Source organism: Malaclemys terrapin, chromosome 15, assembly GCF_027887155.1.
Source record: "Malaclemys terrapin pileata isolate rMalTer1 chromosome 15, rMalTer1.hap1, whole genome shotgun sequence".
Taxonomy (NCBI): Eukaryota; Metazoa; Chordata; order Testudines; family Emydidae; genus Malaclemys; species Malaclemys terrapin.
Window position 1 is genome coordinate 5,323,519 of NC_071519.1, and position 203,510 is coordinate 5,527,028.

A 203,510-nucleotide genomic window follows, 5' to 3' on the forward strand; every position below is an offset into this window, starting at 1 on the left:
TAAATGTATAAGCGTTTTACTCACTTGGGCGCATTTGCCTCATGGCACACAAATTTGAACTCTGCTTCAAAAATTTGCACAGAAGAAATGTTTCTTTTACCTTAATTATACTATCTTAGGAGCCCGCTATAACATAGTACCAAGGTTCAATACAAAGTCATATAAAAGTTATACAAAAATGCATAATGCAGAGATTTATCTACAACTGCATTGATTGACTGCTGTGTGCAGTACCTACAGGCTTCCACACACCGTCAGTGCCTTGAAAATTTGCTGTTCTCTACTAAGGTTTTTCGCTAAACTGGCTGCTTTAATTATTTTTTCATTTGGGCTCAATTTGGCGAGATTGTGCCACCGAAGGTAGTATTCTTTCGGAACGGCTAATGTTTCGCGACACACGAGGCACAGTATTTTGTCTTTGGAAATAGTACATAAGTATTTATTCGTCCATTCAGTGTTGAAAACTCTGCTCTGATTCTATTTTCCTCTTTTTCTTTTCACTCATGGTATCCATTATAAAGCTCAAGATTTTGTTGAATAAATTCACACACAAGGGAAACACTCACAGTCACACACAAAGAGAAGAGATATCTCACGGCGCATGGCACACTAGCAAGGCACTGACGGTGTGTGGAAGCCTGTAGGTCCAGGGGTCACTATATTACTGCACACAGCAGTCAATCAATGCAGTTGTAGATAAATCTCTGCATTATGCATTTTTGTATAACCTTTATATGACTTTGTATTGAACCTTGGTACTATGTTATAGCGGGCTCCTAAGATAGTATAATTAAGGTAAAAGAAACATTTCTTCTGTGCAAATTTTTGAAGCAGAGTTCAAATTTGTGTGCCATGAGGCAAATGCGCCCAAGTGATTAAACGCTTATACATTTAAAAAGTTTTAATTTGCAATTTGTGTCAATTTATATGGGTTTTCAGATAGAGACATCATAAGTAAAAAAAGAAAAACAAAAGTTTGTGTTTTAAATTGAAAATTTTCCTAAAAAATATCAATAAATGATTATCAGCCAAGAATAAGATATGTAATTACAAATGCATTTTAATTTCTTTATTGGTCGAAATGTCAAAGACTGCTAAACTAACCTTACTGTTTTTCCTTGCGATCTTTTTCATTTGCCCATTCAATATAAACTCTGTCCAAATCTATCAGTCCTCAATCCAGCTGGTAACTCTTAATACACATCAGCACCCCACATAGAACCCCCCACTCGCTAGTTTTCCAATACACACAGATTTCTCCTCCCTCCCTCCCAGTGCCCTTCCCCACAGCCCCACCACCACAACTAAAGAATGCCCCACACAGACCCCAGTGCCCTGACACACACAGATCTTTGAGTGGGAGTTCCATTGGAGGAGAAGGTACCTGTATTTGTGTCTGTCTTTGTATTGCTTGTATGTGTAAAGGCCTGTAGGGGCAGCGTGCTGGGCGGGCAGCTGAGCCCTGATTGGGGGCGGAGCTTGGCTGAGGAGAGGGCCTATAAAAGCGGCCACCCCGCCAGGCAGCGGCAACAGCTGCGAGCAGCGGCACAGGAGGCAGCGAACAGGGCTGCTAACAGGGGAGTTTGAGTGGGAGTTCCATTGGAGGAGGTGGAAGGGGAGGCAGGAGGGCGTGGTGCCCTGTGTGCTGTGTTTCCCCAGGTGCAGAGGGCACAGCTAAGCAGGCGGGCCCAGGCAACAGAAGCCATGAGCCAAGCCGCAGGTGACACAATGCAGATGATTGCATGCGGCAGCTGCGGTATGTACATGGTCCTAGCAGCGGTACCTGAACAGAAGTATGTGTGCATGAAATGCCGCCTAATAGAACTGCTGGAAGAAAAGATCCGAGGCTTGGAGATGCAGGTAGATACCCTGATAGAGTTTAGAAGGGGGTTCGAGCACTTGATGGAGAAAAGGCAAGTGGGGGCTGAAGGGGAATGCTCAGGGGTACAGGTGGTAGCAGGGGCTAAGACCTGTGAGGGGGAATCCCGGGGGGAGAACAAGGGCAGTGGAAGCATGTGACTGTGAGAAGCAGGCAAAGGAAAAGGAGGGCCAGTGAAGGAGAAATAGAGCTCAGGAACAGGTTTGGGTGTTTGGAGAATGAGGAAGGGGTGCAGCAGGTGGTAACTGAAGGGGGCAGAGTGAGGAAAAAGAGACGAGCAGCTAGTCCCATAGAAAGAGGGGAGGAGTTGATGGAGACAGCACCAATTCTGGGCCCTGGGAGGATACAGGATGACGTAAGGGGGACTATAAGGGAAAATAGGAATGGACAGGGATTGCAGCTAGAAGGAACAGGGGATAGATTAGTAGATCGCACTGCCACCAGGCAAAGGCAGGTGTACGTGATTGGGGACTCCTTACTGAGGAGGTTGGACAGGCCTGTAACCAGGGCGAACCCAGAGAACAGAAGGGTGTGCTGTCTCCCGGGCGCTAAGATACGGGATGTGGACTTGCGGCTGAAAAGGATCCTAAAAGGAGCAGGTAAGAACCCCTTGATCATCCTTCACGTAGGAACAAATGACACGGCTAGGTTCTCGCTAGAGAGAATCAAGGGAGATTATGCCAGGCTGGGGAAGACGCTTAAGGAATTCGAGGCTCAGATCATCTTCAGTGGGATTCTGCCTGTTCCTAGAGAAGGGCAGTAAAAGGGTGAAAGGATTGTGATGATAAATAGTTGGGAGTGGTGCTATAAAGAGGGCTTTGGGATGTATGGCCACTGGGAGGCTTTCGGGGACAGAAAACTGTTCTCACGGGACGGACTTCACCTGAGTAGGGAAGGAAATAGACTTCTGGGAGGGAGGCTGGCTCATCTCATCAAAAGAGCTCTAAACTAGGAATTTGGGGGAGACGGTTGGGAGATATCCAGTTAATCTCCACACCAGATTATAACATTGAGAGGGAGGACAATGAGATAAGAACAGATACAGCCAGGGGGAAGAGATTGGACATAAGGAGGAGGGGGGGTGGATACCAGACTAATGGGTCATACTAGCAGTACGGTGTCCATATCAAATGGGAGAATGAATGTGAGAGGCCAAAAGGCATAAATTAAGATGTTTATACACCAATGCGAGAAGCCTAGGTAACAAAATGGAGGAATTGGAGCTCCTGGACCGAGAAATGAAACCGGATATCATAGGAATAACTGAAACGTGGTGGAACAGTAGTCATGACTGGAGTACAGGTATGGAAGGGTATGTGCTGTTTAAGAAAGACCGGATCAAAGGTAAAGGTGGGGGAGTAGCACTGTATGTCAATAATGAGGTAAACTGTAAAGAAATAATAAGCGATGGAATGGATAAGACGGAGTCTGTCTGGGCAATACTCACATTGGGTAAAAGAACTACTAGAGCCTCCCCTGGGATAGTGCTTGGTGTGTGCTATAGACCGCCGGGATCTAGCCTGGATATGGACAGAGAACTCATTAATGTTTTTAGGGAAGTAAATACTAATAGGAACTGTGTAATCATGGGAGACTTTAACTTCCCAGATATAGATTGGGGAACAAATGCTAGTAACAATAATAGGGCTCAGATTTTCCTAGACGTAATAGCTGATGAATTCCTTCATCAAGTAGTTGCTGAACCGACGAGGGGGGATGCTATTTTAGATTTGGTGCTAGTGAGTAGTGAGGACCTCGTTGAGGAAATGGTTGTAGGGGACAACCTTGGCTCAAGTGATCATGAGCTAATTCCATTTAAACTAAATGGAAAGATTAACAGAATTAAATCGGAGACTAAGGTTTATGATTTCAAAAGGGCTAACTTTAATAAATTAAGGAGACTGGTTAGGGAAGTGGATTGGACTAACATATTTAAGGATCTAAAGGCGGAAGGCGCCTGGGATTATTTCAAGTTGAAGTTGCAGGAGCTGTCAGAGGCGTGTATCCCAAGAAAGGGAAAACGGTTCATAGACAGGAGATTTAGACCGAGCTGGATGAGCAAGTATCTCAGAGGGGTCATTAAGAAAAAACAGGAAGCGTAGAGGGAGTGGAAGAGGTGGGGGGATCAGCAAAGAAACCTACCTTATTGAGGTCAGAGCATGTAGAGATGGAGTGAGAAAAGCCAAAAGCCGAGTAGAGTTGGACCTTGTGAGGGGAATTAAAACCAATAGTAAGAGCTTTTATAGCCATATAAATAGGAAGAAAACAAAGAAAGAAGAAGTGGGACCGCTTAAGACTGTAGATGGAGTGGAGATTAAGGATAAACTAGGCATGGCACAATATCTAAATGAATATTTTGCATCGGTATTTAATGAGGCTAATAAAAGGCTGAGCAATAGTAGAAGCGAGACGGATGGGAATAAAGGAGTGGGGATTGACATTACCATATCCGAGGTAGAAGCCAAACTCGAACAGCTTAACGGGACTAAATCGGGCGGACCGGATGATCTTCATCCGAGAATATTAAAAGAACTGGCGCGGGAAATTGCAAGCCCCTTAGCAATAATTTTTAATGAATCCATAAACTCGGGGGTGGTACCGTTTGACTGGAGAATAGCTAATCTGGTTCCTATTTTCAAGAAGGGGAAAAAACGTGACCCAGGTAACTACAGGCCTGTTAGTCTAACATCTGTAATATGCAAGGTCTTGGAAAAATTTTTGAAGGAGAAAGTAGTTAAGGACCTTGAGGTCAATGCCAATTGGGACAAATTACAACACGGTTTTACGAAAGGTAGATCGTGCCAAACCAACCTGATCTCCTTCTTTGAGAAAGTAACCAATTTTTTAGATAAAGGAAATGCGGTGGATCTAATATACCTTGATTTCTGTAAAGCGTTTGATACGGTACCGCATGAGGAATTATTGGTTAAATTGGAAAAGATGGGGATCGATATGAAAATCCATAGGTGGATAAGGAACTGGTTAAAGGGAGACTGCAGCAGGTCGTACTAAAAGGTGAACTGTCAGTTGGAGGGAGGTTACCAGTGGAGTTCCTCAAGGTTCGGTTTTGGGTCCGATTTTATTTAATCTATTCATTACTGACCTCGGAACCAAATGTAGGAGTGGGCTGATAAAGTTTGCGGATGACACAAAGTTGGGAGGTATTGCCAATTCGGAGAAGGATCAGGATATCCTGCAGGGAGATTTGGATGACCTTGTAAACTGGAGTAATAGTAATAGGATGAAATTTAATAGTGAGAAGTGTAAGGTTATGCATTTAGGGATAACTAACAAGAATTATAGTTATAAGCTGGGGACACATCAGTTGGATGTAACGGAAGAGGAGAAGGACCTCGGAGTCCTGGTTGATCGCAGAATGACTGAGTCGGCAATGTGACGTGGCCGTGAAAAAAGCTAATGCAGTCTTGGGATGCATTAGGCGAGGTATTTCTAGTAGGGATAAGGAGGTGCTGGTTCCGTTATACAAGGCACTGGTGAGACCTCATTTGGAGTACTGTGTGCAGTTCTGGTCTCCCATGTTTAAAAAGGATGAAATCAAACTGGAACGGGTACAGAGAAGGGCCACTAGGATGATCCGAGGAATGGAAAATCTGCCGTATGAAAGGAGACTCGAGGAGCTCGGTTTGTTTACCTTAACCAAAAGAAGGCTGAGGGGGGATATGATTGCTCTCTTTAAATATATCAGAGGGATAAATAGCAGGGAGGGAGAGGAATTATTTCAGCTCAGTACTAATGTGGACACTAGAACGAATGGATATAAACTGGCCGTTGGGAAGTTTAGGCTTGAAATTAGACGAAGGTTTCTAACCATCAGAGGGGAGAAGTTTTGGAACAGCCTTCTAAGGGAAACAGAGGGGGCGAAAGACCTCTCTGGCTTTAAGATTAAGCTTGATAAGTTTATGGAGGGGATGGTTTGATGGGATACAGTGATTTTAGTCAATAGGTCAATAACAATGGTCAATGATGGGATATTAAAAGTTACTACAGAGAACTTTTCCAGGTGGTCTGGCTAGAGAATCTTGCCTGCATGCTCGGGGTTCAGCTGATCGCCATATTTGGGATCGGGAAGGAATTTTCCTCCAGGGTAGATTTGCAGAGGCCCTGGAGGTTTTTCGCCTTCCTCCGCAGCACGGGGCAGGGGTCACTTGCTGGAGGATTCTCAGCGACTTGAAGTCTTTAAATAATGATTTGGGGAGTTCAACAGCTAAGTCAAGGGTGAGAATTCTTCCAGGAGTGGGTGGGTCAGGTTTTGTGCCCCGCATCATGCGGGAGGTCAGACTAGATGATCATAATGGTCCCTTCTGACCTTAGAGTCTATGAGTCTATGAGATCTCCCTCACTGCCCAGCACCCCCCAACAGGCCCCCACTGCCTAGCACCCCAAAACACACAAACCTCCCCAACTGCCCAGCGCCCTCCACACCCTCACAGCCCAGCACCCCCCGCACACCTCCCAGACACTCACTCCACCACACCCTTCCCCCTTCCCTGGCCACACTCACCAGCCCTGCTGGGAGGTCTCTGGCTCCTAGGGTGAGAGCGGCAAGGGGAGTCTCCAGTGGTGAGCGGGAGCCGGTTCGTGGGAACCGGTTGTTAAATTTAGAAGCCCTTTTAGAACCAATTGTCCTGCGCGGGACCGGTTCTAAAAGGGCTTCTAAATTTAACAACCGGTAAGTTGAAGTGACCAGGACCGTAGCTGGGGGGGAGCAGAGGGAGCGGCTGCTCCCCCTGAGCACATTATCCAAAAGTGGCGCCTTAGGAGCCGACCCCATGGGTGCTCCAGCTCTCTGCCCCGCTCCCCGGCCCCAGCTCACCTCCGCCTCTGAACACTCCGCCCCGCTTCTCCCCCTCACCCCCCGCTTCCCGCGAATCAGCTGTTCGCGCGGGAAGCCTGGGAGGGCAGAGAAGCAAACAGCGGCTTCGTGCTCAAGCCCAGGGAGGCGGAGACGGAGCGGAGGTGAGCTGGGGTGGGGGGAGCCGTCTGCGCCACAGCAGGTAACCCGGGGGGAGGGGCGCGCAGGGGAACCGCTCTCCGCCCCAGCTCACCTCCGCTCTGCCTTCCTGGGCCTGAGCGTGAAGCTGCCGCTTGCTTCTCAGCCCTCCCAGGCTTCCTGCACGAACAGCTGATTGGCGGGAAGCGGGGGGGCTGCAAGCTCAGACTGACCCGGTGCTCCAGGCACTGCACGGTGGAAGCGTGGCCCGGCTCCAGCCGAGCGGCGCGGCTGTAGCGCCGCCAGCCACCTCCAGGCAGCGCGGTAAGGGAGCAGGGAGGGGATGTTGGATAGAGGGCAGGGGAGTTCAGGAGGGTGGTGGGGGGCTGGATAGGGGTCGGGGCAGTCAGATGACAGGGAACAGGGGGATTGAATGGGGGCAAGGGTCCCGGGGGGCAGTCAGGAAGGAGCAGGGATTGGATGGGGCGGTGGGAGGCAGTCGGGGCAGGGGTTCCAAGGGTGGTCAGGGGACAGGGAGAAGGGGTGGTTGGATGGGGAATCAGGAGAGGAGTTGGATGGGGCGGCGGAGGGCAGTCAGGGGACAGGGAAGGGGGTGGATGGGGCAGGGGTCCCAGGGGGGGCATCAAGGAACGCGGGGGGTTGGATGGGGCAGGAGTCCCGGGGGGGGTGGGCCAAAAAGCGCTCAGGACGGGGGCGGTGGCAGAGCCCTGTGTCCTGCTGGGGGGGGGGGCGAGGGCTCCGTGCCTGTGTCCCGCTTGGGGCAGTGGGTAGGGAAGGCGGCGCGCGCAGGCTCCGTGTCCCGCTTGGGGTGGGGGGAGGTGGAGGCGCGGCGGCGCGTGAGGGCTCCATCCCCGTGTCCCGCTTGGGGCCGGGGCGGGGGGGCGGTGGAGGCGTGGCGGCGCGTGAGGGCTCCATTCCCGTGTCCCGCTTGGGGCGGGGGCGGGTGGAGGCGCGCGTGGGCTCCATCCCCGTGTCCCGCTTGGGGTGGGGGGAGGTGGAGGCGCGGCGGCGCACGAGGGCTCCATCCCCGTGTCTGTAGAACCAATGTGAATGAAATTGTTACGATTGTAACTTCTGTTGCCTACATTGTAACTTTCATTACACTTGCCATTTTGCCTACATTGTAACTTCTGTGCCATATTGTAATTCAAACCCCATTTTAAAACGCTTACTCCATTTTGTAAGGGCTTGCTGCAACCTTCATTTTTGCAAACCCTGCTGTAATTTTATTAGTCTAGTTAAGATGTATGAATGAGGGATGTATGGGTGATAGAATCAACCTCCAGCACCAGCCCGTCCTGATGAGATAAAGTTCAAATACCAACGGCTGAAGAACTAGACAACAGCCCTAACTCAAGCAAGAAGCATCCACCTTAAAAAGAAACAACAGAAGGAAGATCAAAGCCAGGTCCCAGGCTGACAGTCACGCCTGCAATTGACGGGTGATCAAGTCAAACCCAGAGGCGGCGTGACACAGCGAGACCTAGAGACTTTGAATCCAAAACTCCTATAAAAAAGGAAGGGTGAGATGAGAGACTTTGGGTAATGTTCTGCTATCAACATCAAGGAGCATCGGTGCGCGCCCGACAGAGACCCGGCTCCCCCTCGTGCTCAGCTTTCCTGGCCAGTTAGCTGTCACGAGCTACGATCCCAAGCTGAGAACTCAAACTACAATCAGGACTGGTAACTATCCAGCAGCTGCAGAACATTTTGGTGTGTGTGTGTGTGTGTGACTGTATGTGTATAAGCATTGAGGTATTTGCTAATAGTTACAGATTAATAATAAATGTGGCATCTTTGCCTTGACCTCTAAAATGATCCTGTATAAGTTTGTGGGACAACATGTCCCGCTTGGGGCCGAGGGAGGTGGAGGCGCGGCGGCGCGCGAGGGCTCCATCCCCGTGTCCCTCTTGCGGCGGGGGTGGGTGGAGGCGCGGCAGCGCGCGAGGGCTCCATCCCCGTGTCCCTCTTGCGGCGGGGGTGGGTGGAGGCGCGGCAGCGCGTGAGGGCTCCATCCCCGTGTCCCGCTTGGGGCCGGCGGTGGGTGGAGGCACGGCGGCGCGCGAGGGCTCCATCCCCGTGTCCCTCTTGCGGCGGGGGTGGGTGGAGGCGCGGCAGCGCGCGAGGGCTCCATCCCCGTGTCTCGCTTGGGGCCGGCGGGGGGTGGAGGCATGGCGGCGCGCGAGGGCTCCGTGCCCGTGTCCTGCTTGAGGTGGGGGGGGCCAGCAGCGCGTGAGGGCGCAAAAATATCCTTGCGCCGGCACTGGCATTGGGTCAGGGGGGGGCGCCTGAAAGCCCCGCCACCGCAGCTCTGATTGGGCTGGACTCAGCTGCCCGCATTGCTGGCTCCTGTCGGCGGGCAGGCACGCCACCGCGGGCCGTATGTTGTGCAGGCCTGCTATATGGCATGAACCTGTTAGTCCCTCGTAGATTAGTCCACACTGCATCTACTTCTGCTGTCAAACCTTCTCGTAGCTCCATAGCATGAGAGGGCTAATGCACAGATTCCATCTCTTCCTACAAGGTCACAAAGAATGTATCAGAGATCGGAGGCTAATCAGTAGAAAGGGAAAAGGTCAATAATGCCGTGGCTGATGTAATGAACCAGCTGTCTTGCAACTCACCCTGTTATGGAAGGAAGACAGATGTGAGAGAAATGAGGTTGCAAGGTGCCCCAGACATACATATGGGGCACTGCCAGTTGTGAGAATATGGGACTGAACAACGCTCTGCAATCTCGGTTCAACAAGTCAACAAAACTTACCTCAGCAAAGAAGGCAACTGAGGTGAGCGTGTGCTTCTTCCTGCCCTACTTGGGCCTTGGGCCTGAAATCCTTCTCTCTCTCTCATGTGGGGCTCTGGAACATAAATACCCATGAGTAACAGGGACAGCAAGCTCTACAGAGCAAATCCGTACGGCAGATGGTAGAAAGAATAGCTTATACTATCTATCTGTCTATCTATCATTACATGTTAATTCACTTACAGCATCTAGGCCTCCCCATTGTAGTTGAATGGCTCACAGTCAGAAGCTGGGATGTATCTGTTGAGGGGCTGGATTGTAGGATGAGAGTCCATGCATAGGCTCAGGCCAATGTCTTCCTATGTCACTGTCCAAAGTCTGGCACTAACATTCATATTCAGGCATCTAAACGAGTGGATTGATTTTCAGAGGAGCTGAACAGCCACGGCTTCGGCAGATTCGAGCGAGAAGTTCTTGGTATTCAGCATTTGAGAAAGGTCAGGCCATTTATTTAGGTGCCTGAGTGTGGCATTGCAGCCTCTGCCATGGGTCATTTACAATGAATACGGAATCAACATCATCTCGGCACGACAACCAAGTTCAGGATCTAATCGAGCTGTATCCTCTCTGTACTGCTGTACGGTTGCGAAACATTGGGACTGCGCCACTCAGAGTGGGCAAAGCTGGAGGCTTTCCACATAAAATGCCAACGTTGTATATTGGGCATAGAGTGGAACGACTTCATTTGTAAAGCAGATGTTTCTGGTCGCTCCGGTCTACAGACTACTGGGGCCATTGTCTGCAGATGGCATCTTATGCTTTTCAGACATGTCGCGAGTATGCCACAAGACGTTCTGGCCAACGCCGTTCTTTGAGTGTCTCCTAACATCCGAGAGACAATTCCACCAATCAAGGGGTGCAGGCAGCCCAAAGGCAAGCCCCCTATTACATGGGTGCCTCAAGTCTATTCCGACGTTGGGCCCTCGGCCCGTCAAGTACAGGAACGGATCAATGGTGAACAATTGCTACAGCCGACCGTTCGGCTAAGCGTTGAAGAAGAAGTATGGATTTAGGTACTTAACTTTTGACATCCATGTTTGAAAGTGCTGGCCCAAGTGTCTAAAGAAAAGTGAGATTATATAATGTCAATGGATGGAGAGATGAAGGGTTTTATTTAACTGTCCAAGGGGAACTAGAGGCCTGGATCATACGAACAGCCATATTGGATCAGACCAGTGGTCCACCTAGCCCAGCATTCCATCTTCTGACAGTGGCCAGTGCCAGATGCTTCAGAAGGAATGAACAGAACAGGGCAATTTATCAAGTGATCCATCCCCGTCATCCAGTCCCAAGTTGAGGGACACTGTGACAGGGAGCTGAGCAGGAGCTGCTGAGCCAGCCCTCGGTCACTCCGGTTCCAATTAAGGGAGATGAATTGGAGCTGATTAGACCACCTGGCCCTAATTGGGGAAGTAGAGACAGCTGCTGCCTAATTAGGCTGGGGCTGTATAAAAGCCTCAGGGGAAGGAAGCCAGGAGAGGAGCAGGAAGAAAGGGAAAAGGCAGGAAGTGGAAGCAGGGAGGTAGCTCTCCCCTCCCTCCTGCCTGTAGGTAAAGGGCTACTTGTATGGTGAAAAGGTGGTGAGAGCACAACGTGTAAATAAACTGCACCAGAGGTTACTGAAGTGACTTTATCAGCCCAACAGGGTTAGGAGCCAACAGGGTCCTGCAGCACCTTGCTACAGACACCCAGAGCATAGGGTTGTGTGCCTGACCATCTTAGCTAACAGATTCATCAGTGTCTATCTTCCATGAATGTATCTAGTGGTTTTTGAACCCAATTATACCTTTGACCTTCACAACATCCCCTGGCAACAAGTTCCACAGGTTGACTGTGCGTTGTGTGAAGATGTACTGCCTTACGTTTGTTTTAAACTTACTGCCTATTAATTTCATTTATTCAAAATATTTACTAAATTTCAATTGGTATTCTGTTGCTTAACAGTGCGATTAAAACTGTGATTAATCATGATTAATTATTTTAATCGCAATTAATTTGTTTCAGGTAATCGCGTGACTTAATTGCGATTAATCGACATCCCTAATTATTTTGGTAATTTATTAAAAAAATGTGTCAGCAAATAATGGAAAATGGTGTGATTATATTGTGTTATTTTGACAAATACAATATGCAGAATTTTACAGAATTTTTAATTTTTTGGTGCAGAATTCCCTCAGTTGTACATGGAAGCTGCGTTACTTTCTACTTATCAACATTGAATTTCATCTGCCATTTTGTTGCCCAGTCATCCAGTTTGGGGAGATCCCTCTGTAACTCTTCACAGACAGCTTTGAACTTAGCTATCATGTAGGATACGTGTCTAGAGAAAGGTCAGTTTATGTAAGATAAGAGGCTGGTGAAGGAGAATTATCCCTATTTGGGCTGGATTGCATAGAACGAGAGAGGATGGAGAGGAGCTGGATAAATACCTGGAGAAGGATGAGGGGACCAAAGCACAAGTTTGCAGATCAGCTAGCGAACATACCATATGGCATAGAATCATAGAATCATAGAATATCAGAGTTGGAAGGGACCTCAAGAGGTCATCTAGTCCAACCCCCTGCTCAAAGCAGGACCAATTCCCAGGTAAATCATCCCAGCCAGGGCTTTGTCAAGCCGGGCCTTAAAAACCTCCAAGGAAGGAGACTCCACCACCTCCCTAGGTAACGCATTCCAGTGTTTCACCACCCTCCTAGTGAAATAGTTTTTCCTGATATCCAACCTGGACCTCCCCCACTGCAACTTGAGACCATTGCTCCTTGTTCTGTCGTCTGCCACCACTGAGAACAGCCGAGCTCCATCCTCTTTGGAACCCCCCTTCAGGTAGTTGAAGGCTGCTATCAAATCCCCCCTCATTCTTCTCTTCTGGAGACTAAACAATCCCAGTTCCCTCAGCCTCTCCTCATAAGTCATGTGCTCCAGACCCCTAATCATTTTTGGCATGAACCTGTTAGTCCCTCGTAGATTCGTCAACACTGCATCTACTTCTGCTGTCAAACCTTCTTGTGGCTCCATAGCATGAGAGGGCTAATGCACAGATTCCATCTCTTCCTACAAGGTCACAAAGAATGTGTCAGAGATCGGAGGCTAATCAGAAGAAAGGGATGCAATGAACCAGCTATCTTGCAACTCGTCCCATTATGGAAGGAAGACAGAGACGTGAGAGCAAATGCCCTTGGTTTTACACTAACAGTCTTGTCACCTTTTTGTTTAGCTGGAGCCAGTAGCCGTCATTCTGCTGAGTACTGGGGTCACTTAAACTCATCCCCAGTTGCCTACATCTCATGGGGAACAATGCAGGTAATTACCACAGAATCATGCAGGCACTGGCTTCGGGGCTGGAGTGGTGGCTCAGCTGACCTCCTCCAGTCACCAACTTCTCTGTGGGAACTCAGGGCCCTCCTGAGTCCCATCAGTGGCTTTGGGAAGGGTCCGGGCCACCCAAGAGATCTCTGTCAGGAGCATTTTCCCTCTCCTCCTGACCAGTCAAGCAGCAGAGCAGGTTCCTGAATCTAGCTCCTAGGGTCTGACGTGACTGGTTTCTGCCACCATCCCGAACTTGCTGAATGGCCCGTGAGACACTGACACGGACAGAGGAATCCGGATCTTGCTGCAGGCCACTGAGAGCTGAGACAGAGAGAGGAAGCTCAGGTCAAAACACATATCGTATTAGCATGCCCTAGCACCTGCACCATGGGCCTCTGTATCTTCCACAGGGGCGGCTCTATGTTTTTTGCCACCCCAAGCACGGCAGTCAGGCGGCCTTTGGTGGCATGCCTGCGGGCGGTCCGCTGGTCACGCGGATTCAGCGGCGTTTCTGTTGGTGATCTGCTGGTCCCGCGCCTTCAGTGTACCTGCCGCCGAATTGCCGCCAAAGCTGCGGGACCGGCGGTCCTCCTGCAGGCAGCCGCCGAAGGCTGCCTGACTGCCGCCCTCATGGCGACCGGCACGCCGCCCCCCGTGGCTTGCCGTCCCAGGTACGCACTTGCTGCGCTGGTGCCTGGAGCCACCCCTGATCTTCCACAGCAACTAACTCCTCCCAGATGCTCTGGACCCACCTGGGCTATCAGTGTCATCGCCATCTGATAACCCCTTAAGTCCTCAGTGACATCTGCCCTTGGCAGCACCATCTTCCACTGCATTCTGGGGCATCCACCTCCTTAGCACCATCTCCCTGACACATGCCAGGGCCTCTCACCCTGCCTGGCATTTACTTTCTCCTTGTAAAACCTTCTGGCACCTGGAGATGGAAGTGACGCCTGACATCAGAGAAAACAAAGCTGGGACTGATGTCCAGGCTCTCTCAACAGCTACCTCTGGCCACGTCTAAATTGAACTCAATGCAGCAGCATGGCGGAGGAGTTGCACTTTTTCCTAGACTGGTTCACAAGTGGGAGGGATAGCTCAGTGGTTCGAGCATTGACCTGCTAAACCCAGGGTTGTGAGTTCAATCCTTGAGGGGGCCATTTAGGGAACTGGGGTTTAAAAAACAAACAAACACTATCTGGGGATTGGTCCTGCTTTGAGCAGGGGGTTGGATTAGATGATCTCCTGAGGTCCCTTCCAACCCTGATATTCTACAAGAAGCATGAGCTCTCCTTCCACATGCAAACACAGCCATGTGGCAACTACTTACACTGAAGTATCAGCTCCTTCTCTTGCCTGACCATGGCGGGCTCTGAGCTTTGAACAGTGCAACCTAGAACGTACAATGGAAATGAATCTTGCAGGAGTTTTCACCTCCCCTGGGGCTACCTTTTAAAAAATGTCAGTCTTTTCAACAAGCAAAACAGCTTTCAAGTGGTCTCTGGGATAATCAGACAAGTCCACAAGCTCCAAGACAGAGAGGCTCATGTCTTGGAAGATACGGAGAGCCTGATTGCCAATGGCTATGGTATTGCTGCAGTCCCACAGGGATTCCAGTGGGTGGAGCTGGAGGGTAGGGTTGTAATTTGCTCCAGGCCTTTTGATATAATCCCCAGCCCAACTGCCTCAAGGGCAGGAAATCTAGACACTAGGATCCCAGGGGGTTAATTCTTGCTGCTAGTGCCCTCCAAGCAGAACACGGGACAACCTCTCAGATAGAAGTTGCTTAAGAAAAGTAGTGGTTACCGATAAAGATGGCTGCTGCCCGTCGTATTGGAGCCTGGGGGCTTTGGAGGTGATCCAGACATTGGAGCAAGATGTCAGATACGTTCTTGAGCTTCAGCACCTAGGAATAGAAACCAAAGAAGCTTCTTGTTGCTGGGGCCGCAGGGTGAGGAGAAGAGAGATTTCATCTGCTTGGCTTGGAGGGGTGGGAAGAATGCAGCTCCCATCTCCATGTATCCTGGGGGCGACCATCTACATGCCAGGCAGTCATTAAATGACCATTTCAAAGCGTCACCAGACACATTGCTGGTGTCTGAGCTGCTGGCACTGCAGGGCTGGAGCCTGGCACTAGAGAACACTGAAGCCCGGTTGTATGGGCTTCATCTGGGGAGGACATTAGAGAGAGTGCAAAGCATAGGAAATACGGTGCAGAAGTGGCCAATGGGCTGGGGTAAGGTGAAAAATGGGGACATCCAGTTTCCTGCAGGATTCAGAAGGCATTTTTGCCATCAACTGATTCTTTATGTTCTGAGCTTTCACCTCCGTACTGAACTCCTGGCCAGGTCTGGCTGTTCAGATCTGACAGGCACTGGGAGGAGTGGGGGAGCTGGGTGCTTCTAAGAGGAAGCCAGAGTGCACTATGCTAGTACTAGACATGCAATCAGGGCAGTGAGTGAGGGAACACGTTTCCGGTCCCACATCTAGAAGCAGCACTCACGAGAAGCCGATTGTTCACTTACAGAGTGCTGGCAGATCTTGTCCACCACCTGGGGATGGGTGTGCCAAGCCTTCTTGCTGTTAATCTGCTTAGGACAAGACCATCCCAGGAGCTGAAAACACCCAGCCAAGGCTTTCTGACACCTCTGCAACACAAGATGGGACAAGGAGAGTTTGCATCATGAGAAGAGCTGGAATCTGTGGTCACTCTGCAGTGAAAAGCCAGCTGAAATGATCAACGAGGGAAAGGAATGTGGGGGTCACATGGTATCCTGCTGACCCTTGGTGTCTCTTTGTTCCTATTAGTGGAGGCTCCTGGAGTTTGATCTTCATGGTGGCTGCAGTTCAGTGACTTAGGAAGTGGCTGCTGGGAGCCATAAAACATCTCCACTTGTGTGTCCATTGAAGGCCAGGGAACATGCTTGGGTAAGCAGGTAGGGCTGAGATTTTTCACTTTTGGGAGGCGGCTCTGGAGACAGACCTAGCAGGAGAGCTGGAGCAGTCAGGGCCTGCTGCACCAGGGAGCACATGGCAGCGGGACTCACCTTGCCCACGTCAGGGTCCTCGTCCTGTAAGTGAAGGAGCAGTGGGACCAGGCTGCAGGTCACTTCCTCCTGCAGCAGGGGCTTCTGCCTCCTCTTCACTGTGTTAAGCAACTTTGTAAAGAGCATGATGGCAGCAGAGCACCTGGGGTCTCACCTGTGATGGACACACAACCATGAGGGGATCTCACCGAGGGAGCTTCACACTCTCCTTACAGGGTGAGCTCGGCACAATGCAAACCACAGATAGGGGCTAGTCTGACTAATAACTCCATGGTCTGCCCACCCATTTGCAGAAAGGTTTGGGTGGAGGGGCAGACAACACAGGTTAGGACAGTGGTTCCTAAATTTCCCTGGAGGCCTCCTGTAAGTGCTGACTCCATCCACAGTGAAGGGCTCTTTGGAGGGTTTCTTTAATGGGTTCAACACTTTCATCGTTTCATAGCATTTAAGGGCCATTCATTCATCTAGACTCCAAAGCACAGGACATTACATTTCACCCCATGACCACTACATTGAGCATGTTAACTTGAGTTAGATTAAAGCATATCAGTCCTCAGGAGACCAAACGGTTGCATGCCACACACAGAGAACACGAGAGACCAAGATGTCACCAATGCCTGAGGCCCAGGCAATGGCTCGGAACTGATCAGGTCAGATATGCCACCACTACAACTCCAGAGTCACAACACTGCCTGGCTGGAGATGGGCAGGTCAAGAGCCCCTGACTTACAGCATCGAGTAAGGGGATTAGCTTCCTGGCCACGCTGGTGCGCTCACTCCCATCCAGGCTCTGCAGAAGGTTCTGAACAGCTGAGATGGCCTCCAGAATACTCCCATCATCCTTCTCATCCGAGCCCCAAAGGATGGCAGGCAGCAGGGCCTTGACTTGTTCCACCTACACACACACACACACTGGGGGGCTCATCAGATCTCCCAGCCCTCCAGAGAGTACAAGCCACAGTGCCAGGGCTGTGTTTATTCTACCCCGTGGCACCAAGTCAGAGAGAAGCTCCGTCTCCACAGTCGGAGGCGTGGTGCTTTAGAATCGATGGGGATGCCTGACGAGGCAATCAGTGAATCCTAACCCTGTCCCAGGTCGTTCTGGTGTAGGGTGGGCAAAGCTGTGGTTTGCTTCGGGGCTTTTCTCTCTTTTCTACGTGCTACTCATTATTATTATTATAGCAGATGCTGGCAGCAATCTCCATAGTTAAGGCTGGTACACAGTTTCCATTCTAGTTGCTCCTTTTGATACGCTCCTAAAAACATTCCCAGTTAACCAAGCTTGGGCTCTCACCTTCCCTGGTTGGGTTGCCAGGATGCCAAGTCCTCTTAGACCAAGTGAACGGAAAACTGGGCTGGGGTGTTTTGTCCACTCCTCGAGACGGTCCAAAGTGTCTGGATGTGGGAGCTTCTTGGCCTCTTTGTAACGCAGAAGTGGAAAACAACACAGAGTGAATCAGCAGCAGGGTGCTTACCGGAAAAATTTGTGTGTCGGTTCTGTGGAGAGGCATCATAACCTACATGTTGTACCGTCCATTGCTATACATCAGCCCCACTTTGTGTGTGACACCCAGTCCTCCCACTGACTTCCTGGGGCTTTGACTGGCCGTTAGCACTAGACTCAGCCATAGGTGTTAGCAGAGCTGCTCTACCCTCCAGGAGAACATGTAGGGCAACAAAATGTTCAGTGACCATTTGTATGGCGGACTCTTGTGCATCTGGGGGTTTGCCAAGAGCAGCCGAACCCCTCGTGGTGACCCTGTGAAGCAGAACAAGCCGCTCTGAGATAACGCGAAAGCTGGGACTGAGAAATCAAACCCCTGAGTTGAAATCCTGACCCCACTGAAGTCAGTGGAAGTTTTGCCATTGATCTCAATGGGCCCAGGATTGGACTCCTGGTGAGGAGAGAATTAAACCCCATCCCTTAATGAGTTAGATGAGGAGACAATCCCTGAAAACTGTCAATAGGAACTAGCCAGACAGAACCCGTGGAAATGGGGAGGACAACCTAGCGATGGACTATAGAGCCACCTCATTCCTGGTGATGTGCCTCTAACTAACCCATCCAATAGAGAAGGTTAAAGATTGCTCACCACATTCAGAGCTACTGATCCTGCATCTGGGGGAGCTTTTACCATGATCCTCTCTCCGCCATACCCACTCTCAATGCCCCTCTTTGCTTTTCCTTAGTGACTTTGCAGGGAGGAACCTTTCATGGACCTGCAGAAAGGCTGATGCCGACAGGAGACCCAGCTGCCCTTCGGGAGAGTCCAGGCTGATGCTGTTCTACAGAACCTTAGTTTCTTGGATATTCCCATCAGGCTCCTGATTACAACTTTGGAGCAACCAATGATCCCCTAAAGGATCCATCTCAGATTTTACACTGAGCGTGCTGGGACAGGACTGGGGGAGCCTAGTCAGTGCTGCATGGACACCTGGCAATGTGGACATGACCAATAAAGCTCATCGTTTATGTAGTGCAATAATGAGTCTCAAAGGCTTGATTTGAGGAGTTGCTCACTAATCTAGGACACAAGACCCAATTGCTCTCATCAGCTAATGAAACTTACTTCTACAAAGAAGGCCATCATGGTCAGCCTGTGTTTCTTATCACCTCTGTCGAGGAGCGGGATCACTAGGTCCAGCAGCATCCTTGTGGTCTCAGGGCAAGCATAGTGCACCGTGGCTCTGTGACACAAAGCAGAAATACCTTTGTTAGTAAGGGAAGAAGCACATTCTGCAACAAGGGGGTGAGGGGTCAGCTTGGGGCCACATGGCAGCCCAGAAGTGAGGACTGTTTCATTCTGGAATTGCCCCCACTAGTAGGACTGACTGCATGGAAAACGCTTGTGTATTACCTGGCCAGCAGGCTCACCCCACGGAGGTGATCTTGGGGGCTTTGTAGGAGGATCCAGCCTTGCTCCTTCTCCATAACAGTCAGCTCGGAACGGCAGCCAACACAGAGAAGCAGCATCTTTATAGCCTTCACTGCAGAGCTAGATTCAAACAACACACCAGCGTGACTGAGTGCCAGGAGCCCCCTCACGGTAGGTCTGTCAGGGAGTGACGGATTCACTTGTGTGTGGAAAGACACACCAATGGTTTAAATAGAGCTTAGGAAGGCACAGGTTTGTGACTGGGGTTCCTAGGCACTATAGTAATACAATTTAATAATATGAAGAAAGAGAAAGAGTTCTGAGCAAATCCTACAGACAATTGCACATCAGCACTAGGGCATGTCAATGTCACAGAACAGGAGAACTTCAGCCCTTTAGTGTCGGACCCACATTCCTTTGACACACTGGCAAATTGGCTCCCACTAATTTCTCCCCATAGCTGCTGGGATAGTCTTTCTACTTCCTCTGCAGGGCATTGGTCGGTATGTCATTTACCACTGAGAGACACCCTTGCAACCTAAGCTCTGCCTGCTAACTCCCTCAGAATTAGAGAGTTATGGAAAACCTGCAGGGGCCACATGAGAGCTGGAGAAGAGAACTATGACTTCTCTATGACTGTCCATGTAATTAGACCGTTGACTTTCCAGGAGGCGCAGTACCTGGTGTGGAGGCTCTGCCGGCTGCTTTCCCTTCCAGAGACTTTATTCCCTGGTATGCTCTGTCCCAGGCTGAAATGGATTTCGACAAGAAGAGCCATTAGCAGCTGAGGATAGAGGCGGGTTGTGACATCTCTGGACTTGCTCACCGAGATCATCTCATAGAGGGCGCATGTGGCCTGAAGAGGGAACAAGACAGACACAAGCTTACTTGGAAATCCTACTCCCTCCTGCGTCAGTTCTCAGGACTTCCTGCTTATGTGCTATGAACTCCCCTGATTCATGGAGAAACAAACCAAGTTAAACTGCCCCGAGCAGCAGGGCACTGGCAGGTTGAAGGCTTTGCCTTGTGGAGTCTGGTGACACTAGGCTGCATTGCCACACAGGGGACCTAGCTTTGATTTCGGATCTCGCAGAGCTTCCTGACCTGCAGGGGCTGCAGAGACAGCATGCTTGGGGTGGGGGTAATGCCTCATGGGATTAAGAATGGGAGAGAATAAATTAATGAAGAGAAGAGTGGCTCTTTCATCAGCTTCCTCGGCATCTTTCTTCTCCCTCATTTGGACTTCCACCGTCATTCTTTCATGCTTGCATTGTTTCTTGGCTTCCAAGTGCCTCAGAGGGGCCTTTTCTTCTGCATCTGGGGTATAGGGGGGCTGAGACCCTGCTTTTTGGTCAAAGTCCATGAGCAAATCTCTCAGTTCGTGTTCTGCGGCTTTCTTCTTAACAGATAGCCCCCTTTCTTTACATACTTCTTCAAGTTCTTTTGAGTCAAGACTCTCATAGGATTGTGATTCACCCATTGTAACTCATCTTTAACCCTTAAAACTCTCCATATCCAATTTAAACTTTAAATAGTGTTGGGTTATGATCTTTAGGCCCAATTGACCTGTGGCATGTGACTCCTGTGCTAACTACGCCAATTGTCACGCTCTCTGGAGTGGTTCACAACTGTGAGTGCCAATCTTAGATCAGACTGTCATAAAACAGGGCAGGCACCCCAAACTAGTAGTATATTCTATAATTGGATTTCACAAAGCCAGTAACAATTGTGCATTCCTGGATTACAGTACCAGTTTTACCAAGGACAGTCTTACCACAGACAGTCTCCTTAGACATTCCTTGCCACCCAGACAAACTGAACTTTGTGATTAAAAGTTATTAAAACCAAAAATCACACCACATCAGGTTATTTCCAACCCCAAAGGGTGAGTCACTTACCCTAGGTCAATTGGTACTCTGGATCTCACACCAAAAACAACACTGGCAGCCAATTCTCTAGTAAACTAACTAAAGATTTATTAGCTAGGAAAAATAAATGAGAGTTATTGAGAGGTTAAAGCAGGTAAAATACATTAACAGGTGAGTCAAAATTTGTAAATCCCAAATGATAGCGGAGATGTAGTAATCTCTTGGTTTCCTAAAAGTCTTTTCAGGAACCCAGATGTTTCTGGGGATCTCCATTTTGCATTTGGCATCTTCCCTGTAAGAGTCCAAACAGTCAGAGATACAGAATCATTCCTTGACATCTATTTTATAGCTTTTCCAGAAACCAATCTGAACAGTGTCTTTACCCAAGTGGGTTTTGATGAGTAGGAAATTCAGACTTAGTCTGTGAATTCCCATTGTCAAACACAGTAGCCCTTGCTTTGAAGTTAGCAGTCTTCTTCATTTACATTTCCAAGTCTCCAATGGTGTTTGATGGGTAATTTAATTACAGGGATATACACGATGCCAATATAATGGAACAGCAAACAAGAATCCTTCATTAGTTTTCATAAACTTTACACATCAAGTTCATTCTCATCTTTTAACACCAATGCACACTTTTGATCTAGGGGTAACTAATTACAGGGATATACACAATACAATAGCAAACAACAGGTTATAAAGATAAATGTTTCCTTTAACTTTTCCTTTGAACTAAACAAACACACAGGTGAACTGCCTGATTACACTACAATCGCTTTTGACACTCCTTTGATTTCTATTAGCATCTGAGTGAATTAGCCTGCAACCCTATCCTGAGCTGGCACCAGGGCAGACAGCGTCACAGGGGTTTCTCAGAGCTCCAACATGGATGTGATGAATGGAACCCTCCCCCAAGGGTTTGTCAGGACATTATGGAGTAGCCCCAAAACGGAGGGGATAGTCTGTTCCTGTAAAGGTAGCGGTGCTAGGGGTCAGCCCACCCTTGTCACGTGGTGTGGCCCTGTCAGATTTTGAGATGTCTGATATACGTAAGGAGCTGGGAAATACTGGTAGGGAAGAAGTGGTCCAAGGAATAAGTCGTGTTCAGGAGGAACTCCTGTTATGTTTCTGTAAGGACCTGGGACCAGGAGCCTTGCAAAATGGGAGGGCCAGGACTCCCCTCTCTCCCAGTGAATTGGGATGAGCTTTAGGAAGGGGATCAGCATACATTCTGCCTCCTCCCTCCTAGCAGAGAAAACACCAGCAGGAGAAGGCTGAACCCAGGGGTGCTGGAACACGTTGTGTAGTGGGGGTGCTGAAAGCCATTGAGCCAAACTGTAAACCCTGTATATGATGGAAACTGCTACAGCACCCCCATTCCCCTAATTCCAGCACCTATGCCTGAACCCTCTGAGCCTGAGGACTGACTGGGGAAAAAGGGCCACCAGGAGAATCTGGCTAAGGCCCCACAGTTGGCTAACTTACAACCCAGCATAAAGGAGGAGACTGGGGGAGTCCTGCCTGCAGGAGAGGTGGAGGGACTGCCTGAAGTAAATGCCACCTCCAGGAGGAAGGCTAGGGGGCAGGGACTCCTATCTTATGGAGGGAAACCAGAAGGACTGTTTGAAACACAGCCCAGCTGCTGTCAGGGAAGCTGGGAACAGCTTTGAGGAAGCTCCTCAGAAGTTGGGTGGGAAGAAGTGACAAGGAGCCACAAATCCAGGGCGGGAAAAGCAGAAGCTGCAGACCCCTGGGAGTTGCTAACAAGCAGGGAAAAGGGAGGAGCAGCTCAGGGAAGTGGTGAGGGATTGAAGGAACAGTCCTTAGCAGCCTCTCATGGGGTCCGTGGGCTGGAACCCAGAGCAGAGGTCAGGTCTGGGTTCCCCAGCAAGAGGCAAAGTACCGACCTCAGGACTAAGAGACCAAGAATGATGAGGCTCAGATGGGGGCTGAGGGCCTGGCACAGAGGCCACTACATGTTGGGTTTTCCCATATTGGACTTTTCTGTTAACCCTGGAAGAGGTGACGTGGCCAGAGGGCCAGACCATGGAACCTGCGGAGTGTTGCAGAACCAGGAGGCTGGACAAGGGGACACCAGTGTGGAATAAGCCCTGCAACATCATGTCCTGGCATGAGGAGGCGCCTTGGCGGTGAGTGTGCCCTGTGACCGAGACATAGGATAGATTTAACTGTATGGGGCTATGGATGTTCGAACAGGGACTTACGGCAGCAGACGTGTGAGAGGCTTGGTGCTCAGAGCTGTGGTGACTCTGCAGCTTCACAACCAGGTTCTCCATCACCTGTCCTCCGAGGGCCGGGTCAGCAGATAGGAACTGCCACAGCTCGGCCGAATTGCTAGAAATTCAGAATTACGGCAACATGAGGGACTGGATGGCTTAGGAGAAAAGCTATTAAACCTCTTCACCAATGTAACCTCTTTGTAAGAGAAATCCTCCTGTGGAGCCAACGCCCTGCCCAGCAGTCCAGTCCCCAGAGCTTGTGCAATTCAATGTGGAGCATGAACACGGACTCCATGGACCTCAGATTGAGAATCACTGGCACAGGATATGGAGCATTTCAGCTCAAGGCTGCCAGTGTGAATCTGGCCTCAATTGGTCATGACCTGTTACTGGCTGATGGCTAATACCGAGAGGCTGATGGCTAATACAGCTTCTCTGGCAGCAGATGTCCTATATGAAATGAACTAAGGGTCTCGGACCAATGCCCAGTGCACGCTGTCCACATTACAGAGTCAACCACCATACTTGGCCCTTGTTGGTAGGTTCAGGGATTGAACGGGACATGGGGGCTGAATGAGCCTTTCTTGCCTAGTCGGCAGCTCCTCCAGCTATGAGCTCAGAGTGTTGTTAGGGGCAGTGTGGTGGAAGCTTCATTGTCACTTCCTGGGCTGCAGCTGAGATCTTCATTGTCCAAGGGTGTCAATAGGGCACCTTTCACCAGCATTAAATTCCCTTTAAAAAAAAGGGAGCGGGCATGCAGCAGCGTGGCTCAGATCTCCGCAGCGCTCAGCGAACAACTGTGTGAGGGAGGGTTTCAGTGGAGTCCTCTGATATGCAGGGCTGGCTCTAGGATTTTTGCCACCCCAAGCAAAAAAAATTTTGGCTACCCCACTTTTTTTTTTTCATGCCCCCCTCCCCCGGCCCCGTCCCAACTCCACCCCTTCCAAACCCCTTCTCCAAATCCCCAGCCCCACCTCCTCCCCTGGGCGTGTCACATTTCCCCCCCCCCATTGCTTCCTGGGGGCCCCCGCGACCTCCTGCCCCAGCTCATCTCCGCTCCGCCTGCTCCCCCGGGTGCGCTGCCGCTCTGCTTCTCCCCCCTTCCTCTCAGGTGAAGGAGGGGGGAGAAGCGGAGCAGCGGTGCGTTCAGGGGAGCAGGCGAGGTGGAGGTGAGCTAGGGTCGGGGGGCACAGGAAGTAACGGGGGGTAGAGGAACCACTCCCCTCTCCAGCTCACCTCCGCCTCCCCTGAACGCCCCCCGCTCAGCTTCTCCCTCCCTCCCTCCCTCCCAGCCTTGCTGCACAAAACAGCTGTTTCGCGCGTGGCAAGCCTGGGAGGGAGGGGGGAGAAGCAGAGCGGCGGCGCATTCAGGGGAGCAGGTGGAGCGGAGGTGAGCTAGGGTGGGGGGGCGCAGGAAGTAACGGGGGGGTAGAGGAACCGCTCCCCACTCCAGCTCACCTCTGCTCCACCACCACCGCCTCCCCCGAGCGCCCTGCTGCTCGGCTTCTCCTCCCTCCCAGACTTGCTGCGGGAAACAGCTGTTTCGCGTGCAGCAAGCCTGGGAGGGAGGGGGGAGAAGCGGAGCGGCTGCGGCGCTCTCAGGGAAGCAGGTGGAGGCGGAGCGGAAGCAAGCTGGGGCGGCGAGCTGGGGTGGCGGGGGCACTTTTTCCCCATGCTCCGGAGTCAGCACCTATGATGGCCGGTTCCAGAATGCCGCCCCTAGAAATGTGCCGCCCCAAGCACCTGCTTGTTTTGCTGGTGCCTGGAGCCGGCCCTGCTGATATGGATTGTTTTTGGAACTCACCGCTTGGGATCATCCATCATAAAACCACGCTTTGTGTAATCACTGTTGCTCAACTTTTCCTGCCCAAACACAAATGTGCTTCAGACAGCAAATGTTCCACCTAGGCTCACTATCTGTACGTTCAGATGAAGGAGAAGGGCGGAATGAGCTCTGCGCTTGCCAGCCGGAGTAGCAAAGGGATAGTGAACTCAAGAACACAGACTTAAATCCACCCCCTGCTCCAGGACCCATGAGCACTGACCGTAGGTGCGGGGGACTGTGCTTTTGAGAACCCCTCCCACAGGCAGATCTCTAACAAGTCCCAGGGGCCAGGAGAGGGGGACTGGGAATGAGAGCTCCTGCCTTGCACATGGGTAGACACATTCAGGGAATGGGGGAGAGGAATCTCTGACAGGCGGATTTCGCTCGCTGTGGTTTGTGGCTGAAAAGAGAAGAGCCATCAGGAGGAGAGGGCAGGTAATTTGCCCCATGTAGAGGGGGGAGATTCAGTCCTCAACAGTCAGTGCTTTATACTTTGCCTTAGTAAGGCCAAACAATGTGCTCAGTGGTGAGGTTCTCATATAGGGCCTCAAAGGATCACGCGAGGCCTGAAGAGTGGAGGCATTTCGTACCTGTCTGTAGGGAAGGAGTAGTCCAGAAGGCATGAGATCACTGTGTCCAGATGCTCCGCCTCGCCAGCCAGCAGGGCCACTAACTTCTTCATCAGGGTCCTGGAGCTGGGCTGCTGGACTGAATCCAACCGGCTGCAAACCCCAGCCACAAGGTCTGCTGCCTGAGAGAGAGGGAACCAGATGAGACGGGACAAGACTCTCATCCCATCCTGCAGCTGGGGCAAGAGGGAACCTCAGCATCCCTGGAGAATCAGAGTTAGCCTCTAGGTTTTGCCTAAAAGTCACAATTTCCTATACTATTGGCAGGGCTCATTTCAGAGCCTTACAAGGTGCATTGTCGCAAAGACCACATATCAATGGCTCAAAGGAGATGAGTCCTATCTAGGCACAATACAGGGGTAACATAAGAATGGCCATACTGGGTCAGACCAATTGTCCATCTAGCCCAGTATCCTGTCTTCTGCTGGTGCCAGATGCTTCAGAAGAAATGAACAGAAGAGGGCAATTTATCGAGTGATCCATCCCCTGTCACCCAGTCCCAGTTTCAATCAGAAGGCGTAGGGACACCCTGTGCATGGTGTTGCACCCCTGACCACCTTGGCTAATAGCCATTGATGGACCTGTCCTCCAGGAACTTCTCTAATTCTTTTTTGAACCTAGTTATACTTTTGGCCTTCACGACATCCCCTGGCAATGAGTTACGAGTTGTGTTGTGTGAAGAAATATTTCCTTAGGTTTGTATTAACCCAGGTTTGTGTGTGTGTGTGTCTGTGTCTGTGTCTGTGTGTGTGTGAAAGGATAAATAAAACTTCCCTATTTACTTTCTCCACACCATTCATGAATTTATAGGTGTGGGCATCCCATGGATTTATACAGAGGCAATATGATATTTTCTGTCTTATTATCTATCCCTTTCCTAATGCTTCCTAACATTCTGGTAACCTTTTTGACTGCCACTGCACACTGAGTGGATGTTTTCAGAGAATTGTCCATGATGACTCCACCCTTGAGTGGTAACAGCTGATTTAGACCCCCTCCGTTTGTATGTATAGTTGGGATTATGTTTTCCAATATACAGGAATCAGACTAGAAGATCTGATGGTTCCTTCTGGCCTTAAACTCTCTGAACGTATGACTGTTCCTAGCACTGGGAATTCTAGTTTCCGTCCATCTCAGCAGCAGCGCCCCATACCTTCTCCACCTTAGTCCCACCGCTGTTCACCATGGCAGACAGCAATCCCTCTGCAGTTGGCTGGCAGTTATTGTTGCAGTGATTCGTCAGGCCATCCATAACAGTCAGAATGAAATCTGTCCTCTCTCTTGGGTTGAAATAGACTCCAAAGAGCTGAAGCATACAGGGAAAAGTGTAATTTACAAAAGGCCTCGGCCTGATTCCATGGGGGGTTGATAACTACTGGAGCCCAGAGAAAGCCTTGTCTGGGGGTTGCAGGTCCTCTCCAGTTTCTCAGGGGCTCTGTTTTACTCCTTTCTATTACAGGGCCCCAGTGGCTGATGAGGCTTCTGCTGTGAAACCATATCACTCACAGTGAGGCAAGAGGACTAGTTAAACCATTACAGTGGCCAACCTAGGAGTGCTGCCGTGCACGTCAGGATGTGCATTTAGTGGTGTCAGACACCTACTTCTCAGGCATCCGAGGTGCAAGGGTCACCATTAAAAGATCAGCAGTTGCGGGATCCATGTAGTAATATTAGTAATGACTGTTACAGTACTCGGTCTTTGACTGTGACTGCATGTGATACCCTCCTACAACACATCCCAGCAGAAATACAGCACCCAAGTCCTGATTACGACACCATCACCATACTTCCTGGCTTGCAGCCTGACCCAAAAACCATTGAAATCAATGGAAAGACTTCCATTGGCTTCAATAGGTTTTGGATCAAGCCTATATAGTATAGACCTCATTGTGACAGCTTCTAACAACCCAAAGTACTAGAGCAGTAGGCGTTCAACCTTCCCCATATGGACACTCCCTTTCCTGTACTAGGACCCTCCCAGAGTCCCCTTCCAAACTAGCCAAGACCCTATCCCATTTGGCAATAAGGAAAGGGCAGGGTGGCTGTGCCCCCCAGGTTGGGAACCCATCTGCTAGAGCAGTGGTTCTCAATCAGGGATACGCATACCCCTGGGGGTACACACAGGTGCGGCAGGTTTGTATAATTTTTGGCATTGCCCAGAATGGGTCCAAGTCCCGCCTCCCCCTACACCTGCCTAAGGCTCTGGGAGGGAGTCTGGGTGCGGGAGGGGGTTTGGGGTGCAGGCTCTGGGAGGAAGTTTGAGTGCAGGCTCTGGGAGGGAGTCTGGTTGTGGGAGGGGGTTTGGGGTGCAGGCTCTGGGAGGAAGTTTGGGTGCAGGAGGGGTGCAGGCTCTGAGATGGAGTTTGGGTGCTGGGTGCAGGCTCTGAGTTGAGGCAGGGGGCTGGGGGTGCAGGAGGGGCTGTGGGCTCTGGGAGGGAGTCTGGGTGCGGGAGGGGGTTTGGGGTGCAGGCTCTGGGAGGGAGTCTGGGTGCGGGAGGGGGTTTGGGGTGCAGGCTCTGGGAGGAAGTTTGAGCACAGGCTCTGGGAGGGAGTCTGGGTGCAGGAGGGGGTTTGGGGTGCAGACTCTGGGAGGAAGTTTGGGTGCAGGAGGGGTGCAGGCTCTGAGATGGAGTTTGGGTGCTGGGTGCAGGCTCTGGGTTGAGGCAGGGGACTGGGGTGCAGGAGGGGCTGCGGGCTCTGCGAGGGAGTCTGGGTGCGGGAGGGGGTTTGGGTGCAGGCTCTGGGAGGAAGTTTGGGTGCAGGAGGGGTGCAGGCTCTGAGATGGAGTTTGGGTGCTGGGTGCAGGCTCTGGGCTAGGATTGAGGGTTTGGGTGTGGGAGGGGGCGTGCGGCTGGTCCAAGGATGAGGAGTTTGGGGTGCAGCAGGCAAGCTGACCCTGGGCTGGGGCAGGGGGCCAGAGAGGAGGACTCCCCCCAGCCCTCTCCCTGCTGGCGGCAGCGAGCTCTGGGGGAGAGGAAGGGGGGGCCTCCTCACCGACCCCCAACACGACACTCATCCAAGCCCCCCCAGGCTGCTGCTCAGGAGGTCCAGCCAGGATAAGCCTCCCCCTCCCCTCCCCCGAGTCGACTCGCAGTCTCCTGCCGGGGGGGAGGGGGGAGGGCTCCCATGCGCTCCTCCCCTCCTCCCTCCGCAGGCACAGCAGCCACCTCAGCCTGCCCCCGGCGCCGCTTCCTTGTAGCCGGCTGCGGCAGCGGCTGGCGAGGGAGCACAGTGCGGAGCTGCAGGGGGCAGCCACCTGCTGCCCAGGGAAGGCAGGGGCTCTTGGGGGAGGTGCGCGGGGGTGGCAGCCGGGGCCGGGGGAGGTGCGTGGGGGCGGCAGGCGGGGCTGGGAGAGAGACCCGGCCCCGAACATTGGTGGAGCTGGGTCCCCTGGGCCCTGAATTTTCTCAAGCCTGGGCACCATGGGCCCATATAACTTGCCGTCCCTGGGAGTACAGGGGGTACATCAACTCATCTAGATATTTGCTTAGTTTTACAACAGGCTACATAAAAAGCACTAGCAAAGTTAGTCCAAACTAACATTTCATACAGACAAAGACTTGTTTATACTGCTCTATCTACTATATCAGTGTTTCTCAATCTGGGGGTGGCAACCCCCAGGGGGGTCATGGGATGGGTTATGGGGGGTCACAAGTTTAGAGTCGCCATTGGGGGTGGCAAGCAGGGCCCCCGCAAATCTAAGATACATGCAGAAGCTGAAGCCCAAGCCAAGCCCACTGCCTAGGTTTGCCAACTTTGTAATATTTTAAAACTGGACACTCATGCAGGAGTGCTGGACCTCTTCTGCCCTGCCTCTTCCCCCCGAGGCCCTGCCCCCCATTTGGTCCTCTTCTCCCCTTCCACTGTTGCTCACTGCTCTTCCCCTCTTCCCTGCCCAGGTCAGGAGCAATTTGCCTGCTGGGAGCTGCAGCCGCATGATGTGAGTAGGGGCTGATGCGGGTGATGACCTGGCACCTCCCCACCTCCCTCACCCGCAGTAACTGGACTTTGGGTGTCCAGTCAGTAGATCTGACCGGACACTGTCGGATCCCCTTTTCAACCAGATTTTCTGGTCGAAAACCGGGCACCCGGCCACCTTACCACCGCCCGGGGCTCAAGCTGAAGCCCGAACCCCGCCACCTGGGACTGAAATCAATGTCTCCTGAAAGAGGTACAATAGTCTGGAAAGATTGAGAACCACTTGCTACAGAGTAGATCACTCTTTATGAGCATTTGTTGTTTTCACTGTTGTAACCGTGTCGGTCTCAGGATATTAGAGACACAAGGTGGGTGAGGTTATATCTTTTATTGAACCAACTTCTGGTAGTGAGAGAGACCAGCTTTTGAGCTACACAGAGCTCTTCTGTCTCTGTCTGAAGAAGAGCTCTGTATGGCTCAAAAGTTTGTCTCTTTCACCCACAGAAGTTGATCCAATAAAAAAATTGGACCTCACCCATCTTGTTTCTTTCTGAGCATGTCATTTCTAGCCATGAGTAAGGGCAGGAGCTGTAATTCTTGGGTAAGCCATACACAATAGAGATGGGCGATCCAGGGACAGGAAGTAGTTTGGAGCTGTGCGATACTGTATTGTACTGACACCAATGTAGAATGGTCATTAGTGCCAGGATGTGATTACCTCTGCGATCTTGGAGGGGCTGTTGCAAACCACAGTGGGGCTCCAAGCAGCCAGAAATTCCTTGTTCCTCTGGTCAGTCCATTCCACATTCTTTCTGTCCAACTGTGCAACTGAAATACATGTTAATAACACTCTTAACTTTCCATTCTGCTTCCTGGCTTCTGCTCTCATCCCCCTTTGTTTGGCCCTGATCCAGGAAAGCATTTAAGCACGTACATTATTCTAAGCAGATGAATAATCCCAGGGACTTCCGTGGGACTACTCGCCTGATGAAAGTTACAGATGTGCGTAAATGTTGTGCTGGATCAGGGCCTTGACCCCCAGAGTAAAGTGGCTCTATCAAGTGGTGACTGGAATCTAGCCAAAACACTTCAGTGGCATAGAAGTGGATTAACACAGTCATAAATCGAGCCCCAGATTTGGATCCAGATTTCCAACAGCCATCAAAGTTCTGGGGCGTTCGGGGTACAGGCATCTCGAACTGATCTAATTGGTCTGATGGCGTTTAATCCCCTATCATCGTGTCCTACTGACCCTTCCCATTCCCACTGATGGAATGAGCTCTACCAGTCTCAGTTTGCGATAACGTGTGTTGCCTTTCTCTGTATTCCCCCCTCCCCTTTCCTTTCTTTGAAAGTCAGGGCTAGAATTACGGGATGACTATCAGACGCTTGTTTCTAGATCCACAAAAAAAACAGCACTCTGTTCAAAGGAACGTAAGGAATAAATACCGAGCCAGATGCTCTACTTCTTACTCAGGCACTATCCTGAACGGGAGCTTTGCCTGAGGAAAGTCTCTAGCATTTAGCTCCCAGGAGGGGGATTCAGATGCTCATCAGTGCTTCTCTTACTCTTTTGGCGCCACGCAATAGAGACGAGGTAATGAACAGCCTCTGCTGCCTTTGAGCCGATCGCCTTGACGGGATCCCCACAGCGGATCCCCAGCACTGCAACCAGGTGTCCGAGCCTGGTGAATGGAGACGCTTCCTAATTGTACAAAAGAGGAGAGGAGGAATCCATTACCACTGCAGGGAAAGCGGGCTGTGTCTCCTAGGCAAGGAGTCTATATCCACACAGTCCCTTTCCATAATGGGGCGTGATCCTCAGCTCTCCCTCTTCAGAAGAGGCTTGGGAGCCAGAAGAAGAATATAGGGCTCGATCCCGCACCACAGACGTCCACTGGAGTTTTGCCACAGACGTCAGTGGGAGCAAGATCAGGATCATAATGATCTGTAATGGCTGAGGTGGGCTGGAATGGAGAGGCCTCTTCCTGCAGCTCCACAAGAGGAAAGTATCCCATGGTACTAGGATGAGGAATGGAGGCAAACAGGGAACCAGCTGGGGATGAAATGTCTTCAGTCTCTAGGATTTTGAAATCTCTTTTCTCTGAAATTCATTAGATCCGACCATAGAAAAACCTGTTCTTCCTGTGTCCCTTGTTAGCTGCCTTTCCTGCATTGGAAAGAGGTGGCCTATTCTTCCAGGGCACTGGATTTATTTTCCAAGTGTATCAGACGCCAACCCATCTCAGTCAGGATGATGGACGAGCAACGAGATTGGTTTTTCCTCCGCCTATTAGGGAGCATTGCATTGTGGGGCCCATCAACATACTTCTAAGCAGGAAGTTTCTCTTGTGTGGGAGAGTGCCCTGTAGGTCTTGTTTGCAATCAGATCACTAGAAGTCAAGAGTTACTCACATCCAGTTTGACTTCTGTGGCCACGAAGTTTAGGAGCAGTATGCTGCTCCATACAGCCCTCTCCCGCAGGCAATCTTTCCTGGACTGCATCCAGGAGTCCATGAGCTGCAGGAAAAACAAGAGAGGTTAAAAATAACAGGGGGAAAGGGTGTATACAAGTGATCCCCAACGGATAATCTTTATTCTGGCTGAATCATCTCAGTCTTACAGATACAGGCTGCGTCTGCTTTGTGCAGACTCAAAATACACATGGAATTCTTCTCTTCGAACGAAAGCAAAGTGCATTTCTCTCTGAGGGCCCAGTCACACACCCGCTGAAGTCAATGAAAGTTTTGACATTGATCTAAGGACCGATCCAATGCCCATTGAAGTCAACAGAAAGGTCCCCATTTGATTTCAATGAGCATTGGATCGAGCCTTTAATGGATGCAGGATTGGGTCTTATGTAAGGAAGGGAAGGGCCAAGTCTTCTCTGGACAAGCCACACAATCCAGCATTTCATTCAGCAAAATAAGAGCAGCTGGAGGAAAACTTCTATCCTTTCATGATTGCAGACTTTGGGCCAGCCCTCATGCTCTGTAGTTAGTGGCAGTCTTGGTTCCCATTGCACCCATTGGTTCTCACTGTGGGACAGCTGGAGCTGGGAGTTCTGTGGAGGCCAGGTGCCAGCCCTCACGGGCAGCCACCCCTCCAATTGCATCAGGAGTGGCAATGATGGGCAGTAAAGGGAATAATGTCCTCATTTGGAAAGGACACTGTGATGTAAGGGCCACCAGGAGACAGGAAAGAAACTGAGGGTAACAATGGAGGAGATTGTCAGACCTCATAGATGGAAATAGAAGACTCCCCCGTGCTACATGAACCTTGTCACATATGCCCTAATAGGAGAACCCTGTGGAGATGGGGCACTCCGTTCTTTCCTTAACTCTCTGTGGTGGGGCGATTGCCCCACACTCAGAGAGGGGGGCTGCAGCAGGCCTAGGCGCCTGTGCAGTCACCCAACCAATCAGGGAAGGGCTTACAGAGGGCCAATCAGAAGGCAGATTGTAGCCAGCCAATCAGGGCCCGGCTTAGCCATATAAAAGGCTGCCCAGAGCAGGAGCAATCAGTCTGTCCCAGGCCTTCAGAGGGGAAGGTCTGTCTCCAGAGCTGGGAGGCCAGTACCACGGACAGCGCAGTGCAGGCCTGCCTGAGAGAGTGGGAGAAGGCCCTACTCCATAGCCTGCTAGGCAGCAGGCCTGGGAGGAGGAGGCCTAGTGTAGCGAAGGGCTGTTGGGGAAGCGGTCCAGAGGGATAGTCAGAGGAGGAAGGAGAAGGAAGACAGTGAGACTGTCGTCTGAAGGCCTCTGGACCGGGACTCAGAGTAGTGGGTGGGCCTGAGTCGTCCCCCCCCCCCCCTTTTCCCCTTTGTTTGCTGTGCTGTCCCACGCACAGCCACGGGCCGCAGGGAGCGGCCGGTCAGAACCACACTGGGTCCTGGACTCTGAGGATTGGACTTGAGGGTGTGGGGCTGTTGTTTAAACCCCCCCCCCCGGAAGGGGGTGGGATTGGACAAAGGGACACTGTCGGAGGGCAGTGCTCCGGAAGAGGACGCCGACGTCGGGAGCAACGCAAGTCCGTGCACCCACAGAGGCGAGACGACAGGCGGAACGCCACCCAAAGAGGGCGCTCTACTGGCGCAAAACTAATTCCCCTAAGCGGCCAGGAGGAGGCGCCACAGCGGTGAGCTACCGACCCGGTCACACTCTCCTTTCCCTCACAAGCTTTTAACAAGATTTTCCTGCTCCTCTTCCCTACCTTACCATCCTCCAACCGGCATCTCCAGATCCTGTTTACCTGCAAGATCCTCTCTAGCTCAGCCGGAACTGGATTTTCTAAAATCAGACTCTGGAGCATCTCGTTGAGGGTCTGCAATGTTCCAATGAAGAGGTCCTGAAAGGAGGGGGAACCGTTATGCTCAGCGCCACAGAGCTGTGGATTATACAAATAATTTATCTTATGGGCTTGAGGCAAGAATCACAGGGTGAAATTCTTTGGCCTGTATTATACAAGAAATCAGGCTAGATCAGGGGTGGCCAACCTGTGGCTCCGGAGCCATATGCGGCTCTTCAGAAGTTAATATGCAGCTCCTTGTATAGGCACCGACTCCAGGACTGGAGCTACAGGCGCCAACGTTCCAGTGTGCCCGGGATTGCTCATCAGGGGTGTAGCCAGGTGGAGGGAACGGGGCACTGGAAAAAAAGGTGCCACCCGCTGCAGCGCTTTTACTGACAGGGCGGCACTCCGGCACCTCGGCGGCGGGACCTTCACTTGCTCTGCGGGTCTTCGGCGTCATTTCGGCGATGAAGCTTCAGTGCCGCCGAAGACACCCGGAGCTAGTGAAGGTCCCACGGCCGAAGTACCGCCAAGACCCGGAGCGCCGCCCCGTCAGTAAAAGCGCTGCAGCAGGTGGCGCCTTTTTTTTTCCTGCTCCCGGGTGAGTAAAATGAAAAAGACGCCACTTGTGCTCGGTGGGGGAGCGGCCACTGCCCCGCTTCCACCCTAGCTACGCTACTGGTGCTTACTGCTCAACCCGACTCTGCCACAGGCTCTGCCCCCACTCTACCCCTTCCCACCTCATCCCCTGAGCCTGCCGTGCCATCGCTCCTCCCCTCCAGAGCCTCCTGCACGCCACGAAACAGCTGATGGGGACGTGCGGAGAGGGAGGGGGAGGTGCTGATCAGCGGGGTTGCCAGAGGGCGGGAGGCGCTGGGAGTGGGGTGGGGGCGCTGATGGGGGGGCTGCTGACACATTACTGTGGATCTTCAGCAATGTACATTGGTAAATTCTGGCTCCTTCTCAGGCTCAGGTTGGCCACCTCTGGGTTAGATGATCTAATGGTCCTTTCTGGCTTCCAAGTCATAAACCAATAGAATTTATAATTCAGACCTTGTCTTAGGACAAGGCCTATAAAAATAAGGCCAGATCCTCAATGAGTGCATATTGACATAGCTCCATCAGCGGGCGTGAAGCTACACGGATTCAGACCAGCGAAGGGTCTGGCCCATACTTCTTGTGCAAAATAGTTGCTAAATAATTAGCTACTTCACTTATTCTATAATGTGGGTGCCCTGAGCGCAAGAGAAACTGTATTTAGCTTTGTTCTGGGCAGTGAATCCTTCAGGAATCTTGAGAAAACTAGCCTCATGTTTCAACTGATATTGGCCTGCCGTGATTCAAAGCTGTGCTCTTGACAATCACCCAGAAAGCCAGATGCATCGTTATATCCCTGCCTCATTTCCATTATAAACCAAAGGAAACTGAGAACAGAAAGACATCTGCAGTATAAATGACCCTTGTCTTATAATTGATCTTCCAAATCATCCCCCAAACCTGATGTAATTAATTCATCAATGCCTCCCTTGGGAAGATAACATGCAGCAAAGCCCTTATCAGAGAGTAAGGAAAATGTTATAGCAAAAGAAAGTCCTACATTGAAATGAGATTTTTTTTAACATTAGAAATAAATATCACTTTAATAAATATATCACCTTGTCTTTGCAGGAGTGCTGCCAGCTTTTCTGCTGCCCTAGGCGGCGGAAGGTCCCACCCCGAAATGCCACCCCCACAGAGGTGGTGGAAGGTCCCGCCACCGAAATACCGCTGTGGTCGCCACCCCCCAAATTGTAGCACCCTAGGCGACCGCCTAATGGGTTGCGCCGGCCCTGTGTCTTTGCCCTTTACTCCTCTGGGTCTTAGATACTATTCACTCCAATGATGTGATTAGAGAGAGCATATGTTAGCATGCGGGATGTGAGGCAAATTAAGTGTTCTTAATTCTATTGACTTTAGTTGTGAATTTGGTCCAGTGTCTGTAATTTCTCTCCCCTCAACTTTAGGGCCATAAATGGCTTTTCAGAATTAAAAAGCACAGGCACTGAAAGCCTTAGTAACTCTGACAGTACGGGTCAGATGTTTAAAGATTTGCCACCATATTTACACCCACAATTTGCAGGCGCAGCTTTGCTCCTACTGGTCTTTTTACCCGTCAAGTTGATCACTTCGATGCCAAAGTACTGGATTTAGGTGTGAAATCAGGTATTTCAGGTGCCCACGTGAGCTAAGGTGTAACTGCAAATAATTGCAGGTCAAAAGTAGGGATTAAAGTAAAGTTCAGGCTGAAAATTTGGCTGTATCAAGTGCTGCAGGACCCCAACTTTATTCAGCCCCTTCATGCAAGAGGACCTAGCTGTGGGAGGTGCCACACACCAGAAATACCTGGTCAGTCATCAAACAATAGCCAGCCCCATTTCTGGGGCAAGCACTAAGTACATTTTCCTCATTCCACATGCCTCATTTTAGCTTCACCACCCAGATTGGGATCCCCAGTAGTTCCCTAGTAAATTGAAAAGGGATGGATCATTTTCATAATTGGGAATGTGGCAGCTACTTGCTGTATGCATGGGACGAATGATCAGGGCCACGTCACCGGGGCTAAAGTCCCCAACTGATACTCCACAATGGCGTTCCATGAGAAATTTCGCTGACAGTGTAGTCACATATCACCAATATGGGCCCAAAGTAAGTAACAGGAAGCCATTCTTGAGTTACCTTTATTTCCTGGGCGCTTGTACCCTTGATTACTCCTTGAGCCTGCAATGTCGTTAGAAGTGGCAGGGAAAACACGCTCTTGAGGAATGTTCTCAGCAGGACCCTTCTCTGGTGGGAGCCCATGGCCTTCACTACATGCTTTTTGCTGGTAAAAGGAAGAAGCCTGGATTGGACTTTGAGGTGCTGAAGCGTAACGAAGGCATCAGATGGTGAGGACATGAACTGAGGGTTATGGGAGCATGAGACTAAGAGACATCTGGACTATACAAGAGAACAAGATCATGTGAACAGTAACAATGTAAGACACTGGCAAAGATTAACAGAATACAGGAAAAGCACGGGAGGGCAGGGACTGGTGACCCGAATAGTAAATCTGGCTCAGAAACGCTACAGAAGTGAGTGAAGGAAATGACTCAGCTGACACCTCCAGAAAGAAAATCATCTCAAAATGTCTGCAGAGACTCTTGGCTTTGAATCACATGTGGAGTAAAGAGAATTACAATGTTACTGGGTAGAAAATCATCAGTCAGCCATGCAATAGTCCCCCAGCTCCTCCCCAAAGAGTCCTCAGCATCTAAGGAGAAAAAGGCACCAAGTGAGGGACTGCTATTGGCAACTCTGGTCCCACCGAGCATGGAGTGAGAAGCCAGGTGTGAAGGCTGGGCAGTTAAATGAGAAGTCACGTTACCTCAGTTCGATAATGATGGCCATGGCCTGGAGCCGTATGGTACTGGAGAGAGAGTCCCAGAGTTCTTTCTTAATCATCTCCTGTAAGTCACAAAGGGGCAAACATAGTAAATGAGACACAAGTGCTCCCAGCATCAGTCCTACTCCCTCACACATTCATTGAGGAGGTTATACAAAGCCCTGGCATCACAGCTAACTCTGGAGGCCTCAAAAAAGGCTAAATTAGCCACAGGCTTCTCCGGAGTCTCCAATAAATCCCCAGCTAAAAGAACATCAGATATTCCAAAAGTAACAAGGAGCCCAGCCAAAACCCAGGATCTTCCTTTCTGATAGAAGAGCTCCCAGATCATGAAGCTACTCAGCCAGTGGTGTTGTCCAAAGGGATCTCATCCGTTTCTACCCAGCCACAAATTCACTCACTCATTTCCTCATCCATCTCTGTCCACTCATCTCCTACTTCCCACCAACTAGCATCCTCTCTGTCCATTCACACTAATATTTCCAGTCAATCAGCACTGACCTCAATTTTACACACTGAAATAATTGCTTCAGTGTATACAACAAAGTTCTTTACAACTCTCCAGATTCCAAGGACCCTAGCGTGGGTTTAGCAGCTAAGTATTCTCCACAGTTCATCCATCTTTTCCAACCAACAACACGGACCCTGTGTATATTATTTACTCACCACTATGGCTCCTGCAGTGTCTGATGCAAAGTTGTGAATAAAAAAGTCAGGCATGTTATGCCAGTCGATGCTCTTGCTGAGAACAAACAAGAGTCTTAAGAAACATTTTTTCATAACGAAATCCTAAACCAAAATGAGAAAAAATATATATCAGGGTGAAAGGGATTTAGATAGAGAACATCATCGGGTAGAATATTCTACCTTCATTCAAAACCCCTCCACACGGAACACCTGGTAGATAAATTAACAATGTTGCAGAGCAATGAATAGTCAGGATCAGAAATCGTGGTGAGTTGAGGATGATGATGTATCCGGGCAGCACCTACAATATACTGGGCTCTGTCTGCAAACAAAGGAAGACACAGGCCCAGCTCCCAAGAATTGACAGTCTAAGAAGGGTTCTGATGGCTTCCAGCAGAATGTTGGCTTGTGTAGGACCTGACTGTGTGAGCTACTTGTTCAGAGAAGGGTTGGATCAAGGAGAACAAGCAGAACAGCAATGGGACTCCATGTGGAGGACTCCACACAGGGCCTGTTTTCTGTAGGACAAGTAGCCAGATGTAGCGTGACCATGTGTAATAAATGAAGGTGGGGGGCTCCCTTTTATGAACACCCAGCCAGCCAGTTAGCTATAAAGTCTCTCTTGGTGGCTGTTCTCTGCTTGCTTTACCTGTAAAGGGTTAACAAAGTTCCCCAGCTAAAGGAAAAGGAGTGGGCACCTGACCAAAAGATCCAATGGGAGGGCTAAAACTTTTTAAAATGGGGAAAAAACGTTTCTTTGTCTGTGTCTGTTCTCTGGAGACGGGACACGGAGCAGCAATTCTGTGTAAGGCTGGAACCAGGTATGAAAATTGATCTTCCATACCGAGAAAAATCATTGGACAGGGAATGTTTAACTAGACGCGATCAGGTTTATTTCTTTATTTTGGCTTGTGGATCTCCTCTGTGCTAACCCCAGATACTTTTGTTTTGCTTGTAACCTTGATCTGAACCTCAAGAGAGCTATCTTGATGCTTAATTTTTGTAATTGTTTTCTTTTAAGATCTAGCAAAAAGCCTAAGTTCCAGATGTACTTTCTTCCTTTTTGTTTTTAACAAAATTTACCTTTTTTAAGAACAGAATTGGATTTTTGGTGTCCTAAGAGGTTTGTGCATGTTGTTTAATTAGCTGGTGGCAACAGCAGATTTCCTTTGTTTTCTTTCTCAGCTCTTCCCGGGGGGGGGGGGTAGGGGGCGGGATTTGAAAGGGCTTGAGGATACCCCACAGGGAAGAATTCCCAAGTGCTCCTTCCTGGGTCCAAGGGGTTTTTTTGCATTTGGGTGGTGGCAGCGTTTACCAAGACAAGGTCAGAGAAAAGCTGTAACCTTGGGAGTGTAATACAAGCCTGGAGTGGCAAGTATTGATTTTTTAAATCCTTTCCAGCCTCCACCTTCTGCACTCGAAGTGCCAGAGTAGGGATTCAGCCTTGACACCATGTGTATTAGCGATAAAGCTGGACCCATTTGTTTTATCTGTGAAGGTCTAAGAGTACGTCTTCACTACCTGCCGGATCGGCGGGTAGTAATCGATCTATCGAGGATCGATTTATCATGTCTCGTCTAGACGCGATAAATCGATCCCCGAACGCGCTCCCTGTCGACTCCGGAATTCCACCAGAACGAGAGGCAGAAGCGGAGTCGACAGGGGAGCTGCGGCCGTCGATCCCGCACTGTGAGGACCCGAGGTAAATCGATCTAAGATATATCTACTTCAGCTACGCTATTCTCATAGCTGAAGTTGCGTATCTTAGATCAATCCCGCCCCCAGTGTAGACCAGCCCTGAGAGAGGAGCAGTCGTCAGGGGAGACCTTGGGTGGAAATGTCTCGTCCTTGAGTCCAACGGATAGTGTGAGGCAGGGGAGTAGCCGGGCAAGAATCTACTGAAACTAGCACAGAGTGGTGGGAAATCCCTGCAAATCAAGGATACCACCAACAAACGGGGCATGAGATCACCAAAGAGTTTGTGGGATGTATCTGGAGAAGGCACCTAATCTGTATAATAGGAGAAAAGCATCCAGAGGCTGGATTGTCTGGAGTAAGTGAAAGAAGAAAGGTTGAGTGCTGTAGGCAAAGGGTTTGAAGAGAAGTCAGAACCTATGTGATAAACCTTCTGGGATGTCCCAGGCTGGGTCAGGTGGGACGGACAGCGTGAGGGGACACTAGTTTACAGATTAGATGGAGAAGGTTTATACCTCTTTGTTACTATTGAAGTAGTCAACAGTGTTTCTCCATGATTCCAGCAAGAGCATGGCTCCCTCCATAGCACAGCCATGCTGCTCACGTCCACTTTCATCTGCCTCCCAAATAGTCTCCATGCACGAGATATCTGGGACTAATAAGAAAGAAGGAATGACAGAAAGAGAGAAATTACTACCATTGCTGGTTAAAGGGGAACGAACGAGCTCTGAGGTGTCATTCATGGACTGATTGGTGCCCAAAAGACAGTTCATTTAAATCAAAGAAAGGACACGGTCTGTCTGTCTTGGGGTTGTATACTGCTGCCCATCACCGTGGTATCTGGGCTCCTTCCAGCTAAAATCAATGAGCAATAGCGAAGTTCCTAGTGGAAAGCTTGGCGTCATTGGCACATCTCCCTTTTTGGGGTAAGATATCTCTGCTCTGGGTAGGGTTATCTTTTGTTTGTTGGCTTGATTGGTTTGATTCCCACCGCTTGTTTTGAATAGGGCTAGACATCTATATCCTGCTTGAGCAGGGGAGAAGTGAAGGAAACTGATGCTGGTGAAATAAGCCACTGACTCTCAAAGCAAGAGAGATTGGTGTGATCAAAATCAGAATCAAATTGGGGATTCCTTAAAAAACAAAAACAAAATAAGAGAGACCCAGAATGAGACTCCTTTGCACTTCTATGGAGTTTTTCAGTGGAGGATCTCCAAATGGCTTTTAAAGGTGGGCCGGTATTATTACCACCATTTTTATGGCTGGAGAAACCATGGCACAGGGAGGTGAAGTGACTGGCTCAGTCAAACAGCAGGTCACTGGCAATGCTGGGAATAGAAGATAGTTCTCCTGACTCCAGTCACATCCTCTACCCCCTTTATTTCTTGGATAAATGTTATTGATTCATTACACAATAAATATCTTGTGCTCTCCGATTGGACATGAATGAACACAGACCCAAAGAAATACCAGGACTCGCTGTACTGTATAGGGCCAACCAAATAATAGATTTGTCCGATAGCATGAACATTAGCCAGCCAAATATGGCTGAATAGGACTGGCTGATGCTCTTGCAATTAGGATTCAGTTCACATATCCTGCTTTGCCACCGTCAGCAGCATGGGAAAGCAGCTAGGAGCTCGTGATGGGTGGAACAGCCAGGATAACATCCTCCCAAGGGAAGTGGTGGAAGCCCCATTGCTTAAGTCTGTGGTTTTCAGGTTGGCCACTTATTCAAAGTCAAAGAATTTCACCTTTACACTCACTATAAGAGTTAGAAATGGGTCATTGCTAACAACGTTAGCCCTACAGAATTCACCTGCACGTGTGTTGTGAGAGGTTGGCCAAGAATATTTGACCTTGAAGGGTAAAGGTGTGCAGGGAGTGGGGGAGCAAGATTATTTTTGCTTTAGGTCATAATACAATTTTCAATGCCTCCTGACTCCCTTGATTGCTCTGTGGAATCATCTGGGGTCAAGACCCACTGTTTGAGAAACGTTGGCTAAAGACATTTAAAACTAGACTGGACTCAACCAGGGCTCAGCGTGGGATGGGCCGCGGTGGCCTGGCATATTGGCTTCTTTTTTCTAATGCCTTTTTGTTCTGCAGCATCTAAGCTTTCATTTAGAAACAATGTAAGTCTCTAGCTGTTATTTAAGATTTTTATTACAGTAATGCCTACGGGCTCTCCAAGAGCAGGGCCCTATTGTGGAGAGGCACCAGCTGGGCCCAGAGTGAGTGTGGGGGTGTTTCCTTTGCACACTTCTGGGTGCAGAGGCGTGGCCACACCTAGGCCCCCTTTTACTCCCTCCCCATTCCTCCTTATGGTTCCTGAGAGAGATGTACCTGCCAGAGCAGTGGAAAGAGGCCTTAGTGTAATGAGAACCAGGCTCTAGGATCCAGAAATAGGACTCCCATTCCAACCCAGGTATTGGGCTACTCAGTTATCCCTAGTGTTGTATTGTTCTGCCTGCTCCAAGCAATGACTTCACTACAAGGGTAAGAAAGAGAAGGGAGAGCAGTGTGTGGTGGAGAGAAATAGAAACTGCCCTTCCTCTTCCAGCAGCCAGAGGTTCCCAGAGAAATACAGGCTCTGGGGGCATCATCACCTCCACCAGTGCTGGAGAGCCTTAGAAATACAGGGGTCTGACCGTCACCCGGGTCTAGTGTTTGTATCAGGGCTTGTAAGTATTGTGTTCACTCTGGGGATGGAAGGACCTCACGGAGATCCAGCATTTACCAAACTGGTCCTGATTCAGGAACACTGTCTCCTGTCATTCCAGTCTCTGGGAGATTCCGGGATGCTTAGTACTGGGACTGATTACTGCTAGCTCATTATTTATTTGCCAAGCTCCAGCAGTGATCTCTGCCCCCCGTGCAGAACAGAGGGCTGCCCTCGAGCTGCATGCAGGCTCAGCCATGGAAGAGCGCCGTCCACCCACTAGCAAAGCCATGCGGCCACATCTATTTGTTCTCCCCTCCTCCACTTTTTCCATGTTTTCCCCTCCACTCTTTGTGCCTTGTCTTCAGTTTCCCCTAAGTGGAACACAAACCCAAGAGCCTTTGGGATCACTGCAAATCTTTGAACACAGGGGGGTTGAGACTGAGTTTACCTCCCTTCATTCCCACCCCTTAGCGCATCCTGAGCCTTTCCTTTTACCTGTAGTGACAGTTCGGGGATATCGCGTCTTGCCTCTCTTCGCTTTTTGGCAGATTCGCTTTAGACACCTTAGGATGGGCCCACTCTGCTTAGGAACGACCTTGGCTGGGCCATCTTGAGTATCTTCTCGAGCCAGCTCCGGCTCACGCTGACTCCCACTGGAATGTTCCTCTCTTCCCAAGGTGGACGTGCCCTCAGCAGCCGCGTCCTCCTCCTTCTCCTCCCTTGGCAAGCTGTGCACGTCCATTCTGCAACAAGTCAGGAAGGGTGGCCAGTTTTGTTTCAGTCGATCTTATTGTCTGTGGGACAATTTCCAGCCAGAAGCTAGTGAGAATGTGTGTGTCGTCCTCCGGCTAAAAATGTGAGCCACAGACAGCAGAGCCCGAGAACTGGGGCCCAGATCCTCAAAGGTATGGAGTTTCCTAACTTCCATGGAAATCAATGGCAGTTAGGAGCTTAAATACCTCTGAGAATCTGGGCCTGGGACCCTGCACCCCCTGCCAATCCACCCACCAAGTGTATCTCTACACTTGCAGCTGGGGGTGTGATACCCAGCTCGCATACACATATTCGCACTGGCTTGCTAAAATAGCACTGTAGCAAGGATAGCATGGACAGCGGTGAGAGGGGCTAGCCACACCGAGTACAACCCCACCCGGACCCTATGAGTACGTACTCCGGCGGCTAGCCCAAGCCACTGCCTGAACTGTCGCAGCCACGCTGCTATTTAACACGCTAGCTTGATGACAGTTAGCGCAGGGATGTCTCCTCAAGCAGTGAATCGCACCCTGCTTGGTCCTGCCTCAGCGTAGGGGGCTGGACTTGATGATTTCTTGAGGAGCCGTCCAGCCCCACAGTTCTGTGATTCTACAAAATGAGAAGTAGCTGGGGCCAGATTAAAGGTTGGTGCCAGAACCTCAGTTGAGAATTGCCTTCCTTTTTAGCATGTAAATGCTCAGCTGTAATGAACCTAGTTCTTTTAAATACAGAAATAAATCCTCGACTCAAATTGTAGATTAGCAAAGGTTTGGGGGTTCCTTTTGGAACTTTGTTGTTTTAATAAAGTCAATAAATATACTCAAAACTATGCAAAGGATAAGCAGTGTGGTCTAATGGTTTGAGTATGGGACTGGAAACCAGAAATAGATTTCTCATCCTGGCTTTGCCACTCACTCACTGTGTGATGCTGGGCAACTCACGTCCCTGCCCCGTGCCTCAGTTTACCCATGTATCAAAAAGGGATGACACTGACCCTTCTGTACCTCCCAGGGATGAGGAAGGTTACTTAGTTAATGTTTGTAAAGAGAAAAGAGGCGACAAAACTAATCTGACACAATGACGGCACCAAGAGTGGAATTATAAAGCACCTAAAAATCCAAACAAATATATATGTATCACAATATTTGCCAACCCAAAATTCAGTTATGGTGCTTCTAAAAAACCCACATTGAACACTGTCCATCGCATACGCGTTTCATTTGAATAATACATTTGTTGAGTCAGATCCGCAGCTGCTGGAAATCAGAATACTTCATTTAAGTCAATGGAGCTGTCGATTTATAGCAGCTGAAGATCTGGCCCATAAAACCCAACACATTTTAAGCCCAAAGTTTACTTGCTTTAGAAGTTGGGACTCTTAACTAATTTCACAATCATTGGTTTCCTCCAATACTTGAGCTATGAACAAAGATGGAGAAAGAAGTTCACAAAGCTAAGATTACAGGCTTGATGGTCATCAATCAATATCACAATATACTTCTTAGTCTAGTGGGCAACACAAAGTTTAGCTGTATTCAAAATATCACATTGTGCTCCAATATTACTTAAATCCTCTGTCAAAGATTTAAATTTTAATCTACATGCTTGCGCTCAGGGGAGGCTCTAGCTTTTTTGCCGCCCCAAGCACGGCAGGCAGGCTGCCTTCGGCGGTGCGCCTTCGGGAGGTCCGCCGGTCACGCAGATTCGGCGTACCCGCTGCCAAATTACCGCTGAATCCACGGGACCAGCGGACCTCCCACAGGCGCGCCGCTGAAGGCAGCCTGACTGCCGCCCTCGCAGCGACCGGCAGGGCACCCCCCGCGGCTTGCCGCCCCAGGTACGCACTTGGAGCGCTGGTGCCTGGAGCCGCCGCTGCTTGTGCTCCACTGGAGACAGCATGAAAAATTACAGCTCTTCACATTCATTGCAAAATTTCATTGCACTCTCCAAGGCTCTGGATTTTAGTGGGATGTAAGAGGTACATGACTTTTTGCTGACCCTCAGCCCGGGGGAGAATTGCACCCCCAAAAGCATTAAAGAGCATGTATATGTATCTCCTCATTCCTTCCTAATCCTGGAAAATTGTAAACATTGAAATGGGCAGCGCAAAACCAAAATGATCTGCCATAGTGGGGAAAGGAAATGTTATTCTTCATCCAAGATGGAGAATTATGGAGAATCAACTCGAAGGCAGATTTTAAGGGCCATGTCTCGAGCCCAATTGCTGCCTCTCATGCCAGCTGTGAGGGTGAGGCCACAGAATGGGGATCAGCTTCCCTAAATCTCCAGGAACTGAAGTGGAAATCCCCTACTGTCCATTCTGCACCTGGAGGAAATAATGCCACAGCAAAGAGCCTCTCCTTTCCACACTCTGCTGCAGGGACAGCAGGAGCCATCTTTTGATTGGGCCTATATCTGGGCCTGATCCAAGCCCACTGAAGTTAGTGGGCGACTCCCCTGATTGTGTCCTCTGGGGTCTGTGCGTATGGAGCTCGTCTACAGATGAATGGAGGCCTGGAACAGAACCCACTTCCTTTCATTCTCCACTTCAGGGACAAGGACCCTGTGTGAGATCCTAGAACAGGGTCCCAGAGAAGGGATCAGCGGAAGAGACTCCCAGAGGGGGCAAGTCTTTCTAGGGATCTCAGTGATCTCCGTAAGTCCCTGCTGGGTTAATGAAATATAACCTTAACATGCAGCCTTATCAACTCTGGAGTTATTCCCTATCTGCCACAATTTTTACAGCTGAACTAAAGAATTGAGTGTAAGAGAGAGGTAGGGCACAAGTAGCCCCTGATCAGACAGCTGGATTCCCTCCTGGATTCTGTTAGGATGGCACTTTTCATGCCAGAGCGAGAGAGACATAAAATGAGAGATTCTCAAAGGTATTTAGGCTCCTAACTCCCATGGATTTCAGTGGGAGTTAAGTGCCTAAATACCTTTAAGGTTCTGGGCCAAAAAAACAAATTTAATTTGGTGACCCTTTTCAAACAGAATTTAAGCAAAGTGGGTCTCTGTTGGTCAGAGGTAGGACAGCCATGGGGAGTAAGAAAGCCCACTTACTTTTTTCCCCTCAGTAATAGATTAGATCTTGGATCTGAAATCGACTTTAGCCAGCACAATACCCAGCCTCTCCTGTCCAAGTAAAAGCAACTGACACTGAGGGCCAACTGAGCCAGTGTTCAAATCACAGCATAGTGAGGTCACACTGCAGCACTTATGTCACTGTTGCCATGAACACGGGCGGGTAATAAAGGAAGGACCAAGGGTTGTTAACCATATAAGCGACAAAGTATTATGGAGGTGCCTGGTGGCGACTCCAGTTAAGGTTAAGGTTTTGTCTAAAATGGGGCATAAATTCCTGCTTTTCCCTATGAGCAGGTGGTTAACCAGTATGGATTAACCTTTACTCTGACCTTTACTCAGTCAGGGAGTTAGGCACATAAATACCTGCAAAACCCTGGGCCCAACTGCCACTCAGAACTTCCCCTGATGATGGTGGCCTCATTGGTTCTAACTGTCGACATTCCTATGCTGCTCATAGACATTGCGGATGCTCCATCCAGCTGGATGGTGTACACAATGATACCATCCAAGTAGAAGAAACATCTGCTTAAGTCATTAATCTCTGAGAGGCAGCAGGTCCCTGGGTCATCCCAAAAAGCTGAACTGAACTATAATGACGCAGCCCAATAGTGAAGGTTATCTTTATGCAGAACTTCCGTAAGAGAACCTGGCAATATCCACTGGGCAAATCCAGAGTAGTGGATTCCTGAGCACCCCCAAATTGGTCCAGAACATCATCAATCTGTAGGATTGGCGGTGTATGTTTTTTGTAACAGTATTTAGCTGTCTAACAACCCCACAAAAGCAGTGTACTTTATCTTCCCTTGTGACTAGAAAAACTGGTGATGTCCATGAGATGGCCAAATCACTCTCTTTTTGACCTGTAACAGGTTTTCTACTGTCTTGGCACAGCTGTGCAAGAGGGTCTCTGTTTATGGGGTGTACATCTCGATGTATCGATATAGTGCTGTCAAATGAGCCCATCCCAGCTTGCCGCTAAGTCCTATAATTAAGATGCCTTTGTAACTGGACAAAAGGATATTCACATCCTCCAAGGGCACTGTTGTATCAGTCACAGAAGATGAAATTGATACATTGGTGTTAGTGTGTAATTCAGCACGATCTTCATCTCACCCTGATGTTTGATTACGCACATGGAATCGCCATCGGATTCCAGTCTACAAGAATCTACTCCCAAACTAGACCATATGAGTGATCACAAAGAGGTGTCCCCTGCTGAGGCCCCAATATGTACAGTAAGATCTGCCTTGCCTTTAACTGACAATTCTTGGCCCTCAGTTCCGTGGACAGGAAGCCGATGAGGATAGGTCAGGGGGATATTTGCTCAAAGTTCTCAAGTCACTAGAGAAACAGCAGCTCCCATAGCCACTAAACCAGGCAGCAGCTGTCTGATTCACAGTGACCCATACAACACTGTGACCCATCAAACTGGAACGGGTGCAGAGAAGGGCGACTAAGATGATCAGAGGAATGGAAAACCTGTCGTATGAAAAGAGATTAGAGGAGCTTGGGTTGTTTAGTCTGACAAAGCGAAGGCTGAGGGGAGATATGATTGCTATCTTTAAATATATCAGAGGGGTTAATACAAGGGAGGGAGAGGAATTATTCCAGCTTAGTACTAATGTGTACACGAGAACGAATGGATACAAACTGGCCGGGGGGAAGTTTAGGCTTGAAATTAGACGAAGGTTTCTGACTGTCAGAGGGGTGAAATATTGGAACGGCCTTCCGAGGGAAGCGGTGGGGGCGACGGACCTGTCTGGTTTTAAGATTAAGTTGGATAAGTTTATGGAGGGAATGGTTTAATGATAAAACATAGTAGCCAAGGAAAACCAAGCAATGGTACATGAATAGCATAATGGCCAACAAGGGTCAGGCTAGAGACTCTTGCCTATATGCTCGGGGTATTACTGATTGCCATATTTGGGGTCGGGAAGGAATTTTCCTCCAGGGTAGATTGGCTGAGCCTCTGGAGGTTTTTCGCCTTCCTCCGCAGCATGGGGCAGGGATCACTAGCAGGAGGGTCTCTGCCAATTGAAGTCACTAAAACACAGGATTGGGGACTTCAACGGTAGAGTCCAGGGAAGGGTCTTGCGGCCTGCAGCATGCAGGGGGTCAGACCAGATGATCATAATGGTCCCTTCTGACCTTAAAGTCTATGAGTCTATGAGTCTATGAACACCAGCAACAGAGGTAATGCTACTTCAGTAAATGGCCTTTGCTCTGCTTCAGTTAGTCCCTATTCTATTCTGATTCACCGTATCCATCACCATGATAACAGAGGGTCTGGCCAATAAGCCCAGCCCTCACCCCTAATTTCCTGATGGCTTCCAGACATTATTCTTAGCCCTGCATTCATATTGTAATAAATGGCCCATCTGTGACCATATGTAGCAAGAAACGTTTTTCCCCACCCTCTTTGTGGTTGCTGGGGAATTGATGCAGCATCTGCTGGTGCAGCTAGTTGACCCACACACTCTGCTAGTTGTTGTAAGTGCTGAGTTGATCTTCCGCCTTTGCCAGGCAGGATAGGTTGTACCTCAGATACCCAGACTCCCAGCATGGTAACAGATAGCTTCTTAGCTGCATGGACTAGATGACCTCCTGAGGTCTCTTCCAACCCTGATCTTCTACGATTCTATGATAGCTGGATGCACCAAACTCAGAGAATCTGGGTTCCCTGGAGTCACATCACCGATAATGCCTTTTCCTCGTAGAATCCAGCATTACTCCGTCAGTGTCGAAACGGCACAGTTCTGTAGCTGCTCTCACTCGGAAGCATAAATATCAATGCCCTCCTGCGGTTTCCACATCCTCTCCAGCCACACCAGGAATTTTCCTACACCCCACCCCCCAAAAAAACTCCCCCATCACCCTTCCAGGGGTCAACCCAACCAAGCTGAAGAACAAACCAAGAACCAGGAATATACCAACATGTCCTCTGCAGGTTCAAAACATCCAAACAGCCCGAAGCACAAATACAGCTACCTACTGAAGAAAATCGCCACAATCTAAAGGCAATTCCCGATGTTTGTTGGTCAAACTTGTCCCATTTATTGAAGTTACAAAACATGGCTGCTGGTGCGCCTCTTGCAAATAAGCTTACGAAGAAGGAAAGCTTCCCACTGTAACAATTGGTAAAACTGGAGGAGCTTGGTTTGCCGGACCGATCAGCAAAGCCAGAGCTGACAAACTACATGAAAAGGCTGCAAAACACCAAGCCTGCTGAAAGCCTTATAAGCTACTCACTGCCAGAAATACTTAATGAGGCTGTTAAGAATGCTGGAGACACAACACAGTTTATGCAAACAAACATGGCTGTCGTATCATACTTTCTATTTAAGCAAAAGATCCCACATCCTACAAACTGGAGGCCAATGTTAAGTGCATTGTTACTTGTTAACCCTGAAGTTGGACACTGGTTCCAACCAAGACCAGCAAATGCTCACTATCTTTCTGCAAGGTTTCAGAGTGGTAGCCGTGTTAGTCTGTATCAGCAAAAAGAACGAGAAGTCCTTGTGGCACCTTAGAGACTAATAAATTTATTTGAGCATAAGCTTTCAGGGGCTAAAACCCACTTCATCGGATGCATGCAGTGGAAAATACAGTAGGAATATATATACCGGTATACACAGAGGACATGAAAAAATGGGTGTTGCCATACTAACTATAACAAGCCCACCTTAACTGATTACTCTCATTATAGTTAGTATGGCAACACCCATTTTTTCATGTCCTCTGTGTATATATATATTCCTACTGTATTTTCCATTGCATGCATCCGATGAAGTGGGTTTTAGCCCACGAAAGCTTATCTTTCTGCAAGAAACTCAATGGACTGGTTAGAATCATGCGGTGCAACATTGAAAGACTCAGCAGTTGAAAAAGTGAAGAACTCTCTCACCACATTCAAAAAATGTGCATATATGTCTGATAAATGCACCAGTGCAAATGGGCGTCGAGTATTAAGTCATTGCGTGTCTTATCTTGATGTCAGGGGTAGGCCAGCAGATGCATTTCTAGATGTTCAGGTTATAGAAGACACATCGGCTGCATCTGTGACAACCCACGTCTTAGAAGAGTTAAATGCTTGTAAATTGGACCCCAAGCTGTCTGCTTGTGCATTTGATGGAGCTGCAAACTTCTCTTGAAGACATGGTGGAGTACAAGCTTTGCTCAGAAAAAAGTGTAACCCTAATCTCTCCTATACACACTGCAGAGGCCATCTTAAGTTCAGTACCCAGAAAGATAAATGGAGCAAATAATTAAGCATGTTGTATTGGAGGGGAGGAAAAGCAAAGCCAAGATTCCACCCATTTCCTACCCCTCTCCACCCCCTCTCATCCACCTGCATGGGCTGGGGGTGGAGGTGAAATGCCAGGTGTGCAACTCTTCTCCTTCTCCCATGCCTGCACCTGCAATGTGGAGAGGCAGCAGAGCGGATTGGGCGTGTGACCAGGGTCTTGCTTCCCAGTACATCCCTGCATAGCCATGTAAGGGTGGGCTACAGTCTGGTCTGTAGTGATCAAATGAAATATTAAAGCAGCCCAAAGGCAGCATTTCCCGATGGATGCAAAATTCTGTTTGCAGAGAATCTCAGGCTTCAGCTTTTTTCTTTCAGAAGCTCAGCTCTGTAGATTACCTCTAGGTGACACTACAAGCTGGAAGGTGGCACCAGGCACACCCCTGGTGCAACAGAGCATTTCACCTTAGAGTAATATCACTCTATGCCCACAGGCTAGATCGGCTGGATTTTTCTGGCCTGGCCACAGAGCTGAGCTCAACTTTTGACCAAAGACCACTAAAAAACCTCCCTGGGATAGGGGTGGTTTTATGGCAAAGCATGTGCAGGAATTAGGAGATGCAGCTTCTATTCCTGAGTCTGCTTCACATTTGCTAGGAGACCGTAGGTAAGTCACAAAGTGTCTCTGTGCCTTAGATGCCCCATCTGTGACTTAGGGATAATACTTTGCTATGTCACATGAGGCGCTATTCGGCTGCATTCCATGCTGATTGTAAACCCGCAGGCGGAAGTTGCTATAGAAGTTCAGAAGAGTATTTATGTTATTCGTGTATTATTTATTACCTTGCAAAGGAGCGAGGGGAGAGAACCCATCTCCAGGCACAGCTCAGTCAGTACTCAGAAATAATCCGATCGGCCTGTCACTTTCAATGCTTCTGTGACGGGGAGCTCGACTCACCACTAGAATGGCACCTCCTCTGGCCTTTCTGGGGATTAGCTTCACGAGGTCAATGCCCATTCCCGCGGTTACATGCGGTCTCTCCGCCTCTCTGGCCCCCCTCTAGTTCCACAAGCTGCAGCCTGCTCTTGGTGACTTAGCACTCCGGCCAGGTCACTCAGCAGTTTTCCCCTACAGGGTACCAAAGTTCTTCCACATGAACGGTCTCAGGCAGTCTTCTCTGGCACTCCCCTGAGGGTGCCACTTCCACCGTGGCTAGCAGGAGAACCCAGGCCTGCCCACTACTCCAGGTTCCAGTCCAGGAACCTTGCACTGGGCAACTGCGGTCTGCTTTCCCTCAGACCCCGTTGCTCCTCCCCTGGACTCCTTTCTACAGTTTCTGGTTCCTCCCACTGTGGGTGTAACAGCTCGAACTCCCTCCTCCCAGGGAGTAACTACAGACTACTGAACCCTGTAACAGACCTCCCTAATCCCAGGGATTCCTTCCCTGTAGCCTTATTCTGCTGCCAATTTCCTGGCTTTATAAACCTGGACCAGCTCCTCCCCCAGCTGGACTTTATCAGCAAATTAGGCCCAGCACTCCCTGACTCTCCTCCAGATGTGGCCTATAGGTTAGTTGGCCTAATTTACCCCTTCAGGCCCTGTAGGGGACAGACACCCTGTGACGCTCTATACCTTGGGGAACACCCTGCACCCCCATGTTCATCCTTATAATATGATTGTGTGCTATCCAAGGCAAAGTTTGTCACGTTGGGTGTTTTCAGAAGGCTCATGATGCATGGAGCATTGTTGTTATAGTAATGTTATAGGTTGTAATTTCATGTATATAGTTATGAGGCTGAAAATGTGTCCTCGTGGCTTAAAAAAAGCCCAGGCAAAACCCTCCAGGAGCAGAGGCCCAAACAAAAACTCTCCAAGAGCAGAGGAGCAGTTCACGCCTCATCAGGGCATGTATGAGACAAACCCAGCACAGCCTCATAGGAACAAGGACACTGGCCTAAGCAGCAACAAAGGATCTGTTGGACTCTCGAGTGAGTCACCCCGCTTCCCTTGGTCAGTTTGGGACTACGATGAGGTAATGCTCACCTGACTCTGAAGGGGCAGGGGGCAAAGCCAAGAGGGAAAAAAGAACATGATAAAAGGGAGAGATGTTTGCCATGCTCTCTCTCTTCCACCTCTATCTACAGACACCACCACCAAGCAACTGAAGTGCTGATCAAAGCGGAGAGCCTGGCTGAAGGGCAACCAGCCAGCCTGTGGTGAAAAGCATCTAAGTTTGTAAGGGCACAGAAAGTGTTAAGATCAGCATAGAATGTGTTTTGCTTTTATTTCATTTGACCAAATGTGACTTGTTGCGTTTTGACTTATAATCACTCACAATCTCTTTTGTAGTTAATACATTTGTTTGTTCTACCTGAAGCTGTGCGCTTGGTTTGAAGTGTGTCAGAGACAAGCCTGTGTGACAGACCCAGACCAGTGGGGTACAGGAGTCTGGTAGAGGGCAAATACACTGGTCACTGGATGAGTAGTTTTCTGTTCCCTAAGTGACCAGAGAAGGGGCTGCACTAGAGTAATCAGGAATCTGCTAGAACCAGTTAAGGCAGGCAGGCTAATTAGGACACTTGGAGCCAATTAAGAAGAAGCTGCTAGAATCAATTAAGGAAGGCTAATCAGGGCACCTGGGTTTTAAAAGGAGCTCACCAGTTTTTGGTGTGAGTGTGAGGAGCTGGGAGCAAGAGGCACAAGGAGCTGAGAGTGAGAGGGTGTGCTGCTGGAGGACTGAGGAGCACAAGCGTTATCAAACACCAGGAGGAAGGTCTTGTGGTGAGAATAAGGAAGGTGTTTGGAGGAGGCCATGGGGAAGTAGCCCAGGGAGTTGTAGTTGTCATGCAGCTGTTACAGGAGGCACTATAGACAGCTACAGTCCACAGGGCCCTGGGCTAGAACCCGGAGTAGAGGGCGGGCCTGGGTTCCCCCCAAACCTCCCAATTGATCTGGACTGTGGGTTCTTCCAGAGGGGAAGGTCTCTGGGCTGTTCCCCAACTCAATGGTGAATCTCTGAGACAAGAAAATCTGCCAATAAGCGCAGGACCCACCAAGATAGAGGAGGAACTTTGTCACACCTGGTACATATCAATTTCTTTGTTAAATTGATGACTCATATAAGCTTGCAGTGTCCAGTGGGCATAACTGGAAATTGCAAGATAGAGGTTCCTAGGGTTGGGTCTGGGGCTGGAGATACTGGCTAGTGTCATTCGGTTGCATGATCCAAGCAGCAGCTTGCTAAAAGTGCTCACTCATGTAGTTGGGAGCAGGTTACATGCTAGATGTTGTGCGTGAACAGTCCAGGAGTGGGGGTTCTCACAGCAAAGCAGGGTAAGGCTGGTTCCCAGAGTTGAGGATTGGAGTGACCTAGCAAATCACCGGTCCAGATAACACCATGGGAATGTTACACATCCCATCACAGCTTCTATAAAAACAGCTATCACATAGAACTAAATAAGAGCCTTATTACAAAAGACAGAGAGAAAACAACACAGGACATCAAGCAAAGTTATTGCGATACTAGATTGTATCTTTATATAAAATTTATTATATAACAGATGCATGTGTGCTGTATGAGTGCCGCATACAAACATAAACAGCTCTATTCATCTTTGATATAACTGATAAGTTAATGGACTCAGTGTTAAGCATCTCTATATAGCTGGGTTTTCCTTGAAAATATAGAAGACCCTCCACACATCTCTGGAGATATATGGCAATACAGGCCGTATATCAGAGGGGCGATTCAGGAGGGAGCTTAGTAGTGAAAATCCTAGCTGGTCTTCAGGCCAATTGTTTGGTTTTAAATCTGATCTTTCATTTTCCACCAGAAGTTTCCAGCATCCGCTGTAAGGAAAGTTTGGCCTTAACTATGGTCTAATTGTATAACCCTCACTCACGCTGATTATCTAGCTAACTATTAGTTTTACACTACTGCCCATCACCATAAGTATCTGAGTAGCTTTCATGTAAAATCAATAGCAACTGCAGAGTCCCTAGAAGACATCATGGAGTCTCTGGATTGTACCTCACTATGCAGAGTCCCACTTGTTTCAACAAGACAACTTGTTTAGTACAAAAACAATGAGGAGTCTGATGGCACCTTAAAGACTAACAGATTTATTTGGGCATAAGCTTTTGTGGTTAAAAATAAAATAAATCTGTTAGTCTTTAAGGTGCCACCGGACTCCTCATTTTTTTTGTGGATACAGACTAAAACGGCTACCCTCTGATACTTGTTTAGTATGACACTATCTCTGTGAGTAAGGGCGGCACAACTGGTCTCCTCATCGCAGTTTTATTTGTCTTTGGCTGAGAGTGCAGATCTTAGCTAAATGCAATTGTTTCATATTTTTAACTCCTTGCTCAGACCAGATCTCCCAGATCTCAGGTGGAGTCATGTTAATGGTCAAGATTAATATTTCTCATCAGTCATGGCCCTTGCTTCTCATCCTTTTCCCTGCCACGCATTCTTGCTGTTTTTTTGAAGTCTCCCAGGCCGATGTCCATTATCCATGAGGTGCCTGCCCTCATGTTTCTTCATGTTGGCTGATACTTTGTCTTGGATGAACTGGTTATGATGCCAGCTTGTCTGGATGGCCCTTTAAATCAGCACTCCAACTCTAGAAAGTGCCAGACACACAGATGGTGGAACAATATTAATAATATCCATTTTTCCTTTGTTGCGATGAATTCATCCCAACCTCCTGTCCTTTTGTTTATTTATATAGGTTGATCAAAGGCACTCAGACTTCTGAGAGTACAAAACTGAAACACGTTAGCTAAAGTAGCAAATAACACATTGATCCAATGTTAGTTAAAGGACTGATCTAAAAATCCAGTAAATGTCTCAATAAAATCTACACTCACCATAAAGATCCTTTCCTCTGATCACCATCACTTCCAGCAAATAAGTCTGCAATGGAAAACAGATGGGGATTGCAGTGTGCCTGGAAGGTCAACAAACTTGGGGGTTTGTCAAACCCGCTGTGGGAGGATCAGCCTGTTCACCCAGCGGGGGGTGGTTCTTAGTGAGGCAGCCTATTCCAGTACACCAACCATAGGACTAGGAGCCACCATGGTCCATCTGCATGACCCAAGTGTTCCCCTACACATGGAGAACCCTCAAGTGGCTGGTTAAACCAGTTTACAGCTGCTGTGTGTGGCTGGAAAGGCACAACACTCAGGTATATGGGTATGTCTGGCATGACATGTCTAGTAGCCCCCTCAATGTACCAGACAATGTACAAACACCTGCAAAAAAGGCATGCTCCTGCCTCGGAGATTATGACTCATACCTTCAGATCAGTGCTGCTCCATTGAAGCTGAAGATGTGGCCCATTATTCTTATTTTATTTCTGTTTCATATGTATTTTCCTTGTGTATCATTTTCTGCTCATATCAGGGCTTTCATCATCTCCTATCCTCACAAAGAGCCCAATTATGCCACCTTCTACTACATCTGTCACATTCATTTACTACATTAAGTAGTAAATTACTCTGTAAGAGCCCTGGAGGGCCTGATTCAAAGCCCATTGAAGTAACTGGAAAGACTCCAAAATCATGTTGACTCTTCCCCAACAAATTATGTTCATCTGTGTGTCTGACAATTCTGTTCTTTACTAGAGTTTCAACCAGTTTGCCAAGTACTGAAGTCAGGCTTCCTGGCCTCTAATTGCCGGGATCACCTCTGAAGCCCTTTTTAAAAATTGGCGTCCATTAGCTATCCTCCAGTCATCTGGTACAGAAGCTGATTTAAATGCTAGGTTGCAGACTACAGTTAGTAGTTCTGAAAATTCACATTTGAGTTCCTTCAGAACTCTTGGGTGAATCCCATCTGGTCCTGGTGACTTATTACTGTTTAATTTATCAATTTGTTCCAAAACCTCCTCTAATGACACCTCAATCTGGGACAGTTCCTCAGATTTGTCACCTAAAAAGAATGGCTCAGGATTGGGAATCTCCCTCACATCCTCAGCCGTGAAGACCGATGCAAAGAATTCATTTAGTTTCTCCGCAATGGCCTTATCGTCCTTGAGTGCTCCTTTAGCACCTCGATCGTCCAGTGGCCTCACTGGTTGTTTAGCAGGCTTCCTGCTTTTGATGTACTTAAAAAAAAATTTTTTTTTTTTGCTATTTGTGACGTTGTGCAGTCTATATGGTTTTATAAAAACTTGATAATAAGTCAATATAATGTAACTGAGATAGTTTTAGAGAAAATACGGTAATAAGTGAATGTAACGTAACTGGGATATGCCTCATGCAAAAGGTCTCTTGTAAGGTATCATTACAAAGCTTATAATCTACTGAGTATGATCATCTAATTTGTATAAATGTACCACTCTTGTATCTAAAACTAGAAATATAAAATGTAACTCTGAGGGCCTATTGTAATTGTGTAAAGTGTGGACCATTAATGATGGTTTGAAATCTTGATGACTCCCATTGTCTGCAGATGGCTGTATTTACCTGTGAGTCTTCCTGTATATGTGTGTGCTGGCAAGTGAGTAATGAAGTCTTGCAGTGACATGTGATCATGTCACCTGAACTGAAATCCATCTTTAACCTGGTGCTTTTCCAGTGAGGGGGGGTGGAAAACCAGAGAGACAAAGAGTTCCCGCCTTATGCAAAAGATATATAAAGGGGGGAAGAGAACAGAGAGAGAGAGGAGCCATCATGAAGAATCCCCTAGCTACCACCTGAGCTGCAACCAGAGCTGTACCAGGGGAAAGAATTGTGCCCAGGCCTGGAAGATGTCCAGTCTGAGAAAAACTTACTGAAGCATCTCTGAGGGTGAGATTATCTGTATTTAGTTTGATTAGGCATAGATTTGCGCATTTTATTTTATTTTGCTTGGTGACTTACTTTGTTCTGTCTGTTACTACTTTGAACCACTTAAATCCTACTGTCTGTATTTAATAAAATCACTTTTTATTTAGTAATTTACTCAGAGTATGTATTAATACCTGGGGGAGCAAACAGCTGTGCATATCTCTCTATCAGTGTTATAGAGGGCGAACAATTTATGAGTTTGCCCTGCATAAGCTTTATGCAGGGTAAAACGGATTTATCTGGGTTTAGACCCCACTGGGAGTTGGGCATCTGAGTGCCAAAGACAAGCACACTACTGTGAGCTGTTTTCAGGTAAACTTGCAGCTTTGGGACAAGTGATTCAGACCCTGGATCTGTGTCTGGAGCCAAACAGGAGTGTCTGGCTCAGCAAGACAGGGTGCTGGAGTCCTGAGCTGGCAGGGAAAACAGGAGCAGGGGTAGTCTTTGCACATCGGGTGGCAGCTCCCAAGGGGGTTTCTGTGATCCAACCCGTCACACTATTACCTTTTGAGTCTTTGTCTAGCTGTTCTTTAAATTCTTTTTTGGCTTCCTAATTATATTTTGACACTTCACTTGACAGAGTTTATGCGTCTTTCTATTTTTCTCACTAGGATTTAACTTCCACTTTTTAAAGGATGTCTTGTTGCCTCTCACTGCTTCTTTTACTTTGTTGTTTAGCCACGGTGGAACTTTTTTGGTTCTCTTAGTATGTTTTTTAATTTGGGGCATACATTTAAATTGAGCCTCTATTATGGTGTCTTTAAAATGTTTCCATGCAGCTTGCAGTGATTTCACTTTTGGCCCTGCACCTTTTAATTTCTGTTTAACTTCTTCATTTTTGTGTAGTGCCCTTTTCTGAAATTAAATGCTACCGTGTTGGGATGCTGTGGTATTTTCCCCGCCAAAGGGATGTTACATTTAATTATATTATGGTCACTATTACCAAGAGGTCCAGCTATATTCACCTCTTGGACCAGGTCCTGTGCTCCACTTAGGACTAAATCAAGAATTGCCTCTCCACTTCTGGGTGCCAGGACTAGCTGCTCCAAGAAGCAGTCATTTAAAGTGTCAAGAAACTTTCTCTCTGCATCCAGTCCTGAGGTGACATCTACCCAGTCAATATGGGATAGTTGAAATTCCCCATTATTATTGAGTTTTTTTTATTTTTATAGCCTCTCTAATCTCCCTGAGCATTTCAGTCACGATCACCATCCTGGTCAGGTGGTCAGTAATATATCCCTACTGCTATATTCTTATTGTTGGAGCATGGAATTTCTATCCAAAAGAGATTCTATGGGACTGTTTGGTTCATTTTTTTTTTTTACTTCATTTGACTCTGCTTCCTTTCATATATAGTGCCACACCCTAACCAGCACGACCTGTTCTGTCCTTCTGATATATTTTGTATCCTGACATTACTGTGTCCCATTGATTATCCTTATTCCACCAAGTTTCTGTGATGCCTGTTATATCACTAACCTCATGCACGAGGCACTCTAGTTCACCCATCTGATTATTTAGACTTCTAGCATTTGTATATAAGGACTTTAAAAAAACTGTCATTTTTTAGCTGTCTGCCATTACATGATGTCATTGAATGGGACTCTTTTTTAATTGACTGTTTCTCATCAGATCCTACCTGTATTTTATCATCTTCCATCCTCTCCTCCTTACTAAGACATAGAGAATCTCCATTAATAGATAGATTTTCTTTGCTCATAGATGTGGCTTTTCTGGACATAAGAATGACCTATTGGGTCACACCCATGGTCCTGTATCCTGTCTTCCAACAGTTGCTGGTGCCGGATGGTCCAAAAGTAATGAACAGAACAGGGCAATTTATCAAGTGAGCCAACCCATTGTCCAGTCCCAGCTTCTGACAGTTGAAGGTTTAGGAACACCCACAGCGTGGGGTTACATCCCTGACTATTTTGGCTAATAGCCATTGAAGGCTCTATTCTCCAGAAATTTATCTAATTCTTTTTTGAACCTGATTCACTATTCTTTTGGCTTTCACAACCTCCCCTGATGAGTTCCACATTTGGACTGTGCATTGTATGAAGTACTTCCTTATGTTAGTTTTAAACCTGCTGCCTATTAACTTAATTGGGTGACCCCTGGTTCTTGTGTTATGCCAAGGGGTAAATAAGTTTCCTATTCACCTTCTCAACATCATTTGTGATTTCCTAGACCTCTATTATGTCCCCCCCTAGACACAGACCTCGATACCCAGGCTCAGGGCACCTGCTGGGCAGGCATGCTTATGAGAAGAATAGCTATGCTTTACTTATGGCAAACCCTTCTGCTTTCCTTCTTAAGTGGGATGGGCTCTTGGAATCCTGCCTGCCAAGCGCTGAGCCCACTCAGCTGCTCTGTGACCTGCACTTCCTGTCCTAAACTCTTGGCTAGTGCTCAGCAGCGGCTCCCTGCCCCAGAGGTGGCTGCACATCATTGCTGGTGTGTGCACTTGATTTAGTTGGGATTGGTCGTACTCTGAGCAGGGGGTTGGACCTCCTGAGGTCCCTTCCAACCCTGATAGTCTAGGATTCACTAGGCCCCATCCTGCTGCCATCAAGGTGGGGTTTCCCATTGGCGTCACTGGGCGCCGGAGAGGGCCATGGCTGCGTGAGATGGTCTCTGACCAAGAGGGGAACACTTGGTGGACACCCACAGTGGGTCAGCCCTAGCCACCTAAACACTGGCGGCGTCCAACTCCGAGAGAGAGAGCAGGGACTGCCGGGAACTGGAGTCCGTTACTCTCCCGAGTCTCCTCCCACAGCTCGACCCGCGAAGGGAGGGAGAACTACGTTTCCCGTGGGGCACCGCGAGAGGGGCAGTAGTACAGGGACGGGCACGCAGCAGCGCCGGCCGGAGTCGGAGGTGGGCGGGGCGCGGGGCCAGGAGCGTGCGTGCCGGGATGGTGCCGCTGGCTCTGGGTGGGCGTGGCCTGGAACGCGGCTGCGGCGACTGTTGGGGGCGGGGCCGGCGAGGGGGCGGGGCTGCGGCTGGTGGTGTTGCTAGTGCTCGGCTCGCGGCGCGCGCAGCGGAGGGACCGTGACCCTGAGGCGACTGGGCGGTCGGGCAATGGCTCAGCTGGGACAAGGTGGGGACCCGACGGGCGGGGGGTCTGCGTGCGTGTGCCCTGCCCAGGAGCGGCCGGGGTGAGCCGGGGGGTGCGCGTGTGGCGGGCTGCCGGGGGTGTGTGCGTGTCTGGGGGGAGGCGGGGGGCTGCCGGGGGTGTGTGCGTGTCTGGGGGGGGCGGGGGGCTGCCGGGGGTGTGTGCGCGGGGCTGGGAGTTGGGGGGGGGCTTCATGCCAGAAGGCAGCACCAGATCCTCTCATCTGACCCCCTGTAAATCAAAAGCCACAGATTCCCCCCACCCCCCAGCCCTGCACTAAACCCAGCCACCCGGAATGAGACCCGAGTATGACCGCCCGCAGGGGGTAGAGTTATTATGCGCTAGACACAGCGTGTCTGCCTTTTGGAGTGACTGGATTGCGCAAAAGGGCATCATGCCGTGTTCTCAGATCACTGGTTATCCCAGCATTGGCCGATAGCTCTCCGATGGAAGGATCCATTCCCCCACCCTTTGCAGATTTTATCCCACTAAGGTGCACTTTGCTGTTCCTTAAAGTGTATTTTAGTCACCACTGGATACTGCTGTCTTGAGACATTTAAAAAACAAACAAACATGACCACTCGGTATGGGTGTGGGTGTCTTTGTTCCCTCTGAGGACACATTAATTTGGCATTAGTTGGCTTTGCCCTTGGTAATGTGTTTATCCTCCTCATCTCTCTTGTTTTTTGCCAATAAGTGTCAGATCTGGTCTGGTGACATCTCATTCCAGTTCTCCTTCTCCCTGGCCCAGTAACTGATGCTCCTTTTATGAGGTTGTCCGACTGCTCAGGTGGTGATGAGCTGAGCTCTCATGCAACAAGGGAGAAGGGTGAGAGCAGTCATTTGAAAAATATATGGGGGGAGGAATGTGGCCTATGAAGATCCTGGAATCACAGATGGGAGTAAACACTATGTTCTCTTGTAATCTGTTTAGCACATAATGCAGCCTATAAGAAGATATTAAGGGGAATGTTGATGACTGGCAATAAATGCATTGATTGGCAGATAAATTACTGAATGCATTGCTTTACGTGGCGAAGCGAACACTTCAATGGTTTCTCTTTTCAGATAAATCCCAGAGAGAATTAATCTGGTCCTAATGTAGAAGGACAACATAAGAAACTCTTTGTGGTGATTTGACAGGTTCTGAGGGGGGGCATTCAATATGAAAAAGGCAAAAAACGTAAATAGGCAAACATATTTTTCATGCAAGGTGTAACTTACCTAAAGTAATACGCTGCCGTAGAATAAATACTAACAAGGATTAGGCATCTATATAAATAGGGATAGCATTTACACTTACTGTCTAGCCTAAAAAAAATAAAGGCTATAATACTTCATGGCACAAGCTCACCACCAGCTGGAGTCAATGAGCCAGAGTATCCAATGGTATTACGTAATTAGATGCATTATGGCGTTGGAATGCTTTCATCTGAAGCATTGAGTATTGGCTGTTGTCCCTGCTAACAGACTAGATGACTTATTAATTTGTTTTGATATGAGAGTTCCATTGTTAGGCTTGATTCTGCAAAGACCTGTCTCCTGCTGAAGCCAAAATTGCATACATGTGATAAGCTTTTGTAGGATTTGGCTCGTTTTAGGATATCGAAGCTCTTATAAATGTCATTGATTGTAAGAACTCTTTGTAAAGAGAATATTTTGGCTAGTACTGAATGTAGTCACCTGAAACCTAGCAACTGCTTAATAGCACATGCACAGCTGCTTGGGACAAGAAGTGAAGAATACCTTGTATTGACATTAAAGGAGTTTAAAAACAATATACTGGTAATTATCCATGTTCCTAAGATATATTTACACTGAATTATGTGAGGCCATTGTAACTTTTTTATTTGTCTTGACTTTCTGAATCTAGAAAACGAACATGTAAACGTAGCCGTACGTCATTCTTTCAACATTAAACATGGAGATTGGAGTTGTAGCATGCTATTTGAAAAATCGAATGAGGCACCAAAAGGGCTGCACAACTATTCCAGTTTTCACAAAACACTAAAATTTAATTCTAGAATGTAGTCAGGATCCAATATTGTGGATTATCTGGCTGCTAATTTTTCTTGTAGAGATTCATCAATTCTAAACCAGATGGGACCATTGTGATCATCTAATCTGACCTCCTGTATAACACAGGACAAAACTTCCACAAAGTAATTCCTAGGTACATTGTCAGGTTAAAAATTGTTTGCTTTTTAAAAAGCTTCCTGACCGGTGTTACTAAATACCTAAGATTAATAATGAATTTTTAAAACATCTAATTTATGAAGTTTACACTTTTAATTGTAGACAGTGGGAATAAAGTGTCAAAATCGCTTGGTTTTACACTTGCTTTTAGGTCAGTTTCACTTTGTGCTAGTGCCTGATTTCCAGAATTCTCATGCAACTGCAGCCCAAAGTGCAACATCATAAAATCCAAACACCAGACCTTATTCAACAAACATCTCATTGAATGAATGTATTTGAACAAAGCATGAAGGGAAAATGTGCAGGATTTTTGGTTCTTGTCTCCTGAAATGATGCTAGATAGAAGAACATTAGAAACAGGTTTTTTAAATACTAAATTTTAATGGGAAAATATTTTGATAAGATTTTTTGCTATTGCAGCTATGTAGTATGATATCCTTATCAAAAACCAATATAGTGAATTAGATTTTTTAAATTAGAATCTTTATATATATGGTTCTCTTGTTTTTGCTTTTAAACTCCTTAATTATGATAGCTTTCCTTTGGCCAAATGCCAAAGCAAAACATGCCTTGCACATACATGATTAATTTACTTCTGCGAAGCTTTCATCCCATAGCATTGTCATTGTAAACAGATACTTGCTGTCTCCATTTTAAAACCAGTTTTTGGAGCCTAATTAATACACAACCCTCAGCCTTTTGGACTGTTATCATTTTAGGTTTTTAATGTCCCTGCAACTGCCTGTGGCTAACAAACACCCACTTTAGCCATTAATCTGCAGTGCCCAAGAGGAACAACAGGAAACCATTTGACTCCAGGCTAAATAGCACTAGCTTGCTAATATTGACTTTTCCTTTTTTTCCCTCTCAGATTAAGAGTTGTAGGATGCTTTCCAAAGAATAACATCACACGTAGGCATTTGTAGAAAGGAAACTCACTAATCTAAATTCTGTTTCCATCATGGTTTTCCATTTCTTTCCTTTTCTGCTCATTTACTTTTTCCTCAGTTTCCTCTTTTTGTCAGGTTTTTTTGTTGATCCCGTCTCATATTTCTATTGCTGAGAAATTAGCTCTTTCAAGTTTACAAGGTACAACAGCATCCTGTTCTCCCCCCCTCCCAGCCCCCCGTCTTCACTCCTCCTCATCTGTAGGCCACATACTTGACTAAATGAAACACTAGCCTATTCTGCTATGAGCATTTCCCCCCCTCTCCTTGGTCCCATTTTTCATGTCTGAATTCTTTTTATTTTCTCTTTGCTCTCCCAAGATTGAGTTTGGGCATGTACAGACTTCTCAAAAAGGGGTCCCAGGGCAGGGTTTTTTTGAGCAGAACATCTCCCACATGGAGCTCACTGTAGGGTCCCAACCTCAGTTGGGAGTAGGTGGGCTGCGTGTTTTCATTAGCTGACTTTACATAGTGTCGGAATATGCTTCTCGAGTGGTATGAAAACAAGCTTCTTTCACTGAAGATCTGATATAATCCTCTTATAAGGCCCCTGTCACCATAGTGCCTGAGAACCTGTTGTGGAGAGCAATGCTCCAGCCGGGGAGTGGGGTTGGGTGCTTGCCCCGCTCCGTGCGGCTCCCGGAAGCAGCAGCATGTCCCCCCTCCATCTCCTAAGCGTAGGGGCAGCCAGGGTGCTCTGCACACTGCCCCCACAGCTCCCACTGGCCAGCAACCACAGCCAATGGGAGCTGCAGGGACAGTGCCTGCGGACAGGGTAGCGCGCAGAGCTGCCTGGCTGTGCCTCCGCATAGGAGCCAGAGGGAGGACATGCCACTGCTTCCGGGAGCTGCTTGAGGTAAGCGCTGCCCAGAGCCAGCACCCCTCATCCCCTCTTGTGCCCCAACCCCCTGCCCCAGCCCTGATCCCTCTCCCACCCTCCAAATTCCTCAGTTCCAATCCTCCTGCACCCTCACCCCCAGCCCCACCCCAGAACCCGCACCCCCAGCCGAAGCCCTCACCCCCTCCTGCACCCCAACCCCTAATTTTGTGCGCATTCATGGCCTGCCGTATGATTTCCATACCCGGATGTGGCCCTCGGGCCAAAAAAATTGCCCACCCCTGCTCTAATGGATGTCTGATTACTTGAGCATGCTCAGTGGAGTAATCTTAACTTTATCAGTGTTGGCTATATGTGATATTAAGTTCTGGGGGTGGGTAAATGGAGAGTCTCCATAATGGGAATATGGATGTCATTCTGTGCCTGAGAAGAGGGATTATTATACTGGTGTCAAGCAGGACAAACTGCAAAGCTGTTATCTGAACAGCAAGTGGCGAAAACTTGTTTGACTTGTGGAACTGCAGTAATTCTGGATGTGCAGACCCCTGTGAGCAGTCCCATTGATTTCAGTGGGGGCTCTGCCAGCATAGTGGTGCACTTGCACTGAGCTTATCGCAGAATCGGGCCTTGGTTGGTGGCTATGATCCTTGATGTGGACTGGTAGTGGTGGCTGTGTATACACGGAAGATTATGACAGATGAGCTGTTTCACTTGGAAAAGATGCTGCAGTGCAACTGTACTGTAGTTTTCTCATTTTTGTTGTTGTAAAGTTGCATTTAAAGATAAAACTAAAATAGGGGCATTGATGAAATTGTCTTCTAAAGGCTGACAGTGGAACTAATAGAAGATCTTTCTCCTTACAAAACCTTTAAAGCACGCTTCTCCAAGCAACAATGACAAATTGAGCACAACTAATTGTCAGAAAGCAAAGAGAAGAAATATTCTGAAATCACTCCATATGCATTTCAGTGGCCAAAGAAGATTATTATAAAGCTGAAGGACAAAAATCCTAGCCATAACTCGCTGCAGGTGTATTTTGGGGATAGCAAAAGCATCTCAAAGTGCAAAGAAGGCCATAGGGAATTAGCAGTTCAATTAAATAAGAGGCTGTAAGGTAAGGCAATACTTTGGTATTAGTTTCTTAAAACTGAACCTAAGATGTACTGGCAACCAAATCTTCAAAAAAATTAAAACCGCTACATTATTAGTATTTGTTAGTGAAGAATCCTTGGTGCTCTTTAAGCCAGACTTGCGGAGAGGCTTGAAAAATGCATTACTATGGTCTATTGCACACTGGAGTGTACAAGTCAACAGATGTCTGCCATGTCAACTTAGGCAAACATGTTGATGCTTTGAATTATTTCTGAGGTAAAAAGGACAAATGTTAAATGATATGTAACAGTCTATAAGGATCCCTGGTTAAAAGAACTGCTGTTCTGTGTAGATTCAGGTGATGTAGTGAACTAAAAAAGACGGTTACTCACCGTTGTAACTGTTGTTCTTCGAGATGTGTTGCTCATATCCATTCCATTAGGTGTGTGCGCGCCGCGTGCACGATCGTCGGAAGATTTTCTACCCTAGCAACACCGGCGGGTCGGCTGTGGAGCCCCCTAGAGTGGCGCCTTCATGGCGCTGAATATATACCCCAGCCGACCCGGCGCCCCCTCAGTTCCTTCTTGCCGGCTACTCCGACAGTGGGGACGGGGGGCGGGTTTGGAATGGATATGAGCAACACATCTCGAAGAACAACAGTTACAACGGTGAGTAACCGTCTTTTCTTCTTCGAGTGCTTGCTCATATCCATTCCATTAGGTGACTCCCAAGCCCAACTTAGGTGGTGGGGTCGGAGTGAGACATTGCTGTGTGCAAAACCGCTGATCCGAAAGCAGCATCGTCTCTGGACTGCTGCACTAGTGCATAGTGAGCTGCAAATGTGTGGACTGATGACCAAACCGCCGCTCTACAAATGTCCTGGATCGGAACATGTGCCAGGAAAGCAGTCGAGGAAGCTTGGGCCCTCGTGGAGTGAGCGGTGAGGTGCGGTGCTGAGACACCTGCCAGGTCATAGCAAGTCCGGATGCAAGACGTAATCCAGGAGGATAGGCGTTGTGAGGAGACCGGTGAGCCTTTCATTCGGTCGGCCACTGCAACGAAGAGTTGCGTCGTCTTTCTAAAGTGCTTTGTGCGGTCAATATAGAAGGCCAGGGCCCTACGTACGTCCAGGGAATGCAAACGTTGATCCTGGCGAGTGGCATGTGGTTTAGGATGAAAGACCGGGAGAAATATATCCTGGTTGATATGAAAAGGAGAAACCACCTTAGGGAGAAAGGCAGGATGTGGACGAAGCTGCACTTTATCCTTGTGAAAAACTGTGTAAGGGGGCTCAGATGTAAGCGCCCTGAGTTCAGAAACACGCCTTGCTGAGGTGATGGCTACGAGGAAGGCTGTCTTCCAGGATAGGTACAGAAGTGAACAGGTGGCCAGTGGCTCGAATGGAGGACCTGTGAGCTTGGAGAGAACCAGGTTGAGGTCCCACGTCGGGACGGGCTGACGTTGTTGTGGGTACATCCGGTCTAAGCCCTTGAGGAATCTAACGACCATCGGGTTAGAGAATACCGAGGACGCGAGTTCCCCTGGGTGAAAGGCCGATATAGCGGCCAGGTGAACTCTAATTGAAGATATCGCCAACCCCTGCTGTTTTAGGGAGAGGAGATATTCCAAAATGAGGGGAATGGGTGCCTGCAACGGGGACGTGGCTCGTTGTTCGCACCAACAGGAGAACCGCTTCCACTTGACCAGGTACGTGGTGCATGTTGAGGGCTTCCTACTGCTCAGCAGAATCTGTTGGACAGAGAGCGAGCATTGCTGCTCTGCCTGGGTGAACCATGGAGCAGCCACGCCGTGAGGTGGAGTGATTGCAGGTCGGGGTGACGCAACCGGCCGTGGTCCTGAGAGATGAGATCCGGACATAACGGAAGCGGGATCGGAGTCTGAACCGAGAGTTCCAACAGTGTGGTGTACCAATGTTGTCTCGGCCACGCTGGAGCGATCAGAATTACCTGTGCCTGGTCTCTGCGCAATTTGAGCAGTACCTTGTGGACCAGAGGAAACGGAGGGAAGGCATAAAACAGGTGGTCTTTCCAGGGAAGGAGAAACGCATCCGAGAGGGAGCCCGGAGCTCGACCTTGTAGGGAGCAGAACACATGGCACTTCCTGTTGTCTCGAGATGCAAACAGGTCTATCTGGGGAAACCCCCACCTCCGGAAGATGGAATGTATGATGTCCGGATGGATAGACCACTCGTGTGTCTGGAAGGACCTGCTGAGTCGGTCCGCTAGAGTGTTCTGGACTCCAGGGAGGAACGATGCCGTGAGATGGATTGAGTGGGCGATGCAGAAGTCCCACAGGCGAATGGCCTCTTGGCATAGAACTGACGAACGTGCTCCTCCTTGCTTGTTGATGTAAAACATGGCCGTGGTGTTGTCGATGAGAACTAACACACAACGGCCACGTAGTTGATTGAGAAATGCCTGGCACGCCAGGCGCACCACCATCAGCTCCCGAACATTGATGTGCAGGGCTAACTGGGGTGCAGTCCACAGGCCCTGGGTATGGTGTTCGTTGAGATGGGCGCCCCAACCCAGAGATGAAGCGTCTGTGACCAGATGCAGAGAGGGTTGTGGGGCGTGAAATGGCATCCCTTCGCAGACCACATTGTGATCTAGCCACCAGGTGAGGGAGGTCAGGACCGAGTTCGGGACCGTGACCACCATGTTCAGGCTGTCCCGATGTGGACGGTATATTGATGACACCCAGGTCTGGAGTGGGCGAATGAGGGAGGCAACCTAGTGACCGAGGATGTGGAAAAAGCTAATGTACTCAATGATTTTTTTGCCTCTGTCTTCACGCACAAGGTCAGCTCCCAGATTGCTGCACTGGGCAGTACAGCATGGGGAGAAGGTGACCAACCCTCTGTGGAGAAAGAAGTGGTTCGGGACTATTTAGAAAAACTGGACGTGCACAAGTCCATGGGGCCGGATGCGCTGCATCCGAGGGTGCTAAAGGAGTTGGCGGGTGAGATTGCAGAGCCATTAGCCATTATTTTTGAAAACTCATGGCGATCGGGGGAGGTCCCAGATGACTGGAAAAAGGCTAATGTAGTGCCCATCTTTAAAAAAGGGAAGAAGGAGGATCCGGGGAACTACAGGCCAGTCAGCCTCACCTCAGTCCCTGGAAAAATCATGGAGCAGGTCCTCAAGGAATCAATTATGAAACATTTAGAGGACAGGAAAGTGATCAGGAACAGTCAGCATGGATTCACGAAGGGGAAGTCGTGCCTGACTAACCTAATTGCCTTCTATGATGAGATAACTGGCTCTGTGGATGAGGGGAAAGCAGTGGATGTCTTATTTCTTGACTTTAGCAAAGCTTTTGATACTGTTTCCCACAGTATTCTTGCCACCAAGTTAAAGAAGTATGGGCTGGATGAATGGACTGTAAGGTGGATAGAAAGCTGGCTAGATCGTCGGGCTCAACGGGTAGTGATCAATGGCTCCATGTCTAGTTGGCAGCTGGTTTCAAGTGGAGTGCCCCAAGGGTCGGTCCTGGGGCCGGTTTTGTTTAATATCTTTATTAATGATCTGGAGGATGGTGTGGACTGCACTCTCAGCAAGTTTGCAGATGACACTAAACTAGGAGGCGTGGTAGATACACTAGAGGGTAGGGATCGGATACAGAGGGACCTAGACAAATTAGAGGATTGGGCAGAAAAAAACCTGATGAGGTTCAACAAGGACAAGTGCAGAGTCCTGCACTTAGGACGGAAGAATCCCATGCACTGCTACAGACTAGGGACCGAATGGCTAGGTAGCAGTTCTGCTGAAAAGGACCTAGGGGTCACAGTGGACGAGAAGCTGGATATGAGTCAACAGTGTGCTCTTGTTGCCAAGAAGGCTAACGGCATTTTGGGCTGTATAAGTAGGGGCATTGCCAGCAGATCGAGGAACGTGATCGTTCCCCTTTATTCGACATTGGTGAGGCCTCATCTGGAATACTGTGTCCAGTTTTGGTCCCCACACTACAAGAAGGATGTGGAAAAATTGGAAAGAGTCCAGCGGAGGGCAACAAAAATGATTAGGGGTCTGGAGCACATGACTTATGAGGAGAGGCTGAGAGAACTGGGATTGTTTAGTCTCCAGAAGAGAAGAATGAGGGGGGATTTGATAGCAGCCTTCAACTACCTGAAGGGGGGTTCCAAAGAGGATGGAGCTCGGCTGTTCTCAGTGGTGGCAGATGACAGAACAAGGAGCAATGGTCTCAAGTTGCAGTGGGGGAGGTCCAGGTTGGATATCAGGAAAAACTATTTCACTAGGAGGGTGGTGAAACACTGGAATGCGTTACCTAGGGAGGTGGTGGAGTCTCCTTCCTTGGAGGTTTTTAAGGCCCGGCTTGACAAAGCCCTGGCTGGGATAATTTAGCTGGGAATTGGTCCTGCTTTGAGCAGGGGGTTGGACTAGATGACCTCTTGAGGTCCCTTCCAACTCTGATATTCTATGATTCTATGATTCTATGAAGTCTGGCATGCCTGGTTACGTACGTGCAGGAAGCCATGTGACCCAGCAGGGTAAGGCACGACCTCACCGTGGTAGTTGGGAACGCCTGGAGCCCTTGAATGAGGCTCGTGATGGTGCCAAAGCAGTTGTCTGGCAGGATGGCTTGTGCACGTCTGGAGTCTAGAACTGCGCCGATGAAATCTATTCTCTGGGTAGGTTCTAGAGTGGATTTGTCCTTGTTGAGTAGGATGCCCAACTCGTTGAATGTGTGCACTATTCTGTGGACGTGAGCTTGAACTTGCTCTTTGGTGCGACCGCGTACCAGCCAGTCGTCTAGGTACGGGAACACCTGTATCCCTTGCCGACGAAGGTACGCTGCCACGACAGCCATACATTTCGTGAACACTCTTGGGGCCGAGGATAGGCCGAAGGGAAGGACTGCAAATTGGTAGTGCACCATGTTTACCACGAATCGCAGGAAGCGTCTGTGAGGTGGGTAAATTGAGATGTGAAAGTATGCGTCTTTCATGTCGAGGGCGGCCAACCAGTCTCCAGGATCGAGGGAGGGGATAATGGCCCCCAAAGAGACCATGCGGAACTTCAACTTTACTACGAATTTGTTGAGTCCGCGCAAGTCCAAGATGGGCCGCAGGCCTCCTTTGGACTTGGGGATCAGGAAGTAACGGGAATAAAATCCCCTGCCCCTTAACTCTACTGGAACCTCCTCTATGGCCCCCATAGCAAGGAGCGTGGAAACCTCCTGTATAAGAAGTTGCTCATGAGAAGGGTCCCTGAAGAGGGATGGGGAAGGGGGGTGGGAGGGGGGGATAGAAGAAAACTGGATAGTGTATCCCCTCTCCACTGTGCGGAGGACCCAACGGTCCGAAGTTATAAGGGACCAAGCACGGTGGAAGTGGGAGAGACGATCCCGAAAGGAGGGGGCTGGATCCTGGGGGATGACTGGGGCGCCGTCCTCGACCGCACCTTCAAAAGTTCTGCCTGGGGCCTGAAGGTGGTCTAGGTGGCCCCTGGTTCTGGCCGGGTTGAGGGCCGGCCCACCTTCTTCTACCACCTCGCCCTCGCCTCCGGGTCGAGTCCTGTCTCTGACGAGGCGGGGGGGGGGGGTAGAAGCGCTGAGGCTGCGGCCTAAATGGTCTGCGCTGAGGGCCCACAACATGCATCCCCAGGGAGCGCATGATTGTTCTCGAGTCCTTGAGGCTCTGCAGACGAGAGTCCGTCTTGTCCGAGAACAATCCATGTCCCTCAAAGGGCAGATCCTGTAGGGTTTGCTGCAGCTCCGGAGGCAAACCCGAAACCTGAAGCCAGGAGATCCTCCGCATAGCGATACCCGAAGCCAGGGTCCTCGCAGCTGAGTCTGCTATGTCCAAGGAGGCCTGCAAGGAGGTCCGAGCCACCTTCTTACCCTCCTCTACCATGGCTCCAAACTCTTCCCTGGACTCTTGGGGAATCAACTCCTTAAACTTCCCCATAGAGTTCCAGGAGTTAAAATTGTAACGGCTCAATAGCGCCTGTTGGTTCGCCGCTCTAAGTTGCAGCCCTCCGGCTGAGTAAACCTTACGGCCAAACAAATCGAGCCGCTTAGCCTCTTTGATTTAGGCGCTGCAGCCTGCTGGCCGTGGCGCTCTCGTGCGTTCACTGATGCCACCACCAGTGAACACGGTTGGGGGTGGGTATACAAGTACCCGTAGTCCTTAGACGGGACAAAGTACTTCCTTTCCACCCCTCTCGCTGTGGGTGGGATAGAGGCAGGAGTTTGCCATATCGTATCCGCATTGGTTTGTATCGTGCGGATCAGGGGTAGCGCCACCCTCGATGGGGCATCCGCTCCGAGGATGTTCACGATAGGGTCCTGTACTTCCACTATCTCCTCCGCCTGCAGGTCCATATTATGGGCCATCCTACGCAGGAGATCCTGGTGAGCCCGAAGATCTATCGGAGGGGGACCCGTACATGAAGTGCCCGCCACTGCCTCATCCGGAGAGGAGGAGGAAGACGCCTCCGGTGGTACTGGATCCAAGGGGGGGTCCTGATCCCCCTGCTCTTGGGCCGGAGCATCACCTGTACTCGGGTCTATGGTGTCAGGTGGCGTGGACACGGAAGCCTCCATGCCCCCTGGCGGAGGTCGAGAGATGGTGGATTCTGGGGCCCTTCTAACCGAGTGACCCGAGCGAGAGGTCGATGGTATTGGAGCCCCTTGCTCCTGGTGGTACGCCCACGGGGTCCAAAATGACCAGTGAGATGGTCCCTGGGAGTGGTCCTCTGCCAACTCCTGCCAATGGCCCAAGTTCCGTTCCTCGGCTTGCCCTTGAGGGGGGTATGCCGATCTCGACAGGTCCTCCGAGGAGCGAGACACCGATCTTGATGGCCATGGCGGTGCCGAGAGAGATGAAACGATCCCCGTGTGCTGTGGTGCCGCACGGTACCGGTCCGGAGATGATCTATCTCTGCGCGGTGCCGGCGAACGGTGCCGGGACCGCGATCGGTGCCGATGACCTCGTCGGTGCCGGGAGCCGGATCTGGACCTCGACGAGGACCTGGAGTATGCCCGGTGCCGGGAGCGGCCTCTCGACGTCGAGCGTCGACCGTAGCGGTGCCGAGAACTACGTCTCGACGTTGATCGGTGCCGACGATCATATCGGTGCCGAGACGTAGAGCGGTGCCGCGAAGAAGATCTTGGCCGCGAGTACGACCGGTGCCGAGGCGATATTCGGTGCCGGGACTGCGAGCGGCGTGGGGACCTGCTTCGGGACCTGGATCGGTGCCGAGGTTCCAGCCCTTGCGATGGAGGGCGCATCAAGGCAGGTTTCCCCCTCGACTGGACCGGGCGAGTCAACGGTGCAGTCGGTGCCGGTGGTTGAGGCGGTGCTGGCTCCGTGAGAGCTATTAAGTCTCTCGCCGCCGCGAAAGTCTCTGGAGTCGACGGGAGGCACTGTATCACCGCCGGTCTCGGTGGAGACGCTATCTGCACCGGGCTCAACGGCCTCGGCGCCGGAGTCGACGGTGCTGGAGGCACCTGTTTCCGGTGCTCCACCGGCGGACGCGGCTCTACCCCCGGCACTGGGGGAGCCGGCGTCTTCGGCACGGATGTCCTCGTCTTATGGGCTTTTTTATGCCCCGGGGATAATGACCGGCGCCGAGGCACTTGTTGCGGTGCCGACGAGGTCCGGTGCCGAGGAGGCTTGTCTGACGCCACTCGCGTGGTCATCATAGCCGGTGCCGCCGGGGCACTGCGCACCGAGGTGCTAGGTGCCGGGGCCTGACTTGTAGATGGAGCGTCCGGACTAAGTGCCGCCTCCATCAGGAGTTGCCGGAGCCGAAAGTCCCGCTCCTTCTTGGTCCTTGGTCTGAAGGCCTTACAGATCTTGCACTTATCTGTTTGATGGGACTCTCCCAGGCACTTCAGACAGGAGTCGTGCGGGTCGCTCGTGGGCATAGGCTTAGCGCAGGAGGCGCACTGCTTGAAGCCGGGAGCGTTGGGCATGAGCCCGGCCCCGCGGCCGGGGGAGAAAGGAGGAGACGACCCCCTTAATCCCCTGAACTACTTAGCACAACTAAAACAACTTTTAAACTATTTAACTATTTAACTATAAACACTAGAACTATAACTATAACTATCACTGTGATACAACAAACTAAGCTAGGGAGAGTGGAGAACAGCTAAGCAGCGCTCCACAGTTCCAACGACCGTCAGGGGCGGTAAGAAGGAACTGAGGGGGCGCCGGGTCGGCTGGGGTATATATTCAGCGCCATGAAGGCGCCACTCTAGGGGGCTCCACAGCCGACCCGCCGGTGTTGCTAGGGTAGAAAATCTTCCGACGATCGTGCACGCGGCGCGCACACACCTAATGGAATGGATATGAGCAAGCACTCGAAGAATTGATGTTGAGAACTAAATAGCACTTTATCTCTGAGGACATCTTCTAACGGAAATAGAAAAGGTCTACAAAGATCTTGTATCCAAGGAGAAACTAAAAAGAGTAGAATAATTTAGCTTAAACAGAATAAGGAAGAGATGGAGGTATCAAGCTGACTAGAGTAATTTGAAGTATATGTAGGAGTTGAGATACTTTAGTTTCATCATCTTAAACTGTGTATTATTTCTAACAGGTGAAAATACTAGAAAAAGCTAAAAAAAAATTAAGTATCTTATTTGCTTTTTAAGTCTTTATGCAACTTCCTTTTTCATTTCCTTCAGCTCTTTCAGTGACAATCAGTGAAACCAATTTCCCTTTCATTGTTAATTTCACTTCAGGGTTCTCAATATAGCAATGTTTAGGTTTTGCTGAGATCCTAAAAATCCCTCTGGTAAAGGAACAGGAGTACTTGTGGCACCTTAGAGACTAACAAATGTATTAGAGCATAAGCTTTCGTGGACTACAGCCCACTTCATCGGATGCATATAGCCTATGCTGAGCCCTGACAGTTCAGTACTCTCTGGTCTCTGGTGATTTATCTGGTATCCTGAAAGGTGGTGGTAAAGAGGGTGAGACTACTGTTGGCAGGTGAAATCCAATACTGATGTAACATTATTCATGGAATTCAGGGGTAAGCCCAGAAGCTCCTTGGTGTGAATTCATCCTTGGACCAGCCCTACTGATTTCAGTGTACTTACAACTGAGATGGATTTAACCCTGTTGTCCAAAAATCAGAAATAGATGTGCGGTACTGCATTTCCTGATACTCACACCGTCTTTGTAGAACCTTCAGTATAGGTGGCTCTGAAGCACATCCGTTATTTTTATCCAGCCACTTCTCCCAAAATAACCTACTGTACTTGGATCACTTCCAGTCTGACTTCCACCCTTTCACAGCACTGGAACTGCCCTTCTAGTAGTGTTCATTGAGCTCTTTTTGTTTTGACCATGGCTCCTTCCTATTTTTTCCTTTTAACCCATTTTATTCACCTGTTTCCTTCACTGTGTATGTAATACTTTATCTGCAGTCTGTCCAAGATACCACGATGGGGATGAATGTGACTCTGTCTTCTCTTAGTTTGTCTGACATAGATAACAAAGCTGAAACTGTCCAATCCTCACCTCCTTCCAGACATGTATTTTGACTGTACCAAATGTACTGTAAGCACACTGATCCTGATTAAGAATTCCAGAGAACGTGTACTGAAGGACTATCCCTGAAGTGGACAGATGCCAATTCAGATACTGCTATATCCCATGAAGTGGGTTGTAGCCCACGAAAGCTTATGCTCAAATAAATTTGTTAGTCTCTAAGGTGCCACAAGTACTCCTGTTCTTTTTGCGGATACAGACTAACACGGCTGCTACTCTGAAACCTGCTATATCCTAGTGACCTAGAGGAAATCTACCATGGACAAGATCCTGATGATCTTGTAGAGCATATGACCTTGTGGGGAGAAGTGACTGATAAACTCTTCTCTTGGGGGTGAGGGGAGAGAGAGAGAAAGGGGCAACCCCAAAGAAATTTCCCTATTCACCAACCATGGTATTTCTTCAGTGTCTTTGATGCCAAACCTCAGTAGGTGGGGAGAAATCTTTAAGAAAGTCTTGGGAAATGTCAAGGAAATAGGGCAGCTAGTTTTTCAGCTGAAGTGTATTCAGAATGCCTTATTGACGTTCTTTAAAAGTCTGTTAAAGGGGCCCAAATTTTACATCAAGGTTCACCGAGGAAGTAACTTCTTGGCGTAAGTTTTTAAAGGTGTTCCAAGCACCTGCAGCTCCCATTGAAGTAGCAGCTCTGAAAATGGGGCCATCCATATTTACCTTGTGCATAGAATAACTTTAAAGGACAAATGGTGTATGTGCGTTGCAGGGGAGAAGTGAAGGCCAAGAAAGGCCGGTATAAGGCTGAGATGAAAACGGGGGGAGGGGAAGCATTGGAACAAATAGCCAGTTAGCACAGAGTGGAGAAGGTCCAGTCAAAACTAGAAAATTCTGATGATATCAGCGTCTGTGGGTTTTTTAAATTCAGGTAGGTAGGCGGAAAAATCCAGTCTTAACTTGAAAATTCACTTTGCTAAATTTGAATGTTGCAATTACATTGGCCAGTTTAAATGAACTATAGTGGCCCTCCCCTATCCTCCCCTGATGACATTAAGCTAGGCAATCTAAGCTCTCATTATTTCACTGATCACTGGTAAGAATTCTTTGCCTCCTCTGGCTGTCCATCCACTGTGGCCCCCACACTGGGATCAGTGGACAAGTCCCTTGAAAGGAGAGTTGAACGTTCTTGAAGGCTGAATCTTAATTTGATACATGGAGGAGTCTCTGCAAGTGTTTTGGGTATAGAAAGGTATGTGATGGGGGGGTGGGGCGCAGATGCTATGGAAACCCTCAACTTGCTCGAATCCCTACAGTAGAACCTCTGCGTTACCGACACCGTGGGAATGGAGGTTGTCCGGAACTTTGAAATGTTTGTAACTCGGAATAAAGCTCCGGATCCAGCAGCTGACACTCCAGGCCATGCTTCAGCAGCAGCTGAGCTGCTCCCTACACAGCCCCTGCAGGAGTTTGCAAGCTTGTCCCCCTATCTACAGAGGTGTGTCTGAAAACAGCCCATCCCCCTCCCGGCAGGAGGTGGGGTGAAAGCAATGCAGACCCAGCGCTGCACCTGCTGCCTTGGACTGGCAACCCCAGTGTCTTGCTGTAAGTGGCTGCCCCGTGCGTGGGCGTGGGAGTGGGGTGGAGACAGATGGCCCAGATGTGCCTACCTTTAAGATGTAATACAGGTACAGTACAGTATTTGCTTTTTTTTTTTGAAGCGGGGGAGGAGGGGTCCTCTGCTGCTGCCTGATTGGTTACTTACGGCTTCACTTGGTGTCCGGTTGCCCGGTCAGTCCGTAACTCTGGTGTTCGTATCTTTGAGGTTCTACTGTATTTAAAAGTCCAGTGACACGTTCTGTTCTATGAAATGAGATACTGTATAGAATATGTTGGCAGGATGGCCAGAAGTCTACTTCAGGGGGGCCTTTTGCTTGAAGTATGGAAGTGTGCTTGCTTGTAGTTTATTATTTTAGTTATTTCAGAAAGTAGGTTGGGAGGGGGAATATTTTTTAAATCTTGCTTCTCCAACCCTCTGCAAACAACACTGCAGGTAACAAGGGACAGTCAGGGCTGTTTGAGGTGCCCCATCCATTCAGAAACTCAGCATAAGGACAGCGTTGAGGCAGATGATCAAAGAGGCAAAGGATATGATGCTCAAGCACTCCTCCTCCCCCACATCTTTTGCTGGAGGAGGAGGACGGGCCCCCCCCCCAACATGTTCATGTGTATGTATTAAGAGCCCTGTCCCACAAAACTCATTCAGCGGCAGCAAGCGGCAAAATCTGCTGCCATATCCCTTGGTACTACTCCCTCTTTTACATCAGCAGGGGACAAAGCTATCTGAAAAAAGTGAAGTATTTAGAGAAATATGCTGAAGGGAAAGTTGAAGGACAAAATGATCACAGAGCATTCTCACCCAGAGAGTCCTTGGATTAACAGGATATGGAGAGTCAGGGCAGAAAGAAGGTTGAAAACATTATTTAAATTAACTGTTCAAAATTCTGTTTCCTACTGTTGTAAACGTGGATATAGTGACAACACAGGAAGCAGCTCTGTGGAGGAAGAAGATGAGACTCTGAAAAGGACACCTGCCCATTTACTTAGGGCAGAATTGCCCCATACATGAGAATAACCTCCATAAGCTATAGGAAACTGAGTTTGTACTTCCAGTTTTCACCTACTCATATGCCAGGGCAAGGAGAGGGCAGGACTGTCCTCCCTGAGAGTCTGGAATGGGGCTCAGTCCTTTAAACGACACATTTTATGAATGGTAGCAAGGAGGCTCAGTACCTGTGCACTGCCTCCTAGAGCTCACTACAGGAGCCATGCCACCACAGTGGCCCTTACTATTGCTAAACATCCACTCAGAAGTGGTGCCTCACATCGCACTGGGGAACGCCTAGTTTGCGATTACTAATTATATCCGGTTTAATAGTTTATAAAGTTACATTGACTATAGCACCACCAATTTGTATGGTACTACCTAGAAAAGGTTCTACCCCCTGGAGTCTAGCATTTACCCAAACAAAACTACAGATCATCAGACCCTTAGATTATAAAATACTTAAAGTAGAAAACTGGTCGTCTTACTTTTATAGCACTGTTCAGACTTCTTAGTTTATACAGTGTTGTAAGGATCCTTCTATTTTATGAGGCACCTTGCAAAGCTTTTTAGCCCTCAAATACAGAGGAGAACCACTTCAAGAGACAGAAATGAAAGTTCCTTCCAGGCATCTTGTAATGAGAGCATGGAGTCATGAAGCCCTTTCAACACAGTTGAGCAGTGAACATCCTGAACTCGATGTGGTGGTGTAATTTTTGATAGTTATTTCTCTCAAGCTGGAAGAAAACAATAGTCACTGAAAATGTGCAGATGGTAAACAATGAAGAGGACAGGTCACTGATACAGAGTGATCTGGATTGCTTGGTAAACTGGGTGCAAGCAAACAGTGTTTTTAATATGGCTAAATATAAATGTGTACATCTAGAAACGGGGGGGGGAAGTGAGCCAAAAACTTACAGAATGGGGAATTCTATCCTGGGAAGCAGTGATTGTCCACCACAACCTCCAAATCATTTTTCAGTCAGCTGAACATGAGTCCCCACTGTGATGCTGTTTCCAAAAGAGCTAATGCAATCCTGGGATGCACAAACAGGGGAATCTCAAGTAGGAGTAGAGAGGTTATTTTATCTCTATAGCTGGCAACAGTGCAACCAGTCCTGGAATACGGTGTCCAGTTCTGATGCCCGCGATTCAAGAAGGATGTTGATACACTGGAGAGGGTTCAGAGACTTGATTAGACACCAAGAATCTACATAGGGAATAAATATTTAATAGAGGGCTCCTCAATCTATCAGAGAAAGGTATAACATGATCCAATGGCTAGAACAGGGGTCGGCAGCCTTTCAGAAGTGGTGTGCCAAGTCTTCATTTATTCACTCTAATTTAAGGTTTCGTGTGCCAGTAATACATTTTAACGATTTTAGAAGGTCTCTTTCTAAAAGTCTAGAATACATAACTAAACTACTGTTGTATGTAAAGTAAATAAGGTTTTTAAGATGTTTAAGAAGCTTCATTTAAAATTAAATTAAGAAGCAGAGCCCCCCCGGACCGGTGGCAAGGACCAGGGCAGTGTGAGTGCCACTGAAAATCAGCTCGCGTTCCGCCTTTGGCACACTTGCAATAGGTTGCCTACCCCTGGGCTAGAAGTTGAAGATCGATAAATACAGACTGGAAATAAGGCATACCTTTTAACGGCTGGAGCAGTTAACCACTGGAACAACTTACTAAGGATTGTGGTGGATTCTCCATCACTGATGATTTTAAAATCACAATTGGATGTTTTTCTAAAAGATCTGCACTAGAAATTATTTTGGGGAAGTTCCATGGTCTGTATTATACAGGAGGTCAGATTAGAGGATTACAGTGGTCCATTCTGGCCTTGGAAATATATCAGTCTATGAAAGCTGTAACCAAGGTCTGGTTTACCTAAAACTTCAGTCAGTCAATCTAGCTATATTGCTTAGGGGGGGTGAAAAATTCACACCCAAGGAGACATAGTTAAGCCAACCTTAGTCATGGTGCAGACACTGCTAGGTTGATGGAAAAATTCTTCCATCAACCTAACTACCACTTCTCAAGAGGTACTGGAGGGTACTCATTACTACTGCAATGGAAGGGGTTTTCCCATCGCTGTAGTAAATGTCTACACTACAGTAATACAGCAGCACAGCTGCGCCACTGCAGCATTTGTAGTGTAGACACAACCCAAGACTCAAAACTGACTCACCAACAATGCAGATTGATCTGCAATACAATTAATACACAGCTAGAAACACAATTAAGTCTTGTGATAATCAGACAGCCCAACTGTACATATACACTGGGTACAATATGGCTTAGACTAGAGAAGCGGTTCTTCAGAGTAGCTTAAGGCAGTGTCCTAAGCACAGGTTAAAAAAAGGCAACTGGAATCTGAAAGATGGAGTGAGCACCGCTGACATTTACCACACAAAGGTCAGCCAGTGGCTAGAGCTAGCACTGCCTGGCACGGCTCGGCTTCTGCTACACTTGAGAGAAACGCTGTAGAGAGGATTAAAATAATAGCCTAACATTTTTCTCCAGTCAAAACGAATGATCCTTCATTAGACTGTTCAACCAATGGGAAATAAGCCCTGAACGGTAGAGAATAATGTAACGTTTAGTTTAAATGCACAAAAAGACGAATGCCACAGTGCGCGAGTTCTCTCAGCTGACGGTGCAGCAACAGCTAGTTCCCCTCGAAAGTGTGCCAACACCAATAATGCTGGTGCACCAAAAAGGAATTTCATCTAGTTTAGATTCATTTTTCCTATTTGAACTGGTTGCCGGGACAGAGCCAATACTGGCCAAATGGCAGGTGTACCAAAGAAGAGGGTTTTACTTTTGAGCTAAAAGAGAATTTCATTTCATGAAAATTGAAAGACTCCTTGCAGATTACCACATTTTTGCTTGCTTAAGGTTCTGCAAGCCAGTCAACCCTAAGAAGCTGAAAGACGCTACATCATATAATACTATTTAGTCATTTATTCTGATAAATACTTTCGTTTTATCATAAAACTTGACAGTATACTCGGAAACGTACTGTAGTACTGAAACACTTTGGGAGTTGACCTTGACCAGTAAGAGGTTTTGTCCCACCTGCCCTCTAACCCTGGATGCCTCTGGGCTGCACAGCTTTGGTTGTGCGGGCGCGAGGACAGACCCCACCCAGTGCAGTCACCGGGCCTCACGCGCCCTCCCGCCGCCAGGCTGCGTCGCCTCAGGGTAACGGTCCCTCCGCTGCGCGCTCCGCGAGCCGAGCACTATCAACACCAGCCGGAGCCCCGCCCCTTCTCCGGCCCCGCCCCCAACAGTCGCCGCAGCCGCGTTCCAGGCCATGCCCACCCAGAGCCAGCGGCACCATCCCGGCACGCGCGCTCCTGGGCCCGCACCCCGCCCGCCTCCGACTCCGGCCGGCGCTGCTGCGTGCCCGTCCCTGTACTGCCCCTCTCGCGGTGCCCCACGGGAAACGTAGTTCTCCCTCCCTTCGCGGGTCGAGCTGTGGGAGGAGACTCGGGAGAGTAAGGGACTCCAGTTCCCGGCAGTCCCTGCTCTCTCTCTCGGAGTTGGACGCCGCTAGTGTTTAGGCGGCTAGGGCTGACCCACTGTGGGTGTCCACCAAGTGTTCCCCTCTTGGTCAGAGACCATCTCACGCAGCCATGGCCCTCTCCGGCGCCCAGTGACGCCAATGGGAAACCCCACCTTGATGGTAGCAGGATGGGGCCTAGTGAATCCTAGACTATCAGGGTTGGAAGGGACCTCAGGAGGTCCAACCCCCTGCTCAGAGTACGACCAATCCCAACTAAATCAAGTGCACACACCAGCAATGATGTGCAGCCACCTCTGGGGCAGGGAGCCGCTGCTGAGCACTAGCCAAGAGTTTAGGACAGGAAGTGCAGGTCACAGAGCAGCTGAGTGGGCTCAGCGCTTGGCAGGCAGGATTCCAAGAGCCCATCCCACTTAAGAAGGAAAGCAGAAGGGTTTGCCATAAGTAAAGCATAGCTGTTCTACTCACAAGCATGCCTGCCCAGCAGGTGCCCTGAGCCTGGGTATCGAGGTGTGTGTCTGGGGGGGATATAATAGAGGTCTAGGAAATCACAAATGTTGTTGAGAAAGTGAATAAGAAAGTTATTTACCCCTTGGCATAACACAAGAACCAGGGGTCACCCAACGAAGTTAATAGGCAGCAGGTTTAAAACTAACATAAGGAAGTACTTCATACAATGCACAGTCCAAATGTGGAACTCATCAGGGGATGTTGTGAAAGCCGAAAGAATAGTGAATCAGGTTCAAAAAAGAATTAGATAAATTTCTGGAGAATAGAGCCTTCAATGGCTATTAGCCAAAATAGTCAGGGATGTAACCCCACGCTGTGGGTGTTCCTAAACCTTCAACTGTCAGAAGCTGGGACTGGACAATGGGTTGGATCACTTGATAAATTGCCCTGTTCCGTTCATTACTTTTGGACCATCCGGCACCAGCAACTGTTGGAAGACAGGATACAGGACCATGGGTTTGACCCAGTAGGTCATTCTTATGTCCGGAAAAGCCACATCTATGAACAAAGAAAATCCTCTCCAGTTGCTTCATCATTCCTTCCTTTTATGTTGGCTCAGAACACTTAGTAGCCAGTTGCTAGCTAAGGAAAATGAGCATTTATTGCCAGTTACACTGTCATCTGTTCTACTTGCAAATCCCTAGAACAGCTCTGTGATCCAAATAGACTGTTCTCATCCGCCTCCCAGCAAGTGAGGAAAAAGCCCTTCATCTAAGGAATAAACCCTTTGTTCAGCAGCATTGCCAGCTGTGCCTCAGCTGGAGTTAAACCACCACAAAAAGAAAAGTATAACTGATGTACCCTCCACCACCACCCCCCGCCCCCGCTCAGGTTGAATTATTTTTGTAAATTTGATGATTTACATCTTACAATTAATCTTACAATTAATCTTACAATCTTAATCTTACAATTTTTGGAGTCAGACACATGGTTCTGAATGTTGGAGATTGGCAATACCATAAACTTGTAGAGCTGAATCAAGCTATGAGGGGAAACTGTAACAGTAAAGTCCATTGTCCAATGGGACAATTAACTGAGAAAGGCCAAGGAAGCAACATCCCTAGAGACAAACATGAACAGACTAATTGGTGTGAAAAGGTAGGTACAGTCTGCCTGGGTAGTTGGGAAAGTAAAGGTTAATTGACTGTCTGTCCCAGAGCAGAATATACAGCTGCCAACTCTCATTCACCAGGAATTGCCAAGGAGCAAAGCCACTGTAAAAAGAGTGTGTGTGACGTCTTGCTTTCTGTGGGTTTGGATCACTCTGGTACCAGGCACCCTATTGCTAGCTACTCCGATGAAAAGAGAGACTGGCCGGCTGAAAGGAGCCTTGTATGGATGTTCAGCACCTCTAAAGCTTCTCCTTCCACTTGGTGGCAAGTGGCTTGCATTTTCGCAATAGGAGGATGTGAGGTCTGGCCTTGTCGTCATGAAGCTAGGAGTGGCCATGGTGTGTAGTGTAATGACAGCTGCAAAGAGGTAGGTGACCATCGTTTAGGCCAAAAAAAGTTTTGTTTTAAAATGCAGAGAAAATAATATCTTTGAAACATGAAAGCTAACATATCATTTAAAATAATAAACTTCAGGATTTGCAAGTATATGATCTAGTGAACAAGCGCTTACTGCTGTTCCTCAGTCAATGGGAATTTTATCATGACTTCAGTGGGACTACAATTAGGCCAAAAGGTAGCAGTATCATATAACTAACCATTCTGAATAGTGATGCATCATTTTTTAAGTTTTTAAAATGTATTTTACTTTTCGATAAGTGTAATACATATTAACAACACAGTGATACGGTCGTTAGTCAAAATTCAGTTGTACATGCAAAATCAGTTAGTGTAATCCAGGAAATCATTATTATGGGCTGGATCCCTACATGATCTGGGGTAAATTGGGATAGCACCGTTGACTTTAATTAAGCTGCTCTGATTTACATTTACAGCTGAAAATCTGGTCCTGAATTTACTAGGTACCTTTTTTTTTATTCTGGCCAGTGTTTTCATTATAATCCCTCTGTATATTGTTTATTCCAGATTCTTTAAATCCTATTCAGTATTGGTCTCCCATAATGTTTCCATTTACTTCCCTTCCCATCTTCAGGTTTTCTTAGCAGTCAAGATCATGCAAGATAAGCACAGTGGGTCTCTTGAGAGATTACATGCCAGCAGAGTCAGCAGTACTGTACATACCCATGCCCTTGTTCTGCAGTGCTCCTTTTGTCTCATCATTATTTATTTAACCTGCGTGCCCCGTGCTCATTCTGTGCCTCTCAGTTTACACGGTAATGATACTGTGGTAACACAGTTCCTTTCTTTGTCTCTCTAACAGTAATGCGTTTCCAGAAACCCAGTGCAACCTTAAACCCAGACTGTAACAGCATCTCAGCCAAATGACTAGCATGCTGCAGAGAGGACTGATGTCACTTGGTTTCTGAATGAAGCTTCCAATCTGATCTGGGGAGGGTGCATCACAAACAAAAGGAAGAGGCAGGGCTAGATGGACCATTGGTCTGACCCAGTGGCCATTCTTATGCTCTCTGGAGTGGGGACGGTGGGGGTGGGGAACAGTTCCCGCCCCCTGAGGCTGTGGTAATTTGGTGGTCGTGTGGAACATGGGCATGGCCGAGGAGCTGGGGGAAGGGGGGAGCTGTCTCTGGGGATCAGGGTTTGATGGACCAGTCCCCCCAGGCTTTGATAACGTGGTGATCGTGTGGAACTTGGGCACGGCTGAGGAGCTGGGGGGGAGGAGGGATGAGGGAAGCTGTCTCTGGGGGTCGGGGTGTAATGGACCTGTCCCCCTCCCCAGGCTGTGATAACGTGGTTGGTGATTGTGTGGAACGTGGGCACGGCTGAGGAGCTGGGGGGGAGAGGAGGGGCTGTCTCTGGGGATCGGGGTGTGATGGACCGGTCCCCCCAGGCTGTGATAACGTGGTGATCGTGTGGAACGTGGGCACGGCCGAGGAGCTGTACCGCCTGGACAGCATGCACCCCGACCTCATCTACAACGTCAGCTGGAGCCACAACGGGAGCCTCTTCTGCTCCGCCTGCAAGGACAAGAGCGTCCGCATCGTGGATCCCCGCCGAGGGGTGGTCGTGGCGGTACGGACCCCTCCGGGGCCCCCCGGTGTGGGCTGCAGATGGTGGGACAGATCCACCCTGGACCCCGGACCCCCAGCTCCTACATGATGGCCCCGGGTTCTCCCCCACCCTGGCAGCATTGCCTGGTGGTTCCCCTCCCCTCCTGTGCTCTGCAGACCCATTCTGTCCCCTGACTGAGTGTGGGGCCCAGAGGTGTTAGAAGCCTGATCTGGGGAGCGGGGAGTATTTAAAGGCACCAGCTGCTCCCATCAATGGGGCGTAAGTTTGTCACTGCCCCCTGGTGGTGGGGGTGAACCTGACTCCTTTACCCCAGTGGAGCTGAAGTTCCGGGGGGGGTGGCCCCAGGTCCCTTCTTGCCATGCAACAGTTGGTTTGGGGGGGGGGAGTGTGTCAGTCCGTCCCTCACCCTGCTGTCCCCCTCCCTCCAGGAGAAGGAGCGTGCGCACGAGGGAGCGCAGCCCATGCGTGCCATCTTCCTGGCTGATGGCAAGATCTTCACCACAGGCTTCAGCCGCATGAGCGAGCGGCAGCTGGCGCTCTGGGACCCGGTGAGCTGGGGGCTTAATAGATACAGGGGACAGCGGTGCCCAGGAGGGGAAAGCAGTGGATGTGGTGTTCCTTGACTTTAGCAAAGCTTTTGATACGGTCTCCCACAGTATTCTTGCCGGCAAGTTAAGGAAGTATGGGCTGGATGAATGGACTATAAGGTGGATAGAAAGCTGGCTAGATAGTTGGACTCAACGGGTAGAGATCAATAGCTCCATGTCTAGTTGGCAGCCAGTATCAAGCGGAGTGCCCCAAGGGTCGGTCCTGGGGCCGGTTTTGTTCAATATCTTCATTAATGATCTGGAGGATGGTATGGATTGCACTCTCAGTAAGTTTGCAGACGACACTAAACTGGGAGGAGTGATAGATAAGCTGGAGGGTAGGGATAGGATACAGAGGGACCTAGACAAATTAGAGGATTGGGCCAAAAGAAACCTGATTAGGTTCAACAAGGACAAGTGCAGAGTCCTGCACTTAGGACAGAAGAATCCCATGCACTGCTACAGACTAGGCACTAGGAACTGAATGACTAGGCAGCAGTTCTGCAGAAAAGGACCTAGGGGTTACAGTGGACAAGAAGCTAGATATGAGTCGACAGTGTGCCCTTGTTCCCAAGAAGGCTAACGGCATTTTGGGCTGTATAAGTAGGGGCATTGCCAGCAGATCGAGGGATGTAATCATTCCCCTCTATTTGACATTGGTGAGGCCTCATCTGTAGTACTGTGTCCAATTTTGGGCCCCACACTACAAGAAGGATGTGGAAAAATTGGAAAGAGTCCAGTGGAGAGCAACAAAAATGTTTAGGGAGCTGGAGCACATGACTTAGGAGGAGCGGCTGAGGGAACTGGGATTGTTTAGTCTGCGGAAGAGAAGAATGAGGGGGGATTTGATAGCTGCTTTCAACTACCTGAAAGGGGGTTCCAAAGAGGATGGATCTAGACTGTTCTCGTGGTAGCAGATGACAGAACAAGGAGTAATGGTCTCAAGTTGCAGTGGGGGAGGTTTAGGTTGGATATTACTTAGGGAGGTGGTGGAGTCTCCTTCCTTAGAGGTTTTTAGGGTCAGGCTTGACAAAGCTCTGGCTGGGATAATTTAGTTGGGAATTGGTCCTGCTTTGAGCAGGGAGTTGGACTAGATGACCTCCTGAGGTCCCTTCCAACCCTGATATTCTAAGAAATGTGAAGGACTCTATAGTAATGGGCAGAGGGATTAGGAAACAGCTTTAGAATTCTGCAGCTTAATTCTGATGGGCTATTGATGTCAGCCTAGCAAAGAACTAATTCTGCCCCCATACTGCAGCTAATGACAAAATACCCACTGACTTTGCTGAAAGCAGGATTGGGACCTAAATAGACAGATCCAACAGAATATATGAGGTCCTGTTTGAATCCACCAGTTAATATTCTGCCACCAGATTGCAAGGAAGGTTGGGATGATTTCCCAGCCTGTGAGTCAGTCGCATCTGCTTTCTAGATACTGGTAATCACCCTGCCAGAGAGGATGTCTCCTGACAGCTCATACCAATACATCTCAGGAGAACTGGGTTTTTTTGCTTTTTGCTTAACACCGTGAGTTACATTCTGCTCTCGCGTAGAGACCTGCAACCCTGCCAGCAACAGAATGTGACCCTGACTCCTCAGGTTAAAGGAAGTTAGGATTCAGGATCTCCCTGCCTCCTAATCCTGTGCTCTAACCATTAGAGTAAATTGCATTTGATAGGTTAGTGTGACTGAGTATTTAATCTAGGCTTTAATCAGTGGCCGCATACGTGGACTAGAAGTATTTACAGGGAGCTAAATAGTGCAGTAGGCTAGTGTGCTAGCCTTTCACCTCTGGAGACCTGAAAGAAGACTTGGTTTAGGTCACAAATGAGCCACACTCTTACTAGCAACGTAGTTCTTAATGGCCATTTTGTCCACATCACAAATACCACACAGTTCAGCATGAGGCCCAGTCTTTGCTGAAGAGGCCAAGGAGTGGAATGGCAGGGGGAGAGGTAATGTAGGTTATATGACTGAGGTGCATAGACAGAGCAAGGTGGAGATTCAGAGTTGGTTGTTGTAGATCATGGCACAATGATGTGGAAAGGTGACACAATACCTTTTTCCTTCCTGCTCCGTTTATCTTCTTCCCCTCACTCTTTGCACTGTGTCTTTTGTCAGACTGCCCCTGTGCACAGAGCAGTCTCCTTGGATTCATCGGACTAGAAATCTCTTTCCTTCTGCAAATTCCTCCTTAAAACCCAGCTCGCCACATAATCCCTCCCATCTCTTTGTCATCACCAATAACCCTCACACCCTCCCTCACCTGAATTGTTGCCCAATGTCTTCCCCTCTCCCAGGGCAATCAGATGGGGTGGAGAGGCAGAAGCCACTCCCTCCTGGGATTCCCCGCAATCCCCCACTTATGGGAAGTGTTCTGGGTTCCATAGCGAGGCTCCTCTTTTTGTCGCTGGAGGAGATGAGGTAAAGGAGAAAAGAAAGCACCCAGGTGGTAAGAGATTCACATAGAGGAGTGTATGAGGGGGCGGAGCTGCACCGCTGGAATAGTGGCAATGCATAATGGCTTGGAACCAAATACTTTCCCTCACTGCCCAAGTCAAGAGGGGCAAGAAAGGCCGCTGAGAAAGCACACTCAGCTTCAGCATAGCCACTCCATGCATCGACTCCCTGGGGAAGCCTGCTCCACTAAGTATCTTTGACAGCTTTAGATACCAGAAGGAATGCTCTGTCAGGCATTTCCAGCATCACTGGTTTCCCAGTGCAGGCTATTGCATGGACAAGCTTCTGGCAATATTATGCACCGCAGGGCGGGGGAAACACCACTTACATACAGGCATAGAAAGCTTAGTTTTCATCATTATAATTTCCATCATGCATTTAGAAACACTTTGACAGCCCTGGTTGTGATGTGGCTTGACCAGATTAGTGCAAGATTGTGCCCTAGATTAGAGGGGGGTCAGAGGAAGGTGAGGAGAAGGACCAAGGGCCTGGAAAAACTCTCCTATGAAGACATTGAAAACACTGGGCTTGGTACCTTAAAAAGGAGACTACTATGAGTGGGCATGATAAAAGTTTTATAATAACTGTGGATTCTATGCTTGCTCCCCCTTCCGCATTCTCCACCAAAATGTTGTACTTAAAGTACTGCACAGGATCTTTTCAGGGGGAATAAGACAAAACGCCACATTTATTAGTAATACATGTATTTATTAACCGTGTATTATATGCATATAATATATTACACTTACACTCACACACACACACAAACACACTCCGTCTTGTTGTTACCAATTAGTTGCTCCCCTTAACTTCACTGGCCAGGTGAGTTAGATGGGGGACGGGATCAATCTCTGATAATTTTCATATGACTTTACATTGTGCCTCTTCATATAACCTTGTGGTGGGTCTACCCACGTGTGACCTCTGTTTTCATGGGACTTTGTATCAAAGCCTCATTTAGAAACTTTGCATTGCCCTTGGTATAATATTATAGCCCCTAAGGATAGAATAAGATAGAAGAAAAATTTCTGTTTGCTAACAGTAGAACAAGAGCTCTCCCCCCCCCCCACTCTTAATCAATTGCCCTGTTGAATGAATGAGGTGTGGATGAGCAAGGCATGGAAGGCAGCACCTCCAGACAGCCTCAACTGTTGGAGAGGGGCTGGGAGCCAGACCCAAGGACAATAAAACGTGTCAAGTGGGCTCATTAAAGAGAAGCAGACATACTGACGGCCTCGGGGGTTAGAAGCAAGCACCTTCTTTTGGAAACACCCTCTTTGCAGCATTGGAACAACACTCAAAAGAAAGCAGCACAAAGGACCAATGGACACAGACACAGTTTGAATCTGGTACAGATTTGCATAAGAGAAAAGCTGCTATAAAAGTGAGGTGTCTTGCAGAGGACCCCGGGTCTCGTCTTGTCAACATGGGAGCATCGATCCGGATCGGCAGAAGCCCGGCTCCACCCCGTCCCCCATCTAACTCACCTGGCCAGTGAAGTTAAGGGGAGCAACTAATTGGTAACAACAAGACGGAGTGTGTTTGTGTGTGTGTGTGAGTGTAAGTGTAATATATTATATGCATATAATACAGTGTTAATGAATACATGTATTACTAATAAATATGGCGTTTTGTCTTATTCCCCCTGAAAAGATCCTGTGCAGTACTTTAAGTACAACAGCAGCATTCTTGTAAACTTCCCATACTGGTCTCTACCCAAAGTCAAATTGCATTTGACAGTCTGACTGTTGGGTGAGAGTGAAGCATTCCTCCCCATTCCCCAGTTGTAAAAAGAAACAGCTGAGCTCTGAAGCGTAAAAGTTGATAAGGACTTTGTGCTTATTGAGGATGACTTCCATTGCTTAGATTAAATCAAAACAGATTTTGTTCAATCATTCAAAATTGAATGTTGGATCTGTGCAGTAGAAAAATAAAGTTTACACACGCACGTTTGACTATACTATGTATGCTAGTGCAATACAAATATGGAAGTGCACACATATTGGTTTGTGGAATTCAGCAGTAGAAAGCAGAACTTGTAAGGGTTGCAAATGGAATAGCTATGGAGTAGTGAGCCTGTAAGTTGGAGACGTCTTCTAAAACCAGCTTCCACACTTCCAGCTTCCCCCAGAAAACACTAGGAAAATCAATACAGAAAACATGCTGAGGTTGCACAGTTAGAAATAAAAAGGGTCCAACTTCAATGTTAATCAGCTGTTGTACAGCATAAGACATAAAAAGATGTGCCTTTTGTAATGAGCAGTAATACTTTACCCCAAAGAGGAATAGTAAATGGTTCATATGTACCATGTAGTGCAAATACAGTGTACACCAGGGGTTCTCAAACTAGGGGTTGTGAGGTTATTACAAGGGGCGTCGCGAGCTGTCAGCCTCCACCCCAAACACTGCTTTGCCTCCAGCATTTATAATGATGTTAAATATGTAAACAAGTGTTTTTAATTTATAAGGGGGCGGTCACACTCAGAGGCTAGCTATGTGAAAGGGGTCACCACTACAATAGTTTGAGAACCACACTCTCTTCTTCTTCTGGATAAACCTCTAATTTATATAATTCAGCCTTGCTTCAAATCAAGCAATAAAAGTTGCTGTTGGAGCTGCAGTTTCTGCTTTGCATTGCCAGAGTTTATAATGAACTGTGCAGTCTTCACATTGCATGAATGCTGAGTTTTATATATTAAAATATTTTTTACAATTCTGATTAAATTATGGGTACACGACAGTAGTAATTTTGTCACTACTTAGGCCTTGTCTACACTACGAGAGTAGTTCGATTTTACTTGCATCGAATTTTTGGAATCGATATTGCAAAGTCGAACGTGTGTGTCCACACTAAGGACAGTAATTCGACTTTGTGAGTCCACACTAACGGTGAAAGCGTCGACATTCGAAGCGGTGCACTGTGGTCAGCTATCCCACAGTTCCGGCAGTCCCCTCTGCCCATTGGAATTCCGGGTGTAGCCGGCAATGCCTTCTGGGTAACAAAATGTGTCGAGGGTGCTTTTGGGTAACTGTCGTCATCCGTCCATCACTCCCGCCCTCCCTCCCTGAAAGCGCCGGCGGGAAATCAGTTCGCGCACTTTTCCAGTCATTGACAGCGCGGACGCCACAGCACTGCGAGCATGGAGCACGCTGTGACCATCGCTGCAGTTGTGGCCGCTCTCAACGCCTCGCAGCTTATCATACAGGTTTCCCTGAGGCAGATGCAGAAAAGTCAGGCGAGGAGGCTACGGCACCGCGGTGATGGCCTGAAGTCTGAGAGTAGCACAGACCTCTCAGAAAGAACGGGACCCAGTGCCGAGGACATCACGGTGGCAATGGGTCATGTTGATGCCGTGGAACGGCGATTCTGGGCACGGGAAACAAGCACTGAGTGGTGGGACCGCATAGTGCTGCAGGTCTGGGATGAATCCCAGTGGCTGTGAAACTTTCGCATGCGGAAGGGAACTTTCCTGGAACTTTGTGAGTTGCTGTCCCCTGCCCTGAAGCGCAATGACACCCGGTTGCGAGCTGCACTGAGTGTCCAGAAGTGAGTGGCCATAGCCCTCTGGAAGCTTGCAACGCCAGACAGCTACCGGTCAGTCGCGAACCAGTTTGGGGTGGGCAAATCTACCGTGGGGGTTGTTGTGATGCAAGTAGCGAAGGCAATCGTTGATGTACTGCTGCCAAAGGTAGTGACCCTGGGAAACGTGGAGGCGATCATAGATGGCTTCGCAGCGATGGGATTCCCAAACTGCGGTGGGGCCATAGATGGAACTCACATCCCTATCCTGGCACCGGACCACCAGGCCAGCCAGTACATTAACCGAAAGGGCTACTTTTCCATGGTGCTGCAAGCACTGGTGGACCACAGGGGACGTTTTACCAACATCTACGTGGGATGGCCGGGCAAGGTTCATGACGCTCGTGTTTTCAGGAACTCTGGTCTGTTTAGACGGCTGCAACAAGATATTTACTTCCCGGACCACAAAATAACTGTTGGGGATGTGGAGATGCCTATAGTCATCCTCGGGGACCCAACCTACCCGCTAATGCCCTGGCTCATGAAGCCCTATACTGGCGCCCTGGACACTGAAAAAGAACTCTTCAACTACCGGCTGAGCAAGTGTAGAATGGTGGTGGAGTGTGCTTTTGGCCGTCTCAAGGGGAGATGGAGAAGCTTACTGACTCGCTGTGATCTCAGCGAAACCAATATCCCCATTGTTATATCAGCTTGCTGTGTGCTCCACAGTCTCTGTGAGAGCAAGGGGGAGACCTTTATGGTGGGGTGGGAGGTTGAGGAAAATAGCCTGGCTGCTGATTACGCACAGCCAGACAGCCGGGCGATTAGAAGAGACCAGCGGGAAGCGCTGTGCATCCGGGAGGCTTTGAAAGCAAAGTTCCTGAGTGAGCAGGGTAACCTGTGACTTTAAAGTTTGTGTACAGAGAAGCTGAACCTGCCCCCGTTTCTTTACCCAGTTAATGTTGACTATCCTCTCCAGTTACATACCCCCTTCACCCCCCTTCCAACACACGTGTCGAAATAAAAATAGTTCTACTTTGTTAATGAACACCGTTTTCTTTACTACTGTTTTCGCGGGAATTTTTTAAAACTGGGACGCAGACTGTGGTGCGGAGCGGTGTAGTGTAGTGACGCGAATGAAGCTTCTAAACTCAAGGATTGACAGGCTCCGCTGCGGTGGGATGGTTGTTTCAACGGAGCCTGTCACCCCTCCTGATCGGGACTGTGTGTATGGGGGGGGCTATGTGACTTTGTGGCAGGGGGAGGACGGTTACAGATCCCCTGCTGCGTGGCTCTGTGATCCTGCATAAGGACCGCCGCTTAAGATCTGTAACTGCCCTCCCCCGCCACAAAGTCACAGAGCAACCCACCCCCCACCACATAACATGAAAACCACCTCCCAGACTAACCAGGTTAACTAGTCACTGCATCACTGCACTGGCTATGTGCCCTGCTGCTGTGCCTGCCCCCGCCTATGTACCCTGCCAAAGGTGACTGTCCTGTCCAATTACCAACCCCCTTTCCCCTCCTCCTCCAAAAGAACATGATTGAAACAGTAGTTAACAGAAACATATTTTTTATTATCAACTACACATGGAACTGGGAGGTGAAACTTGGACGGGGGCTTGTGTCAGGCGGGAAGGAAAGAACTTTTCAAATTTTGGGGAATGAGAGCCTTCTGCTACTCGAGCTCTCTGCAGGGGTGGAGTGAGAGTTAGCACAGACTCTGCCGCCTCTCCTTCTTTGCACTTTGGGTGAGGTGGGTATGGGACTTGGTGGCGGGAGAGGGCGGTTAGAGATGGACTGCAGCGGGGCTCTGTCCTCCTGCCTCCGTTCCTGCAGAACATCCACAAGGCGCCGGAGCGTGTCTGTTTGCTCCCTCAGTAGTCCAAGCAGCGTTTGAGTCGCCTGCTGGTCTTCCTGCCGCCACCTCTCCTCCCGATCCATGTTTGCTTGGTGCATTTGGGTCAAGTTCTCCTGCCACTGGGTCTGCTGTGCTGCCTGGGCTTGGGAACAGGCCATAAGCTCCGAGAACATGTCCTCCCGTGTCCTCTTCTTCCTATGCCTAATCCGCGCTAGCCTCTGGGAGTGTGATGCCAGGCTAGGTTGTGAGACAGTCGCAGATGGGGCTGTGGAAATGGGAAAAAGGGAGTGAATTCCTCAGAAAGATAAATGTAGTTGTGAACAAAGAACATAGTCTTTCTCTGTGAACAAGACCATGCACAGCACCTATCACATGCGCACTCAGCACAAGGTCGAATTCTCGGCCTTCGCATTCAGTGCCTGGGGTCTTGCACAGCACATTTGAGAAGCGGGGCAGCACAACGGAATTTCTGTTGCAGGCAGACATGGTAAGCCGTAGACTTGTGGCAGTTTAAAACTTTTATATTACCACTGGCCTCATTTCACATTTAAAACAATGTCAGTCCCTGCTGCCAGCAATCCGGCAAGCGGGAACTCTGCCCCTGTCCCACCCCCTCGCGGCTGTCCCCGGGAACGATCCCTTTCGGCTGCCCCTCTCCCGCCTCCACCGCATGGCTGCAAACCAGCGGTTACAGTTCTGTAAAGGAACGGTCAAGCAGTCCCAACACTAACATTCCCCTACCTAATTCAAAGCAGGTCACCATGGGCGACATCACCCTGATGAGGATCTCTGAGAGCGAGAGAGAGAGAATGCTCTGGGAAAGCCTCCAAAGACCAGGGCCGTATGCCGCCCTGCTGTGCAGAGCAATGATTCCCGAGTACTTGATAGTCTCATGGCGCGGCAACGTGTCGTACTTCGGAGGACCCAATAAGGCCGCTCTCCCCAGGAACCTCATGCAACGGCTTTCCAATTACCTCCAGGAGAGCTTCATCGAGATGTCCCAGGAGGATTACTGCTCTATCCCCGGACATATAGACCGCATTTTACTGTAGCTGCAGTAGCAGGGAATAAACAGTAGAGCGGCTTGGGCAGGACAATCACGGAAAACCGGACATTCCTAGATTTTTTTTCAAAACTTGCACTGCCCATGACTGAACCGTTAAGCGCCTAGGGCAAAGTAATCATGAACAACCCATTCTTTTAATTGTTAATATTCCTGTTCTGTTAAAAATAAATGTTTAGATGTTTACAACACTTACTGGATGATCCTTCCCCAGAATCTGTGTCCGGGGTAACGGCTGGGGACGCTTCGTAGGGGATCTCTGTAAGGGTGATGAAGAGATCCTGGCTGTCGGGGAAATCAGCGTTGTGAGCGCTGCCGACTGCCTCGCCCTCCTCATCTCCTTCCTCATCTTCCCCGTCCCCTAACATGTCCGAGGAACCGGCCGTGGACACTATCCCATCCTCAGAGTCCACGGTCAGTGGTGGGGTAGTGGTGGCGGCCGCACCGAGGATGGAATGCAGTGCCTCGTAGAAACGGAATGTCTGGGGATGGGATCCGGAGCGTCCGTTTTGCCTCTTTGGTCTTCTGGTAGCCTTGTCTCAGCTCCTTGATTTTCACGCGGCACTGCGTTGCATCCCGGCTGTATCCTCTCTCTGACATGTCTTTAGAGATCTTCTCGTAGATCTTTGCATTCCGTCTTTTGGATCGCAGCTTGGAAAGCACAGACTCATCGCCCCACACAGCGATGAGATCCAAGACTTCCCGATCAGTCCATGCTGGGGCCCTCTTTCTATTCACAGACTGCACGGCCATCACTGCTGGAGAGCTCTGCATCGTTGCCAGTGCTGCTGTGATCGCCACGATGTCCAGACAGGAAATGAGATTCAAACTGGCCAGACAGGAAAAGGAATTCAAATTCAAATTTTCCCGGGGCTTTTCCTGTGTGGCTGGTCAGAGCATCCGAGCTCGTACTGCTGTCCAGAGCGTCAACAGAGTGGTGCACTGTGGGATAGCTCCCGGAGCTATTAGCGTCGATTTCCATCCACACCTAGCCTAATTCGACATGGCCATGTCGAATTTAGCGCTACTCCCCTCGTCGGGGAGGAGTACAGAAGTCGAATTAAAGAGACCTCTATGTCGAACTAAATAGCATCGCAGTGTGGACGGGTGCAGGGTTAATTCGATGTAACGGCGATAACTTCGACATAAACGCCTAGTGTAGACCAGGCCTTAGAGACACTGAAGCTGCTTGTGCATTCATATTTACATTCCCCTACATAAAAACAAATCTTGTCCTATCCTTTTTTTTGACTACTGTGGGTACTCACAGATCCAAACACATTTCTGAGGCTGAATGTAACTTGAATATCCCACACATGTCCTGACTGTGACACCGACTCAATTGTTGCTTGACTCCTCTGCTTGTCTCTCTCACCATCAGAAGTTGGTCCAATGAACTTCACCTTGTCATTTCACCCACCTTGTCTCTCTAATATCCTGGGACCAACACAGCTACAACAACACAGCATATCCTCTGCTTGAGTAACTTAAAGCTAAACTGGGCAAAGCACTAGGGAATGGTTCAGCATTGGCCGCTAGAAACTAATAAGATTACCTAATACTGTAGGGGGTAGTGTTTTGAAAGGCACCCTTGGAGCCCAACTCCCACTGACTAACGGTGCCTTTGAAAATTTACTCATAAGTCTTTTTAAATTCCCAATTCCTGGTGCAGCTGACAAGCAATTTTGTTGCAACTCTTTGAAATATAAATTACTCTAAGCTGTCTGGTTCTGGGTCTTAACTTTGGAAAGGAACATCTTCTGGAGTACAATTCACTTCCTTAATAATTAAGTCATGCATAATTAGACTTGGCAGAACTTGACTTTGTCAGTTTGATGGATAATATAAAACTGTTTTTTAAGCATTTTTCTGACTTTAATCTATAACTTTTCACAGCGGCAGGAAATTATGGGGTATTTCAGACAATAGGAAGGTCAGCGAATAATTATTAATCACTGTAGATGTTGAGATTCAGAAAGTTAAAGCTTTGTAACTGCTAAAACACAACTAGTCAACATCACTTGTCAAAATATACAAAGTAAATTTGAGCCTTGACTCAAATTCTAGCAAGTTCTCAAGCAGCATTTTTCTTTCTTTGCCTATATGTACATTTTGATTATTATAGATGGGAATATTTGTGTTGATTTGTGTGTATATGGTGAAATTGACATTTACCAATAAAAATCTAGTACTTCCAAGCCTATGCATAATTAAATATGTTTGAATAGAGAACATGTTAGAAGTGACAAAGGTTAGAGCAAAGAGTGATCCTTTCTTATACCAACATAGAACTTCTATTCTAAAAGAGCTTGGGTTGTGGATACGGAGACCACTTCTTCCTATCCTGTGACTTAGTGAGAATTATTTTAACACAAACTGCACTGCAGCAGTAATTGTTCCATCAGATCCTCCTTGAGCAGTGGGAACAGAACCTTCGTTTTTCTTTTGCAGAACCCTAAAACGAAAGCGCAGATTGAAAACCTGGTACGGAATGGGATGAACAAGGAGCTGCGGGATCGCCTCTGTTGCAGGCTGACCTTTGGGACTGCTGGACTTTGTTCTGCCATGGGGGCAGCTTTTGCTACATTAATGACCTTAGTGATCCAGTCAACACAGGTAACTTGGGTACCACTATACAGTCAGACTTTTTGTTTATACTTTCATAGTAATCATCTTGATCACTTCAAATTATGCCTTTCATCTTCAAAATTCACAATGCATTTAAGCTTACTTGACGCTATATATATGAATTGCGTCACCCATCACTGACAGGTTTCAGAGTAACAGCCGTGTTAGTCTGTATCCGCAAAAAGAAGAACAGGAGTACTTGTGGCACCTTAGAGACTAACAAATTTATTAGAGCATAAGCTTTCGTGGACTACAGCCCACTTCTTCGGATGCATATATGGATGCGGTAGTCCACGAAAGCTTATGCTCTAATAAATTTGTTAGTCTCTAAGGTGCCACAAGTACTCCTGTTCTTCTTTTCACCCATCACTGAAATCCAGCCTCATGGGTGGAATGTGGCAACTGTTCAACAGTACGCAGCAACAGCAAAAGGACAGGAAGTGTAAAAATCTCATCCAGCTAAACCTGCCCAAGGCATCTTAGGTAGGCCAGATGTAATTACCTAAAGTGAAGTTTTGCCAGTGAGCTAAAGCTTTTTGTGTGAACTTCAGGGGACTCATCTGACATTACATGAGTAACCAAAATGCTCTTATTTGCCAGTCTTTGAAAGATATAGAAAATTCCTTCTCATGATTTATATTCTCTATTTTCAGGGTTTCTATACCCCTCCTCCCCCATCATGTGAGCAGCAATCTGGTGAGGGCGGGGGGGGCACTTGTCCTTTTGAGAGGGTCTGAGTGTGATGAAGTGGGAATGTTGCTTAATATTTTGTATAATTACTGTGCATACCTCAGTTTCCCCTATGTGCTGCATGTTGAACTAGGTGCTGGGAAGAGTTGTTTACTCTGGCAGAGTCTCAGCAGAATATGGCCACCCCAATGGCTGGACATGTGGTGCCTGGCAAATAATAACCCTGGACAAGTAATAACCGCAGGAAGCCAGCTGGTTTTGTCCAGGTGCGGGACAGAGAGCTAAAGTAGATAACCAGGTGACCTTGTTCAGATCAGGAAGAGGAACAAAGGATGGAGGAGAGACCCTTGGGGTTTTATTGTGTGGGCTGCTGGAATCAGGAGACACGCTTCTGGACTGGGGACAAAGGAGGAGGGGCAGGACAGGGACAAAGGAGGAGGGGCAGGACTGACCCAGGTGGACTATGCTGTAACTTTTTTTCTATTCTCGATGCTAAGTAAGGACTTTCTATGCTGTGTTCCAGACATGTAATAAACCCTTCTATTTTTACAATGCTATCTGAGTCACTGAGGTTGGGGGTGCATTGCTTCCTTTGGATGTGCAAGTCTCCCCCCAGGTGGCCAATTCGAGTGGACTCACTGAGTGAAATGGGTGCTGAAGGCTCTGAAGTTCGGACCGAGGAGGCAGTGAGGCTAAGGGGTTAATACACTAAAGGGCTTCTCCCAGGGACTGTTCCAGAGCTGTGCAAGGCACCAGACCTGTGGAGCCTTAACATTGAGGTTCTCTCCCTGCCCCTCATTTGAGCCAGCATCTGGAAAAGTCCTGCCCCTTTGGATGGGGAGCTGAGAACATGCATACTTCATGCATATCACAAACTGTAAAGCAGGAGGTGGATGGGAACACACATTGAGATGCATGGAGCAGTTCACCTGTCTCAGATCTAATGTTTTAGATTATATTCATCTCCGTGGGGTGTTTGCATGCTGAGAACATCACATTGAAACGAATGTGCCACTTCACACCTTTCAGACCCTCCTATGCTGTCAGTGGATGCGTAAAGGAGCCCTTCCCATCCTCACTTCCTCTTTAAAGGACACTTCTGACTGCTCTAAAATATGCATGCTTGCATTGGGTTTCTTGAAATTACCTGTGACTCGTTGGAGTGCAGAGTAGGGTTGGTGATTCAAACTTGGGGTCACTTGAACTAGGGTTTCCAGAGATATAACCTGGGAGGGGAAAATAGCCATTTTTCAAAAAAAATTGGTGTGTTTTGGGGGGTTTTGTGCCGAGGTAGAGATCAAACTGTTGCTGTGATGCAGGTCAAAATGGTCTCAGTCAGTTTTGATCTCAGGTTTTGCATGGCACCTGCTAATTCTCTGGGGGACTCTGGAAAAATTGCTGCCCCAACAGACCCACTCCTTTGCTGTATTTGGCTCTGCGTCAACTTCTGCCTTAATTCCCCCTGCCTTCTTTTTGCCTCTTCTGGGTGTAGTAGTGTCCTGGCTACTTCCTGATCTCTGGACAGATGAATGTGGTGTTTCCAAAGACACACAGCATGGAAGTTGATCGCTGAGGGAAAAGGATGTGCGCTGCCTGGGTTGGCAGCATGTGGATTCTTGGTGATTCCTGGATCATGAGGTTGCAGAAGTTTGCAGGAGAGCAAGAAGTACGCCATGGCATGGGGATTGCTGGCTACAGGCTGATCTGGGTGAAGAGAGTTGGCTTGCATTAGCATCATGTTTTACCCACCCTGCGGCATCTAACTGGTGACTTAAGAGGTTGTGATCTATTGGACCTCATGGTGATTCACTCAGGTGGAAATAATCTGTTTTTGTTTTTTTTTTTTATTCCTGGTATACACCTCAAACCATGTCTGATAGCAGATTTGGACAGCATCAGAAATGTGTGTCCAGGAACTGTGTAATAGTTTTCTCTGATTTGGCTGAACATTTGAATAATCAATACAGTGACAATATGAAAGCTGTTGAGTCAGAACAATATTAATCAGGAAATGGGCAGGTGTGTGGCTACCCAGTAAATGTGTATTGCAGGGGTCGGCAACCTTTCAGAAGTGGTGTGCAGAGTCTTCATTTATTCACTCTGATTTAAGGTTTTGCCTGACAGTAATACACTTTAACCTTTTTAGAAGGTCTCTTTCTATACGTCTATAATATATAACTAAACTAATGTTGTAAGTAAAGTAAATAAGGTTTTAAAAATGTTTAAGAAGCTTAATTTAAAATTAAATTAAAATGCAGAGCCCCCGGGACCGGTGGCCAGGACCCAGGCAGTGTGAGTGCCACTGAAAATGAGCTTGCGTGCTGCCTTTGGCACGCTTGCCATAGGTTGTCTACCCCTGGTATATTGTATGACACAAAAACATTCTTCTTTGAGTGATTGCACATGTCCATTCCACTTTAGATTCGTGCATGGCTGTTGGAGAACTTTTCCCCTCCCTAATACCGGTTGAAGCGGTTTGAGTGTTCTGTTGCTGCACGCCACTGCATGCTGGTATAAGAGGGCAGAGCTGCCCCTGACCCCTCCCAGTTTCTTCTTACCATCAGTGATGGTATTGGAAGTCTTGCTATTGTCAGTTTATTTCCCTCACTCTTTGCATAAAGTCTGTTTCTTGTTCAGTAGTTCGTTAATGATAGGTTTTAGTTTTTGGTCTCTTTTGGACCAAATTTGATTCTCTGGTCCAGAACTGGCAGAGTCATCTCTCTCTCTCTCTCTCTCTCTCTCTCTCTCTCTCTCTCTCTCTGGGGTTTGTCATAAAAATGGCCATACTTCAGACAATAGGTCCCTCTAACCCAGGTCCCTGTCTTCCCACAGTGGCCAATGCAAGGTTCTTCAGACGGAATGACAGAACAGGTAATCATCAAGTGATCCACCCCCTGTTGCCCATTCCCAGATTCTGGCAAACAGAGGCCAGTTACACCGTCCCTGCCCATCTTGGCTAATAGCTATTGATGGACCTAGCCTCCATGAATGTATCTAGTTCTTTTTTTGAACCCTGTGTGACAGACCCAGACCAGTGGGGTACAGGAGTCTGGTAGAGGGCAAATATACTGGTCACTAGATGAGTAGTTTTCTGTTCCCTGAGTGACCAGAGCAGGGGCTGCACTAGAGTAATCAGGAACCTGCTAGAACCAGTTAAGGCAGGCAAGCTAATTAGGACATCTGGAGCCAATTAAGAAGAAGCTTCTATAATCAATTAAGGCAGGCTAATCAGGGCACCTGGGTTTTAAAAAGGAGCTCACTTCAGTTTGTGGTGAGAGTGTGAGAAGCTGGGAGCAAGGAGCTGAGCGTGAGAGGGTTTGCTGCTGGAGGACTGAGGAGCACCAGCGTTACCAGACACCAGGAGGAAGGTCCTGTGGTGAGAATAAGGAAGGTGTTTGGAGGAGGCCATGGGGAAGTAGCCCAGGGAGTTGTAGTTGTCATGCAGCTGTTACAGGAGGCACTATAGACAGCTGCAGTCCACAAAGCCCTGGGCTGGAACCCGGAGTAGAGGGCGGGCCCGGTTTCCCCCCAAACCTCCCAATTCACCTGGATTGTGGGTTCTTCCAGAGGGGAAGGTCTCTGGGCTGTTCCCCAACCCACATGGTGAATCTCTGAGGCAAGAAAATCTGCCAATAAGCGCAGGACCCACCAAGATAGAGGAACTTTGTCATACCTGTTATAGTCTTGGCCTTCACAACATCCTCTGGCAAAGAGTTTCACAGGTTGACTGTGTGTTGTGTGAAGAAATAGTTCCTTTTGTTTGTTTTTAAACCTCCTGTTTTAAGTCCTGCTAGCTGTGTGCCAGGCCAGTGTCGGTCAGTGACCCACACCCCAGCTTCCTAAAATGTTGGGGGAGTTTCACATCAGTGAGAAATATCACCTTTTATAGACATTTTAAACCTCACTCAAAAAAAACAGAGCTGTGAGACTTAAATATTTCCTTATGGAGGCAGCACTTGGCCCTCCATTGGAGCTGTTGGGCTCAGAGTGCGCTCCAAGTTCGGCTCCATCTGTACAGAGTGTACCTCCTGAGAGGCCTTGGCACTGTGTTCTGTATCTCTAGAACTGATGAAGAGACCCAGATCTGCCAAGGACATGGTATGTTGTCCAGAAAGACCTTCGATACCCAGGCCATCTAAAAGCAAGAATTCTGAGAGGGACCCTGAAGGGAAGCATTCTCCAGCATGCTCATCTGCTGCAAAAGGGGGTTTGTCAAGCCCAGAACCTGTGCCAGATCTGTTGAGGCAGATTCCTGAAGTGTCTGTGTCGGACCCAAGATCCAATTTCGATATTGACTACACCAGAAGGGTACACCGCCGCTAGAGAATTACGGAACCTCTTGGTACCAGTGTCCCTTGTGATTCAGGAAGGGTTTCAGCCCTCACTGGAAACTGGTCCCTACACCACCTCTGCAAAAGCATACAGTACTGATGCTACTTCTGGTGCCTAGGAGGCCTGTACATTCTAGGGGCTTGCCACCGTTAATATCCCTGTTGCCACCATTTCTGGGTTTGGCTTACTGGCCTCCTGTCCACAGGGTTCTGCTCCACCATTATAGCATGATTGAGTCATCTTCGTTGGATCTGGAAATGGGTCCTATTGTGTCCCACACCAGGTGGGAAGCCTTCCCTGCATCAGAGCCCCGTGGGGGTCTGTGGATGTCCCAGCAGTGGGCACATCTCAAGGGGCAATGGCCTGTGTAACCATGGGACTTTCCATCACCATGTCAGTGGCTATTCTGGACACAGTGGGGTATCTCTCCTGCTGCTAGGACTTCTCCTCACTTGTCTGAGCTGGCTTCATCAAAGATCATCTGCACTGCAGACAACATTCTCTGACCAGGACTGAGCAACTGGAAGATGTTCAGACAGCTCCTCCGCTACAAGAGGCAGACTAGCCATTGCCTCAGTGTCCTGTTTTGTTTGTGTTCCTCATCACCAGATGAGGTGGTGAACTTTTCTTGACCACAAGAAGATAACAAGGCTCACTAAGAACTGCTTAAAAGGATGGCAGCAGTTTTACACATTCAAGGGAAGAGATCTGCAGACCCTCCACTTAACAGCGGCGATGCTTTGTGGCTAACACCAGTAGAAATGAGTTGCTTGAAAGATATGAAGGAGGTGCTTCTGAACAGCCGAAAGCTTCAATTAGGCATGCTTACCTGGCCAAATGGAAACGTTTCTCTATTTGATCTCAGCAGAGGAATGTGTCTCCAGTGCATGCTTCTATTAACCACATTTTGGATTATTTGTTGCACCTAAAACATCAAGGCCTGACAGTTAGTTCCATTAAAGTACATTTGGCAGCCATTGCAGCATTCCTCCCTCCAGTGGGTGAGTGCTCACTTTTTTTTTCCAACCCCATAACTATCAGATTTCTAAAAGGGTTGGACAGATTATAGCTTCAGGTGCAAGTATTTGTTTCCCCATTGGATCCTAACCTGGGCCTAACAAAATTAATGGGGCTCCCTTTGAATCTTAACTGTGCATTTCTTGGTTCTCAGAAGTTTGAGTTTTGCTCATTTCGGTATGCTGCAAGAGGACGATATACTGCCAAGCAATCTTAACTCTGCATTAACATTTGTTTGCCATTGAACCTTGAAAGTGTTACACAGCCTGGGCCCAGGGTATTGAAAAGATTGTCTAAAGCTCTAGGCCAAAGGCCATGGTTGACAACTGCTTTCCTGTGGCACACCGGAATTCTCAACCGTAAGAGTATAAAGATAATCTGTGCGGAAGACGGAATCTTCTCCAGGAGTGGCCCAAGATTGGGAAATGAGCTCCCCCAGGAACTAAGAATTGTCACAAACTGCACAGCGTTTTGTGTGAAGTGCCAGGTGCATTTCTTGACCTTGCCTTCTCTAATGTAAATCTATAGCAAAAGGTATATTTGGTTACTTAAAAGAAAACTCCTACCAAAACAACACTCCACTGCACACACTTTCTTCTGGGGAGAGGAAGAGCGAACAACCACATGACAGATGTATAGTCATGTTGCTTAACACACTTATTGGAAGATGCTCAGATCCTATGGCAATGAGCGCAGTATAAAAGCTTCTGTAGAGCAGAATCCGTGTTGGCACTTGGTTTAGTAGTGGTAGGGATGATGAAACTTCTGAAGGAAAAAAGTCTAGTGGCCTTGTTTGCTAAATGAATGTCTTGTTGATGCAAAGGAAGTTAATTAGTCACTTCACTTTTTGACCTGTGTGGTGGTGAGTTTGGAGCTGTTCGCGCTCCAGAGGCCTGAAAACTGCATGCTGCCTTTGGGTTTTGGTCTGCTGAAAGTGTGAGTGAGCTTGGATTGGCTGACAGAATAAACGGTCGTGGCAGGAAGTGTAAAGTTTCATTTGATGCACTAGGGAATCAGTCTCTTTCTAGTGCTGTATCGTGTGAATTATGTTTTGTGTGTGGGTTCTTGAAAGTCAAACTGGTTGGTATTTACTCTGTAAAGACTCTGTTTTTGGTTGTTTACTTTCTGTGGTTAGGTATGCTACTGTGATCTCGAGGAGCCAGCTAAAACTTACTTCTGAAGCAGAAAGGCTTTTGATTTAATCTCTGTTTGCGGAGTACTTTCAATCTTCTTTGCTTTGGGATTTTAACTACAGTACATTAGAGATAAGGTATAATGGGAGTATGTTAAATGGGTAATCCTGATTTACTAAAACTTTTTAACTTCTTCATTCCCATAGCAGTACTTTTAAATGGCCTTTAGTGTAATTAAATTTGTTTCCTTTTAAGGGTTCCATTGAAGTCTTTGTTCTAAGTATACCCTGTACTCCTTGGCACTGAGGTTTTGTGATTGAACTGGAGGTCATACAATCACACAAAGGCCTGATCCAGAGAGGTGCCCGGCATCCACTACTATTCGCTCTTGGGGGATTGTGAATGTTTAGCACTTTTCTGAATTAGGCCCAGGAATGAAGTATAAATCTGCAACAAGTATTAGTTTCTAGGCATTATGATTACATTTAGTATGTTACTGAAATCTACATCCAAAGACTCTTCCAACAGTGCTAGAAACACTATTGCTCTTTTAAAACTAATATCAGAAACACAAAATGCTGAGTCACATCGGGGTTGCGTCAGAGTAGGAGGAAAGTCTAGCCTGTGTATGTCTGGATAAACATTAGATATTCAGCAAATCGATATTTTCCAAAGCTACCTGCCCTCAGGTATGATCAAATGGCTTTGGTGCTCTAAGGGCCTCAGTGGTCTCTGCTCTCACACCACTTTGTGGTACACTGAGAACTGTAGTATCATAACTAAATGGTTAATGGTCCATATATGGTAATTAGTATGGAAGTGTTTGAAAGCGGTCAGTGGGGATGCTGGGAATGGAAAGCAGAGAGAAGTTCCAAAAGGGAATGGGATTTCAAATGATTCTTGTAGTTGAAATATTGGCGATACTCTGGGCTCTCCCTGTCAGCTTTCTCCTGTAGCACTGGCACAAAGTACAGATGTTGACAGGGTGGGAGCGATTCAGTCAACTCAAATCTCAGACTTGGGGTCTCTCTTACTGGCTAAATGATATTTAAATGAGGTTGTGAAAAGACTTCCCTTACAGTGGATATTGTAACATGTCATAAGTGGCAGGTAAAACTCCCACCTGACTTGGAAAGATATAAAACAACTGTTGTTTTACCACACAGTGAATATGCTCCATATGAAAAGTTTTAGTAGGTAAACAGTTCTTGTAGGTTGAATCTCTAGTCTGTAGAAGTAGGTGCAGTATGGAAAAACCTGCCACACTTTGGAGGAGAGTGTTATCATTTAGATTGTGGTAGTACCCAACCGTGCCAGGGACTTTCCAAACACAGACGGAGATGAGCTCTCTGCCCTAGAGAGCTCATACTCTGCAAAGACTAAGGCCTGGTTTACACGGCCAAGTTTTTTTGCTAGAAGGCAGCTTTTGGCAATGAAACCGCAGAAGTGTACGCGCTGCAAAGCCACCTTTTGCGACGAAACTCCTGCGTTGCAGCGCTGTAATCAGACCATCTCCATGAGAGTGATAAGGCTTTTTGCGCAAAGGTTTTATTCCCAAAGTGCCGGTGTAAACACCTTGTTTGTTTTTATCACTGTCATTGTCCTCTGGAGATGTCCCACAATGCCTGCAGTGACCGCGCTGCTCATTGTTTTGAACTCTGCAGTCTTGCAGGCATGTGTCTCTTCCCTTCTGACAGCTGGCGTGCTGTGCTGCTCCTGGAATCATAGAGCAAATCTTTAACATGGAATGTTCCTGCTTGTCTGCCACAGTACGTACACAGAGGCAGGCAGGCGTGTGTGTGTGTGTGTGTGTGTGTGTGAGAGAGAGAGAGAGAGAGAGACATGCTGTGCAGAGCCAGAGAGGGAGCCAGGGGCTGGTGTCAGGGGTTTCCCCCTGCCTCAGGACAGTTTGCTTTTGGCAGCTGTCTGAACTTAGTACACAACCATAGGCGCCAACTTTTCCAGGCACCGGTGGGTGCTCACCCCTAGCCCCACTCTGTCCCGCCCCCATCACAACCCCTTCCCCAAATCCCGGGCCCGTCTCTTCCCCAAGCATGCCGCGTTCCCCCTCCCCTCCCAGTGCTTGCTGCTGCGAATCAGCTGTTTCCCAGGCGGGAAGCGCTGGGGCGGGGGAAAAGCAGAGCCACGGCACGCTCAGGGGAGGAAGTGGAGCGGAGGTGAACTGGGGCGGGGCAGGACACTCAATCTCCCCCAGCACACACTGTCTGTCTCTCCCCCTTCATGCACACACACTCCATCACACACTCTCTTCCTCCCCTCCCCTCCCTTCCCCTCCCCCCCGCACTTCAGTTAAAAAGTGGCTGGCAATCTAGTAGGATGCCCATGGAATAATGGGATTGAGAAACCTACATCATGAGATGCTGTACCTGCCCCATGAGGCATTGCAACCGTTCCCAAAGCACCCTGCAGCCAGTTGCACAGTGGGATAGCGATCATAGTGTACTGCTTTCTTTGTCGTTGCAAGAGCTGCTAGTGTGGATGCGCTCCAGCCAGGGCTGTCCCTAGGGGGGTGCCAGGCCTAGGACAAATCAGCCTCCTTGCTGGCCGCCGGGCCATCCCTTGCCTCCTCACCTGCTGCTCTCCTCCTCGCTGTCCGCACACCTGCCTGCCGCTCGTCTCCTCACCCGCCTGGCTGACTCTCGCCTCCCCGTTAGTTTCCTCGCCACCTGTCCAGCACTCCACTAGTCTGCCGTTCTCCTCCTCGCCATCCGGCCACCCACCCCTCCCCCTCCTTATTCCCCTTCCGCCTGCCTACCTGCCACTCGCCTCTTCACCCCGCTCACCCTCCCACCTCACCTGAATATTGGGACAAATGGCATCCTGATTGTCCCACGTCCTGACCGATGTACAAAGGGCTAAATATTGGGACAGTTCCTATTTTATCAGAGCACGGGGCGGTTGCCCCGATTTGCCCTACTCAAGGGACGGCTCTGGCTCCAGTGACACAAGGAGCACAGTGTGGACATACAACAGCAGTTTAATTAAAGCGGTTTAATAAAAGTGGTCTAACTTTTGGCGAAAAAACTTGGCAGTGTAGACATAGCCTGAGGCAGATGTGGGAGAGAGGAGAGGGGATGTAACATACCAGGCTAGTGATAAGCCCCCATCCTTCTGCCATATGTGTAAAGAATGATTTGAAAGCTGGGCATGGCCTAAGGATGCTGGAGCTGGGCATTGCTGGGTGGAAGGAAGCAAAAGGGATAAATGGTGGCATGCAAGATAGGGAGGGGAATTTAGGCCATGTCGAGGCTACCGCTTATGTCAGCAAAACTTATGTCACTCAGGAGTGTAGGAAAAAAACACCGCCCTGAACGACAAGTTTCACCAGTCTAAATGGTAGCATGCATCGCGCTGTGTCGGCAGGAGAGCTTCTCCAGCCAACATAGTTACTGAAACTCTTGGAAGTGGTTTTATTATGGTGATGGGAGAGCTCTTTCTCATCGGCAAAGAGCAGCTACACGAATGATTTTACAGTGGCGCAGCTGCATTGGTACAGCTGTGCCGCTGTAAACTTGCTAGTGTAGACGTGGCTTAAGTGCAATTGTTAATGGCAAATTCAGTTAACTTAGAGATTACCTAAATGGAAGTGAGCAATTGCACCACTTTTCCTAGTGGCCAAGAAATCGCCTAATACATATTCTCCCACTGCTATAGAGTAGCAGCACTGTCAATCCCAAGCATTCAAAAATGAATCCGTTCCCCAAAATAATAAGAAAAAAATTGCCTTCTGGGCTTTTGCAAATGTAGGATTCACTTTTTAAAATTGTTACTTGCATGGAAGCTGAGATTCTCACAATCCCATGACTCCAGGAGCTGGGGCTTTAAGAACGTGGAGGTTCATCATAATCACAAGAGTTGGCAGCACTCAAATAGATGAATGCAATTGTCTCTTAACCAAAGCGATTTAAAAAACGAAACCCCTTTGTGAGAGAACATAAATTCATAGTGCAGTCAAGAGCATGAGAAAGGTAAAAGCTGTGTGAACAGAACATACTGAGCATCAGATAAGCATGTTAACTAGCCCGTCAGAAATCCCATGACTGAAATTTGTGCTGGCTGAACTATCCTGAGCTTGTCAGCATCTGTGTTGTGCCAGTTTCTGCATGGGGGAGGGAGGGAAGCTGATATACAGAACCCTGAACATATCAGGGTTTTTGAAGTGTTCAAGGAAAATCTCAGTCCAAAGACTGCAGAGGCAAGGATCTCAGGATTTATAAGTGTGAAATGGAAATTATGTATCATTGTGTCGGTTATGCAAAGATGGGCATTTTACCTCTGAGTTTGACTAAAATAAATGTTAGACATTGTCTCTGCATTAATCTTCCCATCTGTTGGGTTCTGTAGGAGCTACTTTCATATAATGCAAGCAATAATACATGGTGCTGCTGACCTGCTTATGTGATCTCGTTTGGGTGGATGGAGTCAGGTTTAAATTAGCTTTGCTCATTTCTCTTTGACAATTTCCAGTGGGTCATGATCACCCCCTTCACAGCTAAGTGAAAATCCCTTACGGAAGTCGAATGGGGCTCAATCTTGACATTGCTTCTATTCAGCATTTGTGAAGCTTCAGAGTGTGACTCGAGATGTCGTGCCCTACGATTCCATCAGTATGCAGAAAGACCATAACTTTCTTCTTAGCGTATGTGTTTGTGTGAATCCCAGTCTAGGTGCACCTGCACGTTATGTGCACGAGATTGGGATCTGTGAATAGCAGTGTCAATTGGGCCATGCCTGGCCATGAATGTTACTTTAAGGGCAGAGCAGCTGCAACTATCCCTCTCTTCTCTTATCACCTGTGGCGGTAAGATGGAACAAGCTGTGTCCGCCCAAAACCCCTTAGCAGAATTACTCTCATAAATTGGGATTAATTCCCTTCAAATAGCTCCCTCTTTGATTTGAGTTACCAAAAAACCCCACAAAAGATTTAAATTTAAAACTTTTCCTCAGCTCTGTGCATCCCTGTCTGGGCCTAAAATGGTACATTCAAAATCCTTTGGTTTCAAACAGTGTCTGTTCTGCCAAGGACTCATTCCTATTACAGACTGCCACAGCAACTGTCTTTATCTTGGTGAGAGCCATGTGCCAGATTGTCCTGGTTGAAAAGGAACCGTGTTACACCGAGCAGCAGTCTCGGGACACTCAGCTTAAGCTATGCTTTCTCAAACAATCAATAAGGGAATTCAGACACTAGCAAGGATCAACCTCCAAATGGATCTGATCTCTTCTGTGCCCTGATATGGGACCTCTGAAGACCACCTTGGTACCAACAGCCACTCGAGCACAGAGACCAGTACCACCACCTCACCGAGGCAAGGGAAATCTGAACATCGGATAGATATGGCTCCTTGCACTGATTCCCCTCCCATTCTTCCCACAAGAAGTTCAAACCCTTGCTCTCCTCAGAGATACAGAGCACTAATCCCGCTTGTTCAATAGGGGCAGAGGATGCTGGCTCTATCTCCAGCTCACCATTGAAGAGGCACAAGTTACTTGGTGCCTACACTTGACAATACTAGTGGCAGTTAGCCATTGGCATCTGCATAGACATTGTACTGGTAGATGACTGCAGATTCTCTCAATCCCACTAGGAGACTATCTACAAGTTTCTGGAAAGTGGTGGGTGCATTTCGCAGCCTGAAAGGGAGCACATTAAATTCATACAGCCCTACATGGGTGATGAAGGCTGACCTTTCCTTGGTGAATTCATCTAGCGGTACTTGCCAGAACCCCTTGGTTAAGTCTAAGGTAGAGATGAACTGGGCACATCCCAGTTTCTCCAATAGCTCATCTGTGCGTGGCATTGGATAGTTGTCTGGGTGAATCACAGCATTTATCTTATGGTAGTCCACGCAAAAGCATATTTTCCCCATCTGGTTTGGGAACTAGAACAACTGGAGATGCCCATGCACTTTTAGAGGGGGGGGGGGATTACCCCCATCTGTAGCATGTTCTGGATCTCCTGTTCTATAGCAGTTTTGGCTTGAGGAGCCACCCGGTAAGGTTGGGCTCTAATTGGGCGAGCATTACCTGTGTCAATGGAGTGGTATGCCCGTTGGGTCCGTCCTGGGGTGGCTGAGAACATCGACATGAAGCGAGTGCAGAGCTCCTTGATTTACTGTCACTGCATACATCCGAGGGCCATGGAGAGGTTCACCTCTTCCACGTCACCGTCACTTTTTTCTTCATAGTAGACACCTTCAGGCCACTCAGCGTCATCTTCTCCCTAGGCTGTAAACTGAAAAACCTTTAATTCTCTGGAATAAAAGGGCTTTAGAGAGTTAACATGGTATACTTTAGGTTTGAGGTGGGGGATGCTATGAGATAGTTAACAGCTCCCAGGTGCTCTTGGACCGTAAATGGCCCATCCCAAAATGCTTCCATCTTATGGGCCTGGAGCGCCTTTAAGACCATGACCTGGTCCCCCTACTTTGAAGGAACGCTCTCTGGCATGTTTATCATACCAGGCCTTTTGCTCTTCCTGCGCATATTTTAGGTTTTCTCTATCAAGGGCTAAAGAGGTTTGGAGGGTGTTTTGTAGGTTGTTTACAAAGCCCCATTCTAATACTGGCCTTTTTAAAAAAAAGTTCATAGCTGTTCATGTGTTCTTTAGGCATTTCAGCTGCCACCTCTGCTAAGGGTCCACTGAGCTGTGGCCTCAGCTCCACCATATACTGGTCTGTAAAAATGCTGTACCCAAGGTAGGCACTTTCAAAATTTTCTAAGAAGGCCTCTGTATCATCACCTAGTTGTAGGTGGGGAATTTTTTGGAATGTGGAGCGGTACCTGGAGAAGGACTGTTAGTTATCTGATAGACCCAGCTTAGCCCTTTCCAGATCTAAGTGCTTCAGCTCTAACTCTGTATCTAAGCGTTTTGCCTCTGCCTTAAAGTGGTTTGCCTCCATTTCCATCTCTAAGCGTTTCGCTTCTTTCCTCTCCTCCACTTCCAACTTCAAGCGCTTTAAGGCCATATGTCTTTCATGTTCTTTCTGTCTCTCTTCAGCTTCCAATCTGGCTAATTCTAGTTTCTTTTGGACCTCACTTTCCATCATCCTAGCGTTCCTGCACTTAGCCTGGCCTAACCTGAGAGCTAGAAAGGGGAGAGAGGAAAAAAAAAAGCTTGTGAATTCCCTTGCAGGAACTTAACTACTCTGCCCTCAGGCAAAGGGAAAAAATCCAGCTGCTCTCAGCTAAAAGAAGTGTCCTTTTTAAAAAAAAAACCTCCCTGGTTTTCAAGCAGCCAAAAGAAAAAATGTGTCCTTTTAAAATCCTGAGGTCTGTGCTTCGGGTTCATAATGATCCCACCGTGCTGCCACCATGTCAAGGTTCCCTCCCCATGCTGAACTCTGGGGTATAGTTGTGGGGACCCGCATGAAAGACCCCCTAAGCTTATTTCTATCAGCTTAGGTTAAAACTTCCCCAAGGCACAAATACTTTTCTTGTCCTTGGACGGTATTGCTGCCACCACCAAGTGATTTTTAAATAAGAATCCAGGAAAAAGGGCCACTTGGGGTTCCGGTTTCCCCAAAATATTTCCCCAAGCCACTTCACCCCCTTTCCTAGGGAGGCTTGAGAATAATATACCAACCAATTGGTTACAAAGTGAGCACAGACCAAACCCCTGGGTTTTTAGGACGCTGAAAATCAATCAGGCTCTTAAAAGAAGAATTTTATTAAAAAAAAAAAAGTAAAATAAGAGAATCACACCTGCAAAATCAGGATGGAAGGTAACTTTATAGGGTAAATAAAAAAATTTAAAACACAGAGGATTCCCCTCTGACTCTGCTTTCCAGTTACAAAACAGGAATGAAATTACCTCTTAGCATAGGGAAAATTCACAAGCTAAAATAGATAATTTAACATATTTCCTTGCCTTTACTTACAATTTTTGTTATCTTAGATGCTCATTTCAGGTAGGTTTTTAGGAGATTTTTTTTTCTGCCTGGTCCCTCTCTCTTCCAGACAGAGAACAAACAGAGCACAAACAAAACCTTCTTCCGCCTCCCCTCCCCCATGCCCAAGGTTTGAAAGTATCTTCTTTTCTTATTGGTCCTTTTGGTCAGGTGCCAACCAGGTTATTTGAGCTTCTTAATCCCTTACAGATAAAGGAGGGATTTTATGCTACCCTTAGCTTTATGTTTATGACAAGGTGTGATTGTGATATGAGAAGATCTGGGTCTGAGTCCCCCCCATGTGTGCAACGAAAGGAAAGAAGTGTATGTGTATCTTGAGCTTCCAGTCTTTATCATTTCTGCACTGAGCTGTGCATGTTGTCAGGAGGAAACAGGGGACTGTTTGCCATGGCAATGGTCAGCATCTGAGATAGGATTGAGAGCAGACTGTGTGCTTAATGATGGGTAAGTGAATGTAGAATGTTAGCTGGAACTTCTGTAAGGATGAAAGAGTTGTAAAAAGGGGTGAAGAGGTGTTCAATTAACCAAATGTGTGGCTGTTCCTGGCGAGCAGGCTCAGTGTCTGAGTGTAGAACAGGTGTCAGTAGCTCCTGTACAGCGCAGCTCACCTAAAACCAAATTCCGTCTCAGCAAAGATAAAGTGCTTTATTGTGTGCCGTGGTTGTCATTTTCTCTAATACTTTAGTGATAGGCACTATCTCAAATGGCCGGTGTACACAGATGTGTTGTAGGAGTAAATAAAGGGTCATTGCTTATGTTGGTCAGTATTAGGATTACATTGGTGTGTACCTTATCTCTGCATTTCCTGATTATTAAAAGTTTGAGTTTTGCTGATCCCTCTTCTGGAGGGGCACCAGACAGCTCTGGGCAACCTTAAATCCTGAATTATCTTTTTTTTTTGAGTGAATTTCCTAGCTTTTTGCACGGTGATGTTGTCTGGAGGAATTAGCATCCCTATAGGCAGTTGTGGGTCTCTCACAAGTTTGCAATCCGAGGCACAGAGAAGTGCAATGACTTACCCAAGGTCACCCAGCAGGCCCATGGCATAGCCAGGAATTGTCCCTGTCCAGTGCTCTCTCCACATAGTTGCTCGGTGATTCTGAAGTGCTGCTCCCCTCTCCTGTACTTTTTATTATGGTGGAATGGGAACAATGGTCATGCTTTCAAATGTCTCTCTCCTTCTCCACCTCCTCCTTCTGCCACCATTTCCAGCTCCACCTCCCCTTCTTTCAAGTGTTTGTCATGGGCAGTTGGTAACAGATCCCTTTTTCTCATTGAGAGAAATCTCTGACATAGTCTGTGCCCCAAGATCTTGACAGTTTAATCACATGGTGGTTCCAGTAACTAAGTACATCAGAGAAGACTGGTGTTTGTGTCCCTTTCCTTCTCCACCTTTTGCCACCATTTCCCATTCAACCTCCCCTTCCTGTCCATCCCCTCCAGCCCTTTCTTAGCACTGTAAAAGCCAGTAGCTGTTTCCTGTCCTAGGCTGCTGCACACACGTTTTACAGGCAGCAGCATATGGTCTGGCGCATGCCACCTTGGTAATGTAGCCTGAGCTGGGCCCCCTCACTGCTACCTCCAGCTGGGCCTTCTGCTCCTGGTCCAGCCATGCCCTAGCTCTGCCCAGTCTGTCTCTCCTCCAAACAGGCTCCCTCCCCTATACACTCTGGCCTGCCCCTCCATACCATAGATGTGTAACATGTAGCTTTAAACGATTCCTATTTTGGATTTGGGGATGATGAAATTTGTGTTACCTTCAGCTCCTCCCCCACCCCCCACCCCCGACCCCAGTTTCAGTTGTCTGGTGGTGCCCTGATGGTTTTCCATGGATAGTTTGGGAGGGAGCAAGGCTGGTCACTTGAGCCTTGTGTTACCTTGCCAGCTGACTAGTGAGAAGTGATGACTCCCTCTTGGGTGGATGGGCCAATCCCGGGGCCCGTTACCTCTCGGTGATTGATTTTTCCATTCCAAGTCCATAAAGTAGATTTTCAATATAAATGCTTTGTTCTGTACATATGACCCATACGTTGATCTCTCAGTTATTATGAGTCTTAACCATTTATGAGCTTTCTGTAGATCTCTCACATGATCATCTTCAAGAGATGTGTTTGGTGTGATGGGTTTGTCAGGTCTCAGGTGAGAGCTGCTGGCAAAGACCAAGTGACCCTTTGCCAAGGGATCTGTCACTGTCTAACCCCCATAGGCCAGGGAGAGGATGACTTTCTGCCAGTGGCCTTCAGGACAGGTGCTGAGTTCACTGCAGTGCCCCATGTCCCCTCTCCATTTCCCTTCTCAGTGTGCTGTTTGGGACGCTGCCCTGCTTCCTGCTCTCCAAGCCACCTCATATCTACTCCATGCGCCAGGCTGCTAGCAGCCCCCAGTGAGAGGTCATCCAGCCCATCAAACTGGTGCCCAACTGCTGGGCCTCAGGCCTTCTGTGGTGCAGCTCTGTGAGTCCAATTGCCCCCTGCCCCAGGGGTGCTACAGGGGCATGTCGTTCTAGTGTGTCAGGGCTCAACTCTCTGACTGAGGTCTCGGGGTACTTTCTTACTCTCTTGGGTTACCAAGTGAAACAGTAAAAGAGCTGACTGTTGGCAAACAAGGGTAAATAAAGGAATGAAAGAAAGAAACGGGGTGGTGGTGGTGAATGTGGACAGCTCCCATCAGGCTATGGGCTTCTCTTACTTCTGGGGGCCCTTCAGATTTTACTGGGTCTCCAGCGCAAGTTTCAACCTGCTCCCCCTTTGAGCTCCGGGGATCCCCACCCTCCCTCAGTGAAGCCCAGAGCCCCAAATGCTGCCAGCCTGCTCTTTGGGGCTGGAGATGCTCCACAGACTGTTCCCTTCCCAGGGTTGCCCCCATCTGAGTAGAGTAGGTCTCTCCTGTTCACTCCTGCTCCAGTCCTGGCATGGTTTTCTGTTGTGGTGGAGCTGTGCCAGTCCAGACTAAAGCAGCAATTTAACCACTTCTGTGCCAGTGTGGGGTTTATATAGCCCTTCACAGGTGCCCAGGGAATGGCCCCCTATCAGCCCCATGCCTGATGTGGTGGGGTGACCCACTGGCAACATTGCCTTTGAGGGTGCTGCTCCCTCCTCCTCCCACTCCCTCCCCTCCCCCTTTACTCCCACCACAATGCCTGTCACCTTCACTTCCTGAGGGGTGATGCCCAGAAGGTGTATTTTGTTATCCCTTTCCCTACCCCCCAGGATCTGTTGTGCACCCTCTCTCACTCACCTCTGTCTCAGGAGATAGAGCGGGTCATGGGGCATGGGTGATGCTATGCTGGAGATCCATCATCACTGAAGGAGTGGAAGCCTTGACCCTCCTTGAAGGTTGCTGGGATGCTGATGTTCACTGGAGGCGAACTGGAGCTTGATTGAGTCCATAGACCATTTGGCCCACACTGTCACTGTAAAGCCTGTTTTGCATTGCTGCTGGTGGCATAGCACCCCTAAGTCTCTAACACTGTTTTCAGCAATGCCCCTCTGCCATATACATTGGCTAAACCGGACAGTCTCTATGCAAAAGAATAAATGGACACAAATCTGACATCAGGAATCATAACATTCAAAAACCAGTAGGAGAACACTTCACTCTCTCTGGTCATTCAATAACAGACTTAAAAGTGGCAATTCTTCAACAAAAAAACTTCAAAAACAGACTCTAATGTGAAGCTGCAGAACTGCAATTAATTTGCAAATGGGATACAATCAGATTAGGCCTGAATAAAGACTGGGAGTGGTTGGATCATTACAAAACCTAAACCTAATTTCCCCAATACTAATTTCTCCCTACTGTTAGGCACACCTTCTTGTTAACTGTCTGTAATGGGCCGCTCTCTTACCACTTCAATAGTAGTTTTTCCTCCCTTGGTATCCTGCTGTTAATTGATTTATCTTCTTAGACTGACCTCACACTTGGTAAAGTTCCCCCATCCTTTCATGTATTTATACCTGCTCCTGTATTTTTTCACTCCATGCATCTGATAAAGTGGTTTCTAGCCCCCAGAAGCTTATGCCCAAATAAATTTTAGTCTCTAATGTGCCACAAAGACTCCTCATTGTTTTTGCTGTCTTCAGTGACTCGAGAGCATGAGCATCAGCCTGAGGCAGACTGGGAAGAAGCAGGGAACAAACCCCAAATTGGTTGTGAGGTCTATATGTAGATTTCACCAACCAAGTATACAGTGTAACAGCATTAACATGGAATCACAGACCGTCCCATTGGGTCATCCCATATATCTCACAATGGAGGTGAGCCAACCTTTGTGACAGATGGTCCCTTACACCAGGGTGTCGCGGAGTATGGGGGACTCAGGGCCCTGCACCCCCGACCTCCTGCGATTCACCATGACTCTCAGCCAGCCAGTAAAGCAGGTTTATTTAGACGACAGAAATACAGCCCAAGACAGGTCTTGCAGGCACAGACAACAGGACCCCCCCCTCTCAGTTGGGTCCATCTTGGGGTCTCAGGGCACTCCAGCCCCCTGGGGAGGTCAGAGCCCTGTCTGCCTCCCAGCCATTCCACCAGCTACCTCCTCTCACTCTCCCTTCAGCGACCCCTCCCACAGCCTTTGTTCAGTTTCCTGGGCAAAGGTGTCACCTGGCCTCTAACCCCTTCCTGGGTTCTCATGTTACATGCTCAGGTATTCTCCCTTGGTCAGTCTCCCATCCCCCAATGCAGACTATCCTAGCCACACTCCCCTGTCAGCATTCAAAGCCCACAGTAAGAACAGTCCCAGTTCGTCACATCTCTCCCCCCTTCGAGACCGAACTGAGCGGGGTCACTTTAACCAGTGACCCGGGGAAGTTCGAATCTACCCCCATTCCCATGGATGCCCCAGCATCCGTCCCATTCCGTGGTGAGAATTACATCAGGCCTCTCCAGTTTCACGCCCCCCCTTAGGTCGGGGGTGCTCGGTGGCACTCGTAGTTCGCATGTGGGAAGGTTTATGCGGCCTGTGCCCTTTTCCCACCCCAATACCCCTGGGGTTCCAACTGGGCTGGGGTCTTCTCCCAGCGTTCCAGTCTGGAGGTCGGTGATTCGGGCTCTCTTGGTTCAGAGCCCCCCTTTTAACCTTGGTCACCCTCCGGAAAGGCTCCTCTATGCTGGGCAAGGGTCCTAAAGCCATTTTCCCCTTGTCCCGGGCCTTCCTCCGCCTCTGACAGGGGTCACAGGATCGGCAGTACTGTCAGACAGTAGCAAAGACCCCAGGCCAGTAAAAGCTCCGTAGTAGCCTCTGCTGGGTACGCCAGGTTCCCTGGTGCCCTGAGAGGGGGGTGTCATGGGCCCGGTACAGCAGCTGGCGGTGATACTTCTGGGGTACCACCAGCTGCCTCCTGATTCCCCCCGAATCCACTTTCCCTGGGGGTGCCCATTCTCGGTACAGGAACCCCTTCTCCCACAGGAACTTTTTCCGGCCACCTCTCCCCATGGTCTGTACCGCACTGAGGTCGGCCAGGTCCCTTATCTTCTGCAAGGAGGGATCTTTCTGCAACTTGGCCTGGAACTCAGCAGCTGGGAGAAGGATGGCTACCTGCTCTTTCTCGACGGCTGGGTCTGAAGCTGCAGCCTCCCTGAGCCGTGTCCCTGGGTGTTCCCTCCCCACCAGGTTAGGGTCCTGCGCCTTGGGCAAGGCACCCTCCCCAAGGTCAGGGCGTAGTGCCCCTCGCCGGCTCTGACTCCGGGTCACAACCAGGGCACGCTGGGGGTTGCTTGGCCAGTCCTCCAGGTCCCCCCCCATCAACACCTCAGTGGGCAAATACGGGTGTACCCCCACATCCTTGGGGCCCTCCTTGACCCCCTACTTCAGGTGTACCCTCGCCACGGGCACTTTGACTGGTGTCCCGCCCACCCCCGTCAGGGTCAGGTAGGTGTTGGGCACCACCTGATCTGGGGCCACCACCTCGGGCCGGGCCAGCGTCACCTCTGCGCCCGTATCCCAGTATCCATTGACCTTCCTCCCATCCACCTCCAGGGGAACAAGGTACTCTCTCCGGAGGGACAGCCCCGCGCCCACCGTATAAACCAAAAACCCTGAGTCTGGACCATCCAGCCTCCCAGAGGAGCTGGCCTGGAGCTCTCCTCCCTCTTTAGCAAGTGGTACTCTGCCAGCCCCCCTTCCCTGGGAATGCTGCCTCTCGCCCGGCCGGGTCTCTACCCAGTCAACCCTCTGTGGGTTCGGTCTGCTCAGTCTATCCCTGAGCCTGGGGCACTGGGCCCGTATGTGATCTCTCTGGCCACAGTGATAGCAGCCCATGTCCTATGGGTCCCCTCGAGTGGGTCGGATGGCCCTGACGCCGGATGTTCCCCTTTGATGGGGTTTTTCCGTATTTTCCCGCTGGGAGGTCCCATGGTGACTCTCTCTCTGCGTTGTGGTGGGACTGTTCCTTTGGGACTCCTCCCTGTTATCTCCTGACCGGCTCAAACTCATCGGCCAGCCGGCCTGCATGTCGCGGGTTCTCTGGTTTTTTGTCCCTCAACCACAGCCTCAGGTCGGATGGGCACCGCTCATACAGTTGCTCCAGTACCAGCAGTTTAACCAGGTCCTCCTTCATCTGGGCCCCATCTGCCCACTTGCTGGCGCATCCCTCCATGCGGACGGCTAGTTGCAGATATGAGATCTCAGGGGTTTTATCCTGACTCCGGAACCTTTCCCGGTACATCTCAGGAGTCAGCCCAAACTCACGTAGCAGGGCCTTTTTGAATAGTTTGTAGTCCCCTTTCTCCGCCTCTTCCAGTTGGCGGTACAATGCCATGGCTTTGGGGTCCAGTAAGGGGGTTAGAACCCGGAGTCTGTCCGCAGGATCAACCTGGTGCAGCTTGCAGGCCGTCTCAAAGGCATCCAGGAAGTCCTCCATGTCCTCCCCCTCCTTACGTGGGGCCAGGATGCACTTATCAAAGCTCCGTGCAGTCCTGGGTCCCCCCTCACTCACCGCAGCCGGGGGCTCACAGCCCCTCAGCCTGGCCAGTTCCAGTTCATGATGCCTCTGTTTCTCTCCCTCCTCCCGTTCATGCTGTCTCTGTTGTTCACGATCCTCCAGCTCTCTCAGTTTTAGCTCTTTCTCCCATTCCAGCCACTTCCGCTCCACGGATGCTGCGCATCACCAGGAGGATCCTCTGCTGGCTGGGGGAGTCACCGCGCCCTGGGTATTTGCTGGGCTCCTCCCCGCCCTTCCCCTAGGCATAGGAAGGGGGGGTCTCAGGAAGCTCTCAGCAGCCGGCTGACCACTCCCAGCTAGGACAGACACTGGGGCCTGCGCTGCATCTGCCAGGCTGCTTCCCTCAGAGACAGGAATCAGTTCATTCGCGCGATCTCCCTCCTCCAGCTGGGCAATGAGCTGTTCTTTGGTGAGCCTCCCACTGCACAGCCCCCTATGCTTGCACAGCTCCACCAGGTCACTCTTAAGCCGCTTGGCATACATCTTCCGGCAGCCACTCACAGGCCTGGGTGCTCACCACTCCCCACAGTTTCCAGGGAGACCCCTAGTGTGCCAGCCCTTCTCGAGGTCACCACCTCTCTGCCAGAGTCGAGCTGCAGACTCCTCCGCCCCTGGGACCACTCGCTGCGATCCCCCGGGGGACCCTGTTACTGCAAAAGTCCTTCTCGCTGGTCACACACTCCCAGGGGTGATAATCGTCTCTCTGACTCTTCAGCATGCCTGGTCCCCATCAATCCCCCTTCGTTTTACTGCTCCCCAGTCACTTACTGCAGGAAGCGCCGTCCACAGGGTGCAGTAGATCCCACCTCTGCCACCAGTTGTCGCGGAGTATGGGGGACTCAGGGCCCTGCACCCCCGGCTTCCTGGGATTCACCATGACTCTCAGCCAGCCAGTAAAGCAGAAGGTTTATTTGGATGACAGGAATACAGCCCAAGACAGGTCTTGCAGGCACAGACAACAGGACCCCCCACCTCAGTTGGGTCCATCTTGGGGTCTCAGGGCACCCCAGCCCCCTTGGGAGGTTAGAGCCCTGTCTGTCTCCCAGCCATTCCACCAGCTACCTCCTCTCACTCTCCCTTCAGTGAACCCTCCCACAGCCTTTGTTCAGTTTCCCGGGCAAAGGTGTCACCTGGCCTCTAACCCCTTCCTGGGTTCTCATGTTACATGCTCAGGTATTCTCCCTCGGTCAGTCTCCCATCCCCCAGTGCAGACTATCCTAGCCGCACTCCCCTGTCAGCATTCCCCAAAGCCCACAGTAAGAACAGTCCCAGTTCGTCACATCCCCAGCCCAGTGCCCGCAGGCCCCATGGCGCCCGCCGGGGCATCTAAGTGCGCCCACGTACTGGCCGGCGGATAAGCATCTGCCGAAATGCTGCCGACAAGCATAATCATCCAGAGGTGTCGGTGCCTCTGGATGATGATGCTTATTGGCAGCATTGTGGCGGCGACGCGTATTGACATTGCTGCTTGTCGGCGGCATTTCGGCGGATGCTCTTCCGCTGGCCCGGTCCTCCATGGCTCGTCGTCTGGCGCCTGCCAGACGAAAAAGGTTGGGGACCACTGCCTTACACCAGGGGTTCTCAACCTTTTCTTTCTGAGGCCCCCCCAAAATGCTATAAAAACTCCACGGCTCACGTGGGCCACGATAACTGGTTTTCTGTATATACAAGCCGAAGCTGGTGGTAGGAGGTATCAAGCAAGGCAACTGCCTGGGGCCCCATGCTAAAGGGGCCCCCACAAAGCTACATTGCTTAGGCTTTGGCTTCAGCCCTGGGTGGTGGGGTTCAGGGGCCTGGACTTCAGCTCCAAACGCTGGGACTTGAGCTTTCTGCCCTGGGCCTCGGTGAGTCTAGTACTGGCCTTGCTTGGCAGCCGCCCAATACCTGCTCATGCCCCCTCAGGGGGCCTCAAACCCCTGGTTGAGAACCACTGCCTTACACCACGAATCACAGCAATGTTCAGGTTACTGCCAATCCCAAAGGACCAGTCACTTCCTTAGGTCAATTGAATCTTAGATCTCACAACAAAGATAACACTTGTAGCCAGTCCTGTAATAACCTGTATTGAGATTTATTTAAAAGGAAACGAGAGTTGTTTAGAAAGTTAAAGCAGGTTAAAGCAGATGCAGACGAGTTACAGTCTTAAATTTCAAAAGGTAATAGAAGCTTCTTTAATAAGCAAGCTCTACATATCCTTTAGGACTAATGCAGGCTAAGCAGCTGGGGATCTCTTGCTTATGCCTAGAAACTTTGCCCCCCAGAGTCCAAGCAGAATACAGATAATCAATTCATTCTGTGTGGGGTTTTTTTATCCCCTTCCTGCCATGTGCTCTGAGCTGCTGGGAACTCAGCTAATGGGAAGTCAAGAGTAGAACAGCAGTCGTTTGTCTTCTTTAACATCCCATAATAATCTATCTGCTGTTGATGGAACTCTCCTGCCAGTCAGGGTGTAATGCATTCTGTTGCCAATCAGCACTTCACCTAGGTAAAGTCTCTCTCCTGTCTGGTGATTTACATAACCACAGAGGCTCACAATGCAACTAGTCAGATATTAACCCAGGCGGCAACTCAATAAAGCATTCAATAAAGTCTAAACACATTCTTGTCATTCTAATACCTGTTTTAACAATATTAACACAGGTGAGTCAGACTGATTCCAGCTATGCATTTGTCCATGTTCAATTAAGACATGGGCGCTTTTGCAAGAGCTAACACCTCGTCTGCCAGTGTCACAGGCAGGATTGGCAGTGATGGTGTCTCTAACCTCTGTTTGCCAGAAGCTGGGAATGGGTGACAGGAGATGGATCACTTGATGATTACCTGTTCTGTTCATTCCCTCTGAAGCACCTGGCATTGGCCACTGAGGTAGATGGACCATTGGTCTGACGCAGTGGGTCAGTCTTTTGCTCACAGTCTCTATGAGGCATATCTACTCATTTGGACTCACTGGGGAGCCACAGAAAGAAACAAGGTGTGCTGCGGCAAGAAGGACCAGTCTCAGAAACCCCGGGGTCATGCTTGCCAAAAGCTAAAACTGGGCCCAGCCGATGAAAAGGGCACTCCCAGGAGAGACTATATAAAGGCTGGAGCATCAAACAACTTTGTAAATCTGAGACAGCTGCCTTGGGGACAATGAGAACTGGAAGGGACCTTGAGAGATCATCTAGTCCAGTCCCCTGCACTCAAGGCAGGTCTAAGTATTATTTAGACTATCCCTGACAGGTGTTTGTCCAGCCTGCTCTTAAAAATCCCCGATGATGGAGATTCCACAACCTCCCTAAGTAATTTATTCCAGTGCATAACCACTCTGACAGTTAGGAAGTTTTTCCTAATGTCCAACCTAAACCGCCCTTACTGAAATTTAAGCCTATTGCTTCTTGTCTGATCCTCAGAGGTTAAGAAGAACAATCCTCCTTGTAACAACCTTTTATGTATTTGAAACCTGTGATCGTGTCCCCTCTCAGTCTTCTCTTCTCCAGACTAAACAAACGCAATTTTTTCAATCTTCCCTCATAGGTCATGTTTACTAGACCTTTCATCATTTTGTTGCTCTTCTCTGGACTTTCTCCAATTTGTCCACATCTTTCCTGAAATGTGGCACCGAGATCTGGACACAGTACTCCGCGCTGATTAGTCCTCAACTGGAGTAGAGAGGAAGAATTACTTCTCGTGTCTTGCTTACAATACTCCTGCTAATACATCCCAGAATGATGTTTCCTTTTTTGCAACAGCGTTACACTGTTGACCAGTGATTCTCAAACTTTTGTGCTGGTGACCCCTTTCACATAACAAGCCTCTGAGGGTTACCCTCCTTATGAATTAAAAATCCTTTTTTATATACTTAATACTATTATAAACGCTGGAGGCGAAGCAGGGTTTGGGGTAGAGGCTGACAGCTTATGACTCCCCCATGTAATAACCTCGTGACCCCCTGTGGGGTCCTGACCCCCAGTTTGAGAACCCCTGCTGTTGACTCATATTTAGCTTGTGATCCACTATGACTGCCAGATCACTTTCCGCAGTATTCCTTCCTAGGCAGTCATTTCCCATTTTGTGTGTGTGCAACTGATTATTCCTTTCTAAGTACAGTACTTTTAATTTCTCCTTATTGAATTTCATCCTATTTACTTCAGACTATTTCTCCAGTTTGTCTAGATCATTTTGCTCCTCCAAAGCACTTGCAACTCCTCCCAGCTTGGTATCCTCTGCAAACTTGATAAGTGTAACAGAGAGACTCTGCTACTGGGAGGGGTTTACCATGTCTCAGAGGATTACACCCTGGTGGGAGGGGGCTAGGCCTGTACTGGAATAAAGTCACTCTTTGCTTCACAGTGTGGCAGAACCTAGAATGTCCATTAGCAGGGAAAAATCCTGGGGGGAATCGGCATGTGGAATGGCCAAAAACCCCGTCTAAATTCTCTCACATTGCCCTTCTCGCCCTGACAGGCTACAGAATAACGTCCACGTTTTGCTCCAGATCATCCCATCCTCCCAGGGGGAAGGAAATGGCCACAATGGAGCTGACTCAGGTAAAGAATTATTAGGGAGCTGGTGGTGGGTTCTGCTTGGAGGGAGAGGAGCATAAATGCATAGGAGGGTGGGAGCTGCTAGAGGTGGTGGGAGGCAGGAAATATCTCGGGTAGAGAAAGGGAGGGGACAGGATGTGACAAACCTGCTGAGACTTGTGTACTTTAGGGTGTGATCGTTACCCTGGGGTGTAGTCTGGGGGGCTTCTGGGAACTGCTGTGCCCTCTTATCCTCAAGCTGGGCTGGCCCTTCTCACACTGCTTTCCTGGAGATTCAGCCAGCGTCTCCAGGCCCTGTTATCACCGAAAACGACAGCAGGTGGCGCCATGCATCCAGCTAAGCTACCTGAGTTCTTTACCTAAGCCACTCAAGGAGAGATAGAAGACAACAGCCAATTTCCCAGCGATAAGTGATAGCAAAGAAATCAAAGGAGATTACTTAGCAAATAACCAAAAACTCAAACTAAGCTTAACATACTAGCTGGACAGAATTTGAATTAGCAATTTCTCACTCTGACTGATGATAGAAGCAATCCACCAAGTTTCCATATACAAGCTAGAAATCCCTTTACCCTGGGACCAACACTTCCCTCCAGTTCAGTCTTTGTTCCTCAGGGGCTTCCAGGAGTTCTCTTGTGTGGGGAATGAGGCCAAGAGACGATGTCACACCCCACCTTATGTAGCTTTTTCATATGGTGGGAACCCTTTGTTCGAAAGTCAGTTCCTAGTCCAGTTTGTGGAAAAATACAGGTACCAAAATGAAGTTGTCATGTGGCCTGGTCACATGCCCTGCTGAGTCATAGTAGCTGTGACTCATAGGCTGGCTGAAACATTCACAGGAAGGCTAAGCTCTTCCACGGTCCATTGACTTTGCTGATGAGCCATCAGTGCTGTCTGGCTTCTTCATTGTTGTACCTGAAAGGCTCGTTATGGGTGTTACCCAGAGTAAGCACATTTGAAATACAGATATATAGTCAATATCCATAACTTCAAATACAAATATGATCCATGCACACAAATAGGATAATCTTATTCAGCAAATCATAACTTTTCCAATGACACCCTACATGATGCACCTTGCGCAAAATGCCTCATAATTCTGTCCTAATCATATTATAATCATACCACTATGCTGAATATGGGGTGTAGTGTCATATAGGGCCAAATTTCAAGGCACAGGAGTTAGGAATGGAACTTCCCATCTTTGTGGAACAGAAAATTGCCCTCCAGTCAGGGCTGGGAAAACTTCCCAGATGCCCAGTGCTGGAACCTGAATCTACTAACACTTCGGTTACCACCACCCCCAATCTTTGTGGCAACTGCAAACTTTATCAGTGATGATTTTATATTCTTTTCTAGGTCATTGATAAGAATGTGAAATAGCACAGGGCCAAGAACCAATCCTTGCGGGAACCCGCTAGAAAGAAATCCACTCGACCATGGTTTCCCATTTATAATCCCAGTTTTTTAATCTATTTAATGTATGTTGTGTGTATTTTGTATCTTTCTAGTTTTCTAGTCAAAATATTGTGCTGAACCAAGTCATATGCCCTACAGAAGTCTAGGTGTATTACATCATACAAACTATTAGCTGCAACCAAACTTTTGATCTCATCCAATAAGGATATCCAGTTAGTTTGATAGGCTCTATTGTGTTTAAACCTTTGTTAATAGGTACTAATTATATTACCCTCCTTTAATTTTTTATTAATGAAATCCAGTATTGGCTGCTCCATTATCTTGCCCAGAATCGATTTCAGACTAACGCTCTTGTAATTAGCTGGGTCATCTCTTTTACACTTTTTAAATGTTGGCACAGCATTAGCTTTATTCCTGTCTTACTGTATTTCTCCAGTGAGTTATTGTTGGAATGGCAAGACTGTCAGCATCAACATCTTATGATATAAGAACATCATCTGTTTTTGTTCAAATCCAGGAAAGAAATATTTATTGAACACTTTACCTGTTCTGCATTATTTTTGGTAATTCTGCCATTTCCAGTTAGTAATTTACCACTACCATTGTTAGGATTAATTTTGTACTTAATATACTTTTAAAAATTTCCTTCTTATTTTCATTGATTGATCATTGATTTCTGATAGCTTCCCTTACCAATTTTCTACAGTTCTGACCTTCTAACTTATATTCTTTACTACTGACTTCTCTTTTCTTCCATATATTTTATTTGGAGACTGTTGGGATTCCTATCAGGGAGCCACCAGCAGGGTCCAGAGACAACCCCATCTCCTATATCAAGCTCTGGCTAGTAGGTATGTGATAAATGTGAAGACCCTGCCTCCATCTGTCAACTGCGAGACACAAACGTTCTCTCTTTCTACCCTCTGATGCCTCCTGGCTGCTCTAAGCAACGTGGGGTGGGACTCTGCTAACATGTGCCTCCAGGAGCTTCCCTTTACCTAGTGCTACTGTTCCGTGAATAGTGGGGTTGTGAGTGGGGCAGCAGGTACTGAGTGTTGGACTCTTGCTCTTTCAGGGGCCGGTGACTTTCGAGGAGGTGGCTGTGTATTTCACCAGGGAAGAGGGGGCTCTGCTGGACCCCACTCAGAGAGCCTCTACAGGGATGTCATGAAGGAGAACTATGAGACGGTGATCTTGCTGGGTAAGGAGTCCTGTCCCCTCAGTTATTAGAAGCTGTGGGGTCTCTAAAGAACCTGAGTAGTAATAACTTTATACCTTTATTCATCATACAAGTTTCCTTGCCCCCCTTTTTTTTCCTTATCTCCCATCCACTAATATAATTTTTGGACATGTGCCTTTTTGGTGCCGTCAGTCATTTAAAAATTGCATTTAATGTATCCTTATTGGCTACATGAATAAGTACATTAATAACTGTAGCTTTCATGCCTTTTCCTCATTTTAAGAGGAAAATATATTGCCTGTAGAATTCTAAATTAATTAAATAGGTGTATGACTCATGCATGGCTTGTGTGACAGTCAGATGAGTTCCTCTTTTGATAGGAGAGCATATAATGTTTCCATTGAGGACCCCACGGGTGAAGGGAGAACAGAGCTGTGGGAGGGGAGGAGAAGGGGTGGAGTAGATAATTCTGGGGTGCCAGGACATGGGGAGGGTTTGTGCAGGGTTAGAGCTAAGAAGCATCAGGGAGGGATGAAGTAGTGGGAGATGAGGGGGGAACACAAGAAGCTCCCAAGGTACCAGGAGGTGGTGCCGGCTGAGAGTAATGGGAAGAAGTGGAGGGGAGTGTGGAGGAAGGGCACCCAGAAAGTGGGCTGGGTGGGTCAGTGGGCGGGAGGAGCGGTTTGGGGATCCAGAGCTGTAGGGGATCCCAGTCCTTTAACCCCGAATCCCTACCCAAGCCTTGTTGCTTTAGAGCCTACACTCCAGTTTTATTTCTGTTTAGTTCCACTTCATTATACATTTTTTCCCCCAAATATTATTATTTTAACTCTCGGCCTCCCTCTCCCACTCATTACCCACTCCTCCCCATATAACCTCCCCATCTCTATGCACAACGACCCCGGCCACCGATCCTGAGTCCTTGCTGCATTCCTCCCTCCCATAGCAGGGCCCCTACCCAGGCACAAATGGGCACTTTGTTGATGATGTCACAGGGTGGTAGTGTAGCCTGTACAATATTTACACCTATAAGCTTACGTATTGGGGTACAACTAGCCCTTGTACAAGGCTACTCAGTTAATTGAGGAGATGAAATTTGGTGAAATACACAGAAACTTGATTTAATACAGTTATAATTGAAATTATAGTAAAAAATCAATACACATAACAATTAGACTAAAGATAAGTATAGTAAAGAGGGTCTTGCTCTGTGCATACTTACAAGTGATGGGCACCATTGAAAACAAAGATCGAGGGGCAAGGGAAACCATCAGAAGGGAGGCCCTGCTTCAGTTTACACTGTCTTGGGGAACTGACAAAATGAAAAAATGGTAATTAGGAGAGGTATTTTATGCACTTTCTTATGGTAATAGGATGGCTATATACCATATCTGCTCCTTTACTCTGATTACTGTAATGTCAATAGCTGCCCCAACAGAAGCTGTCTTCCCTCCAGGCTCCTTGGATCTTTGAGCCTGTCCCTCCTGACGCTGCGTTACCCAGTTCTTGTTTCTTACATTCTCCTTTTCTGGAAGGAGGCTGTTGCTCCTGAATTTTAGTGTTTAATTCCCCAGCCTTCTCCACAAACTAGGGGAGTTTAATTCTCCCTCCCATTACACCTGAGTCACTAGATTTCCTAATTCCCCAAAATGTGCTTTTGCAATGTCACAGTTCTGGGGTAGCTAAGCCTTTGACCTGCCTCCACGGTCTGCTCAAGGAATGCCCTGTCAGGTATCAGGCCTCTAGCCAGCCCCTCTCTATGGGTAGGGACCCACATGCCTCTCATTTTTTACTAGAGTTTGAGGATTGCAGCTTGTCCTCCATTGTGTTCATTGGACTAACGTCCAGTTCCTGTGCTTTGCTTTCTCTCCAAGGGCTGTGACCAGTGTGTGTGTAATAGAGGTGGGAATTTTGGAGATACTTGTATGATACCAATACACACCTCAGTTTCCCTCTGTGATTGGTATTGCTATGATTATAAAGAGCAAGAGACATGAGGTGTTTTCTCACGTAGCTGTCATGGGGTGATATGAATGGGTCATTAAGGACTGGCTGCGGCCAATGTACATCAAGGGAATAATTGTCACCTGTCCATGGGAGGATCTCAGCTTGGCTGAGCGAAGCATATATGGACTTGTTATGTTTTTGGGAGCAGGAAGAACTGGGCTTGCAGACACAGGGAGTTCTGCCAGAGCGAAGACAAATGGATAGGTGCAGTTAAAGGAAACCAAAAGCGTTTTTAACAGCAGCATGGCTCAAGAGCATTGGCCAATATGGAGTATATTGTCTTCTTTGCTTCTCTGTCCTAATCTAAAGACTTTCCAATGCTGTGTTTCAGTTGACTAATAAACCCTGCTATGTTTTAACAGTCTGCCCAGTGTCACAGCAAAAACTTGCTCCGTGCATTGAATGAGGAACAGTCTCTGAACAGGAGTGTAGTTCAGCTGGACCTGCTGGCAGAGCTCACAGGTTGAAATAGGAGTGTTGAAACCAGAGGCTCAGTCTCAGGTGCTGAAGTTACATGGCCTATCCTTGTGAAAGAGTGGGACCCCTTGGGGGTCTGGTGCATTCAAGGGGCACCTCCGAAGCACTGTTTAAAAGCCAGGGCATTGCACAGATCCTATGGATCCATCACAGTGTGCCAGTGTGCCTTCTGGGGAAAAGATATAAAACAAGAAAAGGATCTAAATGTGTATTTACCATCGTCCCCTCATCAGTCCTCATGGGAATCCCTGATCAGTTCCAAAGTGTATTAAAACCTTCCTTAAAGGCTTACCTCTTGGTTATCAGGTCATGTCAATTTTGTTAGAGGGCTTTCCCTTCAACCTCCCACTTCCCTGGTTCTTGTCACGCAGACAGCAAGCAGCAAAAGACCAGAAGTCCAAAGCACAGATAATGTGATGTTTATTGGGGTTAATTTCCAAGCAAGCATATTCTGAAGCCCTTCACACCAGTTGGGCTGATCTCTATATGAGTCTGTTCCCCAGTGTTCCCTTCCCAGCTCTGACGCCGCAAAGTGTTTACCCCATGTCCCCCTTCCTAGCTCTGATGCGTGTGGTCCCCATTCCCTGTTCTATTCCCCCCTTAACAAACATGATTCCAATTTCCCTTCCCGCTCCTGTTTGACTCTGTTTATATTGTAATATTCTCAGCTACACCTTAACTACTCATTGTACTGAAATTTAACTAACCATTTCTAACATATTGTAACATAATTCTCTAACCAATTATATCCCACTACCCTAATTAACTTACACCTAGCAAAATTAATTATATAGCAGACAGAAACAATTAGAGAACCAGACTGATTAACAGTGTAAAAGTGGTGGCCACAAAGATAAAACAATACAGAAATGAACGTTTCACAACCACAACCATTGATAAGTGATTTCTTGCCAGACAGGATGCTATCAAACTAAGTTTTCTTTAACCATCTTAAGATCTGTTTCTGTATCTGGTGGTGATGGGCGCTATCCGGACAGGATCGTCTTCCTAACAGCCCACACCTTATTTCAGTGTGACTGGTTTGGGAGGTGAGGATGTTACCATATGCTTCCCAGCTTATGGGGGCCCCCTGCTGCTTAGCCAAAGGCCTTAGCCTAAGAACAAGGCCTCAGACTATCCTAGTGAGAGAAGGCCTATACACAGGTGGACTGTGATTTTGATTCTTAGCTAGCTACAGGGGTATAAAGACAAAGTGATAAAAATACACCTAAGTTCTTAAAGTATAGGCTTTACAGGCAGGCCTGAATATCTATATTCTAACAGTGGGTTCTACCCCTTCCCCCATTCTGTGTCTGTCTTGTCTATTTAGATTGTAAATTCTTCAGGGCATGGGCCATCTACTATTCTCTGTTTGCACTTTGCCTAGCACAATGGGGACCCACTGTTAGTTGGTCCTTAGGCACTAAGGTAATGAATATGATTTATTATAATAATAACACTCCTGCCACTTTGAGCCAAGGAAGATAGCCTTGGGATGTGTAGCCTGATTTGGGGTGTGTTAGTAATGTTGATTTGTTTTAGCAACTTAATTTAATTTTTATTTTAATTAATAATAAATAATAATAATAATAAATCATTGAAGATAGTGAAGTGTAGTGAACACTGAGGAGGTGGGGGTATCATAAAAAGGTTACCTCTTTTTATAGAAATAAATGCCGGAAATCCTTCCTCTTATGCCCAAATTTCAGTTTTCCCCATAGAAATGTTAGGGTACGCTTATCCCATAGGCTAATATGTATGTGCGTATGGATGACAGGTATGTGCGCACTTGTGGTGTACTTGCTAAGTCTGTGGGTACAACTTTGAAAAATCCCCTATGCCATCTTCATTGTCTGTTGGTCTAGGTAAAGGGTCTTAGACCTAAGCGTATGCACTTTATTTGAGTATAGGAAAAACAAGTTAAAAAGGTCATCTTTGCTTTTCTGGATAAAAGGGCACAAGATATAGCTATGCTAACTTTCCTTTAGCTTAACATGCAGGTTTTTGGCCTGTAGGTTTCTTGCATTACAGCCAAACTTATTTTTAATATGAATTAATAAACGTATTACAATACAGTACTTATAAGAAAAGATATATTTATGCAGGCAAGCAGATTAATCCTGAGGGCTACAGATGTTACTGCTTAAAAATGAGCTGAGGGTAAAACCATGGAATATTTTTTGTGACAAGTATCCCACAAACTCCACTGACCTCCCTTGTTTTCTTTGCCTGGAATAGGGTTTCCAATTTCCAAACCTGAAGTGATCTCGCAGCTGGAACGAGGGGAAGAGCCGTGGCTCCCAGACCTCCAGGGCTCTGAGAAAGAAGTGTTCCCGAGAGCTGCCTTCACAGGTGAGGAATTGGTTAAACCAACTCAACAACTGTTTGGGAATGCAGGAAACATTTAGGATGCGCTACAAAGACCCTGTGAGCTCTCCAAGTTCAGGATTGTTCCCTGCAGATGTGGAATCATTATGGCAGATGTCACTCATGGTTTCCCTCCTATTCTGACTGACAACTGGCAGCAGATCCCTCCCCGATCTCGCTTTGCCCTGAGTGTTCTGGTGAGATGTGGACCAAAACTGATCCCTTCCTCTCTCCTCTGTGGACGAGTTTGGGGAAAATCAGCTCCTGATAGGTTTGATCTCTCCCACACATATTTTGGTTTGTTCATCCCTTTTTCCATTCCTATCTCTGAGATTTCCTTTCTTTCTGGCACAGGGAGTGACCTATGTCTGGATTCTCCCTGTCTCCCATCAGGTGATGGGATGGTGAGTGAGAATGAGGAGGAGAAACCCCAGCAGGAAGATGCTGAGCAACTAGAACCACATAGAACATTATCAGGAAGATCCAAAGGGAATGTTTCCGGGAGTTGTGCACTCCCAGAAAAAGCAAAAGCCTGTGAGACTCAGCAGAGGCCAGAGGGAAACTTTAGTAGCCACTCAGACCTTATAGCACGCGACAGAATCAACTTGGAAGAGACACGCTACACATGCCATGAGTGTGGGAAAAGCTTCAATCGGAGCTCACACCTTATCAGACATCAGAGAATCCACACAGGGGAGACGCCCTACACGTGCTCGGAGTGCGGGAAAAGCTTCAATCAGAGCTCTGCCCTGAGCACAAACTGGAGAATCCACACAGGTGAGAAACCGTATGGATGCTCTGAGTGCGGGAAAAGCTTCAATCACAGCTCTGCCCTGAACACACACAGGAAAATCCACACAGGTGAGAAACTGTATGGATGCTCTGAGTGCGGGAAAAGCTTCAGTGATGGCTCAAGCCTTATTACACATCACAAAATCCACGAGAGAGAACTGTTATAAATCCCTTGACTAGGGCTGACCAAAGATTTTTTTTTTTTTTATTTAAATCACATTTGCTAATTCACTAATTTGCTAGTGATTTTTGCACCATCTTCACCGTGGTCTCTCAGCTCCCCCAGATGAGTTGCTTGCTTCTGCCTTTTGCAGCTCACCCTTCTTTGGGGTCAGTCCTGTGATCTTTTCTATCAACTCCTTTCCTTTTGTGTCATAGGAGCGTGTGTCCCTCCTGCCAGGAATGTTCATCAGCTCCAGGTGGGAGGGAGAGGTTTGATCCCAACAAGCTACACTGAGGCAAAAACTACCTGTGCCTTACATCCACTAGGACTGTACATGGCCTTGGTTGCTCAAGTTAGTGATCTTAGTGTAAAAAGATAATTATAGTTGTAGTGCAGATGCAGCCCAGGTGCAGTGGTTGGTATTAGCTTTCCCCTTGACCTGACCTAAACTCCATCACTTTTCCTAGTCTAAACAAACCCTGAGCATCACGGTTATACTGTTTCCCCCATTTCAAAGCAATTGTTAGTCATCAAGTTCCCCCTTGGGGAACAAATTGTTTCATTCCCAGTTGCTCTGATGTTGCTTCCTGTTGTGCTGGAGAGCAGATATTTTTACTACCATTTTCCTCACTTAAAATATATTGAACTATAAGAAAGAGTAGGAACAGGGTAGGGATAGGGAAAAATGTAATTTCACCCTCTGTAACAACAAAGAAGATAGGGTAATTCAGAGGGATTCCCTTATTCTCCATCACCATCCCAATCCTCCGTTGTTTAGTTGGTTACATCAATATTTTTGCTAAAGGGCTGGCAAGAGGATTCCCTAGTAAATGACTTGTAACTAAGCAAAATACCCATGCATTGGGCTCCCAAAGGAGTTGTGGAACAGGCTCTACAGGAGGTCGCTCCTGAAGATATCGCCTTCCTAATCAGGGGCGTGTTGCCTATTATTTGGGAAATGCAATCCCTATCAAGTGCTTCAAAATGGTTTCCTTGAAGACCTGCTCCATGATTTTTCCAGGGACTGTGGGGTAAGGCTGACTGGTCTGTAGTTCCCTGGGTTCTTCCCTTTTTAAAAGATGGGCATTATATTTGCTTTTTTTCCAATCATCCTGGCGCTCCCCTGATTGCCACAAGTTTTCAAAGATAATGGCCAATGGCTCTGCAATCACATCAGCCAATTCCCTCAGCATCCTCAGATGCATTAGATCTGGACCCATGGACTTGTGTATGTCCAGCTTTTCTAAATAGTCCTTAACCTGTTCTTTCATCACTGAGGGCTGCTCACCTTCTCCCCATACTGTGCTGCCCAGTGCAGCAGTGCGGGAGCTGACTTTGTGAAGTCCGAGACAAAAAAAAAACAATTGAGTACTTCAGCTTTTTCCACATCATCTGTCACTAGGTTGCCTCCCCCATTCATTAAGGGTCCCACACTTTTTCCCTGACCTTTTTCTTGTTGCTAACATACCTGTATAAACCCTTCATGTTACTCTTCACATCCATTGCTAGCTGCAACTCCAGTTGTGTTTTGGCCTTCCTCATTACACCCCTGCATGCTCGAGCAATATTTTTATAGTCCTTCCTAGTCATCTGACCAAGTTTCCACTTTTTGTAAGCTTCCTTTTTGTGTTTAAGCTCACCGAAGATTTCATAGTTAAGCCAAGCTGGTCACCTGCCATATTTGCTATTCTTTCTGCACATCGGGATGGTTTGTTCCTATGCCCTTAATAAGTCTTCTTTAAAATACAGCCAGCTTTCCTGGACACCTTTCCCCCTCATCTTAGCCTCCCAGGGGATCCTGCCCATCAGTTCCGTAATGGAGTCAAAGTCTGCTTTTCTGAAGCCAGGATCTGTATTTTGCTACTCTCCTTTCTTCCTTTTGTGAGGATCCTGAACTCAACCATCTCATGGTCACTGCTGCCCAGGTTGCCACTCACTTCTACTTCCCCTACCAATTCTTCCCTGTTTGTAAGCAGCAGGTCAAGAGGAGAACGGCTCCTGGTTGGGTTCTCCAGCATTTACACCAGGAAGTTATCCCCAACACTCTCCAAAAACTGCCTAGATTGTCTGTGCACTGCTGTATTGCTCTCCCAGCAGATGTCAGGGTGATTGAATTGCCCCATGAGAACCAGGGCCTGTGATCTGGAAACTTCTGTTAGTTGTCCGAAGAAAGCCTCGTCTACCTCATGCTCCTGGTCCATCACACCCACCCACCACGACATGACCCTCGTTGCTCTCACTTCTAAACTTAACTCAGGGACTCTCAACAGGGTTTTCTCTGGTTTCATACTGGAGCTCTGAGCAATCATACCACTGTGACAGGTTAGATCACAGAAACCCGCATGGGAGATGCCACCCGATGTGCCAAGACTACCTCTACCCCTGCTTTCCCTGCCAGCTCGGGGCCCCAGCACCCTATCTTGCTGAGCCAGACACTCCCATCTGCTCCAACACAGACCCAGGGTCTGAATTACTTGCCCCAAAGCTGCAAGTTTACCTGAAAGCAGCTAACAGAAGTGTTCCTCTCTTTAACACTCAGATGCCCAACTCCCAATGGGGTCTAAACCCAAATAAATCCGTTTTACCCTGTATAAGCTTTATACAGGGTAAACTCATAAATTGTTCGCCCTCTGGAATAAATTACCAGTTTTCAGAATGGAGAGAGATAAATAGTGGTATCCCTGAGGGGTTGACTGGGACCATTACTGTTCAACATATTCATAAATGATCTGGAAAAATGGGTAAACAGTGAGGTGGCAAAATTTGCAGATAGAACTGTTTCAGAGAATATCAGAGTTGGAAGGGACCTCAGGAGGTCATCTAGTCCAACCCCCTGCTCAAAGCAGGACCAATCCCCAACTAAATCCCCAAATGGCCCCCTCAAGGATTCAACTCACAACTATGGGTTTAGCAGGCCAAAGCTGAAACCACTATTCAAGATAGTTAAATCCCAGGCAGACTGCGAAGAATTACAAAGGGATCTCACAAAACTGGGTGGCTGGGCAACAAAATGGCAGATGAAATTCAATGTTGATAAATGCAAAGTAATGCACATTGGAAAACAATCTCAACTATACATACAAAATGAAGGAGTCTGAATTAGCTGTTAACACTCAAGAAAGATCTTGGAATCATTGTGGATAGTTCTCTGAAAACATCCACTCAATGTGCAGCGGCAGTCAAAAAAGCAAACAGAATGTTGGGAATCATTAAGAAAGGGATAGTTAATAAGACAGAAATATCATATTGCCTCTATATAAATCCATGGTACGTGCACACCTTGAATACTGTGTGCAGATCTGGTCACCCCATCCCAAAAAAGATATATTGGAATTGGAAAAGGTACAGAGATGGGCAACTAAAATTATTAGGGGTATGAAACAGGAGGAGAAATTAAAATGACTGGGAATTTTCAGCTTAGAAAAGGGACGACTAAGGGGGGGAATATGATAGAGGTCTATAAAATCTTGACTGGTGTGAAGAAAGTGAATAAGGAAATGTTATTTAATCTGCCACATAACACAAGAACTAGCAGTCACCCAATGAAATTAATAGGCAGCAAGTTTTAAAAAAACAAAAGGAAGTACTTCTTCACACAACAAAGTCAATCTGTGGAACTCATTGCCAGGGGATGCTGTGAAGACCAAAACTAGAACAGGATTAAAAAAGAACTAGATAAATTCTTGGAGAATAGGTCCATCAGTGGCTATTAGCCAGGACGGGAAGGGATGCAACACCATGCTCTGAGTGTCCCTAGCCTGTTTGCCAGAAGAATCACAGAATAGAATCATAGAATATCAGGGTTGGAAGGGACCTCAGGAGGTCATCTAGTCCAACCCCCTGCTCGAAGCAGGACCACTTCCCAACTAACTCATCTCAGCCAGGGCTTTGTCAAACCTGACCTTAAAAACCTCTAAGGAAGGAGATTCCACCACCTCCCTAGGGAACCCATTCCAGTGCTTCACCACCCTCCTAGTGAAAAAGTTTTTCCTAATATCCAACCTAAACCTTCCCCACTGCAACTTGAGACCATTACTCCTTGTTCTGTCATCTGGTGCCACTGAGAACAGTCTAGATCCATCCTCTTTGGAGCCCCCTTTCAGGTAGTTGAAAGCACCTATCAAATCTCTCCTCATTCTTCTCTTCTGCAGACTAAATAATCCCAGTTCCCTCAGCCTCTCCTCATGTGTCATGTGCTCCAGCCCCCTAATCACTTTTGTTGCCCTCCGCTGGACTCTTTCCAATTTTTCCACATCCTTCTTGTAGTGTGGGGCTCAAAACTGGACCCAGTACTCCAGATGAGGCCTCACCAATGCTGAATAGAGGGGAATGATCATGTCCCTCGATCTGATGGCAATGCCCCTACTTATACAGCTCAAAATGCCATTAGCCTTCTTGGCAACAAGGGCACACTGTTGACTCTTATCCAGCTTCTCGTCCACCGTAACCTCTAGGTCCTTTTCTGCAGAACTGCTTCCTAGCCATTCGGTCCCTAGTCTGTAACAGTGAATGGGATTCTTCCGTCCTAAGTGCAGGACTCTGCACTCATCTTTCTTGAACCTCATCAGGTTTCTTTTGGCCCAATCCTCTAATTTGTCTAGGTCCCCCTGTATCCTATCCCTACCCTCCAGCATATCTACCACTCCTCCCAATTTTTAGTGTCATCTGCAAACTTGCTGAGAGTGCAGTCCACGCCATCCTCCAGATCATTAATGAAGATACTGAACAAAACCGGCCCCAGGACCGACCCTTGGGGCACTCCGCTTGATACTGGCTGCCAATTAGACATGGAGCCATTGATCACTACCCGTTGAACCCGACAATCTAGCCAGATTTCTATCCACCTTATAGTCCATTCATCCAGCCCATACTTCTTTAACTTGGTGGCAAGAATACTGTGGGAGACCGTATCAAAAGCTTTGCTAAAGTCAAGTAATAATACATCCACTGCTTTCCCCTCATCCACAAAACAGTTATCTCCTCATAGAAGGCAGTTGGTTAGTCAGGTATGACTTGCCCTTGGTGAATCCATGCTGACTGTTCCCGATCACTTTCCTCTCCTCTAAGTGCTTCAGAATTGATTCCTTGAGAACCTGCTCCATGATTTTTCCAGGGACTGAGGTGAGGCTGACTGGCCTGTAGTTCCCCGGATCCTCCTTCTTCCCTTTTTTAAAGATGGGGACTACATTAGCCTTTTTCCAGTCATCCGGGACCTCTCCCGATCGCCATGAGTTTTCAAAGATAATGGTCAATGGCAATCACATCCGCCAACTCCTTTAGCACCCTCGGATGTAGCGCATCCAGCCCCATGGACTTGTGCTTGTCCAGTTTTTCTAAATAGTCCCGAACCACTTCTTTCTTCACAGAGGGCTGGTCACCTCCTCCCCATACTGTGCTGCCCTGTGCAGCAGTCTGGGAGCTGACCTTGTTCGTGAAGACAGAGGCAAAAAAACAATGGGTACATTAGCTTTTTCCACATCCTCTGTCACTAAGTTGCCTCTCTCATTCAGTAAGTGGCCCACGCTTTCCTTGACTTTCTTCTTGTTGCTAACATACCTGAAGAAACCCTTCTTGTTACTCTTAACATCTCTTGCAAGCTACAACTTCAAGTGTGATTTGGCCTTCCGGATTGCACTTCTGCATGCCTGAGCAATATTTTTATACTCCTCCCTGGTCATTTGTCCAATCTTCCACTTCTTGTAAGCTTCTTTTTTGCATTTAAGATCAGCAAGGATTTCACTGTTAAGCCAAGCTGGTCGCCTGCCATATTTACTATTCTTTCTACACATCGGGATGTTTTTTTCCTCCAACTTCAATAAGGATTCTTTAAAATACAGCCAGCTCTCCTGGACTCCTTTCCACCTCATGTTATTCTCCCAGGGGATCCTGCCCATCTGTTCCCTGAGGGAGTCAAAGTCTGCTTTTCTGAAGTCCAGGGTCCATATTCTGCTGCTCTCCTTTCTTCGTTGTGTCAGGATCCTGAACTCGACCATCTCATGGTCACTGCCTCCCAGGTTCCCGTCCACTTTTGCTTCCCCTACTAACTTTTCCCGGTTTGTGAGCAGCATGTCTAGAAGAGCTCTGCCCCCAGTTGGTTCCTCCAGCACTTGCACCAGGAAATTGTCCCCTACACTTTCCAAAAACTTCCTGTCTGTGCACCGTTGTATTGCTCTCCCAGCAGATATCACGGTGATTAAAGTCTCCCATGAGAACCGGGGCCTGCAATCTAGCAACTTCTGCTAGTTTCCAGAAGAAAGCCTCGTCCACCTCATCCTCCTGGTCTGGTGGTCTATAGCAGACTCCTACCATGACATCACTCTTGTTGCTCACACTTCTAAACTTAATCCAGAGACTCTCAGGTTTTTCTGCAGTTTCATACCAGAGCTCTGAGCAGTCGTACTCATCTCTTACATACAATGCAACTCCCCCACCTTTTCTGCCCTGCCTGTCCTTCCTGAACAGTTTATATCCATCCATGACAGTACTCCAGTCAGGTGAGTTATCCCACCAAGTCTCTGTTATTCCAATCACATCATAGTTCCTTGACTGTGCCAGGACTTCCAGTTCTACCTGCTTGTTTCCCAGGCTTCTTGCATTTGTGTATAGGTACTTAAGATAACTCGTTGATTGTCCCGATTTCTCAGTCTGAGACAGGAGTCCTCCCCTCTTGCACTCTCCTGCTCGTGCTTCCTTCCGGTATCCCATTTCCCCACTTACCTCAGGGCTTTGGTCTCCTTCCCCCAGTGAACCTAGTTTAAAGCCCTCCTCACTAGGTTAGCCAGCCTGCTTACCTGGCTGGGAATGGGCAACAGGGGATGAATTATTTGATGATTACCTGTTCTGTTCATTCCCTCTGAAGCACCTGGCCTTGACCACTGTCGGAAGACAGGATACTGGGCTATATGGACCATTGGTCTGACCATTCTTATGTAAAAATTAATCATAATAATAAAAATGTTTAGTACAGAAACTCCCCAACATAATGACCTCTCAGGATAGCAACGATGTGAGATAATAACCTTGGCAAATAATGCATTTTAAAAATCTTGGCCTACTAGGAAACATATTTATATAAGTTTCCATTTCCAGTCACAAATCTAGCATTCTGGAGCAAAGTCACTAAAATATAGTCCAACAAACAAATGTTTATTTAACGTGCCCGTCACTTTCCCCTCCACTGCACCCCACTCACCGGTGTTGTTCTTGGTCAGTGGAGACTCAAAGTTCAGAGGTGCTTTCACATGAGTTCACCTCCCAGGTGGGGGGCAAGAAGGCACCTTGCTCCTTCCTCCAGCTGCTCACTGTTTGCTGTGCCACCATTCACTCCACCACTCTGTTGCCAATGGCACTGCGCAGTCACCTTCTGCTGCCACTGTGACCTCTGTGAGTTGGTCTCTTGAGGTTCCACCAGCTCTCAGTGATTTCAGCTGAGCTCTCAGTGGGGGAACCTCGCTGCTAGTGCAGGCTGGGCTGTCTCTTCCACAGAAACACTGTCCCCACAGCAGGTCTAAGCACTTAGACCTGATTATCAGTGATTTCAGCTGCAGTGGTCACTTAACAGAACAAAAGACTATCTATGGAGCCTAATCAGCTCTGTCTTTTAACAGTGGAGAGGGACAGGTTCCCACCCTCTCTCTTGATGCCCTCAATCAGCACAGGCTAAGTACAGTTCTACTGGCCTTTACTCATACACTAAGGTTTCAGAGTAACAGCCGTGTTAGTCTGTATCCGCAAAAAGAAGAACAGGAGTAATTTGTTAGTCTCTAAGGTGCCACAAGTACTCCTGTTCTTCTTCATACACTAAGGCTACATCTTCACTACCCGCCTGAATCGGCAGGTAGAAATTGATCGTCGGGACGCGACAATCGATCCCCGAATCGATGCTTGTACTCCACCAGCGCAGGTAGGAGTAAGCGCCGTCGACGGGGGAGCCGCGGAGGTCGATTTGCCGCCGTCCTCACAGTAGGGTAAGTCGGCTCGGATACGTCAAATTCAGCTACGCTATTCGCATACTGAATTTGCGCATCTTAAATAGACCCCCCCGTAGCCCCCGTAGTGAAGACGTAGCCTAAGAACAACATTTCATCCATTCCCCCCACCCCCGCATTCAAGTGATTTGTAACCCAACCCCAGCCAAAATCTATCACTTGGGCAACACAGCTCTGTTTGCTGGATACCTAGGTAGATTAGGGATGAATGTAAACACAATCTGGTCCTGAAGCCTTTCCCCCCAGCCCCAGCTCATCACTAGCTGTCAGGGAGAGCTCATTTAGACTTTGCTTACAAATCATCATTTGAAATTACACCTCTATGCTGATATAACGCTGTCCTCAGGAGCAAAAAAATCTTACTGCATTAGAGGTGAAACCGCATTATATTGAAATTGCTTTGATCCGCCAGAGTGCGCAGCCCCGCCCCCCCCCAGAGCACTGCTTTACCGCGTTATATCCGATTTCATGTTATATCGGGTCGCGTTATATCGGGGTAGAGGTGTATTAAGTTGGCCAACATCACCGAAATGAATGCACTGACATTGTCATAAAAAACAACAGCTGTATAACGAAGCTTGTCTATGTTTATACTTATCAAATCTATGATACTTTTTCAGATACATGTATTTTATCATACACTGTATATGCTTTTAAAGTGCGTATTAATGTTGCAATTTCAATTCAAATTTCCAAACAGTCACTAAATTGGCATGTAACTAGTTCACAAAAGTGCGGGGGCGGGGTTGGGGAAATTCAGGGGGGGTGTAGGGAATTCACTGGCACCATATCATCCATCTGTCAATGGATTAGCTGAAAGATTTGTGCGGAGAATGAAAAAAGCTTTGAAATTGGCAAGGGGACAACACTCCATTCAAAAGCGTCTGGACACCTTCTTACTTTCCTACAGAAACACACCTCATGCTACGACCAAGGCATCCCCAGCCTTTCTAATGATGGGATGACAGCTGCACACTTGCTTTGATCTGCTGAATCTGTCTGAACCCCAACAAATTGTGGGACGTCAGCAGCAATATCAAGTCATCAGATGGGCACCCAGAGCAAAAGACCGAACCTTTAGCTCGGGTCAGCCGGTTTTGGCTCGGAATTATACTTCTGGAGCTAAATGGGTCCCCGCCATGATCATTGCTCAAACAGGACCTGTTTCCTACACAGTCCAGACTGCAGAGAATCTCACCTCAAGTCCTCAAGACACATCTTCAGTTGAGTTGTCTGACTTCACCTCTTCTGGCGAGACACCAAATCAAGAATCACCTGTTCCTGACTGTTCTCCTCCATTACTGCTGGCAGCTGAGATACCCCCTTGCCAAGCTGACACCACTTCCTCATCCGTTCACGCTATGAACCCTGAGCCCATTGTCAGGGCCTGCGCCCAAGGTACTTTCGGGTGCAACAACACCAGAAGTTCGCCGTAATCCACCTAGAGACAAAAGATCTCCTCAATAGCTGGATTTTAGCTAGGGCGAACCCACGGTTATGGGGCAAAATAATCCCCGGGGTTTAGCCGGGAATGGAGGCAGTCTACCCTCATTCTCTAGTTTAGTGTTTGTTTTATTTAGGGGATGTTCTTATTAAGGGGGGAGGAATATGTTGTGTATGTGGTTGTCGTGGTAATAGCACCTTGTTGTTGCTATGGCAACTGAGTTAGATTATTAGGGGATAGCCCAGCCAGCTTTGGCTGGTTTTGGTTAGTTCAGTGTGTGAAAATAAATGGTTGCTTTTTAAGGCTTACAGCTCTCTGGTCTCAAGTGATTTCTTCCTAAACCTGCTGCCCCCAAGGATACAACAGTCTACTGTGGATGCCTCACTAACTTCACCGGGGAGTCTCTGCGAGGGAGGGAATGAGAGGCAGGGGGAGGATCAGGCTGACTCCAGGGCCCGCCCTTTTACCTAACATGGAGAGGGCGGAAGCGCCCTCGGAGCAGGCTGGGAGATGTAGTTCCTAACTCTCTCGGGAGCAGAAGTGACGTCAGACGGGGGAGGTGGAGCCGGAGCAGGGCTGCGAACGCGCGCGGAGCCCTGCGGTTCTGCCTGGGTCGCGCGGGGCCGGAGAAGGGTTTTGTGCCGTTGGAACTCTGGGCATGCGCAGATCGCGGCGGGAGAGAGACCTTTATTAACTGCTCGGCCTGGGCCCTGCTCCCGCTGGGGCCGCCCCGGGCTCTGCTCGCCCCGCTGCGGAGCTGCAGCCGCCAGGTACCGGAGCGAGCCCCGGGGGCGGGGCCGGGCGGTGACTCTGCCCCAGTGTCCGTGGGGGGGACCCGGCATCTCGCAGCGCCGGGATCTGCTCCCTGGGGCAGCGCCCGCGGGGGGCTCGGAGCTGCTGTCCCCGCAGGAGCCCAACGCCCCCGGCCCGGCCAGGCTCTGCCCTGGGGCCCCACGGGGGGTCCCGGGGAGGGGACCAGCCCCCACTGGGGTCCCGGCGTGTGGCTGGGCGGGGGCTGCCGGGAGGGGGGATCTGGGAAAGGGGCGGATGGAAAATGTCTGTGCAGCCCGGACATTTGGGGGGGGGGGAGAAGAGCAGGTGACCCCCCCGAGGAGCGGGGAGAGGAAGGGGGGGCTGAGATCCCCTCGGATTTACCGCTGCCCCCTCCCGTGGGGACCCCCCATCCTCTCCAGCCCTGCCCCCTTTCTCCCTAGAGAGCAACGAGCCACATCCAGGGTGACCCCCCCTTCCCTCAAATCCCTGAGAAGGTCTCTGTTCTCCTCCCCCCGATTGTGTCCCATTTTCTCTCCTCTTTGCCAATATCCAGTTCAAATCTCAGGTTTGGGGTGTTTCCCCCCATTTTTACCTGCAGTGATTTGTCCTTGTTTAGGTGGGAAATGGTTCCCCTGAGTGATTTCTGAACTGGAAAGAGGGTTAATGGGCAGAGGCTGGGAGAGCCCTGAGACAGGGATACCTCTGGGTTGGGGGCCACTCTCTGCTGGCAACAGGGCATGGAAAGGCCCAGGAAGGGAAGGGAGGAGCAAGCGTCCCCCATGGAGACTGCCCAGTCCTAGCTACTTCCCCTCCCCCACCCTGCCCAACCCAGCAGCCCACCCCCCCACCTACTGCTAGTCACATTCCCAAACCCCACAGCCAGCCCCTACCCACAGCCAGTGACCTTCTGACTCCAGCCCCACTCCTTTCCCCTGTGAAAGCGACATCACCCAGGGCTCTGCTGGCCATGTGAATGTGAGGCAAGAAGAATCCATCCCATTCTATTGTTGGTTCAATATCTCTATATAATCCCTTCAAATTTCCCATCTTTTCTCTTGAACGGTTGAATGGTGACATAAAATCTCCCCACATGTTGGTGCTTATCCCTTATATTGGCAAATATTTAGTTTGTGCCCCATTTTCTCCTCAGTTCTGAAATACTGACATCAAATTCTTGAAAATCTTCCCGCTTTTCTCCCCAGGTGTCTGACTAAGATCAGGGCTCTTATCATACTGTGCATGACTCAGGCCTTGCCTGAGATCATGTCCCCCAGTGTGCCAGGCACTGCACAAATCCTGACCAAGTTTGGGGCACTGGTTGTGCCAGGAACTGCACAGACGCCTACAGAGAACAGGGACTTTGTTGTGCAGGGCTCTGCACAGACACTGACCAAGGTCAGGGTCCCCGTTGTGACAGGTGCTGAACAGACACCAAGGGTACCTCTACCCTGCCATGAAGAACCCACAGCTGGCCCATGCCATCTGACTCAGGCTCACAGGGCTCAGGCGAAGGGGCTGTTTAATTGCAGTGTAGATGTCTGGGCTCAGGCTGGAGCAAGGCTGTAGGACCCTGCAAGGTGGGAGGGTGCCAGACCTTGGGCTGCAGCCAAAGCTGGAACATCGACACCACAATTAAACAGCCCTGTAGCCTGAGCTGTGTGAGCCCAAGTCAGAAGGCACGAGCCAGCCATCGGTGTCTAACTGCAGTGTAGACATGCCCACAGTGACAGAGTCCTTGCTCCAAAAAGCTCAGAGGCTAAATAGGGAAATAGTGGGAGGCTGCTCTCCATTTTACAGATGGGGAAACTGAAGCTCAAAGAGCTGAAGTAATTTGCTCAAGTTTGCATGAAGAATTTGGGGCAAAACTGGAAACTGAACCCAGATTGTTTGAATTCTTGCCTCTCCCCTTAATCCCAAGCCAAGCTTGTGAGTGTATAGCGTTGTTTTGGTCTGAGTGTTTGCATTGCATTGGCTTCCAAGGGAGGTTGTGGAATTTCCTTCACTGGAGGTCTTTAAGATCAGGTTAGAGATGCACCAGTCTGGGAATGTCTAGGGATACTTGGTCCTGACTCATCACAGGAGGCTTGAGTATACGACCTCTCAGGATCCCTTCCATGCCTACACTGAAATAATTCTCTTTTGTGCTGTGTCCTGTTCTATGCTGAGCTGTTTTGCATGGTGCCATTTGGAACTGTGATTGCACCATGTTGTGTTGCATAGTTTTATGGTGCATTGTTTTGCCTCAGCATGTTTGGTGCCTGTGTTGTGTTGATTTGAGATGAGCTCTTTTTCATTGTGGAATATTGTCCCAGGTTGTGTGTGTTAGCATTGTATTTTCCTTAGTATTGTCACTTTATGCTGTGGTGAGGTTTTTTTTTTTTTTTCTCTGAATTGGCTGACATGTTGTAGTTTATTCTGTATGTTGTGTTTCATACGTATATATTTCATAGCATCATAGAAATGTAGTGCTGGACAGGACCTCAAGATGTTATCAAGTCCAGCTCTCTCTACTGATGCAGGACCAAGTATATGTAGATTGTCTCCGACAGAGGTTTGTCCTACCTGTTCTTAAAAACTTCCAGGGAAAGAGACTCCACAGCCACCCTTGTAAGACTATTCCAGAGCTGAATCACCTTAGCTCTGGGGACACCACACAGATTTGAGTGGTGAGCAGCTCTGGAGAGAGAGGAGACCCCAGTCTCTCTGCGCAGCTGTAAAGAGACTAAATTTGGTAGGAGAAATATTGACGTGTCCAAGGTCACCCAGGCGATCCGTGACAGAGCTAGAAATAGATCCCAGTTCTAGTGCCACAGTATTGCTGTTTTGGGTACTCAAGGTCTCTGCCGCACTGGTGTTTTAGGCACTGGTGCAAACCCTTAGTATAGACAGAATTTACACTAGTGCACTCTGGCACTGGTGCACCATGTCCCAGTTTGAAGGCTTGTGGGGGGTGGGGGTGGGGAGGTATGACAGTGACCTGTCTGAGGCCTGGGGCTGGCTGAACAGTGCAGCTGGTAATGGAGGGGCAGCAATGAGTGCTGGAGGTATGAGCCAGGAGCACAGCCCCACAGGACTGGACACTGACTTCTCCTGACCCAGGACACACACCCCCAGCTGTGTGCAGGGACTGCAGCTGAGCTGCCCTGCCAAGACAGCCTGTACATCCATGGACAAACCACCTCTTCCTGCACTCTAAGACAATGGGGTCTGGGGACCTTTCCAAGCTGCGGGTGACGAGGCTCTGGCGTTCATAGAATCATAGAATATCAGAGTTGGAAGGGACCTCAAGAGGTCATCTAGTCCAACCCCCTGCTCAAAGCAGGACCAATTCCCAGCTAAATCATCCCAGCCAGGGCTTTGTCAAGCCGGGCCTTAAAAACCTCCAAGGAAGGAGACTCCACCACCTCCCGAGGTAACGCATTCCAGTGTTTCACCACCCTCCTAGTGAAATAGTTTTTCCTGATATCCAACCTGGATCTCCCCCACTGCAACTTGAGACCATTGCTCCTTGTTCTGTCATCTGCCACCACTGAGAACAGCCGAGCTCCATCCTCTTTGGAACCCCCCTTCAGGTAGTTGAAGGCTGCTATCAAATCCCCCCTCATTTTTCTCTTCTGGAGACTAAACAATCCCAGTTCCCTCAGCCTCTCCTCATAAGTCATGTGCACCAGCCCCCTAATCATTTTTGTTGCCCTCCGCTGGACTCTTTCCAATTTTTCCACATCCTTCTTGTAGTGTGGGGCCCAAAACTGGACACAGTATTCCAGATGAGGCCTCACCAATGTGGAATAAAGGGGAACGATCACGTTCCTCGATCTGCTGGCAATGCCCCTACTTATACAGCCCAAAATGCCGTTAGCCTTCTTGGCAACAAGAGCACACTGTTGACTCATATCCAGCTTCTCGTCCACTGTGACCCCTAGGTCCTTTTATGCAGAACTGCTACCTAGCCATTCGGTCCGTAGTCTGTAGCAGTGCATGGGATTCTTCCGTCCTAAGTGCAGGACTCTGCACTTCTCCTTGTTAAACCTCATCAGGTTTTTTTCGGCCCAATCCTCTAATTTGTCTAGGTCCCTCTATATCCGATCCCTACCCTCTAGTGTATCTACCACGCCTCCTAGTTTAGTGTCATCTGCAAACTTGCTGAGAGTGCAGTCCACACCATAATCCAGATCATTAATAAAGATATTAAACAAAACCGGCCCCAGGACCGACCCTTGGGGCACTCCGCTTGAAACCGGCTGCCAACTAGACATGGAGCCATTGATCACTACCCGTTGAGCCCGACGATCTAGCCAGCTTTCTATCCACCTTACAGTCCATTCATCCAGCCCATACTTCTTTAACTTGGCGGCAAGAATACTGTGGGAGACCGTATCAAAAGCTTTGCTAAAGTCAAGGAATAACACATCCACTGCTTTCCCCTCATCCACAGAGCCAGTTATCTCATCATAGAAGGCAATTAGGTTAGTCAGGCACGACTTCCCCTTTGTGAATCCATGCTGACTGTTCCTGATCACTTTCCTCTCCTCTAAATGTTTCAGAATTGATTCCTTGAGGACCTGCTCCATGATTTTTCCAGGGACTGAGGTGAGGCTGACTGGCCTGTAGTTCCCCGGATCCTCCTCCTTCCCTTTTTTAAAGATGGGCACTACATTAGGCTTTTTCCAGTCATCTGGGACCTCCCCTGATCGCCATGAGTTTTCAAAAATAATGGCTAATGGCTCTGCAATCTCACCCGCCAACTCCTTTAGCACCCTCGGATGCAGCGCATCCGGCCCCATGGACTTGTGCACGTCCAGTTTTTCTAAATAGTCCCGAACCACTTCTTTCTCCACAGAGGGTTCGTCACCTTCTCCCCATGCTGTACTGCCCAGTGCAGCAATCTGGGAGCTGACCTTGTGCGTGAAGACAGAGGCAAAAAAATCATTGAGTACATTAGCTTTTTCCACATCCTCGGTCACTAGGTTGCCTCCCTCATTCAGTAAGGGGTCCACACTTTCCTTGATTTTCTTCTTGTTGCTAACATACCTGAAGAAACCCTTCTTGTTACTCTTAACATCTCTTGCTAACTGCAACTCCAAGTGTGATTTGGCTTTCCTGATTTCACTCCTGCATGCCTGAGCAATATTTTTATACTCCTCCCTGGTCATTTGTCCAATCTTCCACTTCTTGTAAGCTTCTTTTTTGCGTTTAAGATCAGCAAGGATTTCACTGTTAAGCCAAGCTGGTCGCCTGCCATATTTACTATTCTTTCTACACATCGGGATGGTTTGTTCCTGCAACCTCAATAAGGATTCTTTAAAATACAGCCAGCTCTCCTGGACCCCTTTGCCCTTCATGTTATTCTCCCAGGGGATCCTGCCCATCTGTTCCCTGAGGGAGTCAAAGTCTGCTTTTCTGAAGTCCAGGGTCCGTATTCTGCTGCTCTCCTTTCTTCCTTGTGTCAGGATCCTGAACTCTACCATCTCATGGTCACTGCCTCCCAGGTTCCCATCCACTTTTGCTTCCCCTACTAGTTCTTCCCTGTTTGTGAGCAGCAGGTCAAGAAAAGCTTTGCCCCTAGTTGGTTCCTCCAGCACTTGCACCAGGAAATTGTCCCCTACACTTTCCAAAAATTTCCTGGATTGCCTGTGCACCGCTGTATTGCTCTCCCAGCAGATATCAGGGTGATTAAAGTCTCCCATGAGAACCAGGGCCTGCGATCTAGCAACTTCTGCTAGTTGCCAGAAGAAAGCCTCGTCCACCTCATCCCCCTGGTCTGGTGGTCTATAGCAGACTCCAACCACGACATCACCCTTGTTGCTCACATTTCTCAACTTTATCCAGAGACTCTCAGGTTTTTCTGCAGTTTCATACCGGAGCTCTGAGCAGTCGTACTCCTCTCTTACATACAATGCAACTCCCCCACCTTTTCTGCCCTGCCTGTCCTTCCTGAACAGTTTATATCCATCCATGACAGTACTCCAGTCATGTGAGTTATCCCACCAAGTCTCTGTTATTCCAATCACATCATAGTTCCCTGACTGTGCCAGGACTTCCAGTTCTTCTTCGAGTGCTTGCTCATATCCATTCCATTAGGTGTGTGCGCGCCGCGTGCACGATCGTCGGAAGATTTTCTACCCTAGCAACACCGGCGGGTCGGCTGTGGAGCCCCCTAGAGTGGCGCCTTCATGGCGCTGAATATATACCCCAGCCGACCCGGCGCCCCCTCAGTTCCTTCTTACCGCCCCTGACGGTCGTTGGAACTGTGGAGCGCTGCTTAGCTGTTCTCCACTCTCCCTAGCTTTGTTGGTTATTAGCAGTTATAGTTATAGTGTTTATAGTTAAATAGTTAAATAGTTTTTAAAAAAGTTGTTATAGTTGTTCTAAGTAGCTCAGGGGATTAAGGGGGTCGTCTCCCCCTTTCTTCCCCGGCCGCGGGGCCGGGCTCATGCCCAACGCTCCCGGCTTCAAGCAGTGCGCCTCCTGCGCGAAGCCTATGCCCACGAGCGACCCGCACGACTCCTGTCTGAAGTGCCTGGGAGAGTCCCACCAAACAGATAAGTGCAAGATCTGTAAGGCCTTCAGACCAAGGACCAAGAAGGAGCGGGACTTTCGGCTCAGGCAACTCCTGATGGAGGCGGCACTTAGCCCGGACACTCCCTCTACGGGCCAGACCCCGGCGCCTAGCACCTCGGTGCGCAGTGCACCGGCAGCACCGGCTTTGACGACCACGCGAGTGGCGTCAGACAAGCCTCCCCGGCACCGGACCTCGTCGGCACCGCAAGCAGTGCCTCGGCGCCGATCATTATCCCCGGGGCATAAAAAAGCCCATAAAACGGGGACGTCCGTGCCGAAGACGCCAGCTCCCCCAGTGCCGGGGGTAGAGCCGCGTCCGCCGGTGGAGCAAAGGAAACAGGTGCCTCCAGCACCGTCGACTCCGGCACCGAAGCCGTTGAGTCCGGTGCAGATAGCGTCTCCACCGAGGCCGGCGGTGATACAGTGCCTACCGTCGACTCCAGAGACCTTCGCGGCGGCGAGAGACTTAATAGCTCTCACGGAGCCGGCACCGCCTCAACCACCGGCACCGACTGCACCGCTGACTCGCCCGGTCCAGTCGAGGGGGAAACCTGCCTTGATGCGCCCTCCACAAGGACTGGAACCTCGGCACCGCTCCAGGTCCCGAAGCAGGTCCCCACGCCGCTCGCAGTCCCGGCACCGAATATCATCTCGGCACCGGTCGTACTCGCGGCCAAGATCTTCTTCGCGGCACCGCTCTACGTCTCGGCACCGATATGATCGTCGGCACCGATCAACGTCGAGACGTAGCTCTCGGCACCGCTACGGTCGACGCTCGACGTCGAGAGGCCGCTCCCGGCACCGGGCATACTCCAGGTCCTCGTCGAGGTCCAGATCCGACTCCCGGCACCGACGAGGTCATCGGCACCGGTCGCGGTCCCGGCACCGATCGCCGGCACCGCGTGGAGATAGAACATCCCCGGACCGGCACCGTGCGGCACCGCATCCCACGGGATTCGTCTCGACGCACTCGGCACCGCCATGGCCATCGAGATCGGTGTCCCGCTCCTCTGAGGAAGTATCGAGATCGGCATACCCCCCTCAGGGTCAAGCCGAGGAGCAGGACATAGGCCATTGGCAGGAGGTAGCAGAGGACCCTGCTCATGGCCCATCTCACTGGTCGTTCTGGACCCCGTGGGCGTACCATCAGGCGCAAGGGGCTCCAATTGCGTCGACCTCTCGCTCCGGTCACTCCGTCAGAGGGGCCCCGGAGTCCACCATCTCTCGGCCTCCGCCAGGGGGCATGGAGGCCTCTGGGTCCGCACCACCTGACACCCTGGACCCAGGCACAGGTGATGCTCCAGCCCAGGAACAGGGAGACCAGGACCAGCCCTTGGATCCGGTTCCACCGGAGGCATCTTCCTCTTCTTCTCCCGATGAGGCAGTGGCGGGCACATCGTGCACAGGCCCGCCTCCAATAGATCTTCGGGCTCACCAGGATCTTCTGCGCAGGATGGCCCGTAATATGGACCTGCAGGCGGAGGAGATAGTGGAGGTTCACGACCCGATCGTGAATATCCTTGGAGCGGATGCCCCATCGAGGGTAGCGTTACCCCTGATCCGCACGATTCAAATGAATGCGGATACGATATGGCAGACTCCTGCCTCTATCCCACCCACAGCGAGAGGGGTGGAAAGGAAATACTTTGTCCCGTCTAAGGACTATGGGTACTTGTATACCCACCCCCAACCGTGTTCACTGGTGGTGGAATCAGTGAACGCACGAGAGCGCCACGGCCAGCAGGCTGCAGCGCCTAAATCAAAAGAGGCTAAGCGGCTCGATTTGTTTGGCCGTAAGGTTTACTCAGCCGGAGGGCTACAACTTAGAGCAGCGAACCAACAGGCGCTGCTGAGCCGCTACAGTTTCAACTCCTGGAACTCTATGGGGAAGTTTAAGGAGCTGATTCCCCAAGAGTCCAGGGAAGAGTTTGGAGCCATGGTAGAGGAGGGCAAGAAGGTGGCTCGGACCTCCTTGCAGGCCTCCTTGGACATAGCAGACTCAGCTGCGAGGACCCTGGCTTCGGGTATCGCTATGCGTAGGATCTCCTGGCTTCAGGTCTCGGGTTTGCCTCCGGAGCTGCAGCAAACCCTACAGGATCTCCCCTTTGAGGGACACGGATTGTTCTCAGACAAAACGGACTCTCGCCTGCAGAGCCTAAAGGACTCGAGAACAATCATGCGCTCCCTGGGGATGCATGTTGTGGGCCCTCAGCGCAGGCCGTTTAGGCCGCAGCCTCAGCGCTTCTACCCCCCCCACCTCGTCAGAGACAGGACTCGGCCAGGAGGCGAGGGCGAGGTGGTAGAAGAAGGTGGACCGGCCCTCAACCCGGCCCAAACCAGGGGCCACCTAGACCACCTTCAGGCCCCAGGCAGAACTTTTGAAGGTGCGGTCGAGGACGGCGCCCCAGTCATCCCCCAGGATCCAACCCCCTCCTTTCGGGATCACCTCTCCCACTTCCACCGTGCTTGGTCCCTTATAACTTCGGACCGTTGGGTCCTCCGCACGGTGGAGAGGGGATACGCTATCCAATTTTCTTCTATCCCCCCCTCCCACCCCCCTTCCCCGTCCCTCTTCAGGGACCCTTCTCACGAGCAACTTCTTATTCAGGAGGTTTCTACGCTCCTGGCCATGGGGGCCATAGAGGAGGTTCCAGTAGAGTTAAGGGGCAGGGGATTTTATTCCCGTTACTTCCTGATCCCCAAGTCCAAAGGAGGTCTGCGGCCCATCTTGGACTTGCGCGGACTCAACAAATTCGTAGTAAAGTTGAAGTTCCGCATGGTCTCTTTGGGGGCCATTATCCCTTCCCTCGATCCTGGAGACTGGTTCGCCGCCCTCGACATGAAAGACGCATACTTTCACATCTCAATTTACCCACCTCACAGACGCTTCCTGCGATTCGTGGTAAACATGGTGCACTACCAATTTGCAGTCCTTCCCTTCGGCCTATCCTCGGCCCCAAGAGTGTTCACGAAATGTATGGCTGTCGTGGCAGCGTACCTTCGTCGGCAAGGGATACAGGTGTTCCCGTACCTAGACGACTGGCTGGTACGCGGTCGCACCAAGGAGCAAGTTCAAGCTCACGTCCACATAATAGTGCACACATTCAACGAGTTGGGCATCCTACTCAACAAGGACAAATCCACTCTAGAACCTACCCAGAGAATAGAATTCATAGGCGCAGTTCTAGACTCCAGACGTGCACAAGCCATCCTGCCAGACAACCGATTTGGCACCATCATGAGCCTCATTCAAGGGCTCCAGGCATTCCCAACTACCACGGTGAGGTCGTGCCTTACCCTGCTGGGCCACATGGCTTCCTGCACGTACGTAACCAGGTATGCCAGACTTCGGCTTCGCCCACTTCAAACCTGGGTGTCATCAATATACCGTCCACATCGGGACAGCCTGAACATGGTGGTCACGGTCCCGATCTCGGTCCTGACCTCCCTCACCTGGTGGCTAGATCACAATGTGGTCTGCGAGGGGATGCCATTTCACGCCCCACAACCCTCTCTGCACCTGGTCACAGACGCTTCATCTCTGGGTTGGGGCGCCCATCTCAACGAACACCATACCCAGGGCCTGTGGACTGCATCCCAGCTAGCCCTGCACATCAATGTTCGGGAACTGATGGCGGTGCGCCTGGCGTGCCAGGCATTTCTCAACCTCCTACGTGGCCGATGTGTGTTAGTTCTCATCGACAACACCACGGCCATGTTTTACATCAACAAGCAAGGAGGAGCACGTTCGTCAATCCTATGCCAAGAGGCCATTCGCCTGTGGGACTTCTGCATCGCCCACTCAATCCACCTCACGGCATCGTTCCTCCCTGGAGTCCAGAACACTCTAGCGGACCGACTCAGCAGGTCCTTCCAGACGCACGAGTGGTCTATCCGTCCGGACATCATACATTCCATCTTCCAGAGGTGGGGGTTTCCCCAGATAGACCTGTTTGCATCCCGAGACAACAGGAAGTGCCACGTGTTCTGCTCCCTACAAGGTCGAGCTCCGGGCTCCCTCTCGGATGCGTTTCTCCTTCCCTGGAAAGACCACCTGTTTTACGCCTTCCCTCCGTTTCCTCTGGTCCACAAGGTACTGCTCAAATTGCGCAGAGACCAGGCACAGGTAATTCTGGTCGCTCCAGCGTGGCCGAGACAACATTGGTACACCACACTGTTGGAACTCTCGGTTCAGACACCGATCCCGCTTCCGTTGTATCCGGATCTCATCACGCAGGACCACGGCCGGCTGCGTCACCCCGACCTGCAATCACTCCACCTCACGGCGTGGCTGCTCCATGGTTCACCCAGGCAGAGCAGCAATGCTCGCACTCTGTCCAACAGATTCTGCTGAGCAGTAGGAAGCCCTCAACACGCACCACGTACCTGGCCAAGTGGAAGCGGTTCTCCTGTTGGTGTGAACAACGAGCCACGTCCCCGTTGCAGGCACCCATTCCTCTCATTTTGGAGTATCTCCTCTCCCTAAAACATCAGGGGTTGGCGATATCTTCAATTAGGGTTCACCTGGCCGCTATATCGGCCTTTCACCCAGGGGAACTCGCGTCCTCGGTATTCTCTAACCCGATGGTCGTTAGATTCCTCAAGGGCTTAGACCGGATGTACCCACAACAACGTCAGCCCGTCCCGACGTGGGACCTCAACCTGGTTCTCTCCAAGCTCACAGGTCCTCCATTCGAGCCACTGGCCACCTGTTCACTTCTGTACCTATCCTGGAAGACAGCCTTCCTCGTAGCCATCACCTCAGCAAGGCGCGTTTCTGAACTCAGGGCGCTGACATCCGAGCCCCCTTATACAGTTTTCCATAAGGATAAAGTGCAGCTTCGTCCACATCCTGCCTTTCTCCCTAAGGTGGTTTCTCCTTTTCACATCAACCAGGACATCTTTCTCCCGGTCTTTCATCCCAAACCACATGCCACTCGCCAGGATCAACGCTTGCATTCCCTGGACGTACGAAGGGCCCTGGCCTTCTATATTGACCGCACAAAGCACTTTAGAAAGACGACGCAGCTCTTCGTTGCAGTGGCCGACCGAATGAAAGGCTCACCGGTCTCCTCACAGCGCCTATCCTCCTGGATTACGTCTTGCATCCGGACTTGCTATGACCTGGCAGGTGTCTCAGCACCGCACCTCACCGCTCACTCCACGAGGGCCCAAGCCTCCTCGACTGCTTTCCTGGCACATGTTCCGATACAGGACATTTGTAGAGCGGCGGTTTGGTCATCAGTCCACACGTTTACAGCTCACTATGCACTAGTGCAGCAGTCCAGGGACGATGCTGCCTTCGGATCAGCGGTTTTGCACACGGCAATGTCTCACTCCGACCCCACCACCTAAGTTGGGCTTGGGAGTCACCTAATGGAATGGATATGAGCAAGCACTCGAAGAAGAAAAGACGGTTACTCACCGTTGTAACTGTTGTTCTTCGAGATGTGTTGCTCATATCCATTCCAAACCCGCCCCCCGTCCCCACTGTCGGAGTAGCCGGCAAGAAGGAACTGAAGGGCGCCGGGTCGGCTGGGGTATATATTCAGCGCCATGAAGGCGCCACTCTAGGGGGCTCCACAGCCGACCCGCCGGTGTTGCTAGGGTAGAAAATCTTCCGACGATCGTGCACGCGGCGCGCACACACCTAATGGAATGGATATGAGCAACACATCTCGAAGAACAACAGTTACAACGGTGAGTAACCGTCTTTTCTCCCTGCTTGTTTCCCAGGCTTCTTGCATTTGTGTATAGGCACTTAAGATAACTCAACGATCGTCCCTCTTTCTCAGCATGAGACAGGAGTCCTCCCCTCTTGCGCTCTCCTGCTTGTGCTTCCTCCCAGGATCCCATTTCCCCACTTACCTCAGGGCTTTGGTCTCCTTCCCCCGGTGAACCTAGTTTAAAGCCCTCCTCACTAGGTTAGCCAGACTGCTGGCGAAGATGCTCTTCCCTCTCTTCGTTAGGTGGAGCCCGTCTTTGCCTAGCACTCCTTCTTCTTGGAACACCATCCCATGGTCGAAGAATCCAAAGCCTTCTCTCCGACACCACCTGCGTAGCCATTCGTTGACTTCCATGATTCGATAGTCTCTACCCCGGCCTTTTCCTTGCACAGGGAGGATGGACGAGAACACAACTTGCGCCTCAAACTCCTTTATCCTTCTTCCCAGAGCCACATAGTCTGCAGTGATCCGCCCAAGGTCATTCTTGGCAGTATCATTGGTGCCCACGTGGAGAAGCAGGAAGGGGTAGCGATCCGAGGGCTTGATGAGTCTCGGCAGTCTCTCCGTCACATCGTGTATCCTAGCTCCTGGCAAGCAGCAGACCTCTCGGTTTTCCCGGTCGGGGCGGCAGATAGATGACTCATTCCCCCTGAGGAGGGAGTCCCCGACCACCACCACCTTCCTCCTCCTCTTGGGAGTGGTGATCGTGGAACCCCCATCCCTAGGACAGTGCATCTTTTGCCTTCCAATCGGTGGAGTCTCCTTCTGCTCCCTTCCCTCAGATGGGTCATCTAGTCCACTCTCCGCATTAGTACCTGTAGAGAGAACATGGAAACGATTGCTCACCTGTATCTCCATTGCTGGTGCATGGACGCTCCTCTTTCTTCTTCTGGAGGTCACATGCTGCCAAACCGCCTCACAATCCTTCTGTCCCTGCTGCGCCTGCTCTGAATCTTCAGAACATTGTGGCCGTAGAAGCATCTCCTGACGTCTGTCCAGGAAATCTTCATTTTCCCTTATGCAACGCAGAGTCGACACTCGTTTCTCCAGCCCTCGAACCTTCTCTTCCAATATGGAGACCAGCTTGCACTTTGTACAGACAAAGTCGCTTCTGTCCTGTGGAAGAAAGACAAACATGGCACAACCTGTGCAGGTTACAACAGCTGATCGCTCACCTTCCATATCACCGTCCTCTTAAGAGCTTCCTCAACAGTTGCAGGAACTACTCAGAGAAACCTGCAGATGAAAGCCTCAGTGCGCTCTCCCCAAGCGAACTCCCTCTGTTAGCCTCTGCTGTTCGCCGCTCAGCTGGTTCGCTGCTGACTGCCCTTATATACCAGTCAGGCCCACTCAAGGCCCACCTGGAACAAAGCACTCCCAATTCACACTTTTCAAACAAACAAGCAAGCAAGCAAGCACACGGTCAAACTGACCAACTGTCCCAGCAGCAGGCACTCAGATACTCACCAACACAGCCCCCCTAATGCAGCACTTAGCGTACCTCCTCTCGGACAGCTCCCAGGCAAACTCCCGCTGTTAGCCTCTGCTGTTCGCCGCTCAGCTGGTTCGCTGCTGACTGCCCTTATATACCAGTCAGGCCCACTCAAGGCCCAGCTGGAACAAAGCACTCCCAATTCACACTTTTCAAACAAACAAGCAAGCAATCAAGCACACGGTCAAACTGACCAACTGTCCCAGCAGCAGACACTCAGATACTCACCAACACAGCCCCCCTAATGCAGCACTTAGCGTACCTCCTCTCGGACAGCTCCCAGGCAAACTCCCGCTGTTAGCCTCTGCTGTTCGCCGCGTTACTGGGGTCTGTTCCTGGCTCTGTCACTGACCGGCTTGGTGACATTGGGGAAGTCACAGCCTTTCTATCTTGGATTGGATCTCTTTGGGGCAAGGACTGTCCCTCTCTGTCTGTGCAGTGCCCAGCACAATCGGGGTGCTGATCTCAGTCAGGTTCTCTGCTATGCGCTGCACGATGGGGCTCTGATCCCCATTAGTGTCTGTGCAACACAAAGCACAGTTTATAGACTCACAGAAGTACTAACCCTTTCCTGTGTCTACTGGAAATACCTTGCCTGATGCATCCTAGGACCGCATTAACCCTTTTCACGGCCACATCACATGGGCAGCTCATGTTGATCACAGGATAATTCAATACACCTAGGTCTTTCTCCTCCTCTGTCACTTCCAACTGATAAGTCCCCAGCTCATTGCAAAAATTCTTGTCGTTAGTCCCTAAGTGCATAATTTTGCAGTATTAATTTTCATCCCATTTCTATTACTCTAGCTTTCAAGGTCATGCAGAACTTCTTGTATGATTTTCCTGTCCTCCTCCATATTGGCAATCCCTCCCAGCGTTGTGTCCCATTCTCACTTTTTGTGCCAAGGTCACTAATTAAAATGTTGAATAAGATTGGTCCCAAGACCCATCTCTGAGGAACTCCACTAGTAACCTCCCTCCAGCCTGACAACTCACCCTTCAGTATGACCCCCTTGTAGACTTCCCTTTAACCAATTCTTTGACCTTTCAGTTCTCATATTAATCCCCTTCTTCTCCAATTTAACAAATAGTTTCCCATGTGAAATGTATCAAATGCCTGTATCAAATGCCAGGTTTCTCTGGCACAATCTAACTTTTTTAACACCATGGTTTTTTTACTTATAGTGCTGAAGGCTGGAAGGAACTGTTAACAATAGGCTGAGAATGGCTATGTGGAGGTGGGGGAGGGGATGGTAGTGTGGAGATGGGATGGGGAGGGGATGGGAGGTTGGAGGTGTATCTGGGATTTTGTTTTGTAGGAGTTCATGTCTCTGCTCCCTGTGGCCATCGTGCATTCCGTACCAGAGCAGCATGTCAGCAGAGCAGACACACACACCATAGCTCCATCTGGAACACGCAGCTTTCACTGCTAGATGGGATAGGCGATTTTTCAGCAGCCCAGCTTGATATGCCTGGCTGGGGTGGATTCACTTGGACGGGGGTCTGGGGCTCTGATAGTTTGCGATGTTCCTTTTTGCATAGTCAGTTCTTTCCCTTTGTTTTGCCCCCACCTGTGCCCGATGTCACTCTCTTCTTAACTTGCTTCGGTTATTTCAGTTCCAGTTTTTAAATGGGATCTAATAATTGCAAAGCTGAATGAAAGATGAAACAAACAGAACCATTTGAATTTTGGCACATAGCTGGTAGTGAAGGTCTGCTGTAATTACCTGGTTACCTATAGCATTTTCTGGTGGGGGTGGATAAAGCAATGTCAAAGAGACAAAAGTGCTTTTTAGGGCAAAAGGGCTAGTCAGGTGTTTGGTCTCTAAGGAACATGTCACCGGCCAGGGCTTGCAGCCTTTCAGCAGTGGTGCGCTGGATTGTATTTAGGAATCTTAAAATAAAAGGTTAAGACTGCTGGTTCACAATATCCAATGAAATCTTGCAAACAATTATACAAATATACCCTAATGCTATTAAAACAACATGGTGTTAATACTGATTCAAAACTGAAATTAAAATTACAAGATAAATGCATGAGAAATGAGCTGACACCTAATTACCGTTTCTTAATGCCTAAAATTTTGACACTTGCTCATGCCATCTTTTTTTTTTCAAAGTGCTGCACAGCACACAGTCAAGTTAATTAATGAAAGCACACCGATTATTGACTGCTTTGTGTTGCATAAGCATCTGATTAAGAACCTAATTAAAACTGTACCACTGTAAGTGGAAATGCATCAACCCAGTTTAGCTCCAAGTTGTTTAGATGTGAATGAAAAGTTTCTAAATTAAATACATGGCAGAATGGTTAATGGGGAAAATATACTGAAGTGCCTCTACCCAGTCCTGTTGACTTCTTCTCCCAACCCCCCAATGAGTTCTCGCATGTTGGTCAACTCGGCTCCCAGTCCCATATCAGTTGTGCCCTCTCCCAGCCTAATCCATTTCTACTGCAATTCTTCTCATCAAGGCACAGGGCTGGCGCTGCAACCCCTAAGGTACCTGCGTTAATCACGGTCTCTCATACTGGGGCTATTTACATTTCAGGGAACGATTTATCAGAATTACTAACTCTGGGAGGTGGGAGAGAGGAGAGGCTGGGAGGGAGTTTGCTCCCCACATTCTGTAGGGCCATATTCAACTCTGGTAGCCTCCATGTTACCTCATCCTCCACCCTCCCCCAGGTGTCTCTGCTCATGTGTCAGAGTGTCGTCTTCAGATCATAATGCCACTGGCCTCAGCAGAGCTCCCAGACAGCAGCTACATCACGATGGGGTTACGGTACTGAGAGTTAAATACATCACAGGGAGGGTGTAATTGTCCTGAAATGAAGCATTACAGTCCAGGAAGAAAGAATTCAAGTACGTCATTACTTAAAATTATTCTTGAAAGGATTGGATTTTTATGAATAAATTGCAGTAAATGTTGATTTCACTGTACACACACACACACACAGATGAAAAAATATTTATATAGGTAATATACAGAAATGCTTCTGGAGAAAGTCAAGTTTGATTTAAGGATATTTATACTGTATATTTTGCATGTGACATTGACAATTTCTCTTTGAACAGTTATTGATTTGGCTTTTGGAATCTCAACATTTACTGTAATTAAATAATTGTTGTCCGACGACCCCCATAACTTCCCACAGGTCTGATCGTTGAAATTATAAACATTGAAAAAAGAGCTTAAAAATAAATATCGATATCATCTATTGAAATTAAAAGAAAGAAATAGACAAAATGAATTTTGTCAAACCCCCTTAACAGCAATCACAATATGCTTGAGGGTGGAAATTCACAGCTAAGGCACCCAACCTTAATTCTGCCATGTAGTGACACCAGGCAATTGCCAGGGCTATGAATTAGGCATTTTAGTGTATAAAGTTCCAGATTAGATCATACCAATTTGTAAAGACACCTGAGATCTTTCCCTCAGGATATCACGTTCACTAGTTTTTTTTTATTTTTCTATTGGTTATTCCCAGAAGTCAATAGATAAATAACATTCTATCAGTTATGTAGTGTCTATAATTTTGCACTAGGGGCCAGGTCCTTGGAGAGACGGAACCTTGGTTTCATTTTAACTTCTCCATGCTCAGCAGCTTCTGGAATTTGGTTCAAAGTATTTACATGTTTCCCTGTCCTGTTCTTAAAAGTGCTGCTATAGAAAGTGGGGAAGGGCAGGAACTGACTGCAGGATCAATAGCTGAGTCCCTTAGATATTTATAGCTCATCGGAAGGAGGACGGCGATTGGTGGGTGTCTGGGGATTTAATAATAAACACACAAATATCATTGTTCTTAGTGAATTTTCATCTTCTAATTCCCATAACCCACTAATTATCCCTGGCTGTCCCTGGAGGTCTGGGGAAGGAGTACTAATAAACTCCTTTGGCCAGTGTGGAACCTAAGGCACAAGGATCTTTCAGTGGCTGGCTCAAAGTCACCCAGAATGAAATTCACTTCACAGGATAAACCCCTAGTTGCTGGGATCTGCAGAGGGGTGGGGAGGTGACTTCCATTCTTGAGCATGGACCCCCCTTTAATTCTCACCCCAATCTCATACACTACCCAACCTTCCCCTGCACTGATGGACCCACTTGATGCTTCCAAAGCCATCTGCCATAGGACCTGGAGGGGACAGAGGCCCAGCTCCAGAAATACTACCTGTGCCCACAGCCCCCATGCTGTGCTAGAGTTGCCCTGACTTTCCACTCTGCAGATCGGTCTAGCTGCACCCACCACACACAAACTTTGTCACAACACACATCCCAGGATTGGGAAAGACCATCTGGGGCTGTCTGTAGTCTCCCTTTGCTGCTGTCAGAGGAATGGGGTGGTCCCTCATATAGGACACAAACATACCCAGGGGCAGAAGGGAAATGTAGTTTCTTCCAGGGGTTTGAAAACGTTTGATTTAGAGTCCTGAGCTCTGTCTTCCTGTTTCTCCTTCTGCCACTTTCAGATCTCTTGGAGAGACAAGGTAGGTGAGTTAATTTCTTTTAGAACCAATTAAAAATACCTCTCTTTAATACCTTGGGACCAACATAGCTACAACGACTCTTTTCCCTTTGTACCCACTCTCACCGTCCCTTAGCTGAGACTGTCCCCTGTGATGGGAGTTCAGTCCTGTAACTGGACTGGGTGTTCCCAGCACTGGCAGGAGTGAAAGCCTGTGTGCATTAATGACAGCAGCAACTCTGGGACTCGACACATAGGGAGAAGAGATGGGAGTGAGGAGGTTATGTTTGTGCCTGGTGTGAGTTACTCATGTGGGAATTCTGTGCCACTGCGTACGCACAGAATTCATGTCCAGTGCAGAATTATTTTTTTTGCATGAAGAAAATAAATTCTGCCCGAGAAGTGCTGCAGTTCTGCCTTTCACCCACCCTGTTGCACCAGAACAGCCAACAGCCAGCTGGGTTGATCTTGGTGGGAAATTGTTGCCCCGAGCTATACCCCAAATAGGAAGAGAGTTAGTGGGTGCAACTTAGAAGAGTCCTGAGACATGGCTGCCTCTGGGGGTGGGGAGAGAGTGTCTACTCATTGTCTACTCACAAGAGAGTGTGGAAAAGGGCACAGGAGGAGCAAGTGTCCCCATGGAGACTGCCCAGCCCCAGGTTATCCAGTCCCAGACGCTTCTTCCCCCAAACCTCTTCACCCCTCCAAACATCAGTTACCAGTCTTCCCTCGCTGCTCCCCCTTCCTGACTGGCAGAGAGCCTCTAAGCCAGTAGTGTGTCAGGGCTCAACCCTCTGGCTGAGTCCTTGGGGCACTTTCTTCCTCTCTCAGGGTATCATGCCACAGGGGCCCCACAAATCTACATTGCTTAGGCTTTGGCTTCCACCTCGGGTGGTGGGGCTCAGGGCCCTGGACTTCAGCCCCATGCGCTGGGACTTCAGCTTTCTGCTCTGGGCCTCAGCGAGACTAATGCTGGCCTTGCTTGGCAGCCCCCCTGAAACCTGCTAGTGGCCCCCCAGCGGACCCCAGACCCCTGGTTGAGAACCACTGCCTTACACCACGAATCACAGCAATGTTCAAGTTACTGCCGGTTATAGAATCATAGAATATCAGGATTGGAAAGGACCTCAGGAGGTCATCTAGTCCAACCCCTTGCTCAAAGCAGGACCAATCCTCAACTAAATCATCCCAGCCAGGGGGGAGGTATAGTTCAGTAATTTGAGCATTAACCTGCTAAACCCAGGGTTGTGAGTTCAATCCTTGAGGGGGCCATTTAGGGATCTGGGGCAAAAATCTGTCTGGGGATTGGTCCTGCTTTGAGCAGTGGGTTGGACAAGATGACCACCTGAGGTCCCTTCCAACCCTGATATTCTATGATTTGTCAAGCCTGACCTTGTCCCAAAGGACCAGTCACTTACTTAGGTCAATTGAATCTTAGATCTCACAACAAAGACAATGCTTGTAAACAGTCCTTTAATAACCTGTATTTAGACTTATTTAAAAGGAAATGAGAGTTGTTTATAGAGTTAAAGCAGGTAATCCTATAGATGCAGTGAAGTTACAGTCTTAAATTTCAAAAGGTAATAGAAGTTTCTATAATAGCAAGCTCTTTATCTTCCTTAGGACTAACCCAGGCTAATCAGCGGGGGATCTCTTGCTTATGCCTAGAAACTTTGCCCCCCAGAGTCCAAGCAGAATACAGATAATCAGTTCGTTCTGTATGGGGTTTTTATCCCCTTCCTGCCATGTGATCTGAACTGCAAACTCAGCTAATGGGAAGTCAAGAGCACAACAACAATATTTTGTCTTCTTTAACATCCCATAATAGTCTATCTGGTGTTGATGGACCGTTCCTGCCAGGCAGGATGTAATGCATTCTGTTGCCAATCAGCACTTCACATAGGTAAAGTCTCTCTCCTGTCTGGTGATTTACATAGCCACAGAGGCTCACAATGCAACTAGTCAGATATTATCCCAAGCAGCAACTCACGAGCATTCAATGAAGTCTAAACACATTCTTATAATCCTAATACCTGTTTTAACAATACTAACACAGGTGAGTCAGACTGATTCCAGCTATGTGTTTGTCCATATTCAATTAAGACATCGGGGCTTTTGCAAGAGCTAACACCTCATCTGCCAGTGTCACAGGCAGGATGGGCAGGGATGCTGTCTCTAGCCTCTGTTTGCCAGAAGCTGGGAATGGGTGACAGGGGATGGATCACTTGATGATTACCTGTTCTGTTCTTTCCCTCTGAAGCACCTGGCATTGGCCACTAAGCTAGATGGACCATTGGTCTCACATAGTGGGCCCTTCTTATGTGCACAGTGTCTATGAGCCATATCTACTCATTTGGACTCATTGGGGAGCCACAGAAAGAAACAAGGTGTGCTGAGGCAAGAAGGTCCAGTGTCAGAGCCCCCAGGTTCACGCTTGTTAAAAGCTAAAACTAGGCCCAACCCTTGAAAAGGGGCACTCCCAAGACACACTGTATAAAGGCTGGAGTATCAAACAACTTTGTAAACCTGAGACAGCTGCCTTGGGGACAATGAGAGGGAGAATCCCCAAAGTGACTCCTTTGATTCTGCTCTTTTCTGGCCTTTGGTTCATAGAATAATAGAACTGGAAGGGACCTTGCGAGATCATCTAGTCCAGTCCCCTGCACTCAAGGCAGGACTAAGTATTATCTTAGACAATCGCTGACAGGGGTTTGTCCACCCTGCTCTTAAAAATCCCCAGTGATGGAGATTCCACCACCTTCCTATGCAATTTATTCCAGTGCTTAACCACTCTGACAGGAAGTTTTTTTTCCCTAATCTCCATCCTAAACTGCCCTTACTGCAATTTAAGCCCATTGCTTCTTATCCTATCCTCAGAGGTTAAGAAGAACAATTTTTCTCCCACATCTTTGTAACAACCTTTTATATACTTGAAAACTGTGATCATGTCTCCTCTTCTCCAGACTAAACAAACCCAGTTTTTTCGATCTTCCCTCATAGGTCATGTTTTCTAGACCTTTAATCATTTTTGTTGCTGTTCTCTGGATGTTCTCCAATTTGTCCACATCTTTCCTGAAATGTGGCACCCACAACTGGACACAGTACTTCAGTTGAGGACTAATCCTATTTACTTCAGACCTTTTCTCCAGTTTGTCCAGATCATTTTGAATTTTAATCCTATCCTCCAAAGCACTTGCAACCCCTCCCAGCTTGCTATCGTCCGCAAACTTGATAAGCGTAACAGAGACTGTTACTGGGAGAGTTTCACCATTTCTCAGAGGGTTACACCCTGATGGGAGGGGGCTAGGCCTCTACTGGAAGAAGGTCAATCTGTGCTTCAGTGTGACAGAACCTAGAATGTCCATTAGCAGGGAAAAATCCTGAGGGGAATCGGCATGTGGAATGGACGAAAGCCCCATCTGAATTTTCTCACATTGCCCTTCTCATCCTGTCAGGCTACAGAATAATGTCCACATTTTGCTCCAGATCATCCCATCCTCCCAGGGGGAAGGAAATGGCTGCAATGGAGCTGGCTCAGGTAAGAGATAATCACGGAACTGGTGGTGGGTTCTGCTTGGATGGAGAAGAGCAGTAAAGGCAAAGGAAGGTGGTAGCTGCTACAGGTGGTGGGAGGCAGGAAATAACACGATGTGACAAACCCACTGAGACTTGTGTAATTTAGGGTGTGATTAGGGGGTGTTGTCTGGGAACCACTGTGCCCTCTAACCCTCAAGCTGGCTTGTCTCACACTGCTTTGCTGGAGATTCAGTCAGCCTCTCCAAGCCCTGTTATCACCTAACACGACAGCAGGTGGCACCATACACCCAACTAAGCTACCTGGGTGCTTTACCTGAGCCACTCAAGGACAGATAGAAGACAACAGCCAATTTCCCAGATCCCCAAACTTGCACACTTGCTGTAGTATAAATTCAGAATTATACCATTTTATAGTACACAGGGATCTCCATAATGTAATCTCATTAATATAATTTGCCTTCCCCTCGATATGGGAAAGATGTGCACAACAAGCTTGTGCTAACCACGATGAGATTTTCTCCGGACACTTCACTCAAAATACTTAACACTGGTTAAGATAAAGCATAAAACAAGTTTATTAACTGCAGAAAGATAGATTTTAAGTGATTATTGTTAGAAGAAAAAAGGAGCAGGTTGACCCGAAGGCGAATATGAGTACAGGCTTCTTTATTGCGATACTGTTCCCCTCGACCCAATTGTTGAGTAAGCACTGGATTAGTTACATCACGCTCCTTTTATCTAAGTTAGTATGTACACGCCTACATCCATTACAACACCCCCAAAACCCTTAAGTAATAGAAACACCCATACAGTTAGTATACCCACCTCGTCTATTATTCACAGGATTGCGCATGTCATACAGACATTTTTACCTTGAAAATACAGTTCTTTGCATTAATGTGTTGCTACAAATTTCCCTAATCATCAGTTCTCAGGGGAGGGTGGAAGGGGCCATAAGCCAGGGCTTGTTTATGTAGCTGCGAAAGGAAGGGACGGGGAGATAACATTTCTTTTACTTTCTTTCACACAAAGGACATTCATTCCAACAACTAGATTTCTCATGCATTGATTCTTATCAATTCTTACAAGCAACAGAGAATGGAAAAATATGGCAACTTATTTATTAAGCAAAGAATTACTGCATAGAATCATAGACTATCAGGGTTGGAAGGGACCTCAGGAGGTCATCTAGTCCAACCCCCTGCTCGAAGCAGGACCACTTCCCAACTAAATCATCCCAGCCAGGGCTTTGTCAAGCCTGACCTTAAAAACCTCTAAGGAAGGAGATTCCACCACCTCCCTAGGGAACCCATTCCATTGCTTCACCACCCACCTAGGGAAACAGTTTTTCCTAATATCCAACCTAAATCTCCCCCACCGCAACTTGAGACCATTACTCCTTGTTCTGTCATCTGGTACCACTGAGAACAGTGTAGATCCATCTTCTGTGGAACCCCCTTTCAGGTCGTTGAAAGCAGCTATCAAATCCCACCTCATTCTTCTCTTCTGCAGACTAAACAATCCCAGTTCCCTCAGCCTCTCCTCATAAGTCATGTGCACCAGCCCCCTAATCATTTTTGTTGCCCTCCGCTGGACTCTTTCCAATTTTTCCACATCCTTCTTGTAGTGTGGGGCCCAAAACTGGACACAGTACTCCAGATGAGGCCTCACCAATGTCGAATAGAGGGGAATGATCCTGTCCCTCGATCTGCTGGCAATGCCCCTACTTATACAGCCCAAAATGCCGTTAGCCTCCTTGGCAACAAGGGCACACTGTTGACTCCTATCCAGCTTCTCGTCCGCTGTAACCCCTAGGTCCTTTTCTGCAGAACTGCTTCCTAGCCATTCATTCCCTAGTCTGTAACAGTGAATGGGATTCTTCCGTCCTAAGTGCAGGACTCTGCACTTGTCCTTCTTGAACCTCATTAGGTTTCTTTTGGCCCAATCTTCTAATTTGTCTAGGTCCCTCTGTATCCTATCCCTACCCTCCAGCGTATCTACCACTCCTCCCAGCTTAGTGTCCTCTGCAAACTTGCTGAAAGTGCAGTCCATGCCATCCTCCAGATTATTAATGAAGATATTGAACAAAACCGGCCCCAGGACTGACCCTTGGGGCACTCTGCTTGATACTGGCTGCCAACTAGACATGGAGCCATTGATCACTATCCATTGAGCCCCGACGATCTAGCCAGCTTTCTATCCACCTTACAGTCCATTCATCCAGCCCATACTTCTTTAACTTGGTGGCAAGAATACTGTGGGAGACCGTATCAAAAGCTTTGCTAAAGTCAAGGAATAACACATCCACTGCTTTCCCTTCATCCACAGACCCAGTTATCTCCTCATAGAAGGCAATTAGGTTAGTCAGGCATGACTTGCCCTTGGTGAATCCATGCTGACTGTTCCTGATCACTTTCCTCGCCTCTGCCTTTGTCCCCTAATGCAATGTCAGTACATTAGCAGCTTCTCAGCTCTTTTACTTAACCCTAACATATGCCAACAATTATAAGTGATAGCAAACAGATCAAAGCAGATTACTTAGCAAATAACCAAAAACTCAAACTAAACCTAACATACTATATGGATAGAATTTGAATTAGCAATTTCTCACCCTGACTGATGGTAAAAGCAGTCCACCAAGTTTCCATACACAAGCTAGAAATCCCTTTACCCTGAGACCAGCACTTTACCCAGTTCAGTCTTTGTTTCTTAGGTGTTTCCAGGAGTTCTCTTGCGTGGGGAATGAGGCCAAGAGATGATGTCACGCCCCACCTTATGTAGCTTTTCCACATGGCGGGAACCCTTTCTTCCAAACTCAGTTCCCAGTTCAATTTGTGGAAAAATAGAGGTAACAAAATGGAGTTCAGTGTCATGTGGTCTGGTCACATGCCCTAGCATGCACTGCTGAGTCATAGTAGCCATGACTCATAGGCTGCCTGAAACCTTCACAGGAAGGCTGAGCTCTTCCACGGTCCATTGTCTTTGTTGATGAGCCATCAGCACTGTCTGGCTTCTTCATTGTTGTACCTGAAAGGCTAGTTGTGGGTGTTACCCAGAGTAAAAACATTTGAAATACAGGTACATAGTCAATATCCATAACTTCAGATACAAACATGATCTATGCACACAAATAGGATAATCCTATTCAGCAAATCATAACTTTTCCAATGACACCGCACATGAGGCATCTTGCACATAATGTATCATAATTATGACCTAATCCTATTATAATCATACAGCTATACTGAATATGGGGTGTAGTGCCATATAGAGCCTAAATTCAAGACACAGGAGTTGGGAATGGAATGTCCCCTCTTTGTGGAACAAGAAATAGCTCTCCAACAAGGGCTGGGAAAACTTCCCAGATTCCCAATGCTGGAGCCTGAATCTATTGACACTTCATTAGTTCCCACCACCCCCAATCTTTGTGGCAACTGCTAACTTTCAGTGATGATTTTATATTCTCCTCTAGGTCATTGATAAGAATGTTAAATAGCACAGGGCCAAGATCCAATTATTGCGGGAACCCGCTAGAAATAAATCCATTCGACCATGGTTCCCCATTTACAATCCCAGTTTTTAATCTATTTAATGTATGCCATGTTTATTTTGTATCATTCTAGTTTTTTAGTCAACTTATGACTTGGTTCAGCACAATATGCCTTACCGAAGTCTAGGTATATTACATCAATACTATTAGCTGCAATCAAACTTTTCATCTCCTCCAATAAGGATATCCAGTTAGTTTGATAGGATCTATTTTCTCTAAACCTTTGTTCATGGGTACTAATTATATTATCCTCTTTTTTAATTCTTTATTTTAATGAAATCCAGTATTGGCTGCTCCATTATCTTGTCCAGTATCGATGTCAGACTGACACTCTTGTAATTAGCTGGGTCATCTTTTTTACACTTTTTAAATATTGGGACTGCATTAGCTTTATGCCAGTCTTCTGGAATTTCTCCAGTGTTCCAAGTTCTAATTAAAATAAACATTAACAGTCCACCACGCTCCTCCACCAGGTCTTTTAAAACTCTTGGATACAAGTTATCTGGACCCACTGATTAAACATGTCTAACTTTAATAGCTGCTGTTTAACGTCCTTGTGAGTTCTTGTTGGAATGGAAAGAGTGTCGTCGTCAACATCTTATGATATGAGTACAACATCTGTTTTTCTCCAAATCCAGGGGAGAAATATTTATTGAACATTTTACCTCTTCTGCATTATTTTTGATAATTCTGCCATTTCCGTCTAGTAATTTTACCACTACCATTGTTAGGATTAATTTTGTACTTGATATACTTTTAAAAACTTCCTTCTTATTGTCATTGATTGGTCATTGATTTCTGATAGCCAGTTTTCTACAATTCTGACCTTCTCCCTTATATTCTTTACTATTGACTTCCCCTTTCTTCCCATATTTTATTTGGAGTGTGTTGGGATCCCTACCAGGGAGCCACCAGCAGGGTCCAGAGACAGCCCTATCTCCTATATCAAGCTCTGGCTAGTAGGTATGTGATAAATGTGAAGACCCTGCCTCCATCTGTCAACTGCGAGACACAAACGTTCTCTCTTTCTACCCTCTGATGCCTCCTGGCTGCTCTAACCAACGTGGGGTGGGACTCTACTAACATGTGCCTACCAAAGCTTCCATTTACCTGGTGCTGCTGTTCCGTGAATAGTGGGGTTGTAATGGGGCAGCAGGTACTGAGTGTTGGACTCTTGCTCTTTCAGGGGCCAGTGACTTTCGAGGAGGTGGCTGTGTATTTCACCAGTGGAGAGGGGGCTCTGCTGGACCCCGCTCAGAGAGCCCTCTACAGGGATGTCATGAAGGAGAACTATGAGACGGTGGTCTTTCTGGGTAAGGAGTCCTGTCACCTCAGTTATTAGAAGCTGTGGGGTCTCTAAAGAACCTGAGTAGTAATAACTTTATACCTTTATTCATCATACAAGTTTTGACAAGTTTCCTTGCCCCCATTTTTTTTCCTTATCACCCACCCGCTAGAATAATTTTTGGACATGTGCCTTTTTGGTGCCGTCAGTCATTTTAAAATTGCATTTAATGTATCCTTATTGGATACATTAATAACTAGCACTTTCATGCTTTTTCTTCATTTTAAGAGGAAAATATGCCACCTGTAGAATTCTAAATTGAGTAAATAGGTCGATGACTGACGCATGCTTGTGTGACTGTCAGATGAGCTCATCTTTTGAGAGGAGAGCGCATAGTATTGCCATTCAGGATCCCACTGGTGAAAGGAGAACAGAGCCGTAGAAGGGGGGGAATAGATAATTCTGGGGGGCCAGGAAATGGTGAGGTTGTGGGCAGGGTGAAAGCTAAGAAGCAGCAGGGATGGAGGAGGTAGTGAGAGACGAGGAGGGAACACAAGAAGCCCCAAGGTGCCAGGAGGTGGTGACAGCTGAGAGTACTGGGAAGAAGGGGAGGGGAGTGTGGAGGAAGGACACCCAGGAAGTGGGCTGGGTAGGTCAGTGGGAAGGACGAGAAGTTTTGGGATCTACAGTTGTGGGGGATCCCAGACATTTAACCCTGAATCCCTACCCAAGTCTTGTTGCTTTAGCGCCTACGCTCCAGTTTTATTTCTTTTGTTTCACTTCTTTTTACATTCCCCCCCCCAATATTATTATTTTAACTCTTAACCTCCCTCTCTCGCTCATTACGCCCCTCCCCATCTCTATGCACAGCGACCCTGGCCACCGATCCTGAGTCCTTGCTGCATTCTTCCCTCCCATAGCAGGGCCACTACCTAGGCACAAATGGGCACTTTTTACAGCTCTGAGATTACATATTGGGGTACAACTTTCCCTTGTACATGGCTACTCAAAGTTAATTGAGAAGATGGAATTTGGTGAAACACACAAACTTGATTTAATACAGACAGTTATAATTGAAATCATAGGCAAGGATCAATACACATAATGATTAGACTAAGATAAGTATAGTAAAGAGGGTCTTGCCTTATGCATACTTACAAGTTATGGACACCTTTGGAAACAAAGGTCAAGGGGCAAGGGAGACCATCAGAATGGAGGCCCTGCTTGACTTTACTTGGGGACCTGACAAAATGAAAAAATGGTAACTAGGAGAGGTATTTTATCAGTTTCCTTATGGTAATAGTACGGCTATATACCATATCTGCTCCTTTGCTCTGATTAAAATAATGTCAATAGCTGCTGCAACCCATATCTGGCTTCTGGGAAGTCCATAATTAAGCATCAAGCATTAATACTCATGATTTACATCACTTATTTATCAATTCCAATATATGAATGTGGTCCAGCTGCTGAGATACTGCATAGCAACCTAATTGCTAAAGCCCGCCCCAAATTTACTTCCTTTCAGAATCCTGTGGCGTATTGCACCTATTCTGGTTCCTCATTAGTCTCTCAAAATCAGTGTGCAAAATACCTGATCTGGGATTCTCTCCTTAGTCCGATTCAGGTAAATCCCAGACTTCAGTATAACTACTCCCACAAAGCCTCCACCTAATATAAAGCCCTTAACTGTAGCAAGCTTAATAACCCATTTACTTATGTTCACCTCCTTCCCCTCCATGCATGTTCCAAACTAATAAGCAATACTCTGATAATGACATTTTACCCACAAGACATGTGACTAGGACATAGATCATAAAATCAGGTCAGGGTCAACAGGAGTGAGAGTTTGGAGAGAGTCTTGCCCCCCCCCCCCCCCCTTGCAGAAGCCACAAGCCGTCTTCCCTCCAGGCTCCTTGGATCTTTGAGCCTGTCCCTCCTGAAGTTGCGTGGCCCAGTTCTTGTTTCTTACATTCTCCTTTTCCGGAAGAATTAGAGGCTGTTGCTCCTGAATTTTAGTGTTCCAGCCTTCTCCACACTCTCGGAGAGTGTAATTCTCCCTCCCATTACATCTGAGTCACTAGATTTCCTAATTCCCCAAAATGTGCTTTTGCGATGTCACAGTTTTGGGGTAGCTAAGCCTTTGACCTGCCTCCACGGTCTGCTCAAGGAATGCCCTGTCAGGTATCAGGCCTCTAGCCAGCCCCTCTCTATGGGTAAGGACCCACATGCCTCTCGTTTTTTATTAGAGTTTGAGGATTGCAGCTAGTCCTCCATTGTGTTCATTGGACTAACGTCCAGTTCCTGTGCTTTGCTTTCTCTCTAAGGTCTGTGAGCAGTGTGTGTGTGTGATAGAGGTGGGAATTTTGGAGATACTTGTATGATACCAATACACACCTCAGTTTCCCCTCTGTGATTGGTATTGCTATGATTATAAAGAGCAGGAGACATGAGGTGTTTTGTCACGGAGCTGTCATGGGGTGATATGAATGGGTCATAAGGACTGGCTGGGACCAACCTACATCAATGGAATACTCGACAGAGACAAGGGAATAATTCTCACCTATCCATGGGAGGAGGATCTCAGCTTTGCTGAGTGACGCATACATGGACTCATTATGTTTTTGGGAGCAGGAAAAATTGGGTTTGCAGATGCAGGGAGCTGTACCGGAGTGAAGACAAATGGACAGGCAAAGTGAAAGGAAACCAAACTGTTTTTAACATCAGAATGGCTCAAGAGCATTGGCCAATATGGAGTATATTGTCTTCTTTGCTTCTCTGTCCTAATCTAAAGACTTTTTAATGCTGTGTTTCAGTTGACTAATAAACCCTGCTGTGTTTTAACAGTCTGCCCAGTGTCACAGCAAAAACTTGCTGAGGTGCACTGAAGCATGAATGAGGAACAGTCTCTGAACAGGAGTGTAGTTCAGCTGGACCTGCTGGCAGAGCTCACAGGTTGAAATAGGAGTGTTGAAGCCAGAGGCTCAGTCTCAGGTGCTGAAACTACATGACCTATCCTTGTAGAAGAGTGGGACCCCTTGGGGGTCTGGCGCACTCAAGAGGCACCTCCCAAGGACTGTTTAAAAGCCAGGGCATTGCACATATGCTATGTATCAATGACAGTGTGCCAGATGTTAAGCCTTATGAGAAAAAGATATAAAACAAGAAAAGGATCTAAATGTGTATTTACCATTGCCCCCTCAACAGTCCTCGTGGGAATCCCTCATCAGTTACAAAGGGTACGTCTATACCCAGCCGCTAGTTCGGCGGCTGGCAATCGAACTTCTGGGTTCGACTTATCACGTCTTGTCTGGACGCGATAAGTCGAACCCGGAAGTGCTCGCCGTCGACTGCGGTACTCCAGCTCGGCGAGAGGAGTACCGCGGAGTCGACGGGGGAGCCTGCCTGCCGCGTGTGGACCGAGGTAAGTTCGAACTAAGGTACTTCGAACTTCAGCTACGTTATTTACGTAGCTGAAGTTGCGTACCTTAGTTCGATTTGGGGGTTTAGTGTAGACCAAGCCTAAGTGTATTAAAGGCTTCCTCTAAGGCTTACCTCTTGGTTATCAGGTCATGTCAGTTTTGTTAGAGGGCTTTCCCTTCACCCTCCCACTTCCCTGGTTCTTGTCATGCAGACCACAAGCAGCAAAAGACCAGAAATCCGCAAGGGAAGATAATGTGATGTTTATTGGGGTCATTTCCAAGCAAGCATATTCCAAAGTCTGTTACGCCAGTCGGGCTTGTCGCTATACGCCCAGAGAGTCTGTTCCCCAGTGTTCCGTTCCCAGCTCTGAGGCCATGGAGCATATACCCTGCGTCCCCTTCACAGCTCTGATGCCGCAGAGCGTTGCCTGTGTCCCTGTTCCCATTCCCCCCATTAATAAACCTGATTCCAATTTCCTTTCCCCCTCCTGTTTGACCCCAGTTTATATAGTCATATTCTCAGCTATACCTTAACCAATCATTTTACTGAAATTTAACTAACCATTCCTAACATATTGTACCATAATTCTCTAACCAATTATATCCTACTATCCTAATTAATTACAGCTAGCAAAATTAATTATACAGCAGGCAGAAACAATTAGAGAACCAGACAGATTAACAATAGAAAAGTGATGGCCATAAAGATAAAACAATACAGAAATGAGGGTACCACAACCATTGGTAAGTGTCTGTCTTGTCTATTCAGATTGTAAATTGTTTAGGGCATGGGCCATCTACTATTCTGTGTTTGTACTTCTCCTAGCACAATGGGGACCCACTGTTAGTTGGTCCTTGGGCACTAAGGTAATGAATATGATTCATAATAATAACAACTCTCCTGGCACTTTGAGCAAAGGAAGTTGGCCTTGGGATGGATGTTACTGCTTAAAAATGAGCTGGGCTTAAAATCATGGAATATTCTTTGTGACAAGTATCCCACAAATTCCACTGACCTCCCTTGTTTTCTTTGCCTTGAGCAGGGTTACCAGTTTCCAAACCTGATGTGATCTTGCAGCTGGAACAAGGGGAAGAGCCGTGGGTCCCAGACCTCTACGGCTCTGAGAAAAAAGTGCTCCTGAGAGCTGCCTGCACAGGTGAGGAATTGGTTAAAGCAACTCAAAAACTGTCCATGAATACAGGAAACATTTGGGATGCCCTACAAAGACCTTGTGAGCTCTCCAAGTTCAGGATTGTTCCCTGCAGATGTGGAATCATTAGGCAGATGCCACTCATGGCTTCCCACCTATCCTGACTGAAAACTGGCAGCAGATCCCTCCCTGATCTCGCTTTCCCCTGAGTGTTCTGGTGAGATACGGACTAAAACTGATCCCTTCCTCTCTCCTCTGGGGAAGGGTTTGGGGAAAGTCAGCTCCTGATAGGTTTGATCTCTCCCACACACATTTTTGTTTGTTCATCCCTTTTTCCATTCCTGTCTCTGAGATTTCCTTTCTCCCCGGCACAGAGAGTGACCTATGTCTGGATTCTCTCTGTCTCCCATCAGGTGTTGGGATGGTGAGTGAGAATGAGGAGAATCCCCAGCAGGAAGATGCTGAGCAAGTAGAACCACATGGGATGTTATCAGGAAGATCCAAAGGGAATTTTTCTGGGAGTTGTGAACTCTCAGAAAAAGCAAAAGCCTGTGAGACTCAGCAGAGGCCAGAGGAAAACTTAAATAGCCACTCTGACCTTATTACACACGAGAGAATCAACTTGGAAGAGACACGCTACACATGCCACGAGTATGGGAAAAGCTTCAATGGGAGCTCAGACCTTTTCACATATCAGGGAATCCACAGAGGAGAGAGACCCTACATGTGCTCTGAGTGTGGGAAATGCTTCAATCGGAACTCACACCTTATCTCACATCAGACAGTCCACACGGGTGATAAACCTTATGAATGCTCTGAGTGCGGGAAACGCTTCAATCGGAGCTCATACCTTAACACACACAGGAGAATCCACACGGGTGAGAAACCTTATGGATGCTGTGAGTGTGGGAAAGGCTTCAGTTGGAGCTATGCCCTTATCGCACATCGGAGAATCCACACAGGAGAGACACCCTACACATGCTCTGAGTGTGGGAAAAGCTTTAATCGGAACTCACAACTTATCACACATCGTAGAATCCACACAGGAGAGAAACCCTACACGTGCTCTGAGTGCGGGAAATGCTTCAGTCGGACGTCAGCCCTTATCACACATCGGAGAATCCACACAGGAGAGACGCCCTACACATGCTCTGAATGTGGGAAAAGCTTCAATCAGAGCTCAAACCTTATCACACATCGGAGAATCCACACCGGAGAGATGCCCTACACATGCTCTGAGTGCGGGAAAAGCTTCAAACAGAGCTCTAGCCTGAGCAGACATCAGAGAATCCACACAGGAGAGAGACCCTACACGTGCTCTGAGTGCGGGAAAAACTTCATTGAGCGCTCAGACCTTGTCAGACATCGTAGAATCCACAGTGGAGAGAGACTCTGCGTGTGGGAAAAGCTTAAATCAGAGGTCATTCCCTATTAGACATCAGAAAATCCAAATGGGAGCAAACTGTAAGAAATGCCTTGATTAGGGCTGGCCAAAGATTTGTTTGTTTAAAAAAAAAATCACATTTGCTAATTCCAATATAGTGATCTTTGCATCATCTTCACCGAGTTCTCTCAGCTCCCCCAGATGAGTTGCCTGCTTCTGCCTTTTGCAGCTCACCCTTCTTTGGGGTCAGTCCTGTGATCTTTTCTATCAACTCCTTTCCTTTTGAGTCGTAGGAGTGTGTGTCCCTACAGCCAGGAATGTTCATCAGCTCCAGGTGCGGGAGAGAGGGTTGATCCCAACAAGCTACACTGAGGCAAAAACTACCTGTGCCTTACATCCACCAGGACTGTACATGGCGTTGGCTGCTCAAGTTAGTGATCTTGGTGTAAAAAGACAATTATAGTTGTAGAGCAGATGCAGCCCAGGTGCAGTGGTTGGTATTAGCTTTCCCCTTGACCTGTGCTAAACTCCATGACTTTTCCTAGTCTAAACAAACCCTGAGCATCATGGTTATACTGTTCCCCCAGTTCAAAGCAATTGCTAGTCATCAAGTTCCCCCTTGGGGAACAAATTGTTTCATTCCCAGTTGCTCTGATGTTGCTTCAGGTTGTGCTGGAGAGCAGATATTTTTATTACCGTTTTCCTCACTTAAAATATATTGAACTATAACAAAGAGCAGGAACAGGGCAGGGATAGGGAAAAATGTCATTTCACTCGCTGTAACAACAGAAGAAGCTAGGGTAAGTCAGAGGGATTCCCTTATTCCCCATCACCATCCCAACCCCCCTGTTGTTCAATTGGTTAGGTCAATATTTTTTCTAAAGGGGTGGGAAGAGGATTCCTTATTAAATGACATGTAAAATACCCATGCATTGGGCTCCCAAAACAGTTGTGCCTCAGGCCCTGCAGGAGGTCGCTCCTGAAGATATCTCCTTCCTAATCAGGTGCATGTTGCCTATTATTTGGGAAATGCAATCCCTTTCTGGATAGAGATGGGAAAAATGGAAGTGACGTTTCTGTTCTGTTCAGCTCACCCCTGGGAGATGCTGCAAATTTGTAAAAAATGGAATCTGTGGTGAATGTGGTATAGCTGCAGAAAGATAACTATTTTTAATAGATACCTGACATTTGTTGTCTTACCGGGATTCTAAACCACACCTGATTTTAGTCCCTAATTTAAATCTGTGCCACCAGATTAAAGAAATAAAAAGGCATATTTGGGGGAGTTATACTTCACTATCGCTACTGATATGTTGGGTGGTTGGTGAAGAATTCTACTCCAGAGACTTGGACTAATTTTATACTTAAGGTCAAAGATTTAATAAGGACTCAGGTAGAAGTTGCAGGTACTAATGGTTGATTTTCACCCCAGATATGGAAGCTATGGTAACCTGTGGCCCAGGTAAACTATTTTTAGAACACTGCTCCCTAGTTAAGTGACATTGATCACAGTCCTAAAAGATGCCATGATTAAATTGGGAACAACGGTCTTTTACCATTTGGATCCAAAGTTAGATGAAGCACAGAGAGAAACAGCTGATTCCTTCAGAGCCATTCCATGCCTATGGGTCCCAATCTGGCTGCCTTGTTAGACAAGAAGCACTTCCATGCTGGACAAATGATGGTAGCCAATAAGGGATGTTAGAAGCAGGAGCAGGCTGACCCAGTAGATGGGCTTCTTTATTGCGGTACTTGTTCCCCTGGACCCAATTATCCAGTAAGCACTGAATTAGTTACAGCACGCTCTTTTTTTTTTTTTTTTTTTTTTAGGTTAGTATGTACACGCCTACATTCATTACAACACCCCAAAACCCCTTATTAAGTAATAGAAACACCCGCTGTTAGTAAACCCACCTCTGTCTATTGCTCATAGCATTACACATACTTTTACCTTGAAAATACATTTCTTTGCAACAATTTGTTGCCATAAATCTTTATCCTCAGCAGTTCCCAGGCGAGGGAGGAAGGGGCTGTGAACAGTTCTCAAGGGAGGCGGGGGAAGGGGCCCTAAACCCAGGCTGGTTCATGTAGCTGGGAAAGGGAGGGAGGGGAAGATAACATTCCTTTTGCTTTCTTCTACACAAAGGGCATTTTTCTGCAGCCTCATCTTTATTAATCTTTATGAGCAACAGGGAAGGGAAGAATCTGGCAACTTGCATTTTAAACAAAGAAATACTGAAAAATTTGCAACTTATATATTAGAAACAAAACTATTGCCTACATATGCCTTTGTCCACTAATACCATGTCAGCACATTAGCAGCTTATTGTTATACTTAACCCTAAAATATCCCAACAAGGGAATGTATCAGATTCCAAGTTCAGACTGCAGGATACATGAATGCTGAGTCCTGACTCTGTGGTTTCGTGTCTTAGTTTTGCTATTTAGTCTTATGCATTTGTATCACTTCTCCACCTCCTGCTAGTCTGAAAGATTAGAAAGTGTGAAAATAGAGCACAAGTGGGTTTTTCTCATAATGCAACCTTCCCACATAGTGTGAGACCCCCTTCCACCCATACTTACGGGAGAAGACCCAGGGAGAAATGAACTCACAGAAATGAAAGGGTCCTAGGTTATTGTAGAAGGTGACTTCACACAAAACTCACTGGATGGAAATGGGAATTAAGACAAAACTGCCCTATAGGTTTATATTTTGTAATCTTTGAATAAGTTACCAGCGACAATGAAATTAAACATGAATTAGTGTAACACTGAAAGTTATCACATAATCAGGTTTTCTTCTAGTTCTCTCCTACTATATTGGAAATGGTGGCTAATCCTGAAATTAAAACCTCACTCCAAAGGAATTAGAGTGGGAGAATATGTGAGAGAATTGCATGAACGAGAATAGAGACCCAGTATAGATTAATAATTTCTATTTCAAATGGAATTTATTTTGATCAATTTTCAAATCAATCTTCTGTTAAGAGGAAATTTACTCGAGACAAGAGGTGTAACCTTTTATCCAGTTAGAGGGTAACAGCCACAGAGTTCTCCAGGTCTCTTGTTTGCAAAGCAAAGATGTCACATCAGGCAGGAGATGTCAGAATCTAAAATGGTGATGGATGTGTGATGGTAGCTTTTCTGGGTTGGTGTTTTGTTTTGTTTTTTCAACCAGTTATTTTTATAGGTGCTGAGGCCCCTTTTCCTTTTGAGCACACCTGTTTAACCCTCAGGCCTGGCTCTAAGAACAGGAATACTTGTGGCACCTTGGAGACTAACAAATTTATTTGAGCATAAGCTTTCATGGGTTACAGCCCACTTCTTGTTACTGAGTGACTAGAGAGGTTGAAGTGTTCTCCTACTGTTTTTTTGAATGTTATGATTCCTGATGTCAGATTTGCATTTATTCTTTTGTGTAGAGACTGTCCGGTTTGGCCAATGTACATGGCAGAGGGACATTGCTGGCACATGATGGCATGTACCACATTGGTAGATGTTCAGGTGCACGAGCCCCTGATGGCGTGGCTGATGTGATTAGGTCCTATGATGGTGTCACTTGAATAGATATGTGGGCAGAGTTGGCATCGGGCTTTGTTGCAAGGATAGATTCCTGGGTTAGTGTTTTTGTTGTGTGGTGTGTGGTTGCTGGTGAGTATTTGCTTCAGGTTGGGGGGCTGTTTGTAAGCGAGGTCTGGTCTGTGTCCCAAGATCTGTGAGGAAACCTCCTCAGAACTGGCCTTGTGTTTTTTCATGTTTGATATCTTTGGGGTTTACACATCCAGACTAAATGCGGTTCACAGCAACAGATACTTTGAGAAACCTTCTGGGTTAAGCAGGCCTTTTCCAAATTGACATAGGCCCAAAGTCTGCCTCAATTCAGCTGGATTGGGACACATCTGTATCAAAGGAGTGGTTCACTCCTGATTTGCCCAGAGACCTCGGGGGAGGTGTGGTAAAATAGGATAAGTAGGAATCGACAACAATGAAGTTAAAGGTAAGGGTGAAAGACCCTCACCTTGCAGGTCAACAAGCCTGTTCTGTTCATTCCCTCTGACGCATCTGGCACTGGTCACTCTCAGGCAGCACACTGGGCTAAATGGACCATGGTCTGACCCAGTATGACCAGTCTTGAATTCTTATGTAAGCCATCTACAGCCTTGTCTACACTGGCAAGTTTCTGCTCAGGAAAGCAGCTTTCTGTCATGTAACTTCTGAGGTGTACGCACTGCCAAGCCACTTAGTGCACAGAAACAGCGCAGTTGTAGGGCTGTAAAAAAAACACCCCAACAAGAGTTGTACATCTTTCTGTGCCGGGGCTACAGAAGACACCCTGGTGGATTACAGTGCTGCAATTTGGCCTCCAGGAGGTGTCTCACAATCCCTGTTCTCGTTTCTCTGGTCATCAGTTTGAACTCTACTGCACTACCCTCAGGTGACCAACCATGAACCCCACAAGCAATCTCGTGTCATAGTTACTATGCAGGGCGAGATCAATGTCAAACTCCTCTTGCCTTTGTAGTTTAAGGAATAATTCCACTGCCACTCGTGATGTGTTAGTAAGAGCGAGCAGCATATTGGTCAACAGTGTGGGATCCATTCCTGCTGCCCGAAGAGGCAGAATGTGCAGTACACCAAGCATTGAAAGATGGTGCCAAATGTGAACGGAAGCACAGGGATTTCTGGGATGAGAAGCAATGCATCATGGGGCATTGGGACAGGACCTGGGATGTCCCGCAAGCCCCTCTGTCTTCCCACAACTCTTAGCAGCATAAGAGGAAGAGATGCTCAGTGGGATGCTGAGTACACTGCTCTGAATACCACTGCAAGTGCCACAAGTGTGAACACGCTATTGTGCAGGCAGCTGACAGTGTGAACACACAATAGCACTCAGTGCTCTCTGAGTGGCACTGTAACTCTGCCAATGTAGCCATAACATCAGAGAGACTGACTGCCAGGATCCCAGGACTGATCCCCTCTGGGGAATGAAGCACAAAATCTACAGGCTATGCAGCCTTCACTAGTCTCCCTGTACCTGAAAAGCCTGCTAGCCCAACGTGCTGGACCATCTATGCCAGTACCTGGTTCCTAAACTGCAGCTACAGTTCCCACTCCAGGTGACTCCAAAGACAGAGAGGTGCAGAGATCCAACCCCTTATAATCTTAGAAACATTTTGTTCCTTTTTCTAGTTTTTGTCTGTTTGTTTTTATGAACTTGGAGACCTCCCAGCCTTCTATTAGATTGGGGTGTAACAGTGTGGCTCTGTAGGGGTGAGTGTGTGAACACCTCTGAAATCTACAAAGGGAAGATGCTAGGAAGAATAGTTCCCCAAATCTTAATAGCCTTAAAACTCTGCCCTATGAAATGACTGAATGCATGCTCCTCACCCCTCCTGCACCCCCAGCCCCTGTCGCAGCCAGGAGCCTGCACCCAGCACCCAAACTCCTTCCCAGAGCCTGCACCCTCACCCCCTTCCAACACCCCCCCCTCCTGCCCCTGAACTCGCTCCCAGAGCCTGCACCCCTTACCCCCTCCTGCACCCCTGTCCCAGCCTAGAGCCTGCACCCAAACTCCCTCCACACCCCCTCCCATCCCCAAACTCTCTCCCAGAGACTCCAGCCCCAGTCCAGAGCCAGTAGCCCTCACCCCCTCCTGCACCTCCACCCCTTGCTTCAGTCCGGAGCCTCCACCCCCTCCTGCCACACCCCTCCAATCCCCAAACTCCCTCCCAGAGTCTGCACCTTTACTCTTAGATTAAACAATGTTTAGGGTTTTTTAAATATAAACATTACTATCACCTGAATTTTCCCTCTGCTAGCCAGAATGAACTGAATTGTGCAGTTTTCTGGAAAGTGCAGAGGCATTGAATTTTGAGGAATTTAATCACTGTGTTGTGGGTGGATGTTTTACACTCATCTCAGTGCAAAAAGTGAAATACTAAGGCAATGTCTACATTATAGAATTATGTCAACCTAACAGTCATTAAATCGCTTGTGTGCGCACACACCTGGCTCCTTGTGTTGGCAGTGCACCTCCTCAGCCATCTGTAGCTGCCGGAAGATCCATCTACATGGGGGTTGTTCTGAACACTCAAACTCTGGGAAGCGCCTGAACAGCGGACAGTGCGGCTGGTCCTGGGGAGCGGCTGAGCAGCGATAATGGGGGTGGCTCCAGGGAGCACCCAAGTACCAATCATGGGGGCAGCTAGATAAGTGGCCCCGGGTACCACCTGAGCAACAGTGGTACAGGTGGCGGCCTCAGCAGCAGCCCCTGGGGCCATTGAAAGAGTGGTCCCTGGAGCCTCAGAGCAGCAGCCACAGAGGGCAGTCAGCCCCCACCACTGGAGAAGTGGCCCCCAGACCACTGGGGCCCAGAAGCAGAGATTTAGTAATGGGTATTCATAGTAAAAAAAGGGACAGGACACGGGCCATGAATTTTTGTTTATTGTCCGTGACCTGAACATGACTTTTTCTAAAAATAGCCTAAGAAACTCCCTGGCAGATTTTTAGCTTTTCTAATTTTTCCTTGGTGTCATACAAACATTTTTCCCATCAAAGTGATCAAGGTCTTTTAAAATGAGAAAAACAAATGAAACCGAATCAAAACCAAAGAAACCCCCACGAATCTCCCCACCACACACAGTTTGGGTGTGAATTTTTCTATTGAAATTTTGAAGCGATAAAACTCAGCCCTCTATTAGCTAGAAAACAAACATAGACCTCCCATGCTGTATCTAAGACTTCTACTACTGAACCACCAATGCTCTACTTCCTCTTGTGAGACATTTCCAGCTACCTGATATGGCTGCTATTCCAGGGGAGAAATTATTGACTCCAGGAAACATTTTTCTTAGCCTGGTTCTGTGTATCACTGGTTTCTCTAGCAAAGGCCAGTCCATGGTCCAGACATCCTCCTTCAATTCAAGCTAGAACCTAAGAATCCTTTTCCTTTCCCCAGTTGTGGGATGGGAGACTTTTAAAAGTGCGCTCTCTGCTATTGCGCATGGCTAAGCTCAGAGAATAAACCCCAAATTTCCCCTGAGCTTTGCTTTTTGAATTTTGTATTTCAGATGACTTCAAGCCCAGGCATTGTGATTATTTACCAGTTTCTCTAGCACTGTTTCCACCACTGTTTCTGTAACATATTCTGTTTTTTATGGAACATGGTTGTTATTCCTTTGCCTAACACCAACCTGGAAGGCCAGGATGTCTGTTTTGTCTGGCCCCTCCCCACAGACCACTTGAACACGGTTGGGGGGAGGGATAGCTTAGTGATTTGAGCATTGGCCTGCTAAACCTCAGGGTTATGTGTTTAATCCTTGAAGGGACCACTTAGGGATCTGGGGCAAAATCAGTACTTGGTCCTGCTAGTGAAGACAGGAGGCTGGACTCAATGGGTATGTCTACACTACGGGATTAATCCGAATTTATATAATTCGAATTTGGGAAACAGATTGTATAAAGTCGAATGTATGCGGCCACACTAAGCACATTAATTCGGCAGTGTGTGCCCATGTTCCGGGGCTAGCGTCGATTTCTGAAGCGTTGCACTGTGGGTAGCTATCCCATAGTTCCCGCAGTCTCCCCGCCCATTGGAATTCTGGGTTGAGATCCCAGTGCCTGATGGGACAAAAAACATTGTCGCAGGTGGTTCTGGGTACAGCCTCACCCCTCCCTCCCTCCCTGCATGAAAGCAACGGACGGCAGACAGCCATTTCGCGCCTTTTTTCCTGGGTCAACTCTGCAGACTCCATACCATGGCAAGCATGGAGCCCGCTCAGCTCAAGATAGCAGTCATGAACATTGTAAACACCTCGCGCGTTCTCGTGGAGTTTATGCTGAGCCAGGACCAGAAAAACGAGGCGAGGAGGCAGCGGCGGTGGAAGCGCAGCAACAAGCGTGATGAGGACATGGACACGGACACAGAATTCTGTCAAACCGCGGGCCCCGGTGCTTTGGAGATCATGTTGTTAATGGGGCAGGTTCTATCCATGGAACGCCGATTCTGGACAAAGGAAACAAGCACAGACTGGTGGGACCGCATAGTGTTGCAGGTGTGGGATAATTCCCAATAGCTGCGGAACTTTCATATGCATAAGGGCACTTTCATGGAACTTTGTGACTTGCTGTCCCCTGCCCTGAAACGCCAGAATACCAAGATGAGAGCAGCCCTCATAGTTGAGAAGCGAGTGGCGATAGCCCTGTGGAAGCTTGCAACGCCAGACAGCTACCGGTCAGTCGGGAATCAATTTGGAGTGGGCAAATCTACTGTGGGGGCTGCTGTGATGCAAGTAGCCAAAGCAATCACTCAGGTGCTGCTACAAAAGGTAGTGACTCTGGGAAATGTGCAGGTCATAATGGATGGCTTTGCTACAATGGGATTCCCTAACAGTGGTGGGGCGATAGATGGAAACCCATATCCCTATCTTGGCACCGGAGCACCAGGGTACCCAGTACATAAAACGCAAGGGATACTTTTCAATGGTGCTGCAAGCACTTGTGGATCACAAGGGACGTTTCACCAACATCAACGTGGGCTGGCCAGGAAGGGTTCATGATGCTCGCGTCTTCAGGAACAGTACTCTGTTTAAAGGGCTGCAGCAAGGGACTTACTTTCCAGACCACAAAATAACCGTTGGGGATGTTGAAATGCCAATAGTTATTCTTGGGGACCCAGCCTACCCCTTAATGCCATGGCTCATGAAGCCATACACAGGCAGCCTGCACAGGAGTCAGGAGCTGTTCAACTACAGGCTGAGCAAGTGCAGAATGGTGGTAGAATGTGCATTTGGCTATTTAAAAGGTCGCTGGCGATCGTTACTGACTCGCTCAGACCTCAGCCAAACCAATCTCCCCATTGTTATTTCTGCTTGCTGTATGCTCCACAATCTCTGTGAAAGTAAGGGGGAGACCTTTATGGTGAGGTGGGAGGCTGAGGCAAATCGCCTGGCTGCTGATTACGCGCAGCCAGACACCAGGGTGATTAGAAGAGCACACCAGGAAGCGCTGTGCGTCAGAGAAGCTTTGAAAACCAGTTTCATGACTGGCCAGGCTACAGTGTGAAATATCTGTTTCTCCTTCATGAAAACCCGCACCCTTTATTGACTCATTCTCTGTAAGGAACCCACCCTCCCCCTTCCCCCAGCTTGCTTTCAAACCAAATAAAGTCACTATCATTTAAAAATCATTTATTCTTTATTAATAGATTATAAAAAGAGGGAGGGAACTCGGGTGGGGTTTGGGAGGAGGATCGGCGGGAAGGAAAAGGCCGCTAAAAAAAGGTTAAAAAAATGACAGCCTTTTGCTTGGGCAGTCCACTGGGGTGGAATGGGAAGGTGTACGGAGCCTCCCCCCTCCCCCCCACCGCGTTCTTACACATCTGGGTGAGGAGGCTATGGAACATGGGAAGGAGGGTTATACAGGGGCTGTAGCGGCACTCTGTTATCCTGCTGCCGTTCCTGAAGCTCCACCAGACGCCAGAGCATGTCTGTTTGCTCATGCAGCAGCCCCAGCGTTGCATCCTGCCTCCTCTGATCTTCCAGGCCACCACCTCTCATCTCGAGCGTCCCTCCTGTCCTCATGTTGGTCCCTCCTGTCCTAACGTTCACTGGCTTCTTTCCTATACTTTGAAACCATGTCCTTCCACTCATTCAGATGAGCTCTGTCACTGCGGGTGGATTCCATGATTTCTGCGAACATCTTGTCTTGCGTCTTCTTTTTCCGACGCCTTATCTGTGATAGCCTTCGGGACGGAGGAGGGAGGCTTGAAGAATTTGCAGCTGCTGGAGGGAGGGAAAAAAGGAGAGAATTTTTTAAAAAGATACATTTTGCAGAACAATGCTTATGCTCTTTCACGGTGACCAACACTTTACATAGCACATGATTTCTGTGCAAGGTCGCATTTTGCCTCTTAACATTGAGTGCCTGTGGCTTTGCTGCTAGAGATCACAGACGCAGGTCCGGGCAACAGAATTCGGCTTGCATGCGGCCATGGTAAGCCATTGTCTTTCGGCTTCTGCGCCCTCCTTTCCCACATACCAAGCAAAGCCCGTTGAGTGCTGCGGTTTTCCTGTTAACATTCAGCAGCAGAAAACAAATTAACCACACACACACCCATCCAATTCTCTGGATGATCGCTTTATCCCTCCCCCCACCGTGTGGCTGGTATCAGGGAAGATCCCTGCAGGGACCAAACTAACACCCCCCACCCCGCCATGAATTCTCTGGCATGATCACTTTACCCCTCCCCCCACCGTGTGGCTGGTATCAGGGAAGATCCCTACTAGACAAACGCGAAAAGCTCTGGGCCAATTCCCCTCCCCCCCCCCTTGCTTGGCTAACTGCAGGGAAGGATTTCATTTCAGCCACAAGCAAACAGCCCAGTAGGAACTGCCACCTCTGTCCCCTTAATTAAATTCCCGTATTTCAACCAGGTTACCATGAGCGATATCACTCTCCCGAGGATTACACAGCAAGATAAAGAACAGATGTTGCTTGAATGCCAGCAAACACCGGGACCATACGCTGCCAGGCTTTGTCATGCAATGATACCAGATTACTTGCTGCAAGCATGGCGCGGTCAAGTGTCCTACCACGGAGGATGGAATAAGGCTGCACTGCCCACAAACCTTGTGGCAAGGCTTTTGGAGTACCTCCAAGAGAGCTTCATGGAGATGTCCCTGGAGGATTTCCGCTCCATCCCCAGACATGTTAACAGACTTTTCCAGTAGCTGTACTGGCTGCGAATGCATCCCAAGTCCTCAGGGCAAAGTAATCATTAAAAACCCTTGCTTTTAAAACAAGTTTTATATTTTAAAAGGTAAACTCACCTGAGGTCCCTTCCATGGGGTCGTGGTCTTGGATACTGGGTTGGGAGGGTACTTCAGTCAGGCTGAGAAAAAGATCCTGGCTGTTGGGGAGAATGGAGTGCTGGGTGCTCTCTGCAAGCTCGTCCTCCTCCTCCTCCTCTTCCCCGTCCGCAGAATCCTCAGGTGTAGCTGATGAGATTATTCCCGCCTCTCAATCCACGGTCAGAGGTGGGGTAGTGGTGGCGGCCCCCCCTAGAACTGCATGCAGCTCGTCGTAGAAGCGGCATGTCCGCGGCTCTGACCCGGAGCGACCGTTTGCCTCCTTTGTTTTTTGATAGGCTTGTATGAGCTCCTTGACTTTCACGCGGCACTGATCTGAGTCCCTATTGTGGCCTCTCTCCATCATGCCCTTGGAGATTTTTTCAAAAGTTTTTGCATTTCGTCTTTTTGAACCAAGTTCTGCTAGCACTGAATCCTCTCCCCATATAGTGATCAGATCCAGTACCTCCCGTACGGTCCATGCTGGTGCTCTTTTTCGATTATCAGCCTGCATGGTTATCTGTGCTGATGAGCTATCTGTGGTCACCTGTGCTCTCCACGCTGGGCAAACAGGAAATGAAATTCAAATGTTCGCGGGGCTTTTCCTGTCTACCTGGCCAGTGCATCCGAGTTCAGATTGCCGTCCAGAGTGGTCACAATGGTGCACTGTGGGATAGCTCCCGGAGGCCAATACCATCGAATTGCAGCCACGCTAACCCTAATTCGAAATAACATTGATTTTGGCGCTACTCTGCTCGTCGGGGTGGAGTACAGAAATCGATTTAAAGAGCCCTTTATTTTGAATTAAATGGCTTCGTTGTGTGGACGGGTGCAGGGTTAATTCGATTTAAGGCTGCTAAATCCGAATTAAAGTCGTAGTGTAGACCATGCCAATGACCTACCAGGGTCCCTTCCACTTCTATGAGATAGGTATATCTCCATTTTTTTTATAACCTTCCACAAGCAAAAAAAAAAAAAAAAAAACCCACCGATCACACACACACAAAGCAGACACAAGACACAGAAGAAACTGAATTATTTGAGCTATCAACATTTCCACTTTCTCACAGCATGTTAGTTCTGAAGGTTGACCCTCCTGAGCAGGGGTCCTTTGTGTGTCACTAGCAAACTTATAGCATATTGCAGTAACAACCATACAGCAAAATGCATAACTTCATACACCCTCATGCTGTACATATTTGGACAGAATGATGGATTTCAGCAGATCATGACTTTTCATATGATAATATACAGGAATGCTTTGTATGAAATATCACAACCATATATGAATTGTTACCGAAATATCGGGTCCACCTAGTTGAGAGCCAATAACAGCCAGACAGGGATAAGGAAGAGTTGCTTTATTCTGCAGAAGAAAGGAGAGCTTTGCACCTTAGTACAAAAACTCTGTCTTACACACATTTTACAGATCCTTTATACACATTCAGACCAAGGTCCTTGCAGTGTTAACACTTGATTGGTGGTGGTCAGACCCGTGCTTTTGCTATCTGGTCAGTGAAAACTAGCTTGGGACCAGCTCCAACTACCTTAAGGCCTTGAAGGGAAAACAGTTGAAAAGTTCAGCCTACTGTGTCCTTAAGGTGTCTGCTTCTCCCTAATGGCCGCTGGCTGACATAACGACTGCTCAGATTAAGGGGGGTCACTAGTAACTTTCACACTCCCCCCTTCGGGCATGACAAATTCAAAAATTGTCAGGCCTGTTACCCAATTTGCGATCAAGCTGGAGGGACAGATACTGGGTTTTCTTATGGACAGCAGAGTTTTTGATCATAGTATTACACAGGGATTTGGCACATTGTATCATTATCCAAATAACACATTGAAAGAAAAGAAAGAAAAAAATCCATTTAACAATTGTTTGAAAGAGCCCTATAAACCATGACCCAAGGTCTGGAAGGAGGTCCTCAAAACTAAAGGTGTGATCAAGAGATACAGCATGGAAAAAAACAGCAGCATTCTTAATGGCTTGTAAATCCTGCTCAATTAAGCCAGAATGATTAACATAGAAACAACATTTTCCCCGATGCAAGCACAAGCCCCTCCTAATTCAGCATTCATAGCATCTAACACACGTCTATTTTGCAAAGCTATTTCTGCCACCTCATCAATCTCCTGTTTCAACTTTTGGAAAGCGTCTATTGATGCATTGGCTATTTTTTCTAGTTCTGCAGAAATATTTACTACTGCTTTTTCTAGCTCGGCTACCCCCAACCCAGGAATGAGCGCACAAACAAAGGAGTGAAACCCCGTTTGCCTGACTACTAGGGGATTGTTGGCACGTTTCGCTCGAGTCCTTATAAAGGGGGGGGGCTGAAAAACTTATGGGCATAGCTGCCAGGTTGAGGATCTGGCTGGCATCCAATGTGTCGTTCACTTGGACATCTGGTAACACCCGGGCCACACCGCACCGACCTTGCCAACCTAAAGGGAGAGCTTTGTAGACATTGTGGCCACAGATAAAATACAAGCCAGGGGTCTCTAAATAGAGGGTAAGGGTATTACCCGCAACTCAATGGCACCAGGTCACCCATCTATCCCAGCGCACGGAGTTACTCACTAGCCGGTCCTGGCACCTCCAATGGGAAACATTTAAGTCTCCTAGGGCATGGGTATTGTTTAAAATGGCCCCACAATACGTAACCCCAAATATGTTAGCTGTAAAACTTGCAAGTGATCCCATGGACTCTGGGCATCCAGACATCCTTTCAAGGGATGTGTGGGGCAACAGAATGCCAGAGTAAATATCCATATAATACATATGTGTCTTATTTATGGGGCCTAACGGGAGGAATAAGTGAAACCACTGCCCTTGATAACAAATGCCTGTTGGTCTCACAGTAATGGCCATGTGCAGGAGACAATGGGGTTTTGGAGCATTCTCAGGGGTATTTAAAGGGCAGAAGGTTCCATTTCTGACCTCAAACCGAAGGGTTTGATCACAGGCCTCCAGGGGAAGGTAGCCCACTTTCCTCCCACTTCCTTCAGCATTTTCCAAACAAAGGGACATGTTATACCCGATCCCAAGAACTTCAAAAATAGGGACCCCCTTAGCTACCCAGTAATAATGCCAAACTTCAGACCTTCTCCCATATTTGTCATATTGATATTCCCCAATCCATGCCCATTCAGTTTTCCGTTCTACCTGTAAGGAGAGTACTTCAGAAAGTTTTGCAGGTACAGCCCACAATCCTATTCCTTCCTCAGAGCGGGTTTTGTGACACAGCCAACAATCAGATAAGTGTCCCAACGTGGCTATTTGCTGAAGAGATTTAGTGGCTGGGTGTGGGTTAGGATCTGGCTGGAAGGGGCAAACCCAAAAGCAATAGCCACTGCAAAACCGTCTGAGAACCCATAGTTATAAAGTCTTAGGATTTTGTTCGCCGGAACAGAAGCTTTAGTCCCTCAAGAGGTTCAGCTTTCCAGGTATCATCTGCTTCTGGCTCTTCCGGGTCGCGGTGGGAAGAGCTGGCGGTGCTCCCTCGAGGTCCGAAGTCGTCTGCTTCTGGCCCCGTCCTCGGGGCTAGCTTGACTCGGGTGTGGTGTATCCAAGTGTCTTGCTCTTTCACTCGAATAGCAGTGTGAGAGGTAAGAAGGACTTGGAAAGGGCCCGCCCACCGGGGTTGGAGAGGCTCGTGTTTCCACTCTTTCACATAGACCCAGTCTCCTGAAGCAATCCAGTGGGCAGGAACATCAGCAGGTAGGGACTGAAATTGAGTCCCAGCTGTCCTTATCTAGAGGAATACTAAAAAAAGCATTACACAAGTCTATTACTGAATAACAAGCAGTACCTGCTGGAATGGCAGTCAGGATTGTGTGAGGGTTTGGTACCACATTGTGTCTAGCTTGCACAACCTTATTTACTGCACGTAAGTCCTGGACAAATCGGTATACCGGTTTTCCCTCTGAGTCCATGTCAGGTTTTTTTGACTGGCAGAATGGGAGTATTGAAAAGAGACTTGGTGTGAACCAGCACTCCCAACCGCAGGAATGTGGTGATAAGACTCCGGAGGTCAAGCAGAGCTTCTTGGGGGATGGAATACTGACGAATCCAAGGAATTTTAATGCCTGGCTTCAGGGTTATACGCACTGGCTCTGTCTGGAGAGTCCCCAAGTCTGCCCTTGAAGTGCCCCACAGGGAGATGTTTACCTCCTGTCTGAGTCGCTCGGGTAAGATTGAGTCCGCAGGCAGGATCGGGTCCTTTGAAACTTCCATTAGAACAGCACACAGCTGGGGAAGTTGGGTTTGAGGCAACCGAAGAATGATTTTGTCATCTGAAAAGAAAATCTGAGCACGTAGTTTACACAACAGATCTCTGCCTAAGAGGTTAACTGCGGAATCCGGGGCTAGCAGAAAGGCATGGGGGGCGGAGACACCAGAGATTTCTACAGCAGCCTCCTGTAATACAGAACAGTCAAATGGCTTCCCGCCTATACCCATTATCAGAATGCTCTTATCTGTAAGGCTTCCTCTCTCCAGCTTGGCAGTAACAGTAGAAAGTGCAGCCCCTGAATCCAAAAGACAAGAATAGGCGGTTCCTCCCAATGTTAGGCAAACCTGGGGGTCTGTGGAGGAACAAACATAAGTGGTAAAATCATTTGAATAGGTGACAAGAGGACCCCCTGGTTGCCGTCATTCCTCATTATCAACAGCGTCTGTTCTTGTTACAGCCATCTGTTGTTGAGGTCGGTCTGGGCGACGGGGTTGTCGTCCGGTAGGTCGGTTCGGACACTCTCTCTTCCAGTGGCCAAGCTGCTTACAGTAGTTACATATGTCATTGACATGTCTCGGGGTTCCCCCCATAATCCGATTTTGGTTGCCATTTGCGGGGTCCCTGCCACCCTCCCTGTTTTTCATTTCCAGTGTTTACAAGGGCTGCTAGCATCCTCACCTGTTTGGTCTCTTGAACTTTTTCCTTTGTATGATATACCGGGTGGCCACGCTTACCAGTTCCTCCAGGGATTTTCCTTCATTGCCCTCGAGCTGCTGTAACTGCTTCTTGATGTCCGGGGCTGACTGGGAAATAAAAATGGGGCTGACCATGGACTGTGTGTCCATGGCCTTGGGATCTATATTAGTATGGATACAAAATGCTTTACAAAGTCTCTCATAAAAGTCAGAAGGGTGTTCTTCTTTCCCTTGTACAGTATTATGAACCTTTGTCCAATCTAAAGTTCTTTCTCATGCTTGTTTTATGCCTGTCAAAATATAGTCTAGGCATTTCTTCAGATCTGCTTGTTGGGTCAAATCATTCGGGTTCCAATGGGGCAGATTGGCGAGCCTTATAAAATTGCCACCGTCATTGGCGGCCTCTGCAGCCTCCCAGGCCCCCCTTAGTACCCACTCTTTCTCTTCCGTGCGCAATAAACAATCTAAAAGTTGGCCCACGTCTTGCCAATCAGGATTATGAGACTGGAAAATGGCACGGAATTGCCTGTGAACGACGTCCGGGTCGTCCCTAAGGCGAGGCGTAGTGTTTTGCCAGTTCATAAGGTCAGCAGTGGTAAAGGGGACATGAACATAACAGTCTACAACATTCCCATCCGTTGTTGGGACTGGGATGGTCCAGAGGGGTGCTTGGATATTAATTACCTTGTCCCCATAGAGTGCCCCCTTCCTTGTATGGGACGGACTAAGGCTGGAAACAGACAGGAAGGTAGTGTACCCACTGCTGGTGGCTCCACTAGCTGATTCGCTTGCCTGCATTGTGGTGTCCTCAATCTTTGTTGGTAATATCTGTCTTGGTAGGCCTGCTGTCCTGGGCTCCGTTGAGGAGGGTACCGGGTCCATCGCAATTGGTAATGCTGCCGCCGAGGGTGGGCGTGGTCTAGAGCAATACATGGGGGGGATATCCTCCAAATAATCAGCCTCGTGAGGGGCAGAAGCTTTCGGGAATAGAGGGGCCTGAATCTGTACCTTCTTCATGCGACGATGAGCCTCATCGTCCCACAAAAACCAATAGTCCATTTGCCCCGGCGCTTGGTTTTCCAATGTCAGGCGTAAGGGGGTTAAATGGGTAGGAATATCAAAGGAGCCATACTCGGGCCATGCAGTCCCCAGGGCTGGCCAATCCTGGGTGCAAAGTTGTAAAAAACGCTTCCTTGACATCCCTTTTTGAACACCGGGTAAGGGCCATTTGCTTAACATATAATCCAAAGGACTAGCCTTTGAGGGTTTTACCAGAGACCCACCCATCTGCCTGCTGACACTCTAACCAAGAATTACACAGAGAACAGAGGGAATTATGGCCTAATAGGATCCTATTACAGGAATTTCTACTAATACTGACCGCTACAGGGGACGAGACAGAAGGATCCCAATTCAACCTCAGAGCTTCATCGCACGCGATGGCTTCCACTCTGAGGAATTACGAATGAGAGGCTCAGTTCCGTCCACACACCTAACGCCCAAATGTATAAGACAGAAATTCATTAACCGGTTAACCAGACCAGAACCAGAACCAGATAGTGTCTCCTTATCCTATTAGGACTCACCCTATCGGAACACAAACCCAGGGGCCGCGGTGAAGCAGAGAAAAGGGGCGAAACACGCCGTTGGTGCCGTTCCCAGTTCGCCGCAGCCATCCGGAGTCCAATGTCCAAGCTAGGAGAGTCCCGGCGGAGTCACCAGAAACTGTTACCGAAATATCGGGTCCACCTAGCTGAGAGCCAATAACAGCCAGACAGGGATAAGGAAGAGTTGCTTTATTCTGCAGAAGAAAGGAGAGCTTTGCACCCTAGTACAACACTTGATTGGTGGTGGTCAGACCCGTGCTTTTGCTATCTGGTCAGTGAAAACTAGCTTGGGACCAGCTCCAACTACCTTAAGGCCTTGAAGGGAAAACAGTTGAAAAGTTCAGTCTACTGTGTCCTTAAGGTATCTGCTTCCCCCTAATGGCCGCTGGCTGACATAACGACTGCTCGGATTAAGGGGGGTCACTAGTAACTTTCACATGAAGTTACTATGAATATGTGGGCTACAGGGGGCTATTTTGAGGTACATCATGTCACAAAAGCCTCTAGAGACTGGCCTTTTGGAAGAGCTGACTGAAGAGCCTTCCTAGTAATGGAGAGATCCTCTCTTGGCCTGCCAGTTTTTCCTTGCTGAACGAAACTTGTCTGTGGGCTCCCTATTTTGTATCCCTTTCTTGTAAACAGAAAAGAAGTTCCTGGCCAATCCTTGTAAGCGCTTGTTTAAGACAGAGAGAGCCCTCCGGGCAGTGAAGTCTTGGAAAGTGGCAAATGAGAAGTCTGGAGCTGATGGAAAGGTTGCCGTGACTCAGAGTTGAGCCAAGGTTGCTGCAACTGAAATACAGACTTCTAACCACTATATTGTTACAGTGGCTGATGGAAGAAGTGACTCTTAGAAACTCTCTGTCAGTTCAGCTGTGGCTTTCTTTACACAGATAGCCAGACAGCTCAAGGTCTGCTGGTCTTCAGGGAAATGGGGAATTTCTGCACTTTGGAATTTTCAGCTGTTGTCTACGACCCTCAAATGGAGCAGTTGCAGGTACCACGGCTTAGATGGCTACAGCACCTTCCTAGTAAACAGGATATCCTGGCTTCAACTCCCAGTGTTGCCTTACTTGGTGTCTTTGGTCTCATCTCATCACATTTTCCTATATCTTTCTGAGAAACAGAAGACACCTCCATTGGCAATCCAAGCAGTTTTCTTATCAAAGAAAAGCGTTCTTTGCAGAGAAGCATGGAAATAATGAAATCACAAGCCTGGAGTTGAGGAAATGTCTGAAGTCCTGTGCCTTCATTTATCACAGTGCAACCCTCTTCACTTCTTTTGCCTACCTAGTGGTGCTTACGGGAGAGCCCACTGAGCAGAAAGCAATTCTGTCCTAAAACCCAAGCCAGGGGTTTTGAACCCACCTCATTTGAGCGGGTATATTTCACAATGACAGGCCCTTTAGCTTTACTTGCCCTCTAGTGCTGCTCCTGGTTTATCAGCTCTGTGCGCTTAGGAAGCAGCTAAAGTGCTGTACCCCCCTTCTCACCAGCCACCTTATTTCCTCTCCTTGTTCTCCTCGGCTATCCCAGGCCCTTTCCGACAAAAGCTTTTGTCAGAAGCTGGACTGGAGTGACCTAAGTACCTGCAGGTTTCCCTCGTGCACTTCCTAAGGCAAACAGTCATTCCCTTCTCTGACATTCTTGGGGTACGTCTATACTTACCTCCGGGTCCGGTGGTAAGCAATCGATCTTCTGGGTTCGATTTATCGTGTCTTGTCTAGACGCGATAAATCGATCCCAGATCGATCCCGGAAGTGATCGCCGTCGATGCTGGTACTCCTGCTCCGCGAGAGGAGTACACGGAGTCGATGGGGAAGCCTGCCTGCCGCGTCTGGACCTGCGGTAAGTTCATAGATTCATAGATTCATAGATTATAGGACTGGAAGGGACCTCGAGAGGTCATCGAGTCCAGTCCCCTGCCCGCATGGCAGGACCAAATACTGCCTAGACCATCCCTAATAGACATTTATCTAACCTACTCTTAAATATCTCCAGAGATGGAGATTCCACAACCTCCCTAGGCAATTTGTTCCAGTGTTTAACCACCCTGACAGTTAGGAACTTTTTCCTAATGTCCAATCTAGACCTCCCTTGCTGCAGTTTAAACCCATTGTTTCTGGTTCTATCCTTAGAGGCTAAGGTGAACAAGTTCTCTCCCTCCTCCTTATGACAACCTTTTATATACCTGAAAACTGCTATCATGTCCCCTCTCAGTCTTCTCTTTTCCAAACTAAACAAACCCAATTCTTTCAGCCTTCCTTCATAGGTCATGTTCTCAAGACCTTTAATCATTCTTGTTGCTCTTCTTTGGACCCTTTCCAGTTTCTCCACATCTTTTTTAAAATGCGGCGCCCAGAACTGGACACAATACTCCAGCTGAGGCCTAACCAGAGCAGAGTAGAGCGGAAGAATGACTTCTCGTGTCTTGCTCACAACACACCTGTTAATGCATCCCAGAATCATGTTTGCTTTTTTTGCAACAGCATCACACTGTTGACTCATATTTAGCTTGTGGTCCACTATAACCCCTAGATCCCTTTCTGCCGTACTCCTTCCTAGACAGTCTTTTCCCATTCTGTATGTGTGAAATTGATTTTTCCTTCCTAAGTGGAGCACTTTGCATTTGTCTTTGTTAAACTTCATCCTGTTTAACTCAGACCATTTCTCCAATTTGTCCAGATCATTTTGAATTATGACCCTGTCCTCCAAAGTAGTTGCAATCCCTCCCAGTTTGGTATCATCCGCAAACTTAATAAGCGTACTTTCTATGCCAATATCTAAGTCGTTGATGAAGATATTGAACAGAGCCGGTCCCAAAACAGACCCCTGCGGTACCCCACTCGTTACGCCTTTCCAGCAGGATTGGGAACCATTAATAACAACTCTCTGAGTACGATTATCCAGCCAGTTATGCACCCACCTTATAGTAGCCCCATCTAATTTGTATTTGCCTAGTTTATCGATAAGAATATCATGCGAGACCGTATCAAATGCCTTACTAAAGTCTAGGTATACCACATCCACCGCTTCACCCTTATCTACAAGGCTCGTTATCCTATCAAAGAAAGCTATCAGATTGGTTTGACATGATTTGTTCTTCACAAATCCATGCTGGCTATTCCCTATCACCTTACCACCTTCCAAGTGTTGGCAGATGATTTCCTTAATTACTTGCTCCATTATCTTCCCTGGCACAGAAGTTAAACTAACTGGTCTGTAGTTACCTGGGTTGTTTTTATTTCCCTTTTTATAGATGGGCACTATATTTGCCCTTTTCCAGTCTTCTGGAATCTTTCCCGTCTCCCATGACTTTCCAAAGATAATAGCTAGAGGCTCAGATACCTTCTCTATTAGCTCCTTGAGTATTCTAGGATGCATTTCATCAGGCCCGGGTGACTTGCAGGCATCTAACTTTTCTAAGTGATGTTTAACTTGTTCTTTTTTTATTTTATCCGCTAAACCTACCCCCTTCCCATTAGCATTCACTATGTTAGGCATTGCTTCAGACTTCTCGGTGAAGACCGAAACAAAGAAGTCATTAAGCATCTCTGCCATTTCCAAGTTTCCTGTTACTGTTTCTCCCTCTTCACTAAGCAGTGGGCCTACCCTGTCTTTGGTCTTCCTCTTGCTTCTAATGTATTGATAAAAAGGTACTTCGACTTCAGCTACATTATTCACGTAGCTGAAGTTGCGTATCTTAGTTCGAAGTGGGAGGTTAGTGTGGACCAGGCCTTGGGGTAGGTTGCCTTTGAAAAGCCTTTGCCTCCTGCTTTTGGGTTCAAAAAACTCTGTTGGGTTCCCTGTTTCTTTGGTTAGAAGTGGTTGTTCTCACACCTATCTCCTTGCTTTCCACATAAGGTGAGGGAAGGACATTATAGCCTAGTATTCTGGCATTAAATGACCAAACACACCTGCAACCTCCAATATGCAAAATCATAGAATCATAGGACTGTAAGGGACCTTGAGAGGTCATCTAGTCCAGCCCCCTGCACTCATAAGTATAATCTAGACCACCCCTGACAGGTGTTTGTCTAACCTGCTCTTAAAAACCTCCACTGCCAGAGATTCCACAACCTCCTTGGGAAATTTACTCTAGTGCCACCCTGACAATTAGGAAGATTTTCCTAATGTCCAACTAAACCACCCTGCAATTTAAACCCATTGCTTCTTGTCCTATCCTCAGATTAAGAATAATGTGTCTCCTTCCTCCTTGTAACAACCTTTTATGTACTTGAAAACTGTGATCATGGCCCCTCTCAGTCATCTCTTCTCCAGACTGAACACACCCATTCTTTTTCAATCTTCCCTCATAGCTCACGTTTTCTAGACTTTTAATCATTTTTGTTGGTCTTCTCTGCACTTTCTCCAATTTGCCCACATCTTTCCTGAAATGTGGCACTGGACATAATACTCCAGCTGAGGCCTAATCAGTGTGGACTCCCTCCGGAAACAAAGGGCTGCAATTAAAAAAACCAGGGAACGCCACAAAACCCGAAAGGATTAAAAAAAAAAAAGCAGTATAATATAATTATACAGGAAACTGCAACATCTAAAATTTGATACCTGCGTTTAATGATTAAAAGGAAAAGGATGCAAATATGAGCAATTTGAGATTCACTCTCACAAATTAGAGGAAATGCCAGGTAGGCAGGTGGCATGGCCCCCAGTGGTCCCAGCACCTGTAGTGCCAGGTGGGTGGCATGGCCCCCAGCTGCTCCAGTGCCCAGAGCATGGGCCCCTGCACCTTGAGTGCTGGGCAGGCATCCCAGCGTCCAGAGCACCAGCCACCAGAGGCATGGCCCCCAGAGTTCAGAGCACTCTGCGTCACAAGTACTGGCCCCTACCGCCTGGAGTCCTGGGCTGCAGGCTGACCACCCCCCCAGCCCCTTTGTATGACCCAGTATGGCCATTTTTCTGTTCTTAAAAAGTGTGTGAGAGGCATTGAGGATCCAAATGGGGAATGTAGGAGAGGGAGCTGGGTGGGAAGTCTTGGAGAATTTGAGCTGCAGTAGGTGAAGCTGGGACAACAGGGTGGGGTGGCAAGTGGCAGCAGGACTCTTGCTGCTGGGGTCTAGTTGGCTAACTTCCTCTCTGTGCTGCTGGGCCCCAGTCGCCATCAGCCATCAGGTAACCCAGGAACTAAGGCAGGAATGGGGTGAGGAAGCAAGTCAATGTGAGCAAGGCAGGCGAAAATTCATCTTACCTTCATGGGCCACTCGCAATGATGTCCTTTTTGTGTGCCATGGCTGACAAAAACATCTCAGACAGAGAAGCAGCAGGCCAAAAAGGAGTCCTGCAGGTGCTGAAATAGCTTAGTTGGGAGAGTGTTAGACTGAAGCTCTAGAGGTTCCCAGGCTTTAGCATGCTTTTTCATCCCTCTTTGTGCAGAGGTGTGCTGTTTTCTGAAAGTGTTTTCTTTACCCAATGCAAGTCCCTCATTTCAGGCTCCCCAGCAGGAAAAGACAACGTGGGCTTGTGCACCCAGTTGGCCCCCTGAGCTTTCTTTCTTCTCTTGCTCTTTCTCAGCAAGGGGTAGAAAAAGAAGCTCTCCTTCAAGCTGGAGTCAGAAGGGTGACGTAAGGATAACTTCCTGAGCACCGGCTCCAGTCCTTTGCTCTACCAGCTGACCTATCAAAGGGCCGCCACCACTTTCTCAAGGTTCACCCATTGGGATGTGCCAGGGCAAGCGCCAGCCAAGTGGATGGAATTTGAAGGGAGGGGCAGAACCCTGTGACAGAGTTTCTGTAGTGTAGTGATTATCATGTTTGCTTAACACGCAAAAGGCCCCCAGTGCAAAAGCGGGCAGAAACATGATGGCTTACTTTTCCCAGCTCCCCTAGTTGTCCAGCAAGGCGCTCCTCTGTTTGCCACTAGCCTGTCCCTGGGATAACCCCAACCCCTGCAGGACATGAAATGAGCTGAGAAAGTGCCTTGGCATCAGCTGGGGAAAGCTAGATGATCTAGGCCAGTCACCATTTGGAGGCTTGTGGCTTAGCCTCCTATGCCCTTGGAGGTTGACCTATGGAGGCCAGCTCTTCCTGCTGGTCTCCTTTGCATGACTTGCCAAAGGAGGAAGTGAGGCAGGAATGGGGCAAAAGAGGAAAGTCATGCTGAGGAAGGCAGGGCAGAAGCTAAGCACCTCAGTGTGGCTAAGTGGGGTTAATAGAGCACCACCATTTGTTCTGCCAAAGCCTGGGGAGGTGCAGTTGGCTGCTGGGAGGTAGAATCCTGTGCCTGCCTCTTAGCTTCCCAGGGATGGCTACTGGCAGCCCAGGAGAAGAAGGATAGTTCTGGGTGAAAGGAAGACTAGCAAAGCTGAGTCCGAGTGTGTTCCTTTCGGGCCGTGATGGTGTGCTGTGGTGGGCTTGGGAGTTGCCTGCAAACTGTGTGTGGGCTTGTTCCAGTGAGAACCGCTGCTTCTTTCTGGCCAACCTGGGGGCACCAGTGGCAGCTTCCCAGGGGGCAGGTGCTACCTTGAGTGAATGGGATATAGGAAATCCCAGCCTGCCCCTCCAGACCAAGTCCACTGCTTGTCTCCTGTGTTGTGACATCCAGATTTAAATCTTCCTAGCATGAGCTGTGGCACATGTATTAAGCCTTCCTGATTGGTCCAGTCATTGTCAAAGTAGCTCAGGGTACCTCTATAGTAGGAAATTAATTCTAAGTTATTTTATTCGAATTTCCAGAATCGAGTTCATACATTCGATGTTATGTGTCCCCACTAAAGCACGTGAATTTGGCGGAGTGCGTCCACAGTACCGAGGCTAGCATCGAATGCCGGAGCATTGCACTGTGGTAGCTATCCCACAGTTCCCGCAGTCTCTGCTGCCCATTGGAATTCTGGGTTAAGCTCCCAGTGCATGATGGGGCAAAAACATTCTCACTGGTTTTTCTGGGTGTGTGCCATCACTCGCTCCCTCCTCTGTGAAAGCTACAGCAGACACCATGCTGCCAGTAGACAGTGCAGCACGGTGCACCGCCTGACTCCTGGTATGTTGAATCCACTTTGAATGTCCTCTCCTCTTTCTATCTACTCTTTCATCTAACTATTTCCCGCCATTTCTCGGCCATTGTGAAGAGAGCCGCACAGCTTCTGCCGCTTTCTCCAGATTGTCTGACTCCTGTGGAAGCTACAGAAGGCAACAATTCCCTGCTGTTTCTCGGCCATCGTGAACAGAGCCGCACAGCTTCTGCCGCAAACTCTGCTCACTCTTCCACTGCAAACTCTGCTTTCGCCGCTTTTTCCATGTTGTCGGTCCTGGGCTCCTGTGGAAGCTACAGAAGACAACTATTTACCGGCTTTTATCAGCCATCTTGAACTGAACAGCTCATTTCACGCCCTTTTTCAAGGATTACCCATGCAGGCACCATTGCGTGGCAAACATGGAGCCCACTCAGATCTCTGCTGCAGTTTTGACCATTGTAAATACCTCATGCATTATCCAGCAGTATATTCAGTACCTGCAAAACTGGGCAAGGAAGCGATGATAATGCGATTACTATACTGATAGGACATGGACACAGACATTCCTAGATGCATGGCATGTGGTGATTGGGAGATCATGGTGGTATTGGGCCAGGTTCATGCCGTGAAACACTGATTCTGGGCCCAGGAAACAAACACAGACTGGTGGGACCCCATGGTGTTGCAGGTCTGGGATGATTCCCAGTGGCTGCGAAACTTTCGTATGTGTAGGGCCACTTTCATGGAACTTTGTGACTTGCTGTCCCCTACCCTGAAGCACAAAGACACCAAAATGAGAGCAGCCCTCACAGTTGAGAAGCGAGTGGCCATAACACTGTGGAAGCTTGCAATGCCTGACAGCTACCGGTCAGTCGGGAATCAGTTTGGAGTGGGCAAATCTACTGTAGGGGCTGCTGTGCTGCAAGTAGCCAATGCAATCATTGACCAGCTGCTATCAAGGGTACTAACTTTGGGAAATGTGCAGACCACTGTGGATGACTTTAATGCGCTGGGGTTCCCTAACTGCAGCGGGGTGATAGACGGAACACATATCCCAATCTTGGCCCCAGCACACCAGGGCGTACAGTACATAAACCGCAAGGGGTACTTTTCCATAGTGCTGCAAGCACTGGTGGATCACAAGGGATGTTTCACCGACAACAACGTGGGATGGCCAGGAAAGATGCATGACGCTCGCATCTTCAGGAACTCTGGTCTGTTTGAACAACTGCAGGAAGGGACTTACTTCCCAGACCAGAAAATTACTATTGGGGATGTAGAAATGCCTATAGTTATCCTTGGGAACCCAGCCTACCCCTTAATGCCATGGCTCATGAAGTCATACACAGGCACCCTGGACAGTAGTAAGGAGCAGTTCAACTCCTGAACAAGTGCAGAATGGTGGTAGAATGTGCTTTTGGATGTTTGAAAGGGCGCTGGCGCAGTTCACTGACTCGGTTACATCTCAGCACAACCAATATTCCAATTGTAATTGCTGCTTGTTGTGTGCTCCATAATAAGGGGGAGACTTTTATGGCGGGGTGGGAGGTTGAGGCAACTCGCCTGGTGGCCAATTTCGCACAGCCAGACAACAGGGTGATTAGAAGAGCACAGCAAGGGTGAGCTGTGCATCAGAGAAGCTTTGAAAGCCAGTTTCATGACTGGCCAGTGTGACAGTTGTGTTTGTTTCTCTTGAAGTTACCCACACCCTATATATATGAAAGGAAATAAAGTGAAAATTGTTTAAAAACTGTTCTTTATTATTTGATGCACAATGCATTGAGAGAAATTAGAAGGTAGACTGGGGCGGGGGGGTTGAGTTAGGGGGGGTGGAGGAGGAGGGAAGAACAAGTCCAGAAACCAAATCAAAAGTTTGCATATGCCAGCTTTCTGGTGCTTGGGTGATCCTCTGGGGTTGAGTGTGTGGGGCCCCGTAGCCTCCCACCTCGTGTTCTTGGGTGTCTGGGTGAGGAGGCTATGGAACTTGGGGAGGAGAGAGTTTGATTATACAGGGCTGCAGCAGCAGTCTGTGCTCTTGCTGCTTTTCCCGCATTAGATCCACCATACAGCGGAGCATGTCAGTTTGCTCCCCCATGAGCTTGACCATAGTGTCCTGCCTGCTCTCATTGCACGCCTCCCTCCTCTCTCTGTGCACCTCCCTCCTCTTTTCGTGTTCCTGTAATGCTTTACGGGACTCCGCAATTGTTTGCCTCCATGCATTCAGCTGGGCCCTATCAGTGCAGGAGGACATCATGACCTCAGCGAACATGTCGTCCCGAGTTCGTTTTTTCCGCCTTCTAATCTGGACCAGCCTCTGGGACGGAGTAGATAGGGGCCGCGTTGAAACATTTGCACCTGCGGGAGGAGAAAAAGGGAGGGTAGTATTTTAAAAAATACATTGCAGAGAACAAAGGGGGCACTTTGGTATGAGTAAGCCATCACACACGGCCGGGCAACAGAATTCATCTTGCAGGCAGCCCTTAGGGGCACCCGGGGTTCTGCTTCTTCTATATTCATTTCAATACTTTCAAATTGCTGGGCCCCCTTTCCCACAGCAAGCAATGCCTGGTGGGTTTGCCATATAAAAGCCCTGGGGTGGGGCTTTTATACTTCCTGGCCTGCGGGCTCTCTGGGATGATCACTGCACACAACAACCACCCCCTCCCCGCAACCACCACATGGCTCCGATGAGGCTCAGAGCAGCGATGAGCCCTTTACACTAAACGCAAACAACTCAGTATGGCTGGGTTCCCCCCACGCCCTCCAACATGTGGCTCCGATCAGGGTCTCACTCACTAGAAGTACCTTCTCCAGGGTCATGGACCAGGAGCCCGCCTTGGGAGTGAGGGGAGACTATTGAATCCAGCATTAAGATTAGTTCCTGGCTAGGGTGGAAAACGGATTCTGCACTTGCCACCTGTGCACTGTCCTCCTCTTCGTCCTCCTTCATCCTCCTCGCTCCGTGCAACTCCCCCCTTGCAGGTGTCCATGGACAGTGGTGGGGTAGTGGTGGCATCACCCCCCATAATTGCATGGAGCTTACGGTAAAAGCGGAATGTATGGGGCTGTGACCCAAAGCACCCGTTTGCATCCCTGGCTTTTTGGTATGCTTGTCTGAGCTCCTTGATTTTTGTACGACACTGCTCTATGTCCCTGGAACAGCCTCTTTCCATCATGGCCCTGGAGACTTTAGCATAGGTATTTGCGTCCCTTTTTTTGGAATGTAGTTCTGCCATAACAGACTCATCTCCCCAGCATGCGATGAGATCCAGTACCTCCCATTCGGACCATGCTGGAACTCGTCTGCGAATCCAGGACTGCGTGATCTCCTGTGATGGTGGACTTTGCATGGTCGCCTGTGATGGTGGACTGTGCTAACGGTCACCTGTGCTGCTGGTGACCAAACAGGAAATGAAATTCAAAAGTTCCCGGGGCTTTTCCTGCCCACCTGGCTAGTGCATTGGAGTTGAGAATGTTGTCCATAGCGGTCACAAGGGAGCATCCTGGGATAGCTCCCGGAGGCCAATAACGTTGAATTGCGTCCACAGTACCTTTAACCCAGGATTGCAATTTCGATTTAAGTGCTACTCCACTTGCCAAGGAGGAGTACAGAAATTGAATTAAAGAGCCCTTTAAATAAAAAAAAAAAAGTTTGGTCATGTGGACGGAATAATTTTTTTTTCAAAATAACTCTGCTAATTCCAAAATAACAGGCTAGTGTAGACCAGGCCTGAGATGGGATTGCATTAGATCGGGGTGGATCTACATCAGGGTTGCAAAACTGTATGGAGGGCCGGGTGGGGAAGGCTGTGCCTCCCCAAACAGCCTGTCCCTGTCCCCTATCCACCCACTCCCACTTCCTGCCCCTTGACTTTCCCCCTCAGAACCCCCGACACATCCAACTCCCCCTCTCCTTGTCCCCTGACCGCCCCCTCCTGAGACCTCCAACTCTAACCGCTGTCCTAGGACTCCACCCCTTATCCAACTCCCCATGCTCCCTGTCCCTTGACTGCTCCAACCCCTATCCACACCCCCGCCCCCTGAAAGGCCCCCCCGGGAGTCCCATGCTTATCCAACCCCCCGTTCTCCGTTCCCTGACCGCCGCCCCCAGAACCTCCACCCCATCCAACCGTCCCCTGATCCCTGTCCCCTGACTGTCCCCCGGGACTCCCTGCCCCTTATTCCTGGCCCTGGCCCCCTTACCATGATGCTCAGAGCAGCATGTCTGGCAGCCGTGCCGCCCAGCCAGAGCAAGATACACTGCTGTGCTGCCCTGCAGGAGCGCGCAGCCCTGCCGCTCAGAGCCCTGCCCACGTGGTGGTGTGGCTGTGGGGGAGGGGCCAGGGGTAGCCTCCCCGGTCAGGAGCTCAGGGGCCAGGCAGGATTGTCCCGCAGGCTGGATGTGTCCCGCAGGTCATAGTTTGCCCACCTCTGCATTAGACTGATGATCTGAAAGTTTCTGGCTTTTCTGGGTGTGCAGCTATTCCTTGAATTCATGAGATTTCCTAATTTCAGAAGCAACATTTGTATGTGGGCTCATGTGCCCCACCTGGGTTAGCTGTCCCTGCTACATCATGTGGTGCTGCCAGGCTCCCTCCCTGCACAGCAGCTGCTGGAGTGGTAAGTGGAGAGGGGCTGCCTTTGCTGCTTCCTCTCCCTGCATTGTTCACACCTGGGAGGAGCTGTTGATCATAAGGGGGTGGGGCTGAACCCTGAAATTGTGCCCCCCCGGCCTCTTTCAGGAAACACCAGTCATCTGTGCCTGGTTTCCAGCTCCTCAGCCAGTGGAAAAACTGGTATTCTGCACCTGAG

General features: G+C 48.4%; 1 protein-coding gene and 2 long non-coding RNA genes across 3 annotated transcripts; 2 read left to right on the forward strand and 1 right to left on the reverse strand.

Annotated features, from left to right (window-relative positions):
- Nucleotides 1–13,172: 13,172 nt before the first annotated feature.
- Nucleotides 13,173–14,838, reverse strand: LOC128823140 (uncharacterized). Its single transcript, XR_008441693.1, has 3 exons — nucleotides 14,767–14,838; nucleotides 14,291–14,353; nucleotides 13,173–13,281 (listed from the first exon to the last, which is right to left on the reverse strand). It is a non-coding gene; the product is annotated as an uncharacterized LOC128823140 (long non-coding RNA).
- Nucleotides 14,839–60,065: 45,227 nt separating this feature from the next.
- On the forward strand, nucleotides 60,066–180,355 carry LOC128822985 (zinc finger protein 3-like). Its single transcript, XM_054004927.1, has 10 exons — nucleotides 60,066–60,142; nucleotides 123,084–123,166; nucleotides 125,355–125,433; nucleotides 125,658–125,783; nucleotides 130,485–130,598; nucleotides 130,968–131,390; nucleotides 163,477–163,559; nucleotides 168,295–168,421; nucleotides 172,859–172,972; nucleotides 173,380–180,355. Exons 1-10 carry the CDS (start codon nucleotides 60,124–60,126, stop codon nucleotides 174,399–174,401), a joined length of 2,190 nt encoding a protein of 729 aa, XP_053860902.1. The 5' UTR covers nucleotides 60,066–60,123; the 3' UTR covers nucleotides 174,402–180,355.
- LOC128823122 (uncharacterized) lies at nucleotides 131,385–141,308 on the forward strand. Its single transcript, XR_008441675.1, has 2 exons — nucleotides 131,385–131,474; nucleotides 140,467–141,308. It is a non-coding gene; the product is annotated as an uncharacterized LOC128823122 (long non-coding RNA).
- Nucleotides 180,356–203,510: the final 23,155 nt, after the last annotated feature.

Bases quoted from the DNA above. Each gene is read 5' to 3' on its own strand.
- LOC128822985 (XM_054004927.1), top strand. The intron at 125,434-125,657 runs GTATGTGATAAA...TTGCTCTTTCAG, and splicing joins TATCAAGCTCTGGCTAGTAG to GGGCCGGTGACTTTCGAGGA. The intron at 125,784-130,484 runs GTAAGGAGTCCT...TGCCTGGAATAG, and splicing joins TGAGACGGTGATCTTGCTGG to GGTTTCCAATTTCCAAACCT.